General features: G+C 38.1%; 4 protein-coding genes, 1 long non-coding RNA gene, 1 other non-coding gene and 2 pseudogenes across 16 annotated transcripts in view; 3 read left to right on the top strand and 5 right to left on the bottom strand.

The window, feature by feature from the left end:
* Positions 1-25808, top strand: part of Ankrd6 (ankyrin repeat domain 6) — a 188331-nt gene extending 162523 nt beyond the window's left edge. For both annotated transcript variants that reach the window (XM_071613904.1, XM_071613905.1), the window contains 13 exons: positions 810-908; positions 1577-1675; positions 6310-6408; positions 7748-7846; positions 9937-10035; positions 11430-11507; positions 15601-15705; positions 17024-17158; positions 17454-17639; positions 18221-18373; positions 22615-22728; positions 23390-23516; positions 24696-25808. In XM_071613904.1, coding sequence (XP_071470005.1) covers positions 810-908; positions 1577-1675; positions 6310-6408; positions 7748-7846; positions 9937-10035; positions 11430-11507; positions 15601-15705; positions 17024-17158; positions 17454-17639; positions 18221-18373; positions 22615-22728; positions 23390-23516; positions 24696-25267 — 1965 coding nt within the window. In that variant the 3' untranslated portion in view covers positions 25268-25808. The remainder of the gene's footprint in view (positions 1-809; positions 909-1576; positions 1676-6309; positions 6409-7747; positions 7847-9936; positions 10036-11429; positions 11508-15600; positions 15706-17023; positions 17159-17453; positions 17640-18220; positions 18374-22614; positions 22729-23389; positions 23517-24695) is intronic.
* A 6035-nt stretch (positions 25809-31843) lies between these two features.
* Positions 31844-33874, bottom strand: Lyrm2 (LYR motif containing 2). Its single transcript, XM_027928152.2, has 3 exons — positions 33465-33874; positions 32594-32734; positions 31844-32130 (listed from the first exon to the last, which is right to left on the bottom strand). Exons 1-3 carry the CDS (start codon positions 33507-33509, stop codon positions 32050-32052), a joined length of 267 nt encoding a protein of 88 aa, XP_027783953.1. The 5' UTR covers positions 33510-33874; the 3' UTR covers positions 31844-32049.
* A 3222-nt stretch (positions 33875-37096) lies between these two features.
* Mdn1 (midasin AAA ATPase 1) lies at positions 37097-185213 on the bottom strand. Of its 2 annotated transcripts, XM_071613216.1 has the most exons (102): positions 184972-185213; positions 171383-171609; positions 160622-160846; positions 160201-160308; positions 159932-160124; positions 157668-157910; positions 157297-157428; positions 154330-154433; positions 152069-152183; positions 150315-150508; positions 149434-149515; positions 147881-147976; positions 146353-146465; positions 144946-145094; positions 144136-144196; positions 139096-139307; positions 138405-138508; positions 136181-136325; positions 135432-135528; positions 134474-134587; positions 132132-132279; positions 131749-131859; positions 130039-130190; positions 129335-129513; positions 128555-128763; positions 128223-128369; positions 126889-127030; positions 125345-125479; positions 125126-125264; positions 124334-124472; positions 123879-124009; positions 122119-122263; positions 120467-120596; positions 116787-117005; positions 115947-116144; positions 114269-114477; positions 113299-113421; positions 111328-111525; positions 109439-109546; positions 108878-109066; positions 105834-105923; positions 105467-105730; positions 105054-105315; positions 99491-99650; positions 98298-98414; positions 97236-97444; positions 96089-96237; positions 95357-95568; positions 94799-95019; positions 93525-93638; positions 91855-91987; positions 91121-91236; positions 90052-90185; positions 85265-85422; positions 84960-85080; positions 84376-84586; positions 83792-84023; positions 83353-83476; positions 82641-82811; positions 80301-80515; positions 79533-79920; positions 78661-78770; positions 77295-78000; positions 74640-74801; positions 74153-74426; positions 73218-73453; positions 72733-72828; positions 71984-72078; positions 71424-71545; positions 70795-70941; positions 69583-69692; positions 69006-69079; positions 68341-68539; positions 66626-66788; positions 64614-64760; positions 63990-64116; positions 62582-62687; positions 61830-61945; positions 60342-60827; positions 59869-60095; positions 59164-59319; positions 58817-58986; positions 57923-58084; positions 55292-55429; positions 53895-54036; positions 52622-52794; positions 51972-52124; positions 51325-51472; positions 49283-49608; positions 48850-49011; positions 47584-47685; positions 46688-46895; positions 45111-45281; positions 43663-43826; positions 42910-42999; positions 41897-42012; positions 41174-41348; positions 40513-40586; positions 40294-40408; positions 39584-39647; positions 39060-39202; positions 37097-38316 (listed from the first exon to the last, which is right to left on the bottom strand). In XM_071613216.1, the coding sequence occupies exons 1-102, from the start codon at positions 185071-185073 to the stop codon at positions 38128-38130; spliced, it is 16812 nt and encodes a 5603-aa protein (XP_071469317.1). In that variant the 5' UTR covers positions 185074-185213; the 3' UTR covers positions 37097-38127. The 2 variants fall into 2 exon arrangements, with proteins under 2 accessions (XP_071469317.1, XP_071469318.1); XM_071613217.1 differs by lacking the exons at positions 37097-38316; positions 39060-39202; positions 39584-39647; ... (4 more) ...; positions 42910-42999; positions 43663-43826 and having other exon boundaries at positions 45117-45281; positions 46683-46895.
* On the bottom strand, positions 101578-102899 carry LOC114086853 (coatomer subunit delta pseudogene; annotated as a pseudogene).
* LOC114086854 (insulin-like growth factor-binding protein 3 receptor pseudogene) lies at positions 118267-120426 on the bottom strand (annotated as a pseudogene).
* A 136-nt stretch (positions 185214-185349) lies between the features above and the next one.
* LOC139706225 (uncharacterized) lies at positions 185350-194230 on the top strand. The gene is made up of 3 exons (XR_011707860.1): positions 185350-185893; positions 191012-191088; positions 194138-194230. It is a non-coding gene; the product is annotated as an uncharacterized lncRNA (long non-coding RNA).
* Positions 194231-195599: 1369 nt separating this feature from the next.
* Positions 195600-222658, bottom strand: Casp8ap2 (caspase 8 associated protein 2). Of its 9 annotated transcripts, none has more exons than XM_071613208.1 (12): positions 222605-222634; positions 220811-220870; positions 216664-216741; positions 215968-216050; positions 212292-212360; positions 211628-211728; positions 210500-210574; positions 208186-208301; positions 203206-205412; positions 199050-202185; positions 197923-198022; positions 195600-197300 (listed from the first exon to the last, which is right to left on the bottom strand). In XM_071613208.1, exons 4-12 carry the CDS (start codon positions 216020-216022, stop codon positions 197244-197246), a joined length of 5916 nt encoding a protein of 1971 aa, XP_071469309.1. In that variant the 5' UTR covers positions 216023-216050; positions 216664-216741; positions 220811-220870; positions 222605-222634; the 3' UTR covers positions 195600-197243. The 9 variants fall into 9 exon arrangements, with proteins under 9 accessions (XP_071469309.1, XP_071469313.1, XP_071469310.1 ...); XM_071613212.1 differs by lacking the exons at positions 220811-220870; positions 222605-222634 and adding an exon at positions 222432-222598 and having other exon boundaries at positions 195600-196196; positions 197248-197300; positions 216664-216744; XM_071613209.1 differs by lacking the exon at positions 220811-220870 and having other exon boundaries at positions 216664-216744; positions 222605-222648.
* On the top strand, positions 221164-221233 carry Trnav-cac (transfer RNA valine (anticodon CAC)). The gene has a single exon. It is a non-coding gene; the product is annotated as a tRNA-Val (tRNA).
* Positions 222659-224049: the final 1391 nt, after the last annotated feature.

Here is a 224049-nt window from a genome sequence, read left to right as displayed (position 1 = left end):
TTTTATCAGGAAATCTCCCTGCTGTTCACCCATCTCACCTTTTGAGATCAATTCTAGACCACAGGCTTCACTTGATTTGCCCTGACTTCTTGAGTGTGTGTCATAAATAAGATGTACTCTTAGAGACTCAGAACTGTCATGCTACAGTCTTGATCTTCTTACCTCTGGGTGTGTTTCATCCTTCTCTCCACTGCCACTGGGGAAGAGTCAAGTTCCCTTCGGCGCCTGAAGGAGAAAACTGGTTGGCAATCCCAGGAATCTGATGGCAGAGAAGGATCAGAATGCAGCATAAATCAATGAGGATGCAGTGCTACTAACTGACCTAGCCAGAACGATTGCTCTGTAAGCCAGGCATCCTGACCTCATCACTCTGGACATCCCTTAAATTGTACAGATAAACCGTGGGATGAAATTGAGACGTGGACAGTCCTATTATATACCAAGGATATTGGTGGGGGTGAAGACTGGGTGTGTTTGGTTTAATGGCACAGCACACCACACACAGCCCAGCTCCCAGACTTGCTCCTCATACGTGACATCCCTTGGGGTGGCAGGAGCAGGCCTCATTCTGAAGTTAATCTGGGGCCGAGGGTTGCTATTGGCTTATGGTCTCCTTGAATTTATGAACAAAATTGCTCTGCCAGTGTGCATTGTCTACTAACAGGACCTCAAAGCTCTCCTTGCCTGTGGTGATGAGCCCTTCTGCAAGTAGCCAGCCTGCTCCTTGTGGGGGCGGGAGGTGTCTGAGTGGAAGAGTGAGTGGTGCTAGGCAAGCTGACTGCTGTTCCTGCCTCCACGTCACTCTGCAGGGGGACCAGACCGCCTTACACCGGGCCACGGTGGTGGGGAACACCGAGATCATCGCAGCACTCATCCAGGAGGGATGTGCCCTGGACAGACAAGACAAGGTAAGGGGGACATGCCTATCACTCACTGTTTCCTTGGTGTCTGCTCATTTGTTTATGCCCCTGAGGCTTTCAGAATAAACTAGATGACATTACATTTTGGTGAAAAAGTGTGTGTGTGTGTGGGGGGGTGTTAACCTATCAGGCCCCTGGAACTTGTGAAACTGAACTCTCCTTTTCTGTTTTTGCAGAATTCCCTGTGGTGTCAGGGGCAGTGGGGGGCTGAAGTAGGAAAGGGCAGTGAGCCTTCCTGACGGTGTTGGTGTTGTTTTCTATCAGGAGCTATGGATGGGCCCTGGAGCCTTTCTCAACATAAGATTCCCAGAGAGGCTTAAATCCTAATGCCTAATGTGTCTGTGTACATCACAAATTCATTTTTATTTATTCATTGGATAGCTTTTATGCTTTTTTTTTTTTTTTTTTTTTTGTTATCTCCCTGTGCTGGGATCAAATCTCATGCATGCTAAACAAGTGCTCTATCTCAGGTAACTATTCTAGGAGAATGGAGAGACTGGCCATTCGGATCATTTTCTTTGTATTGTGTGACTCAGATGAGGCATCCCAGTTGAAGAAAACCTGTGGTGTACTGTGAAAATCTACTGTGATATATTGATGGTAATGAGAACAATTAGGTCTTGGGTAATGTGCTGTTTCCCCTGTGTGTACCTTAGGATGGGAATACAGCCCTGCATGAAGCATCCTGGCATGGTTTCAGCCAGTCAGCCAAGCTGCTCGTTAAAGCAGGAGCCAATGTGCTTGCCAGGAACAAGGTGAGGCCCAGCAGGTGCTAGGACTCCTCATTCACAGGTGAGGATGGCTGTGGGTTTCCCTCCTTGTAGGAATCTCCTCTCAGCAGAGTGAGAGCTCAGAGGTGTATAGAGAACCTGAAGTTTCATTTGCAGAGAAGGGTGAAAGTGGATAGATATTCCTGGTCAGGGTCAAGTTCCCCATCAGTGCTGAAATGCTGCTGATGTGAGACTCCCGAGTGCTGCTGGGAACCTGCATCAGGTCACTGTCCCCAGCATTGACACTACTGTAAAAGGACAACCCTCAGTTGACATTAAAAATGTTAGCAAGGAACTGTGAAATGCCAATACCCAATAGTAGCAAGAATGTGGAGAAGTGGGCTGGTAAGGGGGGTTCACTCAGGTACTACTAGGGAAGTGAGATGGGAACAGCCACCTTTAAGAGGCAAACTGGCAAAAATCAAGAGTCTTAAAAGTGGTTCTGCCTTTTTACCGAGTAACTGCCTCCCTAGGACTCTATTCTCAAAATCAATAACATATGGTTAGTAAAAATTTACCCTTAAGGATGTTTGACAGCAATAATTGTAATGTAAAAAATGTGGGGCAAAGGATTTAAAAGTCACTATTCACTCATATAGTGAACACATTTAATATAATTAAAATCAGTTTTGAAAATAATGGTCTTGAGTTATGGAAGAACATAATGGGTATGAAATCATTTACTTATCTCAATGCTTAACATAAATTTATATTAAAAACTGTCTTAAAGGGTATCACCAAATTAACAGTTTTACCCATGGGAATGGAGAATTTCTATATTTGTTTTTGTTTATACCTTTCCTAAGATTTCCAAAATGCACTGATTATTCCTTGAGAAAAGAGGCATATTTTATTTTAAAAATAAAAAGCATTGTCAGTCCTCTTGGGATATTTGCAGTGTGGTGAGGAGGACCTGTAAAACGGCTGGCCCTCTTTTCTGTCCTTAGAGGGTTGGGCTGGGTGTGTGACAAGGATTTGAAGGGCTGGAGGATTACCCATAATGCACCTGTACAGTCAACATCATGGGGAGGTGGCTTTACCTGGTAGTAGTGGAATAATGAATCTGGTGTGCTAGAATGGGGCCAGGTAACAGCAGCATGGTGATCATGGGCAGCAGCTCGAAGTCTCCCTTAAACAGTATATGTACAAACACATGGCAAAATAGGATCTGAGACCTGATATCTGTAGCCTAAGACCCCTTTGCACACATCTCCATGCAAGATCTTCAAAAGCAATGTCAGATAAAAGGTCTAATATTAGCCAAACTGTCGGAGATATACTCTAATGACTTCTCTGGGTTTCGCCTGCTGAGGAAATAGAAAACCAGAAGGCTTCAGAGACCATAACCCATGCAGGGAGTGTAAGAACCTGCCCTGGTGGCTTGGACCTCCTTTGAAATCTCTGGCTATCACTGCTTTTCTCTTGGTTTATTACAGTGTGGTGAAGCAAGCCATTCCTGTCCTCGTGGAGACAGGGACTGAGTCATGGTGCTCATCTCCCCTCTCTGGTTACTCATCCAGTCTTAGGCTGTTTTCTTTGTCTATTCTGTCCCTTTCTCTTCACATTCATGAAGTGTTCCTAATTTATTTCAGAAGCCTCAAAACAAATCGACTAGCTCAGGGCTGTGTCTTCTGTATCTAGCTCTTCCTCAGAAACCTCCCAGTGAAGCCTTCCAGCCTGCTCCCTCCTGAGGTTTTCCCAGAATGCATCTCCTGTGCTCACAGTGGGCTTGCTCTTTCCATTGCCTGACCCTCAGGAGTGGCCCACCCCTCATCTGTGCCCACAGATGCCAACCCAGGCACTTAGACCTCTCCCCTTGAAGGCCCACCATGCTGTCTCCTGCAGCTCTCCCTTGGCACTCACTGTACACAGCTTTGTGCAGCTCTTTTCTAGTTAGATATTTCTCATGAATCCTTCATGGGCCAATAGCTTGAGGGACAACAGCAGCTGTGCATGGCAATATCATCAATAATGCTTGACTCACCATTTTTCAGGGTTATGCATGGTCTGGAACATGAGTTGGTGTGTAATCACATCTCCTTTTTATAACAACTTTGAGAAGTAGTGGTCCTTGTTTATGAGTGAGCTTAGGTTGGAAGTCAAGGGAGTCCTTGATTAAAACACATTTAGGGCCATAATCCAGCCCAGGTCTGTCTGCTTCAGCACACTGCCTCCCCCCAAAATACTGTGGAAAGCCCCAAGTTCTCTCTCAAGATAAGTGGCAGAGGCTTCGGAAGCACCTCTAGGATAACTCATGCTATCCCAGAGAGAAATTTTTATAATCTGCAGCCGACAATCTCTGGGGAAGCTTCTAGAAAGATCCTTCTTATTCAGCAAATACAGCAGCCCCTGTCTGGGAAGCCGGCATTCCTTACCCAGAGTGACAGAAAATGTCTACTACACATGCCTTCTATAGGCCCATTTTTAAAGTTTCAGATTTTAAGGTAGAATTTATATACATAAGGTTCACTTTTTTTTAGAAATGAAACCGTGTTCTGAGTTTCGACAAATGCATGCAGTTTAAGATGTAGAATGTTCCCATCATCACCAACAAAGTTCCTTTTGACTTCTTGGTAACCCCCAACCCCTGCTCCCAAATTCTGGCAACCATAGGCCTGTTTTGCCTTTTTGAAAATATCATATAAGTGGATATTGAAGCATGCATCCTTGTGTCTGACTCCTGTCATTTAATGTTTTGAGATTCCTGCATGTTACATGCATGACTCTCCAGTCCTTTTGATTGCTCAGTTGTACTCCACTGTATGGATGTACCACAAATCACTTATACAAACCTACACTGTTTAATTTTCTTGATCCAAAATTTTTTTCCACGTAACGGATATTTTCTTATTGGCAAAATAAGCTTTGGTATGATGCATTTCTAAGAACCATTGGATGTCTTTTACTTCACTAATTTATTCAACATGTATTTAAGTCTGTCATGAGGCTCACAATTTGGAGACAACATGGGAGTATTTAAAATGTGGGCAGATCCTTTAAAGTTGAACTAAGTTAGCAGTGGTTCTCTACCTGGTTGCACATTAGGTTTTCCTAGGGAATTTTCAACAAAAAACAAACCAGGCCTGATGAGAACAACTGTCCCCATTTGCCTAGAATTGATATTTCCCAGAATGTGGGACTTTTCATGCCACAACTGGGACAGTCCAGGTGTGTCTCATGTCCCCACTCCCCCAGCCAAGTGAATTAGAGTCCCCAGAGGGTTGAAGCTGTGTTTGGGTGTTTTTTGTTATTTTTTTTTTTTAAACTCCGGGGCACTTTACAACTGAGCTACGTCTCGGCCATTATTTTTGAGATAGTCTCACTAAGTTACCCAGGTTGGCCTTGAATTTGTGATCCTTGCTTTAGCCTCCAGTACCTGGTATTACAGGCATGCACACTGTGCCTTCTAACACAGGTGTTTCCTAAAAGCTCTCCCATTGATTCCAATGTGCAGCCAGGGTTTGAGAACCAGCAGTTCCCAAACTCAGGTTTATGATCCTTCATGTTTCTGGAGGTAACAGAAAAAGCTCTACAGGTTGGTTAGTGCCTAGGTTATGAGGGGAGTAAGTGAACACTGACAGTTTTCCTCTATTGATTTGCTCATTCCTTTTTTCAATGGTCAGGAATCTCACATCCTGGAGTTTCAGCAGGCAGTGCTGTGAGCCCAGAGGGGAGGGAAGTAGGTGAGGAAGAAGCAGACAACAGGCAGTAACAGCTAGCAACAGCCAAGCACCCACATGACTGCAGTTCTGAGCCCATGTATTTAACCCCCTGCATGCCACAGGCATGCCACTGCTCCTATTGTGCTGTTCTGCTTTCCTTATTTCTGATCTTGTTGCTTTCCCAGGGGTTACCAGCAGCCCTCCAAGACACTATTCCATAGAATCAGAATGTTTTGTTCACATCATGCAGTTCTTTCTGCAAGATTGCTGTGGACATTACTCTGACCCTTGGTTGTCATTGTGATGTGATATGTTGGAGGTAGAGTCCAAAAGCAGCAGGGTCTCTGCCTGTATGGTGAGTGACAGGTGCAACGATGTTGTCTGTTATGTGGGATGGCTTGTTCACAGTTCAAATTTTGATGTTTCAAGAAAAACATAAGAACAGGTGATTTGATAAAGCCCTACAAGTGAAATCTTAATTACCATTAATCTGTACTTTCAGGAAGTGGTTTGGCCTCTTTCCTTCACCACTGGTAGAGTGCTGTGCCCACAGCTAATGCCCACGTTGGGCAGGAAGTCCTCTCTGAGAGGGTGACACCTGGCACACATGCAGCATTTTATGGTCCCGAAGTGCCTTCCTGAGCACTCTGTGTCCATCCCCACAGCCTCGGGAGGAAGAATCTTGCTCCCTTTTCCAGGCCAAGCATTTCTAGAACCTTACCCAGTGGCTTTCAGCTAGGAAATGGCAGACCCAGGTTTCCTGACAGGACTTGTCTGCCTATTTGGATTCCATGTTAAATGTTCTTACCCCTGAAACACCCTCACTGGGACCCCCGTCAGGAGGCAGAGAATGCCAGCATCAACCTTTTACCCCCAAGTATTACCCCTCTGCAAGGTGTGCAGGTCTGTGCCCCAGTGTTGCTAATGTGTACCCCCTTTTCTCTGCCTCTCTCCAAGGCGGGGAACACGGCTCTGCACCTGGCCTGCCAGAACAGCCACTCCCAGAGCACACGCGTCCTCCTCCTGGGTGGCTCCCGCGCTGACCTCAAAAATAATGTGGGTGAATGAAACCGGCTTCTGTGTGTTCTCTCACTTGTGTCATCTTGAAAAATGACACACACCCCCCAGTCATAGCTACATGAAAAGATTGAAATGTTTGGGGCCTGTCTGTAAATTACTCATTTTTTTGCTAATTTCCTAAGGGGTCATTTAGGGAATGAGAAGAGGAATCGAAAGACTTGGAAATATTGTTTATTTCCCATCCTTTTTTGCTCCTCGTCTTTAGTTTGTTTTTATCATTTCTTCCAGCATGTGTCTGAGGCAGTCTAGGAAGCCTAAACATTTTAAGAAGGTCTCTGCTCATGTGGAGTGTCATACTATTATTGGCAAATATGGGATGATACCCTAGGGGTAGGTCTGGTAGGTGCTCCTTCCCAACATCTACAAAGGGCAGGTCCTATTAATTACTGAGGTTCCTTCCCATGAGCCAAAGGGCTAGTGGTTCTTAGAGGAGACCTGATCTGAAAGGTCCCATGAGTGTCCCTCCTCCCTCCACAGAGAAGTTCTTTCTCTTACAAATCCCATGCCTTAGACATGTTGGCAGGAGAATCTGAAGTTTCTCTCACAAATGGCTGAGATCTCCCTGTGTGAAGCAGACTCATCTGAAACAGAATCATCTGAAGTTTTAGAACCTCAGCATTGAACTTGTCTCCTCCTTAATCCAGGGGGAAAAGTTACAATGAATGGACACTGTTCTCTAGACAGCTAGCGTGGATCATCAGGAGATGCTGCAGAGCATGACAACTTCCTGTCTCTGTGGTGGTTGCCATTTCTCTGGGAGCAGACTTAGATTCTTGCCTACTAAGGGAGAGCTTTCTGGATGCTCTTTTTAACTCCCAGTGACTGCTGGCTCATCAGCAAGGGGTGCAGACAGCAGCAGCCAGGCCACATGGCTCCACTTGGATTATTAGGGTCCTACCAGCCATGAGGGGTCTATGCTGGAAAGGCTCATTTCCAAAGCAAGGCTGTAGGTGGTCTTAATTTGGTTTACTCCAGACCCTTTGGGTTATAGGGTAGGCTGGAGTCCATGGATCCTTATCATCTGCCTTAGCTCTGCCAAAGGTCTCACGGGGAGCAGGCATCCCATCTCACACACATGAAAGCAAACCATATGGTGGTTCGGCCCAGTGAAAATCAGGGCTGCAGATGGCAGCCACAGCAGACAGGATTGCAAGGGTTGGAGTGGGGCGTTTATGTTGAGTTGCTTATTATTCAGGGTACCATCCCCTAATGAATATATGATGATCTTCCAGCTTTTAAATGATATATATTTTTTTATGTTTCTCTTTTGTTTTGTAATTGCTGACTGTGCTTAGAGTTTGATTTCTGTCCGCAGGCAGGCGACACCTGTTTGCACGTTGCTGCGCGCTATAATCACTTGTCCATCATTAGGCTCCTCCTCAGTGCTTTCTGTTCTGTCCATGAAAAGAACCAGGTCAGTGCATGTATCCTCTTCATGGCTGTGGCATCCTTCGTACTAGGCTACCTGACACGTGTGTTAGCACAGCCAGGAGCAGAGGCTGCTGGGAGGTGCTGCCCTCTGACCTGCTTGGGACTCCACCAGCACTGGTCTCTGTGTGGTTATCCTATGGAGTCCCACTGGTCTTGCCAATCTGGCCTTTTGGGGAACGCACACCCTTTATCATTCCTGTGCATATCACCACATTTGCATTTTGAATTTTTTTTTTTTGAGATCCTGGGGCAGGCTTTGTTTATAGTGAATTTTGAAAAGGAAACCCACAGGAGTGTGGCTTGGTAAAGAAGGGAGGGAGGGAATCGAGAGACTTTTGACTCCAAGTTTTTCTCCTTATACTGCCACTTTTATTTGAGCAGCTGGAGTCTCTTATTTCTGTAAAGTTGGGTACCTGAACTGTATTGTTGCATACAGTAAGAATTTGAAATGAAGCTGTAATTATGATAGTCTTCCATGGAAATGTGCATGTTTATCATCAGTCATTTGGATAAAATAGTCTTTGATATTTATTGATATCTAAATGATGCATAGTTTGACTTTTCCAAGTTTGGATGCATAAATCTAAAATTTAAAAAACATTAGATTGTGGTTCAGATTAAATATATCCTATAACAGTAGTTTTGACTCTGGCTGCATATGAGAATCAACAGGGGAGTTAAAAATGCCATTCCTGGATCCACTCCAGTTTAGAAGAGCCAAAATCTCGGGCTTGAGGTCCAAGCAATAGTACTTTTTAAAAAAGTTCCTTGTCTGAATATGCAGCCAGGTTGAGAACCACTGACCTAATAAAATAGCTAAGCCTGTCATTCTGTAACCTCCCCAGTGGGTTCTCATCGATCAGATTACCCGTCCACAGCCCCCACCAGGCAGCACTTCTCAAGCTTGGCAGCATTTTACAGCTACCTGCGTGCTTTTAACAATTCCCATGCCCTTGCCCACCATAGACTAAGGAAACCGGGTCTGAGAGTGGAACCCTGGCATCGGTGTGTTTTAAAGCTCTGCTGAGGATTCCAGTATGCAGCCAAGATTGGAAACCACTTCCACAAGCTTCCCCAACACTCACAACTGAGTGGCTGTGAAATAAAATAAACATTGTTGCTGCTACTCACAGATGGCTACATTTTCATGCTGTCCATGAAAAAAGCATCAAAGCTCTTTGCCTAATCACCTGGCAGGGGAAGAGAATGAATTATTTCACTTCTCCTATATTTGTCGGGTATATTTCTGTCATTCTGTTTGGAAAATGACAGCATTTGGAATTAACCTAAGTTGCAGTTGTCTTTCTTCCTTTCAAAGTTAATTGTCTAAAACACCTTTTGTGTGTTATTTTTTTAATCTGTACACACATAAAGTTTAATTTTTAAATCAGGCAACCTTTTGTGTTTTATTACAAAACACTTTGTATAAAATATGAACACTTGTAAGCTATATGGTAAGAGGTGGAAAACAACTAGTCTTAATTGAACTTTTCTCAGTGTCTCCACTCGAAGAACACCCTGAATCTGAAGAAGGATTTTGTTTTGAGTCCCAGGAGCCCCTTTGAGTCCATGAGGTTGGCTGAGAGTGGGCTGTTACCCCTCCAGTGCTTGCAGAAGTAGTCTTTTTTTTTTTTTTTCCCCCTCAGCTTCTGCTCAGTCCAGCACTCAGAAACCAACTGTTCCTCTGACCTCTAATCCCTGGGCAGAGGCGCAGGACCCAGAGCTCTGGGATGAGAAGCCTGCTGGCCGTGGGCTTCCTGCCCATCATCCTGCCTTGGTGAAGCCTTGGGTCCCATCATTCTTGGCAACCAGCCCACCACTACTTAGCCTCTGCATTTAATCCTGTTCCATGACTCCAGGAAACCCTAGTCAGACATAAATGTGATCTGGGTGCCTAGGCCATTAGTTCTGAGATCTCTTTGAACAGAACCACATGATGCCTTGACAAGGGTCTCATGTGCTCAGGAGGTGAATCTTGGTTTGACCTGGAAACCATCCTAGGCCAGGAAGAATAGCAGGCGGGCCAAGGGCTGGGACCATCAGGTGGAGTCAGCATGCTGTCTGATTTTTCAGGCTGGAGACACAGCCCTTCATGTTGCTGCTGCCCTAAATCACAAGAAGGTGGTTAAACTCTTACTAGAAGCTGGAGCAGATGGAACCATCGTCAATAATGTAAGTCGAGTTGCAACAGTGGTCTCCTGAAGGCTTTCTCATCTCCATCCAGGATGGGGGGTGGGTGTTTCCACTAACCCACAGCAGACCCTGAGGATCCAGCCAGCTCCACTGAAGCTATAGCCCCTGGGGTCCTTGGGGAAGGCTGGAGGGGACCCCAGCACTACACAGCACCAGGAGTGGACAGTCCCTGAGGGCCCTCCTTTACATACCTAGCAGCAGTGAGCACAACTTGGTAGGAAAATAAGCTCAGAGGTATCCAAATTGGCAAGTGGATGTTACCAAAAGTGAGTGCCAGACCTGTGAGCACCTGTGGCCTCAGGAAGATGGCCTCAGTCATTAGACTAACCAGCCTTGAACTCCCAAATCACTGCTCCTTGTTCCTTCCTTCTTTCTCCATCTCCCCAGGTTCTATAACAGGCACCAGTCAAAGCCATTGTTCTTCCTCGAAGCTAGCCTCCAGTCTCTGCCCTTCCGAGAAGCTCAGAGGGGCCTGGGGTGGGATAGCCGTGTAGGGTTCTGGGCTGTTGACCTGGCGAAAGGCTCCTGATCTTTGCTAGCTCTGTGTCTAGCTTTCCCTTCCTCTTCCTGCCTTCTCTAGATGGCCCTAGCACCTGCTCTGGCAACCAGCCCACCACTACTTAGCCTCTGCATTTAATCCTGTTCCATGACTCCAGGAAACCCTAGTCAGACATAAATGTGATCTGGGTGCCTAGGCCATTAGTTCTGAGATCTCCACGAACAGAACCACATGATGCTTTGACAAGGGTCTCATGTGCTTGGGAGGTGAATCTTGGTTTGACCTGGAAGCCATCCTAGGCCAGGAAGTATAGCAGACGGGCCAAGGGCCGGGACTGTCAGGTGGAGTTAGCATGATCTGGATGGCACAGCCCTCTCTTCCTGGCTGCCTTCCTCTTCCTTTTCAAAACCACCATTATCCATTCCTGGTTTTGGCTTAATCTTCTGAGACACTATGGCCGACCTGATGTGGCCCTTCACTGTTCTCCAGGGAAAATCTATTGCCAGTGGATTTTATGATCCTTTGTGTTGTTTCCTGACTAGAAATGTTCCTCCTCTATCCTTCTGATTTTGACCTTCCCTCCTCTTTTCCAGGAAGCATTCTCTGGTGGGCGATGCCCTTGACATTTGCCTCCTAAAGCACTTCCTGCTCCCTGGGTCAACACTTGCCTTCTGTCACAGAGAACCCGGTGTTGCTTGGTGCCCTGGGTGATTGGCATGAGGCTGAAGGGCAGGACGGGCTTGTGCATGGCTGTGTTTTGCTGAGCACTTGCAGGGGCTGAGTGTCCCAGTGTGGAGCTGCCACTCCTGGGGAGAGCCACGTGTGGCAGCATTGGTGTCCCTTTCTCACCTGCCTTCCCTGTGCCTTTCCTTAGGCAGGCCAGACTCCGCTGGAGACCGCCCGCTACCACAACAACCCAGAAGTTGCTCTCCTCCTCACTAAAGCTCCCCAGGTAGGATTACAGCACTTTGCCTTGTACTGATGACATGGGGCTGCCAAGTCATTGGGACTTCTCGAGTTGCTGTCCACTAAGCAATACTGCTTACTAGCCAGGCAGTAGGGATCCTTGTGAGCCTCTGGGATGATGAACCAAAGCCTTCAAGTCCAGCCCTTTATACTTGGTGCTATTGTTCCCTGATAGCATGTCATCATCATCACCAGCTTCCTGGACCATAACTTCCCAGCCACCCGGGTTTAAAACACTGCAGGAGAGGACTGCTGGGGCAGATGCCACTGCTGAACAAGTGGGACAGGCCTTTGAAAAGAGGCGGGGTATTTCCCAGAGGAGGGTGGGAGGGAGGGGACCATTCTAGGCACAGCAGTAATCAGCCTGTAGAGACAGTTAAGTATAGTATTCATTCCTTTTTTATTGAATAATGGTATTTTGACCCTTATTCAGAAAATGATGGCTGATATGTTATCATTTGAGTTGAAGTTGACATTATCTAAGTAATAAAGAAATTTAAAAAATTTACAAGCTGGTCATAATTCTTGTACCCTCAAATAACTGTTTCTTTATATTACCCTCCAGAGGCACAGTTTTTCTATAATCAGACTCTCACTGGATGTACCCTTTTATATTTTGCCTTTCACCATAAAAGGATAATACTCTGCAGTCTTCATAATTATAATGGAAACATAATGTTCTTTTTTTATTGCTGTGAATATTTTGTTAAGCCATTTCCTGAATGTTGGACATTGAGGTTTTTTTCCATATTGGAGCTACTCTCTTATAGTAAACACTGATGGGTTTTCCATCTTTTTCTGGCTAATGTTGCAAGAAGGCAAAATCTCAAAAAGTCAAGATTCTAAACACTACCCTGCTATATACCAGCCTAGTCCAGGGTTTTATGTGGTCTTTATAAGTTTTAAAAACATGTCAAATATGGCTAGCAGTTTCTGGAGACTTCTGTCTTTTGCAAAATTGATCACTCTCTTGAGTGTGGAGCTGGTCCTTCTCAGTGGTCTGTGAAGGTCCATTGACTCTTAATAATAGGAGTCAGGTGTGAGAAGCTGCTAGAAATGGAATGTCTCATCTCCACCTTTTTGCAGAGAATCATTAATGGAATTACATCCATGAATCCTAGTAGAAAAAATGCTGGTCTCCCATGGACCAAAAAGCACAGGTTACCTGCTGCAGTAGTGCACACCTGTAATCCCAGTGGCTTGGGAGGCTGAGACAAGAGGATCGCAAGTTCAAAGCCAGCCTCAGCAATTTAGTGAGGCCCTAAGCAACTCAGTGAGACCTTGTCTCTAAATAAAATACAAAAAAGGTCTGGGGATGTGGCTCAGTGGTTAAGCACCCCTGGGTTCAATCCCAGTACCAAAAACAAACCACAGAGTAGTATATAAATGTCAGAATTCATTGTATGTGTTGGGCATTTCAGCATTTGACAATTTGATGGACCCATCCTCAGCTATACAAAGACCATGGAGCCTGGAGGGGTGGAGAATTCCCCACTCCAAAAGACTGATGTGTCTTTAATCACCTGTCATGTGTCTTCCAGAACCCAAGAGTCTTCACTTATAAGGAGAAAAGCTTCACCATTCCCTGTGAAGCTCTGCTTTTGTGTTTTTGTTTAAAAATGACTTCAGTTTTTCCACATCCACACTGAAGAGCAAGAAAATTGGATGACATGTTATGGAAGTTTATTTCACACATAATTGTACATGCTTAACCTATTCTCAACATAAAGAACTTTAAGATATGCATAGAATTTTATGCATGCCATTCTGTTGAGCTGTGTAGTGACAGAAACAGCCTTACTATTTGTCTTGTCTGCAAAGAGAAGTGTCCCTGCCTTAGTCCCTTATTGGAACATGGATTTTAAGGGCCACAGCGGCACTAAAAGTAGGCTGCTTTCCGAGGCCTCAAGATTGCTATTTCCTGATTCCCATGGACTGGAAAAGATTAATGATGTACCATTTGGTAGATGGTATGGTTCACTGAGAAAGACTGTAAGTCTTGCAAAGTTATTTTCACTGGTTAATGACATGGTAAATGGAGGGAATTTTGTTGATTGTTTTGAGTTTGGATGACCTCTAAGTGTCACTTGTCATATTTGATTGATGGGGTTCACAAATGCCTGGGAAGCGAATTTCAGGCCGATTTTGGCTCTATCTCCTAAGAGGCCACAAACCAGGTGAGCAATCAGAATGAGACTCTTTCATCAGCCTTGACTTTCTACTGAGTCTGAATTTAGAAATGGCTTAGGGCAGTGCTTCTCAGTTTTTGGTCTAAGGACCCTTTTGCATTCTTAAACACTCTGGGCCCAGGATTGAAGATTTCTACCCACTCACAGATCTGCACTCCATGGAGATACATCCTCTTCCCATGAAGCAATTCTAAGTCAGGTAGGAGGTACCTGGCAGTGACTGGGGCTCCCCTGTATGCCAACCACCTACTTGTTCTTGGTAATGCCAACCACTCTGTTTGAGAGGATAGAGCACTGAAATTACCGGCCTGAAGATCCTTCAGCTGGCTTCTGGTGGAACCTGGACTTGTCCAACCCCACACATACTTGTCTGCCTTCCTTCAGCTGCTCTGCACGGTGAAGGGAAGACCAGATGTCGTCTTTTGGGGGCCACAGCTGGTGTGATGGCTCACAGTTGCAGCTCAATAATATTTGACTCAAACTGAATATGACTTGCACACAGTTTGGCCAAGGGAAAAATCTGAGCTAGTTTAGGTCTGGTGTGCTAAGGTAGAGAATGACACTATGGCCAGGTACGGTGGCACATGCCTGCAATCCCAGCAGCTTGGGAGGCTGAGACAGGAAAATCGTGAGTTCAGAGCCAGCCTCAGCAACAGCAAGGCACTAAGCAACTCAGTGAGATCCTGTCTCTCATAAAATAGAAAATTGGGCTGTGGATGTGGCTCAGTGGTTGAGTTCCCCTCAGTTTAATCCCTGGTACCCAAAAGAAAAAAAAAGAATGACACTATGCCTGGCACAGGGATGCCATATCACACAACTCCAGGTGACACCATTCTTGTCCTCGTTTATGTTATGGAAATCACATTCAGCAAGAGATCAAGCATCATTCTGAGGGTTGGAGAACTCGGGTTTATTTATCCCTGCAGACCCAAATGAGCTAACATTCTGAAATTCTGGTCCCTGAGCTGGGGTTACAGGGGGCTCTTTGTAGGATATTTGACATCATTTATTAACCATTACTATAATGGTGGGTTACAATTCTTGGCCTTCATGACCAAGGACCCTGTATAGAAATTTCATGATAAGTAGTTCACAGGGGCAGAACAAAGACAGTAAAACACTTGTGAGTATTATCATACAGTGTCCTTTCCCATAGGCAGCAGTAACTCAAGATGACTTGAGTTTATCTCCCTAAGAGTTATCTCTAAGAACTAAGCCTATGAGGTGTAGTTTAGGCAGCAGTTAATTAGCATAGAGACCTAAAATTTATACTAGCAATTAAGTGATATATCTACATTCCTAAAAGGTTTACAAAGTAAAAAGAAACTTCACAGGCATCTGTTACATCCCTGGTCTTGAAGCCTGTCAGAGATGTTTATGTATCAAGAGTTAGTTTTCAGGCTTCCTAGAGATAGCTATATACAACCCAACAGATAGGGACCCTTGGTTAATTAGGTTCCCTGCAGAGAGGCTGGCAGAGGAGAGGGGGAGAAATTAATCCTTTCCTTGGGCACTGATTTTTTATCATAATGTTCTTATAACTTCATTTTATAATCCAATCTGGTATCTCCACCACAGTGTGACATTCCCTGGAGTTAGGCAGTGCACAATTTATACACACCTACTTGGCCATACCTGTTGAGGTTATCATAGAATCTGAGATTTTTGAGGTCAGAGGAAATATCCTACCCTTCTCTGGGTTCCTGTGATGCCCAGCACAGGACCTAGGAGATAGTGGCTCCAGAGGTGCTTGTTTCATGTTTCATGTGAATGCTTGGTGTCTCTCACTAGGCTGTAAGTTCCTCAGGTCAGAGAACCAGGTCAGGGAGAATTCTCACACCTGACGTGTGCACGCCAGTGCTCTGTAACGATTCCATCTGCTTCCTTCAGGTCTTGCGCTTCAGTCGTGGGCGAAGCCTGAGGAAAAGGAGAGAGAGGCTCAAGGAAGAAAGGAGGGCCCAGTCCGTGCCAAGAGATGAGGTGGCCCAAAGCAAGGTTGGGGGTCCCCCTGAGTGGCCCCTTCTGCCAGGTTCACCTCGTGGCTCTCGTGCCTCGGCCTCTCCTTCCCCCTGGGCTCCTCAAACTCTATTGCTCATCTTTCTCCTTTGGGCTCCACGTCCTCCACTCCTCCAAGATATTGATCCTGTGTCTGTCTGAAGCCTGTCGCCCATCCAGTGCCCTGCATGGGCATGTTCACTAGCCCATGTGTCTGTCACCTTTGTCCCTGATGTGTGCACAGCAAAGCCTCTGACATTAACCCTTGCCATGTGGAGCTGTGGTTCTCCAAGTGTGGTGTCCATGCATCACTTGGAACTTTGTTAGAAATATGCCTTCTCAGGCCTCATCTCACACCCAGTGGATCAGAAACTCTGGGGTGAGGACCAGCAGTTCATGGTTGACCCAGTCCTTGGGTGATTCTCATGAGAACCACTGGCATGGGTTGGTTCCTTAGTTTCCACTTAGAGAATGAACCAAGGCTTTGATGACCCATATTGATTCTCTGGGCAAATCAGAAAAAGATGTCCCCTGGGCATATGATAAATTGAGCCTGAGTTGGATTTCATCCCCCTCTGCCTTACTTCGCTAGCTAGGTGCCCTTGTGCAGTGAACAGCTTGCCTGGTTGTACATGGTACTCCTTTTAAGTTTTTCAGGAGTAAGAAAACTAAATATAGAAATGAATTTGGGCACATAAAATGTTATCCAGTACTTGCCCTTCTATTTCAAAATCCTTTTGTCAATTTCCAGGGTGAAGGCACCATAATTTTCAGTTCCTATATGTGTATTGTACATATTAAGTTGTAAAAATTCTGACAAAGACCAGACATGAGATTTCATACACAAACACGCACACATATACATATATATGTATATGTGTGTATGTAAACACACACACATATACATATATATGTGTGTATGTATATACATATATATATATATTTTTTTCATTTCTGAGGGTTTTCACTCTCTGACATAAATTGTGGGGGTCCAAATTCAGAAAATGATTAGTTATATTTTGGTGAAGTGAAAAAAGACCCCAAATCTCTAACATTCTTTCATGTATGGTAGATTCCTGGGATTCTAGAACATAATATTTAGACACACAAATGTATTTCATTTGGACTTAATAAAATAAACAAAAAATATTTAACCAATCAGGTTGAACACTGCTGAGCAGTGTTCCCTGTTCGTGTAAGCATCAGGTGCCCCTGGGTCTCCTACTGGATGGAGTCTTGCAAGCAGTTTTACCCTGTTGGTGGAAAAAAAACTGAAGGAGCAAGCAGAGCAGGATTTTGGGATTTTTTTTCTCTGTAGGGAAGTGTCTCAGCAGGGGACAGCCCCAGCAGTGAACAGGCTGTACTCAGAAAAGAGGAAGCCAGAGATGAATTTCTGTCAGCCTCCCCAGAACCCAGAGCCAAGGATGACAGGAGGAGAAAGGCAAGGCCTAAGGTCAGCAGGTACTGAAAACAGCTAAGAGGGAGGAGGTTGGGGGCATTCCTGGGGCTCATCAAGCCAACAGCTAAGAAGGAACCTTACCTGGCCTGCTGGTCTGAGCCAGAACATAGGCATCAAGTCTGGCTCATTTCAGACTCGGGGTGAATGTGCTGGTATTTTTTTTTTTTTTTTTAATTTTGGTTGTGTTAAACATCTTTGCTGAAAAGCTGGGGAGGTGGGAGCCATTGTCTGGGTGTTACTCTTACAGATGTCCCAGGGCTCAGGGGTGTTGACTCTTCCTTCCCCACAGGTGTCAGCATTGTCTGACCCCACCCCACCAGCAGACCAACAGCCTGGACACCAGAAGAGCTCACACACACATCACCACCCCAAGAAGAGGGGCCGGCACCGGTGCTCGTCCCCACCACCACCCCATGAGTTCAGGGCATACCAGCTCTACACGTTGTACCGGGGCAAGGATGGCAAAGTGATGCAGGTACTTGCACAGCCTGCTGGGACTGGGACCAGTGGCCTCCAGCCAGATTTTTTATTTAACTCTATTCCTGGGGTCTGATGGCCCCTTGAGACATTGGCTTGGTAAGGACGGGTTTAGGAGGCAAGCCAGATGGCATTTTCACTAAACGGTGCCGTATGCTCCTGCCTCTTAGCTTCTGTCAAGCAGGGTGCCTTTACAGGGCCTTGTGCTCCATCCTGAGGTGACTAGGTATCCTGAGGTCCCAGAGTGACAAAAAGCAGCTTGAAGACAGGGACCGTGTCTTACCTTCAATCTTCTTAGTGTCTGCTGGACCCAAAGCTGAGCTCGTAGGACAGGGATGAGTTCATCTTCTGTCATCTGTATCCCTGTGGTCTACAGCCGGTCCTTCTGGATCAAAGGACTCAGACTGATTCTTTTTTTTTTTTTTTTAAATATTTTCTGTTTTCAGTGAACACAACATCTTTATTTTTATGTGGTGCTGAGGATCGAACCCAGCACCCCGTGCATGCCAGGCGAGCGCGTTACCACTCGAGCCACATCCCCAGCCCTCAGACTGATTCTTTTTTCCTCTTCCCTCTTAGGCACCAATAAACGGTTGTCGATGTGAACCTCTGATCAACAAGCTGGAGAATCAGCTGGAGGCAACGGTAGAGGAGATTAAGGCAGAGCTGGGATCGGTGCAGGATAAAATGAACACCAAGCTGGGGCATATGGAGAGTAAGACCCAGCACCAAGTAAGCGGGAAGGCTAGCCTCCTTATTTCTAGGTGTCCTGGCAGAAAATAAAACCAGAGACTTTACAACTGGGGATAGAGCTGAATGGCAGAGCCCTTGCCTAGCAAGCATGAGGCCCTGGATTCAATCCCTTGCACTCTCCCCACATCATTAAAAAAAAGAGAGAGAGAATGAGAGAAAAGGGGGTCTTAGCGTTCTTCTGCCCTGAAAGTATCAGATGCGATGTCAGAGAGGGGCACTCTACCAATGAGCTATAAAAATCCCCAGCCCTTTTTCTTTCTTTCTTTTTTTTTTTTTTTTTGTTTTGAGACAGTCTTGCTAAATTGGCTGGCCTTGAACTTGGAATCCTCCTGCGTCAGCCTCATGGTGGGATTATAGGCTTTAGGTGTCCCAAGACATATTTTTATCTGTTTTTGTTTTTGATTCTACTCTGGAATCCAGTAAAGACTCATTTGTATGCGTTTGACTGTTAAGTCTCTGTGGTTGCTTAATCTAGAACAGCCCCAATTCTCTGAGCTTTTTCTCCCCCATGATATTAACTCTTTTAAGTATCCAGGACAGTTATTTTATAGGATGTTCTACATTCTGAATTTGTGTAGTAATTTCTTTGTGGTAGTATTTAAATTGTTCCTTTATCCCTGTATTTCTGTAAACTGAAAGTTATTTAATTATAGAGCGCGAGCTTCATAAAAGAAGGTTTGGTGCATAAGAAATTACTAGTGAGTTTTATAGAGACAGACTCTCATTACCTTTAACCCCAGCTCCCAGACGGCTTCTCCTAGCTCCCGCTTCCAGCCACCTAATGCGGTGGTGAGGTTTACAGAAGAGACTAGCAAGAGAGGGAGAGCACGCCGGGGAGTGAGCTTTTATTGGGGAACAAAAAATTCAAGGGAAAATCCCATCCAATGAAGGTTAAGGAGGGCATCATCCCATGGTCAGGGCTGGCGATTGGGTCTTCAGATCAGTGGCCAGGCATGCCTCTGCATGGACAAGCCCTTGAAACTGGGAAAGGGTGGGGAATGGCTTAGACACAGCTGTGTTTAAGCACCTCTCACCCAGCCAGGGAGGTAACTCAAATCACATGCGAGGATGGCCTCCCACAATAGAATGTGATCCCAACACCTGCATCCTCTGAAGACTTTGAGGTGCATGGTGAGTACACTCTTGGGTCTCATTCCAGATCTACTGTACTGGATTGAATTGTGAATAAAATTGGGGTGGGGCCCATCAACATGGGTGTCAACAAGACCTACAGGTGATGCCCTCATGTGCTAAAGTTTGAGAACTGCTGGTCTAGATGGCTACTTTGGTTCAGGTATTCTAGGAATATAGTTAAGCGGGCTGGGGATGTGGCTCAAGTGGTAGCGCGCTCGCCTGGCATGCGTGCGGCCCGGGTTCGATCCTCAGCACCACATACAAACAAAGATGTTGTGCCCACCAAAAACTAAAAAATAAATATTAAAAAATTCTCTCTCAAAAAAAAAAAAAGGAATATAGTTAATCGTGTAAACTTCAACTTGCCTCATATCTACAGGCATACAATGTCAGGATATTTGATTATCAATGATACTAAGTTTGATCACTTGGCTAAACAGTTAACTCCCATATTCTTCAACTGTAAAGGTATGTGCACCCTTTGCAATTAAAGAAATGTGTGATAAGAGTTTTCAGTTAAAAGAAAAAACATACAAAATAAGATATGCACTGGAAAAACCATTTACATTACAGAAATATGTATCTTTATGACATTCCCCATAGATCTCTTTCATCTCCCATAGGTTTTACTCATATAGATTATAAACTCTATAATGATCAGTTTTTTTTTTTTAAAAATATTTTTTAGTTATAAATGGATCTTTTATTTGCGGGGTTGAGGATTGTACCCAGGGCCTCACACATGCTAGGCAAGTACTCCACCACTGAGCCACAACTCCAGCCCCAATGATCAATTTCTAAAGTATTTTTTAGATGTTGGTGGACCTTTATGTTGTTCATTTATTTATATGTGGTGCTGAGAATTGAATCCAGTGTCTCACATATGCTAGGGAAGTGCTGTACTACTGAGCCCCAGCCCCTGTAATGATCATTTTTAAGCAAAATTGAAATCATGTGCTTTTTTCTTGGCAGCCTTATTTTTAATCTAGTAATATGCCCCAGACATGTGGAGCTATGGTGTGCTTTTTAATGGCTGTGTATTATTACTACATGCAAAGGAATAGTTTTTATTTATTTGCAATGCCCAGGGGCACTCTACCACTGAGCTACATCCCCAGCTCTTTTATTTATTTATTTATTTATTTTTGAGACAGGGTCTCACTAAGTTGCTGGAGCTGACTTTGAACTTGGTAATCCTTCTGCGTCAGCCTCCTAAGTTGTTGGGATCACAAACATGTACCACTGTGCCCAGGGAGTGATAGTATCTTGCTTATTGCTTTTTTTCACTAATTTTATGTTATGAAAATTTTCTCAAAATATTCCAGCTTCACAATATTCCAGCATATTAATAGAACATATCTCTTTTTATTAGACTTTTAAAAATTTATTTTCATGTGGTGCCAAGGATCAAACCCAGGGCCTCACACGTGCTAGGCAAGCACTCTCTACTCCTGAGCCACAACCCCAGCCTATAGACTTTTCATATAGTAATGCTATGGTGGACATTTATATGCATATTTTTTTGACTGCTTCTCAGATTATTTTGCTCAGAATTAAGATAATCGAGTCCAAAGTTAATGTTTATGGCTCTTGATAAATGTTGGCAAATTACTTAATAGAAAGGTTGTACTAGTTTGTATCCTGCCAGCAGTGTTGAATTTTGTCTAAAGCTTAGCCATTATTTATTTTTACCATAATTTTGTTAAATTCAGGATATTTTACTGTTTAGGTTTCATTTTCTGTTTACTGGTGAGATTTAATATTTTATATGTATATTTAGTTGTAGATGGACACAATAACTTTATTTTACTTATTTTTTTATGTTGTGCTGAGGATCAAACCCAGTGCCTCATGCATGCTAGGTGAGCACTCTACCACTGAGCCACAACCCCAGTCTGAAGATTGAATATTTTAGAGATATAATTGATATTTGTATTGTGGAGAAGCCATTAAAAACATCTTTTCCTGGGACCATGATACATGAGCTAAGATTGTTTTAGCTAGCCTCACCCATGAAGGATTGTATTAGACAAATGCTAGCTATTCCAGGGAGCTCTCTAAAGGTCAGGGAAGGTGACAGATTGGGGTGCAGTGTCAGTACACACTCCACATGGCAGGACAGTGCCCCGTGTGAGTCGGGATCTTTCTTATGCCAGGTCACTGTGACCTGTGACAAGTTCTGAGTACACATGGCTGCTCTTGGGGAGACACAAGTGGGGGAGTAGGCTTATCCTGGGAACAGGATGAGAGCTGTTCACAGACAATGTGGGACTGAAGAGATAAAATGGAAAGTGCTCACCCCAGCTCTAGAGCTAATATTTCTTTAAAAAAAAATTGAACACCTGCATGTAGAATGCCATGTATGTCGCTGATAGGAAAGGAACTCGCCAACTGGCCTCATGGGCTGGTTCCTGCGAACAGTAGTTCCATTCTTTTCTTTGGACCATCAGAAAGTGGTGACGGTTTGGCACTGCTGCTATTGGGCTCCCATGGGAAATGTCAGGATGGAAGGGAGTCCAGAAGCTGTAATCTAAAAGTGGTTCTCAAAGGTCTCATCAGCGATCTTAAACACTTTCTATATCCTATGCTCTATTTTTATGAATTACCAAAAAATTCTTGCTCATTTGAAAAGCTGGGTGAAAATACCAAATGTTCAGCTTGTTTTGCTACTTCTTAATCAGCTGTTAATATTTTCTTTATTATGAAGGTAGGATAAGGAAGCGGCTTTGTACTTCTGGAGACAGTTTTTCCTAATAACAATCTTGGAAATAATGTCCAAAAACTCAGAAAAATTCCTGTTTGCTTGTAAGGTCTGCATTTGCTTAAGTTGTGTATTTACTATGTATTCATAGTCTCTTAAATTCAGGACTTTAATAAATGATTAAAAGAAACAACATTGGCCTTATAGAAATATGCTCAGGAACTTTGAACAACTAGAGTTCCATGAACACTGTATGAAAATCTAATGGGAGGAGGAGTTGAATTCTTCTTGTTCTCTGGACCCTGCTGGGCATGTTCTCAAGAGCAGAGAGGCCAGGGCCTAGCCTTTGATCATCTCAGCATGTACTGTTCCCCCTGAATCCCAGATGCGAGTTCTGGACAAACTGATGGTTGAGCGACTCTCGGCAGAGAGAACAGAATGTGTGAATCGTTTGCAGCAACACTCAGATGCGGAGAAGCATGAGGGAGAGAAACGACAGGTAAAAACCAGTATCTGTCAGTCCTTTGCTCATGATTCACCATGTTTACTGACTTAAAAGATTCTGGCCTATCATTAAAACTCAGCCTGGGACTCCTGAAAATCATTTTTATTACATAGCATGTTATTTTTGCCACCCCAAAATGAAGTTAATAGCAAAGAACTTGTAGTTTGTGTCTGTTGTAGAATATGCTGGCAGTTGGTAGGGACTGACTGAGCAGGCTGGGGGAAGGTCATCTCTGCCAGGAATCAGTCCTATGTATTTGGGGTTCATTGGGCCATTATACATTGTCAAACAAGACATGGTTCCTGCCCTAAGGGAGTTAACTGTCTACCTAGGACTATAGATATGGAACAAATACTCATGTGTGAGAGCTCATGCTTCTCAGCAGCCTGGAATGCTTGGTTCAGAAGATTTGAGTAGCTTTGTTTAAGGTGACTGTAAGTTGCTTAAGATATAGATAGCTGTCAGTTTGGATGCAAGGGATGGCCTGAAGGTGGATGAGTAATCTACAACTTTTAGGTTTGTCAGAATGGTTAACCTCAACTATCATAATATACAAGTTCATTCTTAATGCTAAAGAATTTAATCTTACTGCTAAATTTCAGAAACCATATATCAAATTCACCTCATTCTTTTCTATACTATTATTTATTTTTAGATGTCCTTGGTGGATGAATTAAAAACCTGGTGTGTGTTAAAGATTCAGAATCTGGAGCTGAAGCTTTCTGGAGATTCTAGGGCCTCCAGGGCTAAATCTACACCATCTACTTGTGAATCCTCTACAGGTAACCAATATACAGAGAGGGCCCTTTTGTCCAAAGGTAATGCAAGCCCCAGATCTTGTTTTCTCCTGCCTCAAAGGCAGTAGTCCTTCTGATAGGGCTATAGAAAACACCAGGTTGCATGATTAGCTCTTTAGGGGCAAGGACCATGTTTTGCTCACAACTACATGCTCAGTTTTGAGAAAGTAATCAAGTGGTCTTATTTTAGTACCCAAACATTATTTGAATGAAGGAATGGAAGAGTTATTGATCAGGAATAACAGTGTATTAGGTACAATGTGGAATGGGGTCAGAATGGACCCCAAATAGAAGTGTGATGGATGACCATCTGTCTCCTTAGCAGGTCTCTCTTCCTTGTCCTTTGTACCTTTTCCCCATTTCTTCTCCTTGACTTTTTTTTTTTTTGCCTCTGTCCAACTATACAAAGCCTTATTAAACAGTAGTTCATGTGTTGAACTTGCCTCAGGTAATAGATAATAGGTGCTCCAAGCAAAACACCTTTACATTAAATAGTGTAATACTCAATAAAAATTTTGAGGTCACTCAGTGTCTGGTAACTAGGCCTCACTGGGGGGCCTTTGGGAAGCCCAATGTTTTGTGTTACCACAGTCATGTCTGGGACTGTGGTTTTGTCTTTGTGCGGACATACTAGGAAATATCATGGGCAAATTTTTTATTCCAGGAGTAATCATGGAGCTTATTATGGAGCTTTTGGGAAGAGGACCAGTTTTGGAATTGGAACTTGGGCTAAGGAACTGGTACTTTGATTTTATGGCCCAGAAATTGGAGAAGGGGAATATTCTCATAGAAAATGCCCTTTCTGTTCTGAGATGCTTAGTGAACTGTCATCATTAGGCATCAGGAAATGAGACCCAGAGCATTCTTGGGTAGATTGAGAAGATGCTAAAGGCAAGGCCAGCAAATTTTAAAACTGGATGCCACCATTGTGGCTGTCAAGAATCCACAAAAGTCCTCATAAGCCAAACTAATAATCAGGGGAGACAGGTGGAAGGGAGGGACAAAAACATGAAAACAAAACCACAGAGAAGTTGCATGTGATGGGTGTGGACTGAGAAGACTTGTGGTTTCAGGATTTCCAGGACTCTCAAACAGATGCTATCACACTGCCATGCGTCTGTTGAATGTGGGTTTGCTCTGATGTTTCTTTCCTTCTGAAACTAGGTGTGGATCAATCAGTGGTGACTGCAGGTCCAGCAGCAGCTTCTGACAGCTCCTCTCAGGTGGTCAGGCCCAAGGAAAAGGCCCTCAATTCCACTGTTGCTCAGAGACTCCAGCAGGAGCTATCTTCCTCTGACTGTGCAGGCTCCCGGCTGAGGAATGCCAAGGTCCAGACAGCACTGCTACCCCTGAATGAGGCAGCCAGATGTGATCAGCAGGCTGGGCCTTGCGTCAACAGAGGCACTCAAACCAAGAAGTCTGGGAAAAGTGGGCAGATGAGGCATCGAGCCCAGCAACCAGCACCTAGCACCCACTGTGGGCAGCAGCAACCAGCTGCAGGCAGTGAACTGACTACCCCCCACATTCGAGACACCTCCCAAGCCCTGGAGCTTACCCAGTATTTTTTTGAAGCTGTTTCTACCCAGATGGAAAAATGGTATGAGAGGAAGATTGAAGAAGCACGAAGCCAAGCCAATCAGAAAGCCCAGCAAGATAAGGCCACACTGAAGGAACACATAAAAAGTTTAGAAGAGGAACTTGCTAAACTAAGGACTAAAGTGCAGAAAGAAAGTTAGGACCTGGAAGGTAGAACAAGAGAGGATTCTTGAGAATTTCCAGTTTTGCAACAACGGAATAGCTATGCCTATGGAGTTGATTTTTGTGCACATAGCAGACTTGCCTTTAAAAAAAACAAAAACCCAATAATTTCTGAAGTGTGCCAGACATATGCTTCCTATGCCCTGAAGATATGAAGTCTTCAACAATTAACCTGAAACCAGGGGAGCTTGCTTAGTGTCATGTTACATTATAAACTCTAAACCTCAGTCCAGGTTCATTTGAAGTTCAAAAGCTCAGATTAATTCAGCCCCACTAAGAAATGGAATGATGTGTAAACCTAAACCCTAAAGTTCAAAAGTGGAAGAAAAAAAACAAACTCTTATGAACTCAAGTAGTCATTCATATAAATGTCAACCACCTGCTGTGCCTAGAAAGGAGTGTCTTTTATGTAAGAGTTGTAACTCTGTGATGTGCAAAACCTCCTTTCTCAAATTTGTAATTCCCAAAATGTTGATGTTTTAACTAGGTGAAAATTTATCAGATTTTGAGGATTTTGTGGGAAGAGATTTTCATGGTGTCATAAGATCTGATATATCTTAAAATTCCTTGAAAAGAGTTTATTTAAATACTCAGTAATTGGCTAATAGCATTGAGAATGTTTAATAATGAACTTGAATGAGTAAAGTTCATATCATTTGATCATTTTTTTGTATTTTCAGCCAAAACGGTTGATTAATCAGTCAGCTGATTAATGGAAAAAACCATTCCTATAACAATTATTGGAAACTTCAACCTATACATGATAAAACCTAGTTACCTTAGAGTACCTTTCTGAATTTGAGATTTTTGGTGTACATTTTGTAGGAATAAGAAAATTTTTTGAAAGTATTTCATTTTGAATTGAGTTCTGTCATTGAAGAACCTCAGATACTTTCTATTGTTTTGCAGTGATAATGTGAAGGCAAGTAATTCAGTAACTAGATTTAGACACCACTACTCCCTAGCTTCATGGAGCCCTGAAGACTTTACTTTTGCTACATAATGAAATATAAACACAGAAATAAAGTTGTAAAAGTAGCCTGGTTATGTTGAAACTTTGGATTCAGCTCTCTTCCAAGCTCTGTCCCTGGGAATGTGGGATTATATGCATCTCCTCAAAATTCTTCATGTGCATTGAAACTTCATTTCTATAACCATAGGAACCTGGTAACTGTTGGCCATAATTGTGAATAAAATGTTGCTCATTGAGCCAAAAAGAAGATAGTGACTTTTTAGCATGGAACACTCTGGTGGTGGGGGGGGGAAACTTTTATTTTTTTTCCCCTTAGAGTGACATTCCAAGGATATAAACATTCCTTTAAAAAAAAAAAAAAAGTAATTCAGTAGATATGTGCCACTGTTATGTAACCCGAATACAGAATGAACTGGATATTATTCCAAGCTGATTTCCTGTGTGTGAGAGCTTGTCTGCAGTTCTTCCCTGCAGCCCCCGGATTCCTGTGGACTATTCCTAGGAAGGCTCTCCTCTCAATTCCCTATTTGTTTCTAATGCAGAATCAGACTTGTACAGCTAGATGGTACCTTCAGTTTTCTAAATCTATTTGCAACAAGATATCACTATTCATTCCTCCATATACACCCATATACTGGGAATTGCCTAACACTCAAAGCAGAGATGAAGTCCTGAACAGCTCAAGAAATTATGCTCCAAACAGGAGGCATTCTCTCATAAAAATATTTCCTATCAGGGCTGGGGATATAGCTGAGTTGGTAGAGTGCTTGCCTCATACGCACAAGGCCCTGGATTCCATCCCCAGCAACACACACACACACACACACACACACTTCCTATTAAAAGGTATCCTTGTTGATAAACGCTGAAAAAAAATTGATCTATCAAGTCTGTCTAGACCATAGAATGCCTTGATGAGAGGAAGTGTTTCCATTATATTCCTCCTACCCATCAGAAGCAGGCAACTTATCACTGTGAATGGGTATTTTTGTTTGTAGTTAGTCTAGGGAGGAATGAGAAGGGTCAAGTGGATCTAGTCTGGCTGGATCTAGCTGGCAGATGACACTGTTGTGGAAGAAAATCAAGGGAGGCAAGGAAGCCTGATTCAAGCAAGGAAATAACCTGTGGTGATTTTAGTTTTCCAATGACAATGTTTTTTTGATCCTCTTTGGGACTTTCTACACAATTTGTTTTTTAAAAGGTAGGTTTGGGCTGCTTTTCTTTTCTTTTAAGCTGTTTTATAATAGAGACAGGAGGGATGGGTCTCTGCCTCTCCCAAGCGAATAGACCAGTCAGCCTCTAAAACCCACAGGGATGACAACATCAGTGCAATGGCGCTTTTCTTTCACTGAGTTAGGCCTATTTTTGTTCCTTAACCTTGACAAAAACTTAAATGAAGATCTGGTGTGTACTTAAAAAAAATTCCCTCCGTGCTATCTGCTAAAATGAATAAATACCTCAACTGTATTTTGTTCCAAAGAAGGAACTGTTAACCTACATGACAGGCTATAAAGTGTTATGTTTCAAACTAAGGTTAAAACTTTCAGTCACTATGGGAAAAAATGATTTAAAACAGAAAAGTTATATAATAGTAGTTCTTAAAGTTTGTTAGTGCATTACTGCATTGAGTATACTAAATATCTAATAGATTAAACATGTTAATATATTAGTTTTAATCTCACTTTTGATTTTGGGAGCCCAAAATAAAGGAAGTGGTGTTTCATGTCAATATCCTTTCTTGAGTCATATGTTGACATACTTGAGAGGCAGGTTGTCTTCTCCTTAATATTTTTATCATCTTGAATTTGTCTCCTCCAAGCGTTAAACATAGTTTTTACTTCTATAGATCCTAAACTCCTTATTTAAAAAAATGAAAAGCGTGACTACCTTTATTGTCATTTGTTGTGATTGACTAATTTTATGATTCTTGAAAGAGTGCCTTTACCTAGCCACACTTTACCTTGTGTCTATAAAAGGATAAATTAGAGCAATTATATCTGCTTTAAAGTCGAGATCAGCTATACTGCATCAAAACGAAACTACATGTTAAGATTTCTCTGTGTAATCTTAAGTGTTTAAAACAACTGTTGACCATTTGGAAAATAGTGAACAAAGGGGAAGAATAAAACATCTGTAGAATTACATAACATGCAAACCAAGATGTTACACCTTTTGATAAACTGTTCCTAAAAGTTAAATACATTTCTTCATGTGAAATTAAGATTGTAATAGCCAGTCATAAAATTTAAAAGACCAGTTTAAAAAACAATGACCTTTTAGAGGAACTTTTATTATAAAACTTGTGATTTTTAAGGGGAAACACTCAAGTGTGTATTAACTTAAATACATTAGGCAAAAGACAGTAATATACATGGAGTGATTTACTCAGTAAACAAAATAGCAAATTTAATCCTAATTTCCTAAAAGCCTGATTCAAGCAAGGAAATAACCTGTGGTGATTTTTAGTTTTCCAATGATAATGTGTTTTTGATCCTCTTTGGGAATTTCTACACAATTCGTTTTTTAAAAGGTAGGTTTGGGCTGCTTTGCTTTTCTTTTAAGCTATTTTATAATAGAGATAGGAGGGGATGGGTCTCTGCCTCTCCCAAGAGTGTCTGCTGGCTTGACTGCAATAATTCACACAGCAGAGAATGTTTTGCTTTCCTCAGTTACTGGAAAGTCACTTGTGTGTCTACAGGCATACACATAGCAATGCTTGTGCCATGAATTTAATTTATAAGGGCAAACTTACAAAATGGCCTTAACCACTTCTCTTATGCTACAAAGCTTTTGTACTTTAACTTTTTAAATAGGATTGGTTTATTATAGGTTAAATGCTTAAACCTCCCCCATCTCCCCATTGGGGGTTGAATCCAGGGTCTCACACATACTAGGCAAGCATTATACCACTGAAGTACACTCTCAGCCTTTTTGAAGTTTTAAACTTTGAGACAAGATCTCACCATCTTGCCCTGGCTGGCCTTTTTTCTTTTTGGTACTGGGGATTGAACTCAAGTACTCAACCACTGAGCCACATCCCCAGCCCTATTTTGTATTTTACCTAGAGACAGGGTCTCACTGAGTTGCTTAGCACTTTGCCATTGCTGAAGCTGGCTTTGAACTCATGATCCTCCTGCCTTAACTTCCTGAATAACTGGGATTACAGGTGTGCACAACCCTGCCCAATTCAAACTTCTTAAAATTTAGGAAGGAAAATTTAATCTTCACACAGAAGTACAGTTTATAGAAGACACCCAGAAAGGTTTATCCAGAATACTGATAAAGATCACTTCATGATGTGTCACCAGCAATTCTATTCTGGCCAAAATTTTTGTGGTTTCACACTTGAGAAGAAACTGCTAAGTGAATTTCCTCTTAGGCTAAACAGCAAGAGTTGGCCAATAATACAGATGGGATAAAGGACTTAAGTGCACAAAGGAAAAGAACTGTTCTTTAGAGATAAAGGTAAGTAAAAGGATGGATGTTAGTTAATCTTGGCCTCTGGAAAATAAGAATTCAATTTCCAGTTGTTTTATCTGCTTTAATATAAAATTAAACCAGAGTGGTGGTACACATCTGTAATCCCAGTGACTTGGTAGGCTAAGGCAGAAGGATTACAAGTTGAAGGCCAGCCTGGGCAACCTGGTGAGACTATCAAAATACAACAGCCTGGGGATGGAACTCATTGGCAGAGAGTCCCTGGATTCAATGCCGAGTACTGCCAAAACCCCCAAACCACAGATTTTCTTGGAGTCTAATATTAATTTCCAAATTGCAAATTTAAACCACAAGTGTTCTTTAAAAGTATTCTGCATGCACATCTTTAGGAAGAGTATCATCAAAAGTCAGACTTTAACACTGTGTGACTTTTTAAAATTTCCAGGATTAGAGACTGCCTATATCTGCTATGTATATCAACCATGTCACACAAATTATTTCCAATTTGTTCTCTGTACAGAAACTCTTCACAAATGCTTTTGTATATCAGATGGTTTTGCAACAGGTTGATAAACCTATTGGCTCAGGCAAGCTTTTTGAATCAGTAGGTTACCTCTGTGGAAGGGTATTCAGAAATATTTTGTGGACTCTGAAGCTCCAGGAGGTGGGGGTGGACCTTGGCAAGATATGTACCATTAGTTCACATCTCTCTTCTGGCATACAGTCCAATACTGGCATCATCTGGTGAAATTCTGTCTACATCTTTCAGGTGCTGGTCATATTTTTGATTCACTTCTTAGTTTTGTTCTGTTGAACGGAGGACTTCAGTTTGTAGACTGGCAATTCCAGCGTCTTTCACTAAATTAATTGTATGTTATAAACTAAACCTCTTTCAAAAGTGTCCTGAAGTCAACTTTGGGGATATAGTTCTCTTTTAGTGAAGGGGATTAAACTTAGGGCCTTGGGCATGCTAAGTAAGCACTCTATCACTGAGCTATATCCTCAGCCTATAATATATTTGTTTCTTAAATTTTTCCTGTTATAGGAGAAGAATCTAATGCACCAAGGATATTCCTTAATGATTTATGTCCTTCTGTGAGGATGTTAAAAGGCAATTATGGACATTTCATCCAGAAGTTGCCTGAAATCTTTCCTCTTCTTGGTGTTTCAGTGTGTTCAATAAATTCTTTTTCTTTTTCTTTTCAACAAAGATCCAGATTCCCAGTGGTCTTTTTAGAGAGTTCTTTGACTACCAAACTATGACACATCTGAAGAACATACCCCAACAATCTTGAAGGTTTATACAGAAGGATTTTTTCAAGAAAATTCCAGAGTATCTCCTGGGGTTAGTATGTCTCTAGTCCTGCATCTAATGCTATTTAACAGCTTGAGATCTAATTCATATACTGTATATTTAGAATGCATTTGAGCATATTCATAGTTTATTCAGAGTTGTACAACTAGCACCATAATCTAACTGTAGGACATTTTCATAAACCCCCAAAGAAATATCACACCCATTCACCAGCTACTTTCCATTTTACCCATGGCCCTAGGCAGAACAACCTGGACATTTCATATAAACAAATCCGTATGATACAATTTTTTGTGACTGGCTTCTTTAACAATGTTATCAAAGTTCACCCATGTATATTATGAATCAGTCCTTCATTTCTTTTTATTGCCAAATAATATCTTGTATGAAAATACTAAATTTTATATATTAACTGATAAATATTTGTTTTCCTACTTCTTGGCTATCATCATTAGTGCTGCTATGTGCACTCATGTACATATTTCTTATAGGTGCACGGTTTCATTCTCTTGATTATGATCTAGGAGAACTGCTAAATCATATGGTAACTCCATGTTATGGTTTGAGGAGGGGGATGGTCTGTTTTACTAAAGTGGCTGCAGATAGTTTACATTCCCACCTGAAATGTGGGAGTGTTCCAAGTTCTCCACATGTTTGACATTTGTTATTTCCCTTTTTAATTATAGCTACAGTAGTGGAAATGAAGTGCGCTGTCATTAGGTTTTTGATTTGCACTTTCCTTATGAGTGTGTTGAGCTTATTTTCATGTATTAACTGGCATGTTAGAATGGGGTTTGCTTCTTAAATAACTGCAGACACATCCAGAAACATTTTCAAAACTCAAGTGTATTTTTCAGTCCTGAGGCAATCACTTCAATGTGATTTTCTCTGCTCTCTATAACACAACATTTCTATCTTGATATTTTGCTCAAGTACTGTACATACAGTTTGACTTGGCTTTGAGCTGTCCATTGTTAAGCCTAAGCTCAACAAATTACACGGAGATTTGAAGATCCTTCAGAATAATGCTATAGTTAAGATTTTGCTAAAGCAAGTGTTTTTTCTAACTCCTTTAGCTGCATAGTGCCTTGAGTAATCATCATCCGGATTGCATCCTGTAGAAAAAAGGGAAATCTGATGATCACTTATCCTGGTTAAACAAGGTACAATCTCACCATTTTGTTAAGTTCAAGAACCTATCTATAGTGGTGGGCTGGGAATGTAGTTCAGTGGTGGAGCGTGAGCTTAGCATGCACAAGGCTGTGAGTTGGCACCATACAAAAAGATTCTCCAAATAACAAAACAAAACAAAAAAACCCAAAAAACAAACTGTCATTACTGGGAACTGTTGAATATTAGGAAAATTAAAAGCTGTGTGGTACAGCATAAAAACCAGGTGTGCAACTGTATAGATACAGATATTTTAAAGTATAATTTGGAAAATTAGTACCACTATAAGCAATGATCAAGATATACCATCTTGGTGACATTTATATTCCAAAATGCCTGCTAAACTTTTAAAAAACTGGTCACTTAATACAAGAGTCTGGGACTGCCCTCACCATGATCTATTCTCACCTCTTCAGTGGCACTTTTGTTTCTTTTAAATTCTTCCCTTGCCCAGTCCTTCAGGTACTTGCGATCAGAATCGTTTGATACTTGCTGAATTGCTCGCAAAATCCTTCTGTAGAGCATGAGAACTTGTTGCCTTCTCATGAACTGTACGTGGGGGGAGAAATGACAATTATGATAGCCAGTTTTACTTTGGCAAACCAGCTGTAACCAGACGATGTCTTTTTAGTTTTCAATTAAAAAAAAAATTTTTTTTTTTTAGTTGCAGATGGGCACAATACCTTTATTTTTATGTGGTGCTGAGGATCGAACCCAGTGCCTCACACGTGCTAGGCAAACGTTCTACCACTAAGCCACAGCCACGACCCCAGGTTCTCAATTTTGAAGATAGCAAAGAAAAACTTTTTATTCTCTATTTTAATTTTATTTTTAAGGAAAACGGCAATAGGTTCACGTGGGTCATTTGTAAAACTTAAGAACCTTTAAAAATCAAGAGTTGACCACCTTTATGGGTATAAAAAGGGTTTCCGGGTACCTAAACTGTAACATTAATAGCACTTTTTCTAAATTTAATGCAGTTGTCCAAATTCTTTCGGAATTTTTTTTCCCCTCTTAACCATGGCTCGGTACTACCAACATAGCGAGCTTTTCTGCGGTCCCTGAAAAGGAAGCGCCTACCCGTTTGCTCCCTCCCCAACTCTTGGGGAAGCCCCGCCTCCAACCCCTGGGGCCAATCACTGGCGTGCGCGTGCAGCGTCAGAACCCCGCGGACCCGCCCCGGTTGGCCTGAGAGATACTGTAGTCCGGGTGGGGAAAGTAGAAAATCGAGCAGCTCATACCATTACGTGTTGACCTGAGTAAGAGAGAACATTGGTACCTGCTTTAGCGTCAGCGTTGCTGGAGGCAACCGGGAAGCGGCCATCTCAGAAATAGAACGCGTTCCTCTTGGAGTCTCAGTGCGCAGGACGGAAGTGAGGGAATGGTCAGGGGGCGGAGCGAGCTCCGTTTCCTGGGAGACGCCTGTGGATTTGTGTTCCTACCCCGAAAGTCAGGCGTTTGGGAGGGAAGCCCAGGAGTTTGAAGTTTATTAGGTCTGTAGCCTGGGCTAGGTATTTAACCGGTCTTAGTCGAGTTTGCTCATCGTTTGAATAGGGTAATAGTGTTTGTATTACAAGGTGGTTGTAATAACGAAATAAGAATGGTAAGGCATTTGGCACCGTATGCATTTAAGAATTTATCAATGGGGGCTGGGGATATAGCTCAGTTGGTACAGTGCTTGCCTTGCATGCACAAGGCCCTGGGTTTGACCCTCAGCAGCAGCAAACTTTTTTCCTCTATTTAAATTTTATTTTTAAGGAAAACGGCAATAAGTTCAGCAACAACGGGCTTCATTAATGGAAGCTAAGGTTTTTGTTTTTTCCTTTGGAAGGGAAGAACATATTTAGTATTTTAGAATGTTACTTATTTAAGCATTTGCATCTTGCAGTTTTTCTCGTTTTCATTGTTTTTTTAAGTTTTTTCCTGTAGTGGTCTTCATCATGATTATTTGTAACAGTGTAACAGGAGTTTTAAATGTTTGTCCCATTGAGATTTTAAGCCGTTTTTTTTTTTTCTTTGCCTCCTGTGAATAACGAGGAGGAACTGAATATCCTCCTACACTTCGAACTTTTACTCCTAGTTCTTATCCCCATAACACATCCTTAGTTTGTGGCATTTTTGCCATGTTTTCCAAATAGTGAATTAAATAATTGTACAACCAAAAACAACCAGTTAACCCATTTACAGAGCACTCAAGTGAGTCACCTGTTGGAATCCATGAGTTCCCTTTTCCTAGCTCTGTGTGGCTATTTCTCCTGGCCTGTTTCCTTTTCTGTGAAGTGTAAAGTGAAATACAGCATCCACCTCAGAGTTGTATCATATGCAATGTTCTAAGAGGCCCTGGCACATACAAGAAGTCTAATCCTTAGCTTAGTTTAGTTGGCATTGTGAGTGATGCTAATAACCTCATGACCACATTGCAGTGGTATATTTTTCAAATTTTGTCCTAACAGATGAACAGTATAACAATTTATTACAGATCTGGCTTTTCAAGTACTAGGGCAACTAAATACTCCTAGCCATTTTAGATTTTTTTTTTTTTACTGTTTTTTGTGCATGATTTAGGCACATTTATGCTGATTAGGATTTTTATTCTAGTTTTTCATGGTTTATATCCTTAAGCTTTATATCTACACTATTTGTATTTTATTTCCTTTGAGGCTTGTTTTGTCTCTTCCCATCTGAGACTTTGTAACTATTTTATTTTCTTAATTCTTGCAAGTACCCTACCACTGAGCCACAATCCCAGCCCCACTAAGCTAGAATTTTAACACCATTTAGTAAATAATTATCTTCCTGGGGCTTTGTGATGCATTTTTGACCATATAGTACATATTTACAGTCTGAGGATCTGTTTAGGCTGTTGTCTTGGACTAGTATGTTTTTTAATTTTTTTTTTTTGGCATGTTTTGTTATGACGGGACACTGTAATAGATTCTTGTAAGAATCTATTACTGGTGTTCAGTATGACCTTGATGTTTTCTATAATTTCTCTCCAAATCTTCTTTAGGTTCTTGTTTGAATTTTAAAATAGTGTTGCCAGTTAATATGTGAGAACACATTTTTACACTCTTCTTTGCTTCCAGAAACATCTTCGAAACAGGTAATACTGTTATAAGCTAGGCACACTGTCTTCAAAGACTTGGAAGTTCATACCATGGAGGTTATTCTTTCTGGAGGAGTTATCTGAGGTAGGTGGTTGTCAGAATGTCAAAGTAGATAAGATTCCAGACAACTCATGGAACACTGGTAGATTGCAAGACCTTTCATTTTCTGTGACTAGGTCAATGGTAGGGCTGCAGAGAGGGAATGAACAGGAGAGTCAGGGAAGAACCTCATAGGTTTGTGAAAAGGACACTTGGAGTGCCTTACTACATAGGAAGATCTGAAGGGACTTTACCCAAAAGTAGAAATTTTAGAAAGATCCTTGGTTTTTGTCAGTGAAAGACAAATTTGAGTTATCATTGAAGTAGTCCAGATTATCATTGAGATTAAGAGCTCAATCTGCAGTGAATTGCATGGGGGAGAGAAATAGGGTAGTATAAATATCCAGGAGTTATACTTGACAGATTATTAATTTTGGATTTGGATGGAGATAGAAAGGGAAGTAAAGCCCAAGTACAGACCAAACTCCACATTTGTAAACAGTGGCAGCTGGAGCAGTTAACACAGAAGGGGAATTTTAGAACAGATTTGTGATAGAATCATAGTGACATTTTGAACATGTTGCATTTGAAGAGTTTATCACCCAACTAGAGTTCCAGCAGACATCTGAGTAAGTCATGGTGATGATTCCATTATTGCCTAGTGACATGATAGCTGTCTTAGTTCGTTCTTTAACATGGAATGTACTTACGCAATGAAAATGACTAGTGCTGCATTTCTCAGAATGTATTCCTGTCATTAAGTGAACCACAATGTTAATTAAGTATACCAGAGTAGCCTTGTTGGACCCCTGGATAGAAACCTGTGCAGGCCTTTTGCTTAGATAATGGTTGAGTTATAGGAGTGGCAAAGTGTCTTTAGATTATTAAGAGCATATAGAGCATTTGTGTTCCAATTCCTCAAATGTCAGAATTTGCCTTTTTGGTCAAGGAGACTGGGCATTTGGGGATGGAAAGTAGGAGAAGGAGGAGGGAGTAGCAGGGCACAAATAGTAGCCCTGTCAGCAGTCATGTGGTAGTTTCATTTGTCGTCACTCCTGTAAGCCCTAATAGTAGCCCAGACTCTCAATGCCTTGCTTATGAATCTATGAGGCTTCTAATCCTGGGTCCACAACCCTTATATCTCATCAGTTTGCGATATTGCTCTTTCCCCATGTATTGAAAATAGCATTCTTGGGGACCTGATACCAGAATTCCTTCTGTCCCAGGGCCAAGAGCTCATTTTGAGCACAGCAGTGGGGGAGCTGTATCTTACACCTACTGATTAAAGGTAAATATAACAGTGCAGCTGTCTTTCCCTATCAGACCCAACTGGGAATATTAAACTTCCTGTCCCATAGAGGGCTTTGGCCAGTGAAGTATGAGTGGAAGAGGTGTGTGTGTCATTATGAAGCAGAATCTTTGAGTCAGTGTGTGGTTCTGCCAACTCACCCATAGACATGGGAGTAAAGTTGTGGGATCATGTTAACGTGGTATAAATGTGCTCAGCAGACAAGACCAGTCCTCCAGCACATATTTTGAATTTGTCTGTCATATTCCACTGATCACAAATTAGGCCAGGGATGATGGTATACATCTGTAGTACCAGTGACTTGGGCAGGAGAATGCCAAGTTCAAGGCCAATCAGCTTAAGTTGCTTCATTTTTAAGACAAGGGTTTCACTAAGCAGGGCTGAGGTTATAGCTAGGTCAGTGATGAATCCTTGGGTTCAATCCACAGGAATGTGTGTGGGGAATCACAATATATCTCAACAATGTTGTATTATTTTAATAACTTTCAGAATATAAACTGCATAGCTTTCGAGAATAAAAAATGATATAACTTGATACATGCTTTAGGACATTTGGTTAAACAACAAGCAATCTGTGTTTAATGACCACCACCTATAAGGGTGGCAGACTTCACAGTGTAACTTAAAGACTTGGAGAGAGATGATTATGTCATAGCATGTTGCCTACAAAAGAACAGTAAATAGAATACAGCTCACAGTTTCAAGTATTCAAACATTACTGCTTTCTGGCCAAAGAAAAACCAATGGTGTATTTTAACGGGGGGGGGGGGGGGGGGGGGGGGCGGGAGTAGATGTAGCTGCTTAATTCTGTGGACATAGCATTTCTTTTCCAGAATGAGACTGGCTCAGTCTAGCTTGAAAGCAGTGGAAGGAATGATTCTTCTCCTAAACTATTAAGGGAAAAAATAAATTACTATAACAAATAGAACTATGGCACTGAGAGAATGAAATCAAGGGAAAATTATCTTTGTTATTGCATAGTCTCCCGAAGCAGCAAATGTGAGGACACTGAAAAGCCACTTCATTTTTACTTATATATGTCGATTACTTGGGCTTCCGTAATGTATAGTCTTTCTGAAAACGCATATACCGTGGGCTTCCTACCTTCTAAGAGGAGTTCTTTGTGCATTTTCTTACCATGTTTATTGTGCGGTCAGGCTCTGCATAAAACTGTATGCATCTCAGCCACATGACAGCATCTCAAGAAATGTTTCTGCAAGGGGAAAACAGGTAGCTGGATCCAGGGAGGGTATAGCCTCCTCAGTTATGAGACGGGAGCCCTGCGGCTTATGTTTGTTCCTTCTCTGTCCCAGGTTTATTAAGGAGATTTCATATGTTTTGTAGCCGTTGGGTGGATTTTAAAAATCAAAACAATGTATTTTAGAGGGATAATTTCAGAAACAGTTATCCAAAAGGGAGTATCAGGTAAGATTTGCAATATTCTGACCATCATTCAAACAGTTTCGCTTTGGACAGCTTTTTCTGTTCTAAGGGTGATCAGAGGCAGTCACCAACTCAAACCACTGTCTGAGGGCATCACTGAGTGTCTCAGGAAGAGCATTCACATCTCGAAGGATGATATAGAATGGGAAAGGGAACTCTTCCATGTATGATCGGATTTCAGGCATCTCTCCAGGTCCTTTAAATATTGGTACTTTAATGTCCAAGATAGAATCCTGTCAAGACATTTGAAACGAAAAGTAATAAATCAGCATCCTTGGATAGCTCTTCTGTTGACGATTTTTAGAACTACTCTCAAGGGTGAGATAGTGTCAATCTCCCAGAAAGAAATCTAAAAAAGGAGGAAGGGGTAAACAAAGTATGCTTTCCTTATAATGATATCTCCATTCTCTACTTGGAATAATTCCCATTAAATCTTTACCAAGGCTTTAATGTGACAGTGTTTACCCTAGGGAAGAGTACACAAAGGTTGCCCTCAATTTCAAGTTGATCATAGCCCATTATCAAGGCTGAGGTAGCTGTTGTATACGAGGGCAGTTCTGAACCAGAGGATGGAGTCATATTTAAGACAGTTTTAAAAATACACGAGAAAATATCTTGAAAGCTACCTTCAAAATGCTACAGTTTTAGACCAAAGAACATATTCATCAATATGTAGATAAGCATACCAATAATCCCAGCTTTTTTACAGTTCTGACATTACCCCTCTACATGCAATCTTTTCAGTCATTTCTCTTGAGAACCTTGCATTTCAGGGTGCCCAGTGTTCTCCCTTTGGTTCTTTCAGTTCCTATGTAATAGAAACCTGGCTAACTCCAGAGACAAAAGCTGCACTAGATTCTATGTATAACTTTCACTGTCAGGAAGAATAATTTAAAAAACATAAAGGTACACAGAATGCCAGGAATTCCTTTCAAACTGTTCTCTCTAAAAAATGAGGCTTTCAGTAGTTACTCACCCGAGAACTGGGATTGTCCAACACAACAAAAATGATAAAGATGTTAGCATTCTGGGCAGCCTGAACTGCTGCCAAGACCCTTTCTTTGCCCTCAAGAAAAAGACCTCGTCCATCAGAGACTATTAGGAGAAGTTGTGCAGTTTCTGTAGAACACGAGAAGAGAATAAAAATCATTTTAAACAACTTCCTACCATAATTATTCCATGTACTATTAAAACCAAACATCTGAGTGAATCCCGAGCACAAATAAAAGGGGCCTTTGATTAGATCATTTACTTAGGAAGACAAGATATACTGAGCTGCTTTTAGTATGACTAAATTTCCCAGTGGTATTTAAGAGAATGTCAAATTTAGAATATCTCCCATTGTAGAACAACACATTAAAATTAAAGTCCATGTTAATAAGGATGACAATGCTGAGTAGGCCACTAGAAGAGTGTGCCCAAATCACCTTTAAAAGATGGTGACAAGTACAGTGAGATAAAAACAGAAAAGTCTTTTTGTTAACAAAGAATGCAGCTCACCTGGACTGATGTTTTGTGAGAGTTGCTGAGCAGCTGCAAACATGTTGGCTACAGACTCTAGAAACTAAACCAGACATAAAAGAATCAGCAATTGCCCTGCATGCCCAAGCATCTGGGTTTAAATCTTAGTGCCTCCAAAAGAAAACTACTTAACCTCCCTTTCATTGTTAGACAACATTGAAGTAATTATCAGATAATGATCCTAGGCCCAAAAGGCAATCAAATTGTCCCTTCTAGCCACCTAAAGGACAGATGAACCTTGTGTGGCCTGGCATTCAAGTATAAGCAAGATGTGCATGCATCACTGGTGAGTCTCTCCACTAGTGTTCTGGGAAGACACCCAAAGGGAAGTCAATAATATGAATGCCCCGCCACCCCCACAAAAAGAGCCGAACAGAAATATTACCCCTGAATAGGCCTTGACCCACTGGACAGGGTACAGAATGATAAGTTTATTTTTGTAAAATGTTCCAAACTACCCAAAAAATGGGGAACTGATAAACCAGTGGTGCTGAACTGAGTAAAAGAAGTCATACCTTGGTTTATGTCAAGGAAGGTTCTATTCTAGTGGTACAGACTGAAATTTAGGATTATTTTGTATTGTCAATTTTACCTATCCTGAATGCTAATTGGGGGAAGGGAGCTCCTAAAAATTATGCACCTCCAATATCAGCTTAAGAATAACTATGTGAAAGACTTCAGCCACATACCTGAGCAATCTTGGTTTTCTTTTGTTGGAATTTGCATAGCCGTAGAATCTGGGACCCGGAGTAATCACTGAACTGCTCATGGAATGGGTGTAATAGCTTTACCGTCTCTCCAAAACTTGGGGGAGAAAAACCCAAATACAGTGGGAGTTATTTTGTCATGTGATCAAAATGACAAGGTTATGAAAAGGGTTTTCCAATGGGATTAAAAGGCAACCTTACCTGCACACGGCAATCTGACCCACTTCCAGAAGCGTTAGAGCACTTCCAATCACAGCCAATGATTCAAATGCAAGCTGTGAAATAAGTAAAGGGCTTAGAATAAGAAATCCTCTAAACTAGTGCCTCTAACCTTTTCTTCCATCAAGATTTCCATGTTTATAACAAAACCTGAGGCTTTGGTGGCCTTAGGCCCTCCTTGGTTCCACAAATGCTGAAACCCAGAGTACGTTACACTGGTAGAAATGGTCTGTTCTAGATATCATCTAATAAAAGTAATTTTGTGAAACATGATCCATAAATTGATTTTTTTTTCCCTGCGCGCGGGCGGGGGGTGTGTGTGTGCGTGCTATGGAATCTTTATGGGTAGTAAAATCAGCAGTAAACTAATATTATACAGACTTAATAGCTTCAGATACTTTTATGTTGTACATAGTCTGGGAGAGTAGCTTAATAGTAAATTATTGCATTTTATGGAAAATAAAGTCAAGTTTACTTGCTCTGTAGCCAGACAACAGGGTTAAGAAACAAGGAATCAAAATATTTGCGACATCCTGAAATTTCCCTTCTGAACTCTCAATATAGTCATCACATTCTTTTTGCTATTTGGGTAACCCACTGAATGTGGTTTGGTGTAAAACTGTCATGTATTTCTCTTCCTTACCTGTTTGGTGTGATTGTCTACCATACTAGAAGAGTCATCAATAGCTAAACAAATCTGATACTGGCGTTTACTGGGCTTGGTCCTTCGGAGCCAAATCTTGTCTTTCCGAAACTGACTGGCAACGTATGGAATGACCTTCCGCATGTTCAGTCGCTTTCCTGTTCGATAGTCTCCTCTATGAAATTTATCCGAACAGCAGGGCAAAGACTAGTTAACAAGTGCTTTTCACTCAGAATTTTCTTTTAAGAACAAAAATCATGCTAATCCCTTAAAACCAATAGTTACCTGGCACAATGAGGCATTACTGTAAATTAAGAACTAATGAACAGTGACTACTGACTACCAGCTAGGACTGCTGGTCATGTATGTGATAAGTAGGTCCTTCTAAAAAAGCTAAGATAGGAAAAAAAAAAAAAAGTTTATACAGAATACAAAGGATTGGTTTCTTCCTTTTCTTTGGACACATCTAGGTGAGTAACAAAACCAAAGGCTCAGCCCGTTTTCCATCCAAAGTAATGGGAAAGAAAAATTGCCTTCATACCAAACATCACAGAAATCCTGTGGCAGAGATCACAAAAGCAAACAGGGTAAGGAGCACCAGGCTGGTTCCTATACAGCAAAAGTGGCAGCCTATGATCCAAAACCATAAATGGTTTGGTGCTGAGTGCAGAACTGCTGACACCCTCATCTTTTCAGGCATCACGAAGATTTGTGAAGACTTACTTCAATTTGGCTGCCTGAGTAGGTTCTAATATGAGACGAAGTTGCTCACATAACTGTTGTGAAAGAGGTGTAGTCAAGATCAGATAATTCTGCCACATCTCAGCTGCAGCCATCTCCTGGGATAATGACAACAAATATAAGTTACCCATTGACTATCAGAGCCAACCAAGTCATAGCATGATGAAGCTAAGTGATGGGAAGGTTCATGCAAGCTGATTCCTAACAGAAGCACTTTAAGGCTTCCCCCAGCCAGTTGTTATTTATAGTTTAAAAATGTTGTCTTTCCCCAGCCACCAAAAATATGACTCACAGTTCCAGGTGAGAAAGAATGAAACAAGGAATTCATGACCAAATCAATGCCTTATTCATATCTGTAACCCTTTATACAAGGAGGCAGATGTCAATGAGTAATTCTGTTCTAGCAGATCTAGCCACTTATTCATGGGTTCTCAGAGCCATGTTCCAAAGTAAAAGTGACAAATAAGTGCAAATCCCTCAGGTAACACACTCAGCAGTGCATTATTTCCTGCATACAAATGTGGTATTATGATAATAAATATTAAAATATATACACATACTGAAATTTAGGATACAAAGTTACTAAAAATGATACTCCTGGTTAATACACAGAGCTAGCAATGATCTCAGAATGTGCCTATTCTCAGAATGGCACAGCATAGACTTTTGCCTAGCTTTCAACCATTGTTACATCTACTACAGACCCATTAACAGAAGTTAAAAGATTCTGTTTTAATAATACTACAGATGTAGTAGCAAAGTTCCAGAAAGCAATGAATAGACCTAGACTTTAGAAATGTAGGCTGAGGCAGAAAGATCATGAGTTCAAAGCTAGCCTCAGCAATGGTGAGGCACTAAGCAACTCAGTGAGACCCTGTCTCTAAATAAAATACAAAATGGGGATGAGGTTCAGTGGTCGAATGCCTCTGAGTTCAATCCCTGGTACCCCCTACAAAACAAGTACAAAGAAAATGAAACAAACCCCAGTGGCTTACTTCTCCTGGGTTTCCAGATTCCTGTGGCTCCCATGTTTCTAGTTGTCTTTCCATCTCCTGTCTTAGCTGATTAACATCTTTTATAAGGGGCTAAAAGGAAAAAACAAAGAATAAGAGAAATAGTAAGAACCACCACCTTATCACTGGCTGCCTTCCTCCCTGTTTTAAGAACTCAATGCATACAGTCAAATGCCTGAGACTCAAAACCTAAACAAACTTAAGGGCACGATGAGAGGATGCTAGATTCTTTTAGAGAACATGGATAAAGGAAATGTTCAACATTTGTAAATCCACCACAGCCAAACAGAAACCAAATACTCTTTAACTCATCAATAATAAAAATGGTCTTTAAGATAATCTGTCATTAAGCCAAACTGTTAGGGGGGGAAAACTCAAAGGGCTCTTTCTAAATATAGGTGATAAGTCAAACATTCTTGTTACTTAACCATTATGAACTGCTACTTGTCCTGAAGATTCCTTACTCAAAGATGATAAGTAAAGTGGGAATGTGGAGCCAAGGCTAAGAACCAGACCCACCATCATGGACAAGTCAGGGCACTGTGACCCTGGGATTAACTGTTGAAACAGTATCGTCTGTTTATTAGGGAACACTCCTCACACCAATAGTATTCCTAAAAAAATTTTTAAGGACATGAACCAGATGTTCCACAAAGCTCTAAAGACAAAGATTTAAATGCAACTTAAAATTATTTTGACAATTACTAAAGCAGCAACTGGTCAGAGTTTTAGTACCTGGAAAATTATATCCATAAGAAACTGATGGGCTGTATGAATGGTTGAATCTTGGCTTTTCTCTGGTTTCTCATTCTCTCTCTCCTTGTAGGATCTGTCTATCCTGGAGTCTTGGTGTTCCTCTGTTTTAACAGTTTGAGCGTCTACTTCCATTTCATCAGGGCCTATTTTAATGTAAGGAATAGTTTTATTTATCATATTAGCATAAAGCTTGAGCCTGCTCTGTTACCTATCAATAAATCAAACCTCATTTATTCACTCAACATTTCCAAATATTCTTGCATTTTGAGACAGCCACTGCCAAATTCTTACTAATTTTTCCTCTCCCCACTCTACTGTTGAAGTCAGCTATTCTTTACAGAGTAAACAGTAGAAACTGTAGTTTACCTTAACAACCTTATTAAAAAAAAAAAATGATTCTTTAAACCTTGTGTGTGATTAAAAATTGAAGCAAGGGTTGGGGTATAGCTCAATGGTAGACTGCTTGCCTAGCACATATGAAGCCCTGTGCTCAATCCAATCAATAAAAACCTAAAATAAAATCATTTTTCCCCATCTTATAGATGAGGAAATTGAGGCAAAGACAAAACTAAAAATATACCTCAATCCATAGTAAAATTATGGATTTGAATCCAGGCATCTAATTACAAACGCTTGTTTTTCCCACTGTCATGTAATGGCAGGGTAGTGTACAGTGTCGAACACCATCATAAGGCCAGGAATGAAGCATCATAAAAAGCTTTTGAATTTGGCAGCTTCTTTAGAATTTGTATTTATTCCATTGTTGATAAAATTAAGTTGATGCATCTGTTGTCTTTTTAAAACGAACTATCTGGTAACAAAGCTTGGTTACCTATGAAATGGAAATTGTTACCTTCTCACATGCATTTTGGTTTCTTTTACTATTTTATGATAATACATACTTCAACATAATTGAAAACATTTCTATAATAATATACTTAATTATCACAACTGTGTTAAATACACCATTCTGTTTTCTTTTATATATTTTAAAAAGACCAACAGAATTTTGTTAAACTTTGGGGTCTCTTTTTTGGGTGGGGAGAGTGGGCACTGGGGATTGTAACTCAGGTGCGTTTTACCTTCAGCTACAACCCCTTTTTTCTTTTTTAAGTTTGAATCAATCTCATTAAGTTGTCAAGGCTGGCTTTAAATATGTAATCCTCCTACCTCAGCCCTCCAAGGTGCTGGGATCACAGGTATGCACTACTGCACCTGGGTTGGGGTCTCTTTTGAAAGATGGTATCCTGCTACTCCACCCTTGTACCTTTCTGCCCTAAACAAAATATAGTAAAATAACTATAGGCAAGTCTAGTCCATGGATGAATAACTTGAAACAGAAAAGACGAGCCTAGACTGCAGTCTGAGAGAACTGATTTCTCCAAGTCAGAGAGCTTAGAAAGGGTCTGGTCACCAGCAATTCTCACTAGAAACTGTTGTGGTTCCCGACTTGACTTCCTCTGGCTTCAGCTGTTCCATGTCTGCTGTTCGGAGTTCCTCCTGTTTCTCTGTATCCATGAGGGCATCCTCTATTTCCTCCTCTTGCTGATCTTTGCCAGAGTCTTCTGCAAACTGCTGCTGCTCCTTGCTAGCCACGTCTGTCAATAGCATGCATGTAAACATAGAAAGCTTAGGTTTTTGCATAATGAAGTACAAACAAATAGGCTATGGATTCTATCACTTATAGCTTCCAAAATTCTAATGCTGGTTCTGTTACTGACCAACTATGCGGCTTGGACACTTGTTTTTGCCTAAGATTTATTACTGACCTATTGATAGAGCTGCCTGTCACCTATCTTCCATACAATTATACATGTGACCACAGCAACAGGGTATCTTAACTTGGTTTTGACTACTATCACCAGTAAACAAACCTGAATAAAGTTTGAGCGCATGTTAGGCCAACTAAAGGAAATATACCATTACAAACTTATAGGCATATAAACTGCAGTTTATTAAGAGTTGGTTAAAAGTATAAAAGGGGGCACAAAGACCAACATGGGAATCTCAGCACTGTAATCTTGGTCACTTCCTTTTAATTCTTTAGTTCAGTGCTCTTGTCTCTCTCTACACAACATCCTAGCTCACAAGATTATTTGAGGAATTCCATGATCATACAGCAGAGGCTTAGAAAACCCTTTTGACACAAAGCAAAAGCTTGTTTGTTTTTTTTTTAAAAAAAGTGGGGACAGACTTCTGAACAGCTTAGCTGGGCCCTCTTGGGCCCAAGTTTTACAATAGTGTTCCCTTCTCCAGGCTGTGACTAGACTAGGGCAGGAATCTATTCTCTGTCTGCTGTGTGCCATCCTAAGTCATTTACAGTTGTAAATTCACAAAGATCCACAGTGGGGTCTTGCCCTATTAGGGGCAGAGACCTTAATAGGTCTCCCTGATAGGCAGTGTCTCACTGCCCAAGGTATGGGAGGAACCTGCCTAAATTGCAGCATATGGTAGGAACTGGACCAAATATATAATTTTCTATAATCATTCTTCTTTCTGTTCAAGTAAATAAAGTGTAGACAGAGTAAAAAGTTACCTACCACAGTCATTTTTGCACTACCCTCATGGGCAGGTATTATCCATACTAGTTTATTTATCAGGGATACAACGATGAAAAGTCACCAAGACATCAGAATGACAGATATTCTCTGCTGAAATCTCCCTGCTGTCCTTTTCACTTCATAGAGAAAACACATATCATAAGTTCATAGGTCCTGCCATTGCAGGAACCTACCCCAAAATTTCCAGAACTAAGAAACCCTGAAATCAGTGTAGAGAAGGACGTGACTGTAAGTGTAGTTAGAAGGCTTACATTACACCTAGAAACCTTGATCATTATAACACCTTGGTACCAAAACCAAATTATTTCTATATTAGAGAAAATCTTATTCTGTATTTATTAGAACTTGTTTAAAAAGTTATTTCTTCTCCCTCTTCATTTGTTTGGCAGAAACACAGTCAGAGAGAGCTCAGAGAAAAAGGATAAATCCTTCCTTTACCATACCATACGTCTGTGCATCGTATGTGTCATGTCCTTGTTTAATGTGCTCATATGCGTCTGCGTCTTCTGCATGGGGCTGAGGTTGGGGCTGGGCTGCCTCCTGTTCAGCCTGGCTGTCGTTATCCACGGTTCTCAGCCTTTTATGCACATGCTCATTGTGATCACCCATGGAGCGTTCGTTGTCAGCCTGCCCAGGTTTCCTCTTAAAACTCTGTAGGAAGAGAAAATTCATCAGAACCTTGTCTATTGACAAAAAGACTCAAAATAACCATAATGTCCATCCATAGGTAAATTAGGTATAGCTATAACAGCATTGGGATTCAATTTATGTATTAAAAAGAACAGGATTTCTATATACTTATACAGAACAATCTAATGTACTCTCTATCTGAAAAAAAAAGTCAAGGAAGAAAAGAAACGTACATATATGCATACTTCTGTATGTATGTTACATGTGAAGGTATCTTTTGAAAACAGCCAACTGGTTGCATTAATTTGCTCTGGGAAGGGTTGCTTGGGGACAGGATAGCATGTAGATTTTTTTAAGGGACTAGTTTTGATATAATAATTTCACAGACATAAATTTTACCCCATTTAGAAAAAATGCAAAAAAACTATGGAGAGTGAAATGAAGTGGGGCTGGTTGGTTCTGGAAAGTAGCACACAGCACTGAGCTTAGGCGGATTAGTATCAATGGACTAGGAGTGCAAGAAAGGAACCCCAGTGATGATATCCCACTGAGAAAACCCCACAGTCCTGGTGTGCTCACCTAGACTACCATCATGTCTGGTTGGAAAGCAGAGACTGGGGAAGGTGGCTTTTAAAAAAAATGATTGCATTTAGAGCATCTTTTTCTGTATTCAGCCTTAACCTAAATTTAGTTAAAGGCAGACAAAGACCTGTGTGTTTTTCCTGGTATGTTTCTGGGAGGCCAGCCGGGCAAGGAAGTTGGATTCATGACCTTGTGCCTGGTTTGCATCTGCGGCTCCATTCCCATGTTCCTAGGAAATCCACAGAAGAATGAGATGGAGGAAATTATTATGAGCACGGGTTATCATGTTGCACTGAGCACAATTCTCTTACCATGATGCTCCTTTGTCAGCTTGTCACCTGTGCCTACCTGGCTGCTCCAGAACTCACCCATAACTAAGGCCCAGACTGTGGGTAGAAACAAGAGTGTTGAGACCAGAGCTATGTTACCCTCTTAGGTTCCTTTGCTTCTCAAGGCTGATTACTTCCTTGTGTACAGGAAGAACACAAGCAAAATGTCTTACTCCTAGGCAGGACAGATTAGGCCTCAGTTAGAAACCAGGCTTCATCACCCACCAGCTATGCACCATTGAGGTTATTAATTAACTTCAGAGGCTTATTTTCCTCAAATATAAAATGTAGAAAATGGGACATCATCTATCTCACAGGGCTATTAAGAGGACTTGCTGAAATATTGAAAATGCTTACCATCTAATGGGTGATTAATGAATAATGGTAGGTAGATGTAAAAAGTAAAAATTGCTGCTGTTATTGGTGAGAAAACTGGGGCTCAATGAGGCTAACAAACAAGTCCTTTGATGTTTAATGTCCTTTCCATAGTGGGCCAGCAGAATGAACTGTGGCCATATTAGAACATATCACCACCATGCAAGGAATGAAGAAGTGCTTTGCTTTTTAAATTGAAATGTTTAGAAGCTGAGTGAACAGCAAGAAAAAATACCATTAGAGGCAATATTAAGGAATAATTTCAACCTTTCCTTCCCTGGGAGCTTTCTGAAAAACAAAATGAACCTGATCTTTTTTTTTTTTTTAATATTTATTTATTTAAGTTCTCGGCGGACACATCATCTTTGTTTGTATGTGGTGCTGAGGATCGAACCTGGGCCGCACGCATGCCAGGCGAGCGCGCTACCGCTTGAGCCACATCCCCAGCCCCATGAACCTGATCTTAATGAGACATATCATTTAATCACAGCCTATAGCAAATATTCTGAGTTTTTTCCTGACAGACATTTATAAAAATAGGTATACAGTCATTTTCTCCAAAAATAGGAAATGATCTTTTAGATGTCAGCAAAATAAAACAACAGAAAACCATACATAAACCAACTACTGCTACTGATCCCTAATTTCAGAGAGGGGAGGAAACTGGATAAAGCAGAAAAGCCTCTCACCTCTTTCCCCTGCTCCTTTTCAGGTGCAACCCCAGCCAGCTCCACGGCCTGTGCACTCTGTATGTTCTCCATAGCAGTTTGCCCACAGGAAGTATGCTCTTTCCTCTCCAATGCCTCTGGCAACTGCTCCTCTGTGTCAGATTTCTCCTCTTCTTCCGAATTCTGCAGAGAAATCAAACACAGTATTAAATGTGCTGGGAGAACGTGAGGTAGAAGCCTGTGCAGCACGCAGGCTCCCCACTGCTTGCTGTGGAGAGAGACTAAAAAGAGGGGAATGATCAGAGAGTTTTCAAACAGAAGTTTAAAAATCCTTGGCAGTACCACCTGATAATGAAGAAGTATCCTAAAAGAGATGCTTGTGGGAAAATAAAGTGTTTTCTCCTCCTCATTATTATTACTTCTTACATAAGAAAATGCACACAACCCATAATACCTGCGGCTGGAGACCTTGGTCAACAGGGCTGCCATTATCTCCACCTTCCTCAGTGGCTTCCCTGTCTTCTTCCTCCAGAGGTGGCTGCGGCTGCTCCTCTGAGTTTTCTTCAGGATGTTCGGCAGCACCTTTGTCTTGGTCATCAGCTTCTGTATCCATCTCCTCCTCCTCTCCCACCTTGTCATCTTCACTGGGGCCTTCCTCAGGCTTGGGTTGATTTTCATCATCATTCTGGTCAGTCTCAGTGTCTTCATTCATCTCTTCAGCTTCATGACTTGCTTCTTCCATATCCATAGGTTTTTCTTTGATCTCCAAAGGATTCTCTTCTAAAGAGATTTTAAAAAATTAACACAGAATTGTGATAACTTATGATTTCTCAATTTGGGAGGTAGTTCTGCAAATGTTTTATCATTATTCTCAAAGATTCGCAAGCTATAGCCCATTGCCAAATGTGGCCTCTACATGTTTGTTTCTGCTTTTTGAGGTACTGGGGATTGAACCTAAAGACCCTCTACTACTGAGCAACACCCCCAGGTGTTTGAGACAGGGTGTTGCTAAATTGCTGAGGCTGGCCTCAAACTTGTGACCTTTTGCCTCAGCCTCCTGAGTCACGTGGGATTATAAGTGTACACCACCATACCCAGCTCTGACATTTCTGTCAGTCAAGTTTTGCTGAAACATACCCATATCCATTTTCTTACATATGTGTTTGCTCCATTCACTGTCTGCTGCCTATGACTGCTTTTATAATGCAGTAGTGAGTATTTTCAACAGAGTGCTTATCTGATAGTTTACAGAAGAAGTTTCTATACTATATGCTTATATCACATACAATGGTTTTGGTGGTGCTTTTCATTAAGAATAATCAATCCACTTAAAACAAACAAATAATCAATCAAAAAGAACCCTATAAAACCAAAAACCCATAAACTGATAAAACCCAAAATAGAAAAATTTTAACCCAAACACATAAAATTACAGCTTGATGCTTAATTATCATTGTGGATAATTGGTGGATGTCATTCTTTCACACATAGAAAATACAACTTACCTTCAAATGGAAACAATTTTATTTGACAGCTTTTACTAAAAGAGCTTTTGTATGTTTTGGATACTTTATCAGTTATTTTATTTAGTAAATAATTTTTTAAGATAATTGCTCCCTAATTCATAAATAATAGCCCAAATGAGCTTGTATATTTTAAGCTTATTACACTCTTAGTGGATTTTAATCTTTATTTAATGCTTGCTTGGTTTTTGACTCCTGGATTGAAGTCAGATTCCAAAATTAATTTTTTACATAATGGTACCTCTTATTCATTCTTTTCTAACTAGCAATTTTTGTTCCAATATGATACACACATACACACACATGCAAATTTTTTCCCTAAGTACATAACTCATTCAAATTAGAGTGGAAGCTAACTTGCATCTTTCTGTCTGGCTAATTAGAATGAATAGGGACCCTCTATTATGGGGGTACCTCCTACAAAGTGCTTTTAACTAATACCAGACAGTACACCCTAGAGGAGGCAGTAAGGTTAAAAAATTGGCAAGGGAGACACTAGATTACTGTCATGTGATTTTCTTTAGATTATTTAGTCTTATTCCATATTATAATGACATCATATTTTAGAATAAACACATGACAGTCAATAACACCATCATATCCCTCAAAGAACTATAACTGGGTTACATGAGAGGTCTGGGTATAACGAGACTGCAGAATGTTTACATCCACTCACAAGATGGCAACATGGTAATGTCTTTGGAGAGAGAGTAATGTGTGTGGCAAAGCACCCCCAGGGTGAGTATTACCAAAATAAGACAAGAAATAATAGCAGCAAAATCTGTTGGTTTATGAACTGTAGGTCTACTACATGAGAAATACTACAAAGAAAAAAGTCAATAATTTTCTCAAATTGGGACTGAGCTGATCAAACAATACTTATCAACAGGCTGTGACACCTGGCTAGCTCTCTGAAATCAGTTATTGCTGTCAATGACAATGATTTCCAACTGGCTTTGCAGGAAAGACGCACCTTCTGCTTCCTCATTGTCTGTGTCTTCACTACCATTCTTGTCTTCACTGTCAAGATTCAAGTCATCTGGAAGGTCCAGAGCCTCAGGTTCTGGCAGCTTTTCCTGATTGCCATGGTAAGGGTCCACTTCATTTTCATCATATTCTCTCTTTGAGCAATAAAAAGAGAGGAAAAAAGGACTAAAAAACAGTAATGCACATAAAATTAGCTCTATTTATACTACACCATGAGAATAATACAATGTCTTTCCTTCCCTATAATTATTAGCATACTTTAGTATTTTAATATTTTTAGACCATTCATGTTAGAATTTAAAATTTCACCTTCTGTTAGGATCTCTAAGGATAATAGGCCCTGTGTTACTCAATCTCAAAACAGAAACTTGTGAGAAGAAATAAGAATTACAGGTTTTAGCTTCCAAACTACAGCATGAACCCAAACAGCATATAGACGGCCTTGTCAGTAACCAACTATTAGTATTTTGTGTCCTGCTAAGAGCCTTTGTTGTACATTTCTTTAATGCAGCAAGGGGAGAGCAATTAATGAATAGGAAAAACTGTCATAAAATACTCCCAAGAACGTTGTAGTGCTCTGAGGGGCCTTGGTCTTAAAGTCAGGGGAACAGAGCAATTTCAAATCCTTTTTACCTCATCTATTTGTTCATTAATTTTATCTTGGCCTTGTCCCTCCTCATTGGATTCTGCTTCTTCCTTTTCTTCTTTCTTATTTTTCTGTTTTTTATCTTTGTTCAAATTCCCAGCATCCAAGTTGTCATCTTTAGCAACAAGTTCAGAGTCTTCCTAAATATCAAAAGAAGAAAAAAATCCAAATCATCATACTCAATCCAAGAAACTGCTTTTACATGGTTGAATTCTCCCCAATGTAGCCTTTAGATATGACTAATTTCCACCCCACAGATCATAATCTGGAGAAGAATCCAATCTTTCCAGATAGCAGCAAGAATACTAGTATGTCAATGGTGGGTATAATAATTAGATGCATCACACTCTGCACTACAGTGTTATATGCAGCCCTATAATTCCCCTAAACTGGGAGCTGGAGAAATTCAGTGGAAGATAGGAGAATCAGCTTAGAGGATCTGCACCGATCTTCTTTATTTCCCTCCTCCATAACAAGATGACTTGGGTCAAGCTCTAAATACAATATGTTAAGAGGAAAAAAAAGTAAAAGAGGATGGAAGAAAGAGAAAATGAAAAGAAAAAGCACGGAGTGGCAGGTGTTGGGAAGAGCACCTCTTCTTGGCCTAAGGACTTTGGGATGCAGGAATCTTAATTACCTCATCCATTCCTGGTCCTGTTTCTTCAGTTTTATTGTCTTCTTCCTCCTCATCTTCCTGCTCCTCATCACCCCAAAGCCTCTCATCAAGTTTGTCAGCTTCCTCACCATTGAGATCGCCCATCTGTTTATCCAGGTCTCCGCCCTCACTATCTGACTTTTCATCATCCTCTTCTGAAAGGGAAGGCACTGAGCTTAGTTAGGCAGATCTCTAACGTGGTCCTATGTGTGTAAGAGCATAGGACCACTTCTGGGCAATGGTCCCGTGTAGGACTTAACTTCCTGTTCCTCCAGAATATTCTACTTCAGATCTACTCAAGTAGTTTATTTTGCAAACTGTGTGGAGAAATAATGTATAAATAAATAGTAAAAGTGGTGGAATTAATGTCTGATTCTGGTGTGGGGATATATAACTTTAATGGGCTTTAGTTTCCTATCTTTGAAATAATGATTTCCAAGGATCCTCTCCCATCTCCAATATACTGCACTTCTATGATTTTGTCCAACATCAAAAATCAGGCCTAGATCAGTTAATTAAAATGTTCTTGCCTTTTTGTCTTTGCTCAAGGTCTGCTTTGCCAAAAATTATACTCCACAGGCAAGCATACACTTCTACTCTAAGGTCAGCATTTATTTTTATAAGATTTTATTTAGAATAAGATAATTACATTTCAAATTAACATTAGATGAAAATTTAGGGTAAGAAATGAATTGTGGTGTAAACATATGGCAGATGATAAGAACTCATATTCTCAATTTTTAATGACAAGGGAAATGTTCATAAATGTTTAAAAAAGGCTATAGATCTATAAATGCTCTTGTGTGTGCATAGATATGCCATAAATGGAAAGAAATACACCAGAATTTATTAAATGGCTTGGGTAGTGGGTCTAAGGGGTATTTTTTCTTTCCTAAATTTTCATTCCATCAAACTACTTTTTTTTTTTTAACTAGGGGGAAAAGGTTCTTTTTTTTTTTTAAACTATCCAGGATAATTTGCATTAACTGCCAAGTTGTTAAGAGACATCTCCTTAGTCTCTTGGGTTTCCCTCTAGGGAAGTACTGAGCACATGAGGCAGGCAGGATCTTAGTTCACTCAAGAGATGAAGGATCTGCTAATTTGATGGCACATGCAGGTGCTGAGGTTTTCATCTGTAGTTATGCAGAATAACAAACTTGTCTCAAACAATTATAATAGGCATCTTACTGAGAACCTGTATTCCTGGATAAAATTGTTTTCAAAAACAAGAATGCAGTGAGAGTTCATTTCAAACCTTGTTCTTCAAGCTCTCCATCATGTATTTTCCCCTCAAAGTCTTCTGACATTTCAATGGCATTATCCTCGCCCTTAATATCAGATTTTGAGTTGGGATCTTCTTTATCATTTTCTTGACCATTCTGAAATGAATCTTCCACCTGTATCAAAAAGCATTATAGATGGGCTGGGGTTGTGGCTCAGTGGCAGAGCACTTGCCTTGCACATGTGAGGCAATGGGTCTGCGATCCTCAGCACCACATAAAAATAAAGATATTGTGTCCATGCACAATTATAAAAAAGTCTTAAAAAAGTATTATAGAAACTATAAATGTCGTAACTTTACTAATGTAAAGTTTATATTCTTTAGTTCTAGAATATAAATGCCCAGGTTAATGGTGTACTCTTATCTCTGGGGAGAGAGAGAGAAGAAAGAAAAAAAAAAAAAAAACCTGAGAGGTAGACACATGCAATAATTTGTAAGTTTTATATTTCTTAAAAAAAAAAAAAAGATATTTTAGAGGAGTACTGGTGATTGAACCCAGGGCTTCACACATGAAAGGCAAGTGCTCTAACATGAACTACATCCGTTGAACTAAAATAATTTCTATTGCTGCATTATAATTCTACATATTAGTGGGATTCATTGATATACATGCAGATAACGTAATTTTGTACCCAGTACCTTCCCTTTACTTTCCTTCCTCTCTCCCTATTTGTTTTTCATTTCTGAAGTTAATTTTCACTTTATTGCTTGTGATCAGAAAATGTCGAATTTTGTTCAGATTTTCTTTTGTAAGATACAAAAGTATTATTTATCTAAATCTTTTATATTTGTCATCTGATCTCTGAAAGAGTGCCCCAATGTGAATATAATTTCATTCACTTTTCCTTAATTTACACATTCCTATGTAATTTAAGATTTTGAACAAAAAGATTTATGATTGTTATCTCTTTCACTAGTAGGTTGATATTTAATTGTCCCTTTTTGAAATGCAAAAGTAATAAAATCTCAATTCTAAACATGTCTTTAAGACATATGACAAAGCCTATTAGTGAGCTTCGGTATTATTATTTAAAGTAATTATCACTTAAAACAGCCAAACTTTTTATCCTTAAAAGTACAACTACCAAAAAAATACTCTGTAGAAATCATTAGCAAATACTACTACTCCACTTAAAATAAAATTGTAAAGTCATGCCCTTCAGAGTTATAGCTATCACCAATGACTGAATTGCAAAAGTGCTTTCTGTAACTTTCAGGTTTTTAATTTATACTTATCACTTAAGTGCCAATATCCATAAGTATCAGTCTGAAAACCAATAACTTAGTAAAAATCATTATATATGTATGACTTGAGAGAGGAAGTCACCTTCTGTAATCTGTCCACATATTTCATGCATGAGAATACATACCTGTTCCTCATTTTCTATCTGGTCACTCACATCCTTCATGCCTTCACCTTCTCCAATTCCACCTCCCTCATAGTCATGGAATTTAGCTGTTCCTTCTCCTGCTGGATCTTCCATAAATTCTGCGGGCAGGCAAAATCCCTTAGGAAAAAATGGAGTGAATAGTTAGGCACAAAAACAATTTAAGAGTGTTTCCAGTCCTGCCAAAGGAAAAAAAAAATTAAATGTTTGATTCTTTTTCTAGCTCAGTTATCTTAAACCGGATGGAAGTATAGTAGACTTTTGTAATTCTTTCTCCCCTGGTGATAATAGTTACTATGTAATTTCAGTTTGACATCAGATTTTATACAAGACTTTGACTTCGTACAGGCCTTTGGCATGTGATAATATATTACTTTGCCAAAACAAAATTTTGAATGAAACATACTAGGAACATATTATTTAGAAGCAAGTCATTGAGCCAGCACAGACAGGGATCTGGAAAGAACAACACAGTCAGGTTCGGTAACAATCTTGAAGAGTCAACAAAACTGTTTCATATCCAAAAATAGCTTGAAAAACTATCAGCCTGTGGGACAGAAGTAAAACGGAAAAGTAGTAATGGCTCTGACATTTTAATTTTTTAAGAGAAAATACATGCTATCAAGAATAAGTCTGAGGATGAAAATGTACTAAAAAGTAAACTGCCAACTAGTAGTGAATTAAGATCTAAGATCAATGAACCCTGATTTTTGACTTGGTTATGCAGAAATGGCTTTCTGTGCACCTAAATCTACTACTGAAGCGTTAACCTACTTTCAAGTTCCCTCAGCACTACTCAGAGGATCTGAATACAATTTGGACATTAAAAGAAAAGGCTAACTCATGTCTCAGAAAATTAATAAGAAAATACATTTTTATTAACTTATTTAAGTTTCCCATTGAGCTAAGTTGTTTTGAAAGAGGTATGTTCAAATGTAGGGAGAAAGAGGGACCTCACAAGAAGGTAATTCAAATATCCTCCTGAGGGCATACATCACTACAGTAGCTCCATCTGGGACAGTCCCTGGGCTTCTGACATGTTGGTGGCATCAGAATTTTCCCATGCCCAGGGCCCTACCCCAAAGTACATAGGTCTGTCATGCCAGTCATTCTAGAGTCTGTCAGATAAGAGCAACAGTATAAATGGACAAATGTAGCTGATCCTGTCTCAAAGCACCCTTCCTACACCTACTATCCTGCCACTATTTTTTCTTCTTCTTCTTCTTCTTCTTTTTTTTTGTTGTTGTTGTTACTGGGGGTTGGACCCAGGGACACTCTGACACTGAGCTATATTCCCAGTCCTTTTTATTTTTTATTTTGAGACAGGATCTCACCACGTTGCTGAGGCTAGTCTTGAACTGGCCATCCTCCTGTCACAAACTCTTTATTAAGTTGCTAGGATTATGGGAGTGCACCTTCACACACTGATTACTGCTATCTTTTGCAGTGTTTTCTTCAAGAAGTGATGCAATGTAAGATTGGAGGGACAAACTTGAGGTTCAATAAATAACCTATCACTTCAAAGATAAATAATACGAGGCACTGGTTGCCTCCTACTTTTCAACTCTTTCCAGTATTTCAGAGACAAAGAATTTTTGAGTGTTTATAAAAGTCCAAACCCCATCCTCAGTTGCAAATTCATATCTTCTTCAAGTAAACTGTATTATACTTAGATTTGAAGAAAATCCCAGAATACTAAAGAGGAAACAAAACAAAACTCACTGGAAGGTGGTTCTCATAAAAAAATGCTTCCAAGTAAAGGAAAGTGGAGATGGTGGCACATGCCTGTAATCCCAGTGACTAGGGAGGCTAAGGCAAGTTCAAAGCCATCGTCAGCAATTTAGCAAAGCCCTAAGTAACTTAGCGAGAGCCTATCTCAAAATAAAAAGGGCTAGGGATGTAACTCAGTGGTTGAGCACCCCAGAGTTCATCCCCCAGTAACACCTCCCACCTCCCCCACCAAAACAAAAAGCGTATAAGTGTAGGCAAATATCACTTCACAAAACAAGGAAATTATGGCCTGTAGGGGGTAAGTGACAAACTTAAGAGTCCCCAAACTGAACATTCATGACTACACCTTCTATAGCAATGCTATGTCTATTGGATTTCACCGTCTTCTGCCCAGAATCTATAATCTCCACAACATTGGTGCTCTTCATAGTCCTGGCTATGTAGTTGAATAAATGAGGTACTTCCTTATAAAAAGAAAAAAACCCTCCTCCTAATACCAAGAGCCCCTTTATCATCTATCTAGTCTAAAGCAAACCTAATAGTCTTAAAGATTCATCCCACAGGTGTTGTAGGTTAAGAGTTGCCTGAAGGCTTCAAATTGGGGCCCAGGAGGGAAGGCTGTGTTAATAGACAGCAGCAGGTTTTAGATAACCTGTGGAGTTGAGGGAATTCATCAGTGGAGGTTTGTAAGTTCCAAGATCTTAGTGGAAACAGGTTTAGTAAACAGGTGCCAGACAAAGGCCTACACTCTGTAGGAAGAGTAAATCAGCTCCTGCTATTTGTGTTGGTTCAAAATAAAAGCCTATCAAACCAAACACTCTGAAGGATACAGAATATTTGGGTCCCTGCTGCTCCATGGTGTTCCATGTGAATAGTCCTTACCTTCTGGACGAGCTCTGTAAAGATCTGGGCAAGCACAGAGAGCAGTTTCGCAGTACTCCGGTGAGTTGCCAGAGACATGGTCAAGAAGAAGAGCACAAGGTCTGAGAAGCTGTACAGCATGGGCACTAGGCGCACCAACAAGCCACAGGCCTGGTTGAAGACCTGGTGACAAAGAGAAACCAAAAGGCCTGCTTCCGCTGCTATTCCTTTGGGGAGATAAAAAACTTTCTAGATCTAGATAGGAACAATGGTTTTATGGCTTTGTGAATGTGCTACATGTCACTGCTGGTGAGTCACACGTTTGCATACCAACCACTCACAGCTCACTGAAATTTCTTCCTTGTTCACATAAACTCTCAAAAAGTATCCTTCAAATTCTCAGTTACTGCAGTGTCATTTACTTAAAAGTTGTTTTAAAATAAATTTTTATAAATAAATTCTACGAGGAAATCAAATTTGACACTAGAGGCAATACTGCAGAATAACTTACAATGTCCTACAATATAAGCTGCTTCTCTAGACTTATTACAGAGGCAACAACTTCTCTGCTGGCTTTTTGTGAAGGGAATGGTGTTTGCAGAAGATGGCTGTTAAATCTCACTGATGGTGGCAACATCCACCATTAGCAACAGATACCTGGGAGTACATGATTTGGATATGAAAGAATCTTAATCAATATTCTGGATTGTTAATTTCTGTACCTATGCATCTCACAATTGTAGCCCTTAGCAAGCAAACCCTAAGTTGTTATCAAAGCTTGTCAATGATATTTACATTTAAAATTATACCAAATTCTTAGTGGTTTTGGCACTGAGTCCTGCTTTGGGCCTCCCCCGACTTTTCCTTTGCTCAGCCCATTCTGAAGAGCAAGAAGTATGTAAAGAAGCTGGTTACCGTGTGCTTTGATGTGGTTCCATCCTCACTGTATGATTTTAGCCTCTCCAATAGCTCAGAGATGGCAGAAATTATTTTCTGTACATGTAAAGTGCTCACACTGGCCCAGAAGTCATCTTCTAAGAGTTTTGTTAGATGTCCTGGGTGTAGTCTCTCAAAGATTGCTCCCTCTTTCGTTCAGAGAAAATAACATGGCAAACAACAGAAAAATAAATGCTTTTATCTCTATTCATAGACAGTCATCTATTTCTAATATTTATTCTTAACTATTTAGCCATAAAGAATTACATTAAATACAAAAACTGAACCAATTATAAAAACTAATTTTTGCCTGACTTCAGACTTACCATCCTCTTCCTGTGGTCTTTTTTGGTCAAGACTTTCCTCTGCGTTTTCACTGTTTTTTCCTGCTAAGTTCTGGATGGCACAAAGAATGGCCCGGATGGCAGTTTCCATTTGTTCTGCAAAATCTTCAGTGAAGTTTTCATCCAACATTGGGTGTCCTAGTAAGTAGCACAATGCAAAACAAAAACCAATCACTAGCTTTGATACCTCTGAAAATCATCAACAATACTTTTATTATTTAACAAATGGCCACTTTGAGCACTTTCTATTTGGTGTACCACCATCGTGTCAAGCTGTGCTGGATGCAAGGTTTACACCAAGACACATTCCTTGCCTAGACAAACCTACAAATTTATCATCTGATATTAAATGATTTTGCCAAAAATGCTAAAAATATGAAAGTAGCAGTTAAGATGGTGAGTATAAACACCAACTTTACTCGCAAGCTTTTCAACCTTAGAGAGAACTGTGACGGTCAGCATGTGCTGCCTTTCTACCTGTGTGCATCAAAGCACGCAACAGGATACCACCTAAAGACAAGGCATTCAAACAAGCGAGACAAAAAAGATTGAGAGCCAATTCTAACCATACTTCCTATCTTAGGACCCCGGACAGATATATTTAGAACAAAACATAACCCAGACTTAAATCTACAAGACATCATTCTATGTTGAATTTTCACTTCTTCCTTTCTGAATAATTCTCACCTCCATGGCTGCCTGAAGTGAGCAGATGTGTTTTCCAAGTAGTAAAGTCATCAACAGCTTTACTGATTTCTCTTCTTACATATTCCAGGCTTTCGACTAAACTCATTTGTGGTTTTGTTTGCTCAACCTCTATCCCTGGAATAATGAACAAGGACTCTAGGCTTTGCAAATGAGCTGATACTTGGGACAGGCAACTCAGCCCAGAAGAGCAAACTTCAAAATCTTTCCTGCAACAGAAATGCCAGAATGTTGGAAGGAAGGGGCTACCCACCGCCCACACCTCTCCTTCTAACCCACTAAAATGTATGCAGGATAAAACCCACTGTATCTGAAGGTTAGATATATACCACCAAGTGCCATGTAGATAAACTGAACAACAATGGACCCAAGCATAATTCTTTTCATAATTTTATCCTATGACTAAACTCTGAATAAGAACCTAAGCACCTAAGAATAAGGATAGACACACTCACCATGAATGAAAGAGGGTCTCACAAGACTGCTGTCTAATTTTGTCAACATTAGCTTTCACTGTTTTAATCGTTTTCAGCATTTCTGTTAACTTTGCAACTGACTGTTGCCAAAGCTCGTCTTGTTTCCGCATACGGCAACCAGAGGGTAGTTGACTTCCAGGTACTGGGGATGGGTAGCTTAGATAAAAGGGAATCAAGTCTGGAACTGCTCCGGACAGCTGTCCCTTGATGAGTTCTGGTTTTTCCAGGTGGATGTCAGTAGGCTGACCCTGGAATGGAGCATTTCCATGGCCTGCAGCTGGTCCTGCAGTAGGACAGCACTGGAGGAGCCAGGAAAGCTGCTCGAGCAGAATCTGGATCTGCATGGCCAGGTGCTGTAGCCGCTCTGTCCACTGCTGCATACTGTCCTGAGGTGGAAAGGCCACAGGGTAGACCAGAGGCCTTGTCAACCTGTTGTGAATCTCCTGTACACAGCAGAGAAGGTTCCTGTGCAGAAAAACCATAAGGAAAACACAATAGTATTTTCAACCACGTCACTGTGTTGTTTTTAATAATAAATTTGTATGCTTTAGACAAGCGTGGGCTTTTCCATGTAAATAAGAAGGGCTGTGTTGTAGCTCAGTGGTACAGCACTTGCCTATCATGTATAAGGCCCTGGGTTTGATTCTCAGCACCTCAAAAAAGAAAAAGAAAAAAAAAATACCCTAGATAAGTATGAAGTCTGCTAAAATGCCTCTTAGAGCATTTAAACACAAGGTTGGTCTTTCAGAAGAGGTATCAAAATTAATGGCTTGTTACCTGATTCTTACTTAGAGCCTTCTGAAAACCAACACAAAATCACATCACTGCAGGAATTTCAACTACTAATATCTAGTAAATGTATGACACTTTATGAAATAAATCCTAACAAATGGAGCAGAAAATAGATGAAGCCAAAGTGAAGCAAGTCTTTCAGCCAAGAATCCATTCAACAGATGACGACAGCCTTCCTAATTGTATTCATCTTTTAATTATGTGTTTCTATTGAGGAACATCCATATATGGCTCAGCAAATTGCCACTTGAGGATTCTCAAATGCTAACCATCAGAAACAGACTCGAATCTGATCTCTGTCCATAGGTGATGATGTCCTAATTACAAACACAACCTTATCAGCCCAAAGGGATTTGGACTTTCAACAACCAACGTCCTCATTCCAGACCCAAGTGTAGTTCACCTATGACAATTTTCTCTAACTCAGCCCTGAATGCATTTCCTAGGCCTCATTCTCTCAAAAGGTGTGGCCAGAGAAAGCAGGAAGAACGGGGCCATAGGAATACTGCCAAAACCAAGCTGCAGAGTCAAGAAAAAATCTGTCCTCTTACCGGGGTCTCACATTCATTTCACAGTTGAAAGCAGGTCTTATTCCCCTCACCACTTGCAGCTAGTGAGTTGTTGTACACATGTGCACTATGCTAATTTGCTATAACCCAACTTGTCAGCTGATACCTGAGAATAATCCACTGCTCAGTCAGAGTGGTCAGGGAGCGCCGCTGTTGGATGAGCATCTTCATCAAGTGTGCCGAGAACCCTTTACACCTCTCAATGTTGCCTAGGCCCATCTCCTGGCAGAAGGAGAAAGAAAAGCATGCGGGAGGTGTTGCTTTTAGAGCCAGGGAGGCTCTAAAAGAAAGCTATTGTTTTTTAAGAAAAACTCTCAGGGTAGAGACTCTTGTTTATATAAGCTGAGGATGTGCTGCATTCTAGAAGGACTACATGAATCTTTATGAGCCTTGATTCCCAGATTATGCTTCCACATACCACTGCTATTCCATCAATACGAACTACGATTAAGTGTTAAAGATTAAGATGGCACATGTGAAGTCTTTCTTTCATATTTTTCTTATTATATACTTGGTCCTGTTGGCAAATGCCTGTAATCCCAGATACTCAGAAGGCTGAAGCAGAAGGATCACAAGTCTAATGCCAGCCTCAGCAACTTAGAGCCTGTTTCAAAATAAAAAGATCTGGGGTTGTAGCTCAGTGGTAGAGAACCTGGATGGCGGGCAGAGGCAGGTTTAGGGGGCATGACTTAGCACAAAATTATACTGATTTATTATATTTTGAGTTTAATGAGTTTTGCAAAAGCTCAGTTGCTTCCACTAATAGGCTGCTATCATTTACAAGGTCCGAGAATGCAACCCTGGGATGAATAGGAGCTTTCCCTAGACCCTTGCAATTCTCATACTCTATTATTCTACCTTGGCAGGAGTTGCAAGGGCTATGTTAAGCCTGGCATGCCTTGCAAGAGAGCGATAGAAATACTTCTGGCACCCATCCCAAGAAGACGAGATTTCTGTAAGAAGCCTGAAAAATAAATCAACAATTAATTACTTAATTAAAACCATAATCTCCCACCCCAGATCTTGAAGACTCAGAAATTTAATCTATTATTTGTCCACAATCAAAAGCAAATAGTCTATATAGATTTGTTATTAGGATTCACTCAGTCAGATATTCATTCTTCCTGTATATGAAGGATGTGTTTTATATTTAATACCAGAAGTATGATAGGTAAATCAATTTGATGACCATATGATTTCCTCAATGAAATCTTTAAAACTATCTTGTCAGTGGAGGTTGGGGGCCACAAATTCTGGTTTACAAGGGCTAGGTAGATAAAATCAATGATTAATGACAACAAAGCACGAAATGATACATGGCAGTGACAGCTGACCTCAATGTGGGGGTTGCTGAAGACTAAAGCAAACTAGAGAATACATGACTTAGCTCTAGCAAGCCCACATGGCAGATTATCTTAAAAAACTAAAAATCCAATGTTAGTATACAATTTCCTCTTTTTACAATGCTATGTTGCATTCAAATTTAAGCCTTAAGAGAGCCACTAAACAAACAAAACACATGCAAATCATCACTTACAACAAGGTTTGTGTGAATATTAACATACAAACATCTCTGTTTGCTGGGGCATGGTGGTACATGCCTATAATCCCAGCTGTTAGGGAGGTTGAGGCAGGAGTATCAGGAGTTGAAAGCCAGCCTCAGCAACTTAGTGAGGCCCTAAGCAACTTACTGAGACCTGTCTCAAAATAAAAGATAAAGGGCTAATGATGAGGCTTGGTGGTTAAGTGCCCCTGGGTAAGGAGGGAAGGAGGGAAAGCAAGCTCTGTTTTGTTTCAAAAGTTTACGGAATCTTATATTTGAGAATATATTAAAACTTGGATATATTAGAGGCAGTGAAAATTGTGGCCATTCTTTCACATTCGAATCAAATCAGCAGACCTCAGGAAAATCAAAGGACCAGAAAAAGAGAACAAGGGCTGGATGGGGTATAGCTCAGTGGTAGAACATGTGCTTTAGCCAAAACAACAATAAAAACCCCACAAACAAACAAACAACAACAAAAAAAACAAAACAGGAGAGGTAAATACAAAGAAGGGGAAAGAAAGCAGAAAATTTAACATTTACTGAATGTTCATCAGATGCCAGATCCTAAACCATGCACTTTGATGAGTGGTATCTTTCTTACTCTTTACAACAACTCTGCCAGACAGAGAGACATTATTGTCCTCGTATTGGCAAATGAGGACATGGAGGCCTGAATGACTTGGTCCATTTGTAATTAAACAAACAAACAAATAAACCAACCTAGAATCAGCCTCCTGAGTGCTGCTGACTATGGACAATGCACTCCGGAGATCTAATGGGTGAAGATGAAGCATCTCTTGAGGAGTTTTTGAACGGGCCCAGGCAAGACCTTTGCGATATGACAAACCTAGGAAACAGCATTCATTCAGTTAAGCAAAGAAACCCAGGGAGAACAGATATGCCCCCTTTACCTCTGCCACTCAAAGTCCTGTGAACAGCATCACCCAGAAGTTTATCAGAAATGCAAACTCAGGCCCTGCTCCACATCAACTGAAACAGGATCAGTGCCTATACTTTAACACGATTCCCCAGGTGACTTGTAAACTTAGTAATTACTAATTTGGGAAACACTGCTCTCTATTCTGTGTTGGAAAGATGGGTACTATACAATATATTATAAGAGATCTTACTATAAAACTGAAAACATCTGGGAATCAATGATTTGTGATAGGATTTTCCTGCATAAGCAACTAGAACTCTTGAATGACATTTTAAAACCTTACCCATCATTTTGTTTTCCAGACACTGTTTCAACTGCCTCCAGAATTCTTCCAAATCAACCATATTTGTTTTCTTCCCCCAAAAGCTGATTTTATTTCTTAGTATTTTTGGTGAGTACCTTACCAGTTTTTGCAAGGTGTTTAAAGAGGTCTGATAAAGCTCGCTGCTTCTGCATGAGAATATGCTTGGCTTCTGACTGCTGCTTCTCCTTTTCTGCAGAGGGCTCCACTTTTAAGCTCTGCAGCTCATTTACAGAAGAAATCACTTCACCTATGAGACAAAAAAAGAAAATTCTAGGGGCTTATTGTCAAGTTACTCAAAACCAAGGATATTTTGTGGCAATGAGGACTAGGTACCACTGACCTCTATTATCTAGGTACCTTACATGGTATCTAGATGGGCTATTATAGAAAATGGCCACGCTGCAAGTGGTGGTACATGTTTAGAGTCCTAGCTACTCAGGAGGCTGAGGCAGTGGGATCACTTAAGCCCACAGGTTTGAGACCATCCTAGGCAACACAGCTACCAATTGGCAAATGCTCAATATGTGTTTGAATGAAACTGGTCAAGATGCCTGGAAATAGGGGTAAAAAGAAAAAAAAAAGAAAAACAACACAGTATGTATTAAGTTCCTACTCTAAGCCAGTACTTGGTAAATGCTCTTGTATCCGCACAATTTCAGAAGCACTTATTTGCAGCATCCATTTTACAGACTTAAAGGCTCAAAGAGATCTGGTAATTTTCTAAAGGCCATTCATCTAATGAGTGGCTGAATCAGGATATCGGCTCTGGTCTACCCAACTCCAAAACTCAAATTCTTTATAGCACCACTGCCTTCCTGAATACACAAGGGTACCTATGACATGAGGATGCTGCCATTTTGCCACAGAATTATGCTCAGCTCCACAAAATTCCTGCGTGAAAGTCCTAACCCCTAATATCTCAGAATGTGACTATATTTGGATAGGGCCTTTAAAGATATAAGTAAAATGAGGGCACACCCTAACTTAATCCTACTAGAGTCCCCCAAAGAAGGGATTAGGACACAAAGAAAACAGATGAAGAATGACATGTGAGAACAGAGTGGGAAGGTGACCATCTGTAAGCAGAGAAGGTCTTAGAAGAAGAAATCAACTCTGCTGACATGTTGACCTTAGGCTTACGGATTTGTGACACAATAAATTTCTGCTGGTTAAGCCACTCAGCCTGTCATATGCTGTTAAGGCTACTTTGGCAGATCTAATACAAGCAGTTATGAGATGAGGACAAATGCACACTTGGAGGGCTGGGCATCCAAGAGATGCACCTAGATCTGTGTTCCATTCACTCCCATCAACGGGCCCAGGGATAGGTCACTTTGAATGATAGTTAGCAGGCTATTATTCTATTTAAGCTGTTAAAACCAAGAGATCCCTCAACTTCAGATTGAGGGCTAATTAAAAGAAGGCTGGCCAGAGTTGGATAGGGATGAGGCAGGTGGTAAAAGGCTCCCCAAAGCCAAAACTATCTATTAAGATATGGATTCCCTCCCATCTACTGCTATATTAGACAACTGAGCAGATTTTGGTTCTCTTATTCTTGTACTGCCCTGAGTAAGGACAGCTGGAAAAGAAACTACAACATTTCTCTGAAATGAAGAAAGCAAGAGGAAGACAGTGGATGAATTCTTCTTCTCATTTTATTCAAGGGAGAAATTTTGAGAGATGGGGATAGCTTAGGACTCTGGGAAACCCACCTCTGTGTCCCTTCACTCATGCCCGCAGCCAACAAGAACTAGCATAGATGGACTGTTATAGAAAATGGCCAGGCTGCAAATGGTGGCACATGCTTAGAGTCCCAGCTACTTAGGAGGCTGAGGCAGGATGATCACTTAAACCCAAGGGTTTGAGACCATCCTAGGCAACACAGTTATCACTAGTTTACATCCAAGGATGACACGATGAAAATGAGAAGAGTTTGTGTGTTCTCAGTGGGCTCCTCTCTTTGGGCTCTACTAGCTTTTAGCCCACCACTTATTCAGTTAACTAATGCTATATAAGACATTAAAAAATAACACAGGTACCACATTTCCCAGCCCTCCTGGACCCCTGGGGAACTGAGAGCGAGCAGGTTCCACCTTGGCCTCTGGCACCCACCAGTGAACTGATCAAATCCCTCCACGAGGTGAGGCAGCGGACTCTCTTTCATGAATGTCAGGCATATCTTCCTCATTCGTTTCATGAGCTTTGGCAAGCGACGCAGAAGTTTTCCTTCTACAGAGAAAGGAGTAGCACCCTGTTGCTGTTCTGGAATTGTGGCCTATGAGAGAGTGTACAGGTTAGCCTCACTGCCAAGAATGACAGTAACAGTTTTAACTTGCATAGGTGCTAAATTTAAACAGTGCATATGTATACATCATGCCCCAACCCCCAGCTCAGCAAATATAAAGTTAACACCACCACAGAAGTCTCATGAGAATACATGTAGCACCAGAGTTAAAACAAGACATATACTATGAATATTTCAGGAATTGCATTACTGCTTTGCATTTGAGCACTGAAACACAAGGACACCCCCTACACCAAGCAAGACTTTCTATTCTAGTCACAAGGAGACTCTGGTTTTGATCTACAAATATGGAAGAATGAATAAATATAACTGTTGCCCTTATTAAGGTACTGAATTATGCCACATTGTTGTCTCTCAGACAAACAATCAAGGCAAAACTGGTCTACCACATTCTACTTCTCCTACCATCTACCCTGCCCTCCAATTTCTAAGCAACAGTTCAAATATGAGGAATTCAAATGTTAGATGAAGGGCCTCTATGCCCTGAGGAATATTTTTCTTTTTGTTTTTTTCCTGAAGAATCCATGCAATTCCTATGCTACTATCATTAGCGAATCAAAAGTTTTAACCAGAATGACAGAAGCAGATATATATAGTAAAAAGAAAAGAAATTTGAGTGCTATATGATAGCTATACAGCCATATGTGGCTTTCTGTAATGCTTTGGAACTATTACAATATTAAAATAGCTCAGTGAATGCAGCAGCAACCAAGACACAGTCCTTACCATCAAAGAGCTCATGGTCTACTAGGGGGATAAGAACTCCCAAATGATAGCAGATCAACATGAAAAATACAGAGCCAACCAAGTATAATAAAAAATATTCAGGAAAAAACTGTATCTGTACTGAATAAATTAATTAAAATAGCTCAGTGATCTCCATTACTAACTCTTTGAACATGGAAGTTTAAGTCCATCAAGAAGCCAAAAGAAATAACTCCCCTGAGGAAATGTTCCCCAATCCTGAAGCTCCAACACCAAGGGGAACAGCTGGAACCACCATCCTACAACAGACCTGTTCACTCAGGATCTGTCACATTTTCAGGAATTTTGCAAGCCAACTGTGGTGTTGGAAACCAGCCCTGGTAGAAATATATATATTTTTAGTTACACCTGGTAGAAATATTTATACCATAATAACCAGCAACCACTAAGAACCAGCAAGCTATTCACTGCATACATTCACCCCTGGGCAGCAGCTTCCTCAAGTGGCACCAAAGGCAGCCTCAATGGCATCTTCTTAAACTGATGCTCAAAATCTTCCCTTATAGGTAGATGAATGAAATGTTCTCAGAAAACCACAACAATTATTTCCCACAGGCTAACATTAAACTTTTAGCAGCAAGAACAATGTCTACTGCCTTATCCTGCAGCAGAGTCAGGTAAACAAATATTAAACACAACCAAAGAACAGAACTTCAAAGGCATTTCCTTGTCTACTTCCCAGGTCACTACTTAGAAACAGAACAGATTCTATCTGACTGGTTGATGGAATAAGCACACAGTCCCACAAGCTAGTTACCTGGTCAGCTGCTGGCTGGGCTAACAGGGTCTCCCTCAGTGCCCTGTTCAGACTCTGGATAGGAGATGCCTCACTTGCGGCTTCATCTGTTGGACTGGGCAAACAGTCAGGCTTTTCCTCCTTGTCACTCTCCACCAAGGATGACCGGCAGGGTTCACTCAGGACAGCTTCAAATTTCTTCATGAATTTAAACAGGGTTCTGACCCCGGGTGGTAACAGAGATAAGACAAAAATTGATTGCAAAGTGAAATATTTTTTAAAAATTTAAAATGCATCATAAGTATCTGTATCTTTTGTATACAATGATCTTAGATATTCACAATCATTTTTTTTGTTTGTTTTTAAACAAACAAACAAGAAATATAGCAAATTTGTCATGCCCCCCCCCCTTTTTAGAAGAAAGTATTGAAGCTAGGAATGGTGGGGTTGCTTTGCTCAAGATGAACAGTTAGTAGGTAACAGAAGGTCAGTCTCTCCAGACTACACAGCATACTTTCAATCAAGGCATACCCATTCTTCCTGCTCTGGCCAACTGGACCAGGTATAGGAAAGCCACATAGGGGGTTTTTAGAAGTTCAAAGCCAGACCACAGTAATAATGTAGTCTTGCTATCTACCATACAAAATTATGAGTTTTAGTCGCCCTAGTTTTAAAATATAAATTACCTATGTGTCTTTTCCACAGACTGTTTAATGGACCAGAAGCTCACATCATTCCACTTTGATATCTTAACAAATTCCTGAAAGATAAATGAAGCTCAAGAAATGGTTTTATAAAGCTGGATTATTCTGGTTTTTTTCCCCCTTAGTTTGTCTATTTACCGAAGACCAGTACCCACTCCACCTCAAATATAAGACTGTGTGTCAAGGAAGAAATAAAGCAAGTCTAAAAGAGGAACCATGAATTTGTTTCAAAGCTATCAATAAGAGTGCTGCTACAATCAATAGGTCAGTTGGTATGTACTCTAACTTAGAAACTACTGGGCCAGTCATGTTCCTTTTGCCAGGGGTTGGTTCCACAACCTCTGAAAGCATCAAAGAGAGAGGGCCCTCACACATGTGGTCAGGTCACTAATGGGGCTACCATCACAAAATATCAGTCTTATTGTCCTACTTGCAGCATCACTTGCCTCTATTCCCTTTGGTCCTGGCCTCTGTTAAATGGACAAAAGAACAGAAATAAAGAAAAAGAATTTGATTGTTTTTTCCCCCCAAAGATGATCATGAGAGTTGTTCATCTTACTTTAAGTTCTTTTTCTAGAGGGGAACGAAGTTCCACAATTTTGGCCTGGACCCGGTCAAAGAATTGCTGGTAATAATGGTACAAATTCCATAGAACACTACAAAGTGAATCTGAAAGAAATGAAAAGGAAACAACACACCACACTTGCTGCATGTGCTACGGGCGCCACCTGTGGGTTTCACATTTCAGTGCAAGCCTTCCTCCTTACTCTTTATGCAATGCAATTACAGCATACTGCACAGGCAGATTATCTAGGAAGCCTGTCTGAGCTTAGCAATTCGCAGAGATGGTAGGCTATAAACACTAATTTATTTTTCATTTCAGCTTACAGCAGATTTTTTTGGTCTTATTGCTCTTTAGTTCTTGAAGATAAGGTATGCAGAGAAGTTCTGCTAAAATCACTACTTCAAAACTTATCTGAATCTTCTTATAAAATCAATAGACACTACAACTGTTTTAAACGATGGCATATTAAGGTTCATCTCAATTGTTCACTCATGTACATCCTACACTCACTTCACAGTTTTGTCCTAAACCTGCTGTGGTCAAGGATAATAACTTATAGTAGCAATTTTATATGCAGTTCCTTGAAATTATGGCAGTATTCTCACTAGATCAAAGAGCATACTAGTGACCTGGATTAAGCACTGGCTTAGCAGGAAATAAACAGTATCCAGATAGATGGAAAGATGTACTGCTTGACACACAAGTTCCCAAGAACTTCATCTGGTAGGGGAGGGAATGTATGTATGTATGTATGTATGTATGTATATATGTATGTATTTCTTTTTTTTTTTTGTACTAGGGAATGAACCAGGGCTACTTTACCACTGAGCTACATCCCCAGACCCCTTTCTATTATTTTAAGACAGGGTCTCACTTAGTTGCAAAGGCTGGTATCAAAATTGCAATCCTTCCGTCTCAGCCTCCCCAAGTCACTAGGATTACAGGTGTGCCACTATGCCTGGCTCATCTGGCAATATGCTTCTGCCAGAGTTCACTAGTCAGTGCTTCATCTATAATCAACTGTACTTTGCTTTGACTATATCTGTATCTAGTGTGAATCATATTAAAATTAAACAGATAATTAGAACTGCCTTGTTTAAAACCTGATGTGCAAAAAACATAACTGTCTCATGTGGAGGATTCAAAGCCTAACCCATTTTAACAGTGCACTATAAAGGAAAAAAAAAAAAAAAAAAAAATCCTCACCCTTTCCTTCAACCTGTGGCATCAGCAAAACATGACAATGGAAAACCAGCAACATCTGAAGTCGCACATGGAACTCCCCCAGAGAGGATCCCTCAATAAATGCTTGTAACGTGCTGACCAGCAACATCAGAGTCATCTGTTTGTCATCTTTTGAGATTAGAAGAGGAAAACATGTGTTTTTAATAATCACACATTGTCCATAACATGCATGCAGTCTACTATGGGATATACAAAGGAATGGCCATTAGTAGGAACCCCAGTTAAAGCCACTTTGAAGCAAAGATCACAGCTAAATGTTGACTGCTTTGATAGTAACAGCTGCATACAAGGTATATGTTAAATGCACTCATAGCAACAGAATTGAATAATAAGGTGTTTTTTTTTTTTTTTTTTTTTTAACTTGAACTTGAGCATGTTAACTACTACCTACCAAGAAGGCAACTTTCATTTTGAATCATGGACATGAAGAATACAGAATAACAAAATTTTTTATCATATACTGGTTCTCCAGATTTTGAACAAGTCACTTAAACCTCTGTGACTTATGGGAACAGGTAAATCCTATTCTTTGCAGTACCCAATTTAGCTTGAAATCTTTGAATGAGCAGGAAGTTCCTGCCAAGTATTACCTTCTTGTTCCTCTGTTTGTTCCTGCATGTGCTTCTCAAGCATCTGATAGATGGAGAACCAGTGCTTGGTGGATTTCTCAGTGTGGCGCTTCATGGTATTATCCAAACTCATGGACCAACAGCTGAAACATAAGAAAAAGAGGCCATGGAGACATTTAGGCAATCCATTTGAAAAATGTGAAATCACAGAAATTAAATCCTCATATTCTCACAAATGGAGATGGAAAAAACTGCCCATTTTGCTGTCTCCAAGTATATGGCCTTAGGGGGACTACAAGCTGGCCTCAGAAATTTAGTGAGACTGTCTCAAAATGAAAACTAAAAAGGAATAGGGATGTAGCTCACATAAAGTCTCCCTGGGTTCAAATCCCAGTACCACAAAAAAGAAAGATTAAAAAATAAGAATGGTCTTTTTAAGATCATTTTAATGTCCTGCTTTAAACTCAGTGATTAATGGCTGAAAAAGCAGATTCTGTAACTGCCATAACATAAACATTCCAAGAAACCCATCAATATATAATAGTGCTTAACAATTAATTTTAAGAGGGAGAGTCACTTACTTCAGCTCCAGTTTGCGCCACCGAATGATCATCTGACTAACCAAATCAAGATGTTTCCGCAAAGACAAAGCTCGACTTGCATTCTCCTCCCAGTCCTAAAGGGGTATATTAAAACAACAACAACAACAAAAAAGAATGTACTATGCCCTTTATGCAGCCCCATGATCATGTATTCCCAATAACATTTCAGACTTTTCTTGAGAAACACTACAGGATCCTTGACAACTTTTACCACCAGCAGTGATGATTTTACAATCAGTGTATCCAGGTTCAAGTTTATGGTTGTGTGATAGAACTGCAGCTGTCATGTTGTAGAAGACCATAAAAAGCATAGGGTTTGTGGACTGATGTCTGAATTACTGTTGTAAGCTATCTGATCCTGAACAGAGTCAGTGACTATTTCTGTGAAATGGAGAGACACCAGTCACCTCAGAGGCTGTGTAGGGACTGAGGAAGATGACCTATGTGAGCACTCAGCCAGACTGAAGGCTCACTGGACATTTCGGCAAAGTGAGAATTCAGTGCCAGGGGATACTAGGTCTCACTCCCCAAAAGAGGTTATGCATAGTCACCCCTACCACAGGGGCAACAGATTTACTGTACTGATCTCCACCCATAGTAGAAAAAACAAAGATGTTTATCTTTCTCCAAATCAAACTATGAACTCTTTGTTCCTCTAACAAAAAATCATGAGATAAAACGTTTGTCAGAATACCACAAATTAAAAGAAGAAAAAGAGGGAATCTTACCTGTGCCTTTGCCAGAAGAATCTCTAAGCCATTCAGAAACTTTGAGATAGGACTGGAAAGTGGGAAACTACGAATTCTGTCCATTACGACCAGCAGCTACAGAAAAAAAGATTTGGGTATCTCAGCAGAAATACCAGTGACTCCCATGATTGTATAATTATATCAAAATAGATTCTATTGTCATGTGTAACTAAAAAGAATCTAAAAAAAAAAAAACCAGTTATTCAGTCACAGGCTACTGAAGGGAGTTCTGACAGGAAGCTTCATTCCTTCATTCTCTATTTTGAAAGCACCTCTGAAAATTGTGGATGAAAATTTCCAGGACTGTGGATCCTGATCAAATAGCATCTCAATTATTGTTCTTTAAATCTTTGTTTATATGTTCAAGTGTGCGAGGGAATGCCCTTGGACATAGTAAGAGGCCACATTCCCAGGGCAGTTAAGGTCCTGTGGGCAGTTCATCCCTTCTTCACCAGCTGCCCTACCTGTTCAAGTGCAGGGTGTTCCGGCCAATCCTGCAGCAACTGACTGACGGCCTCTGAGAAACCCCGAAGCAAAGGCTGACACTGTCTTGCTTCTGATACGTTGGGGTGCTGGTAGAAATCATAGGGCCCATCAGGTTTCACCATTAGGTCTGAGGCTGTCTCCTCAAAGAGTGTGTTATGGGAAAGGGCACAGGCCAAAAGTTGGCTGCCCAAAAGTCGGTCATTCAGTTCAACTCCTGTGAAGGTAACATCATTATGGTGAAGTCAGAGAACTCAGGTAATTTATCAAAATTACAAAGATGTCAGAAACAATCAACTAATTGGGTGGGACTAGTAAAACAGGTATTCTAATGCTATTCTCTCCTAAAGCAACACTGGCCTAGATGAGTGACCTTATTAGCACAGTAGCTACCACAAGCTTCCAGGTTTTGTGGAAGTAAGATGCTTATCTATAAACAAAAATATTTGACTGAATGCATTCAAATTCAGTTTCTTTAGCAATTCTAGATCAGTAGAGAAGTTAAAGCCTTCTTCCTACTTGCATGGGACAATTCTTGAGGTCACACTGGAAACTGCATCAAAAACAACCATCACTTTAGATTTTGAGAGTTTGAGTTCCCAGATTGCTCCCAAGAATACCTGACTAGAAAGCATTAAGTCTATGAGAGGGAAGTGGAAATAATGCTGAGGGAAAAAGACTACATAAATAAACTAAGTTCCTATCTTTCATCCCAAAGGATTCAAACAATAAAAATCCATCTTATTGCAGAATTTTTAATCACTTTTTAAAATTAGTAAAATTATTTAAGCAAAGGAAACTATTGATAAAGAATTAAATAAAAATGGTGAATTTATGATTTTAATTATTCAAGAAGTAGGGATTCCATTTATTCATTTTGATTTCCCAAGGGTAAAGCAAAAGTAATTGGCCATACCCATCAGCGGGTAGAAGTGTGTCACAAGAGAAGCCCCAGTCTGATAGCAAGATGCAAACAAGCTGAGGTAGTGCTTTGCCTCATGTGGTGGCACAGCCTGCTGGTACCACAGGGACCTAGCAAAGTTGAGGCACAACTGCTGGTGTATCAACATTACTGCCTGCATTGAACTCTGGGAGAGGGCAGCTGGGTCTGTGGCTGTATCCTCTTCTTGTCCATCTAAAGTTCCTTTTTTCTCCTCAAGTGTTGGCTCTATCAAAATATCTGCGAAGTCCTGTAAACAATATTAAAACAATTATAAACTTAAAAATCAGAATCTGGTTATAATCAGTCTAGAACAAAGAGGAAGAAAGAGGCATGAATCATGAAGAAAATGAAGACTTACACGCACTGAAATATATTAAAAAGACTACAGAGCCATTCAGAGGGAATGTATGGGGAACCAGGGGAATTCATTTCCAAACAAATCCTGACACCAGCACCCTACCTTTTCATGCAGTGGAAACTGTTTTCTGAACTCCTGTTCTTCCTCTTCTTCCTCGCTTAGGGTGGTCCTAGAGTTCTTGCTCTTGAATTTGTACAGGCTATTTTCCTGTTCTGCCTTCTCTTGGGCTATGCGTTCCTGCTCATCCCACTCATTGATAATCTCCTGGAAAGACACATGGGTAGAGTGCACTTGAAATGAGCATAGGCATGATTTGCTGTCTTAGTTTCTCATGAAAGAAACTACCATGGCTCAAAAATGAACAAAAGCCAATATCTACGAAATTAAACTTGATCAAACTCTTCAGTAAATAGTTTCCTGAAAATTTCCCTTTATTATGCCGCTAAAATTTCAAATGTGCTGCAATGGAATTATTAGGAACTTCCTGTGTCAGGGATTAGCAGTATTTTGTACCAAGGTTATTGTTTTACTTAGCTTTTTCCCTGCTGTGAATAAAAGGACTCAACCAGAATAACTGTAGAGGAGGAAAAGTTCATTTGAGGGATCTCAGTCCAGAGAAGGATGGAGCCATTCCTCGGGGCTTGAGGTGAGGCAGAAGAGTATGGCAGAGGGAAGCAGCTTACATGATGATCAGAAGGGGGGGGGGGGGGGAAGAGAGAGAGAGAGAGAGACACTCCACTTTCCAGATATAAAATATATACCATAGTCATGCTCCCAATTAATCACTTCCTCCATTCATATCCTACCTGCCTCCAGGTACCACTCAGCTAATCTCATCAGGGATTAATTCACTGATTAGGCTTAGGCTATAATAACCCAGTGATTTCTCCTCCAAATCTTCTTTGCATTATCTCAGACATGATCGTTTGTGTGACTCCTCACATCCAAACTATAACAGTCAGGCTTAGGGTTGGGTTGTATGGGTTTCAATTCAAACTGCACCTGCCAGGCACCAGAGGAATTGGCCCAGGGTTCTGGAAAGGAAAACCTTCTAGGTCCTGGATGGTCAAAGGGCACCAATTAGAAAAAACTGGACTGTGTTTTAACAGATAGTTCTTGAATTCCCCACTACCTTTTAAGACTTTAGGTCCTTAAATTGGAGAAAACTATGAATTCAAGAAACTGCCCAGTGTGGTTGAGGGATAAGGTACATATACCATCAGAAGTTAATTTGTACAAACTTCCAAGAACTATGTTTAATTTCTGTCCAAGTAATTCTGATTTCCAGAATTTGTACCCAAAGAATATGGTCATAAGTCTGTTTATCATGACACTGTTTTTTTCCTCAAAATAATAAAAATATTACATATAAATGTAAATGTTCATTCATCAGAAATTAGTTAAATGGCTTATGGCATACATGATAGAAAATTAGTCACTAAATATATGAATATAAAATAAGGAGATATAATCACTAAGTCCTATTAAGTTTTATTTTTTTTAGAGAGAGAGGAGAGAGAATTTTTTAATTTTAATTTTTCAGTTTTCAGTGGACACAACATCTTTATTTATGTGGTGCTGAGGATCGAATCCAGTGCCCCGCACATGCCAGGTGAGCGCGTTATCGCTAAAGCCACATCCCCAGCTCCCTATTAAGTTTTAAAAAGCAATTTACGAAACAGAATGAATTTTTTAGTACTCTGCTAACTATTTTGTAAAGCTCTAGCATTTTAAGAACATGCAGCAGGGGTCATGGACATCACAGAAGTGACCTTAAACAATATAACTCTTTCATCTGCTAAATATTGGTTCAGTATGCTGAGATTGTTTTTTTCTTTTTTAAGAAGCTGGTGCTTTAAAAAAAAAAAAATCTGTGAACCGCTGGGACACATTACCTCAAATATGGCATGTAGATATGCATCTACAGGATATACACACAAGCTTAGAATGGGATATACCAATATAGTAACAGGTATAAATAGAAAGATTACTTAAAATCTTTGCTTATATTTACTCTTTTAATTATCTACAGTGACACTAAGTTACTTAGTAAGGGGAAAGAAAAGTATTTTTTTTAAACAAAAGTTGGTACAATTTACATCATAACTACCATAAGCAAAATCAAAAGATAACCAACTAAATAGGAGAAAATTTCACAGTGTGGGAATGGTGGCTCTTGGGTGGCAAGAGGCAGGAGGATCACAAATCAAGGCCAGCTTTGGGAACTTCGCAAGATCCAGTCTTAAAATAGAAAAAGGACTGGGGATGCAACTTAATGTAGAATGCTTGCCTAGTATACACAAATCCCCGAGTTAAATTCCTAGTACTACCTTAAAAAAAAAAAAAAAAAAAAAAAGTCCAGGCACCATGGTACACACCTGTAATCTCAGCAAACTGGGAGGTTGGGGCAGGAGGATCACAAGTTCAAGGCTATCCTTGGCAACTCAGTCAGACCCTATTTCAAAAAAAGGTGGGGGTGGGGTGGGGGGAGTGGGGATGTGGCTCAGAGGTAGAGCAGCCCTACTGGGTTTAATCCCCAATACCAGAAAGGTGTGGGGGGGGAGCCCCAAAGCCTCCAAACCATTAAAAATTTAGGGGCAAAGGCCCCCAAACCTGGTAGTTAAGTAGAAAAAAGAAAGGAACAGCCAAGAGGATTCCTCAACCATTGACTCTGATAATGTTCTGCATGCTGGCCTGTGCTTTTAGCTCTCTCCCTTAAAAAGGGCAGGCAGGACATGCTGACAGACACAGGCTTACCTGACAGACATGTCTGAAGAGTGACAGGGACCTCTGGTCCAGTTCTCCCTTGCATAGCACATGAGAGTGCAGGTAAAGAAGGGCATTCATTAGCAGCTGTTCGCGGGTGGGGCAGGGTTGCTGGCCCATGCCTTCTGATTCCTTTCCTCTTGAGCGGTTAATGTTCAGTTTTCCAAGGCCTCGAAGAACCTCCTCTGACTTCACTGAGCACAAGACATCTGCGTGAGCATAGTAGGTCGGGAAGGTGGGGCCCACTGATGGAAAAGCCAACAAAGCCATAGCCAAGGCACCCAGCCTGTCGGGACAGATCACACTGCTGTGCAGTGAGGTATGGACCTCAGATGCTACTAGCCTCATGCCATGCTGCAACTGTAAGATGGAAGCCTGTAGTGGAATCACAGAATCTGGGTAGAGGGCATATTCTTCCCCTAGCCTTTTCCTGAACTGGTGGTGCGACTGCTGCCAAGAGGCCTCTTCTTTTAGAAGGCTCTGGACCACCTGGGCAGACCGTGGCCCATCTGCATGGAGAACCTGCAGCAGCCGCGTAAGCAGATCCTGAATAGCAGTGGCCTTGGCAATGCTGGTGACATAGTGGTGGATCTCTTGCACCAGAGACTCATAGGCAGGCAGCTGGGGTCTGAAGGCCTGCTTCTTCGACAGGCTGCAGATTAAGTTCTCTAGGTAATTGATCCTTTGACGAAGTAACCTGAAGGCAAATTAATATAATTTGCAAATTCTGTTAGAAAAAGAACAGCAAATCTGGACTGAACCCTCAGCTAGGAAAATGGAATGAATGAAGACTTATCAACTGCCGAGAAATAACATGAGAATGATATTGAAAATTATAGTGAAAATGATAGTACCTACAGAATACCTATCCTGTGCCACACATTGCTAACATTTTAGATGCATATCTCATCCAAAGGAGGTACAACAAGTATCTCTCTTTTGTGGACATGGACACTGAGGCGTAATGGCATTTAGTGAGCTACCCTATTGTCTATAGTCAAAGGAAGGTCAGGAAAAGACTGGGACTCTAAGCTAAGGGAACAGATCTGTAGCCAAGAAAAGCAAAGAAATAAAGTGCACATCATTTGCATCCAACTTGTTCCATGTTGAGGAGTAGCTCTGGCTTCAACCATCTTGATCCCACGTAAATCCACACCTTGAATGTCTTTCCCCTCCTTTTAGAACATATCGTTTTCTTGATTATAATGAAGGATTTGGGACCTAATTGCTAACATAGCTCAAAGATGTGCATCAATTCACTAACACTATAATATTACTACAAAGGTCAGCCTTATAATGTCTTTTTTAAAAGTAGAGACAGTAATCTCTAACACAAATAATCACTTTGCTGACTTACCTGATGTGAGGATGAGAATAATTGATAATTACTTCATTTTCCAGGTCTCTTCCAGTTTGTAACTGAGATGATAAGTTCCGGGTCTTCCATTCACACTGTAGCTGGTGTAACTAAAGGAAAAGAGAAAATAGTCTGGTGTGTCCCACTGATGACCATGCACAAGAAAACAATGCCCCAGGAGTGTACAGCAACAGGATAGAAGGAATTTGGATTCCTGAATGACCTAAGGATAGGTGGCTCTGCTTCACTAAACTAGACCATTTACCTCAGAGTTATTAGGCAGAAGAAACTTTCATGCCACTAAATCTGAGTCTTTTTACAGCAGCTTAGCCTTCACCCCAACTAATATAACATTCCTTCCTCATCATACAGTACTAGTATGTCGTTATCTTAATGTATTCAATTCTTGACTTTGTTTGGAAGTTCAAATAACAAGAGATACTACATTATTTGATTCCTGAGTTTTATATAACAAACACCAAAACTTCAGAAATCCTAGGTTATATGGGTACTACATCCTACCTAAAGAAGTAATTTGAACCCAAATATCCAAAACCTAGCTCAGAGTCTGGATAGTGAGGAATTCCACTATTTCTCTGACAATGCCTCAGGTTGCCCTCTGCTTACTGCATCTATTGGAAGATGTATCAGAACCTTAGGAAGGTGCCCTCTCAGAGTCTAAGTCTATCTAGAGGAACTCTCAAAGCAGCAGCAGCAGTCTTAAAACAGACTCATTGGAAGTCATAGGCAGTTCACACAAAATGAGATCTTTGATCATCTCATTAGCCAAAAGGGAGTAAAAGGAATAACACCCTAAGCAAATCCAATGCATCAGAAACTGAGCACATATTCCAAACTCTTGCCTCTCATACCTCTTCCTTGGCATACTTGAGCTTGCATTCCCTCTTCACTGCAGGGTCAAAGCGTGCCTGAGGAAGCCAGGTCTGAATCTGGAGCAAGCCAAGGCTCACCCAGAGGGTCCCACGCTGGGCTGGTTCAGGCAGGTTTCTCTTATTCTCCCCTTCCCCAAAAAAGTGGTGCAGGGAGGTGAGAAACAGGCAGAGTAGTTCCTTGGGCAGTGCCTCCTGACCAGCCATATCCCCAAGAGTCTGGATCACATAGTGGAAGGCCTGGCTGTCTCTAAGCAGCAGTTGCTCACAGTTCTGTACGTACTCCTGCTGCTGGGGTTCTGGGAGCAGCTCTGCTAAGCCCGCTAGGTGTCGGCACAGCACTAGTCCCTGGAGCTGGGAGTCTGTGTGTCTGTTGGGACAACAAGGAAACACTTAAGGAATTGCTGAATCAAATAGGATCACTTTTTACACACTCTCATTCTTCCAAGAAATTTTAACTGCATACTGCACAGTCAACATTCAACAAGATGAACTTCAGTTCTCATATAATCTTTCTGTGATTTTTTTCTAAGCACCATCTTCCTGATCATAATATGCATTTAAAAAAAAAAAAAAAAAGGACCAGACAGCTCATGATGGCGTTGTCATGGACTGAGAACATGCTGACCCACTCAGCAAACACCCTCACTTTCACACACCAAAGCCAGCCATGTCAGAAGCAATTCTGACTGAGTCCCTGTTAGAGAACATTCATGAGCTTCATAAACTGCTCCCAGGGACAAGGAATACCTGAATTCTGCTATTAAAGGGACAGCCATGTTGGTCCAAAGCAATGAGTTGATGTCCCGTAGCTGCTGGGCTCTTTCAACCCACTCTCCCAGTGTGACATGTGAAGAGGACAGGACTGGGAGACCACTCACATCCCAGGAAATTGCTCTGCAGCTGTTAGTCAAGACTTCAAAGCAGCACTTGGAGAATGTGGCTCTACAGAGACTGCCAGGGCCCTGAAGGATAAGAAAAAAACAGTATCTTTCAGAAATCAACTAAAACAATTTCAACAAGCAGCACTTGGGACACCTTCAAGGAGGAAACAGAGTAAGGAGGTTCAAGTTGTTCAGAACAGTCACAGATGGGACAGGAAGAACAGGAAGGAGTGAGCTATTAGTAGCCTTAAAGGAATGTGGACTGCATTCTCTCAGAAATGAGCAATGAGTGCTGTAGTACTATACCAGAAAACCCCAAAACCGGGAAATCAGGGAGACCATTCTTGTAATAGACAGGGAGATGAGAGTTGGAGGCAGGGAAAGGAGTTGCAAGGCCAATCTAAGAGCCAGACATAAAGTCTGTCAAGCATGCATTCACTGGACTATTAATCTGAGACTCAGTAATAGCTGCCCACAGTAAAGAGTCAGGTGGTCAAAAACATAAGATAGAAAATAGGAAACACAGTGTACTTCATGCAACTCCTAGGGATCCATACGGTTTGTTACTTAAGGCTGTAAGAGATGTTTTACAATGATGATAATAATTATGATAAAAGCAATAGAATAGAGCTCAACAATAATTCTGTGAGTATTTGTGGGATTAAGGTGTATAATAAAGGTGGCTTTTCAAATGAGAATGGAAAGGATTAATCAAAAATAGTGTTTATAAAGTGATTTTAGATCTATTACTTGTATAAAAGAAAAAACTTGCCTCCCTTTTGAACAAAAGATAAACAGATAATGAATTTAAACACAAAAAACAAAAACACTGGAAAAAATATGGGGAGACTGTTTTTACTGTAGGAATGGTGAAGGAAAATAGTCTTTAAAAAGCATGACAACTAAGCATGAAGACAAGACTGGCATAGTTAAAAAGAAATTATCATTATAACATTATAACATTAATAATTTGAAAGACAACAGAAGACTAGAAATACACTTCAGACCTTATGGAAAAAGGATTAATGTCCATAATATAAAAAGACCTTTAATAATTAAAATGATACTGAACAATCCAATATTTAAAAAACTGGACAATGAATATGACTAAAAAGTTGGTAGAATAAAAAGGATCAATAAATGTAAAAAGATGTTCAATCTTAATAATTATCTAAGAGGTATAAATTCAAATAAGGGTTTTAAATTGTAGAATTGGCAATAATTAGACATGTTGATTACACCTAGCATGGTAAGCATGTGGGAAACAGGCCCTCCAACAGATCAGAAGTGAAACTGTATTCTGGTCCTGAACCTTCTATGGTGGCCCAGAGCTCCAAAACTTCTGTTTTAGTCAGTTCCTTGCATGTTTACAAAGTAAAAAAAAGTAAAGCACCTCCTCAGAAAGCCTAAAAAGAGCTATCTGTATATATTAGGCATATATTATTTGTTTTTTTAATATGTAATCACACTGACCATGGGTTAAAACCTAATTCCAAAAAATCACCCACAGAAATATTCAAGACAAATGCCAGATTATACAAGGATAGTAAATGTAGCTAGGCTTGTTAAAAGAGGAAGAAGAAAACAAACCTCAAAACTTATCAAAAGAAAAGTGATTAAATAAATTGTGGCACATCAATACAATGAACTAATGTAACCTGGAATGACAAACACATTTCCATGACACATTTGTGAACAAATAAAGTATTATTTTTGTTCATATAAATAATACTATTTATTCTCGATGTGGCAGCATATGTTTATAATCCCAGTTACTTGGGAGACTAAGATGGGGACGATCTCTTGAGCTCACAAATCCAAGACCAGCCTGGAAAACATAGCAATACCTCATCTTAAAGAAAAGCAAAAAAAAAAAGCATGAGTAAATAAACAGAGATACAGATTAGAGTGGTTATTTCTAATAAATTAAATGAACATACAAACATTTCTGTGGTTAAAATGTTTTATAATTTTAAGAAATGAAGACTTTTTAAAGGAAATCTTTATGGCTTTAACTCAATTAAAAAAATCATTTAAGATGAAGAATACATTTTTTGACAACACACTTTTTTAGCATCATGAAGAAAACAAAGTATCAAAATCACCTATTTATAGTCAACTATTTTATTCTAGGAATAAATGATTACTAACAGAGTTATTGGGAATTTTTTTTTAACCTACTACCATCAGTTTTATGCCAACAAACCTTTAATGTAGAGTCCAAAAGGGACTTGGGCATCTCCCTCTGCTGCATATTGGGCAGAGGGTTCCATGTTAGCCAGTACTCTGGATTTGTGGTCACAGTACTGCTCCAGAAAGACATAAATGTGGAATTAAATAACTCAGACCACAAACAAGTAATTTCTTCAGCAGATCCCTAGAGATAAAGGAATAAAAAAATTTATGAGAATGATTCCATAAATTATGGTCTTTGTTGTTTAAGATCTATCTAAAACTAACATGGATTTAAAGATATTATCTTAATTTTCCTAATTCTCTGCCACCTTGGTCATCTTGGTGGAGTCATATACCTTGTTTGTAAGTTTAATCACACTAAGTAAAATCTGTTTTTATAAGGCTGCACGAGGAAGTATAAGCAAAGCAGATTGCACAATTGTAACATTATCAAAATAAATAAATGTTCTTATAATGTATTTTTGAGAAAATGCTTTTCACCTCACTTAACTGGAACCCAAACGAATACTGCTGTGATAAAAACTGTACAATGCCATTGTAATTACTGCAAAAGAAAATTCAAAATTCTCCTACATTAAGAGGTAATTCAGATAAGCCTGGGTATTGCAACATGGAATTTTTTTATTAAATGCACAAAATTGTTCTACAACCAATCTGCCACAGAAAATTTAATCACATAGTGTGAAAAGAGGCTTATTTCCCTTTCTGATTTTGGTTTTTACCTTCTGATGATGCAGTAAAGACCACAGGTCTCGAAGCTCTTGAGGAGCAACTGGTGTGTGCTGAAGACAAAATGTGATGTGATGTCTTATCTCCTCTATCAGAGGTTGCTGATTTTTGCTGAACCTGTTCCAAAATACACAGTGAGAGGCTTGGGTTTGGACTGTCAGTAAACTACTAGAGAATTTATATGTGAGGGAAGATGAAACACACAAAACTTAGGGTACATTTATTTAAAAATAAGCAACTCTACTGGAAAAAAATTCTAGTAACTTTTAGGGGAGAAGCTGAAATAAAGAATCTTTAATAAGATCTGGCTTTCAAAAATAGCAAGTGACCTTCCTGTGCCTCAGCAGCTATACCTCCTTATGTCTGTGCTTTGTTTACAATACAGGAAACACAAAAAAATCTATCAAGAAAATAACTGAAAGAATGGCATACCTTCTCAAATAAGCCTGTGTCATAAAATCAGCTGTCACTTTGTACTGCCAAAGCATAGCCAAGTATTCCATTGCAGGCCATAATTGAACACTCCTGGTGAGTTGAATTAAAGAGGTAAAGTCTGGCTGGGGTGCAAAGGAAGCTTCACCATGCTTTTTCTCCGGAAAACCAAGTGAAAGTCCTTTGGCCTTGAGTTCTAAACACTGAGCACTCACAAGATTCTTCAACTCATCTTCAATTCAGATAAAAAAGAAATGTTGTATTAGAGAAGAGATGGTTAAGAGTTCAGGGTCTAGATTCCCAACAGTTGGCAAAGTGACTATGAGTTTAACATGAGTTAATCAGAGTTAGGCTGCTTAACCTAAGCTCCAAGTTTCTCATTTGTTAAATGATATTAATTTCTGCAAAATTCTAATGAATGGAGTTAAACAATGTATGTAAATTTTAGCTCAATGACTGACATTTATTTAATGGTATTTACACTATACCAAAGTGGGGAAAAATCTAAGGCAAAAACTTAATGGCAGCAGGTAAGAGGATATGCTCAGAGTGTTGACGGTCATTCAAATACCAGAATATATTACCTAGATTGACATCTTCTAGAATATTAGCTCTGAGGATCAATCCCCAGGCCTGCAGGAGACTTTTCTTTAATGTCCACTCAGAAGCAACCACTTGGAGACGACTGAAATCTTCCTGCCATCCACTCTCCCCAACGATAGGCATCTGCTCTCTGATGGCAAGGGCTCTGTTGAGGATTCTCAACTGTGAAAAACACTCTACCACTAGCTTGTCCTGAAACAATAAAACCCAGGAGAGCCTATTAGAGAGCTGAACTATGTTGTTTTTTTTTTTTTTCAGCACCCTAGATTTTTAGAAAAAAAAAAAAAAATTTAAGATTTTTTTTTTCATGCTTCTAGAAAACACAGGGTTTCTTTATTCATATTGCTCTGGAGAGATTCTAGAGTAATAAAGTTAGAGCTCTACCCAGCCTTAGCCTCAGGAATAAGTAAAATGATAAAATTTAACAAATACATTAGCAGCATTCATTGAACAGTTATGAATTAAGCTTTGCAGTAAGGATGAGTCTGGCTGAATGCCAGATCCCACGTGCCAGAGTTTTAGAAGAACTTGATTCTTTTAATTTACTATATGTTTCCAGGTATACCTTGAAAGGAAATGGTCGTCCCAGGAACTTCTGCAACCTCTTTATACCAATGAAGCCACCAGTTGGGCTACCAAGACAATTTTGAATATGTTCTGACACGGTCTGAACCTCTTTGTAATATCTTTAAAGGAGAAAAAGAGCAGAAGGGAAATAAGGAGGAAATGCTGGATAGGAAAAGAAGTCATTTACATTCAATATTTTCTACAGTATGCCAACAGAATAAACCAAAATTAAATAAGAAATAGCAGTTTTAATTCTAAACCCTCTTATCTTTACAAATATTATTCCCTAAATATGAGTCTTACTTGTCTTCATGATTCATCAGGCGTTGGGGGATTTGATGGACTAAATGTTTTAAAACCCAGTGCCAATGGAGAGCAAGCAAAGCCAGACCTGGAGCATCCACTTTTACTGTGTCAGCCACAGTCCAAAACCGGTCCCGCCATCTTAAAGAATCTAAGATCTAAAAACAAAATAAGCCAAGACTACTCACAGACATCTCTTGAAAGGACTCAACTCAACTTACATACACAAGAGGTTTAAAGGTAGACTACAAAATTTGTTAAGAAAATTAAGGCAGACAAAACAAAAGCCTTTTTTTTCTTTGTACTTCAAGTACAAAGAATGAAATTATTGGGTCATATAGTAAACTGTATATATCATTTCATGAGAAATTGACAAATGCAACACAAAGCAGCTGTTTTGTATTACAACCAGCAGAGAAGAGTCCCAGTTGTTCCAGTTCCTTCTCAGTCACTAATTGCCAATCACTAGCTATTGTTAATGATTTTAATTTGAGCTATTTTGATGAGTGAAAACTTACTGCAGTTTTAATTTATATTCCTTTGATAACTGCTGATATAATAATTTTTCAAGTTCTTACTAGGCATTTATATATCTTTGGAGAAGCATCTATTCAAATCTGTTCATTGTAAAAATTGGGTTGTCTTATTATTATTAGCTATCTTACATAATTCATGTATTTTGTAAACAATTTCACAGATTTTTCTTAGAAGTACTGATGAATGTAAATTTTGAATGTTGACAAAATCTAATTCATTAGTTTATTTTTTCTTCTATGAAGATTCTAAGAAATCTTTGCTTATCCTTAAATTGTAAAGGTTTTCTCTTAATTGTTCATAGTTTTAGTTTTTTTATTAAAAGGCCTCATTCTATTTTGTGTGTGGGGTCCTGCGGATGAAACCCAGTGGCATTCCACCTTTGAGCTTATACCCTTCATCCTTTATTTTGAGAAAGAGACTACGCGTTGCCCAGACTGGGCTCAAACTTCTGTTTATCTTGCATTGCTTCCAAGTCACTGGGATTATAGGCATGTGAACCATCCAGCTTAGGTTGAGGTAACTTGTATGTAATAATGAGGTAGGGGGAGAAGCTTATTCTTACTTTATGTGGACATCTAATTCCATCACTATTTGTTGAAGAGAATGTTTTTCCTCTATTAAATTACCTTTTCATATTGGCAAAATAAAAGAAAATAGACCACATACATGGAAGCACATTTGTGAATTCTGTTTTGTTTCAGTGGTCTACATGCCTATTCTTGGACTATACCATACCATTTTCATTAATGTAGCTTTGTAATACAAATCATGTAACTGAGTCTCCAGCAATGCTATTTATACTAGTCTCTAGTGATTATCTTTATGAGCTCTTTCAGGTCAAAGCTATGTTATAATAATATGTTATTCACTTATTTTTTTCAGAATTGACATTTAAATTAATTGTATACAAAAAGGACAAACTATGATTGGGTATTTGGCAAAATTATGGTGAGTATAAATGAACAGAATCTGTCACTTCAAGAAAAATATTTGAGAGTATAGTTATCTCTCAGTATACTTGGGGGAAAATAATGCTCAAAATATAATACATGTGGTATATTTCCCTAAAACCTAAACACATTCTCCTGCATACTTGAAGTAATTATCCAAATTATTTATAATACCTAATACAATGTAATTACCATGCAAATAGTTGCTACATTATGTTTATTAGGCGATACTGCCAAGGAAAAAAGTCTACATATGTTTAGTAGAGTTGCAATTAAAACAATTTTTTTCAACCTGAAGTTGGTAGAATCTGAGGATATGGAATCCACAGATACTGATAGACCTAGCCTGATTTTCTCTTAAAATTGGGAGCCATCTTGCCACAAAGCCATGAAAAGATAATTTTGGTTTTACTATAAATTACTGCAAATTCTGAACTAGCTTGGAATGCCTGCCCGGGCCTTGAACTCACCCATGCCTGGTTCTCTCTGACCAGATAGCAGCCCTCTCTTAAACTTTAGTGACACCTCATAAATCTTGGCCTTCCCTGGCCAGATAACAGCCCTCTCTGAGGCTCTAATGACCTTCATAAATTTTGATGTCAGGGCCAGCAAAAATGTAAACTAGCCTTTGTGTTATCCTCCTCAGAGTTTTGTTATCCAAATCCAAAGTGCAAACTAAATAATGGATTATCACGCATGACAAGTTCTGCAAATATGTTTTTCAGGTTTCAAATGGTCACAGTGTAAGTGACCATGACAAACTTTTTGTCAATTTGTGGTGTGCTATCCAAGAATATTCATTATTATAGGAAATAGATATTAAAAGTATTCTTTCCCTTTCCAAGCTCTTAACTATGGGAGGCCAGTTTTTCTTTACAAACTTAAACCCAAACAACATTCTACAAGACATTGAATGCAGAAGCAGATGTAAAAAATCCAGATTTCTTATCCTAAGACAGACAGAAAAAGACTTGGAAAAATGTCAACCAGTTCCACTCTTCTCACTAATTTTTATTTTCAAAAACAGCTCTGTTTGGACTGAGGTTGTAGCTCAGTGGTGGAGAGCTTTTCTCTCACATGTGAGGCACGGGGTTCCATCCTGAGCACCACATAAAAATAAACAAAATAAAGATATTGTGTCTGGGGGCTGGAGTTGTGGCTCAGTGGCAGAGTGCTCGCCTAGTACATGCAAGGCCCTGGGTTCGATCTTCAGCATCATATAAAAATAAATTAATAAAACAAAGTTATTGTCCATGTACAACTAAAATTTTTTTTTAAGATATTGTGTCTATCTATAACTAATTTTTTAAATTTTATTTATATGAGATAGTATGCTGTTTTTAAGTCCTTTGGGTATAGACTGAGGAGAGGGATAGCTGGGTCAAATGGTGGTTCCATTCCCAATTTTCCAAGCAATTTCCATACTGCTTTCCATGTTGGCTACACCAATTTGCAGTCCCACCAGCAGTGTATGAGTGTACCTTTTTCCCCACATCCTCGCCAACACTTATTGTTGTTTGTCTTCACAATAGCTGCCATTCTGACTGGAGTGACATGAAATCTTAGAGTGGTTTGATTTGTATTTCTCTAATTGCTAGCGATGATGAACATTTTTTCATTATTTGTTGATTGATTGTACCTCATCTTCTGAGAGGTGTCTGTTCAGTTCCTTGGCCCATTTATTGATTGGGTTATTTGGATTTTTGGTGTTTAGCTTTTTGAGTTCTTTATATACCCTAGTGATTAGTGCTCTATCTGATGTGTGAGGGGTAAAGATATGCTCCCAAGATGTAGGCTCTCTATTCACCTCACAGATTGTTTTCTTTGCTGAGAAGAACCTTTTTAGTTTGAGTCCATCCCATTTATTGATTCTTGATTTTAATTCTTGCACCATAGGAGTCTTAAGGAAGTTAGGGCCTAATCCCACATGATGGAGATTAGGGCCTACTTTTTCTTCTATTAGACGCAGGGTCTCTGGTTGTATTTCTAAGTCCTTGATCCATTTTAAATTTGTGCATGGTGAGAGAGAGGGGTTTAATTTCATTTTGTTGCATATACATTTCCAGTTTTCCCAGCACTGTTGAAGAGGCTATCTTTTCTTCAATGTATGTTCTTACCACCTTTGTCTAATATAAGATAACTATAATTATGTTGGTTAGTCTCTGTGTCCTCTATTCTGTATCATTGGTCTACCAGACTGTTTTGGTGCCAATACCATGCTGTTTTTGTTACTATTGCTCTGTAGTATAGTTTGAAGTCTGGTATTGTGTTACCACCTGCTTCACTCTTCCTGCTAAGTATTGCTCTAGCTATTCTGGGTCTCTTATTTTTCCAGATGAATTTCATGATTGCTTTTTTTATTTCTATAAGGAATGTCATTGGAATTTTGATCGGAATTGCATTAAATCTGTATAGTGCTTTTGGAAGTATGGTCATTTTGATAATATTAATTCTGCCTATCCAAGATAAAAAATATTTTTTTAAAAATTTGTGTTTTTACTAAAATCAGTCACATTAACATAAAATGGGGTTACTGTATTTTTAAGCAAAGTTATGAATTTTGTTGTTTCTCAGTTTTAGTTCAAAATACGACAGATGTAATGACATAAATAAAATTCTCTGTGGTCTTTAAGAACTTTTCAGATTATAAAGGGACCTCAAGCCTAAAAATTTTAAGACCTGCTATTCTATAAGACTTCCTAGAATAATCTGGAATCAAAATTCCATTTAGCCCATATTTGGCAATGTCTTTTCCTTTCTCCACTAAAAAAAACTTAATTAAATTAAAATCTGTTAAAATCCAAATGTCCATCAATAAGTGAATAGATGAATAAATTATACATTGACAAAGACAGTATCAACAATAACAAGAAATGATGAAATCATATGGGTGCATCTCAAAATGAACTATCCAGACAAAAAGAACATATATGGCACAATTACAGCCAACGAAAATGCACCTGATCTATAAAAGAAATCATATCAATGACCACATAATTGGGTATAGGCAAAAACAAAGGAAGAATAAACAAAAAGGACATGAGAAAATTTTTACATATGTGGCAAATGTTTACTATGTTGATTGTGATAATGGTTTCATAAGTATACCCAACATATGTCAATTATACCTCCATAAAGCTTTAAAATATATGGCTGCATAAATAATACTATTAACAACAGTTAGATCTCTCAAATAATATTTGACATACAAAAGAAACTAAAGTTAGTTTGGTCTCTTAAAAAAAAATCTTTGTGCCAACACAAATATTATTTAAAATAAAAACAGATATAATGCCTCACCTCAATGATATTGGCATCAGACACCACACCTTGGGGGGATTGCACCCAGAGCAGGATTACTGCATCACAAAGTTCAAAAAAAGCAGCAAGATTGACCACAATTTCATGGGGCAGGCTGTGATAGCTCTCTGGATCTTGGAGATGACATAAATAAGAATATTCCATCAGGTTTAAATTCATCTCTAGACATTTTCAAAATAAATTGTAATCTAGAATTTAATGTTATTACTAATCCAAAGATCAATTTGGAAAGGTCAAAAATTAAAAGCAAATTCTGTGCCTATTATTAAATTCAACAGATGAGGTATATATGCCTAAAGATAGAAATAATGTTATATTTCATATTATTTAATGGTGCTGGGGATTGAACCCACGTTTCACATATATTAGTCAAGTGCTCTATTATTGAGCTACATCCCTAATCTCATAAATGTCTTAACAGAAAATGGAAATTATAAAGATGCATATTTCATATAAGGATTTAAATACAAAACAAAACCAAGTGTATATAGGTTTAGATGGATAGTTAAGACAGGTATGAAAAGGTACAAATGAATCTACTACTAATAGTAGCTGCTGTAAGGATCAACTTTTTCAATTTTTACACTACCATAGTTTAAATTATTTTTATTGCTTTTTCAATTTACAAAAGTTAAGGAGGAAGGGAAAAAAGTAATCTTATAACCAAATGCCTCTGAATATGATCTTTTATAACCAACAGGCCTACTTTTCAAGTCCTAGTGCAACTGCTAAAGATGTGATCTAAAACATCTCCATGCCTCCCTTTTCTCATTCATAAAGTGAGGACCTACTTACTTCATAGGATTACTATAGAAAGTAAATGAGATCAAGGACATGTAAAGTCTTTAGCTAATAAGCACCTGGCACAGAGTGAGTGCTTAGTAATTGTTAGTCATTACTACTGAGTAAGAGGACATGGCCTGTTTAAAATCAGGACAACAAATCAGAAGTAATCAAAGTAACAGTTGCTGTTCAATATCTTTCAACATTAGCCACATAATACAATCAGATGCTCCACTGAACAACACAAAAGATAAAGTGTTCTTACCTTTATGAAATTCAAAGGACATTCTTAAAACACTATTTCTTAACTTTTTGCCACCAACAGAAATCAAATTTGTTTCAGTAAAAATTCGTTTTTCCCGGTCAAGATAAACAATTGTCCTGGAACAAGATTCAAAATCACAATAATTACTGGTTAAAGGCAGCTTCCAAAGTGCTAGAGCATACCACACTCATGGGTTCACTTTGGGCATCCTCATCAAAATCACAATTGGTAGTGTACTTTCCTGTAATGAACACTACACTTTAAAAAAAAAAATTTGTTACACTGATGGCCAACTACTGGCCAAAAAATTACATGGTAAAAAATATTCGTGGCTGCTACCATAAAAATAAGGAAAGACCAGTTTAAATATAATTATGTAAGTTTACATGTGAGTGTGTACATATATATGCAGGTGCTATGTACATCTCCAACTTCTGAGTATGAGAAATAATGTGGACAGACAGCTAAGGAAAGGACACGTAAGAGAACAAGTAGACAAAAAAGGGAGGAACTGTACAGAATTATAAATATAAACATGGCTATCTATGATGAAAGATTACTTTAAAATAATAAATCCCATTAATGCTAAGATTGAAGGTACTCATTTCTAGCACTTTTATCACTTATTAGGTTCACAAAATAAAACATACAGCTACATTTGACAGAGTCGTATGAAACGTATAATATGTGAGCCAGTGGGATGAACAGAGTCCAGAGCCCGAGGTTTCACCTACTTGTTTGCAACTGATTCTAAAAGGGAAGAGAGCTGCTTGGGCTGGTCCGTTTGTGGATCATAGTCCATTGAATTTCTAATAATGTCCAAAGCCTGTATATTCCACCGGGGGTCCAGAGGGATCACAAAGTCATCTAGTTAAAAAAAAAAAAAAAGAGTTTTATAGTTAAACACCTAGCCTACAAGTTTCAGTTGAATATTTTCTTTGTTTTACTTGGATCACACTGATTATCTGATGGGGAAGAAGTGAAACAGAAATTCTATGGGTTTTAATTCAGGATACTAGAAAGCAACACTCAATAGCTTTTATTCTATTTCCTTTCTGAATGAAAGGAAACACATCTACAATGAAAGGAAAGCACAACATCTACAAGTTCTGAAAATCCATTTCACTATAGGACAGAAAGAAAAATTCTGCAAATTAAAGGTAATCCCTGCAAGAATATAAACATCCTAATAACGAATCCATTTCCTTAGAGCCCACTTACTGGTCTGAAAAGAATTCCTAGGGACAATTACCCAATCTATCACAATTTACCATCAAGACAGAAACAAAAACAAACTTAAATGGCGAAAAATGAGAGTATATTTTGTTATCTGCTTCCAATAAGAAAAGCATCTCAGGATGTTATGCTTCGAACCAATTTCCCACTCAGACATGGTTAACATATCTGTAATACTAGCTACTCAGGAGGCTGAGGCAGGAGGATGGCTTGAGCCCAAGGGTTTGAGACCAGCCTAGGGAACTTAGCAAGACCCCCATCTTTTTTAAAAAAATAAAATCTTTAGAGTCATATGCTGCTTCATAAACCTTTGACTAAGACTTCGTATGTTTTCTCTAAAGTAGCCAACAACAGCAAGACTCTGACTCTTTAGTTGTGAAAACTCAAAAGAAGGAAATAATACACAAATAATGTAACTGTAATTTGAAGGTTGCTAGGCATGACAGTTCGATGGAATAGTTTAAGAACCATCCACTTCATTGTAGACTACCATGAGCATACTGTGAATGGCAAGGTACTTTAAGGACCTCATATTCCAAAGTCCAGTAATATAGACAGTTACACAAGAGAAAAAGAAAATATTAGAGCTAATGTGTTCCAATAGATAAAGAACAGTGTCTGCTGAAAAATGAAACCTGCTGGTGTCCTTTATATCTGAGTTCCTGAAGACTTCTATACTTGGAAAGCCATGATTTAGTTCAGTCATAATACGACCATAGTTTTCTCTATTATGTGATTTCTTCCAAATATATTCATTGTCTTCAGTGTGCATAAGGTAATTGGTTTAGCACAAAAATATCACACATATTTTTCCCAAAACAAATGGCTAATGGTAATATTTAAGTCAACAAATGAAAATGCAAGTATAAAAAATTAAATTTGCTTTTCTTTATTAATGTTTATGCTCTGTAAACTTTATCTTATTCTGTTTCAAAACTAAAAGTAAGTTTGTTCTCTTATTTGTTATTCTTAAAAAATAGTCATCTTGAATACTTTCCAGTACACTGTATATCATTTTCCTTCAGATAATGGAAGGTTTATATCTAGATATCCTGAACCTCCAAAAAATACTCCTAGAATGTAGATGTGATGGGTGTCTTCCCTATAAACTCAAAAGCCCAAGTTTCTAAAACAGTGGCAAGAGCTAAAATCAAAAGCAGGTGCAAACCTGTTATATTTGCTTGTAATAGTTTGAAGATATTCCTGACCCCAGCTGAGAGAGAATTTGAGTAAAAATTCCTAAGAGATGCAGCACTGGCTTCCAAATTAATTTGTATTGACTCTGTGGAGAAAGAAGAAGCAATGTTAGACTCTAAAGCATTGCTATCCAACTAAACTTTCTGCAATGATTTAAGTGTTCCATATTTGTCACCTCTGAGCACTTGAAATGTGGCTAGTGCAACTAAGACTTAGATTTTATTTAATTTCAATTCTTTTATATTTGTTTATATGACAGTAGCTCTCTGACTGGTGGCTATCATAGAAGACAATGCAGATAAGAATACTTATATAAATTCTCTTTACACATACTTAAGATTACCATGTGTCACATGATAAAAGACAGTCAGTGGCTTACCTACAAGTTCTCTTGGAGTAGAAACGTTCATGTAAACTAGGTAATTTAGTCAACAACTTCTATTAACAAATTTAATGTCCTTTATAACTTAAATAATGTTATTATTGCTTTTTTTTTTTTCCCTCTCTGAATAAAGTACCAAGAAAGTCAGTGTGACAGCTTGGAGCATTGGTATTAAAATGAAATTACAACCATATGTACTTTAAGGAGAAATGAGCTGATCAAAAACAATACCATTCCCAGACAGAATGGCTGTACCCCAGTAGTACAGTAAAAAAGCAAATGTTCAAAACTAAAAAGTAACATAATATAGTACATTGTTTTTTGAATTTGATGAATCTGGAGTACTAAGAATTACACTGGAACAATCATTTATCATGTGAAACATTCAGGGACAGAATTGCTCCTAGCCGTGTGTGGTGGTATACCCCTATGACCACAGCATCTGGGAAGATGAGGCAAGAGGACAAGTTCAAGATCTGTCTCAGCAATTTAGTGACACCTGTTTCAAAATTTAAAAAATAGGGTCTGGGGATATAGCTTAGTTGGCAGAGTGCTTGCGTCACAGGCACAAGGCCCTGAGTTTGATCCCTAGCACCACAAAAATAAATAAAAACAAAAAGGACTGGGGATGCACTTCAGTGGTAATGCACCTTTGGGTTTAATCCTCTCAATACCAAAAAAAAAAGACTTGCTTTTAAATTGAACAACCATATAAATAATAATACTCTGTCACAAACCTCTTGCTACAAGAACTCTCAGTTGTAATTTTGCAAACATAGTCATAGAATAACATAGCTGCTGAGGCATTTAAACAAGATTAAGTGAGTGCATATAAATAGTGCAAATTAAGCTTTTCTACTCACCAAGCCCCTGTGGTATGTTCTTGGCTAAATGATAAAGCCATTTAACTCTGAGCATCCAATCCTGATTTGTTGCTCTTTCTATGAGCAGTTTAACAGCCATGGCCAAAACATCTGGTTCATCGATCCAATATGTTTCCACCTCTACTGCATTGAATTTCAGGTTCTCAGGGTTGGAAGACTGCATTATTTTCTCTAAGTCTTGCAAGGTAAGAGGCTGACTCCTGAAATTCATTGAAATGAGACAAAGTTAATAGTAGAACAACCTTTTATTTCACATTTCAAAGAACCATGAAAACTAATTTGCAAATATTGTAGCAAAGAGGAAAAAATGATGATTCCCCACACAAGGATAATTAAAACATGAACGTACATACACACAACCTTAAAAAATAATAAATGGGGAGGGATACTAAAATAAGCAATAAACAATAAAAATGATAGCTGGATAAATAAATGGCTACATAATATAGGTTGAATATATTGTGTTCTGACCATTACAAGCAAAAGCAAAAATCATTTCAGAAACAAGGAGGCACACAAGCTGTGGGCTCCACTGACCTCACCCAGCTGCTGGTTTTCATGCTCATCCTGTTGAGACAGTATGCTAGGATCTGTCCATCCCTTCGGACAATAGAGAGATGAGAATCTTCGGTAGCAAAGAGAGCTGAGGGCACAGAATCTGGCCACAGTCCCGTGGCAAGAATTGAGTTTCCCCAGGTTTCCCGTGCTCGCAGAGAAGAAACACATTTTTCCAGTAAAGCCTGCACGAGCTGGCAAGAGATAAAACACAGAGGCTAGGGTTCTGGTTCAGTGGTAGAACACCTACCTGGCATGCGTGAGGCACTGGGTTTGATCCTCAGCACCATATAAAATTAATAAATACAATAAAGGTATTGTGTCTATCTATAATTGAGAGAGAGAGAGAGAGAGAACACACAAGGTACAAAGGCCCCACAGGTAAGTGCTGTTACCAAAAACGTTAGCAGACAAATGTAGGAGTTCTTGGAGTCCACATGACCCTCTCCCAATAACTCTTAGATACATTCTTCAACATTCAATACCAGAAGTTAAATTTAAATTCTACTTTTGATGATAGATGTTTCTTGAAAGGAATATTTATATTTAAGCTATCTTCCAGAAAGTACCTGGACACCAAATCTTCACTAGAGAAAAACTGCAGAGGTCAATTCTCTTACATTGTTAAAGTTGCCATCTATAAGAATAATTTCCCCCTACTCAATAGTACAGTGTATTACAACTTTGAAAGCTGTCCAAAACATTTCACAGTACCTTCTGGTTTGCTGCTGAATGCTGGGAGACAACATATACTTCCCGGCATGCTTCAAAAAAGGCTCTGTCTAAACTCAGCCCTCGCTGCAGGTACTGGACAATGAGTATGGCTGTCTGAATTAGAGTAGACACAGAAGATGCTGGAGAACCTATAAAAGGGAAAATATTGCCATCTATGAGCAACAGATTCTTCAAAACCTCTGATGAAAGTGGAAAAATTCTGCTCTCACATCAAACTTCCTATTAGACAACCCCACCCAAGTATTTACTTTAGTAAATAGCCTCTACATAAGCTAGAATCTCCTGAGGGCAGGAATAATAGACTTTTAAGAACATTCAAATTCCTACCTCCTATGTTTCCTCCCTTCCTCTCTTGTTGATTACCTGCAGTATAATGTGGGGGACCTCTTCACAGGCATGATAAAACCTGACACCTATATCCAGAATCTCATGCCTGACTCACACTGAAGGTATAAAAATGATCATTACCTCATGAAGGACCACAGGCTTTAAAATCCAACAAACCTATTTGAAATCCCAGCTATCAAAATTAACTGACTTTAACAAATTACTCAAACTTCCTGAGCTGTATCTGTAAAATGGAAACAAGAGGCTGGGGATGTGGCTCAAGCGGTAGCATGCTGGCCTGGCATGCGTGTGGCCCAGGTTCTATCCTCAGCACCACATACAAAGATTTTGTGTCCGCCAAAAAAAAAAAATATATATATATATTAAAAAAATAAAATGGAAACAAATGTCTTGCAGAATTAAATAAGCAACCAGCACTGTATCAAACATATCGTAATTATTAAAAATACAGTATTTAATTTACTATTATTGACCCCGTTTATATACTGAAATATTTGAAATAAGTCAGAGCTGTATCTTTTTTAACTCAAAGTTTCCTCTTTGTTCCATCCTCAAGAGGTAAAGCTAATGAATCTTAGTACCTGCATGCATCATTTACCTGGGGAGCATCTTCAAAATATTGACTCCTATGCCACACCCTGATATGCTGAGGTGTCTGGACACATACGTTTAACAGGCTTTGTGATAATTTATATTTCCACGTACACTAAATGTAAGAACTCCAACATGAATTTCTATAGAACAAAAACTGTAGAGGCCCAGAGGTCAAGCACCTCACCTATAATAGTGCTTTGGGTCTCCATGTGTAGAGACAAGAGTATGTCACACACACTGTCTCCAACCAATCCAAGGCTGTGCAGCAGAACTTTCAAATCCAGGTTGTCGAGAATGCTCTCATCGCCTTCTCCTGAAATGTAGACTTCGAGTCCACGATTTCTCATAGCTCTGGATATTTCTCCATGAACAGGATCCATTGAAAGAAAAAGCCTGGTAAGATGGCAATTCAGAGGAAAAGAAAATATTTTAAATCCCAGTGCAACTCATTTTGTAGCTCAGCAATAACTTGTAAGGACAAAGCCTATGTGGTACATCTCTAGGGAGTTCATATAGGAAGACACCACTAATAAATCAAGGGACCATACCATCTCCTACATTATTCTATATTCTTCTTCCAACAAGTATCAACATTGCAAATCAGTTTTTCAAAACCTACTTTCCGATATTTCCCAAATCAAGCAGTGACAATTCATCATTCTAACTCACAGAGAGCAGAAAAAAAAAACTGTGTTCTCCTGTAATAATTTCTTACATTCAATGTCCATCAACATCCCATCTAGCCATCTGTCATCTCACACTTATGTTCAAGAAAGAACAGATGATTCCCTGCTGACCCTCCCCATCCCAAACCTGCTCCTTGCCAGTATTCCCTTGCTCAATGAAACACTCTCATTTACGTAATTACATAATGCAAACACTTAAGTGCCTTCATTGCTTCATTTTCTCAACTCACAACTCTAATTGCAAGTCCCATGCATCTGATTACCCTTGTCTAAGTCATGATTACCTCCTGCCTTGACTACTGCAAAAGGATTGTGACTGGTCTCCCAACTTCCATCCTTTCACCAACCCAAGGGAAGGACCTTACCTCTCATTTACCACTGTGCCCCCAGAGACTAGTAGTGCCTGACAAACAGCAGAACCTCAATAAATATCTGTTTCAACCAAATGAATGAATGCATAACTCAGTGTAAGTATAACATATAAGGAGATCCTACTCTATGTCTACCTCTGCTACCAAGACTGCCAGATTCTTAGGCAGAAAAATTAGAGATACAAATACCTGAAATTGGGATTGGGTGTTATTGTGGGAGTGGATCCATCTATCATTCCTCTTTCACTAATGGTGAGGACGCCTCCAGGTTCAAGCAAAGCATTCAAACGATCCAGCACTGATGGGCTGCACAGAAAGAACTCAGATGTTAGACATACATACAAGCTACTGTGACTCTATTTTCCAACTGCTTCTGACCCATATATTCCTTTTAGTATGGATCATTCCCCATAAAGAACTCTGAAGTTTAGATTTCCCACTGATTCCCCTTCTCATTCTCTAAGGCACATAGCCTAGAGCTTCATTCACACTAAATAAAACATTTGTAAATAATTAGTGAAATTAAGGAAAATGATAGTAAGCACCCTGTACTATATGCCTTTCTCTTCCTCTACCCCAATATTATCAAATCCACTTAAAGGTATCTGGATTTCAACATAAAATACTCAGAAAGAAGCTTTAAGGGAAGGGACAGGGATATGGTTCAGTGGTACAGTACTTTCCTAGCATGTGTAAGGTGCTGGGTTCAATCCCTAGCATCACAAAAACACAAAATAAATCAAAAGCTTTGGGAGAGCTTCTGTTTTGCTAATTGTATAGGTACAGTAGCTTCACACTTGTCATTTTCCTTATTTTAGGATCAAAAGTGACATATGGTTGAACTGTCATTATCAGTGCATGTTTGCTAAATGCCTGCATCTGTGTCAGATGCTACATTTCAAAAACCTGCATTTAAGACTGCTCCTAAAAAAAAAAGATTGGTCCTAACAGAGCCAGATGTGGTGGTGCATGACTTTAATCCCAGAGGCTGAGGTAGGAGGATGTCAAGTTCTAAGCCAGCTTCAGCAACTTAGGGAGACCCTATCTTAAAAAATAAAAAGGGTTGAAAACATGGCTCAGTGGTTACATGCCCCTGGATTAAATCTCTGGTACCAAAAAAAGAAAAAAATAAAATAAAAGGCTCAACTCAAAAGAACTGTTATGTGGAAAAGCAATTTAATTTTGTTAATCTTTACTTCAGGTGTTTAATGATCAAATACTACTGTTTGCCATGGGGAAGTCTACAAAATATGGCTGAAACTGCATTTGCTAGTTAAGAAAAACAATGGATCAAAAATATAGATTCCATCTTGCTTTCTACTCTGATACGCATATCTCAAGTTTCAATCAGGCCTACTCATGATTGGGGATAAGGTTCTTACTTGCAGAAGTTAACATTGTCCATCAGAAGCCAGTCTCCAGACTTCAGGGCCCGAACTAATATGCTGTCAACCCATTCAAATGTGCCATGACTATGGCCACTGGTTGACTGCATAAGCTTCACCCCAAAACTTCGGAAATCTTCCACAAGTTTGGCAAACTCTGAAATATCACAGACAAGATCAACATGCACACTACTTTCAAACCAAAGCAAAACAAAAACAGAAAACAACCTCCAAAACTAAGAATTTATTAAAAGAAAGATTGAACTAGGGATGTAGTATAGTAACGGAACTTGCCCATCATATGCCATGCCCTAGGTTCAATCTCAGTTTTTTTAAATGATTCTTAACAGAATAATAAATAGGATTTCATAGGTAAGAAAATTAGGTTTGGGATAGAAACTTTAGTGGTTTTCTGAATTAGTGGCTACATACTCAAAGTTGACTGTGGGTGATAGAAAGGAAAATAATTTTTCTTTAGCCATAATCTCTCAAATGGCAGAAAGAGGATAAGCTCTCTAACTTACTGCTATATTATACTACTATATGAAAACACTTTAAGTTGGTGAAGTGCAACTAAAATCATTAAACTGGACTTCATTTATAATGGGCATACCATGCATTTATAATAGCAACTGGTATTTATTTGCCAAATCCTCTATAGTTTAAACAGCCCCTCCCTGGAAAATTTTCAGCTGATTTTTTTTTATATTATGTTATGATCCATTTTCATACCACAAGATAATGTATGTTGGATTCCTAATTCAAGCTATGAACATGCTTGAACTTAAGCTCCCACTATAAAAAACTTGAAAACTGGGGAAAATATGGAAAGCAACTGCTTTTAGACATCGGAAAACACATGCAGCACAGAACTGTGACATCTGAGGGAAAAGAGAAAAAAAAAGATAAGGTTAAGCCATATAATTGCCCTGGATTTCTGCCTGGAAGTTGTTTGTGCTGGGGATTGAACCCAGCAGGGCCTCATGAATGCTAGGGAAGCACCCCAGAGGCTTCAATAAGTTGAGGACAGACCAAGGTAACTAGAATGAGAAGAATATGAGAGGAGGGACCTACTCAGATAAAGAACTCCCAAAAATCTAAATAAGGGCCTTTTCTTTTTTTGTTTTTTCATTTTATAATCCTCTATTTGATTAAAAAATTTACTTTCTTTGTGTACACTGGAATGTTATATTCCCTATGTATTTTACAGGGTTACAAAATGTCTCTCATTTTAGGTATTACCCCAAAAGTAATTTCAGGAAAAAAAAACTGTGAAATGAAACTTGACTTTTAAAAAATCATATAGACAAGCAATTCTCAAAAATGGATTAATATGATTTCTTGCCTACTTAGCTATAAGACACACTTCTTGTCCCAGTCCCCTTCCTCAGAAAAACCTCATGTGGAAACCAAGCTAGAGATAAGGATTCTTCCCAGATGCAGTTAGGGTAAAGGGAAAGGCCAGAAATTTCTTTGGCAAGCAATTCCAGTCAGCCGTTTGTGACTGCTTTGCTTCACGTACAGTACACTCTTTGCATGGAGGGCTGGATGTTCAGAGGGAGCAGTGGTCTCCAAATAGAGGTCACCTGCCTCTTCCCACTGCCAGGGCCTGCAGCCACTAGACCCCTACCCTACTAAGTGCAATACTGGGTTAAAGGCCAAAGATGGGCTGGCTGATGCTGTTCTCCATTGAAAAAGTAATGGGTGAAATGGAGCTGAGAAACAATCATTATATGATGACACTCAAAAGGTTTAGGGGGAGGAAAGATTTCAAGATACAGGGATAGACAGGCTGGTGGAAAATGCTAGGTTGGCTGCAAGGAAATACAGAACACAAGAATAATCCCTACACAACCAATATAATCAACAGCCTCTTGAAATACTACAACTTCAGTGGTGGAAATGGAGTTTCTCTGATAGTTCAGGGCTAAATGGACTGGCAAAAAGTATCACTGAACTCAGAGCCTCCAAAATCATTACCTCTTTTCTGCTAGAAAGGAGAAGACTGATGAAAGAGCAATCAGGAAGAAGGAGGTAGGTGGTGAAGTTGAGGAATGTGAATGCATTCCAAAGACTGTTTTGGCTCAAGTACCCAAAATGTAGATCTCATCAATCACTGGCAGGCACCACTCCAAGGTATTTCATCAACTGTCATGTCGATACTCCCCATGATCTCATCAATCACTGGTGTGCCAACAATTGATGGAAGTGGGACGGTGATAACTACATCTTTCAGTTCTAAATTATCTTCCTGTAGCTCATATTCTATCTTGACATCACAGCCATTTCTACTCCAATAATTAATTTTCAGTGGAATAAAAGATTCCTCTGTGGTCTGTAGTCTCCATTTTAGCAATCCTACAACACTATTGACTGGAAATGACTTCTCTGGATTCTTTAAGGCAATTAGAGACTCTGAGGTGAAAAGTTTTTTATCCACATTCGGATGGGTCTGTAGGTGTTCCCCTTTCTTATCTTCATTTTCCAAATGAAGACAAATTTGGCCAAGTTTGTCATCTTAGATCCTAAGCATGATCATGCCATGCAATTCCATATTCTGTTACCAAAACACAGGTTAGTGTAATCTTTTCTTCAATCTTCATATACACACGTTCCATTTTAATAGGTGGAGCATGTACTTTTGGCTGCTTCAAAGGCACATTTGCCTGTATTAGAGGACATGATAGTTTTACTTTCAGATATCAATTTGTCCACAAAGTTATCTACTTCCTTTCCTTTGGCTCCAAATTCCAAAGCCTTGCTAGGGCCTGAATTCTTGGCTGGTGCAGGTGCCACTTTTGGTTTATCAGTTTCAATGATGGTTTCTGTGATCATGGCAGCTGTGCTGCCTCTAGATACTGCAGAGATACCAAATCCCAGTGTTTTTTTCCTGTGTGTCTCTGCATCTCTTCAGGCGTCTGGTAATTCTTTTGCTTTACGCTGCATCTCAACCTTAGCTTCACGTTCTTGACTGCTCTCAACACTTTCTCCTCATGAGAATCCATTTCTGTGAAGGTTCTGATTTGTACCAGGTTAACATTCTCCTGGTATCCCAGGGCAACAATTCCATCAAAAAAAGCAAAAATCAAATCAAAACAGTGCTCAGATATTTCATTCTCCTCTAAGGCTCAGCAATACTCAGGAATCACTCTTGAGAAGAGCCTTAGTGTTTCCAAATCTTTTAAATTGTTGCTGTTTTTGGTAGAGATTATTAGTACCATGTATACTTTCTCCATAGGATGATAGCATCTGTTACACTCTCCGTTTCAACAAACGTATGCTGTTTTCCAGTGTTCATGAGCTTTGGGAAAGCTGCTTCAAGCCAAGTTTGGGTCATTTCCACAAACTGTTGAGAAACAATAGACTTTCCTGCTTTTGTGCAGACTGCTGCTACCAACAGCACCATGGTGAGGAAGGTGGTGTGCATACCCATGCTCTGGCTCCACTGACAGGGCCAGGTCCATGGCCTCTCTGGACCTGCTGCCCTCCTGACAGAAGCAGCTGCTGCTTTGCCTCTTACCAAGATGGTAAGTAACCCTGAGCCATGTCCAATAAGGGCCTTTTTGACTAAATAACTAAATGCATACACATGTAAAGGATAAAGCTCTATAAAAATGAGCAAAAACTTCCAAGAAAAGGACAATTACTGGAGAGATGTGATCTGAACAATTCCCAGAGTTCACACAGGTTGAGTACCAATCCACTTCAACAACCAAAGTAGAGACCCCAGCAAACATACAGGACACTCAGTGAGATGCTGCAGATACAGGCCTCAGCAGTGGGGTGATCCAACACTAGAGGAAAGGCCACCCTAGCCCCTACCTTTAAAAAGCAATCCCAAATAGATCAAAATGATCCTTAAGCAACTTACACCAAGAAAAGCCCAAGAATCTCTAAAGACAGTAACAAAATGCAGAACTCAGCATCTTAAATTCACAATGTCTGGCATATGATCAAAACTACTACACATACAAAGAACAATGAAAATAAGGCCCATAAAGAGAAGAAAAGCAGTCAATAGAACACACCCATAAATTAAATAAAGACATCAATACAGCAATTAGAAATATGCTCATTATGCAAAGGGATTTAAAATAAAATTATAAACATAATGAGAACTATATTTTAAAAGCCATAAAAGTTCATCATAGAAACATTAAGATATAGCTGGCCATCATGGCACATGCCTAAATCCCAGTAACTTGGGAGGATGAGACAAGAGGACAACAATTTTGACGTCAGCCTGGGCAAATCTAGTCTCAAAATAAATTTTTCTAAAGAGGGACTGGGGGTATAGCTCTGCGGTAGTGTAGCCCTGGGTTCAATCCCCAGTACCATACATGCACATAAAAGACACATTAAAATATACAGTTAAAAATGGAGAAAAATATTTTTTAACCAAAAATAAAAAAGATCAACTATTTTAGATCCAGCTTTTTCACTCTATTAATATCCCTAAGAAATTGATAAATCAACATGAATTTTAGAAAATACTGAAAATATGCTACGAAAACTCATCCTAATCCTAGATATCTAATTTTATATTGACTTCTGAAAGAAATAATACATCACTAGATTCATAGCTTTATAGTGCAAAAACTTGGATTCAAAACTTAGTCTAATCTTAAGACCCTGGGCAGTTTATTATTTAACTTTAATGAGAATTCTTTTCTTCATCTATGATTTGGAGGTAATCTTTTCTATAACATTTTGTCAAGGATTAAAAGTACATATATATATACTTTATATGTATTTTTTCAGTATAATGTGTACTAATCAATATAAATTCATCTGTGCTGAATTTTACAATATTCATATTTAAAAAATATATGAAGTGATGTGACTCCATCAAATACCCTTTAATAATTAATTTAAGTAAATAAGTAAAGATTTTCCAGTTCAAATAGTGGCCTTGAATCAAGAAATCACTCAACAGTGAAATCATACCCTTTTATACTATATTAGAGAGCTAGAAGTGAAAAGTTTGATTTCTTTATCCCTGAGGATCAACTCTTCAGTTTCAAGCAGTCTTTAGAAATAAAGGATGACAATCTAATGACAAACCAACTCATAGGCCTCTACATTTAAGACTCCCTTAGTGCATTCTCATCACCTTTTTAAAAAGTACCACTATAAAAGGAACGATTAAAGTTTCCATGTTAATCATGTTAATCAGGCAGAAATGATATTTTTTCCTCTTATGTAAACATATACACCCTATCAAAAATGCTTACTTTGAGAAATTACTAATATGTAAAAACAAAAACACCCCAAAAAACCCCAAAAATCAAAAAATAAAAACTTCACATGAAACTAATTAAGCATTATAACTTTATATATATAAAATGAGCCATAAAGCTTGATAAGGCAATCATTTTCCTGTTTGCTTTTTTAGGATCATCAATCTATAATATGTTACCTCAGCTTCATTATAATTTCAAGGAAGTTTTGATTGTTAATTCATTAAAAATATGGGCATGACATTCACTATTATATTCCCATAAATGGATACAATATGGGCAATGCCAAGTGTATGATATACACATCCAAATATACATACCTGCCTTGGAGTATGAGTTGATTTTATTATTGAGTCTCTGCATAAGTAGCAATACCGCTTCCAGTTTATTGACAATTTCCACTGTGATACCTTGACCATCTTCTCCAAGACACTTGGGTTTGTAAGTCAAAAGGAAATGGCTCCATGCACGCAGCACTACTTCTGCATCCTCAGCACTGATAAGAAGGCTATCCCGTAACAATGCCCTTAAAGTACCCTCCACTTTCTCCAGCAGCTCCCTCCAAGGTCGTATGAGATCAACCTGCAATATCCAGAACATAGGAACTCATTATCATAGGCACTGGCCAGAGTCAGAGGATACTGTTATCTGTAGTCACCACTAACACAGAAGACTCTTAATCAATCCACAGGGCTTTATCTTTTACCTCACAATGTGAAGGCAGACATGTTACCTGCTCAAATCCACCCAGAAGCTCAGTAGTATCCATTGCACTGTTCATGGCCATGATCTTTAATGTGTGGCCAGTAAGTTGTGCCAAAAGCTGGACCAGGCTGGTCTTGCCAACAGAGGCTGGCCCCACAAGGATGACCATCCAGCTCATCTGCACACATTTCATGATGGACTCCAGGGACTGGAATGACTGGTGCAGAAGTGAAAGGGGCCGGCGAGATGGGTGAGGAGCATAGCTGCCACGGGAAAGGACTGAGTAGCCCAGCTGAAAAAACATGCCAATGACATATCACAAGCAAACATGGTAGTGGGAATAGAGAAACCATAGAAAATTGTAAAAGAATAGAGGGTTATCTTTATCTCCTCACCTGAACTTCATAGGGAGTGATATGAAATAGTCTGGTTCCTGTGTATGGGTTAGAATTTGAACCAAATACATCCTTGAACACAGCAATGACCTAAAGTAAAAAATGATTCAATCAAGATACAAATCTCTCTACCAAATTCTTATGCACACCTTCTGGAAAATTTCTAGGAAAAAAAGCCTACTGATTAGAGTCACTATATTCAGAGAACATGAGCCACACTTTCCTTAGCCTTTTGAATATTGTCTTACAGAAAACCATAGACTAGGGCTGGGGTTGTGGCTCAGTGGTAGAGCACTTGCTTAGCATGTGTAAAGCACAGGGCTTGATTCTCAGCACCACATAAAAATAAATAAATAAAATAAAGGTATTGTGTCCAATTACAAATAAAAAATTTAAAAAAAAGAATAAATGAATAAAATAATGGTCCATTAATGTTTTTAAAATATTTTAAAAAAGCATTGACTGAATTTACTAATTCTCTCAAATAAAAGTAAACTCGAGTTCAAGTACACAGTAATCACATAACACCAAACTATCTGAGAATCTAGTGAGAATGTACCAAAAATTAAAATGAAGCATAGACCACAAATCTAGAGACAAAAACCCTGATTTCATCCTTGAAGATAATATCTAAAAAGAGAGTAAAAGAGAATAGTAATTCAAAGATTATAAAGAATAACTATTTACTGACCACCAACTGTGTATCAGACACCATATTATGTATTAGGTTGTTTGATAGATTACTTCTGGTCTTTATAGCCATGCAAAAGAGTTATCATTTCCATTTTATAGATAGAAATAATGGGGTTTAAAAATCTAAGCCAGTCTAACTCTAAAAATACCATGTAATCACTCTAGATACTTATGTAGATGTGATAATCAAAGTTGTTTCTCTAACCAGTTATTTAGTTATCTCTTCCCTAATAGAAAGGCTGTTAGAAAACTTCCTATTAACTATTTATTTATGAGTATCTTTAAAATAAATAAAAGGAGTGGTGAAGAAAAATGTGTTTCTAAAGCACATAATTGCCTCTCCCTAATGTTCTGCCAGAGGTTTAAAATTATAAATTCACAATCTAGCTGGTTTATTTTGGAAAATAATACATTTAATTCGCTTAGGCCCTCCCAATTTTAACAGCCTCTTTCTATTTTTATCTTTCCTAATGTTCTCTATCTTCAGAAAACACCTATTTGGTTAGAAAGCACAGAAACCTTCCACACACCAGTGACACACCCATTTGACCTATCATAAATCACAAGAACACTGGTTGATATTATGGTTACAATTAATATGCTATAGGTTTGAGTATCATTATCCAAAATGCTTGGGACCAGAAGTATTCACAATTTCCTTTTTTTTATTGCATTCTGGAATATTTCTATACACATAATTATAATAATCTTCTACTCTATACTTTGAATATAACCCTTGCTGCTCTGCAGCTACGCGCTTTTTTTTTTTTTAATGGACACGTTTCTTTCTCTTCCTCTCTCCCTGCTCCTCCCTAATCTCTCTACTCTCTAATCTCAGGGGAAATAGAATTACCTTTCTTCCCCTTTTTAAAAGGCAGATTTAGGAATGAAGTAAACCAGACTTTGGGGATGGCACCAGAACTTCTCAGAAATGACATAACTCCATCAGAGAACATGTGGAATATAGCCTTTGAATCACCTCTATAAAAGTTGCCTGCTCCTACTGATGGGTAGAATCACACTCTCTGAGACAGGATTCCCCTATGTTTTTCCTTTGCTAGCAAAGCAATAAACATTTTTCCTTTCTCTCAAAACCATATCCTCGTTATTGAATTGGCACTGGGGACAAGGACTGAGCTTTTGGCAACATAATGACATCTTAGGGATGGGACTCAAGTCCATACAGAATATTCAAGTATGTTTCATATATACCTTAAAACACATATCCTGAAATTTTCCACTTGTGGTATCCTATCAATGCTAAAAGTTTCAGATTTTGTAGCATTTTAGATACCAAATGTTAACTGTCAAATTAAGAAGAATAACCTGTACAACTAATACATAAGTAAATAAATTAAAATACTAGGTCATAGTATGTAAATTATGTATCAATAAAAGTGTTAAAAAAAAAAAAAACAGCTGAACATTTTCTTCTTCTAATCCAATGACTGAAAGCCACTTGTAGGTAATAAATGAGTAGTCAGCATTTGATTGGGCTCTGAATACCACATAAGAGGATTTGGGCAGAATGAAAGGGGTGATAGATACATATGCTATCAGCTGGCAACATCTTCATGCTTCCACCAGGATGTTACTGCTCTCTAACACATGGAGTTCTGCATCAATCATTTGTTTTTAAACAGTGGGGTTTAGCAGAGAGGAACAGCAGACAAAGTAGAGAAGGCCTATTTGTGAGATTCCATGCCTTGGATCCTCACCTGTAGGAAGTCATGTCAGCACTTTCTGCCTATAGCTATTGTGAGTGTTCAGTGAGACAGGACGTTAAATGCCACAAATCAAAACCAGCACAGGCTGAAAAAAGTGGCATGGTCTTAGCTACTCGGAAGGCTGAGGAGGGAGGATCACTTGATGCCAAGAGTTTGAAATCAGCCAGAGCAACATAGTGGGACTCATCCCTTCCCCTGCCCCTCAAAAAGCATACATAGCTACAGAGATCCCTAAGCTGAGAATTGTGCTATATTTCACTTATTAATAGTATTTTTCTTTTCATTTAAATGCAGAATATCTTCTCTTGACATCTACTTAAACTTTCTGCTGGGCATCAGCTGTCTTCTCCTGCTTCTCTCCTTTTTTCCAGGAAAGATATTAAAAAACTAGGTTTTTATTACTAAAGGACAATCCTGGTTTCAGATTTGTGACCACGGGATTTGAAAGAACAAGCAAACTGTGTCCTCCAAAGCAAACTACTTTGATAAGGGAATGTTTTGTCTGTTTCCACAACTTCTAAATTTCCAAGTAGTTTACTAGGTTTGGTATTATTAGCATAAATACACTTTTTTTCCTCTTAAGATGAAATCAACTCTCAGGAAGAAACAAAGTATGAAACTCACCTTCTCCTTGTCTTCCTTGCTTCTCATTCTTTGACCATAAATTAAAAACACATGCTGACCAGGATCATAACAGCCAGGGGATTGATCAACAAGCATCAACTGACACCAACGGAAAAGGTCCCGGAGGTTGAATTCCCAGGGTCCTCCTTTTTGGCCCCATTTCTTCTCAACAGACACTTCGAGATCAATCTATAAATAAAAATATCCTTATTGAGAAACATATCCAGCGTTGCATTAAGTACCATCAAATGTATTAAATACTAGAAATGTATCTGTGATCTGAAGTAGAAATTAAATATATTAACAGCTTTGATTCAGATGCTTCCTTCTCCTAAACCCAGACTTCCAAATGCCAGAAATATCCTAAAGGCATTAATATTGGCATTTACAATACAGAACTGATTTACCATCACCCTCAATGAGTAGGTTGCCTTGTACTAGAAACTTGTAGAATTTTATCATTTATTTTGAGAGACTGGTGATTTTGGTAGAATTCAATATTGAAAAAATGCTGGTTCAAATATAGCCAGGAAACACAGATTAATACAAGTAGGTACTTACTTGGTTGTTGAAAGCTACCATTTTTTTAACAATATTTCTGTCAATGGCTGGGAACAAAGTACTGGCAATAAACTCCATGTCAACTGCTGTAAGGGGATCCACAAAGACCTATAGAATCCAAAAAGTAACATAAAGGAATGCCAGTTTCTCTTTACAAACTATGACAGATCACGTTATGTGAAGTCTTAATACTAAATATTTAACTCATATATATATAATCATGTCTACATTTCAGATACATACAATTCTATAAATTTCAGCTTTAGAAATTTCTATTATTGCATTTTAAGAATCAAATTTTCAAATATAGAGAAACAGACTTGTTTTTAAGCTCTGTGCTAGTAAATTCAAAGGCAAAACGTGCAATTTTTAAAATGCTTTCAGAATTCTAATTCTGAATGTTGGGTGTTAAGAATGTACATTACAAAATCTGTTCAGCTTTTCAGTATGCACGAGAACTGTCCATAATAAAATGTTAAGATATTTAGCAAATTCTTAATCATCAAGGGATATGGACATTAAGAAAAGCTAACATCTAGAGGTATTTCCAAACCTCTAAATTAGCCAAACTCTGCAAAATAGCTGTTAAACAAATAATTTGTATATGTATACATATACATATATACACTTACACATACATAATATACATAGATACAATATATATGCATACCCCTTTGCAAATAGGATTAAAGGCAAGAGAAATTAGAATGTTAGGGGCTAGGGTTATGGATCAGCGGTAGAACGCTTGCCTAGTACATGCGAAGCACTGGGTTCAATCCTCAGTACCGCACAAAATAAATAAAATAAATAAAGGTATTGTGTTTAATCACAACTAAAAAACAAATATTTAAAAAAATTAGAATGTTAATAATAATGATCTGGGGATAGTGGCTTTTTATTATTCATGGCAGTTGTCTGTTCTTTCTTTACTTAAAATACATTACTTTCATTATAAAATTTGTTTAAATGTATTAACAGACACACAGACACTTGAAAAGGTCAGACAGGTTTCCAACCCTGAGAGCAGTAACAGAATCCTGAAGATTACAGTGACCTTACTCTCCACCAAATGACAAGACAACAAGTTATCCAGGTAATAGGACAAAATGATTCAAAGTAGCAGAGAGGCCAGGTGTGCTGGCATGCAAGCCTGTAATCCAAGCATCTCTGCAGGCTGAGGAAAGAGGATCACAAGTCTGCAATCAGCCTCAGCAAACTCAGTGAAACCTTATCTAAAAGATTAACATTAAACAGAGACATGAGGTGGGAGGGAAAGGGAGAGAAAAGGAAATTGCATGGAAATGGAAGGAGACCCTCATTGTTATACAAAATTATATATAAGAGGTTGTGAGGGGAATGGGAAAAAAAAAACAAGGAGAGAAATGAATTACAGTAGATGGGGTAGAGAGAGAATATGGGAGGGGAGGGGAGGGGGGATAGTAGAGGATAGGAAAGGTAGCAGAATACAACAGTTACTAATATGGCATTATGTAAAAATGTGGATGTGTAACCGATGTGATTCTGCAATCTGTATTTGGGATAAAAATGGGAGTTCATAACCCACTTGAATCTAATGTATGAAATATGATATGTCAAGAGCTTTGTAATGTTTTGAACAACCAATTAAAAAAAAAAATTAAAAAAGAGACCAGGGGTACAGTTCAGTGGTAAAATGCCTTTGGGTTCAATCCCTAGTACCAAAAACCAAACCAAACCAAACAAAAAAACCTGAAGAGAAGTGATGATGGGAAATAGTCACACTAATATTCATCACATAAAGACAAGAAACCGATCAGTAAACTGTCTTTCATTTGTACAGTCAAACATTCTAACTGCTACTTACCAGCAGTCTTATCTACCATTGATTTCTAAGTAATAGTGAATCTTACCTGAGTGAATCTATTCAGGAAAGACCTGGGTAAGCCCTTCCTCCCACCTCCTTGTCTAAAAGGATTCTGACACCCAAAAATCTTCGTCTTTTCATGCTGTACTTGAAAGCTCATTCCTAACTCAGGCACAAAGATTTCTCCTCGATGATCAAAACAAGCATTGAGTCCTTCCAATACAGACTGTGAAGCCAAGTTAAGCTATATGGAAAAGAGAGTGCATATTTTTGTTTCACTGTATATGTTGTATAACTGACAAAAATCAAGAGAATAATTAAGAAAAAATAAAAGAGTCGTAAACTCAGGAGAGGGAAGCTCAAACAATATTTGTAGCCAAATATTTCCCAAGCCAAACGATGAGGTGATATGTATTTATTCTATTGTTCTTTATTTTACATATATATGACATTTAAATGAATATTCAGATTGAAGTAAAACATGTTAAAATCTTTCTAACATTAAACCATATCCATTACATACATGCATCTATACTGTTCTAATCTGGCAAAACTAACTTACAAAAAAAACTTGCCAATATATGTACTTCACTTTAATACTCTGGGTTTTTAGAAATTTAACACTAATTATAGGCTAATAGGTAGGATTTGATAGCTCTTTATACACTTTTCAAATTCAAATTATTGTCTTCAAATGGGTTTCAAAGTCATGATATAAACAATTGGATCTACACAATTAGTTTTTACCAACAGTTTTATAAACAATTACAGGGAGTTCTCATGCAAGAAAGGAAAAGAGCCAAATGGAAGTCTTCAGATATTGAGGTTCAGATCTCCATGACGTGAGACATGGAAGGTTTTTAGGAAACAGAAAAAGTCAATTGGGAAAATGCAAACCAACAAAATAAAGTATCAGGCTACAACATATAACCATTTGACCTGTTGTGTTTACATAAGTACTACAAAGTACAAACTCCTCCGCATATCATAAATACATAACTGCTCTTAAATGTGTCTATTTCACCCCAATTTGAGTATGGTCAAGTAGCCTTCAGCTTTAAAATTAAGTTTTCCCCTTTCTTGGCTAATGAATAATCTATTAGACATCTTTTTCCAAAAACATCTGTAAAAAAACCTTTCTCCTGATATTTCCCCAAGAATGGCAGGCAGCAGCTCAGCAGATGGAATTACATAGTACTCTCTCTGATGTCCAGACCTAGAAAGATACAAGTGTCTAGAAAACAGCTGGGAGAACGGTGTGGAGATGCAGGCCTATAATCCCAGCAATATGAGAAGGCTGAGGCCTTCTGGAGGATTATAAATTTGAGGCCAGCCTTACCAATTCAGCAAGATCCTCAGCAATTTAACAAGACCCCATCCCAAAATAAAAGATAAAAAGAACTGGGAATGTAGCTCAGTGGTAAAGTGCCTCTGGGTTAAATCCCTAGCACAAAAACAAAAGAAACAGAAACAACAACAACAAAAAAAGAACCAGCTGGGGCCCCTAACATCACTCTAATCATTTCAGCTCCACAAATATATCTAGCCTTCTCCTGAATTAACATACATCCTAAACAGACCCACTCTTTATCTCTCAGACAAGATTCAGTATTTACCTTGCCTCATGATATGCTGTTCTTTATTCTGATGGATGTATTTTTGGGGGGCGGGGTGTCAGGGATTAAACTCAAGGGTGCATAACCACTGAGATAGATCCCAACACCTTTTTAGTTTTTATTCTGGGGCAGGGTCTCACTATGATGCTTATAGCCTTGCTAAACTGCTGAGGATGGTTTTAAACCTGCAATCCTCCTTCTTTAGCCTCCCAAGCTGTTGGGATTACAGGCATGTGCCACCATCCCTGGTGATCTGATTCTTTAAAAGAAACCATGGAGGACAATTTATTCGAGTTCTGTCTCTATTTATCCATCAGCATGTTCATTCACTAAAACTACAAATAAAAGGACCACTTCCCACACATGTATTCCCATCCAAGACCTGATGGCAAGACACTCACCTCATCCAACACAACCCAATGGCCTGCCTTCAAAGCTGCCAGCAAGGGGCCATCACACCAGGCAAACTCTCCTCCCTTGCCACCCTCAACAGGTAGATCTCCTCCAAATAGGTCTGTGATGTCCTTTGAGAGAGAAGAAATTGAAAAAAGCCAACATTACTTTTTAAACAAACAAGGAAGCAAACAAAAGAAACTAGGTCTTAAGACCCTAAATCTGAAATAGTGAATTTTTTAGCCCTTGTCATTACGTTTTCTTCTTATACCCAAGTTAAAACTAACCACTCCCCGTACTCTTTATCAGAAGCCTAAATATATCCCAAGCACCTTCTCATCATGATGCTCATTAATCAATTTAAGCAGATGCTCAGATTAGTAATTCTGTATACTTGAAAATTTGTTGGTAAGCTTTGAAAGAAAAAATAGTAACAATGCCCAGGTCTTGCTCCCAGCCACTTATAATTTGTCACCTCTGTCCCAGACTTTTATAAGATTATTTAAAACTCATTTTCTTTCTACAAGTTTTTTTAAGAAAAACAAAAATGTAAGTGAGATTATATATTATAATAAATACAAAAATGAGTACTTCTCTCTCAAAAGAGAATGAGACTAAAATATCTAACTAAGAGAGAACAGGGCTGGGATTGTGGCTCAGTGGCCTCACAGATATGAAGCACTGGATTCGATCCTCAGCACCATGTAAAAATAAAAACAAACAACAACAACAAAAAGAAAGAAAGAGAGAGAGAGAGAGAGAGAGAGAGAGAGAGAGAGAGAGAGAGAATAATATTATAAGTGTGGATAATAATGAATCCAGAAGCAGACTTAGTTTAGAAGAACATATTGCTAAGATCTTTATCACCATAAGAAATATATGGAGATATGAACAATATCATAACCATTTTAAATTAGAAAACTCGATAGAGATATTATTACCTACACCTATTCCAAGTTCTATAGGATAACAGCTTACCGTTTGCTCTGACAGATTGATTCGAACAAGGGTATTTCCTGAAGCCTTTGCTAATGCTCCCACCAAACTTGTCTTGCCAACACCAGGAGAACCCTCCAGGAGAATGGGTTTATTCAGTTTGGTAGCTCTTAAAAGCCTCTGGGCATTCATAGCTGTGGTGCCTGCACTGAGTGCATAGTCAGCAATGTTGTTCCTGGGCAGGACAGGTCCTTAAGGGATGAAAAGCAAAGTCACATATAAACTGTACATAATCCAATCCTATACACACATCAACTCAAGAATCCAACCAGTAGGATAGTCAATGAAGTACCATGTGTAAAGAAAACATGTAGCTCCTATTTCAACATCCCCCATTTTTGCATTCAAAAAATGGAATAGCCAAGAGTAAACATTTTCAACTGTATTTATAACACACCATCTTTCCATGTCTTATACACATACATGGACACAGGTCTAACTAGAAACACCTCTCCTTTCACAAACCTATACCTCAAATACTACCTATATTTGTACAATTCACTTTTATAAATACTTGTTTTTCTAAAGTCCAAGTGTAAGCCATAAACCCACATGCTTCCAAGGTTTTTAGATCACCAAGACAATTCAGGATATGTTCTCAATCCTTCGGGTAATTGAAGTGCAGGACTAATAGTAGTCTTTCAGGTTTACTATTTGTGTTTCTTGGCACACAACTGGAAGGAATTGAGCAAGGAAAACAACCTTTTCCTCACTTTTGCAAGCAAAAGCAAGGACCACCCCAGTCTCAGGCTATTAAAGAAAACTGGAACACTGAGGAAAGGTTCCACATGGTCAAAAAGCTAAGTTTACCACACAACCTCAACATACTGCCACTGTCCCTCTATATATTTCATCACTGAACAATTATTAATGTAGAAAAGAAAGGAAGGAACTAGAAAACAGAGAATCCTGCTATAGAAGCAACAATCTAAAAAATTAAGAATGCTTTAGAAGATATGTAATCTAATTACCTTATTTAAATATTTGGCAGAAGAATGGAGGTAGAGCTCAGTGATTGAGAACACTCACCTAGTAGCATGCACAAGACCCTGGATTCAATTCCAGTACCACACACATAACACACACACACAGTAAATAATATTTGGTAGAGCCAACCTAGTTAGATGAGAGTCAGGATCATAACTTAAGCCAGGTTATTGCATTTCCCAAGTAATCACTCACTTATTCATTCACTCAGTCAAAAGATATTTTCTGAATGCCTATGCTAGGCTACATCCCAGATGCCAGGGGCAGGGAAAAGAAAGATACAATTCTTGCACTCAAAGCTTCACAAATCTATGTTTGTAAAAGGCAGTGAGCTCTACAGTTAAGAAATATTATAGGCTAATCGGCCTTTGTAGGCCACTTAAGAGTTTACTAACTTGAGTAATTTAGAGCTTTATTATAGGAAAGCTCAAATAGTGGGCAATGACTAATAACCCATGAGTAAATTGTTTTGTAAAAATGAGCTTATATCTACACTACTATTTTTACATACCAGTTACATATTTTGAACCATTCACAAAATTAATTATACCAAGTCAGATTCTAACTTCAATGCTAGCTTAAAAATAAACTTGAATATGACACATTAAAAACTCAAGTCAAATATTCATTATCTATAGGAAGAGAATAATCATTTATTTAAAATCATTCTTACCCCTTGGTATAAAAAATGGATGGATTCCCCAAAGATTATCTATGCCAGTGAATTCTTTGGCCTTCAGTCTATCATAAATCTTCAATTCATTTTTCTGACCTTCTGTAAGTCGGACTATCTTGGAAAGTTTCTTCATTAGAAATTTCAGACATTCTTCTCGGGCTAAGAGGGTAGTACCAAACCCAGAGGAGGTTACTCCTAAAAGACAGAGGATCAGTACATCAGGGAATAATATAATACCAAGTTCACAATCTCCTGACCTGACTCTCCTTTTGCTCAGTTTACACATCATCAACAAAGAAACAAATTGTTTATTAAAGTACTCCAGTCATTGACAAATGATTCTGGAGATGGAGCAACTAATGTTGCAATATTGGTAATTTTGGTTTAAGTTTCTAATCTTCATGGCTGGAAAAATCAGAACTAAAACATTCAATTTTATGAAATAAGTAAACTTAAAACATGGCAAACTAAAGAATTCTGGCCATTAATTAAAAATGACCCATGTGTTAAGAATGATCCAGTGCTTCTGGAGCAAGGTCATTTTCAACAGTCTTCTTTCTACTCATAATCACACATTTATTAAGTTCCTGGAGCACCTTTCAAAAGTACCATCTTTGGGGTTGGTGTTGTGGCTTAGTGGTAGAGCGCTTGCATAGCACATGCAAGGCACTAGGTTTGAACCTCCGCAGCACATAAAAATAAATAAACAAAGGATAAAAGATTAAAAAAAGAATATGCAAAGAAAATCTACTCTGATTTTGGAAATTTAAAGTATCTGGGTTAGAGATGTGGGCTTTATTCTAAGCCCTTGTCTCTAATAATTAATGGAAAACATACCTGAACCTATTCCATCTATGTACACCAGGCATGCAGCATGGACAAATGATGTCACAGTAGAGATAATCTCTGGTCTTTTCATAGCAGCTTCCTCCCCCATTATGTTCATGAAATTAACCCAGGACAGGATATCTCTGATACTGACAACACACTTGCGGCCAAACTCCTGATGGGTCAGCCAGTCGATGAAATCCAGCATCACCTCAGCTATATCAGCCCCTAAGAAACAAAGAGACACAATTTGCTTTTTATGAAACATCTCAGAACAGAAATTCACATCCTGGGGCCCAAAGACATACAAGAAGGGTCTATGCTCCTTTGCTAACGTGCAAAATTTTGTGAATGCCTATTAATGCTTTTGTTTCCTATGGAAAGGAGTCTATAGTTTTTATCAGATTGCTAAGAGATTCATAAGTAGTGTTCCATTCTAATAAAAACAAAACAAAACTGCTTTGAGAACTATAGCCTAAAAAGCTGTCCTTGAAAACTGCTGAGAAAAGTTATTCATGTTAAGAGACAATTACTAAACTATGCCATAATAGTTTTAAGAATATATATAAATTTTAAGGTATGATACAACTTTATTATATTTACATTTAAATAAATGTTTATTATACTTAAAAGTTCCCCAACTTATAATGTCTCAACTTTTAATTTTTCAACTTTATGATGGTGAAAAGCACTCACATTCAATAGAAACTGTACTGTAAATTTTCATTTTTACCTAGGCTCATCATATACCATATGATATTGTTGATATTCTGGACAGTGACAGGGAGTCATAATCTCCAGTTAGCCATACCATCAGATGGGTAAAAAAAAATAATTCTCTACAGTACACTGTTTTGCTAGCCCAAGATGTGTGGGAAGTTAGGCATATTAAATGCATTTTTGATTCATTTAACATCATTGCAAGCTGAGGAACATCTATATTATATTCACCATAATGAGGAATGCCACCGTCTCAGAGGCACTAAATTCAATTAATTTATTAACTTTTAAATCAATGCATCAGTTAATTTGACAAATTAGGGGATTCACAAATGTTCTTCATGATTCAAGTTGAATGAATATTCCAATTATCAAATTTTATATTGTAAAATATTTGTCCAGGAATAAAGAAAATACTTAAGTAGTATATATAGATTCAAGAGACACCAATGAAATTTAGTAATTTTTTTAAAATTCTAAAATCAATAGTAATCCATTTAACTAAATTTTAAAAAGTACAAATACCAAAGAATGTTTAAAAAGGAAAAATAAAAGATGAAGTGGAAGAATTAGCACTGCTCTAATTTACGTTAAACTATAAAAAGAACACTAATTACAGAAAAACCCAAATCTCCCTGTCCCCAGCAAAAAGCCTTTTTATTTCCTCCCACATGGCAACTCTTCCCTTTTAGAACATCTCTTCCAACTCAGACTAAGACCCAAGAAATGATTCACTCCTGAGAACAGGGAAGGAACTTGTTCAGTGTCCTCATAGCCAGATTCTAGACCAGTGGGACTCTTGGCATGGATGGAAGCACACAATACTGATACAGCACAGAATGCCATAGAAGACAAGGAAAGAGCCCAAGAGCAGCAGCCTGGAGCCACACAAAGACTCCTAGATGACCAGCTTGGTGAGTACATGGCCTTTGTTGGCTCCAGACCCTAACCCACTCCTCACCCATCTTAGAACTCAGGGTTGCATTCCTGTTCTTGTGCAGGACATGGATGGTTGGCTGGAGGATAGGATTCCTGGTACAGCACTGAAATACAAATAGATTCCTAAAGTCCTTGCTGTGGTTACATTGACTATGGTGAGATCAGCTTTCCTGCAAAAGATATTTTTGATCTCATCTGAGTTCTCAGGATCTTCATTTGGAATGTTTGTGTCATGATCCTGTCTGTCTGGACCATCTCCAGACAGTAGTAAACCAACGTCATTGGGAACCCTGCCACTTCCCTATAACTGTCCCATTTATGGAGCACAGGGTCAGCTGGCCAAAAGACCTTGTTCTGATGGATACCAGGGCTGCACTGGCAAACTCCTGGGGTAAGAAGAAATTCACCAAGGTCCAAGTCTGAGAAACTAAGAACAAGAGTCTCAAAGTAGCACAGAACAGAGAATAATGTGAGCTAGACAGAGAGACAGATTATTCCCTGCTTGGCAGCTGGCTATGCAGAGTACAGGTGTCTGGGGTTTTGTTTATGTTTTTGTGCTGAGGATAAAAAATGCTGAAAGTTTATTAAGCCATTTTCCCCTTACATGCTTCCCTAGGATCTCTACATCTAAATCTGCTGCTTTGGCCTGGAAAGCCTATAAAGTCAAAAAGCTCCCTTCCCCTAGGACGGGCTGTGGAACTCCAAGATATGTCCCTAGGCGTCCCATGCTCAATGCCCTACAGATGGTTCACTCCCCTTATGTAAAAAGCACTTTGGTGATGGAGTAAGCATGGGCAATGAACAGCAGTCACATCCTCTGCCAATCTTATGTCAATCCAAGTAACTGAATAAAGAAATAAGCAGCCTAATGAGATTTAGATTTTACTTCCTGAGGGGATCCAGCCCCAAGGCAGAGCTTAAAGACCAATTATACTGGCTTAACAACTTCTCCCTTTTCCTCCTCCTCCTTTCACTTGAATTCTTGCAGTGAGTGCACCAATATAAGCAGTACAAAGTCCAACTGATTAGTTCTGAGTTTGGTATTTGGACCAACATTCACAGTATTACCAAATAACTTATTAGAAAGGCAAATTCTCAGGTCCTACACAAAATATAAGGAATCAGAAATAATGGGTGTGGGGCCCATCAAGCTGTATTTCCACAAGTACCCTAGGTGAGTTTGGAACCACATTTTAGGCGATTCTTATAGTATGGGGTGACTGTCACATTAGTGGGAAATGGAGAGAAAAATGGCAAGTTTAACAAGGTATGGGTAACTCCAGCTGTTCAGAAACTGGAAGTTCAGTGTGGGCCCTAATGAGAAGAAGTTTATGCTCAGAAGACTGCAAAGCCAGTCTTTCTGGAAAGTGTAAAAGAAAGAATGGATTCCATGCAAATGAACCCCATAGGTGGCCTATGTACTTTTGAAACTGTGCTTTAGGGTAACTTTAAAAAGTTCAACATACCAAAAATTTCAAGCTCAAAGAAATAAATATCCTTTTATATTCTGTAAGAAAGGAGCCAAAATGATCCAAAAACCTATCCACTGATTTTTGGAACCAAATGTGGGTTCCAAAGTTAGCCCATTTGGTATCTAAGATATTTAGGGCTAGGGAACAGAGCATTTGCTTAGTATGCATGAGCTCAATTTTCTAGTACCAGAAACACACACCAAAGTAACACAGGCTTAAAAACAAAAACATATAATAAATGTCTTACTGGATATTTTAAAAATTGCTGGGGCCAGGGTTGTAGCTTAGTGGTAGAGCACTCCTCAGCACCACATAATAATAAATAAAATAAAGGTATTGTACTCATCTACAACTAAGAGAGAGTGTGTGTGTGTGTGTGTGTGTAAACTCACAGACCCAAAACCTAGGGTAATTCTTTTATTTATACACACAACACACACACACACGTGTGTATATATTTATGGGTTAAAATTATATTTATAAGCAAAAGTATACTCTAATATAGTCTTACAAAACATCCCTCCGATATATTACCACCACAACCACCTGCAGACTTACCTTTGTGATCTGTTCTGCCCAGAGATAATCCTGGACGAAGATTATGACTTATTATTTGAACCAAATCTTCACGCCTTGTGCTTTGAGGACACCATATTTCTGTAAAACGATTTCTTAAGGCAGGAGATAGCTACAAGGAATAGAAACTCTAATGTGAATTTAAAACCTATAAAGAAAGTCCTCATAAACTCCTAGCTATGAAATCCAGCAAACAGTAATCACTTCATCTCTCTTATTACTCTACTAGTAGAAACAATTTAATAAAGACCTACTTTGTCCTGACTCCTTAAAGATATCATCTCATTAATCTCCATGATACCCTCTATAGCAGAATTATCTCCACTTTCTTTATAGACATTGTAGAGAACTGAGGCTTAAAGAGTAAGTGGTGCAACCAAGCTTCCAGTCTTAGTCAAACATGAACTTTTTCCCTTTAGTAAAGGTTCTTCCTTTCACTTTACTTTACATTTAGGTACACAAACAGCTACTGTCCCATATCAAAGGACTGGCTGAAGTACAAGAAAAAATTTATTTTATCTGGCTCAAAGGGAGTGAAATTATAAAGAGGCATATGAATGGCTATCTGGTCTACCACAGAAGGAGCAGGAACAATGCTAGTAGTCAGGAGTGGCTCACTAATGGCCTAGTGAATGTGTGTTTCTCATTACTCTCCTAGATAACCAGTGCTTCTGATTTTCAAGATATTACCTCATTCTGCTTGTTAGGCAAGCAAAACCAAAAGACAGTTTTTCCTCAGGTAAAAGGTGGCAAAAGCTTCGTCTTAAGGAAAACTTGGGGAAGTTAACATGAACCACCTTGAAAATCAGATCTCTCTGTTATTACTTCTACCTGCCAAGTAACCAGTGTTCATATTTTTAAATCCAAAACTATGATGCATATTATTCCTTCTCTTCAGAGCATTTCTTGGAGCACTGTGATATTTCTTCTATGTTACTAAGGAAAACTAGGCCCCAAATATCATGTTCACATTTTACACACCCACCAAATTACCTTCATTTGAGATCAAGTCCTGTTTTTCTTCATCATCCCTAATTTATTACCAAACTACCCTCCCATTAACTTTCACAGACTGGAATCTGGCACATAATAATGACTTCTCCACTAAAATGCTGCAAAAACCTGAAAGCCACAGAGTTTTCGGTTTCTGGGAGAATCTGAACACAATCTAAACAAAAGATGTTTAAACAGAGATGGCAAAACCAGAAAAGGTTCCAGGCTGTGATTTTGTTGTTGTTGTTGCTTTAAAAATCATAAAATCAGACTAGTGTCTAAGATTACAGAATTTAAAAGCAGAGGTTGAATTTAAAGTGTAGTTACAACTTTTCTTATTCATAAAACTGAAAAACAAGTTTCACACAGAGTTCTTGAGAACACTGTTAGGGTAACATAAGTAAAGGGCTAGGCAAATACTGAAACAATGACATTTTAGGCACATATACAAAGTGAGATGGCAAATCTCACATACTTATATGTCAGATTTTTTTCTGTATGATAATAATTCCAAAGATTTTTTGGATTTTTCACCTATTACCCACTTCTTACCCACCATCAAATTTCAAATGTATTATTGCATGTTGGATTTATGGGGTTAAAACGAGAAAGAAATCATACTTCAGGAAGCACAGCTTTACCTCTTTTTTTCCAAAGTCACCCCCAGGGTTCATAGTTGCTAAGACTCGGAAATTTTTCCCAGCAGTCAACAGCTCTACCTCGTTATCCTTATCCTCTGGGCTGCCCTTTTCAGCTAACACCAGAGACTTTTCTACTTCAAGGACACTAAAAGAAAAGTTGGAAAAAATGAGAAAAGGCTTATGTATTCTACTTTGTAGTCTTTGATGTTCTTTAAAAGGAAAAAGTTATCTACTCTGCTGAGCTTTCACTTTAGTTAAGGGGTTCCTATCACAAATTTTAAAATGACTCACCATCCCAATTTCTGTAGAATGGGAAATATTTCTCATCAAGAGAAAAAGAACTTCTATTTTACATGGTCCCTATTAAGGCAAATTTTGCTTTAACAATAGGTATCTCGTATGCAAATGACCATAGTAAACATTATTCATAATAACCAAAAATAGAACAACATCAAATGGCAAATGAATTTTTTAAAAAAGCAGTATATGCAAAACTATTAGGAATAAAGAGGAACAAACGAATATGCTGCAATATGGATCAACTTCAAAACATTAATACAAAATGAGACGAGACCATTTCTGTGAAAGATTCAGAAAACACCAATCTATAGAGAAAGAAAGTAGATTAGAGGTTGCCTGAAGCAGAGAGTGGAATCAAAGGAGTTAATAAGTGTAATGCACATGAAGGACCCTACTGAATGATGAAAATGTAAAACCAGATGGTAAGGACTGTACATCTTAGCAAATTTATTAAATCACTCGATGCACATTTAAAATGGGTACATTTTAGCTGGGTGTGGCTAGTTTTCCCAGCTGCTCAAGGCTAAGACAGCAGAGTTCAAAGCCAGTTTCATCAATGGCAAGGCACTAAGCAACTCAGTGAGACCCTGTCTATAAGTAAAATACAAAATAGGACTAGGGATGTATTTCAGTGGTTGAGTGCCCCCAAGTTCAATCCCTGGTAATATAAGTTAACACAAAATATAACATAACATGAAATGGGTACATTATATGGTACGCAATTATACCTCAAAAAGGAGAAAAAGAGACATAAGTACATCATGACAATTATTAGTCTAAGGTAGTGAGATGCCTTTACACCTATGATCATGCACTAGCATTCTGATGTTAGTTCTTTTAAAATTTTAAGAGAATAGACACATAACATGTCTCTAAAGAGAATTTTAACTCAGACTAATTTTTTCATTGTTTTTAATTCTTTTGGTACTAGGGATTAATTGGTCCTAGAGGTGCTTAAAGTACTGAGCCACATCTCCAGTCCATTTTATATTTTGCTTTGAGACAGGGTCTCACTAAGGTGTTTACAGCTTCACTAAGTTGCTGAGGCTGGCTCTGAACTTGCAATCCTCTTGCCTCAGCCTCCAAAGTCACTGGCATTACAGGGGTGCTGCACCACCCCCAGCTAGGCTCATTTGTTTTACATCTACCGTGGATAATCTCATGTTTGTGGTTAATGATAGTATTTTTTAAAAAGTCTCTTAAAAAAAAAAATGGGAGTTCATAACCCACTTGAATCAAATGTATGAAATATGATATGGAGCTATGTAATGTTTTGAACAATAATAAAAACAAAAGTCTCTTAAAGGAAACCCTGAGTGCCACAAGAAATAGTAAGTCATCAACATTTTCAAACATTTATAATACATCAATGAGAGCATTACTCTGCATAAAACGGAGTTATCTATAAAAACCAGGCCAACAAAATATCAGGCACAGGGTAAACCTTCTCACATATGTACCTATTGAGTCTTTCCAGGACAGAATCGTCAGCCAAGGAAATCTCATCCAAGAGAAAAAAGCTGTCTTCTTTCATGGCCAGAACCAGAGGTCCATCATGCCACTCAAAAAGTCCTGATGTATCCATTTCTTCCTACAAGTTGGCAAAAGTGGAGGGAATTAATGAGCAAGAAGATCCACAAGACAATACACATGTAGACAATACACAGATAGCTACTGTTTGCTGGGATAAAATGGCCACTCTGCAAGAGTGTCTGAGGGTCTGAGAACAGGACAAAATCTGTAAACACTGGACAACTGTGGAAGCCCCTTGTAGACCAGTGAAGATCCAAAGATAAGATATGCATATGTAATCAAACTGAATCCAGAAACCCCAACATGAACAAAATCACAAGCAGACTCATTACACAGACAAATGTGGTTCTCTGAACACATCAACATTTGCTACTGGACAAACCTTGTCACTTGTTTTTTTTCTTACTGGCCGTAGCCCTCCCAAGAAATCAGATGTTTCCATGTTTAAATGGCAGTTGACTGAATATAATTTCTGATTTGTCAAGGCTGCAAACACCTGGCAAATTGTTGTCTTCCCACACCTATTAGAAAAATTAACCAGATTAACAAGGAGCATACATATACCAAATACATACTCTATTCACAAATACACTACTAGCAACAGAGGGAACCACAGTGAGAACCTCTTTGCAATAGGAGACAGTGCTAAAAAATGCAAGATATCTGTACCAAGCTCACAGTGCCCCTCTACATAAAACACTAGTGCCCTCTCATATTTCTTGTCTAGTCATGCACCGTGAGAATTCCACCCTTTCCAAGTTGTACCAACAACCACAAGGGGGAGAAAGAAATCTAATAATTATAGATTTCAAAAATACTAACATGTCTGCTCCTCTCCTCTACATGAGTGAATGTTTAAAACAATTAAATGGACAAAAACAGCCCCCAATGATAATGAGAAAAGAAATCATTCTTTTTCACAATGAATCTAGTCTAAAGGTAATGAAAGGAAATAATGACGGGACGGGACGGGATGGGACGGGAAGGGAAGGGAAGGGAAGGGAAGGGAAGGGAAGGGAAGGGAAGGGAAGGGAAAGGAAGGAAAAAAGAAAGAAAGAGTGAAGGGAGAAAAAGAATTCACAAAATGTTTTCATGATGAGTCTTCAGAGTAACTTAAGAAATCCCATGGGAACTGAACCAAACCCTCTCAACAAGTTACGTCACAGAACTTTACCCTGTGTCTCCAACCAGCAGCACTGGTTCTCCAAATTCCAATGCCCTTCCCACTAACACTGCAAGTCTCCGCATGTTCTCAGTCCACACAATATGGCTGAACTTAGACTCCATTGTAGACATTTGGGTAGACAATTTACCTATTCAAGATACAATAAGTATTTAAGTTCTAATGATTACAAGTTGATTCATATTCGTTTTGGACTTTTAGCATACTCACCCAGTAATTTTTGGACATTTTCTTTGGAGAAAAGTGATGGAGGATGCAATTTTTTTTTCAAATGCTTTTCAAGGACTTCTTGAATCACATTAACCTCCTCCTGCTTCCTGACTCGGCCTGCCAGAAGCATAAAACCTGAAGATTTGGGGGAGGAGGGCATAAAAAAATGAAACCATCAAGTATATGGTGGTAATATCAAAGGATGAGAACTGAGGATGTAGCTCAGTAATAAAGCAGTTGCTTAGCATGCATTAAGGCCCTGGATTCGATCCCCAGCACCATGAAAATAAAGTTAAAATTGAAAGATTGAGAAAATGGAGCAACATCAACTCTTATATCTTGCTAGTGGAGTGGAAACCTAAAGAACTGCCTAGGAAAATTAGAAGAGCCTGTTGTAACAAACCATATGTCTGCCATATGTCCCAACAATGTGACTGTGGGCACCCCCAAACACAAATGAATACATAGGACACATATAGGAATGTATAGAGAAGGTTTATGCAAAATAGGTAAAAATTAAAATGATCCAAATATTCATGAACAAGAGAATATATAAATAAATTGTGTTATCTCCACATAACAGATTACCATGTGATATTTAAAAAAAAAATAATGAAGTCCTGATACACCTAATAGCATAACTGAAACTTATATCAGGCTGAGTTAAAGTCAGACCTTAAAGAGTATATATTCCATGACCCCATTCAAGTGAGGTTCATGCATAAACAAAATGAATCAGTTGTGACAGAAGTCAGAGTAGTGGTTACATTCAATTCCAAGAGACAAGATGGTACCTTCTGCGATTTGGAAAATCGTGATTCTCAGCAGAGGTGAAAAGTTATATTGGTACATTCCTGTATAAAAATGCTTTACCATATGTAATATTTCAATGAAATGAACATTTTAAAAAATGTGTATTCTTTACCAGTACTGAAGATAAAAGGAGCAAAATGTGTTCAAGGCCCTGGGTTCAATCTTCAGTGAGAGTCAAGTAAGTGAGAGAAAGAGAGGAAGAATGGGTGGGTGAGTGCATGATCACGTACATTAAACTCTCATGGTCTAATTTTATTTATTCTTCTTATTTAACCCATTAATGACTCACTAGCACTTTTCAAATCAGAAGATTCTAAAATGCTCTCCCTTATATTCTCAGAGAGTAACATAAATTCTTCCATGAATTAAACCAAAACAACCAAACCTAAGTATGAACTCTCCAGTCATTACACTGAAGATAGTGGTGGGTGGTAGCCCACAACGCTACCACCACCATTTGTCTAAAATTCCCAAAGGGGTTATACCCATATGCTGACTCCCACATGTGGCCATTTGAAGCAAAGTAAGAAAACCTTAGTAACTAATGCATATCAGCACAGAGGCTTGCAGGAATTGGACGGCTTACAAAAGCAATTAGGACTTGAGGGAGATATGCTCTGTTTTAGGAATGTCTAGGAAAATGTATATAAGAATTTGGGTAAGATTTGTTTTAACAAGAAGCACGACACTTGAACTACTTATATTTTGAAAATATCTGATTAAAAGCATACCATCATTGGCTAAATGCTGTAGCCAGTCATATTCCTTTTCGGTTTGCTCTGCCAATCTGTATCTTTCAGCCCATCGAAAAAGATCACGAAGGGTGATGAAGCCCTGCTTTCCAGCGAATACTGAAGAACTTCTGCGGTAGGACTATTAAAATGCAAACCAAGTGAAAAAGAGCACTGGTTGTGCTAAATGGTAACTTACATAAAATTCCTAACAAACTTCAACTAAAATTTAAATGATTTCATTGCACTGAATAAGACTGAATTTTTCAGAAATGTAAACAGACTAGATTATAAGTGCCTGAAGAAAAAATGTTCAAACTCATGCATAAAGAAGTGAAGAATAAGAATAAGCAATGGGATGCCACATTTCATATGCCATACAGAAATAGAGAAATAATAATATCAATTATTAAAAAGGTAAAAAATTAGTCCCATAATATAGGACCACAATGCTAACAGTATTGATTATTACTAGCTTTCTGGAAAGTAATTTCACAATAAACACTTATAATTCTGTAAAATAAGTGGTTTTTAAAAAACTGAAATAGGATGCAGTGATATATGTCTGCAATGCCCGCTGTTTAGAAGACTGAGGCAGGAAGAACCAAGTTGGAAGCCAGTCTGGGCAACATGGCAAGTTGACAATGAAAGAGAAAAAAAAAAAACTGTTCTGTAAATTTGCAGATGACAAAAGGGACCCTTACAGAAAGAATCTCTTTAATTGTCTACTCAAATGACCATTTAAAAAATAAAATCGTGGTCTGGGGATGTAGCTCAAGCAGTAGCGTGCTTGCCTGGCATGCGCGCAGCGCTGGGTTCGATCCTCAGCACCACATACAAATAAAAGATGTTGTGTCCGCTGAAAACTAAAAAAATAAATATTAAAAAATTCTCTCTTTCTCTCTCTAGAAAAATAAAAAATAAAAATAAAATAAAATTGTAGTTTGCCTATGCCTTCTGTACCAAGCAAAATGCTCCAACCTTATACAAAAATACTAAAATGTCATCATATATAAATACCAAAAAATTTTTAAGATGATGCAAAATTGTTGGTTTACAAAAGAATCAAAAAATGGGGGCTGGGCTACAGCTCAGTGGTAGAGTGCAAGCTTATTAGCATGTACAAGACTCTGGTTTCAATCCTCAATTCCAAAGATATTAAAAAATAAGCAACAAAAATGGGTATAAACAAAATGAATTTAGATAATTATTCTATAAAAATAAATAAAATGGACGGACTTATTTCTACCCACAGAAGTAGTCAAATTTTGATCACCAAATCTAATCAACACATCCTATCTAAAACTAAGTTTGATCGTGAGGAAATGAAATACCTGAAGGTCCAGCATGACTTTAACTAGTTTGCTGCAATAGGAGGGTGGCAAACTACACCGCTTGTGTAAAATTGTTTCTAACTCAGAGCTAGGCAATTCATCAAAGTGCAATTCCACAAACCGATTCCTGAAGGCTCTAGAAAGCACCTGAGAAACACACAGAAAAAAATACAACAAAACAGGCCTTTTCAAACAATTCCCCCAAAGAGATGTTGTTGTTCATCACAAAAAGAAAAGCCCTTCAACAGAGATAAAAATTTCTTATTCCTACCAAGAAAAATGTGCTATTTGGTATGGGAACAAAAGAAAGGTAGGGGATAAATGCTACATACCTTTCTTCCTCCATAAAGCCCTGGGGGATTTTGTGTAGCAAAAAGCATGAACCGAGGATGTGCTTTAACGACTTCTTGTGTTTCTGTTATGAGCAATTCTCGGTTATCATCCAACAGTCTGTTGAGTGCCTCTAACACATCAGTAGGGGCCAAATTTAATTCATCTAAGATAATCCAGTAGCCCTTTCTCATAGCATCAATAAGAACACCTAGGAGGAAATCAACATTGGGAATTAGTGTATAAATTAGTATTTAAAAATACATACAAATCAATAAATCCTAGATTATCATTAAATTTCTAAGCAAATTATTCTGTGCAGTCAGTCTTGCCCCAAAATATTATGTGATGTTGCAGGTCAAAACCACAATTTTCAATTAAAACAGTCCCTTTTTACCCAAAAGGAAGAGCCAGAACTAATACCTCTTTTCCAACTTGTTCAATTTTCCTTATAGTCTAATGTCATTTAAATCAACAAATTCTCATTATTTCCAAATTCCCTATGACTCATTCTATTCTTTGAAATTCTACGACATGAAGCAGCAGTTCAATTGCCCTCTTCAAAATCTGGTCCTAGTTCTTAGACAGATGGCAGTATTAATGGGATCTAAAGGAAGCCAGCAGCTAAGCATCCCTTTAACTATGTGTAAGCAACAAAGACAAAGAGAAACACTATGACAGAGGTTCAAGTGCCTCAATCAGAAAGAATGAAGAATATTGCTTAAGGAAATGGGTCTAAGAGACTGAAAACCTACATCCATGGACTAGAAGGTAAACCATACCTTCTTTAAAGACAAGCTTGCCTGAAGAGTCAGATGTATAACAACCAATATACTCCTGAATATCCGTGTGTTCATGATTATTGATACGCACGCAGTGATTGCCAGTAGCTGCAGCCAGCCACCTGATCAGGCTTGTTTTACCAACTGAGGTCTCTCCCTGAATCAGCACTGGGTATGTTCTGTACGAGATCAGTCAATACAACAATTTTTAAAGAAGAAGAAAAAAAATTTAAAAGCCTAAACAAAAAACAGTGAAACCTTTATTATTTTGAAAAGTGTTAAAGAAGAATAACTTTATCATTTAACAACATAAACAAAATTTTCTATAGTTATGCACTGAGAAGTTTCTATATTTAAAAACTGTTGCTCAGAAAATACTTCCAACCTCTCTTGTGAGAAAAAGTGGAATTGACCACTACTTGTCTAATAGTGACACGTATTCACCAGCAATATACACCCCACCATGCCCCCCCCAAAAAAAATTTAAACAGGGCCAAAATAGTTTCATCCATATAGCTCCTACTTAAGGTATAATTAGAAATAATACTTTGTTCCAAGAGAAAAGTCACATTGCTAACTTTAGAAAGTAATAACTGTAATGAGCAACAACAAAGCTCTTTCAAAGTTATTGAAGGTAGACTAGAATAACATCAAAGCCTATGCTTATACAGACTTCACAGCTGATGGAAAAAAGGCCCACACACCCTGCAGAGACCACTCGGACTATATCTCTCAGGTTCAACTTAACAGAAGATGTCAGAACGTATGTGTCATCTATTGTAGGCTCCTTATCTCCCACTGAAATCCAGTAGCCTTCAACCTGGATGAGCCGACCTCCTTTTGGCTCTGGAATAGGCTGAAAGAGAAAAGTTAGAGAGATAATCCACTATCTTAGGACAACAATGTGTAAGAGAGAAGAGTAAAGTAGGATATGAAATTGTTAGCAAGAATGTTGCCTTATTCTAGATTCTTTCAAAACGAAAATCCTTTGGCAATGAAGAAGGAGAATAAAATTTGTCCTGTATCTGTTTTAAAATTGGGAAGAAGTTTGGTGGGCTGGGAACCAATTTGAATCAAAATAATTTCCTACATGTTTTTATAATTCAGTTCTTTTCTATTACCTACCAAAATGCCCACTCGGTTTAATCACAAACCTATACCTCATATACAACAGGTATATGGTGCTGTAGTGAGGGAGGAGGCTTTGCATTACTGTGCTTTGGTTTCTCTAGAAGATCAAAAAACCAGAAGGCTCTCCAGTCATTTGTGGGTAATTTTATGGACAACGGTATTAACTTTCCAAGATAAGGTGTATGCTACTAGGTAGGATTGTACAAATTGTTTTATTAATAAAAAATGGTCAAAAAATGGTCAAATCTATAGCTATGGAAAATTTCCCAGACCTGAAGCTACAGGTTTTATAAAGCTAAGGACAGCTGAATTGAGCACTGGAGGAAAAAGTACCTTTAGGCTTCTGTCACGACCATGAGGAACATATAGTAAAAATGAGCAACTGGACGAGACTAGTATTTAGTTATAATAGAAGCAAACTTGAGTCTTTTTGGCATCAATGTTTTTACAGTTTATCAGAAGTAGTTATTCATGTGTTATTTTTAAAAGACTAAATCCAAAATAACTGCAAGTCTCAATGGCTCTCTTCCTACTAAGCAAGCAATCAATAAGTAAACATTTCAGTAGTAAATAGTTTCAATCTTTCAGACTTGTGCTATTCTGTAATTTCCTCCGCCAAACTCAAATGACAGTTGTTTAGAACAGTGGCCCCTCTCCCTAAGAAAGCCTGATCATCAATCAGAAGGAAAGTGTATAAATAATCTGTAGGGCAACCATCCAATGAAATGTTATGTAACCATCAGAAAGCATTTTATAATGATCTCTGGTACCGTAATGAAAACATATCAAAGAATTAGACCAAAACAGGAAAGCTAGGGCTGAAGGTATAACTCAGTGACAGTATACTTGCCTAGCAGGCACAAGGACCCAAGTTTGATCTCTAACACATAATACACACACACACACACACACACACACACACACACACACACAAGAAGTAGTAAAAAGGGAGAGCTACAGAACATTTATGTGTGATGGTCAAACATATCACTTTACATTAAAAAGACATCAATAAATTAACAACAGAATTTGAATATATAATGAAACATTTGCATTACAGTTTAGCTGGAAAGAACTATCTGCAGGATTTAAATCTCCTAGGAATACAATTTATTGGAACTTGAATTGAGCACTAGAAGACATAACATTTCTGTAACCTTAAAATTTTTTGTAACAGATTTCTTTTAGAATTTTTTTTTTTAATTTAAACTCAAACTGTTGAAAACTTGTTAATCCATCCAGCTATTTATGTCAAATAAGTTGAAAGTAAAAAAACAATGTACCTGTTTCAGCAGACTTTTGACATTGCCAGAGATGATATGTTGACAAATAAGTTTCTGAACTATTGGATGTGATGCCCTGTCGAGCTGTGTTAGGAAACCCAAACAAAAACCCTAGAGAGAAAGCACATAAAATAAATTGTGTCTCTGTTGAAATAGCCCAATTCATTTCAGGAACAAAATTCAACCTGAATAGTGATACTTCCCAGAACAACTTTGAACTGTGTAAGGCAGTAGAAAACACGCAGGACAGCTCTAGTATGAAGTGTTTCAAGCTAATCAGAATGACTGTGAAACAAGACAATCTAGCATATGTATTCCCAGTCCCTCCCTCCATGGTGAGCCCACTCAACCCAGCTCCTATGTCAAATAGACTTCAGAAAGACCTCATATATTGAGCGCTGGATGTTGCCACATGGATTGGAAGCTGCAAATCGCAAGGCCCTGCAGAGAGTCCGAAGGCTGTAGTGAGGTCTGTGACCAGTCCCATCAACCAATTTTGTGCCAGACTCTTTCCGCAAACCTGTGTAGAAGCTACAAAGAGGACAAAGTTTTGGCAATTTTAAGTATTATTTTCTTGTTGTCACCACTTTTCTACAGAAGATCCAAAGGCCACGTTTATAAATCATAAATGGTAAACCTTACATACAATTTTCTATAGCGTATATCAAACCTTTCAGTCTGGAGGCTGTCTTTCAAAATGAAATAGTGAAAAATCAATCTATTTCCTTTGGAGAGGCACAAAGTACAAGGTATAGCTCCTCTAGCAAAAAGGTATCAATGATAAGTGAGAAACTTTTGTCTCTTAAGGAGAGTAAGAGGCAAGAGACCCTTAGTAAGAGCATACTGATTCCAAACTCCAGTGTTTCAGAGTTGGCTCTAACTCAAAGGGCAAATGAAGTCTTTGTATAGTCTATAGTATTGATGAATAAATACAGAGAAAACAGAACTCCTGATGTTTTGAAAGGTCACAGACAATGGCTATAATTAGTTTAAGGGAAATGTTACAAAGTGGGACGATATGACCATTATTATAAATTATCACTATAACATTACAGATTCAGAGGATGACAAGATGGAAGAATTTTCACAGTGAAACATGAATTTCCCACACTTTGAAATTATTTGAAATTCATTATCAACTACAATATCAAACGTAACCAAATACGTGTCACAGATGAAATCCATGTTCCTGCCCAAATGGAATATGTCCTGCCTCTTTACAATCTAGGAAGATATTCTTGTTTCTTTGAACAAATGCCTCCTTGACAAACCTATTTAAAATAGGACCACAGGCGTTCATGTTCAAACACTTTGATGTTGTTTCTTCAATTTTCACAACCTAAAATTTTAGGATACAGCTCCTCATTTATTGGTTATCTTCACTTTTAGAATTGAAGCTCCATAAAGAGAACCAAATCTGCTGTCTTATTTACAATACATTCTTACCAATGAGGCATTCCTTGAGTCACTTGTTTATTAAATAAGAAACAAACCACAAAATGCAAAGCAAAAACACCCTTATGATCCTATTTCAACTCCGTCACCTATTATATTTCTTTCTAGAGGATATAATAAAAGTTAAGTAAATGATCTGCCCAGAATGACAAGCTTCTATCTTCTCAAGCTAGTCCTAGGATTCAGGTTGTCTAACATAAAATATTGCTCTCTTTCTATATGGGCACACAAAACAGAAAAAAGAGACTATTAAGTACCAAGCCACACTATCACTCTGTATTTTATTCAGCTTAATGTCTATTAATTCTAAACCAGACTCCTTCAATGATATAGGCCATTTTATCACATTCCCACATATCTAGTATGCAAATTACAAGTAGAAAATATTTCATCAAGACAGGTCAAAATATAAGCCATTTATATTAAATCTAAACCAGGAAATCAAAATCTTAATTATAAATATAAGTAGTCAGTAGAGCTATTATCTTATTGTCTGCAGTCTCATAGAAAGGGGGTTTTAGCTTTTCATGTAGTGTTATGGGCCAAGCAATATGTGCAATGACCAAACAGACTCCATTTGACTGTGAGACTCCATATCATATAAGAAATGCTTCTCCTGTGGGAAAGCCCCACCTCTATACCCATGAATAAACAAAACATAAACAAAATAGCAATTATTATACAATGTAAAATTGTTCTCTTTGGTTTCCATTTTTTGGGGGTAATATACCTTGTCAGAGATTGATTGTCTAGACGTTACTAACCATTCTCAAACTTGTACTCAACGAGGGTCATTTTGACCCACTTCTGCTCGCTTGCTGCTATGCCAACCTGGAAAGTCCTGGGGGAAATACCAACGTACCCATTGTATTGTCTCACTAAATGTCCAATGCAGCTTCTATACCTGATTGCTTATAGCTACATCAACCCAGATGCAGTTTTTGTCTTTAAATATCCTAAAATGCTAAGGCTTGCGGCTGGTTCCTTGCAGAGATAGTTATGGGTCCTGAGGGGAGCTGGCCATCTAAATAAAGACTCTTCAATTTGGACAAAACCGGGACTTGGTGTGTTTTCTGAGTGACCTACCCCACAACAGTAGGAAAAGATTTTCCTAAGGAAAATCTTAATTCACATAATGTTCCATCTTTAAAACAGAAATCCAAATAACAATCTTTCCGTCAGTTTTCTCCAGTTAGAAGCAAAAGGAAAAGAAGGAAATAAATGTATATTCAGAGGGAAAGTATATAAAGACAAGCCAAACAGAACCTACTTTATGATTCCTTGCACTGTGCTCTTGTTCATGCTCAATCCTTTCAGATAATCCACAATAAGAATCTGTAAATCCTCTTTACTTTCCAATTCTTCTACATATAGTTCCGTGAACCTGTAATTATTACAGAATAAACACTTTTAAGAAAATTAATACAAATATGCTGACAATAAAAATATTAAAGAAGTTATATAAGCTCATTTTAAAATACAGAAGTCTTAACTTGATCAAAATAAAAGATAATATATCCATTAACTCATTATCACTTCTTCCATGCAATAAATTTTCTAAATATAATCCTCATATAAGAAAACAGTTACAAAGCTAAAACATACTTATCATTTTCAGGTGTTTTTGATCATAACTAAGTGTAATGAAAAATATGAGTGACAAAAAATAAGCCCCTCATGATCAGAAATAAAAGATAAAGTGAAAAAAAAAAAAGGGTACTTCAATGTAGTTTCTAAATTTTCCCTGTGGAGCTTTTATTACTTTTATCACTACTTTAAAACTTGAAACAAAAGGTTACCAACAATAATTTTGGTTATTTCTTTTCAAAGGTTACAAACATAAAATACCAAAAATCAAACTTTATTCATGTCAGTGCTTAGTGATGAAAAATTAAAGAAACTTAATATAAATAAGCTTAATAAACCTATATGTTATACACAATATTCTGACATGAAATTTTACTAATAGGTAAGAGGCCATTTGAAGAAGGAAAAGTTTTTTTCAACAGTATCCACGAGCCATTAAGTATCATATTAAAAACCACACAAAGTATTCTTTATTGTTCTGGACGTTCTCATACACTTACAACCTATATAAAGTAGAAAAACATAACAACTAAGGAAACTAAGATTCCTCTATTACAGATCAAGAAATTTTAAGAATTGTTTTGAAGTCTGGTTATGTTGACGTTACCAATCAAAATAAAAGAGAATTTAAAACACCTTACCTGTTTCTTATTCCTGGTGGGAGATTTCTTTTGCCCACATCAGTAGCTGGATTCATGCAGGCAAATAAACGGAAGTCAGGATGACGAACCAGTGGCTCTGTTGAGAGAAAAGCAGAAATCCCCTATTACTTGTAACAACAATCAAGCGATCAGATCCCAGTCCCTAAGGGAAGACTACCTAAATCCACAGAAACCCCAGCCCCAAATTTCTTCTTAGGAACAGTCAAGCTGGTGCAGGTAAGAAAATTAATACACATATGCTGACAATAAAAATATTAAACAAGTTATATAAGCTCATTTTAAAAATACAGAACTGTTAACTTGATCAAAATAAAATATAACCATTAACTCATTATCACTTTTTTATACCATCCTTACCTGTTCTGAAACCCCATCAAAATCATTTTTTAAATCTACATATACAATTTAGCCTCATGTTGCCATTCTAGTTTTTTGAGCATTTCTGCACTGTTACATCTTTCATCACCCATTTATTCACATGTATTTTGACAATGTGTGCATGTCTATTACCCACAACCCAATTGCCTTGACAAACTACCTCCTTCTTTTTTGCATTCCTAATATCATCTAAGAACATTTCAAGATACTTTGCAGAAACTTTGTTTACAAGGAATGAATGAATTCCATCAGGAGGTTCACATAATCCATTTATGCCAAAACAATCCCATTTTTAAGTTTAGGCCAAAAGACATGGCACCAAGTCAAACCCCAAAGTGATCAAATGCTACCTGTGTCTCCTCGATCAAGCAACACCAGGGAACCAGAGGATCCTTCAAGCAAACCACTCAGACATTCTAATGTTTCAGGAGCAGCCAAATTAATCTCATCCAACAAGATCCACTCTCCTTTCTTTACAGCCTGAGCTAATGTACCCTAAGAGAAGACAATGTAAAAAGTTCAGACTGCATGTCAAATAAAGGCACACTTATTAAAAGCAGTTATGTGAGCAAGATTAGAAACTGAGGCCAGGGTAAATCTCTCCCACTTAAGAACCTATACTTTGACTGCTAAATGGCTGTCAGCAAATCATCAGAGTTTAAGGCCAACTTAACCTTGTAAATGTTCCAAGGAGGTCACGAGAGTATCTTTGAGTCTTACACTAAGATGTAATACACTATCGTCTCATTTTGTGGATAGTCAATTAAATAATAAAGTATTCAAGTATTTAAAAGCACCCAATTAGCTGTTCTGAGAACCCAAAATAAATACAGGGTCAGGTTATAAGTATAGCAAGACCAGAAAAATGTCCAAATCAAGAGTGTAGTAGTAGCTGGGTGTGGTGGTAAATGCTTGTAATCCCAGTAGCTTGGATAGCTTGGGAGGCTGAGGCAGGAGGATCGCTAGTTCTAAGTAAGCCTTAGCAATTTAGCAAGACCAAGTCTTAAAATAAAAAGGGCTGGGGATGTGACTCAGTGGTAAAACACCCCTGGGTTAAATCCCCAGTACCAAAAAAAATTAAAAAGAGTGTAGTAGTTGCAATACATGTCCTTTCACAGTTGCTTAAGAATAATAAAATGAATCTTGGCTCCAGTCCACTGAAGTTATCTCTTTTAAGTTCTCTTTCCAAGAACAATAAAAACATCTTACAATCCATTCAGTTAACAAATCAAAATCTGTTTTACTATTCCTGGGTGCAGTGGATCATGCCTGTAATCCCAGCAGTTTTGAGAGGCTGAGGCAGGGGGATCACAAGTTCAATGCCAGCCCTAGCAACTTAGAGAAACCCTAAGCAACTTAGAGAGACCCTGTCTCCAAATAAAGAAAAAAAAACTTTCAAAAGGACTGGGGATGTGGCTTAGTGCTTAAGCACTGATGGGTTCAATCCCCAGTACATGCCCCTCAAAAAAAGAAAAAAAACTTGTTTTACTATTTAAATTGCTCTAGACTTTTATTTTCAGTTGATTCTAACAAAAATGCTCTACAAATTAAACTGAGAAAAATAAAACCGAATGCATTATCTTTGTTATATCATTAAGTCCTAAAATATAAGCCTTAATTTCAGTGCCCTTGACATTTTAATTGGTTATTTTATAAATAATCACATTTTTATAAATAATTGTATTAAGATTAAGCATGGCCCAGTGCAGTGGCACATGTCTGAAATCCCTGTGATGCAGGAGGCTGAGGCAGAAGGATCATAAGTTCAAGGGCAGCCTCAATGACTTTATAAGATGCTGTCTTAAAATAAAAAATAAAAAGGGCTGGGCAATGTAGCTCAGTGGTAGAGGATCCCCACCCAAAAGAGGTTAAGGACAGATGACCAAATTTCCTACACCCATGGTTAAATAAACCTTCTCTCTTAGCAAAACACCAACCAAGACTCCTACCTCTTCAAGAACATGATCTAAAACGGTTTTACAGAAATAATATAAAAACTAAAACAAAGAAATCCCAAGTCATGAATATTTAATCCAAGTGATCTTTCCCTTCATAGACAAACAACAGCAAACAGTAGAGCTGACCATGCCCTTTAATTAATAAAAGGGACATGGAAGTGAATGAACTTCAATCCCTCTCACAAATATTTTTTTTTTATATTCCCAATTAGCCTGGAGCTGGAGCATGGTCTCAGGCTCAAGCTTTTGCTTGTGTACACTCACCCCTGCTTACATACGCATAGAAAAAGAATATAGAGTACACTACTTGTCCTCAACTCTTCTTTAAAACTAATAATTATAGGGACTGAGGTTGTAGCTCAGTGGTAGAGGGCTTGCCTTGCAATGTGAGGCACTGGGTCTGATCCTCAGTACAATATAAAAATAAATAAAATAAAGGTATTTTTAAAAAAATAGTAATTTTGCTCACCAAGACATTACTATCATTAGGAACATTTTTAAAAAATCTTCCCCCAAATCACTACTTAATTTTTTTTTAAATCTTAAAACAGCAACACAAACTAGTAACATGCCACAAACCAACACTTCCTTAACCTAAATATCTAAAACAAAATACCTCTACAAATGCAAATAATAGGGCATTTTCAGCCATTTTCATCTGTTGTTGGGCATGGTTGAGTCTAAGGCCAAAAGCTTCCCATTTCTCCTTTAGGAGTAACCCTAGAAGAGAATAAAGACACATTGTTTTATTTGTCATCAACATTGCATATAGAGCTCTTAAACACCTAAAAATAATACAAGTAATGAAACACAAAAATTAAGCATCTTCAACAATAGTCTGAAAATCTACCTATCTTTTTTGAGTGTGGTACTAGTAACTGAACCCAGGGGCACCCTATCACTAACCTGCATCCTCAGCCCTTTATGTTTGTTTGTTTGTTTGTTATTTTTGAGACAAGGTCATGCTAAGTTGCTGAGGCTAGCCTTGAACCTGTGATCCTCCTGCCATAGAAGCCTCCAAGCTTCTTGGCTGTGGAATCCAGCACTTTAAAAAAATTTGACATACAAACAAATAAACAGTGCTTGTATACTAGTATCCTTAGTCATTTAGTTTTGCAGAAATCATGCCTAGAAGTATGGCAGCAGCAACACGTCAAAATTTGTCAACTTTGCCAAAAGTTCTAGAAAGCTCCAATTTATATTTCTCATTCCCCCCCCCCCCACACACACACACACACTTTTCTCTTAAGTGTTAAGTGAGTCTCAGTCTCATGTCTTCCCACCATCAGTCTGGGTTATATCCTTACCAGTTTCACTCTCCTTTCCTTCCTTGTCAACAGCAGACTTATGTACATGCTGCATTAATCTCAGGAGATTATGCCACCGTTTTTGCCTATAACAGGTCTGAATGTGCCCCAAGAAAGTAAAGTTTTGTTTCTTGGAAAATGTTTGGGCAAAGAGCTCCTCAAATGCCTCTCGTAAGGGTAGCCAAATAAGCTTATGGTCCACAGGCTTGTAACTGAAACAAAAGGTAAATGTGATTCACAAACTTCTAAAGCTAATAGAGATTAAAAAGCACAATCAGAATAATCAAAACCAGAAATACAATCTAAATATTAAAATCTATGTCAAAGTTTTAAACTGTAATCTATTCTTCTGTTCCAAGTGTTTGAAGGGCTTCTACTTATTAAAAGTATTATGAAAAATTTCAAAATTTCCAGTTAGACAATAAAACATGCTATTTTATTTTACTATTTGTTTAAATAAACATGTAGAGGACTTAATTATAAATCATGTTTTAAGACTGACCAAAAAGATATCAAGACATTTTAGAAGAAAATCAATATAAAATCAATGTTTATTCTCCATTGGGCAGGGGTTGTGATGATATTGCTCACAATGGGAAAAAACTACTTATAATTAGTAGGAGTGGGAGTATGGGGGGTGAGTTTATAATATTGCAATGATTTACGACCATCCAAAGTTCAGGTTTTATTTCATAGTATTTCGATTCTTTCTTACTCCTTAGCATTTAATTTCTCTGGACAAAAAAAAAAAGAAACCAAGTTTCATTTAATACTAGAGTAGAGAGCATAATAGGAAAAAAGGTCAGGAAACATTGTTCTAATTAGTATATGAAAGTAGCCTAAGCAAAATTAAATGCTTCTGGAAAATCTTAAGCATATAATTTTATGTAACTTAAGTTATTAAGTACTATAATTCAAGAGCAATAAGATAAATTTTATTTCTAAGAAAAATGTTTAGCTTGAAAACTGAAAAGATGTCAAAATATATTAAAGAACAGTCAAACAGAGAACTCAGAGACTGCTATCAGCTTATGAGGGAAAAATAGTAAGATGAGTAAGACCCAATGACCTGATAATGAGTACCTACAATGACAAGTCAGATTCCAGAGACAAAAAGTGTGGGAGCTTCAAACTCATTTCCACTTGCCCATAAGCATTAACAGATTGATAATGGCATTTCTTCACTGATAATGGCATTTCTTCACTGTATTTATTCAACTAAAATTTACTGAGCACCTATGTATATGTTAAACCCTGAGTCAACAAGACCTACAAAGTCCTGCTCCTATTAGGCTTACAACCTAATACAGAAATAAATCTACTACAAAATATCAAGCAATAGTTTAATTGCTAATGAATATAAATTAAGTAGGGCAAAAGGAAAGTAGGTGGTGGAGGTATTAATAACATAAGTTATCAGTCAGGAAAGCTTTATTGAAGAAGGGACATTTGAAAGACACCTAAATCAAACAAGGAAATGAGCTAATCAGGTTATCTGTGGATGGCAGGAAATGTCACAGAGGAAGTATCAAGTGTCTGTGGGAGTCAGAGGATGCCACCAAAAGGAAATAGCTAGCAAGTGTCTAGCTGATGCAACATGGAAAAAGCACCTAAAGCTCAGCAGCACAGGCATGGATGGAGATCATGTCAGAGAACTGCCAGTGGCCAGTGTCAGGTTACAAAGGACTTGCACAAGTGTTTACAGGCCAAAAACAAACGCCTTTTGGTTGTATTTTAAATGGAATGAACAGTGGAGAGATTTGAGGAAGAAAGTGATGTAATCTGATTGTACTTCAAAAGGATCATTTTAACTACCACATGGATGCCCAGGTGTAGTGAGCACATCTGTAATCCCAGGGACTTGGGAGGCAGGGGTAGGAGGACTACCAGCCTCAGCAACTTGGACCCTATGAAATTTTGTGAGACCCTGTCTCAAAATAAAAATGGCTGGGGATGTGGCTCAGTGGTTAACACCCCTATGCTCAATCCATGGTACAAAACAAACACACACCAAAAAATACCACATGGCGTAAGAGACTAGAGGAAGTCAGAAGTTGAAACAAAGAAACAAGACCAAAGCACTAGACCAGGCAAAAGATGATGAACTAAAACGACAACAGGGGAAGTGGTGAGAAATGAAACAAAATATACATACACGTCATCTAAATGAAACTGTTAGTACTAAAAATAGTATAAATGGGATCCAAAGCTAATGGAGGCAGCAGTTTAATGGCAGAACAGATTCTTATAAAATAAGACTGCTTGAGTTTATCTGGATCCATGATTACCTTCAGCAAGTGACAATGTCTTTTTCCTCAACAAGTATGTGCCTCGTGGCTGTTAAGAAAGCCAATTAATGCATATAGAGGACTCAAAAATAGTCTTTGGCATATGAGGACTGCCACAAAGAGTTAGCTATTATTACTAATATTAATCAAGCACTGCTATTACTGTCTATCAATTTTATGAAAAAGTGGCTTAATAAAAATTAGAGTTCTTTAAAGTTGAGCATAGTTGCTAAAGCAGTTAAGTCAATATATGATTCAATCAATGAGAAAAATGCGCTGAGGATTTAAGTCAGTGGGACAGCATATACTTATCATGCATGAAACCCTGGTATTTGATTAATCCCCAGTACCCAAAAGAGAAGAACAGAAAAAGCATACAGCTCAAAAAAAGAAAAAACTAAAATCCCCAAATTAACCACAACACACATACTCAATGGGAACAAAACTGACATAGTTCCAAGACACCTGCCTCTATGAAAAATAAGTCACCACGTATTGTATTCTTTAGAACTACATGGAAAAGATCATTTGAAGCTAGGTATGGTGGCAAACTCCTATAATCCTAGTGCCTTGAAGGCTAAGGCAGGAGGATCACTTGAGGCCAACCTCAACAATTAGCAAAAACCCTGTATCAAAATTTAAAAGGACTGGGGATATAACTCAGGTAAACAACTGCTGTAGTTCAATCCCCAGTACCCACCCTTCCTGTTCATTTGAAAATGGATAAAACTAAAGAAAATGACTCTCCAAAATAAAGAACAGAAAATATAAAAGACAAAACAGTACATGCTAAGTAATAAAAATAAATGATAAATGCTGTTTCTTCATTTCATGGTCAGGTCTTGAGTTTGAGTTCTGTCCTCTTCTGTACAGTTTCTTTTAAGAATGGTTCCAATAGGGCTAGGGTTGTAGCTCAGCAGTAGAGCGCTCACCTAGCACTTTTGAGGCCCTGGGTTTGATCCTTAGCACCACATAAAAATAAATAAAATAAAAGCAATTATGTCCAACTACACCTAAAAAATAAATATTAAAAAAAAAGAATGGTTCCATGCATGACAAGGAAAATGTAGGTTGCACATTTTCATTCTATTTCTATGATCTTTTGATTTTCCTCAATCTTTTTTTTCCCTTCATTGCCAACTTCTCCAAAGAGAACCTTCCTTCTTTCCTCAAGAGTTTTTCCCTCAGATACTACTTTTCCTTAAGCCCTTTCCCTAGAAACCTGAGCTTTATACTTTTTTTTTTAGTACTAGACTTTTTCTTTCTGGAATGATTTTAAGTTTTCTGTCCCTCTCATGGGGTCACTTAGGCTGCATCCATCTCCAATTCAGTTGGAATTTGGCTTCTTGAAGCACACAGGTAACGTGGAACATCTATATACTGCCTGGCAGAAGTCCATTTTAAAGACAAAAAATAAGTTAAAATTAAATAAAAGGGCTGGGGTGTAGCTCAGTTGTATAGCATTTTCCCACCACGTGCAAGATCTGGCCCCCCCTATTAAAAATCAAATGAAAAAAAAAACAAACATATCATCCTTACACTAATTAAAAAGCAATGGGTGCTAACAATTATAGGAAGGCAATTTTCAGTAATGTACATGGTTTGATGCCATTAAGGCCCTTAATTTTATAGTGTCTTTACCTATAATAATAGTTTTTTGAAAAAAATCAACCCAAAAGATAGATTTGTAAACCAACCCAATTAGATCCATAAATATCTTCTTTTTCCAACATAAAACTTGATATATGCTAGATATATTTAACGTAAATAATATAAGAAATGGAACTAACCACACATACTAGGGACAGAAATATCATCCTCTTCTGGCCTGTCTCCTTGCCTTCTCCTGAATTTTGTTTTCCACTTTCTTGCCTTTTCTAAAAAGACTTTTGATCTTCCCATCTTACAAACAATGATTCTTAAACAAGAGAGTCTCCTAGCAACCTACACTATGATATATATTACAAGATTTGATTTATGCTACTTTCTACCAATATGAGGATAGAGAAAACAAGGGAAATTTCCAACGATACAAAAATTGAAGAGTATGTAAAGTTTTCTTTTGGTAACTCATGCTAATCTACTAACAAGAAAAACCGGATATATTCTAGTCACCAATTTGGCACCAAAACGAAACACCAGTTTATTATCTGTTAGTTACAAATCTTTCATAATATCAGTTGCATCAGGGCACCAATGGGTTCCTGTATATTCAATACATTTATAATAACTTGAAATGACTGACAGAACATAATAAATTCTTAGAGGAAAAGATGAACTTGTCTGTGTTTGATTAGTATAAGATTAAAAAAGTAGAAAATTACTGAAGACATATATAGATACAAAAAAAGAAATAAACAGCATAGACATGCCTGGTTAAATAAAAAGATCTGTAGAAGCATCTTTGTAGAGTGACAGCAAAATCTTCATAAAGGTTCTTAAAACCTATGCTTTAGTTCAACTGTACTATATATACAAATGCTACCTGATTAATATTCTTGTCTGGTTTGTCTTCCCTCTTCCCTTCCAGTGTATCATCCATCATTGAGAACAAGGACCTTTATAATGAAAAAAATCATCTACATAGCCAAAAGCCTCTCAATAAATTCTAATAAGTACCGTGCTGGGGTGCAGCAAGAGGTGCTAGTCTTTGAATATTTTCCCCAGGCTGCCAAAGCTTTTTTTGAATAGTGTTTCTTACCTCAAGCAGTAAACACAAAATAACATGAAAAGAATTTCAAACCACATTTACCCTCCAAGCAAGTCTGCAGTGTCACTCTGCTGATTCATATTGACAACTCTCAAACGGTGGCCTTTAAAAAAGAAAGGGAAAAAGAAATATTCCAAACATTTAAATGCTGATTAATATCCAGTACACATCTTAAGAATGTAAAGACATAGAATAGCACAAATCTTTAATATGTATTTCCATGTATCTTCTCATTTTACTTCAGGGACCACAAACTTTTTACATTTTCTCACATCTCCATATAGATATAAAACAGTCATATTCACTGTGGCATTACTGGTATAGCATCTGGATAACTATGCATAGGAAAACACCCTTCATTAAGTCAAGGTCTACAATTAGGGCTAAGTAAATGTCCATAATGTGTAATTATTTGACCATTAGAAGCCAAATTAATAAAAATTTTTAAAAAATTGACCAATCTGCTTAACTTAATGTAATATGTCGAGTATAATTCCACCTGTATAAAAACACCATCTCGACTGCGAATGTGGCTCAAGTGGTAGCGCATTTGCCTAGCATGTGTGAGGCACTGGGTTTGATTCTCAGCACCACATAAAAATAAAATAAAGATGTTGTGTCCACCTAAAACTAAAAAAAAAAAAAAAAAAAAAAACCCACCATCTATATGCACATGCCATTTGCACACCAAAAATTAATCCAATCAGTTAATAGTGGTCATTTCAGGGAAACAACACAGATGGAGAAAGGCCACTTTTTAAAACTCTAGTTATCTTTAGACTGTTTAAAAACAAAAAACAAGAAGAGTCATTGCAAAATGCTTAAGGGCAGTCATTTGCCTCCAGGAGTTACCTGTAATGTGTGCCAAGTACTGGACAGTAGAGGTTTTGCCAGTCCCAGTCTCTCCCACCAGCAACACAGGCTCCCCTTTGCTGACGCACACTGCAAGCTGTTCAATGAGAACAGAGGATGGCCGTGTAGCAGCAAAAGTGAATTTCTCCCTAAGAATGGGAAAAAGGAGTTTAAAAGCCAGCCTGGGGATATACATCAGTGGTACAACAGTTTACCAACCTTGGGTTTGATCCCCATTGATGAAGGTTCCCCCCCTCAAAAAAAGTCAGGCTGCAAGCTTTTCTTAGTGCTGAAGGGAACTCTAATTCCCAGGTTCAACAAAGAAGAATGAGGAAATAGCCCACAGTAATTGTCTTCATGCTGTACCAGATATTCCTACAACATATAAATTACAAAATTAATTTGCTTTGCAAACACTAAAGAGTCATATACCTGGGTAAGGTGCTACGCTTTGGAAATTCAAAACATCCATGACAAGACACTATATTAGCTGTGTCTTGAACAAATTACTTAACCTGCCTTAACCTCAGTTTTTTCACCTACAAAATGTTTATGATAATTGTAATGGGTTTAAGTGTTTTCACTTAAATTCAGTCCACCCAGAATCTGTGGAACTTTATTTTTAAATAGGATATTTGCAGATTTAACCAAGTTAAGAAGAGGTCATTCTACTTAGAGTGGGCAATAAATCCAGCAGCTGGTATCCTTGTAAAAGCAACCTGGAGACAGAAACACATAGCAGGGAAAAGGCCCTGTAACAACAGAGAAAGAAATTGGACGGATACAGACCTAAGTCAAGGAACACCAAAGATTGCTGAGAGCCAAAATCATCCAGAAAGTAGCAAAAAAGTATTCTTCCCTAGACCTCTCAGAAGAAATATGGCCCTATCAACACCTTGACTTCAGACTTCTAACCTCCAGAATTGTAAGAATAATGTCTGTTCTTTAAAGTCACTAAATTTTTGGTCATTTTTAAGGTTTATAAATCCTAATTTATAAAATTATTATAATCACTATATGAAAAAGCAAATGAAAGCACTTAGCACAATGCCAGGCATATATTAAGTTTATAATAAATATTACCAGCTCAGAATCTTATATAATCCCAGCCCTCAATATAGACAAATGCCAAAGCCTGACTTCCACCTGAGCCCTGCTTCAATAAATGCACTACAGCGAGCAAAAACCAAGGATCATCTTCGCTAGTCCATATCTCTAATGGCCTTCATCACCTCCTGTTAACATCCAGTTTCATAGAACATACTTTGGAAAAACACTGCTCCTTACCACATACCATGCTGGCAAAACGACAGTTCGGTAAGGTATTCTGCTCAAAGGATAAAACGAGACCTTCTATCAATTCTTAATGACCACACAGTACATAGGTTAGTTTAGAACCCCCCTTACCTCTGTACATGAGCAGCCTCGTTTTGTTTCCGAAGAAGTCGCACTCTGCCTACTTGCACATCTAGTTCATTGATCAGAATTTCTGGCTTATAAAGTTGACAAAAAAATTCAGCCTGTGGGAGGAAAAGGTTTCAACTGAACAAAAATCTGCATGCTCTTTAACATTTTCTTATTCACAGAGGCTCACTGTGACCTTCTAATCAGCCTTCTACCACGAAACACACTGTACTCCAAGATAGGCAAGTTAGCTTTTAATCAAGGTTGATTTTTCTTCATTTTCCGAGTTTCCAATGTTTTTTTAAAACATTGACTGTATTTCCATAAAATGGTCCTTCTGACTCATGTAAATAAACCTCTGTCTATATCCAAAGTGGACACTGCTGACAGACATTTCCCAACAGAGTAAAAACAAAACAAAAAACCCCTCACCTCCTAACTTACGGGAAAAAATTTAGTAGATTTCTCTTCAACCATGGTATTCTCTGCTTTAAATTTCTAACATGGTTCATCTGACTAGTCAAAGCAGAAAAGGAAGTTATGGAAGACGCTCCTGGGTGTTTAGCCATCCATCTCTTTACTTGTTGATAACTCAAGCCGGATTTTGTTCAGGTTTCACAAAAGCAAAAAAGGGGCAAAATGCTCAGGGAAGATGAACCCTCCCCAAAGAAAAATGGTAAACACTGATTAGTCTAAGTGGTTTGTTTCATTCCTTTGCCCACTAAGATTGGTATATGTATTAATTAATTAATTCCCTTTCAGTGGAGTATTCTATTACCCAAAACACCCCAATTTCTTAAGAAGCTAAAGAAACATTTCCACTATTGCAGTTCCTTACAGGAAGCATGCTACAGTCATAATTCAAGTAGGAAAGCCAAATATCTGCTCAAGATGAGCCCTAAACATTTCTCCAGCCCCCAACCACAACATTATCACTGTTGAAGGGCTATTTACTCCAAAAATTTCATTTGCATATGTCTGGTGCTAGGGATTGAACCCAGAGCCTTGTGCATGCTAAACACATGCTCTGCCACAGAGCTACATTGTCAGCCCTTCATAAATACATATTTGGATATAAAACAAGAATGGTAAAATATTAGCAATGTCTGTGATGAACCTAAGTAGTGGGTATACAGGTATTCATTGGTACTATTTTGAACTTTCCTGATGTTTGAGGATATTAATAATAAAAGGTGTGTGTGTGGGGGGGTCTCTGAACCAAACTAAAAACACGTTACTAAGACACAATACCAGTTCTAAGCCTATAACCAGAGAATGGTCATTAAAATACTGGAGAATAAGGTATACATGTGATACAGGGCATAAGAAAAATGACTTCAAGAATGTGGAAACATTTGCAGAACTACTAGGGAATGTTGGAAGATTTATATCCATGAAAGGCAGTAATGACACCAACATTCACGGAGGAGTCAACATTGCAAAAGTTATCCCAGGCAATGACCAGAAACCAGTAAGCAAGCTAAATACCCTAGTCTGCTTTCAAAGGAGAAGTAAAAATAGCACCATGTACCTTCTTCTTAGAAATGTTCAATTTGCTTCCAATAACTTCTGCCATTTTCAATTTGCTTGTGCGCTCAGAAAGCATTGCTGTGAAACAGTCCAGAGCCTATTAAAATAACCAAGGCAAATGCCAACTGATTAAAAAACAAAAAACAATATACATTAATCACAGAACATCCTATCCTGCCTGGCCTCAAAAGGGAAGAAAATAAAATCCAGTAGGAATACTGATGCAGTACTGAAAGGGGTATAAATAATGAGCCAAATCTGGACATATAACTTTACCTAATAGGAAACACACGAACAAATGTGGAGGGTGTTGTTATTGAGTTACTGGCAAAATTAGAAATAAACAAACAAAAACCCTAACTCATTTTGCAGATCTTAACTTCATGCAAAGAATAGCAAGTTAGTGTTCATTATTAGGCACGTGGCTCATGGAAGAAACATCTCTCACTCAGTGCTGACACAACAGCAAAAGCTTGCTTTCCTGGACCCTCAACCTCCCAAGTAGCTGGGATCGTGTGGTCCACTGCAAGCAGTCAATAAGTAATTTTATATAGATACAACATTTTACAATAGAAAGTAAATAAGATGAATCTTACCAATGACTCAATTTATTAGAAAAGTAAGAAACAGTTATTTGTAAGAGATGAAAAATGGAGAATTTGGAAAATGAAGGACAAGAACAGATTGCCACAAAGCATTTCAGGGTTCAACATGGCCTAAGGGTACACTCTAAAGGAGATTTCTTTCTACTCAAAAAAACTTTACTACACACAAAGACATGTAAACCAAACTGGTCATGTTCTCTTCCCCAATCCCAGCTGTCAGAAACCAGAACACTTTATAATCAAAATTGGTCAATGTTATAGCCAACAGATCTTCAGGCAGCATCATCTTTATTCTTATGCTGGAGGGAATAAATCCTACTTTGTTCTTATGGCATCTGGTAGAGTAATACTTCAATAGGTCTTCCAACACATTTTTTTTTTTAAACCAAAGTTATACTTTATAATTCCCACATTTCCCCTATACTAAAGATAAAATTCCCACTGAGGTAGGTGTAAATATCAGATAAACACAAATTTATCCAAAAGTCTTCAGAAATTATGCAAGGTGCATAATACATATCTTAGAAACAATCTATATTTTACCACATCACCTTACCATTATTATTTTGGAGTTTACTTTCATTCCACCTTTTAATTTCACTCTCTCAAACTATACTTCTTTTGAAATTAGTAACAATGTCTTAAAATTACAAAACATCAGCCCTCACCAAATAAAAAAATAAATAAATAAAACAATTACAAAACATCTATTGTGCCCAATTAAGATTCCTGTTTTGTTAGCAGTGCTGGCGATTAGACCCAGGGCCTCATGCACACTAGGCAAGCACTCTATCACTAAGCCCTCATTTTAGAGTTAAGGCAATTTTAGCTTCACTTTTAACTAGCTAAGGATAATAAACCATGCCAAATCAAAAGAAATTCTAACAGAAATAAAATCAGCAGCTATATAGAGAACAAGGAGACAATCAACACAAAGACTTTATCTTACCTCTTGAAAAATATTTAATGATGCTGATGAAGATGAACTGTCAAAGCTATGAACAATCCTATTACACCAATTCAGTAGATCCCTTAAAAAAAAATTAAGAAATAAAAAATCTTACACCAAAAACATCAGAGTTTGGTAAGGACACCTGATAAATGAGTACCCCATTTTTTCTTCTAATGTGGAGACAAAAGTATTTGATGTAAGAACTTATCTCTATCAGGAAGTAACCTATCACTCATTTTCCCCCATCCATGCCAGAGAAGGTAAGAAGGAAGGAAGGAAGCAAATAACTCTGATTAAAATGAGGGGAGGGCTGGGGTTGTGGCTCAAGTTGTAGAGTGCTCGCCTAGCATGTGTGAGGCACTGAGTTTGATCCTCAGCACCACATAAAAATAAAAAGATATTGTATCCCCCCTAAAACTAAAAACATAAATATTAAAAATAAATAAATAAAATGAGGGGAGTTATCTATTCCTAATTCCTACTACTCAAAGTGGCAAGTCCAACCCTTGAAAGAGGAGAGCTGAGGCATAAAACTCATTATATGGAGCAAAATCCAAGAATGTTAATTTAAGGTCCCACATGTTAAGAAAAGAAATCCAGTTAAAGAATTATGTTAATGGCTATTATCAAGTTTGTCCTTAAAAGTTATTTTTAAAGGTAAAAATAATATTTCAGGCCTTCCTAATCAGTACCTATAGATCTGAAAAAGATCTGATCTCATGAAAATTTAATTTTCAAACTCAGCATGTCTTTCAATACCATTTAGTTCGAATTGGTAAGATCTTTTAGGGTAAGTTGCTTTTAAAATATCAACTAAACCCCCCCCCCCCCCCCCACACACACACACACACAACTCAATAAAGTGTCAAGTCCAATACCTTAGAGACAATTCTCTGCCCTCAAGGATAGGTCTTTTGTTTTCTCTTCTGGCTTCTGAAACTTCCGCAGATGCCTCTTTACCTTCAATACAATTATCACTTGGAGAGTGATGTTTCTCTCCAGTAAGCTCAATATAAATGTCAAGCAGGTGATCAGCAGCTTCCAACAGGCTGGGATATCTGCTCTGAAGAACCTGTCAACAGAGGGAGGAAAAAAGGAAAGAAAATTTCACAGCAAGCATAGTAATTTTTAAAGTACACACAGCCCTGGGTGCGGTGATACACACCTCTAATCCCAGAGGCTTGGAAAGGTGAGGCAGAATTACAATTTATAAGGCCCTAACATCTTAGTGAGACCCTGACTCAAAACAAAAACAAAAAAATAATTTTTAAATGCTGGGGATATAGCTCTGAATTCCAACACATAGGGTTTAGTGATAGAGTGTTTACCTAACATGCCTAAAGCCTAGGTTTAATCCGTAGTACCACAAAATAAAAATAAAATAAAATGTACACATAAACTACTGCTGACACTAGTTAACCAGAAAGTGTATTTCTCTATGAAATTTGTCATCTTTACCAAGCATAAAAATTTAAACCTTTAAACCTTTATATTCCTCTGGTCCTACCTGCCCTCTCAAATGCCATGGCTTTTTTTCCTACCTCAAACTCAGTTATCCGGCAATCTCACCATCTATAACACAGCTTTCAGGGTTGAAGTTAGATGGTAAAAGGGTCTCCAAGCAACCAAAACAGGCATGTAGGCTGGTGATGCAGCTCAGTGGCAGAGCACTTGCCTAGCATGTATGAAGCCCCAAGTTTAATCCCCAAACAATGCCACCAAAATAAAAGTATCCAAGGAATTACTTAATAAAGAATTCTTCAAGAACTATTTACTATGGTTCCAAACAATTCTAGTAAGGTTCATTACACACTTTCTCAGTCAAAAGTAAATTAGAAGCAGTTATGAGGACACAGAAAAACAGTTTTTCAAAAGGCCACAAGTTAATGCTAATGCTGATAAAAAGCAATGGAACTTAAAAAGAATTCATAATGCAAAAGATCTAAGTCCCATTCACTTCAATTACTACTGAGAATTTACTGCAGTATTATACTTGGAATTCATAATATTAACTCCAAGCCTTTATGTTGATATGAAACAGTCAAATTTGTTTAAGAAGGCATGAAACTACGTATATATTTGAAATATTAACCATCCAATACATTTAAATTAGTTTGAGAAGAACATTGTGATTCCAATTTATATATGTAATATCCACATATTTATAAAGGATATAGAACTCAAGGTCTAATAGTGTCATCGAGAGGTAGATATTATTTCTTCATACACATACACACACTTTTTTTTTATTTGGCAGTACTGGAGATGGAACTCAGGGTCTCATGCATGCTAGGGCAGCAATGTATCATTGAGGTATATCCCTTCTGTGTTTGAATGACCAAAATAGTCTAGACACAAATTCAGATGCTTCATACACACTTAAAAGTATTTTACGCAGTATCTTTAGTGTGCCTGCATTTTAACTACCTCCCAACACATGAGGTCAGACGTGACATTTTTTGCTTGTGGTATGATGTCAATGTCCAAAGGTTCTAAATTATAAAGCATTCTGGGTTTCAGATTTTTAGATAAGTTTGTATAGGTTGAGCATCCCTTAAAAACTTCATGTAAGTTTGGAACTTTTCATAATAAAAAGTAAGAAAAAAAATTAATATTTTCTTGTACCACATACCTCATTTAGTTCTTTCTTATCCAGATTATCCAGGTGAATTTTGGTCCAATATTTGTCTAACAAAGTGGCATGACTATTTAGTGGTCGATACCAATTACCTCCACATGTCAAGAGTCTATATTCAAAAATATAGTTACATATCAGCCGTTTGAAATTTAATTTTAATTAGGTTACAGTAGATCTTACCTATCTGTGGGGCATACATTCCAAGACCAACTGTGGATGCATAAAATCATGGTCAGTACCAAACACCACATGTTTTTTCCTATATTCATATACCTATGATAAAGTTTAATTCCCAAATTATTCACAGTAAGAAGATTAATAACAATGACCTGAGCAATAGTAGAGCAGTTACAACAATATTCCATAATCAAAGTTATTTAAAATTTAAGAAATGTTTACAAAATCTAGAATTTTTTATTTAATATCTTCAGACCTCCTGCTGCCTACTGAGCTAATTAAATTCATAGAAAGTAAACTGCAGATGAGAAGGCAATTATTACTTGCTGGACATTACCTCACATAAATAAATACTCTTAATCCTTTCTAGTGCCAGATACTACTCTGTTGGCTTATAGGGTAGATGACCAACAAAAGGCTAACAGTTGACCCATATTTGACTCTTTTCCTAAAAAGGAATGATAGAGTTTTAAGTTGTTTTCAAAAAAATGTAAATGAGTCCATGAGGTGCTTTGATCTCAATGACCTGTTCATCCTTTAAGCATAAATACCTTCAGAAAAACATAATCCAAGAACTACAGCATTAACAATAATTCACTGCTTGCTACCAGAAGCTACCATACTTGAAAATTATAAAAATTTTCCCAAGAAGAGAGGATTATATATTCAACATACACTCTGGACAAATTACATGCTTACACATTAGCCATTTGATCCTCACAACAACTGTCCTGAAGAGAGGTGCCATTATTTTCTTCTAATGTATATGGAAAAGAATAGTAATAATCCGTTGTTCACCAACCACAACTATAAATGATAGGACTAAGAGCTGAATTTAAGTCTGTCTGATATCTAGGTTGCCTGACATGATGTCATGGGACTTTCTAAGAAAAACTTCGTTATCTGTGTAATTTAAATCAACTTACATTAAAAGCAATAGGGGTTGGCGTGGTGGTGCATACCTATAATCCCAGCAACTTGGGAAGCTGAGGCAGGAAGATCACAAGTTCAAAGCCAGCCTTAGCAACTGAGTAAGGCCCTAAGCAACTTGATGAGACCCCATCTCAAAATAAATAAATAAATAAAATAAAAAGGGCTGAGGATCAATCTCTGACACAAAAAAATAAATAAATAAAACCATAATGTTGACTGGGGTGTAGTTCAGTTGCCTACCATGTTCGAGGCCCTACGTTCCTCCCCAGCACAATGAAAAAAAGAAAAAAGTGTCAACAGAGTCTGGCAAGGTGCTTCTTGAGTATAGTTAGGTTAGCCCCATACTTCATCTTGGAGTCAATCTTTACTCAGGCAAACACTAATGTAATCATTAAATATATAATGTTAGTTTCATATGTGGGTATTTTAAGACCTTGCAGAAGCAGGAGTACATTAACATAAAAAAAGAAACTGTTGCCTTCTTGGTATTTTAAAATGTGGATAGAAACATACCAAATCTGCTGTTTTATTTCTTTTTTTTCCATCCTATATTTAATTAAATTTTTTAATTGCTTAAAATCTACATAACATCTTCATCATGATTAGCCATTAATCGGGTGTTTACCCTATGATAGGTAATGCAAATCACACTATTTGAAAAAGAAATGATTAGCCTCAATGTATTCATACTGTTTAGAAGGTATATGCAGGTACTAAATGTCAGTGTCAGGACTCAACTCAGGACTCTCTGACGATAATCTCACCTCTGATTATTTTTGAAAACAAGATAAAATGTTTAAAACTGACTATTTTTAAATGAAAAAACAAATAGTTCATTTTATAAATTAATTTTCTTCATTAAATAAAATCAGGAATGAGGGCTGGGGCTATATAGGTCAGTGGTAGAGGACTAGCCTAGCACATGAGAGGCACTGGGTTCCATCTCCAGCACCACATATAAATAAATAAATAAAAATGATTTATGTATGTGTGTAAAATCAGGAATGAGAAAGTTGGCTCTCTCATCATTTCTAATTAACCCTGCTTAAAATAGGTTCAGATAATTATACCAGGGTTTCTAGACTCAGCATTAAGACACATGATAAAGAGGCTGCAGAGCTGAAACAAAGGTTAATAGCACATACCTCCTGGTTGCAAAAAACTGAAATCCAGGAGCCACTTTCAGACAGTCCCCTTGGCCAGGAATCAAGAGTTGTCCATTCTCCAAAAGCGGGATCAGCACTGAAACCTAAATAACAAACTCCACTGATAAACAGATATTAAGACAAGTAACAAAAACCAAAACAATCCAAATGAGGAACACATCTTTAGAAGAAACTTCAGTTCTCATGATGGAAACTAGGATCAAATGCAGGTGGGAATGTCCAAGTCACCTACATTCCAGCGTAACACTTACTTCATGCAACATTCACTAAGTGCCTTCTGTGGATTAGAACTAAGCAACATACAATGATACAAACAGTATTAAGATTTTAGATCCTAAAATTTGATGGGAGACGATAAGCATGGCTCCAGGGGTATACATACAAGGTGACATGTGAAAAGAAATGGTGGCTCTGAACTGATATGAACCGATTTAGAAACAGGACAATGAAGCTGTCCCCAAAGTAATCTTATTTGCTCAGTATGAAAAGAAATAGCTACATTTGGTAGGAAAGAAATGGCATAAACAATGGCATTAAGGATGGAAAAGAATGTGAAAATGGAGCCGGATAAAGAGGTAAAGTTCAGACATAGGGAATAAAAAGCCTCCAATGCTGGGCTAAAAAGACTGAGCTTTTTCATGACAAAAATAAGTATCGAGAGTATTTTAGACTAAGAAAAAACTTTTATTTAAAAAAAATGAACTGTGCAGCAATGTGGAATATAAACTGAAAAGAGATCAGCCTAGGGGAAATAAGAGTTACTCAGAGAAAAAACTCTATGTTACAAAGGCATGCTAGACAGATAAATAAAATGAGAAGCCCAGTGCTAAGGCAGTAGGATAGAAAAGAAGAGAGCAGGATAGGAAAGAAGTGGGATAGAAAGAAGACGACAAGTGAATAACGGATCTGGAAATTAAATGAGAAAAGAAAAAAACCTAGATGATTCTAGGTTCTGGCATAGTAACTGCAGGGCAGAAAAAGCTATTCTAAGAGAGAAGACAAGTACCAATTTGGACATCTTGAATTTATACTGGCTATGGAACATTCAAGTAGAATTCTTTTTTTTGGGGGGGGGGGGGGGGGTTGAGATAGGGTTTCATTATATTGCTTAGACTCTCTAGGGTTCAAGTAATCCTCCTGCCTTAGCCTCCTAAGTGATTACCACCAAACACAACCCAAGAAGAGATTTCCTTTTTTAAAGAAAGTCAATTAGACATATGGAGCTTATGGGTTTACAGGGGAAGTTTGTTAAAAAAGAGAGGGAGGGAGGGAGGGAAGAACAGAGGGCCAAAGCGGATTGTTCTAATTTAGCAGGTACTAATTTTTCTTAGCAAAATTATTTTATACGTAGCTAGAAGCTGAAGGGAAGCACAAAAGAATATAGGGGCAATTCCAGGATATTCCAAAACTTGAAACTAAAGAAAATCATCCTAAATATTTGTAAAAGGTAACTTTAAATTAATGGGTCAGAAATGTGGATGTAGATCAGTGGCAGAACACTTGCCTAGCAAGTGTGAGACCCTAAGTTGGATCTCAACACTGTTAAGAAAAACAAATAAGAAAACCTAAGCCTAACCACACTAAAATTTTGTGGTTTTCTTTTTTTCCTTAGGCAAGAGATGTGTTTTGTTTTCTTTTTTTTCCTTAATAGTTTTTCCAACCTGTAGTTTTGTTAACATGTTTCAGTATATATTTTGTAATTAGTTGTCACTACAGTGTTGGGGGGGGGGGGGACAACCCTTCTAAGTCTCCAGTAAACTTGGCAGAGTATGTCAACAATTTTTTTTTTTTTTTAATATTTGCAAAGCATATAATCCAGCAACTTAGAGAAAACAAACAGAGCTATTACTTGGGTACAGGCAAATGTCCATAGATTAAGAATATTCAGTATATTAACTTCTACAATGATAATTGGAAGACAAATCTAGCTGGCATAGTGGTGCATGCTTATAATCCCAGTTACACAGGAGGCCAAGACAGGAAGATCACAGGCCTGGGCAACTTAGCAAGACCCCATCTCAAAAAATAAAAAGGAAAAGGGCCAGGATATAGCTCAGTGGCAGAGTGCCTCTGGGTTTAATCCCCAATACAAGGGTAAAAAAAAAGACTAACTTACTCAGTTTGAAGATTCATAAATACTTATCCCAAAGAACTAACATTAGAGCATCATAGAAATACTAGAACAGATGGCAAGACATCAAAGTTAGCATCACAACTACTGTAGCTGAGATCTAAAAAATAAACCACAGATTTACAATTGTGTGCACAAGCACACACAAGGTAACCTGGTCAACTATTGTTGAGAAGTTCTAAAAATAACAAAATAATAATCAAGGGATCCTTGTATGTTCTTAAGTAAATACAACTTCACTATAATGATAATGAAATCCAAAAATGATTAAACCATAAACCTTCTGGAAACAAATGTGTTACCAGGAAAATGATCTGTACAAAATGAAACTCGAACTATAAGAATTTCCTAATGTTTATTAAGCACTGCAAAAGACCAAGTCAGAAACTGTTAATTTGATCTTTAATCTAGACTTGGGCAACACAAAAATGTACTCAGGTGTGGGACAGGGGCAGATGCCTAGGCATCATCATGGCCTACATGGAATATCCTTCATTTTATTTACTTTTCTTTGGTTCTAATTCCAAAATCTACAGGTCTAATGATTTTCCAGATAATGTGATATCTGAAAAAAATTGTCCATGAAGGCAGGCACTCAAAAAAGGATAAAATCAACAAGTACTTTTAAACTAGTTTTATTTATATTTCAATTTTATTTTTTTAAACTCTCATGGGTAGAAGTCAGCTCTAGTTCTGGGCTTCTTAAGAAACATCATTTTTTAAAAAATGAAACACCACCCCCAGTCACTATTAACAAATGACCTCAAAAACAGAAGAGATGTTATAGGAAACAGTGATTTAGTAAACTGACATACCACATCTAAGGGGGCATAGTCAATATCCTCCAGAAGAATCCAATGGCCCTTGGTGGCTGCCTGTGTCAGGGTGCCAGGCTGCCACACAAACTCTCCAGGAACATCTGTGCAGCGATACATCCCCAATAGCATCTGCAGAAGAAAAACAAAATAATTAGAGAAACCACACTCCTAATATGCTAAGACTACTTCCTTTGATTAATTCTGTGAATCATTCCATAGCGATGTCATCAATTAAAGTTTTCACAGATTGCCCCAACAGTCATGAGCAAGAGTATTACCCATTTTTATATTCCCTTAGCAAAAACAATACTTGAATGCCAATAGTTACAAGAATGCCAAACCACCAACGCTTGCCATTTCTTAATTACCTTACTGTCAGTCTGATCTCCAAGCTGGACTTTGAGAAGCTGAGGAGGCTTTCTTCTACCTGTCATTGAAGCTAAATGTTCAACTAAGGAAGTTTTGCCACATCCTATTGGTCCTTCCAACAACACAGCATTCTGAGAAGCCACTGCCAAAGCCAGGGTCTGAAGATTTTTGCAGACAGACTTAACCAGCACATAAGATCGAAGGGCCAGCTCTTGTTCTCGTGAAGAACTCCTATTACTAGCCTAAGGAGGAGACAAAAAACAAACAAACAAACAAAAGTCAGTGAAGAGTACTTCCCCTAAGGAAACAAGTTAATTTCTACAACACATAAACCTTGGCTAATAAATTAATTATAACAAATCTAATGTAAGAAGTATGTTATACAAAGTAAGAATCTGACCTTTCTTCTTTCCCTTCTTGAAGGAGGAGTACGTGTGAAAATGGAAGAAATTTTTTTAGTATTTATTTTAGTTATAAGGAGACAAAACACCTTTATTTTATTTTTATGTGGAGCTGAGGATTGAACCCAGTGCCTCATGCATGCTAATGAGTGCTCTACCTCTGGGCTACAATCCCAGCCCTGGAAGTAGAAATTTTTAACAAATTTAAGTCAATGTCTCTCAAAGTTTTAAGAAGCTAAAAATGTTGATGCATGGGGAAGTGGGCTCAGCAAACCTCATCTATTACTGCTGGGTTTGTGTTTATTTCCTTCCTCTCCCCATATTCTAGAACTTCATATCTAACATTAAGAATGCAGGGATTGGAGCTGGTCACAGTGGCACATGCCTGTAGTCCCAGCAGCTCGGGAGGCTGAGGCAGGAGGATGGCGAATTCAAAGCCAGCTTCTGCAAAAGCAAGGTGCTAAGCAAGTCAGTGAGACCCTATCTCTAAATAAAATATAAAACAGGGCTGGGGATGTGGCTCAGTGGTTTAGTGTCCCTGAATTCAATCCCTGATATCCCTACCCCCCCACCCCACCACCCCCACACACACACAAAAATAAAGAATGCAGGGATTGGGGATGAAGATAGGTGGTAATGTATACTCAGCACAGGTTGGACCCCTTCCCTCAAAAAAAGAATGCATTCATTGGGGAAATATGGACACCAAGAGAATATCATAACATTGTTAGATTTTTTTTTTTTTAAGGTATAGTAAGTGTTGGCATTAAGTCTTTCTTTTGGAGATAAATACTGGAATATTTATGAATGAAATGATATTGGAAAATTTTGCAGAAATATAAAGGAAACAACTGATTATGAATAGATTACTATTTAAGCTGGGTGAAAAGTATTTAAGGATTCATTATACCATTCTTCCTACTTTGGAACATGTTTGGCATTTTTCATTAAAAAAAAGTAAATACTATGTTTACTGGATAAATGTAGAATTTCAGTCAAAAGATGACACAGTTCTAAAGATAAAGTTCTAATTCTAGATAAGGTCACATTAAAAACCTGGAGGTACAGGTTTCTTAGTGCTGGTCATACAGATACATTCAATTTATGAATAATTACTTCACTAAACACTTATGACATGTACACTTTCGTATATGTATACTTCTATATTTTTTCTTTCTTTTTAATGCTACATGTCAGAAACAAACTGATGTTTTAAAGGCCTCAAGACTTGTTTCCAAGAAGAAAGTGGGTAGATCTGATCACCAAAGTGATGACTGAAGACTGCTAGAGAAAATCAGACTGTGTCCCAATGATTCTCCCAGCCTGTCTAAAGTGGTCTAGAGCCACAATCTTGGAAGAAGATCATTTCATATGGCAGCAGGGAAGAAACACAACACATACTGCTCTCCCACACAATGGGCAAAGAATATTATGATAGAACTAAGGACAGGAGTTCTCTCTATTCTAGCTCTGTCTTCGCCAGTCTTTGCAGTCCAAGGTTCTCCAAGTCATTCTGCTTTGTGTTTCATATATTTAGGATAACAAATGCTACTCAATTTCATACAATTTTTGTAGTAAACAAACAAGATATGTGAAAGAATTTTGCTTAAGTTTTTTGTTTTTTTAGTGCTAGGAACTGAACCTAGGGCCTTGCACATACTGGGGAAGCACTCTACTACTGAGCTATATATCCATCCCTCTTTTTTTCCCTTTGTTTCTTTTAATTTCTCCCTTGAACACTTTCAAAACTGGACCAGCAACTTGGATCACACCTGATTCATAAGAGCCCAACTAAGGAAGGAGCATACTCAGTGTTTCAGAGGGGAAAGGGAGCACATACCCTACTAATAATGCTAATATACCTGCTCTCCAGGGGCCGGAGGCTGCTTGGGCAATACCACACCACATACTGCTGTCACCCTGGAGGAGAGGTCAGCTGAAATAAGGTGTCCTTGTAGGTATTGCAGCTCCTTATCCTTATGCCAAAGGGAGGCTTCTGGATTGGCCAAAACCAAGGCCTTCTCTAAGTCCTGCAACTGGGCTTCTTCTAATAACCTGAGGGAAGAATCTCATCAATTATGTTATTGTACAAAAAAGTTACAGCAAAACCTAAAAGAAAGCTTTTGCTTACCTCAACCTGAAGTGGATCAATTCATCACTATTAAAAATCTTCTTAAGGAATGATAACTTGTGCTCTTCATTCATATAGGTGACCAAGGCAAGACAGTTGGCTGTGTACCTGGAGAAAAAGGAAGTACATATGTATAGCTGATCTGCAGTTGACTGGGAAAGAAAGAAAATGACTAGTCAACTGAACACTAGAGAATAAATGTGTTATTTAAGAGTAAATAAATCAATCATGAAATCACTTGATAAGAGCATGAAAAAGGTAGAACCACACTCACATCACCTCATTTTTTTTCTGAAGTGACACAAGATGAAGGAACGAGAGTAAGAACTCAAAAGCCACAAGAACAAAAACAACAGATTGAACATGGTTTCCTTCTCCTCCCTCACACTATAAGCAAAGGAAAAATCTAGCAGCTACTCACCAACGGACCAAAGTGTCATGGCTTCTGAGGAGGGGGACACATACACTCCAGTCCCAGAGTTCCCGGAACACAGAGTGCTCTTGCTGCAGAAACTTGTAGGCTGCTTCCATTAAGTCCCGAAGTTTCATCCGTCTTCGCCCATAGCGAACTGGATTAGCATCTGAACTCTCCAAGAAGAGTCTTTGAAAGACTGGGAAAGTGTCCTTGAAATACCTCAGGGCAAACCTTCAGAAAAAAAGAGTATTTTCATTGGCTGGTGGAAATATTCAAGTACATATCTCTACTCTGAGACAGGACTGTAGAACATAACAGAACTTTTAAGAATACAGGGAGGAAAATGCTAAAATTACCTAGTCCTATGACCAAACTGTTTAAGTTCAGGAACCACAGGACCATGACATGGGATAGCTGATTCAGAGGACACAAAAACCTAAACTGATTACTCAAAAAGTAGAGGGATTTATCGCAAGTATTTATTACTAAAAACGTACGCATTTCCAACAAACATTTACTGAACTGTCACTATCGGCCAGACACTGTGTTAATACCTGAAGATTCAAAACCAAAGAGATATTTTTCTTAAGAATTCTGCCATCTGATAAAAAGAGAACACTTACAAGAAAAATAAGAAGCACAAAGAGAAAGAGTTCAACTGAACCTGGGGAAGTTGAGAAAAGATGCTTTAACTGCATCTTAAAGAATGAAGAGGAGAACCTTGTGAGAGCATAAAGAAAAAGGACATTCCACTAAGATAAAACAAAAAGTTCAAAAAGTTGGTCATAGTGGTACTTGCCTGTAATCCTGGCTATGCAGGAGTCTGAAGTAAGAAGACTGCAAGTTCAAGGTCAGCCTGGGAAACTGAGCAAGACCTTTTCTCAAAATAAAATATCAGAAAGGACTGGGACATAGCTCAGTGGTAGAGCACCCCTGGGTTCAATAGCCAGCATCATACACACACAAAAGTTCAATAAGACATCTTCAGGAAACTGCCTGGTATGATAGTTGAAAACAGAAAGATGTTGATAGGCAGGAAATGAGGTGCTGAAGGAGGGCAAGGGCCAGATTATAAAAAGCTTGGGAGGCCATGGTAGAGATGCTGGGCCTTAAAAATTAAAATGTTTTCCACACAGCTATATTCTTCTATTAGAAATTCTAATAGACTTCATAAGAAATAGTGGCACAAAATCAGTCATACAGGCTTTTTATCTGTATACTCAAAAGGGATGAGTGACCCTAGGATTTTGAGTTGGGCTGATCAATGAACATCTTCCCCCAAGTCTATTCTGTGAAGACTGAAAAGCAGTTGTTTCTCCAAATGCCCAAGTCACAGCAACAAAAAAATCTCAAGGCATACAAAGAAGCAGGGAAACAGACTAAAATCAAAGGAAAAGAAAATTCCAGAAACAGGGATTGAGAATGGAGCTCACTGGCAAAAGCTCTGGGTTCAATCTCCTTCACCCAAAACAAACAAACAAACAAACAAATAACTGCACTGGTAACAAACTAGAAGTGTTAGAACTCTATAGGAGTAGAGATTTTGTATTTGAATGAAATTTATCAGTTTGAAACAAAATATCTTTGACATATTAAATGACAACCATTAAGAAAACATCTATAACACACAGACACACACAAAATCAAAACATGTCACTATCAAAAAATTCATGAAAACACTAAGGCTGCCAGAAAAGACCACAAAAGTTAGAAGACCTGCAGAAAACAAATAACAAGATAGCAACAGTAAATCTTTTTGCATAAGTGACCACTTTAAATAAAAATGGGTTAAACTCCTCATTCAAAACACATGGATTAGGCTGGGGAGTGGCATACACCTGTAATCCCAGCAACTCTGAAAGCTGAAGCAAGAGATCAAAAGCTGGAGGCCAGCCTTAGCAATTTAAGGCCCTATCTCAAAATAAAATAAAAAGGGCTAGGGGTGTGGCTTATTGATAGAGGACCTCTGGGTTCAATCCCCACTACCCATCCCCACACACATGTACAAAGACATGAATTAGGTAAGTAGAGAAAAAAACAGGATTTAATTATACGCTATCACAAAAAGATATAGAATGAAAGTAAAAGAATAGGGACAAAATATCATACAAATGATAACCAAAACAGGTCCTAATGGACAAAATAGACTTTATGGTACTGGGGACAGAACACAGGGCCTCATGGATGCTAGGCAAATACATTTCAACTGAACTACTTTCCCATTTCTTTTTATTTTCAGACAGGGTTTTGTTAGGTTGCCAAGGCTTGCCTCAAACTTGCTATTCTCCTGCTTCAGCCTCCTGAGTAGCTGGAATTACAGTTGTGTACCACTGCACCAGCACCACAATAACAGAACAACCAGAAGGAAACAGAGTACTTGAACAACACTAGAGACCAACAAATTAGACTTAACAGCCCTTACAGAATACTCCACCCTAAGAGCTGAATATACATTATTTTCAAGTACATATGGGATATTCAGGGATATCCCTGGACATAAAACAAGTTTCAACAAGCTTAAATGACTGAAAAGTATCCTTTCCTAATGGAATAATTCCTAAATCAGTAAAAGAAACAAAACTGGAAAAGCTAGACAATAGTGGAAATTAAGCAACACACCTGTAAACAATGGGTCAAAAAATGCATCACAAGGGAAATGTAAAAATACCTTAAAAAAAATGAAAACAAAAACATGACATACCAAAACTTTTGGAATGCAAGAAATTGTTAACAAGGAAGTTTAGAGTTATATACATTAAAAAAGAAGAAAGATCTTAGATTCATAACTTTCTTTACACCAAGGAGCTTGCAAAAGAACAAATTAAACATGAAATTAACAGCAGAAATTAATGAAATAGAGAACACACACACACACAAATCAATGAAACTGAGAGTTGATTTTTTTTTAAAGAAAAACAAAATGGCAAACACTTAGATTGAGGAAAAAGAATACTCAAAAGAACTAAAATCAGAAATGAAAGAAGAGACATTATAACCAATGCCAAAAAAATAAGGTATCAAAATGAAAACTCTGGCAGGGCGCAGTAGTGCACATCCATAATCTCAGCAGCTCAGGAAGCTGAGGCAGCAGGATGGTTGAGTTCAAAGCCAGCCTCAGCAAAAGCGAGGTGCTAAGCAACTAAGTGAGACTCTGTCTCTAAATAAAATACAAAACAGGGTTGGGGATGTGGCTCAATAGTCAAGTGCCTCTGAGTTCAATCCCTGGTAAATCCTTACCCCCCAAAAAAGAAAACTCTGAACAACTGTGTGCCAACAAACTGGACAGTCGAGAAAAAATGGATAAATTTCTAGAAACACATACAACCTACCAAGACAACTAGAAAATCTGAACAGACCAGGAATTAGGTAAAGAGAATGAATCATAAAACCTCCCAGCAAAGAAAAGCCTAAAACCAGATGACTTTACTAAAAATTCTACCAAACATTTAAAGAATGTTTACATAAGGTTTACAACTAAACATTATGAGTGATCCCTAATGTAATTAAGGATCTGGGTGATTATCACACTTAAATGTAGGTTTGTCTTTGTAACAAATGTACCATTCCTGTGGGGGATGTTGATTAATTAGGAAGCTATGCATGTGTGAGTAAAGGATACTTATGGCAAATCTCTGTACCTTCCTCTCGATTTAGATATTAAACTAGAACAAGATGGATGTGGTGGCATACTCCTGTAAACTCAGTGTCTGGGGAGGCTGAAGCAAGAGGATCTCAAGTTCAAGGCCAGCCCCAGTAACTTGGTGAGACCCTGCCTAAAAATTTTTTTAAAAGTGGGGCAGGGAGCTGGGGATGTAGCTCAGTGCTAAAGTGTACCTGGGTTCAATCCCCAGTACCAAAAACAAAAACAAAAAATGAATAGCTCTATTCTTAAAAATAATAATATTTTTAAGTGTATTCTATTTTACATCTGAGGTGCCCCCTTTCCAAGCTCATGTGTTATACAAGACCATAAGATTCAGAGGTGAAATGAGTATGCCATGAGACCCTTAACTTTTTATCAGAGCCTTAATCCAGATGAATGGGTTAAATGGGTGGTAACCATAGGCAGGTAGGATATGGCAGGAGGAGGTGGGTTATGGAGGAGTGCCTATGGGGTATGTATTTTGTCCCTGGTCTGCAGTGTTTCTCTTTCTCTGCTTCCTGGTTCCATGTCCTGAGTGGGCTTTCCTTCTCCACACCTTTCCACCATGATGTTGTGCCTCACCTCTACCCAAAGCAACAAAGATGAACATCTATGGACTGAGACCTCTGAAACCATGAGCCCAAAATAAATTTGCCTCCTCTAAAAATATTCTTGTCAGGTCTTTCTGTCACAGCAATGTAAAAACTGACTAACCAAAGGTTGTTTTTTTTTTTTTTTTTTTTTTTAATTTTAATAAAACTTTTACTTGAAAAGTGTGTCTACAGGGTTGGGAATGTAGCTCAATGTAAAGCACGTCTGACTAGCATGCATGAGGCCTTGGGTTCAATCTCCAATACCAGAAATAAAACAAAAAACAGTGTACAAGTTTTCTAAACTTGACTGTGGTGATAGCTGCTAATATATGAATTTTTAAAAAAAATTGCAAACTAAGCATGATGGTCTTCAAAATGTATGTATATAAATGTATCATATGTGTCCACTGTCTCATGTGTGCAAGAGTGAGAATGATGTCTATTGGGCTGGAGGTGGTAGCACACACCTGTAATCCCAACAACTCAAGAGGCTGAGTCAGGAGGATCACGAGTTGAAGACCAGCCTCTGCAACTTAGTGAGGTCCTAAGCAACTTAGCAAGATCTTGTCTCAAAATAAAAAATAAAAAGAAGGGCTGGGATGTTTCTCAGTGATTAAATGCCCCTGGGTTTAACCCCCAATACAAAAAAAAGAGAGAGAGAGACTTTTGGGAAGAAAAAGACACATTGAGTCTCAAAAGAGAAGGATCCATGAAACCTTGAAATGCAGAAAGCACCAATGAACTTCCAAAATGCAAAATATAGCATTCTGTGAGCAACCCAGCCCATGTCCTCAGCCTTTGGTCCTCAATGTTGGTTGCCTGTCTTTGCCTACAAAAAGTAACAAGATGGGGACAATGAGCAAACATTAGAAAAACTGGCTCAAAACTGTGTAACTCTTCTCTGACTCTACTAGTTCAGCCCCCAGCTATTGCTCTTTTATAAATATTTCCCCATACCAAAGTGTTACTGTCTTTCCCTCTGGAGATGATCCACATTCTCCTTTCAATGTATATTCCTAGATTTACCTCAAAAGGTTCTCAACCTCAAGATGGCCTCATTCTCCACCAAATGTGTATTTCTTACTTTAGCCCAAAAGACATCTCTCAAGACAGCCAAATTCTCCCTTGAATGTGTTGGTTTTCTTAAATAAATCTGTGTCTCAAGACTAAAATTATTTCAGTCACATATGCCAAGGACCCTACTTGGCCTGAATTACGGTGCCCCTCTCTAGGAACTTTTACAGTGACAACAGCAGTTATCTGCCGCAGTCTGGCTGGGCACAAATCACGAGCCACTCAATGAGGAACAAACTTTATTTCCAAACTCCACCAGCACACTCCACACACGCTCCCTGGGAACCTCCCTCTAACGCCATCCATGTGGCTCCTCCAGGCACACACCACACCAACGGGAAATCCCTCCTCCATGTGAACCCTCCAGGAATCCCCAGGAGATCTCCAAAGCAGCAGGCAACCTAGGCAGCAAGAGCCAGGGCCCCATTGCCCTACAGTAAAGGTCAAATATACAATACAATCAATCCAGCATCACAGCAATTATATATAGCTTAACTCAAATCATCATCTCAATGGTTCGCTGGCTGGCAAATGCCAGGTGTCATGACCGGCCATGGCTCTCAACCATTATCTTTGGAAGATAAAAATTCAGGGTGAAGAAAACCTTTCTTTCCAACCTTTGCAGTTCAAAGCTATAAATACAACAGCTATTTTGTAAAATCTTGGAGTACTTTCAAGACTGCTTGAATCTGTTTCCAGTTCTGCAATTCTAATCAGTCCCAAATAAATGTAATTTTCTTTGTTCTCCACTAGGTGGATTTTATTGTCAGTGAACAGAGCATTAACTACTTTTGGTCCCTCCTTCTGTTGTATGCCAGAACAACTACGCCCACATCCATGTATATAAAAGCATGCTCCATTCATGATTTTAAGAAGGAAGTGCATATTCTACCACAGCATTCTATCTGCTATTATTCACAAAGATGATGACAGGCCCCATCCACCACTGATCTTTCTAATCAGGGATGTCACTGATGTGGAGTCACATGCCTAGGACAAACAGGTGGCAGATAACTGAAGCTAAAAAATTAATCCAAATACAATCCAAATGAACTGTATCCTTAGAAATAAAGGTAGTCAATTTTATGTCTTCTTATCACCATAAAAGACAAAGCATATGTCTGGCCTGGGATGTGGCTCAAGTGGTAGCACGCTTGCCTAGCATGTGTGAGGAACTGGGTTCGATTCTCGGCACCACATAAAAATATTGTGTCCATCTAAAACTAAAAAAATAAATATATTTTTTTTAAAAGCGTATGGGTCTGATACAGTGGCATATGCTTATAATCCCAGCTACTCAGGAGGCTGATGCAGAGAAATACAAGTTTGAGGTCAGCCTGGGCAATTTATTGAGACCCTCTCTCAAAATTAAAAATTAAAAAAAAAGAAAAAAAATGGGGGGCTGGGTTGTGGCTCAGCGGTAGAGCACAGACCTAGCACGTTCGAGGCCCTAGGTTTGATCCTCAGCACCACATAAAAATAAACAAAACTACTGTGTCCAACTAAAAAATAAATATTAAAAAAAAGAAAAAAAGATATATGTATGTATTTCTTAGGAATAAGAAAAGAAAAATGACTTGAGTTTACTTGGCATACTATAGTAGGAAAACACATATATGGTCTTGGACCAGATTCCTGGCTAGAGCTCCTAAAATTCTGGTAATTTCCTAAGTGGCAAGAATAAAAAAGGTGAAATAATCATCTTTTGTCAATTGGGAGGGTGGGGGTTACCGGGGATTGAACTCAGGGGCACTCAACCACTGAGTCACATCTCCAGCCCTATTTTATTTTTATTGGACACAGGATCCCACTGAATTGCTTAGCGCCCACTGTTGTTGAGCCTGACTTTGAACTCATGGATCTTCCTGTCTCAGCCTCCTAAACCACTGGGATTACAGGCATGTGCCAACGCTGGGGGTCATCTTTTGTCATTTCTAACAACCCCTTCAACTACAGCTGGGTTTATGTTAATGAGGTGACTTTCAATAAGCACTTAAAGATGGGGCTGGTTGGCAGAAAAACTAACCCTATGATTCTCAAAGGAGTTTTTAGGCCAACCCCAGACCTCCAGGAAGGGAAGAAGGGTTGAAGGTTGAGTGGATCACCAATGACCAATGACTTAATCAATTATGCCTACATAAGGAAGTTTCCATTAAAAGTAAAAGAAGGGGGTTCTGAGAGCTTCTAGAGCATGTGGAAGTGCTGACAGGGTGGAGAAGCACAGAAGCTTTCCCTACCCCTTCCTGTGCATCTCTTCCATCCACCTGGCTATCCCAGAATCCATTCTTTTCTAATGCCTGATAAGTAACTCTGAGTTCTGTGACCCATTCTAACAAACATAACCCAAAGAAGACGTCAGAGAACATCCGATATTTAGCCTATTAATGATAACTTGTATTTGAGATTGGTGTCTAAAGTAGTAGAATGGGGGACTCTCTATGGGACTGAGCCCTTAACTTAAAGGGTTGATACTAATTCCAGGTAGATAGTGTCAGAAATAAATTGAATTGCAGAACACTTAGCTGGTATCACAATTAGTGGGTATGGAAAACACCCCATACATTTTGGTGTCAGAAGTGAAGTGTTATAATCTAATAATCCCAATTTTGTGTATTCTTTTGTTTTTGTTTTTTTTTTTAAAGAATTGGAACTGAAGTGTTGTGAGGGTATACAGAGAGAAAGAAACTTTTTCTTTTCTCCACTCCATCCCATTTCCATGTAGTGGTGAAGTTGCAGAACGTACACTATCTATAAATCTATGGCTAAAATCTGGAAGCACTAGTTTAATCGAGATAAAGAATGACTTGAGTTTACTTGAGTATTGAATGGATTTATTTGTTGTATAATTCAGTGCTAATTAGGAAACAAACCCAGGGCCTCTCACATGCTAGGCAAGGGCTTGAGCACAGAACTAATCCCCAGCTATGGATGACTTTTTGGAAAAAACAAAACAAAACAAAACAGAACCTTGAGGGGCTGAGTAGAGTGGCAGAACTCTGGCCTATCATGCATGAACCCTGGTTTCAATCCCCAGTGCCCTACCCACCTCCATAGACCATAAAACTTAACAGATATATCAGAATTGAGATGCACAAATTAGGAATGTTCTCAGAGTCCTGACAAAGAATTTATCAAAGAGTAAGAATAAGGGTGAGGACTCCAGATGCAAAAGTATTAATGAACAAGTAGCATAAGGGAAAAAAAGAATTGTTCCTCAAAGATACTATAAGGTGCCTCATAGAAAGCACTTGGCCATATAAAGAGTATCCACCTGGAAATAAAAGGCATTGGGAATGACTTTAGGGAGTGCAACTTCAACTGGGTTCCTCTTCTCTGGTCTCCCTTATTTGTTCTTATCCATTTCTTTTCATTTTCTCTTCCACTCTTCCTCACTCACACATTGTATTTAACTCATTGTAAATTGTGACTCAGGGTATAATATCAGTGGTAGAGACCTTGCTTAGCTTGTTCAAGGCCCTGGATTCAATGCTGACATCCCCAAAATAATAAATATATAAATGTATGTTTGTAAGAAATATAAATCTGTTTCCAGTTCTTTAAATACCCTACCATATTTGACCTTTTCACTCAGACGATGTGGCCCAGAGGTTAAGAGAAGAGTTGCCAGGGACAGTACCACACTCTTTGTCATACCAACAACTCAGGAGACTGGATTTAGGTCAGCCTCAGCAACTGGACAAGACCATGTCTCAAAATAAAAAATGAAAAAAAGGCTAAGAGTATACTGGGAGTATAGATCAGTGGTAGAGCACCCTGGATTTTATCTATATATTGCAATAAAATCCACAAAATTTAAAGGGGAGGGAGGCAGAGTTATCTATTAAATGAATATATCCTGTCTGAATGTATTAGGTAAAAATTTATCTTTACATGCCCCTACATGCATATATGGTGTTAATTTGGGGAGGTGCCAAATTTGGCACCTCCCCAAATTAACCAGCTGTTTTCCTAAAACTAAAAAGTGGAATTCCATTACACATCATCATCTATAGTTCTTTACAAAGGACTTCTTTCTTTCTTTTCAAGGTAGTAATGGGAATCAAACCCAGGGCCTTGAGCATGGTAGACAAACATTTCTACCATTCACCTATATCCCCAGCCAACTCTTGCTTGTTTTTAATTCACTCTATTATAGCATCTTTTGTACTCTGCATTTTATCACAGCGGGAACAAAACTAAAACAAACAGCCTTAGCAAGACAAAAAGAAGAAAACATAGGCATTTGCCTCATATTCATTTCCTAAGAACATAAAATCTGGGGCTTATGGGAAAATAGACCTAGTTAATCCATCACTTTAATGATTCTTAAACACAATCCTGAAGTATTCTACCATAAAGGCTTAACAGAAGTAGGAGTTCAAGTTACATAAAATTATAAAAGGAAGTTCCTCTCCCTTTTAGAAAAGTTCATGCAAATATAGCTCCCACCCAAATATCTGCAAGTCTTCATTTAATTTTTGGTCGTGGGGATTGAACCCAGGGGCACTTCACCACTTTGCTACATTCCCAATACTTTTTATTTATTATTTTATATAATTTTTTTAACATGCTGCTGGATCTTTATTTTATTCATGTATTTATATGAGGTGCTGAGAATTGAACCCAGTGCTTCACACACACTAGGCAAGAGCTCTACCACTGAGTCACAACCGCAGCCCTTATTTTTTAATTTTAAGACAGGATCTCATTAAGTTGCTGAGGCTGGCCTGGAACTTGCCATCCCCGGATTCAGCCTCCCAACCTGCTCGGATTCCAGGCATGCACTACTAGGCCCAGCACTTTCTTTCTTTCTTTCTTTTTTAATATATTTTTAGTTGTTGATAGACCTTTATTTTATTTATTTACATATGGTGCTGAGAATCAAACCCAGTATCTCACGCACGCTAGGCAAGTGCGCTACCATTGAGCCACGGCCTCAGCCCCCAGCACTTTCTTTATTTGTTATTGTTTTGAGACAGGGTCTGGCTACAGTTGCCCAGGTTGGTCTAAAATGCCTGAGGCTCAAGAGATCTTCTTGCCTCAGCCTCCAGAGAAGCTGGGTTTTCAGGCTTATGTCATCTTGCTCAGCATAAGAAATCTCATCCATCTAGGATGGTGTGGGAGCATCATCCAAATCTGTTTCATATGCATATGTTGCCAAATGATATAATCCTTAAGGACTGGGGGCATATCTTGGCCATTTTTCAAGACTTGTCTTGTTGGCCAAGACTCGAGAGAAACCCAGTAAATGCTTATTGAGCTGAGAGGTAATAAGTGGATTCTGTTGTGAGTATTCTCATACAACAGGATAACTGTGATTAGAGGGTTTGGATCTTCAGGTCAACTTATCTCTCTTCTTTCTGTATTTCCCTTCAACTCAGACTCCTAATTACTTCCCAGCAGAGAGAAAGTTCTAACACCTCAAGAAAAAACATGAAGAATAAAATTGCTACTCACGGGAGCACATCAGGATGGCTACTAATGAGCTTGCTCATACACACACAGAGGCGTTCATGCAGATCATGGTTAACATGGCCTCCTGTCTTGATGGCTTCAGCATTCCTTTCCAGCAAATCCAAAAGGAGAGGGCGCAGCTGACGGCCAATCAGCACAGTGTAATCCTTATCCAAGAGCAACTGTGCTAAAATACTCAGGATAGACTGGCGATCTTGAGGTGTCCACACCTGAGAGAGGGGAAAAATAAAATGTTCATGTAAACAGTACTCATTTGTATTGCTAGAGAAGACCAGAGAAGAGTCCTAGCGCAGAATCAAAATAATCAATTTTCAGACTTAATGAGTTTCTCTTATAAAACAGTGGTGTTTTTATGAAATAGAGGACTCGAATTAACTTATTACTAATAAGCTTCAGTTCACTGGGGTAAAAGAACTGATGCGGTACGGTGATGCATGCCTGTAATCCCAGTGGCTTTGGGCAGAAGGATCTCAAGTTTAAAGTCAACCTCACCTCAGCAACTTAGTGAGACCCTAAGCAACTTTGCAAGACCCTCTCTAAAAATAAAAAATAAAAAAGGGCTGGGAATGTAGCTCAGTGGCTAAATTTAACAGGTTCAACTCCCCATACCAAAAAACAACAAACAAACAAACCAAAAAATCCTGATACGTGAATTCTAAGTAAAATGCTATCCAGTCCCTTAAAAACAACCTATATTGCAGGGTTTCAACACTGTCCAGGACATCTAAAACCCCAATGCTCCTCTGGTTCCCTTACTTGAATGAAAAACCTAAGAAATCTATAGTTACTATGCAAAAGTAACATCTCTGGTTAAGAAAAGTCAGAAATACAAAATTAGGGACAAGGGGCAGAGCTCAGTGGTAAAGCATGTCTTAACATGTAGGAAATTTTTCTTTTTCTAAGGTTTTGAGATGTAATGTTAGTTATTTGGTGACTTTCTATTTCTTTAATGAATGAGCTCAATGCAATGAACCTTCCTCTTAGAATTGCCTTCACAGTGTCTCAGAGATTTTGATATGTTGTTACACTATTCTCATTTACCAATTATTTTATTTCATCCCTGATTTCTTCTGCTATCTAGTCATTCAATATCTATTATTTAGTCTCCAGTGTTAGAGTACCTTCTTTTATAGTTGATTTCATTATGATCTCATAGAATACAATGTATTATCTCTCTCTTTTTTTTTTTTTTTGTACATGCTAATAGTTGCTTTGTGGTCTAAGATATGGTCTATTTTAGAGAAGGATCTGTGTGCTGCTGAGAAGTTAAGTATATTCAGTCATTGATGTATAAAATATTCTATATATCTGTTAACTCTAAGTTATCAACTGTACATTTTAGTTCTATAGCTTCTTTAGTTTTTGTTTGGAGAATCTATCCAGTGGTGACAGAGATGTGTTAAAAACACCCAATATTATTGTGTTGTGTGGTCTATTTGCTTCTTGAAATTAAGAAGAGTTTGTTTGATGAATGCAGATACTCCATTGCTTGGGGCACAAATTTTTACAATTGTTATGTCTGGTTGATGTATAATTCCCATAAGCAGTATGAAATGTGCTTTGTCTCTTCTGATTAGCCTTTGCTTAAAGTCCACTCTACCTGATAGGAAGACAGAAACCCCTGCTTATTTACGAGATCCATGTGAATGATGTTTTTCCCATCCTATTACCTTCAGTCTGTGGATGTCTTTGCCTATGAGGAGAGTCTCTAGGTGATGGCATATTGTTAGGCTTTGTTTTTTCATCCAATCTGCCAGTTTATGTCATTTGATGGATGAATTTAGGCCATTTATATTCAATGTTATTATTGAGAAACAATTTTTATTCCCTGTCATTTTATTTCTGGATTTTAATTTGAATTAGTTTCTTCACTGACTATTTTTCTAGAGTAGTTCCTCCTTTGGCTGGCTTTCACTTTGTTTTTCACTTCTTCATGAAATATTTTATTGAATATATTTTGTAGTGCAGGCTTTCATTTAACTTTTGTTTATCATGGAAGATTTTTATTTTATCATCAAATATGAAGCTTAATTTTGCTAGGTTATAGTATTCTTGGCAGGTATCCATTTTCTTTCAGAGCTTGGTATATATTATTCCAAGACCTCCTAGCTATGAGAGTCTGCGTTGAGAAATTAGCTGAGATCCAGATTAGTTTCCCTCTAAATATAACCTGATATTTTTCTCTGGAAGTCTTTAAAATTCTATCCTGGTCTGTGGTTGTGGTTCAGTGGTAGAATGCTTGCCTAGTACCTGTGGAGCACTGGGTTTGAACCTCAGCACCACATAAGGAAAAAAAAATGAATGAATGAAATAGAGGTATTGTGTCTATCTACAACTAGAAACATTTTTTAATTCTATCCTTATTCTGTATTTTATCCCTGATTTCATGCTTTACAACATCCTTTACCTTGCAAATTAGTTTACCTATGTACATTTTAAAATCCTACTTTGACATTTATTCCACCATGGTGTAGTTGGATTCTGTTATTGAAGTATCTTGGTTTGTTTGAGGCAATTTGTTCCCTTGCTTTTTTATTTTGTTTGTGTGTCTACCTACCTAAGAGTATGGATCTGAGTCAGTAGACATTCTACCTAAGGGTTTATAGTGTCCATGAAGGTTTCTAGTAACCTCACTGTTTAGGGGGAGACAAATAAAAACAACAACCAATGCAAAAAATATACAGCATTAAACCAAATAGTTCCTGCTATGACATCAATGATGTTAATTGTCACAATACACAGAAATATAATCAGTTATTGCCTATAATAAAAACAGTAAGTCTGCAAAATGGTTTATAATTTTGAATGGCAGACAGGGAGAGAACAGAAGTGATGTAGGATGTGATGATTACGGAGGAGGAGGAAAGAAGTAAAAAACTAAACAAAGACTAAAAGAACAATAGAGATTGTTAGCAGAAGAGAGAATCTAGTGAACAGACACATGAGAAAAAATATATGTAAAAATTTTAAAAATTAAGAATATAAAAGAATACAAAACTAAGATATATGTATCAAACATCCTCGTCCTCAAAATACTGATCCATGAAAAATGGCTTCAAAAATAATAGAAATGAGGGGCAAAAACAAATATGAATATGTATAATGGTCCATGAACCATTAAGGTCACAAAGAAAAGGTAAAAGAAAGATCTGGATGAAAAGTTAAAGAATTGTTTCCACTGGAATTCAAAAAGTTAAAGACTTGTTTCCATTGGAATTCAAAAGATTCCCAGCTTCCCTCCTCAGCAGTGTTCGGTGAGGTCACTGGGGTCACCTGGAGGGTGATGCTTGCTCTACTCTCAGGGTAGGGTTGCTGGAATGAGAGAGGTAACCCCTAAAGGAAATGTTTAGACTTAGGTAGGCTCCAGGCTCTTTGGTCTGAAGGTTTTAAATAAGCAATTGCTGGTCCACACTGGAAGAGAATCCCAGGGATCTCCCCTGGGTTCCACTCAAGTGGTGGAGGAGCCAATTCTTAGTCCACTATGTCACCAGCAGACCCTACGTTTCCTGCTCTCAGGTTCAGTCCCCAATCTTCGCCTCTCCTGCCCCTGCCCTTCTGAATTCCCAGCGAGGCACATTTCTTCTGCCTGGTCCTGCAAGCAGCCGGATTGGAGAGCAGGGGTGAGAGCTGGGTGGATTTCCACCACCAGCTGTCCCCTGTGTAAACCTCTCTCCAGGGCTGATTTTCTCCTGGTCACTTAGGCACAGTCTCTGTCCAGTGATGTGGGTTTGCCAGGTCTGTATTTCAGGCCAAACTCAGGCTTGCCAGGAATCAGTTACCCCAGCTGTTGGCCCCTGTGCCAAGGCTGCAAAATGGTTCTTCCCCTGTCCTCCACAGGCAACCAGGAGAGATGTGGCTTCTTTCCCACACAAAGATATTGTGCAGCACCCCTTTCAATTTAGTCGGACAGTAGGTTTGATCTCTAAATTCTCTGCACCAAGACATGCCTCAGGCCTCCCCAAAATGCAGGTTCCTTTAATTCCTTTACCTTCCACTTTGCTCTCAGATCACTCTGGCTGGTGCCTCTAGCCATGCAACGGCACTGGGGATATCTTCCTTATTTTATTATATCCAATCTCTCTAGTCCCAGATTTGCTTTGAATGTCCAGTATTAAATTCCAGTAAAGAGCTCCCTGCTTTTCTGTTCACCCACCTTGCTGAGAAGCTGCCCATTTGCTTTCTTGGTTTTATACCATGGAGCAGCCAGGAAAGTGGCATTCTCTATTCTGCCATCTTGACACCCACAGGATTGATTTTTATGATTAAAATTTGCTTTTTCTTCTTATTTTTAATGTTTTAGTTATAGATGGACACAATACCTTTATTTAATTTATATGTGGTGCTGAGGATCAAACCCAGTGCCTCACACGTTAGGCAAATGCTCTACCACTGAGCTACAATCCCAGCCCTCAAGAGTTGCCTATTCTTGAATTTTATATAAACTGAATCATTTATTACTACTCCTTGCTATCTGGCTTCTTTGCTCTGTATAATGATTTTCACAATCCATATAGTGGTATGAATCAATAACTTATTCCATCTCATTAGCACTATTTTTCCTATATGAATACACCACAATCTATTCATTCACTTGTACATGGATATTTTCATTTTCCCAGCTATCACTGAAGTTACGGACTTTTGTGTACAAGAGATTTTGGGACACATTTTCATGCTTTCTCATTAACTAAAGTGGGACTGTTGGGTTATATAGTAATTGTATGCTCAACTAAAAGTAAAAATTTTATACATGCTAAGCACACACTCCATCCAGCTGTACCCACAACCCTAAAACTGTACTTTAAATTTAAAACAATTTCAAAGAAATATTGTAGCGTTTAACTTTAAAAGAAACTTCTCCAAACTAGTTTATCATCTTAGCGGTCCACCAGCAAGCAATGTCTAAGACTTGTAGTTGCTACATTCTTAGTCTTAATTTTAGCCATTCTAGTGGTGGTGGAGCAAGATGTCTCCTGTGCTTTTATTTGCATTTACCTCATGACAGGATTCTGAGATTTTTTTCAGGCATTAAAAAGCCACTCAAATATTTACTTTTATGATACTGCTGATAAAGTCTCTAACTTTCTTCTTTTGTGTGTGTGTGTGTGATGGGGATTGAACCTAGGGCCTGGTGCTACTACTGAGCTATACCATGATTACTTTCACCTACTGTTAAACTGTATTATTTTATTATTCCATTGTAATGTATAAGTTCTTCTTCTTCTTTTTAATGTGTAAGTTCTTAACATCTTAGTCCTGTTAGAAATGTTTGTGCTATTCTGTCCTAGATTGTGGCTTGACTTCATTTTCATGTTTTGTAAAGTAGGTATTTTACATTTTGATGAATTCAACATTAAGACTTTATGTTATGATGTTTTTAGTGTCCACTCAAAAAAATCATTGTCTCCCCAAATCTTTTGTCTTTTCTTGCTTACAAAACTTTTTCAGTTGGGCGTACTGATACATAAGAAGCCACTTGAGAAGCTGATGCAGATCACAAATTCAAGGCTTGCCTGGGCAACTTCACAAGACCTATCCCAAAATAAGAGGCTGGGGTGGGGGAAGAAATTATGTACTTAGCAGTTTTAGTTTTGACTTTTATGTATACATTTATGATGTACTATTAACTGGTGGGCTTGACATAAAGTGGAGTCAAGGTTCACTTTCTTCCCCAGTGTTATTATCCTCTCCAGCAAAAATTATCTAAAAGTCTATCTAGGCTGAATGAAGTGTCCCATAACTGTAATCCCAGCTACTCAGCTAAGGCAGGAGGATCTCAAGTAGAGGCCAGTCTTAGCAACTTAGTAAGACCCTGTCTCAAAAAGAAAAGAGGGCTGGCGATGCAGTTCAGTGGTAGAGTATGCCTGGATTCAATCCCCAGTACTGCAACAAAAAAAAACTGATTGTCTGTCTATTCCCTGTTTATTTATTTGACAGCCTTATTAAAAACCAATTGACTTTATTATGTGTGAATCTATTTCTGAATTTTCTAATCTTTATACACATCATTAAACCAATTGACTTTATTATGTGTGAATCTATTTCTGAATTTTCTAATCTTTATACACATCATTATACCAACACCATAGTCTTGGTAACTGCAGCTTTATAGGTTTTGAAATAAGTCAGTTAAATCCTCCAACTTTCTCTCTTCCAAAATTGTTTTAGCTATTCTACTTAAATTGTGTCTCGTTTTAAACTTTGAAATTATTTTATCTATTTCTGTACACACATACACACACACACACACACACACACACACACACACACACAGCTGAGATTTTAAATGGGTTTGTGTTGAATCTATAGATTAATTTGGGAAAAATCTTATTCTAACCCGTTTCATCCCATCATCTCAGATCTGGAACACCTATAGTGTACAATATATAAAAATGCAAAATAATTGTAATTACAGAAAATTAATGTAAAAACATATAAGTTCTAGATTTCAGCCTATTTTAACGCACCTTGTCCATTTTATTGAAATATTCACAGAATTAAAAACTTCGGACTCATGAGCTAACAATATCAAATCTTCCAATTAATAGCATGTTTCCATTTACTTAGGTCTTATTTGTCTTACCAATCTCTTGTAATTTCCAATGTACAGACCTTGTACTACTGCTCTTGTTTTGGACACAGGGTCTTACTAGGTTGCCCAGGATAGTCTCTGATTTACAATCCTTCTGCCTCAGCCTCCTGAGTAATGGGGATTATAGGCATGTACCACCACACCCAGATCCTTATCTGTTTTTTCAACAAATTAATTTCTAGTTTTACTTAATTGCTCTATAATACCTACATTTTCTATTTCATTAATTTTCATTATCATCTTAATAATTCTCTTCCTCTATTCACCTTGGGTTTAATTTGCTCTTCTTTTCTAATTTCCTAATTGGAATACTTATTTTTATATCATGATTTTTCTTTCCCAAGAATTAATACTATGAAATACCCTCTAATAGTGCTTCAACTGCATTTCACAAATTGGGATACACTGTTTTCAATACAATTCAGTTAAATTCCTCATTTTTTGGTAATGATTTCTTTTTCAATCATCAGTTTTTACAAGTTTTTACTTAATTCTATTATTGAGAGATTTTCCTCAGTATCTTCTTGGGATTTTCTCCAGTGTGGTTACAGAATATATCTTGTACGTTTCAATTCTCTTAAATTTGAGAGTTGTCTAATGATCAGTTGTTATAGTTTAGATATGAGGCACCCCCCCACACACAATGTCTCATGTATGAGACAATGCAAGAGCACAGGTGAAATGATTAGGTTGTGAGAGCTATAATCTAACCAGTGAATTAATCCACTAATGTGGATTATTTGGGTGGTAACTATATAGGTAGGTAGGTGTGGCTAAACAAAGTAGTTCTCTGGTGATACACATTTGGGGTTTATATTTTGTCCTTGGTGGGCAGAGCTCTCTCCACTTCCTGGTTGTTATGTTCTGAGCTGCTTTCCTCTGCCACAAGCTTCCACCACAAAGTTCTACCTCATCTTGGGCCCAGAGCTTACAGAGTCTGCTGACCATAGACTGAGCCTCTGAAATCATAAGCCAAAATAAACTTTTCCTCAAGCAACTCTCGTCAGGTATTTTGGTCACAGTGACAAAAAACTAACTAAAACACCAGTAAAGGATCTTTTTGATAACTATTGCAGGTGTACAAATTTTGCAGTCACTGGGTACAACACCCTACAAATGTCAATTAGGTCAAATTCATTGATGTTTTTCAGGTCTTCAACATACTTACTGATGTTCTGTATTTGTTTCATTTATTACTAAAAGAAAAATGATGTTGACATCTCCAGTTATAATTTGAAATTGTCTTTTCTGTCACACTTTGACACTTTGTTTTAAAACTCTGTTATTAGGTACACATGTATTTAGGCTTGTTGACTTTTTGGTAAGCATTACTCTTTTTATTATTATGAAATACCCTTCTTTATCTCCAATAATATTCTTTCTCTTAAATTTTACTGTCTATAATATTAATACAGCACTCCAATTTCTTTTGATTCCATTTGCATGGATCTCCTTTTCCATCTTTCATTAATTTTTTTAATACTTATTTTTTAGTTTTAGGTGGACACAATATCTTCATTTTATTTTTATGTGGTGCTGAGAACTGAACCCAATGCCTCACACATACTAGGCAAGCACTCTACTACTGAGCCAAAACCCCAGCCACTTTTTCCATCTTTTTATTTTTGTTTCTAAATTTAAAATGCAACTCATCTAATCAGCATACACTTGGGTCTTGCTTTCTTTAATAAAATCTGACAAACTGTTTAACTAGTGTATAATTGATATGACTGAGTTTAAAAATACCATCTTGATGTATGTTTGTACTAGCTTTACTTTTGCCTATTTCTCTTTCTGCATTCTTTTATATTAGTGTTTTCTGGGAAATGGGCCAAATTTATCTACACGTGAATGGTACCAGGGGCACTTACCCACTGAGCTTCATCCCCAACATTTATTCATTTATTTTAAGAATGGGATTTCCTAAGTTCCTTAGGGCCTTATTAAGTTGCTGAGGTTGGCACTGAACTTGCAATCCTCCTGCCTCAGCCTCCCAAGCTGTTATCTACATTTTTATATACCAAGTTACTTTTAATTAGATACTCAACATAATAGATATCATATTAGTAGTCTAGATTTTATTCTCTTTCTTTGTTCTAGTAGGCAATCAATCTATGTTCAGAGTAGCCTGATTCTTCCAACATTTGTTTTAAATTTTGTTAAGTATGGGTCTAGGAAATTCTCTATTCTAACAAGCAATTTAACCCTATTTTTAAGTTAGGGTCCTTTTGGGTTTTCCACTGATTATCCTGATAGTCAACCTGGACTTTCCATTTCAACTGGTAGTAGTTTAGCATCTCCTACAAACCCACATTGCTATTCTTTGCCCAGTCTCATGGATTCTCCCTGTACAAACAATTTTATATTCAGCCAAATACTTAACCTGACAATACTCCTAGAGCTGTTCCTAAATTCCAATGCTCTTCTGAGAATACACTAGCTGTCTCAGCCCCCTGAGACTTTGATCTGTCTTTGTGGCTTAGGCACACCACCATTACTGAATTTGAGTTCATCCTCCTCAAAAAAGGATCCAGTAAGTGTTATAGGCACATATACAGGATAATTTTAGGGATTACCTTATTTTCCTTTGTCAGAGATTGCAGTTTTCTAAGTTGCCTTTTACTCAATGTTTGAAATAGTTTTCGTGTATTTTATCCAGAATTTTCTAGTTGTTTTTTAGCAATAGAACTAATCCAGTACCAGTTATTCTATTATGGCCAAAAAGAGATATGTATTTGACCACAGGGGCCGACTCCAGTCAACAACACCAGGGGGTAATAATTTAAGAAAGCACAGTGTTGCACGAGTATCAAACCCTGGGCAAGGTGGAAAATTAGGCTGGGCAGGGTTTCTTCTTATTTTTACACTACTTTTTTTTTATTAATTTGTTTAGTTTGAGGCTGGATAATTAATTCCTTGTCTTGGGTGGTTGTTCTGTAAATTCTAAGGACATTTAGCAACATCCCTGGCCTCTAAGCACTAGATACCAGAAGATTCCCTGCCCCTACTATCTCTAATAACCAAAAATGTCTCAAGATTTGCCCTCCTTCCCAAGGGAGGGGGACTGCCCCACCCTGAGAACCAGTAGACTGGCACTTGCTGGACTGGCATCGAAATACATTTCCAGGGTACACTTGTCTAGCATGTAACACCTCCCTTGAATCCCCAGGGTTTGAGTCCCAACATTAAAGGAACAAAGGGAAGACTGTAGGAAAAGGAGTACAATGGCATACCAAGTGGTTTCCCTAGTTTTGTTTTTTAATTTTTGCAGTGCTAGGGTTTGAACCCAGGGCATCATGTATTAAGCAGACCTTCTTCCACTGAGCTAAACCCCCTGCTCAAGTCAGATTCCATTTTGGAAAGATCAGTTTGATTCTGGAAACAATGGGGAGCTTTATGCAAAGCAGTTACAGATTTGGATTTGTCTTATTAATAATTAAATTAAATTAGCAAAATAAAGAATCCATATATTTAAAAACTTACGTTATTAAATTACTAGTTGCTAGAGGAAATGGAGGGTGTCAAAGAGTATTATGGAATGACAGGCTAAATACAGAGGTTTTTGTTGTGTTTTTGCAATACTAGGGATTGAACCCAGGGCCTTGCACATGCTAGATTTGCTAGGCAATTGCTCTACCACAAGTTACATTCCCAACTGGATTTTTTTTTTTTTTTAAGACAGGGTCTCTCTAAGTGCCCAGGCTGGCCTCAAACTTCTGATCCTCCAGCATCAGTCTCCCAAGTAGCTGGGATTACAGGCATGTGTCATCGTACCTGGCAGCTGAAGGTTTCTTTCTGAAATATTGACAATGTTCTAAAACTGATGGTAGTGACAGATGCACAATATATGTGAATCTTTTAACTGAAAACTTTTAAATGGAGATACATATGGAATGTGAATTGCATAACAACAAAACTGCTTTTAAAAATAAGAGCAGTGGGGGATATAGCTCAGCGGTAGGGCATTTGCCTAGCATGAATGAGGTCCCCGATTCAATTCCTAGTTAGTGTAGTTAGGTAAATCAGGTCTAATGAGTAAAATGGAAAATGAAGGCCTTGTTGTCCTGGAAAGCAAAGCAGCACTTGGGAAATTGAAATGTTAATGTTCCCAAGGCCCAGAGCCTATCCCAAAGAAATGTTAATAAAACAGCTCCCAGCAAACGAGGAAATGCTAATCAGAAGCTCCCCAGGCACTTCAGGCCCAAGATTATTCCTCAGGCCCATCTGCCCCTCACCTTTTGGGTCTCCCCACCTACATTCTATCACTGCAAGATAACAGAACAAAGGACAGGAATTCTGACAGAAATGCGGGAAAGCTGAATGAAGACCTTAGCTATAAAAGAGGGAAGACTTCCCCCCCTACCACGGATTCCACCTCTTGGGTCCCCTTCTTCCTCCCGGGAGGGGAGAAGTCTTTTCTGCTGTCCTTAATAAAGCTTCTACTTTCCACTCTAAACTTGCCTCGGCGTGCTTCTCTGGTGTTATACTAAACAGCGGTAACACCAGCACCACAAAAATATAATAATAATTACTAGTGCCAGCTACTGGGGAGACTGAGACAAGAGGATCACTTGAGTCTAGGAGTTTCAGACAAGCCTGGGTAACAGAGCCAGACTCAGGTCTCAAAAATAACAACAAGAAGGACAGAGGGTATAGCTATTGTAGAATACTTGTTTAGCATGCGTGATGCCCTGGGTTTGACCCAGTCCTGCCAAAAAAAAAAAAAGTGTATATGTATGTGTTCATATGTTATTATAGCTCACATTTCCTGATGACTTCTTACATGCCAGGCAGTATAAGTTCCTTACTCAAATTTTCTAGTCATCACAACAGCCTTATTTATAGTAGTAATAACAGAAATCACTTTTATAAACAGTACTTAATCCTCACCTCAACCCATAAATTAGACACTATCATCCTTACATCCTCATTTTAGAGATAAGAGAACTGAAGGGGGGAAGAAAGTTAAGGTGACAAAGCTAGTAGCTGATCCTAGAACCCACTTGTTTACCTCTTTCTTTTTTGTGCAATACTAGGGATGGAACCCAGGAATTCATGCAGGTAACACAGGTAAGCCCCTGTAACTACTTTGCAACTACCATATTTATATGTTTAATAAAAAATCCTAGTGGAGTTAAGTAATTTGCACGAGAGACTGAAAGCAATTAAGTAAATGAAAATGGATTTAACCTTCAGTCACACTCCAGTTCCAGGACCCATGCATTCTCCTAAGCACTCTAATCTTCATTAACAGACAATGATCAAGGAAGTAGGAATGGTAGTAGTAGTAGGGATGAAATGAATGAACAGATTCAATAACTTGGAATACCAGCAAGATGTCTTGACTCCATATGAAGAAAAAGGAATGAAAAAAGTTAAGGAAGGGCTGGAAGTGTAGCTAAGTGGTGAGCACATGAGTGCTTGAGGCCCTAGGTTCAATATCCAACATCCCAAAATAATAGAGTTGAGGAGACCCAGTTCTCTATCAGTGACTGGACAGAAGGTGGAATCACCAGCTGAGATGAAAAACAAAAGAAAGCAGCATATACTAAAAAGTTCTTCAGATCCCACTGAGAATTGACATTTTAAAAGTTTCTGCAGCTTTCCAGTAAAAATATTTGCTTCCAAAAAAATAGAAATTAGGATGGACAATAAAATCAACTCTTCTCTAAGTGAAATTCATCAAATTATTACCCAGAATGGAAAAGAACAAACCTGAAAGATATTTCTGAGACTGGACAAAATTTGACAATGTGAGGCTGAGGAAAGGAAGATACAATATTTCAAACTCCTTAAGAAAAATGAACTTTCTAGTTGGGAAGCATTACTATACAATACTCAGAATCTACTCGAGTGATTCTTATATTTCAGTGTATCAGATTCCCTAAAACTTATCTAATAAAGGCTACAAACCATTTTTTAATTCTCACCACCCCCAACACACTGATATTAATTTTTTTTCTTCAGTGCCAGGAACTGAACCCAGGGCCTCCTGCATGCTAAGCCTATATTCTTTTACTGAACTACACCTCCAGACTACATCCAATTACTGTGGTAGGAAGTCAGAAATCCCTTCAAATTGGTCAAAGAACCCTAGACTTAGAACCTGTCCTCTAAATTCTAAGCTCACTTACAGAAAGATACCTCTAGTGACAACACAAAATTCAGGAATCTTTCACAAGCTCAGTTCATCGAAATTGATTATCTCCTTCATTAGTAAAACCACCAAAAACCTGTTTCGTCTCTAGACCATCAATTAGCATTAGATCCTCTTCATTGCAACTTTGCTAAGGGCCTGGGGGCTAGGAACCTAGGTAGCAGATTCAACTCCCTTTTGCTTCTCAGGTGCAATTTGTTATCATCATACAAATATGCCCCTTAGTTGGGGGTGTAGTTCGGTGTTAGTGTGTGTGCCGAGCAAGCACGAAGCCTTTGGTTCAATCCCCAGCTCCTTCCACACCTCCATCCCCAAAAAGGGGGTGGGGAGGAGTACCTCTCCTATGAGTTCACTGTCCTTCTAAACCGCTTAGGTCCCTCAATCCGTCACCCAAAATAAAGCTGTTGCTTCCTTAGGCACAGCAGAAACGCCATCGATACTCATTTGTGAGTCAGAGAGAAGAGAGTAGGAAAAAATACACATACACGCGCTCAGCCAAGCTAACACCCGAAGCTGGACTACGCACACTAAGGTAATATACGCGTCAAAAGAGCAAAGACGTCATCTCAACTTCAAAACTCAACCACATACCTTTCAGAACGGCACCCCTGCCACACTGCCTGAGCATTGCAGAGGGGTCGACGTGCTGGAGAGGGGAAAGGGAAGGCTCCCCCAGGAAGGCTCCTTCCAGTAGCCTCAAACACGTGCGGACGCCTCTGCCACCGTCCAGCCACCGCCAGCAGCCAGAGTAACAAGACGCCGCAGCGCACCCAGGGGCGACCAGGGTCTGCCCCACGCTTTCCCTCTCCCTCTTTTCCTTACCTGCTTGGCCAAGAATCTGCCCAGCTCACTGCGGCTCTTCTCGTTCTTGGCAGCGATTAACCGCAGTGGTGTGGCCGCCACCTCCAATAAGAGGTGCTCCATGATCCTAGGCCCTCTGTGCCGGGGAACCCCAGCGCTCACTGCTTCTTGCTCAGAGATTCCGAGCTGCCAAGGTTCCAGCGCCCGAACCTCCACCCACTACTCCCCTAGGGATAGTGGCCGCCGCCGCTCCGCGGAGATCTGGCGAACAGCAAAGCACACGTGGGGGAGCACGCCGCGCTGCGCATCATCAGCCAGCGACGCGGATGGTGGGCACTACCGGCCTCGCCCCCGTGGCGGAGGAAACGCCTACGTCACTATCGCGCCAGTTCCGGGAGGGGAATGGAAGCTGAAGTGACTTTTGAGCGATTAATTCCTGAGTGATGAGTGCTCTCAGACACAGTGCGTGACAGGACCGACAGAAGACTCCGCCAAACCAGGAAATAAGAGAGCTTTAGGGGCGTGTGGTCTCAGCGATGCCTCCCTCCGCCTCAACACAGAAAAAGATAAAAATGTGAAACAGAAGTGGATTTGCCTTCTAAGCCTCTAGGATACTACGGGAATCAGCATATATTGATAAACACAGCCCTTGAAGTGTACATATAAATATTGACAATAATTTCAATTTGATAATATTTAAAAGTATGATATATACATTGAAGAATATTCTGAAGGACCGGGCCTACCTGTAATCCCAGCTGCTTGGAAGGCTGAGGCAGGAAGACCACAAGTCCGAGACCAGCCTCAGCAACTGAGAATCTGACATAAAATATTCCAGATAATATGAAAAAGATGGACAAAATCTGGGCGGGTGGCACACGCCTAATCCCAGTGATTCCGCAGGTTGAGGCAGGACGATCCAAAGTTCAAGTCCAGCAACTTGGTAAGACCCTGTCTCTAAGAAATAAAAAGGGGGACTGGGGTTGTAGCTCAGTGATAGAGCACTTGCCTTTCACGTGCAACGCATGGGTTCCATCCTCAGCACCACATAAAAATAAGTTAATAAAATAAAGGTATTGTGTCCATCTACAACTAAAACAAAAAATATTTTTTTTAAAAAAAGAAGAAATAAAATGGGTTGGGGAATGTAGATCAGAGGTAAAGCACCTTTGGGTTCAATCTCCCATATCCCAAATAAATAAGTAAAAATAGCTGTGCGCGGTGGCATATGCCTGTATTCCAGAAGCTGGGGACACTGAGGCAAGAGGATTCCAAGTTCAAAGCCAACCTCAGCAATTTAGCCAATCCCTATCTCAAAAGGGCTGGGGTGTGGCTCAGTGGTTAAACGGCCAATACCCAAAATTAAAAATAGAAAGATTGATAATATTAGCATATCATTTTTGCCATCACCAGTTAATTAATTGATACAGGCAATAGGTATCAGTGGCTGCTAATAGCTCAAAAGGAACAAAACCCCAGAGTTTAGATGGTTCTCCAAGAACATAATACAACCTATGATATAGCCAAAATTAGATGGTTCTCCAAGAAGAACATAATACAACCTATGATATAGCCAAAAGGATCAAATCTCTGGATTCAGCTGCCAATTTGCAGAAAATAAAGAGGACATAAGAATATGTTAAACTGCATCATGAATATGTAATCGGAAAAATTGACTGTTGGAAATGCTACAGGTCAAAAGCTCAGGTTCTTCAAGAGATAAATAAAAAGGAAAAGGAAAGCATGTGAGGGAAAACTGTGTATGATAAGAAACAGCAATGGACTGAATGTGCCTCCCACCAGATATCATATGTTGATATTTAGAGGTGGAGTCTTTTAGTCTTTTAGAGGCAATTAGGTTTAAATGAAGTCATGAGAGTTAGTATTCTTATAAGAGAAAGAGACAAGAGTCTTTTCTCCAGGCCACCAGAACATAAATAAATTTGATTAAGCCCAGTGTGGTAGTCCATGCCTATAATCATATATACTTTAAGTTATAAGGCTAGTCTGGACAACTTAGGAAGAAACTTCCTTAAAATAAAAAAACAAAATATAACAGGGCTGGGGACCTAACTCAGCGTACAGTGCTTGCCTACTATGTGGGGGGCCCTGGGTTCAATTCCCAGGGTATATAAACACACACACACACACACACACACACACACACACACACACGAAGATATGAAGGAATAATTATGGGGAAATCTTAACAGTGGTTATTTCTGAAAAAGCAGAATGGACAATTTAAAAAACACATAGAAGCTAGATCTTGTGGTGTGCACTTGTAGTCGTAGCTACAAGTGAGGCAGGATTGTAAATTAAATTAAAGGCAGCTTTGGCAACAGAGTGAGAATCTGTCTCAAATACAAAACTACTGAAAGAAAAAAAAAACAGACATAAAGTGTGTGTATACATTCCGCAGTGATAGGGATCAATTCCACAACCTCATGCATGATAGGCATGCTAGCTAGGCAAGTGGTCCACCACTGATCTACACCCCTAGCCCAAAATATATTAAATTTAAATCAATAACAATATTATCTTAGTGTGTTCAGTCACTAAGTCTATGGTATTGATACCATAGACTGGGTGGATTATGAACAACAAAAATTTATTTCTTTCATCTCTAGAGACTGGGAAGTCCAAGATCAGACCAAATTTGGTGTCTGGCAAGGGCCCACTTCCTGGCTTATAAATGGCATGGAAATGCAGAAAAGAAGAAGGAGCTCTTTGAAGTCTTTTATAAGGGCACTAATCATTCATGATGGTTTTGTGAGAAATAGTAAGCCTGATGGTCCATTTTCAGAACATAGTATTTAACCTTAGTTGGAATGTAAGATCCAATCCTAGCCATTTGAGCTTCCCAACCTGTATCCGATTGTGGCTATTTTAACTATAGCCCTTGCCTTCACCCTCCCCAATTTTAGAGTTAGCCAATTGTGTAGATGGCAACCCCAAGCTCTTCCTATCAGAGCAAAGGGCAGCCTCACATTCGGGATAAAAAGAGGCAGTCTGCCCACCCAAGTGTGTTTGCTTGCTAGACTTAGTTCAGTAGCACACCCTTCTGCAGAAGTAAATGTTGCCTTGCTGAGGCACCTTGGTATTTTTAACAGTTGCACCCTCTTGACCGAATCACTTATCAAAGGCCTCATCTTTTAATATCCATGTCGTACGTTAGCATTTCAACAAATGAATTTTGGCACCAAGTTTTAATAAGGATGTGCAGAGCAATGAGTAATCTCATGCAAAACTGGTGACCACGTAAACCGATAAAACCACTTTAGAAAATGTGTAGCACTATCTACTAAAGCTGAATACATGCACACCTTATGCATACCCAATTACTCTTTAAGGTATAATACCAAGATAAGTCTATAAATATTAGTACCAAAACATGTGTTAAAGAATGTAAATAATAACAACAAAAATCCAATTTAAAAACAGGAAAAGAACTTAGACATTTTCCCAAAGATACACAGGTGGCAATAAGTACATGAAAAGGGCCAGGTGTGGTAGCAGACGCCTGTAATCCCAGTGGCTTGGGAGGCTGAGACAGGAGGATGGAGAGTTCAAAGCCAGCCTCAGCAATAGCAAGGCACTAAGCAACTCAGTGAGATCTTGTCTCTAAATACAAAATAGAGCTGGAGATATGGCTCTGTGGTTGAGTGTCCCTGAGTTCAATCCCTGATACCAAAAAAAAAAAAAAAAAAAAAAAAAGTACATAAAAAGATGTTCAATATCACTATGTGGAAATGCAAATCAAAATCATAATCATACTTCACACCCATTAGGATGGTTATTATTATTTGAAAGAAGGGAGGGAGGGAAACAAGTGTTAGTAAAGATTTGTGGTAATGGAACCCTTATGCATTATGGGTGGGAAGACAAAATGGGGAAGCCATGTGGACTACTATAAAAAATAATTTAAAAATTAAACAGTGGGGCTGGGATTGTGGCTCAGCGGTAGAGTGCTCACCTAGGACATGCGAGGCCCTGGGTTCGATCCTCAGCACCACATAAAAATAAGATAAAGATATAAAAAAAATTAAATAGTGGGGTATGATGGCACATGCCTGTAATCCCAGCAGCTCAGGAGGCTGAGACTGGAGGTCTGGAGTTCAAAGCCAGACTCAGCAATGGCAAGGTGCTAAACTACTCAGTGAAACCCTGTCTCTAAATAAAATACAAAATAGGTCTGGGATATGGCTCTGTAGTTGAGTACCCCTGAGCTCAATCCCCAGTACCTAAAAATAAATAAATAAATAAAATTACCATACAATCCAGCACTTTAGGGACTTCCACTTTAGAAACTCAAATATTTATGCACCCTTTTCAATATTATTTGCAATATTCTAGAGGTGAAAACAATCCAAATGTCAAATGATAAAATGTGGTGGACACATACCATGGAATATTATTTAGGCTTAAAATAAGTTAGTGCTGGAGTTTTAGGTCAGTGAAAGAGTGCTTGATCCCCAGCACTGAGAAAAAAAAAAAAAAAAAAAAAGAAGGGGAGAGGGAGAGAAGGAAGGGAAAGAAGGACGTTCTGGGCCAGATGGCCAAAGCACAGTTCCACACCCACAGCACCTTTGTGAACATGTTGGACATGAACATGTGAGCAAGTTGAACCTGATAGCTGAAGGAGAGAGTCATTCAGACACTATGCTTGGGACCCACTCTGCTCTCCATGAGTAAATTCAGAGAACTCTTCAGAACTAGATGAACTCATAATTATTTAAGAAGTGCAGAGTATTGAGGAGTGAAAATTGAACCCCTAAACAAACTAGATGGAAATAATAAAGCATAGCTGTTTTAAATCAGTGATGGATAAAAGATTTAAAATAGCAGCTTTTACCAACACACAGAAACTATTCTCATCACTACTCCTTGAAGAAAATACCCATTAAATTTCTAATTATTGCAGATAAAAATAATATGAATCTTTTTCAAAATAACCTGATACTTAGAAAAGGCTCTAGTATTCAGAATTCATAATATTATCCATGGTAAAAACTAGATATATAAAAATTATGTAATGAGGGCTGAGGTTGTGGCTCAATGATAGAGCACTCACCTAGCACAAGGGAGGCACTGGGTTTGATCCTCAGCACCACATAAAAATAAACAAATAAATAAATATAAACAAATAAATAAATAAAGGTATTATGTCTGTTTACCACTTGAAAAATATTTTTTTAATTATGTAATGTAAGGACAACACTATAACCTTAATTCTTATATAGTATTATTAACTCACATTCACTCCTGCATTTGAGTCAAAATACTTACTGATTTTTTTCATTGGCAATAATTATGAGTGCAAAAAAGTTTCCTAGTTGTACAATCAAATGAAAAATTATACTATCTTAATTTTGCAATAGATTGTAATTGCTGGTGTCATTTTTATACAACAAAGCAAAAGCTTAATGGCAAAATAAGAAACAAAATAGCCAAAATTCTTCATTTAACAAAAAGGAAATTCTGACACATGCTACAACACAGATGAAACTTGAAGATATAGTGCTAAGTGAAATAAGCCACACACAAAAGGATACATGTATGATTCCACTTATATCAGATACCTAGTACAGTCATATTCACAGACATTAAAAAAAATAGAACAGTGATTACCAGTAGCTGGAGCAAAGGGAATGGAAAATTACTATTTAATGGTTTCCATTTAGGCACATGAAAAAGATATGAAAATGGACATTGGTGCTGATCACACAATATGAATGTACTTATATTTAATGCTACTAAACTGTACTTATAAAATGATTGAAATACAGAATTTTATATTTGTGTGTGTGTGTGTGTGCATGTGTGTGTGTTTTACTGGGAATTCAAACCAAGGTCTGGGGTTCAGGATGTGGCTCAAGTGGTAGTGCGCTCACCTGGCATGCATGAGGCCCTGAGTTCAATCCTCAGCACCACATAAAAATAAAATATTGTGTCTATCTAAAACTAAAAAATAAAAATAAATAAAACCAAGGCCTCACCCATGTTAAGGAAGCACTCTACCACTAAGCTCCATCTCTAGCCTTTTTTGTTCTTATTTCAGACAGGGTCTCACTAAGTTGTCAACACTGGCCTGGAACTTGGAATCCTCCTGCCACAGCCTCCTAAGTAGCCAGGATCGTAAGCATGCCCCACCACACCCAGCCATAATTTTTTTTCCCCCAAACTGCATACAGCACTATTTCTAACAACCCCAAAATGGAACATAATCATCTGTGACAGTAGAATATATTAATTGTTATATATTCATCCAATTGAACTATATAGCAATGAGAATGTACTATTGCTACACTAAACACAGGAATGAATCTTATATACTGCTTAACAAAATAGTGAAATAATTCGAGTATGAATATTATTATGAATCTATTTGAAAAATTCAAAAATAAGCAAAACAAACCCATAGTAGTAATATCTATAGGCAGAAGAAAGGGTTATAACTAGGAACAGGGAATGGGGAGGGATTTGGGAGCATGGTAATATTCAAGTTTTTGACCTAGATGGGGGTTATAGAAGTGTTCACTTTGTAAAAATTCACCAAGAAATTCACATTTCTTTTATGTACTTTTGCATGTGTCATAATTCAATTTAAGAGTTTTTTTTTTTTTTTGGTACCAGGGATTGAACTCAGGGGTGCTTAACCACTGAGCCACTGCTGCAGTCTGGCTGGGCACAATTCACAAGCCACTTATCAAGCAGAAACGAACTTTACTTTTAGAACACACACACCGCACCACACGAGCTCTTCAGGAATTCCCTCAGAGCCCAACTGCCACCACCGGCTTCCCATGAGCCTCTCAACCCCCACTCCTCCTGCTCTTGAGGCCAATTGGCTGGGTCACATGGGCGGAGCCAAAAGAGTCCCCTAATGAGCAGCTCCATATATCATATATGACGAGTGCTCATGAAAAAATGGATCCAAATATTTTTTTTATTCACGTGATTTAAATGATTTAATCAGCTGTTGAGGATTGTTTTAATATGTGAACAAAAAAGGAGGTTAACAGATCTGTTTGTTTACTTTCACCTTTCCTTTTCATTATATTTGATAATTCTGTTCAGGATGATGTAAATTGTTCAGAAAATTGTTTTCTTTTAGTGCCTGCTGGAATGTTACATAATTTTTTCTTTAGCCATTATTGCCAGAATTCCTATCTTCATCCCAGTGCCGGTGAAGACAAAGATAAAACCAATCTACAGCTTCTGCAATAGATATCACTGAACTGCTTGCAGAACTTGCCTGGACTGTGTATCACTTGTATGCATTGTGAACTATCTGTTGGTGCTGTGACTTGTGGTAGTGTTGGGGTATTTTTGCTGATGGTGTCATCGGTAGTACAATTTTTCCAAAAGGAGCCGTCAATTTGCTTGGTGTATCCTCCTCCCTTCTGCTTGTGATGGTCATTCAGCTAAAATTTGGGGGCCAACAGAGGTGAGGCAAAGAACCTCACCCCCCGCTGGTACAAAGGCCTATCCACAGGTGTGGCTGTATGCTGGACCGGTAGTCAATGACGGGTAAGATCTAATTGCAATGGTACCAACCTAAGACAGGAGGCTGACGCCTTGAGGTCAGCTCATCAGAGGAAGGGTAAGGACCATATGTAGTATTGGACAACTTAAGGCAGGCACGGTCCCTAAGCCACATGCTTGTTGTTTAAACAGAGAGAGGGAGATGTTGAGAGCCACAGCCGAAGGGGCCCCAGCAAACTTCCAGCTGTTGGCTCACCGTGGCCCCAGCAAACTTCCAGCTCTGTGGTGATGCTCATTGGGCTGTTTCCCCGCCCTTTCAGACCACGGAGCTGCTCATTGGGGGACTCTTTTGGCTCCGCCCACACAACCCAGCCAATAGGCCTCAAGAGCAGGAGGAGTGGGGGGTTAAGAGGCTCATGGGAAGCCGGTGGTGGCAGTTGGGCTCTGAGGGAATTCCTGAAGAGCTTGTGTGGTGCGGTGTGTGTGTTCTAAAAGTAAAGTTCGTTTCTGCTTGATAAGTGGCTGGTGAATTGTGCCCAGCCAGACTGCGGCAAGCCACATCCCCAGCCCTTTGGTATTTTGAGACAGGGTCTCATTAAGTTGCTTAAGCTGGCTTTGAACTTGTGATCCTCCTAACCTCTGCCTTCCAAGTTGCTGGGATTACAAGCCTGTGACACTGCCTAGCAAAAAGTTGGATGTTTTTATTTCTTTATAACTTTATTTGGTACCAATGAGCTACATCTCCAGCCCTTCTTTTTACTTTGAGACAGTATGACAAGTTGCCAAGGCTGGCCTTGAATTTGCAACCTCCTGTTTCAGTCTCATTTTAAATAGCTGGGATTACAGGCATGTGCCACCATGAATAAGCTTAGTATTTATATTCATCCTAACAAGACAAGAACTTGCTTCCTCCATCTCTTCTACTTTATGTTGACAGTTTGAATTCATTAATTTTGGTTTACTGTAGATGTATTTCCTTCCCCCTCTTCCCCCCACCCCCACATACAATTACCAAGATATTTGACTACTAAATTATCCCCCTAGCTTTCCTAATATCTCTGGACTTGTTTTCTTCTTGAATACTTTTCCCCAAAATTTTAACATGTACTTTTGAGTGGTAAATATTAATGCTTTTATTAAACCCTCACATTTTAAAGACAAATTGCTACAAAATTTCAAGTCCAGTACTTTAAAAATATTACACTCTGCTCCTACTGCTCAGGACTCAGAAGACTCAGGTCAATCTGATTCCTTTCTTTATACATTTACTCTACATAAAAGCTTTAAGATTTTTCTCATTATCTTTGATACTCTTACATTTCAGTATATGTCTATATGTGGATATTTTCTCTTTTCACTCTGGCCCTTTCTATCTCTATTTAAACTTTTTCTAAGTCTCCTTTATTTCCTGAATGTTGGCACATCCGTCTTCCATGTCACTTAAATCATTTTCACATTTCCAAGTTACCTTTTTTAAAAAAACAAAACCAAAATAAAACTTCCTTCTGGGAGTTTTCTAGATTGATTTTTCAACTCAACTTATTCTTCAGTTGTATCTATTTTTATTCCATTCAATTTTTTCTTCATTTTATAAAGAGAAACCAGAGTATGTGGGGTTGTTTTTCACTACGGGAGAATGAACTGAGGAAAGTCTGAGCTATATTCTCAACCCTTTTAATTTTTTTAAAATTTGTTCTAGGGCTGGGGATGTGGCTCAAGCGGTAGCAAGCTCGCCTGGCATGTGTGCGGCCCGGGTTCGATCCTCAGCACCACATACAAACAAAGATGTTGTGTCTGCCGAAAACTAAATAAATAAATATTTAAAAAAAAAAAAATTTGGTCTTGTATTAGGGATTCAATCAGAGGCTCTCTACCTCAACTTTTATTTCCAGGATCCTTCACTTTTTTTTTTAAACAAGGTCTCAATAAGTTGCTGATGCTGCCCTCAAATTTGCAATGTTCCTGCCATCGTCTCCAGAGTAGCAAGACACACACCCCACAGTGTTTTTTTTGTTGTTGTTTTTGTACCAGGGATTGAACCCAGTGGTGCTTACCACTGAGGCATCCCCAGCCCTTTTTTTATATTTTGAGACAGGATCTCGCTGAATTGCTTAGGGTCTCAATCAGTTGCTGAGAACTTGAGATCCTCATGCCTCAGTCTCTCAAGTTGCTGGGATTACAGGCACATGCCACCGTGCCCTGCTAGAATACATGTTCTTGATTTTATTTTTATTTATTATTATTATTATTTTTGGTACTGGGGTTTGAATTCCCAGGGTGCTTTACCACTAAGCCACATCCCCAATCCTTTTAACTTTTTATTTTAAGGCAGGATCTCACTAAGTTGCTTAGCATCTCACTAAATTGCTGAGGCTGGTCTTGATCTTGTAAGCCTCCTGCATTAGTCTCCTGAGCCTCTGGAATTACAGGCATGCACCACTACTCCCAGCTCTTAATTTTAAATGTGTCACTTTTTTCTTATTTTTATGTTACATTGGTAAACATTTTTTTGTTTATTACCTTTGACTTAGATTCTGCAGGTCTTATAAAATCCAATTTGTATTCTTTTGAACCAGTAGCTTCCCTTAGTCATCACTCTGCTTATGAACTCTGTGTGTGTGTGTGTGTTTTGCTGGCGATTGAACCCAGGGCCTGTGCATATGAGGCAACTGAGCTATATCCCCAGCCCCTTATGAACTCTTTTAAGGGATGATAAAGGTGATAGTATGCACTGGAGAAAGACTGATGACCAGCACTCTAATTTATGATGGACGTCCAAAAATGACAATGGGAAAATATGCAGCCTAGAGTCTAGAGCCTAGATTGTAATTCACCAGTCCTGATACTGGAGGGGGAGGGCAAAGAAGTAATTGTTCAAACTAGTCAATCCTTATACCAGTTTTCTCCAGATTTTCACCATTTTTGTGTTCTTAATTTTATCTGTGAGGATACCTGCAGCGAGCTATGGTTCACTGTACCATTATGTGCTGTGAGAAAACAGGCCAAAGCACAGGTTGCCCCTTAATGAACTACTCATACCCATTCAGCCAGCTCACTCCCACCACAGAAGATTTCAAAATAGCTCCCCATGTCCCCTGGGAGTTTTATCTCTTTTTGTTTTAATTATTATCTAAACAATTTAAAGAACATTGTAATCAAAATATACCAGAACTTTACATGGTTTTATTATACATTACTGTTATCGAAAGCAAACTTTATACAAAAAGTTTTATACACATAAAAAATTCCTGGCTAGGCAAGGCCATTTGTGTGTACATACACACCATACACATATAGTATTTTACATCATTATAACTATACATATTTATAAATACACTATTTAAATTATTTTACAATTTACCAAAATGAAGGAAGGCAATTTAAAAAAGAATGAAAACATTAAACTAAATAGTTAAGTTTAAAATGCTACAAAACTTTCTAAAAATCGAGAAGGAAGTCATTTCTTTGAAATATCAAAACTAAGGTTTCAATACTACATTATTGTGGCTTTCATTCTGATAACAAGTTCTCATGTTTAAAAATAAATATTTTGACCAATGACAGGTAAGCAAATCAGACTGAATAAGCTGAACATGTTGATTTGAGATTAGAGTCAATAAGCAACAACATGTAGACAATCATCTAGGAATCAAAACTGATAAAACCTCCTTCTAGTTCCCCATTTAAAACATGAGGAATTCAAAGCTTCTGTGTAGTATGAAATATCAATTAAAACTCCAAGGAATTCAGCAACTTATCTGTAATGCAAGAAAATGCTAAAGTTATAACTCTATTTTTCTGGTATAACCATTTTCATGTTTTAAATGACTCTACTTGGAACATATTAAAGAGCTAGCTTTTATAGAATTGGTTGGGTAACTATTGTTAAATTCTGATTTTGTCAAGAAGTATACTACTACAAAATCATTTGAAGACCTCAATAGCAAACCAGTTGCTTTGAGAAGATACAGAAATTAACAGGTTATCTGAAGACAATAATTCACAAGTGGACTAGAAAAGGATTAATAACTCAAAAATATTTAAAATCCTTCAAACTATGATCCATGTCCAAATATGTTTTCTATTTAGATTTAACTCAAATTTAAACATTGATGTTTGGCATTCATAATTCTGACTATAAATCAACTGAAAAATATAGTGATATATTTAATATTGTTCCAATTTTTCTCCCATAAAATCCAATTTTGAGCAATTATCTGTGGTCTTAGAGAAACAAACAAAAAAACCCCGATAATTCAAAATTATTGCCTTATAAACTATACAAGAATGACTTAAAGAAATTAAGGGCATATAGGTTTGTGAAAAGTATTAATACCTTAATGTAGTAAACCCTGTCATTTATGTAGATGACAATGGATTTCATGTTCATGAGCCTGTGTTTTGTATTTTAAGGTATCACACTCTTGATAAAAAGATGCAAGAAATATTAGATGACTGTGCAAATTTCACTAGTTATGAAACATACTGCTACTCACACATATTCTTTTACTTTTTTTCATCTATAAAAATTTTATTAGTAATCATCAAATGCATTTTCCCCCACCTTAAGACTCATCAGCAATCAGAAAGTTGAGGAGAGATGCCATGCTGATCTGAACTGCAGCAGGCATCATTGAGTAGGCCCCTGCACATGAGGTGACCTTAGGTGCCTGCAATCATCCTTCAATCTGAGACTGAAGCAGGAACTCAAATGGATTGTCTCTCACCCACTATTCACATCTTCAATGACTAACAAGCCATTATGTCAAATATTTACTATACTAGTCTCGTAGTGTAAACATTAACTACCTGCATTTTGACTTTTCAAAGAGCTTCATTAGCTGCTGGAATCTTTCTGAAACCTGAAAAATTAAAAGTGATTATAAATATCTCAACATTTATCATCTTTAATGAATATTTTTGCAAAACTTCTGAAGACAGAAAAAATTATCCTCAATAAAGATATGAATGTAATATTTAGAAAAACATAATAAAGGTGAATGTTTAATTTTTCAATATTAAATTTTATTAAACTAGCAAACACTACCAAATTGCCTGATAAAATAAGCAAATGGTAAGACACAGGGTAAAAAATGAGGACCATTTCAGCCATAATTCTTCTATAATCTCCAAATTTTTTTGTTGTGTTTTGAGTACCAGGGATTGAACCCAGGAGCATTTAACCACTGAGCCACATCCCCAGCCCTTTTGATATTTTGAGACAGGGTCTTACTAAGTTGCTTAGAGTCTCACTAAGTTGCTGAGACTGGCTTTGAATTTGCCACTCTCCTGCCTCAGCCTCCCAAACTGCTGGGATTATAGGCATGCAGCATAGCACCTGGTACAACCACCAAGTTTAATAGCTCTACACACAGCCATATTTTTAAGGAGGTCAGCTACTAAAATCTACACATTTTGTTAAATCTACATATGTAGAGAAGTAACACTGGTGAACCAACAGAGATGTAAAAATTGGGTTGTTACCTGATTTGGATTTTTATTCAACTTGACAGCTAAATATGTAAACGTTTTCAGTGATGGCCCTCTTTTCTGACACTCCAATAAAATTTCCCGGTCATCATTTCTGAGGAGGAAAATTATATTTAGCTTTTATACAATTGATGCAGAAAAAGTAATATATTCCACTGCCTTAATGTCCATGAATAGAAGTGACATTTTAATTGAAACCCATAGGAAAAAGATCAGAATATTCAAAATGGTTATCTGAGAAACACAAATATAAATTATTTTACTTTTTCCTTTTTTTGTGTTACTGGGTGGGAATTGAACCTGGTGGTGCTCTACCACTGAGCTATATCCTCAGCCCTTTTTAGCCTTCAGAGTAGCTGAGATTACAGGCTATAGGCATGTGCCCCCAAACCCACCTTAAGTGAGGTCTTAAAACCTGCATTTCTTAAAAAGTTCACATAAAACTCAAAAATACACTCTATCTAACTTTACAACGATTTGTAAAGTTCTAATTTAGGGAAAAAAAATAAATTACCCAAACTCCTAGGTTTTGTTTCATCTCTTCTACCATCTGTCATTCCTTTTTTTTGTTTTGTTTTAGTTGTAGTTGGACACAATACCTTTATTTTATTTTTATGTGGTGCTGAGGATCAAACCCAGTGCCTCACGCATGGTAGGCAAGTACTCTACCGCTGAGTGACAACCCCAGTCCTGACTTTCCTTTTTTCTAAAATGTGCTTATACTATTTCCTTCCAAATGAAAAAAAAAAAAAAAGGTTTCTTTGTAACTGAAAAAACACAATGAAAATCCCTACTTTGATGGCTAATTCCCAACCCTATTTAAAAGTTATTACTACAGATTGTTCTACAGTATAGCCAGAATGTACCCTAGAATGTATCTTTAATTCTGGTCACTTTTAAAATAACTCATCACTTTTTCTTATTTTAATTAATTTATTATTGTTATTATTTATTTACTCATTTATTGCAGTGCTGAGGATTAAACCCAGAGCCTTGCACATGCTAGGGAGGCACTCTATCACTTTTCCTTATTTTAGGATGGGAAATATCTGATGACATTACAGATTAGATTGTAATTTCTTAAAATTTTCTGGTGATTAATGTCTCTACAAGATCCTTACCTTGTCCACAAAACTACAATTTCTCCCTTCTTTTTAATAATATTCTTTGCAGAAAGGCTTGTAGAATTGTTGGGTGCTATCGATGAATCCTTAATACTTGGGCTTGCCTTTAATGATGAGGGATCTTTATTCACTGTAGGGAGTTTTTTCTGACTGGTTTTCTTTTGATGACCTTCCCCACTTTCACCAGAATCTTGGCCAAGTTTGGTCTTTTCCCTCCTAATTATGTCTGTTTCCTTTCTTTGTCTTTTCTGAGAAGAATGATTTAGCATAGAAAAACTTTTTCTCTTCTTGTGAGCATTATCCAAAGCCCCAGGAAATTCTGAATCATCAGAAATTGACGTGGGCTCTGATTTTAAATCATCCTTTTTTACTTCATACAAATCAGGAGATTCTGTGGTCAAATCTATATAGTCTTCTTCAACAATGCATTCCAAAGGCCTATTTCCTATTTGCACCTTTTCTTCCTTACAGTTATCTTCATCTACACATATTACCTGATTATCCAAACCTTCAATAGCTAACACAGGATGGTTCCCTTCATTTTTACTCTCACTTGAAGCATCTTGTGTCAAATCAATAAATGTACCTATAGTATCAGGGTGTAAAGAATTATCTAATATTTGAGCATTTTGATCTAAATTGCCTCCAGAACATTCCAACTGGTTGATATTTAAAACTGTTACTTCTATGAATTCCCCCAAGTTTTTGGTCTCAGTAACTGGATCCTTTGTTAGGTCTATATATGTGTTTGGAAGATGATCCACCACAGAGTGTGGGATTTCGTCCACTGAAGGCAATTCTTCAATGCTTTCAGGCACTTTTGGTTCCCATACTTGATGCAATTTAAAACAATCACCAGTCACTTCATCACTACGACCCATTTTACCTGAAGCATCTTTAAGAAATTCATATATATCAGGAACCTGTGTTTGTATCACAGAGTCCTGTTCTTCACGTGTTGGTTTACTGCTATCAACATTGTTGTTGGAATTTTCTAATTCCAACTCTGGAGACTTAAAAACTGAGTTCTGATCTGAAATATATTCTTTTTCTGCTGCTTCATCAGCTTTCTTTCCAATTCCTGGCAAAGGTACCAATGACTCATCAGCCACATTCTGTTTAAGACCAGGGGAAGTGGATGGTGCTGCACGCCTTATTTTCACAATGAAATGATCATTGGATTTTTCCATTATGACAGCATGCATGGGTAGATTAGGATGGTACTGAAAGCCTGGAGCAACAGACCGGCTTGTCCATGATGAAGAGCAACTTGATTTACTGCTTGAGTTATCAGACTCCAGAGCTAAGTGAATATCTTGCTCAGATGCATCCTCTTCCTCAAGTAAGGCATCTTCACTAAAATGTGCACTAATAACTTCCTCTGGAGTTGAACTAGACAAAACTTCAGGTTTTAAGAAACTGAGATGACCATCTGACTTCAGAGGTGATGGTACTGTTAAAGAGACTGCAAGATCTTCAAGGAGTATGGAAGAAATGCAGGACTTACCCTTTTCTGAACTACATACATTATCTTTACTTAAAGCTGTGTTAGTAGACACTTCAAACATACAACTTTCGTCCAACACATCAGGATGAACTGGCAACGAAAGCCCTGAAGACAGAGATGGACCTTTCTCAGATGATAATAATGACCAATTATCATCACTAATCATTTTGGGACATGGAGAAGCTACCCCTGAAACTAGCTCTTCTGTTGTACAAGTTGGTATAGATTCACACTTAAGACTCTCTAGAAGCTGTTTCTCTGGCGTCTTTAACTCCCACTCAGTTTTTTCAGTACAATTAACACTGTTGTCCAAAAGATCAGAACCTTGCAACAAACTTTTAAATATTTCACCCATCTGTGCATCACTAACTAAATTAAAAGTTAGGCTGGATGCTTGCTGTTCAGTAAGAATCTCAAAACTGCGTTCTGGCTTTAAAGCTGCATGCTGGGATGTCTGTGTATCTTCTATGGTGTTGCCTTCATTTTTCCCTGGCTTTGAGGTGCTTGGACAGTTTAGTTCCAAAGAGTGCTCAGCAGACTGAGAGTTTTTTATACTATCAAAGCAAGTGCTAAAATTTCTTTTAATGTCATGCTTCACTGCGTTAAGACTGGAGTTATTCTGGACTTGATGTTTCTCCTCAGATTTTTTACCTCCCAGCAAAGACTTACAATTCACAGAGTCTTCTGGTTTGGGCAATTTTTCTCTCAACATTTTTTTGTTAGAATTATCCACATTCCTCTTCTGTGAATTTGAATACTGTCTTTTGTCTTTACAAGTTTTTTCAGATTTTCCGTCATCACTGTCACTTCCAAAGTTTATGGAATCACAAAACTTTACCAAGATTTTCTTAAGCTTTGCAAATAAATAATCAAGTTGTTCATCTACAAACTTCCACAATTTTTTTTTCATATCTGGTAGCTGTTGTTCAAATAAGCGATCAACTATGCCATTCTTCTTAACTTGCTTAAGTTTAGATTCTATAACATCACAGAGATTCTTCTGTAAAGTAGTCACTGACTTAGAGATCTTGGATAAGTCAAGGTGTTTAATTAGTGATGTAAAACTCAAAATTGCTGACTCAACAATTCTATGAAATTGTATCAGTGAAAATTTTACCTTGAATTTCATATAATTTTTCCTCACATGCTTTCTTATCACTCGCAACATATGCATTATTTCTCGGACAGAAGAGGGTGCAGCAATAATTGAAACTATCTTTTCCAAGCTGGAAGTACTCATTGTTTTATCTTTCCTCTCTGTTTTTGAAGATCTGTTAGATTCACTTGGTCTTTTATTCCATTTGCTATTGGTCTGGTGGGTTTTTACAGATGTTTTTCTATGTTCTATATCCAAATGCATGGCATTTTTCCTCCTGCCTGGGCTAGTTTTTGTGTTCTGCACTTTAGCAGAAGTTCTAGGTTTGGCAGTTCTGTCCATAATTTTTTGTGGCTTAGGATTTTCACTATCACTTATAATTTCTCCTTCTTCTAATTCATCTAAAGATGAATTCTTACAGGAAACTTCTTCTGTACATCCATCAAATTTGAGAATTGGCTTTTGATTTTCCTTATTGAGATCAGACTGACTCTTAGACATACAATTAACAGAATTTGGTGGAATCACATCTGTGAAAGAGAAAAATATATTAAAGTCACACAACCACTGAGCAGTCATTTTGCAGTTCCATCTTAAAACAAAAAATCAAATACTGAGGCAATTCATTACTTTAAATAGTCTCCTTTTAAACAGCAGAATTTTAACACCTAATACTCCTTTTCATGCTTTCTTTAGGTACTAGGGATTGAACCCAGTAACAGTTTACCACTGAACTACATCCCCAGGCCTTTTTCATTTTTATTTTTTTAAGATAGGATCTAAGTTGCTAAGGCTGGCTTTGAACTGATGATCCTCCTGCCTCCTCTTCCCAAGTTGCTGGAAGTACAGGCACAAGCCACTGAAACCAACTATACTTACTCATTTCATTTGGCTTTTACTATTCTAAAAAGAGCTTAGAAGAGGCTGGGACAGTAGCTCAGTAGTTAAGAATACATGCTTATTATGTGGTAAAGCCTGAAGTTCAATCACCAGCAATGCAAAAACCAAAAACCAAATAAATAACACTTTTCAGAAGGTGTCTGACAAGTGCAGAGTTTGATCAACTGGAGATGATCTTTCCTTCATTTTAGCATCATCACCGCCTCTATGCATGATAATGACTTTTGAACTACAAAATTATATCTGGGCTGTGCCAGGGATGTAGCTCAGTGGTAGAATGTATAACTAGCATGCTCAAATCCAGCATCAATAAATACACACATTTGAAAATGACTACAGTATTTGAAAAATCTGTTCAATCACTCTGTTTTTAATTAAGAATTAAAGGAGCTGGGGACATAGCTCAGTGGAGAGTGTATGCTTACTAGCACACAGAAGGTCCTGGGTTTAATCACTGTGTAAGGAAAAAGAAAAATTAAGAATTATCTTCATTCAGACTAAAGGCTCAATGTACACTACTAGTTAGCAAAAAGGTCTAAATAATATTATTCTCATGTTATCAAAAAAGAAAAAGCACCAACTTATCTTGCTTGTGTAATTTACATTATAAAAAAATTGAGTTGTGGAAGACATCACACGTAAGCTATTACCTTTATGAATGTTATTATACACTGGAACATGAGATGGGCTTTCCATTCTAAGAACTTTTGCTATAGGTCTCACTGGACTATTCAGAGGACTGATGGCTTCTGGAATAGGTCTCAGGTGATTAAGGTCAATGCTCAAAACTGAATTCTCATCATCATGACATAATGAGTTTGTTTCCCCAATTTCCATTCTGTGGTCCATCAATTCAATCTGCTGAAGGGAAGATGCTAAAGCCTCTTTAGGTGAGCAGGGCTCCAAATGACAAGACTTACTTTCAACCAGAGGTATATCTACAAGGGAAGGCTCAAATTTGGGGTTATCATGTTCTGAATGGACTACAGGTGAAATGCCAGTTCCTTCAATTGAAGATGGCACCTGTGTTTCACTGGTTTCAGCGACTTTACTTGCAGGAGCCTCTTTCATCTCCATACCCTCAGAAATACAAGAATTCAAACCACCTTGTCTTTTGGTATCCAATTCTAGGACAAAGTTTTGAGAAACACCCATTTGTAATACATCCATTATCACAGAGGCTTCTGCCCTTGCACCATCAACAATCTCTCCTGTTTCTGTTGATGGAAACAAGGATTCTGGTTGTTCCATTTGCACAGGTGTTGAGAAGGAAGTCTCTGTACAACAAATGGGCATTTCACAAGGCATAATATTTTCAACAGATTTAACCAGTAAACTATTATCTTCCGGTTTGCTTTCTGGAATAATGATCCTGAATTCAGACTCTGCTGGAAGAGAATCTTTTGGTTCCAGTAACTTTGATTTGTTTTCCTCTGGGATATGTTCACTGACAGAAGGCATACATGTCCCTGTTTCAGACTGTACCGAGGACTCTAAATCAAATCCACTGCTGGACTTGGGAGCATCTATTATTTTATGCTGATTATCCTGAGAAACAGGCTGTTTTTTTGCAGGAGAAAGAGTTAAGTTCAATTTTTCCATAAAACTTAATTTTAAGTCTTTATTTTTGGTTTCATTTGGACCATTCTCACCTCTCACTGCAAACTCTTTATTATCTGCTCCGTCAGAAACTTTGCTAATAGAGACTTCTCCTTGATCATTTTTTGGTTCATTCTCTTTCTTTAAATCAGTAGTGGTTTTCTTAGTTTCTTTATCAGTCTGCAAATGTTCTGAAGGTGACTTTTTGTCACTTCTCATATGCCTATTCTCCTCTTTGTTTTCTCGTTCTCTTTTCCGCTTATCTTCAGTTCTGTGCCTTTCAGGTTTTAAAGGTGTATTTTCCCTGTGGTGCATAGCATTGACTTCCTTGGAGTCCGTGTGTTTGTGAGTTCTACTGTTTGAAAGAGAAGATGAACACCTCCCATCTTGAAAACCATGACTGCTAACCCACCTGTCTCTTTTACAATCCTCCCATCCTCTTCTCTCCTCTGGATGGTATTTACTGGAATTATGAGACGATTTGATTTCAATCTTAGAATGGGGAGGTGGTGCTCGTTCAGATCTTCTCCAGTGATCCTGTTCCTTTCCTGCTGATTTAAGTTTGGGATCAACTTTTCTTTCTTCTTTGTCCTGTGATTTAAGTTCTTTTCTATTTGTATTTTGTGACCTTTCGCTTTGTCTATCTAGTTTTTTGTCATTTTGAGATTCAACTCGAGCATGTGATCTTTCCCTGGAGGTCTCCTTCTCCCAAGAAGAGCTGCTGCGTTCATTCCTGTAATCTGAATCTGTGTTACTTTTGAAATTTGAATTTTTGTTCTCAGCTTTTTGTTCACCTTTACCATGTTTCTCAGAACGTCCTTGTAGCCTTGGACTAGTTTCTGTATTCCTTGGTTCACCATCACCAGAGCTATTACTTAAATCTTTTTGTGGTCTATCAGTTCCTCTATTATACTGGCTGTGTCTAATATCTTTTCTCCCTCTTCTGTTATCCTCACTTGAGCTACCTTCACCAACTTGATAATGTGAACGTGACCATAAGCCATTGGTACAGTGCTTCTCAATGGATGTAGGCAAATGTGAAGTGTTCTTTTTTTCAGAATGTGAATTTCCTTCCTTTTCTAGGTTTGGCAATGAAGTATTATGATGTACATCTTTAGACACATCATTTCTAATTCTATGATCAGTCTTTGAACAATAATCCAAATGAGGAGATCTGGATCTAAGATCTTTTGTTTTAACTGCATCTGATGTCCTTGGAGTTTTATGATTATTTCGAAAATGTGGAAACTCAGACAATCTATTGAGAAAGAAATTAACAACAAAAAAGCAAAATTAGCTGAATAATCTTCCAAATGTTATTCACATGTGACACACTTTTAGAATTAGGAGCCTACAAAATGGCAAAACAAACTTCATGTTGTAAAAAAAGAGTGATTGGGGTTGAAGATGTAGCTCAGTAGTAGAGCACTTGCTTATTAGCATAAGGCAGGCTCTGGGTTTTATTCTCAGCACCACAGAAAAAAAGAAAGTGAGTGATTAAGAATTTACTTGTTTTGGCTGGGTATACTGCATGTGCAAGGCCCTAGGTTTAATTCTCAGCATTGGGGGTGGGGGTGGGGGATTTACCAGCTTCCAACTGAATTAGCCAGCATTCAAAATAAGGATGTCTCTTTTTCTCTCATTTGCTTTTACTTCAAAGGCTATCTATCCCAGCCACTTGCCAAACTATTTTAGTGTTCCTTACCATAGGTGCACAATCTCCAAACTAACCATCAGTTCACTTCTTATATGATAAGTGATCTATTCTTTCCCTCATTCACTCTAGTCTGACTGAAACAGAAGAATTAGAAAAGGAAAATACAAGGAAAGCTAGAAAACAGACACAATCAAAAAGTAAACCTTAATAGAATTCTCTAACCTCACTATCTATTTTGAAGACTATTCCACAGTAAAGCACAGCATAAATAGCCATCTTAAAGTGGTTCATGCTATGCAAAAATAAAAAAGAAATATAGCACTGGGATTCTTTTCTTAGGAGAATGACATGTATTGACTACTAAAAAATAAGTCTAAGTATTAAGGTTTATATTACTGTTTTGGAACACTGGTAGTTTTTCTAGCAATAAAATCAAGATAGCTCATTGTAGTTTTTGTGATCAGTTTATCTTCTTGAACTTCCATAGAGGTGACTTTTCAAAACTCACTTTTAGGCTAGGTGTAGTGTTGCATACCTGTCATCCCAATTACTAGTGAGTCTAAGGCAAGAGGATAAGTTCAGTCAGATTTGACAAGTTAGCAAGAACCTGTCTCAAAAAATGAAGACTGGTAATGGGGCTCACTGGTAGAATGACCCTGGGTTTGAAGTCCAGTAATCCAAAACAACCAAAAAAAAGGTGGGGGCTAGATGTGGTAATTTTTGCCATAGCATGATGCCCAGATTTATGCTTCAGAAGGTAGTTATCCTATGGCTGTAATACCAAGAAGAGACAAACTGGAAGCTAGAGAGAGTAAAAACAGATGCACAGATACCAACAGAAAGATCACTACCAGTTCAAATGGGAATAGAATGGTGGAAACAACTGTAGGACAAAAGAAAAAAATATCTGCAAGATCAAAAGTCATCAATAGAATGTGGTATCAATCTGGACTGGGGGAATGATGGAGATTTAAGTGTCAATGATGACCCCTATGCAGAATGACTACATGTCCCAGCTTGCCAAGCAATCTTGGCATATAATTACTGTTAGCTATTCCTTCAACTCTTACAAGTATTCTAGTATAGACTATAAATTAAATGGTCATGCAACTCCTATGTCTCTGGTTTACACTAATCAAATAAATGACAGGACAATCCACTGAGCTAGAAAACAATGAAAAAGTTTTAATGATAAATCACTTTTGTTTGAGGTCATTTAAAAAAATCTTTAAAGACAAGTATGTGCATATATAAAGTAGGTATATACATATAAATGAAACTGTTCTAGCATGGGTGAGATTGTATTATTAAGAAAATACCAACATAGCTGGGCACAGTGGTGGCTATAATCCCAGCAACTTGGGAGAGTGAGGCAGGAGGCCAGCCTCAGCAACCTAGTGAGGCCCTAAGCAACCTATCTCAAAATAAAAAATTAAAAAAGGGCTAGAGCTATAGTTCAGTGGTAAAGCACCCCTGGGTTTAATCTCCAGTACCAAAAAAAGATAATTTGATAGAGGAAAAAAAGGACAGAGGCTTGAGCTTTGAGAAATGAAACCTACAACTAATTACAGGAAGAAAACTCACTAAAACAAAATGAGAAAATATTTCAAGAAGGGATGTTGGTCAACTGTGTCAAACAATGTACAAAGGGGCCAGTTAAATGGAAGTCAAAACTGTTTGATGGATTTAGTGGAGGTGACTATTGACCAAAAAGATAGCTACTTTGGTAGACCATTGGAGGCAGATGTCAGATGGACTGGGTTCAAGAGTGAGTAAAAAGACAGGAAATGGAAACAGCCAGTTTAGACAACATTTTCAGACATTTGGTTATGAAAGGAAGGAAAGGTACAAGCTTCTCTACAACACAGATTGTCCCCAAATAAAGAACAAAGAGTGAGCAAAATAGAAAACCCACTTGAGAAATAAAAGAATACATAATTGAGACATAGTTTAAGAGCTGTTAATTAATAAGTGCACATGCTTTTTTGTGTATGTGCTAGGGATTGAACCCAGGACCTCACGCATTGCTCTACCACTGACCTACCTACACCCCAAATCCCTGCTCTCAGTATTTTAGTAATTTGGTATAGACCTAGAAAGACCCATAACATTTACACAATCTTTTCAGAAACAAAGAGTATTAGAATAAGATCCCAGGTAGTTTAGTAAATGGAATATACTCATGGAGGTATGTGGCAATGTTCTATAAATTATACATGTAAATCATTATGACAATAAACCATTAACACATTAGTTATTATTCTTACTAAATACAATAAAATATATATTTTCATTTTCCTACTGAAAGTAAAAATTATTCTGCACATCAATACCCACATAATTTAAAACATCCACATCCACCCCTTAGTTATACCTTTGGTGAAGATTATTTATTTCTTCATCTTTGCGGTTTATTTCCACTCTGGCAGTTTTGATAAGTGCTGAAATATTCTTTTTAAGAGACTGGTTTTCATTTTTTAAGCTGAAGTTCTAAAATATAAATTAATAAATACATTACTAAAGTACATATCCACAGGACTATTAATAGTACACTTATATTAGTTAGGAATTATTGAATGCTAACCATGCCGGGCATGACATCATTTTATCTTATGTAATTCTAAAAAGAAAAGCAACCCTATGAGAATTACTAGATTACTATAATTCCCATTGTACAGTCAGGGAACTAAGAGCCAGAAAAGATAGCCGGCACCAGAAAAGGCACACTTACAATAGAGTTTAAAATGTAAAAACAATAAACATCAGAAGAAATTTTTCTGCATGGGTCACTCTCTTGAAAATCAAAAGCAAAAATTGATAAGAATTTTATTACAAAAGGAGAGAAAAGGGAAATTGCATGGAAATGGAAGGAGACCCTCAGGGTTATACAAAAGAACATACAAGAGGAAATGAGGGGAAAGGGAAAAATAATACAAGGGGGAGAAATGAAGGTCAGTAGAGGGGGTAGAGAGAGAAGAGGGGTGGGGAGGGGAGGGGAGGGGGGATAGTAGAGGATAGGAAAGGTAGCAGAACATGACAGTCACTAGTATGGCAATATGTAAATCAATGGATGTGTAATTGATGTGATTCTGCAATCTGTATATGGGCTAAAAATGGGAGTTCATAACCCACTTGAAGCAAAGTGTGAAAGATGATATATCAAGAACTATGTAATGTTTTGAACAACCAACAATAAAAAAAAAAAAGAAAGAAAAAAAAAAAAAAGAATTTTATTACATTTAACAACTAACGTTAAGCCTGAAACTATGAATTAGTTCTCAGATGAACAAAGAACAAAATCTAGAGTTGACTTGTTCGGGAACAGAACAGAAAAGGAACAGAAGAGAAATAATTTTACCAAAAAGTAAAATAGGACATCAAATTCTTAATTTTTTGCAGCAGAATCACAAAACGGGTCATTTTTGCAAAAACTATGAAAGCACCATCACCATTTTTTCACAAAAATCATTCTAAATCTTTGATCCTAAAAACCATATTGTTTTAAACCACCTGTTTCTATAAATATTAAAATTTATTAGTTGGTTTAACAGATTTTTTATATTGATGCCATTTTAACAATTCAAGCAGTTTTCCTTTATCAATTTCATCAAATCAAGAAATAATGCTAAGGACTGGATATATAGCTCAGTAATAGAGCATGTACTTAGCATGGGTCAGGCCCTGGGTTCAATCTCCAGCAGAAAGAGAAAATAAACCTTCTTTATAAACTGCCAACATGTCAATTTCTATTTATAATAACAACAAAAAAGTAGGGCTGGGGTAGAGTACTTGCCCAGCATGATGAGGCCCTGGATTTGATCCCCAGTATCACCAGAAACAAAAAAAAAAAACAAACCCCAGCTTCTTTATATAAATGACCAACATTTGAGCATAACTTCTATTTGTAACAACAATGACAACAAAAAGTACACTTTTTCAGAAGAAACTGGGTCTCACTATGTTTCCCAGTCTGATCCTGAAGTGGGTTTGAATGATCTTCCTGCCTTCAGCCTCTTTAGTAGCTGGGACTGCAGGGACCATGCAAGGGCCAAGCTGGTTGGTCTTGGGGATTGAACCAAGGTATTTTAAAATTTTGATTTAAAAAGTTAACAAGGTTTATAGTAGCTCAATTCATAATAGCTAAATTATGGAACCAACCCAGGTGTCATTCAATAGATGAATGAATAAAGAAAATATGAATGAATAAAGAAAAAATGGAATATTACTCAGCTTTAAAGAAGAATGAAATTATGGCATTTGCCAGTAAATAGATGGAGCTAGAGAATATCATGCTAAATATTTGTCAATTTTTTTTTTGGGGGGGGGGGACCAAAGGCTAAATGTTTTCTCTAATATGCAGATGCTAATTCACAATAAGGCAAGGAGCACTAGAGAAGAACAGCATTACCTTAGATTAGACAGAGGGAAGTGAGGAAGGGGAGGGGAGAAGATGTGGGGATAGAAAAAAATAGTAGAACAAAACAGACATTACTCTATGTATATATGTGACTACATGACCAATATAATTCTAAAACATGTACACTCAGAAAAATGAGAAATTATATCCAATCAATGTATGATAAAAAAGTGCATAAATGCATTGTCATGTATAACTAATTAAACCAAGTTAAAATTAAAAAGGTGAAAAAAAAGTTAAGGCAAAAATAAAAGATTCATTATAATCCCACCTGTGTCTGTATTTCCTTAAACTTTTTCATCAGCTCTTTCATCTGCAGCTGACATTTTCCATATTCTACCTGTAACTGTAAAATATAAAAAGATTAATTTAAGCATCATACTAAAATATTTTCTTAGCTTAAATGACATTTCAAAATATTCAAAATTTTACAAACCAATCCTCGAAGAGGAATATGTCTACTAAAAATAAAGGCTGAGATTGTAGCTTAGTAGTAGAGTGCTTGCGTAGCAAGTGTGAAGCATTGAGTTTGATTCTCAGCACTCCATATAAATTAATAAAATGAAGGTCCATCAACAACTAAAAAAAAGTATTTAACAAGATACTAGTTCTTGAAGTTTGGTCTACCAATAATTAATTTTTTAAAGTTTCACATTCAACCTTTAAATCTTAAACTTCAAATATGGTAGAAACTTCTTTCATTTAAGTCTCAAGACATATTATACAATATAACTTAGTACAAATCATAAAAAAATAAAAATGTTATATTACACTGTAGCTATCTGAGTAAGGTTTTATATACTGAGACATTCAAATTTAGCCAAGCAAAATTGTAACTAAATTTAAACAAGTATTCAGAAAACATTCCTTTAAAAAGCAGGTCTGAAGGCAGAAACTGACTTAAATATTCTTTGGGTTTTTTTTTTTTTAACTGGGGATTGAACTTAGGAGCACTCAACCACTGACTGAGCCACATCCCCAGCCCTATTTTGTACTGTATTTTATATATATTTAGTTATAGGTGAACACAATAACTTTATTTTATTTTTTTATGGGGTGTTGAGGATCGAACCCAGTGCTTCACGCATGCTAGGCAAGCGCTCTACCACTGAGCCACAACCCCAGCCCTCTATTTTGTATTTTATTTAGACAGGGTCTCACTGAGTTGCTAAGTGCCTCACTTTTGCCGAGGCTGACTTTGAACTCTCAATCTTTCTGCTTCAGTATCCTAAGCTTCTGGGATCACAGGCAGAAGCCACTGTGCCCAGTTTTAAATAAATACTTTTAACCTAAGAATTAATTCTTAAACACAAAATATTTAATCAATAGTAAGTTGCTGCCTGCTTTTGGGGAGCTACAAGAGTAAACAAGTATCATTAGTAATTGTGGTAACGCATACATCATTGTACGTTGCCTCCTTTGCAGTTCCTTCTTCAGTCAGGATCTCTTCATACAAATCCAAACAATTTCGAGATGGCACACAGGATTTGGAAGTGCTGTCTAAAACAAACAAAAACCCTTTACGTTAACATATTAGGCTTCTTGATGTTATGTCTACCTCTATATATTTCTCCCTCTACTATATTTAATTCAAATATATACTGATTTCACAGATGACAGGTGAAATGTTGATTTACCTAAAATCAAACATGATAATCATATTTCTTCAAAACACTGGGAGATCTAGCATGAAAAAGGTTTCTAATTTAGATAGGTCCTAGACTCTCTGCATATCATTCTTATTGACACATTTGAAAATATTTATTAACTTTTCAAATGTTCTAATATCTTGCAACCAGTGATAGGAATAAGCAATAACATGCATAGACAACAACACCCATGGCATTTCAAAGAACAAAAAACATTTAAATCTGAGACTTGATTGATTGACAAAACTGTATGCTAATTTGCTTTACTGATCAAGGTTTGGGCAATAAGAAAATTACCTGAGTGTAATCATTTCAAAGAATGGGCAAATTTAGAAGCCATTAGGTTATTAGGAATTGCTAACAACAACAACAAAAAACCTAATAAAATGAGATTATTTCATGGAATTTACATACCAGAAACAGCATTGTCCAACCCAGCATATATGTCCAGTGAGCCTTCATCATTATTTTTAAGAGGAGAAGCTGCAAGAACAGCAAAGATTAGTTAAAACTGACTTTATAAACTAAGGTTTCTTTCCCAGTCCAGGAAAAGATTTTTTAATTTTGCTCCAAAAAAGACAAGCTTTTCTACATACCGATAAACAGAAAGATTTCTGCACTAGATTTGTAGATTTGTAACTTTACTTCAGATTTTAAAAATTTCCTTTCAAATAAATACTAATGAGAAGGTTTTAATTTCAGTAATAACAGACTGGTTTTTATCAAATCAATCTGCAGATAACAAGTATAAATGCTAAATAAAACATTAAAAGCTATCTGAAGAGTCAGAGAACAGGCCAAAGCAGGAAAAAACTGAGAATGTATAAGATCTTAGATATCTAGCACTACAGGGATTGGAGGGATAGGAAGACTATCTGAAAGAAGACTATATGAGTTCCCCATTTTCCTTTTTTTACTGCTTTTTGTTGAAGGACAGGTCCAGGTTGCTCTAGGTAGAGCTACACTAAGCATTGAAAAATCAGATGGAAACCTCCAGTCTTTTTTTTTTTTTTAAACCAGGGATTGAACCCAGGGGTTCTAAGCAACATCCCCAGCCCATTTTATGTTTTATTTTGAGACAAGGTCTTACTGTCTTAGAGCCTCATTAAGTTGCAGAAGCTGGCTTTGAACTTGTGATCCTCCTGCCTCAGCCTCCAGAGCAGCTGGGATTATAGGGATATGCCCCCATATCCAGCTGAAACCTCTAGTCTTAATGGCTTGAAGAACAGAGGAAAAACTACTGAGTTGACAACACCAATTAGAAGGCAAGAGAGGAAATCCAAAAAGCCAAGGAGGAATTTCTCCAAATTCTGCCCCAAATATCTGGGTGACCTCCACAAAAGGTAGAACTCCAAAATAGATAGCTAAACTATCTGAACAGAGATTTCAGTTGTTATCCACCTCAAGGGAGATGAAAGTTTAAGTTCAGCTACATTAAATTTGCTAAAATTAAGAGAGGAATATATCAGATAAAATAATTTAGAGGAATATAACAGAACCCAGTGTCATATCATTCATAATGTCACAAATATAATCCAAAATTACTATACAGAAAAATATCAGCCGAGAAATACAAACAAAAATAACCACATGGAAAAAAAAAACTAAAACTGGTAACTGGATATTTAAAAAAAAACAAAAAGTCACTGGATGTACTTTATAAAAGAGCCAGTGAACTATGTAAATCAATAGAAACTACCCAATCTGTAGAAAGAAAGCAAAAGACAAAGGGAGAAGCAGCAAATCTTAGTGATCTATAGGATATCAAAAATTATCTATAGATATCACATAATGTTAATCTGGAGTCCAGAAGGAAATGGAAAATAAAGGGAAAATGATACACTGGGATGCTAAAGTACACTAGATGGAGTAGTAAGGTAAATGACTATAAACAATTGAGTAAATATACAGTATAATTTTTCCTCTTAATTTCTTAGTTCCTAATTCATTAAGATGTATAGGACTATTTAAAGTAAAAATTATAGCACTGCATTTTGGGCTGTGACTACTATAAAATAAAGAACAAGATAGAAGATAAATCCAACTATAAGATTCTATATTTTATGTGAAAAAGTACAATTCTAATAAACAGACTATAAAATGTTAAAGACCTATCATACAATCCCTTGAACAACCACTGAAAATAATGCAAAGAGATATAACCAAAAAGATTATATATAACTTAAAATGGAATTTAAAAATATACTCAAAGTAGAATGTATATTGGAATTGTCATTATTTTTTAAATGTATGTAGAAATGTAATTCAGTGGTAGAGTGCTTGCCTGCATGCACAACACCTTGGGTTCAATCACTAGCACTGCAAAGAGAGGGGGGGGAAAAAAAAAAGAAGTATAAGCAAGGACAGGAACTTGAGAGTAATATACAAAAATGAAAAGAGCTGTATCAAGCAAATGAGATTAACCATGTAGTTCTGTCCTTCAAAATTTTAATAAGGTTGTAGATGTAATAAAATTTATTTATTTTGTGGTGCTAGGGATTGAACACAGGACCTCAAGCATGCTAGGCAAGCATTTCACCACTGAGCCATATCCCCAGCCCAGATGTGATAAAATTTAACTATTTGAGAATCCAGATGAAAGATAAAGATGTTCATTATATTACAGATTCAATTTTTCTGTAGGTTTACAGTATTTTTTAAAAAATCATAAGAGAATTGCAACTTGAAACTACATCAGCAAAAATAATCAAGTTACACTGAACAGTATTACCCAGACTGGTTATGATGACATTTGATATAAGCCCTTCCATATCTATGAATAATATTTTTTATGATGTTAGGGATTGAACCTATTATTGGCATGTTAAGCAAGTAGTCTATCATGAGCTACATCTCCACCCCTATGAATATTTTTAAAAACATTCTAAGTAAAAGTAGAATTCTACCAAACCCACCTATCTTTTCACTATAGCATTCATAATTCTCATTCACAATATGCATCTATAGTCTTAAAAAAATGTAATGAGGTCACAACATAACTATAAGAAAAAAATTAAATAATAATGTTATATCAGGATTTGGAAGTTTATCTTCTGCATATTATCTAAGATACTTTTATTTAGTGCTAGAGATACAGCTCAGTGGCAGAGCACTTATATACCACATATGTGAGGCCTTGGATTTTATTCCTAGCACCATCAAAAACAAAACAAAACAACAAAAAAGACAATAAAAAAACTTTTTATGAGCTTATTTTACTACCGGGTCTTCGTTTTCTCTTGTTCAAACTAACCATTCATTGTGACTGTTGTTTTTTTCTCTGAAAAACATTAAACAAGAATAAATGCACTTACTGAAAATATTAACTACAAGAGTAGTGAATACTTATTTTGGATGTCAATGGCATTTATTACCATTCATATTGGCAAAACTGCTAACTTGATTACATTTAGAAGTTAGAAAGGATATGATAAAAAGATCAATTGGGTTTTGTGGTGCACACCTGTAATCCCAGCTCCTCAGGAGACTAAAGCAGGAGAATAACTCAAGCCTTAAACTCAAGGAATTTAAGGGTAGTTTGAAGAACACAGGATGACCCCATTTCAGAAAAAAAAAAAAAATAAGAGTTGGAAATATAGGACCATAGCTCAGTGCTACAGTGCTCAATACTATGTGTGAAGCCCTGGATCGTCAGTACCATAAAAACAAACAGAAAAAGGTTCACATTTACTAAGCACTACTTATGACCCAAGCATTTTATTGTATTAATTTACTTATGTGAAGAGAGAAAAGGATACTAATGGCAGTTTACCATGAGGGTAAGTAAATGATTTGAAATTTAAAAACTGAGGCGGGCTGTGGCTCAATGGTAGCACACTTGCCTGGTATGTGTTAAGCACTGGATTCAATTCTTAGGACCACATATAAATAAATAAAAGTTTATCAACAACTAAAGAAAAAAAAAAATATATATATATAAAGTAAGTGAGGCTGGGGTGTTGCTCAGTGATAGTGCGGTGTGTGTGCTTAGCATGCACAAGATCCTGATTCAATAGCCAGCACCAAAAATTTTAAAAATAAGTAAATGGAAAGTCAGTCAATTTAGAAAGACAATTAAAAGTAACCTTACCAGAAAAGACATCAAATAAACTTGTTCCATCACCATTGTCATCATCTGCTGCCATGATCCTATTTCCTTTTGAGAGTTGCCATCTAAGGTATTAAAAATAAAGATTTTCCACTGTTAAAATCAACCTCACAATTCAGAAAATAAACCTAGCTTCAAGTCAAAAAGCAGCTTTTAAATTTGGAAATACTAATAAGTTTACTCTCTAACATACTAAAAAAACAGACTCATGATAATAAAAAATATGCCTAGCCAGGAGGTAGGCACACACCTGTGGATCCTACCTATATGAGAGGTTGTGATAGGAGGATTGCCAGTTTGAGGCCAGACACTAAATTTAGTGAGACCCTGTCTCAAAATAAAAAATAAAAAGGGCTGTGGATGTAGCTCAGTGGTAAAGCTCCCCTGAGTTAAAAAAAGATATCATCTGGGCAAAAGTCAAAACTATAAAAAGAAAAAGTGTTAATAAGATTAAAACCACACACAAAGTAAATGATACTACGTTTATAAAACAGATCAAAATATACTAACACATCCAAAGCCTTGGGTTTAATCTCCAACAATGCTTGAAAAAGAACCCACAAAATACAAATCTAATTTTTGACTAAAATAAGAACCATCACCATTCTCACCAAACACATACACACATTAATATTAGTAAGAAAGGTTGGGGATGTAGCTTAGTGGTAGAGTACTTGCCTAGCATATGTGATGCCCTGGGTTCAATCCATAGTATCACAAGAACTATACACACTTGCACACAATCCCTTAGATCCACTGCTAAAAAAAAAAAATGGGCAAAAAAAAAAAAATTAAAAAGAGGGGAAAACATCTTTAGAACCAAAAGAATTTAACTTCAATAATAATGAAGATAATGCAAATTAAGACAATGAGATATCATGTATAGAAAAGCAGTGATGTAGTCAGGTCTGACTACTTGGCTTACAAAGGCATTAGCGTGCAGTCTAGAAATCTGGACTTCATGAGGATTCCTACTATTTCCAGAACTGATAACAAGTGGCTTACCATATCTAAACTGTTCATACAAACAAAATGGTTTATGCTAAATACCTGCTTTCTTTCTAGAAGTCTAAAACTTTGATAAGTACAAGGAGGGGCATTTCATAGCATCAGCCCCTAATAAAAACCCTCCATAAAGGAGATCAGGAAAACCCTCTTTAACCACTTTACTATATAAGGAGATAGTGAAAAGACATCATCTTTAAGCAACCAGAACCTCATCAGAGATCCAAGTCTTTTGTGGACTTTTCAGCCTCCACAACTGTGATTAGTAAATGTTTGTTGTTTATAAGACAATCAGTGTATGGCATTTTGTTATAGCAGCAGCCTGATCAAACTAAGACAAATAAAGAGCCCAAACCATAAGTAAACAGCAATAGGATTTTTAACAAACTGAATGCAGCACATAAGTACCACTCAGATCAAGAAACAGATCATTTTCAGTACCCTAGAAACCCTCCTCATGTACCCTCACAGCCACTATTCATTCCCAAATCTTGAAAGATGTACAAAGAACAAAAGCATATACATTGCTGGTAACTTGCTCTGTAGATGTAGTATCTGCATGTCTATGGAGGATTAGGGAATATCAGTAAGGATGTGTACAGATTCTACGTGAGAACACCATTAGCAAAACGTTGAAAGAAAGCTTGATTAGGATAAACACATAGAATTGTAAATAAATACCTTGGTTGGAATGTACCTCAGGTAGAACAAAATTGGGAGACAGACTGTCAAATTCATTAATGTCACACAGAAGATACTAAACATCAGAACAAGAAATCTGAGCTTGATCATTTAGAGCACAGGAGCACGGAAGTGAGAACCTGTTCTTCACATTTTCTAGCTTCTAGAAGCTGCCTGCATTTCTTTGCTGGTGCTTCTTCCTCCACCTTCAAAATCAACAATGACCTATCTTCTTTCCTTTTCAACCTCAGCTTCTCAAAGTCACATTTTCTCTTTGCTTCTGTCATTCCATTGACTTTCCTAGCTCCTGCCCTCTGAGTCCTTCTTATAAGGACTTGTGTGAGCATAGTGGGACCACTTGAATTATCTAGAAAATACTCTCCCCACTTCAAAATCCTTAGTTACATCTGCAAAGTCTATTGCCATTTAAGATAACATATTCACAGGTACTCAGGATTAGGAAATGGGTACCTTTTGGGGCCATTATTTGGCCAACCACACTAAAGAACTCATTTTAAAATTTTAGTTAAATAGCCACATGTGATCAAATATACTACACTGGATAATAGACCATGAACTATCTGAAGGCAGGGATCAAGTTTTATTAATCTCTGTATTCCTGACACTAATATACATACTTGAAGATGTTTACTATACAAACAAGGAAATGGGCCAAAAAAGACTAAACCAGCCAAAATAAATATCTAAGTCCATGAATTGAAGCACATAGTTTATTCTTAAGAAAATTCCACTGGCTTCACACAGTCTACTTAATTTCATTTACCATGGAAAACTCACATCTAAAGGATTTCATAGAATTGTGGTTATTACAATTTCAGTAACTATAAATGCCTTTTGAGTACTTGTAAAAATGTTTAGTTTCTTAAGGTTATGAACTCCTGGATATCATCAATCTTATTTTCAATAACTGAACAAGCATAAATTATCTCTTTGGGTTAAACTATTGGACAAAAAAAAGTTAAAAAGAGCAAGTATCACCACAAAACGTAGGGGTACTAAAACAGATTTATAGTCAGCCCTGTTGCCTCCTCCAGGGGCCTGAAAACTAGGGACTACCTATACTAAAATACAAACCAATAGTCAGCAATAAGATGGTAAATAAATACATTCCTGTAAGTAATCAAGTCTAAAACAAAGAGATCATCAATATCTACTCACTTCTTAACATCTCTATTTCTTGAAGTAACCCTACCATTTCCAAATAGCCTACTTACACTACCTTTGCAATATTTCTCCCATTTATGCCCATTCTTGCCATTTCAATGTGTTCCAGGCCCTCCCTATTGCTATCTAATTTTCTCCCTACTCCAAATACATGTTGCAAACAACTATTGGATTAATATCACCTCTTGTTCAAAATTTTTCCATTACTTCCCATTATCTAGTGAATAAAGTCCATACTTCCTTAAGGAGATAGTGAAATACACTGATATCTACTTTTCTAGTCCTATCATTCACTATCCCAGAGTTTCCAAAAATCCATTTTATGTCCAATTAAATTTTGCTCCAGTTTACAAACACACTTACTGACACTATCACCCCATAGCTCTTCCTCACATCTATCTGAGTTTACAAGCAAGTACAAGATGTGAATACCCAGATTAGAATATGTGAAGCCAAGATTAAAATGTGAGTTTTCAAAAAGTCAGGAGACAGGGGAAGAGGTTTATCTCAGTGGCAGAGAAGTTGCCTAGCATGCCTAGTTTGAGCCCCAGGACTAGCGGGGGGGAAAAAAAGGTTGGGAATACACTAATGATTAAGATCCAGTAGGGATTGGGAGAACCACTGAAGATTTCAAAGCAAGAGAACATCAGTCAAACCTGCACTTCAGAAATTTAACTCTAGCAAGAATATGGAAAATATTAGTGGCAAGCACAATAGGGAAGGCTTACCAAAATAGCGCAAGTAATAGTAAGAAGTCATTCTAAATTATTTTTAGTGGAAATAAAGACAAAGAACAGATTTGAAAGATTTCTGTGGCACAATAAACAAGATTTAATGGATAGTGTATTCAAATGTCCCCTGTTCCCTATTTCAAATTGTTTTTCACGCCACAACCTGAGCTGTCTTTTCAAAATGCAAATTTAATTAAGTTCCCTCCTCTGCTTAAAACCTTTCAGTACTTCCTGATGATCTTAGGATAAATTTTTCTCACAATTTTTTTAAATACTCTTTTTAGATGTTAATGGACCTTTATTTTATTCATTTATTTATATGTGGTCCTAAGAATCAAACCCAGTGCCTCACAATGCTAGGCAAGTGCTCTACCACTGAGCCACAACCCCAGTCCTCACAATTGTTTTTAAGACCCTGCATAACCTGGCCTCTAACCATCCTACTGATGTTACTTAGAGTCCTCTCTATTCCCCAGCAATCTATGCTCTGACTGACTATATTGGCTTTAACTCCTTGAACATGTTGTTTGTTCCTTCTCATACCGAATATTCTACAGAGCACTCTTTGCTCAACACCCTACCTTTATTTAACTCTTCGATATTTTGGCTTAAGTAATGTTGATCATCTCCTGGCCACTCTCTCTGCCTACTAGGTCATGTCCTTAGTAATATTTTCATATATATCACTGTGTCCTTTCTCTATCTGACTTCTCATAGCTCACATTTACATTTTTGTGGGATTCCTGGAGAAATGACCATATTATCCACTATACTGAAGCTCTATGAAGACAAAGACCATCTCCATTTTGTTCACCACTATATCCCCAGCTCTCAGCACAGGGTCTGGTGGGTTGTTAAATAATAAAAGAATATTGTTTGAATTAATGAAATTTCCGATTTCTTAAACTCTTTGAAGTTTCTAGCTTTGAGAGCAAGGTCATAATTTTAATAGCAATGAAGAAACAAAGATATGAATTATCTGTATAACATCTAGATGGAGATGTCTAATAGAGGGCTGGAAATAGTATGTTGCACAAAAGAGAAGGCATGGTAGGTATTATGATTTGGAACTCATCAGCATCTTGGTAATACCTGGGGTTACGCTCTTGAAATCACAAAGGCAATTGACTCTCCTAGAAAGAAGGGGAGGAGGGAGAAGAGAAAGAAGTATGTACAGTATTAGATTAGTTGGGAAAAAGAAAGTTTTTTACACTTGCTCTCACCTTCTCCCATTTGAGGATCTCAATATACAATGAGACTTACTACTAACGGGAGTGGTGCACCTGTGAAAAGCAGAGACAAAATTTTTAAACCTGAGAACCATAATGATTAAAAAGAGCTGTTAGCTGGGGGTGTAGCTCACTGGTAAAAGGACATATTTAGCATGTTCAAGACCTTGAACCCAAAGCTGGCTTCAATCCCTGTATTGTAAACTCAATTACTCACACATAATTGTTCTATTCAGATATGAAAGCAAAGTAGATAAGGATAAACTAGTCTTTTTGACAGGACAATGTTTTAAAAGGTGGTCTGAAGGAAGTTTTATTTTTTAAAAATTGCAACAAAAGGGGCTGAAGATGTAGCTCAGTTGGTAGAGTGCTTGCCTCACATGCAGAAGGCCCTGGGTTCAATCCCCAGCAACACCACCACCACAAAAAAAAAAAAAAAAGAGCAACAAAGCAAGCATTTGTAGAGAATAATAGAAAAAAGCCAGGGATGGAGACAGCATATTAGACTCCAAGGATGTGTGAGGGGAAGATACTAACAAAAGTTATCGTATACTGAATATTTTTTTTAACTGAACACAGATTTATTTTGGTCATTATTTACTAAACACAGCAATAATAACTATTTACAAAGCATTTACATTGTATTAGGTGTTTATATAATCAAGAGATGATTTAAAAGCATACAGGAGAGTGTTTTAAAAGTATACAGAACAGTGTCATATACTATGTATTTATTATGAGCGAAGTACTGACCTAAATGCTCTAAATACATAAATGACTTGCCTTGAATCTCCCTTAATGTCATATGAGGACCATATTATTCTTTTTTCTCATTTTACAGATGAGGACTATTAAGACACAGACTATTAAGAAATTTGCCCAAGGTGAACAGCTGGTCAGTCTCTAAACCCAGAGGACCAAAATCAAGAATATATATTACAACACGAATATACGTGTATCTACACATATAAATGTGCGTGTGTATACACACACACATAAAAGGTCATTTTCTCTTGTAAAACGTCAGGAAATTCAAGGAAAAAATAATTTGGGGGAGGGAAGTGAATAAGAGAATTCTTGTCCTAGTAGCCTCTGTCCCTCTTGAAAAGGCGTGGTGGGAGATGGGGGATGGGTCTTGAGGACTGGCCAAAGTTTTGATGCTGGTGCTGTGAATAAGAAAGATCAGGGGCTAGTCAAAAAGTCAAGGGTCAAAGTCAAATTAATCCTAAAACACAAACGCTGAGATTTCTGCGAATTCTACATTCACATCTTAGTTACTGTGTGTTAGGTTTTGGTTACTGTGGTTTTAGGTGCTGTATTGACCAAGACAAATAACTTCTCTCGGTATAACAGTTTCGGAAACAACCAACATAGTGATCACCTGACACTGGAAAAACCATTTTTCCAGAGAATCCTACCCAAAAGCTTTTAAGAGTGTGTACCAAAGCCAGATTGGATGGGGGGAGGGGCGCGAAGAGTGGTCGAAAGAGCAATTCCTCCCTGCGTTCGCTCCCAACCCCCTCCCGGACCCTCTCCTGGGAACGTCCAGGGACAGCAGAGCGACGCAGAGTGGGAGCCACAAAGGTGCACCCCGGGGCTAGGGGAACGTGGCTACCTGCGGTCCACAGACGTAAGGTGCGGCCCTTACTCCAATCACTTAGTCGTTTTAAATGGGCTTCCCCCGACTCACTGTCTTCCCGGGCGCAGCCAGTCTCGGTTTTGGAGACTACAGCACCATAGAGCCTCTTCCTGCAGCCCGGCTCAAAGCGGGTCCCCACGGCAACTTACCCGCCCTGCCCGGCCCAAGACAGCCCGGGTTCCCTTCTGGACGCCGAGTTCTCTTTGGCATCTCCACCAATACCAACGCGCAATGAGGACGCGGAGGCGGGACGAAGGGCTCAGAACCAATCATATCAGACGCAAAGCACGTTCCGGCGCACACAACTAGTTCCCGCCTTTGGAAAGAGGGAAAAAAAACACGGTTGGCGCCAAACTCCTGTAATCTTCTGCGGGACTTAAGGGGAAAGGGGCGGGGCATAAGGAGGCGAGGACGAGGACGGGGCGGAGCGAGGCCTTACTACGGAAGGGGCGGGACCTGAGCGGAAGCAGCAAAAGCTCTGGGAGGCTCTTTAATGAAAGGGGAAGTGCGTGCTCCGAAGGCTTCGTCAGTTATTGAGTCCTGTATTCTGTAAATTCTATTGATAGTCAACTGATAGACGTAATGCTGGGTGATGGCTCAATAACTATGAATAAACTTGTCCCAGACGCTTTCCTAATGGTAGGCAATTTAACACAGGGGAGCGTGGAAGAGGCGATACTGATTTAGCGGGATGGATGAGAGAGCTTTTAGATGGTAAAATATCTACTGAGTTGCCTTTTATGACTAGGAACCAGACATGCTAGTAGGTCTAGCTTCAGGAGCGCAGCCTACCCACTGATTGGTGGATTTGTAAAACAAAGCCGCTGTCCTCTGCTACTACATATACAGTCTCCTGATATTGATCCTTACCCATTTCCTCTTGTACGTTTTAGTCATAACAACGGTCAAATCAACTTACTACATATATTTAAAGTCTCCCATTTTAGAAAGGGTGCAGTTTTCCTAGGTTTTCCCTACTCAGTTTAGCTTTGGAAAAGAAGCTGGATGGACAGTTATTCCAAGTAGGAAAGCCTGGTAAGGAATATAAGGTGCAGGACAACCACAGGGTGTCCGCTGTTGCTAGAGTAGAGTGAGAGATGAGGAGTTGGTGGTGTAGCTCAGTGATAGAACACATGCTAAGCACTTCGGAGTCATGTGTCCAATCCTATCACCAATGAAGAGAAGTAAATTAAGTTGGAGAGTCAATGAAGTGGCCTGCATCTGTCGTCCCAGCTACTCCAGGCCAGCCAAAGCAACATAGACCCAGTCACTTGAAAGGAAGGAAAAAAAAAAAAAACAGGTGTGGAGGTAATGCCTGTAATCCCAGCAATGCAGGAGATTCCAACTGGAGAATCACAAGGTCAAGGCCACCCTGGGCTACAGTGTCATCCCCATCTCAAAACAAAACAAAAATCATGCATGCGCACACAAACACACACACACACACACACACACACACAATGGTAGAGCACATGATTTTTGCGATGGCCCTGGGTTCAATCCTCAGCACCAAAAAAAAAGTAAGATGTAAGGCTAACAAGGGAGTTTACTTTTAAATTATTTTTTTTCTTGGCTTTGCTGGGAACAGAACCCA

This window comes from Marmota flaviventris, chromosome 6 (assembly GCF_047511675.1).
Source record: "Marmota flaviventris isolate mMarFla1 chromosome 6, mMarFla1.hap1, whole genome shotgun sequence".
NCBI classification, from domain to species: Eukaryota; Metazoa; Chordata; class Mammalia; order Rodentia; family Sciuridae; genus Marmota; species Marmota flaviventris.
This window is presented reverse-complemented; position numbering and strand designations above follow the sequence as displayed.

What these genes read in the sequence shown, in the direction of transcription:
- Lyrm2 (XM_027928152.2), bottom strand. Translation starts at nt 33,509, where the DNA reads ATGGCCGCTTCCCGGTTGCCTCCAGCAACGCTGACGCTAAAGCAG. An exon ending in CAACGCTGACGCTAAAGCAG is followed by an intron (nt 32,735 to 33,464) that starts GTACCAATGTTC and finishes CCCCACGTACAG; the next exon opens with TTCATGAGAAGGCAACAAGT. An exon ending in ACAAAAGTGCCACTGAAGAG is followed by an intron (nt 32,131 to 32,593) that starts GTGAGAATAGAT and finishes TTTTTTCTACAG; the next exon opens with GATGCAATCCGGATGATGAT.
- Mdn1 (XM_071613216.1), bottom strand. Translation starts at nt 185,073, where the DNA reads ATGGAGCACCTCTTATTGGAGGTGGCGGCCACACCACTGCGGTTAATC. An exon ending in TGAACATTTCTAAGAAGAAG is followed by an intron (nt 146,466 to 147,880) that starts GTACATGGTGCT and finishes TTCCTCCCACAG; the next exon opens with GCTGAATTTTTTTGTCAACT. An exon ending in AGTTTCCACTGCATGAAAAG is followed by an intron (nt 74,427 to 74,639) that starts GTAGGGTGCTGG and finishes TATTGTTTACAG; the next exon opens with GACTTCGCAGATATTTTGAT.
- Casp8ap2 (XM_027928384.3), bottom strand. Translation starts at nt 216,022, where the DNA reads ATGGCAGCAGATGATGACAATGGTGATGGAACAAGTTTATTTGATGTC. An exon ending in TTTATTTGATGTCTTTTCTG is followed by an intron (nt 212,361 to 215,967) that starts GTAAGGTTACTT and finishes CTGTTCTTGCAG; the next exon opens with CTTCTCCTCTTAAAAATAAT. An exon ending in TTAAGGAAATACAGACACAG is followed by an intron (nt 208,302 to 210,499) that starts GTGGGATTATAA and finishes TTTATATTTTAG; the next exon opens with AACTTCAGCTTAAAAAATGA.